Source organism: Diabrotica undecimpunctata, chromosome 7 (assembly GCF_040954645.1).
Source record: "Diabrotica undecimpunctata isolate CICGRU chromosome 7, icDiaUnde3, whole genome shotgun sequence".
Taxonomy (NCBI): Eukaryota; Metazoa; Arthropoda; class Insecta; order Coleoptera; family Chrysomelidae; genus Diabrotica; species Diabrotica undecimpunctata.
The window spans coordinates 95,406,327-95,637,153 of record NC_092809.1 but is presented as its reverse complement, the minus strand read 5'-3'; the positions used below and the strand labels follow the sequence as shown (position 1 = coordinate 95,637,153).

The window sequence follows — 230,827 nt, the reverse complement described above, 5'->3', positions numbered from 1 at the left end:
TACTTCATTTTTGCCTGTTCTAAAATTCTTAATTTACGTACTTTACAAATTATGAATTGCTCAACTATATTTAAGAATATTTCTTTATATTTGGTTAACATGCTCCCTTGGTTTATATTATATTCCCATTATAAACTGTCATTTTGAAAACTATTTAATATGACAAAAAATATATTCATACAAAATTTAATTCAGTATTCTTTACACATTCTACTTAAATTAAATTATGCAATTAACAATTTTCTTTACAGTTGTTAAGCATTGATTTTTCCTCTTACACTCTGCTTTTATCGGATTTTTCTTAAGGAGCTTCAAACAATTTTTTATATTTACTGAGAAGTAGACTTCTCTAGAAGATAGAAAGATACTATCTTCAAAGACGTCAAAGACTTTGTGAGATTAATAATAATTTCTTCAGCGTGACGTTTTTCAATCTCCAAAACGTATCTAAGTTAATCCCTCAAAACGCAGTCACTTAGGCAAATACTCTTGAATCTCACATCTTTCGAATTTTGTGCCTTTTTCAGATGAGAACAGAATTTGTTTAAATAGTGAAAGCCGGCGAATTCATGTTTGGCGAGAGCCAAATAGAGCTGCATAACTAGCACATGCCCATCCCATACTTCCTTTCGCTGGTGGCAGTGTTATGTTTTGGTTGGGCAGGTATTATGGCAGCTGGATGCACGGTATTGGTGAGACTCTAACAGGGCAAAGGTACATGACACGGATTTTATAACCTCATGTGAGATTATGGCAAGAAGCTATGGGTGAAAATATTTTATTTATTGATAACAAAGCTTGTCCACATAGGACTCAAGCGGTTAATGAATATCTTGAGACAGAAGGTATTTGTAGAAGGGAAAGAATCTGTAGAAAAAATGGAAGAATCTGCCAAAGGAAATGATTGATCGACCTGTTAGTATTATTACAGCTCGAAGCCAGGCTTACACCGATACCCGTGCTGGAAACAAACGATGTTAAAATTGTTACTTAAATACATTTTAATTAGAAATATTTTTTTAGTTTTTAATTATTAAAAAAAAACATCTCTTTTAAAACAAAAAATACCTGTCAGCGTTATCATTTTTTTTTATAAATGAACTATACCAGTAGTTTCTGAAAATAGTAATAGCGAAAATTTTGTGTGATCCATAACTTTTGAAACTATGTTTAGTTTATAGCGAAAGGAGTAATATAAGTGTAACATTTTTAATCAACTGTTTTTCGAAGTTCTGATTCTTCACATTATTAGATGATACTGATCTCGTAATTGAAATAAATGTATTACGAAATGTTCTTCATTTTTGCCTGCTATTAAATTCTAAAATTTCCAATTTATATAATTTGAAAATTATAAATTGCTTAACTAAATATAAAAATATTTCTTTATATTTAGCCAAAATGTTCCATTGGTTTATATCTCCATTATACACTGTCATTGTGAAAATTATTTAATGTAGCAAAATTACATTCATACAAAATTTAATTCAGTATTGTTAACACATTATAAATTAATCTTAAATTAAATTCTACAATTAACAATTTTTTTTACAGTTTTTAAGCATTTATTTTTCCTCTTACTTTCTGCCTTCATCGAATTTTTCTTAAGGATCTCCAAACTATGTTTCATATTTACAGGTTTTTTGCTAGTCTTCTTAGAAACGTTAGCTGCAAATACCCTCTTACTGTCTTCTCTGGAAATCGTCAAAGACTTTGCGGGATTAATAATAATTTCTTCGGCCTGGCGTCTTTCAATCTCCAAAGCATATCGAAGTTTATCCCTCAAAATGCAGTCACTTAGGCAAATACTCTTGAATCTCACATCTGATCTTGCAGTTGCCAATAAAGACAATGGATCCAAAAACCTACAGTAAAATAAAAAGACTATTAAAAAAAGGAGTATTAAAAATATAGTTAAAAATACCAAACAAATAAAAATAACAAAACTTACCGCAAAATAGTAGACCACATTTCCACTGGAAGTACACTCAATTGAAAGCAGGATGCGGCGATCACTGGCAATAAACGGAACATGTCGAACACTAGCACTTAACCACTCGAAACAACAAATTGAACTGACGATGGTGACCAGATGCAGCCATTATATAGGCTGCTTTCCGCGCCAAAAAAGCCCGCGCGCAGTGGAACACCACGTCAGCCATTTGGCTCAATGCATGCACATTTAAACTACCACTCTGACACTTGGCGTGTTTGTTAAAGTGAGTGTAACAACAGATTTAAGTTTGTTGGTCATTGAATTTGCGAATAAGTTCAATGATTAAAAAATAATGTGATCATAAGAGCGACGAGTTTGTCAAGTCTAAGAGAAATATAAAAATAAGCGGGATGTTACATATAAAAATAGTGTATCAGCTTACGAAATAATGTAAGTAAACAGTTTCTTGGCTAAGTTTATTGTGTTAATCCTCCATAAAGATATATTTATACGGAATACGTAGCAGCTTACGAAGGGCTTACAGCTCGATGGCTACGATCCTATTCAGTCTTCACTTTACGTGACCACGTTGAGTCCCCATACAACACAATAGACCACATCTAACATTTGAGAAAAGATATTCTAGTAATTAATGGTAAATGTCTACAGAGAAGAATATTCTGAATATTAAAAAATGTTGATTTAGATTTTTTTAAGGATTTTAAAAAGAAAATATATGCAAAGTGTTCTATTTGAAATATCAGTTCATTAGATTTCCATAAAAACGGCAAATATATACTACCGTAAGATTGGCAGTATTACAAGACCCTCATAAAGCAAAAGTTATATTATCGAAATCCGTTTCAGAGTTAATTGAAACGTTCCATATGTAAAACTCACTCTAGTATGAACTAACTCAAATATTCTGACACAACGTAGAAAAATCCCATGTAGTCCATCTCATATATACCATTTTCTACCCATCTGTCTATTACTGCAGTCTTTGATATTAAATATATAACAGATGTTACGGTTCTGTAACCATAAAGTTAATAGTCTGTTGTTGGATTAACAGGTTGTCCTATTAGAATATAAAAATTTACGATAATACAGGGTTTCTCAGGGTACCTAGTGGTCCGTTAACAATAGCAGTTAGTCGTAATTACTGAAACTCTGGATGGTCCACTAAATCGAAGGGTCTTCAAGCGAAGAAGTAAAAATCGCAAGGAACTGTGGGACAGTAAAGTTTTTTTTCCGGGTTTAGAATTATACTAATCACCGGCGTTGGCTTGGTATCACTATTCTCCCACAACAGAAAGACGGTATTAAATTTAATTTCGATGCAGGGTATCTGCAAGACGCTTATACGTATTTCAAACTCATTAGGTCTCATCAGAGCGACATATTCTTCTTCTTCAAGTTCCGCTCCTATCGGAGATTGGAAATCATTCTGGCAATTATAATTTTGTTGGTTACGCGCCTGAATAGTTCAATTGAACTGCATCCAAACCATTCACGGAGATTGCGTAGCCACGTCTTCCTACGCTTCTTCTGCCTTTGATTTTACCCTGCATTATATTCCTTAGTAGTTCGTATTTTTCACCTCTCATGATGTTCCCAGGTATTCTAATTTCCTGATTTTTATGGAATTTAAAACTTCGCATTGTTTTCCTAGTTGTTCGAGAACTTGTTCGTTTGTTTTGTGATACATCCAAGATATTTTCAAAATACGTCGGTAACACCACATTTCGAATGCTTCCAGGTTTTTAATGTTGGATTTTTTAAGTGTCCAAGCTTCAACTCCATACAAAAGGGTAGAGAAAATATAACATCGAAGCATTTTTATTCGGAGCGATATATTTGATATCGCGATTACAAAAAAGTTTTCCCATTGTATTAAAAGTTGACCGTGCAATTTCAATGCGGCATCTTATTTCTTTTGTCTGATCAGTATCTTCTGTGATCCATGCTCCAAGGTATTTGTACGAAGATATTTGTTCAATTTATGTACTATCTAGTACTAGCTTAACTTTGATGTTTTGTGCTTTTGGAAATACCATGAACTTGGTTTTCTTCAAATTTATTTTTAGTCCATAATCGTTGCAATATATATTTAGTTGTTCAGCAAGGTGTTGCAGTTCTTCTAGTGTTCTTGCCAGAAGGACGGTGTCGTCAGCATATCTTATGTTATTAAGTGGCTCACCGTTTATTATAAGGCCCTCACTGACTTCGGCAAGCGCTAATTATAAGATGGCTTCACTGTATAAATTGAATAACAAGGGTGATAAAATACACCCTTAGCGGACCCCACGGCGAATCTGGATATCCTAGGTTCGTTCATTTTCAACTTTCACTTTTGCTGTTTGGTTCCAATAGAGGTTACATATGATTAGATTCTAATGTCTTTACTGTCTTATGTTTTTATTTAATAAAATTTCTTTAAGCCGATGATGCTGCACTCTGTCAAATGCCTTCTCAAAATCAATGAAACAGGCATATACTTCCTGATTTATATCTAAGCATCTCTGCGAAAGAACACTTACTGCAAACAGTGCATCTCGTGTTCCCAGTCCTTTCCTAAATCCCATTTGTGTATTACTTATGCCTTCATCTAATTTCTTATGTATTCTATTGTGAATTACTTTTAAAAACAATTTCAAGACATGACTCATTAAGGCTATGGTGCGATGTTCATTGCACTCATTTGCATTGGCTTTTTTGGGTAGCAGTATGAATGTTGATTGGAGCCATTATTTAGGTATTATACCTGTTCTATATATGGTATTGAATAGATCCAAAAGAAGATCAATAGATTCAGTATTCACAATTTTGAGTAATTCGATAGGAACTTCATCAGGCCCGGGAGATTTACCACCTTTAGCTTGTTTCATTGCATATTCAATTTCTTCTCGTATAATGGCAGGTCCAGTATCATCCTTAAATTCTTTTGGTGCTTCTGTTCTCTCTTTGTCTTCAAAAAGTTGTGCTATATATTGTGTTCATCTCTGCATTTTTTGTTTATATCTGTTATAAGTACACAAATTTCATCTCTTAGTTGTCTAGTTTGAAGTGTTTTTCTCATTCTTGTTAATTCTCTAATTCTTTTATGCATGTTAAAAAGTCATATTTTTTCTCAATTTCTTCTAGTTAGCGACATATGCAGTGGCTCTGAATCGAAACAAAATCTCTCCCGTCATAGGACAATAATTATAAAAATAATTATTTACAGACGTCACAACGCCATCTCATAACAACACTAAGAATCCTAAGATTTCCTACTTGGCAAAACTAATTAACTATTATTCATATACTTTTTTGGATGTAAATATGCCTTGTATTTCAACTGAGACCAACTTGTCGCTCTTGTGACCAATTTATTATTAATCATTAATCTTATTCGCAAATTCAATGACCAACAGACTTAAATCTGTTTTACACTCTCTTTAACAAACGCGCCAAGTGGCAGGCGTGATATTTTAACTGTGCGTGCGTGCATTGAGCCAAATGACTGACCGACTGACGTGGTGTTTAACTGCGCGGGCTTTTTTTTGGCGCGGAAATAGCCTATATAATGGCTGCATCTGGTCACCATCGTCAGTTAAATTTGTTCTTTCAAGTGGTTAAGTGCTAGTGTTCGAGATGTTTCGTTTATTGCCAGTGATCGCCGCATCCTGCTTTCAATTGAGTGTACTTCCAGTGGAAATGTGGTCTACTATTTTAAGGTAAGTTTTTATTGTATTTATTTGTTATATTTGTTTGGTATTTTTAACTATATTTTTAATTCTTTTATTTTACTGTTGGGTTTTGGATCCATTGTCTTTATTGGCAACTGCAAGATCAGATGTGAGATTCAAGAGTATTTGCCTAAGTGACTGCGTTTTGAGGGATAAACTTCGATATGCTTTGGAGATTGAAAGACGCCAGGCCGAAGACATTGTTATTAATCCCGCAAAGTCTTTGACTATTTCCAGAGAAGACAGTAAGAGGATATTTGCTGCTAACGTTTCAAAGAAGATCAGCAAAAAACCTGTAAATATGAAAAATAGTTTGGAGATCCTTAAGAAAAATTCGATGAAGGCAGAAAGTAAGAGGAAAAATAAATGCTTAAAAACTGTAAAGAAAATTGTTAATTGTAGAATTTAATTTAAGAATAATTTATAATGTCTGTAAAGTTGTAATGTGTAAATAATATCAAATTAAATTTTATATGAATGTTTTTTTTTTATATTAAATAGTTTTTGAAATGGCAGTTTTAATGTTTCCCTTTAAATTGATAATTATTATATAAAAATTATACAGCTTTATGTAAAAGAATATAGAAATATAATTAATACAGTATTTCCGTGACAACCGGCAATATTTAAATGTTTTTTTATTTTTCAAATTATTATATATCTTTAATTATTTACTGCTAATCCACGAATAATAATAATGTAACTCCTTTATAGTTGATTACAGGAATACTTACAGTATTTTAAACGTACATATAAAGTTGTGTAAAGTAGAAAATAACCGCATATAGGTTATAAGTCAAAAAAAAACAAGAATATAAGATTTTAATTAACGTACTTTGTAAATTATGAATTGCTCAGCTATATTTAAGAATATTTGTCTATATTTGGCCAACATGCTCCCTTGGTTTATATCCTCGTTATAAACTGTCATTTTGAAAACTTAACTAAAAATATGACTAATGTATTTATAGGATATATAAGTAGTGTTTTATTGTTATTGAATTTTTAATATGACAAAAATATATTCATACAAAATGTAATTCATGATTATTTACACATTATAAATTAATCTTAATTAAATTCTACAATTAACAATTTTCTTCACAGTTTTTAAGCATTGATTTTTTCTCTTGCATTCTGCTTTCATCGGATTTTTCTTAAGGATTTCCAAAAATTTTTTTATATTTACAGGTTTTTTGTTGATCTTCTTTGAAACGTTAGCTGCAAATACTCTCTTCCTATCTTCTCTGGAAATCGTCAAGGACTTTGCGGGATTAATAATAATTTCTTCGGCCTGACGTCTTTCAATATCCAAAGCATATCAAAGTTTATCCCTCAAAACGCAGTCACTTAGGCAAATACTCTTGAATCTCATATCTGATCTTGCACTTGCCAACAAAGATAATGGATCCAAAAACCTACAATAAAATATAAGACTATTAAATAAAGGAATATTAAAAAAATTGTTAAAAATACTAAACAAACAAAAATGATAAAAACTTACCTTAAAATAGTAGACCACATTTCCACTGGAAGTACACTCAACTCAAAGCAGGATGCGGCGATTACTGGCAATAAACGGAACATCTCGAAAACAATGTAACACTAGCACTTAACTACTCGAAAGGACAAATTGAACTGACGGTGGTGACCAGCTGCCGCCATTATATAGGCTACTTTCCGCGCCAAATAAAGATCGCGCGCAGTGGAAGACCACGTCAACCATTTGGCGCATGGATACAATAGTGCACGCACAGTAAAATATCACGCTTGCCACTTGGCTCGTTTGCACATTAATAATGTTATTACTTAACAATAATGTTATTATAATTTATCCAGATATTAATATAGTCATTGCTTAGAAATCTCTTGATTGTTTTTAAATGCCGTTATTGACCGGACAAGAGTTATTTGCAACAAAGTATGTGTACTTAATAGAGTTCATCAGATTATATCCTACACTGATTAGTAAGTATTCTATTCCATATACTAGCTTTGCGAAGGCTATGATAATGTATTGATTATTTTCTACCGTCTATTTATAAACATCCGACTTTGATATTTAAGATGCACTATTTTTGTATGTAAGATCCCGCTTATTTTTATATTTCTCTCAGACTTGAGGAACTCGTCGCTCTTATGATCAATTTATTTTTTAATCATTGATCTTATTCGCAAATTCAATGACCAACAAACTTAAATCTGTTCTTACACTCTCTTTAACAAACGCGCCAAGTGGCAGGCCTGATATTTTAACTGTGCATGCATTGAGCCAAATGGCTGACGTGGTGTTCCAATGCGCGCGGGCTTTTTTTGGCGCGGAAATAGCCTATATAATGGCTGCATCTGGTCACCATCGTCAGTTCAATTTGTTCTTTCAAAAGGTTAAGTGCTAGTGTTCGAGATGTTTCGTTTATTGCCAGTGATCGCCGCATCCTGCTTTCAATTGAGTGTACTTCCAGTGGAAATGTGGTCTACTATTTTAAGGTAAGTTTTTATTGTATTTATTTGTTATATTTGTTTGGTATTTTTAACTATATTTTTAATTCTTTTATTTTACTGTAGGTTTTTGGATCCATTGTCTTTATTGGCAACTGCAAGATCAGATGTGAGATTCAAGAGTATTTGCCTAAGTGACTGCGTTTTGAGGGATAAACTTCGATATGCTTTGGAGATTGAAAGACGCCAGGCCGAAGACATTGTTATTAATCCCGCAAAGTCTTTGACGATTTCCAGAGAAGACAGTAAGAGGATATTTGCTGCTAACGTTTCAAAGAAGATCAGCAAAAAACCTGTAAATATGAAAAATAGTTTGGAGATCCTTAAGAAAAATTCGATGAAGGCAGAAAGTAAGAGGAAAAATAAATGCTTAAAAACTGTAAAGAAAATTGTTAATTGTAGAATTTAATTTAAGAATAATTTATAATGTGTGTAAAGTTGTAATGTGTAAATAATATCAAATTAAATTTTATATGAATGTTTTTTTTTTATATTAAATAGTTTTTGAAATGGCAGTTTTAATGTTTCCCTTTAAATTGATAATTATTATATACAAATTATACAGCTTTATGTAAAAGAATATAGAAATATAATTAATACAGTATTTCCGTGACAACCGGCAATATTTAAATGTTTTCATTTATTTTTCAAATTATTATATATCTTTAATTATTTACTGCTAATCCACGAATAATATAGGTGCAACTAGATTAATAAAGCTTAAAATAATGTGTTAATAGTAAGACTAAAAGTAACCTCTAGTAAGATAGAAATAAAGTAAAACAAAACAAGAATATAAGAATTACTAAATAAATTGTATTCTTTATCCTTCGTTATTAATGCTTATATTTTAATTAACTTTTATTTGAAAGACGCCAGGCTGAAGAAATTATTATTAATCCCGCAAAGTCTTTGACGATTTCCAGAGAAGACAGTAAGAGGGTATTTGCAGCTAACGTTTCCAAGAAGACTAGCAAAAAACCTGTAAATATGAAAAATAGTTTGGAGATCCTTAAGAAAAATTCGATGAAGGCAGAAAGTAAGAGGGAAGATAAATGCTTAAAAACTGTAAAGAAAAGTGTTAATTGTAGAATTTAATTTAAGATTAATTTATAATGTGTTAACAACACTGAATTAAATTTTGTATGAATATAATTTTGTCATATTAAATAATTTTCACAATGACAGTGTATAATGGAGATATAAACCATTGGAGCATTTTGGCTAAATATAAAAAAATATTTTTATATTTAGTTAAGCAATTTATAATTTGCAAAGTATATAAATTGGAAATTTTAGAATTTAATAGCAGGCAAAAATGAAGAACATTTCGTAATACATTTATTGCAATTACGAGTATCATCTAATAAATATGAAGAATTAGCAGTTCGAAAAACAGTTGATTAAAAATGTTGTACTTATATTACTCCTTTCGCTATAAACTACACATAGTTTCAAAAGTTATGGATCACCCAAAATTTTCGCTATTACTATTTCCAGAAACTACTGGTATAGTTCATTTATAAAAAAAAATGATAACGCTGACAGGTATTTTTTGTTTTAAAAGAGATCTGTTTTTTTTTAATAATTAAAAACTTAAAAATATTTCTAATTAAAATGTATTTAAGTTACAGTTTTAATATCGTATGTTTCCACCACGGGTATCGATGTAAGCCTGATTTCGAGGCCTAATACTGTTAACAGGTCGGTCAACCATTTCCTTTGGCAGATTCTTCCATTTTTTCTACAGATTCTTTCCCTTCTACAAATACCTTCTGTCTCAAGATATTCATTAACCGCTTGAGTCCTATGTGGACAAGCGTTGTTATCAATAAATAAAATATTTTCACCCATAGCGTCTTGCCATAATCTCACATGAGGTTATAAAATCCGTGTCATGTACCTTTGCCCTGTTAGAGTCTCACCAATACCGTGCATCCAGCTGCCATAATACCTGCCCAAAACATAACACTGCCACCAGCGAAAGGAAGTATGGGATGGGCATGTGCTAGTAATGCAGCTCTTTTTGGCTCTCGCTAAACACGAATTCGCCGGCTATCACTATTTAAACAAATTCTGTTCTCATCTGAAAAAGGCGCAAAATTCCAAAACTGTCGAGGGAACTGTATTGGAGGCGTAGCTGAGTAACTTGTATTGATCGAAGACTTCTCGAACCTGACTCTAAAATTCTTCTTATTATTGTAGCCAACAGCAATAGAAGAATTTCTCCGAATGTAAATTCTGATATATCTGTTCTGTTGCTCATTGGTAACTCGGGGTCCACCAAAAGAAGCTCTATTCTGTATCGAATTTGTCTATCCGAAACCTATTTCATGAGACATCACTCTGAGAAACACCCACTTTCCGTTAAGAACAGTTGTGAATGACCTCCTTTAACAAAAGGGATAATTCTTGTACGATACAACTTGGAAATTAAAGCACGATTCATTATAAATCATGTTTTACCAGAATACATTTTTAAATATTTATACCTTGACAAAATCAGATCAATTAAATAGGTATTAAGGTGGGTACACATATGCGAGCCGAACGGTATACGTACAGTACGCGTACAGATCCTTGAAAAATATTCTACATCGTACTGATCGCATACTTATCTCGATCCATGGAAAGCCACAAACCAACAACGAACACACATGTGCGAAATGATTCATTTTATTTATAATTTGGGTACTGATTTATGTTCCTGTTTTTGCTTGTTTAACAAAAATAAAATTATGTACAGTAATCATCGACGTATAAATAAAGATTTTATCTTTATTTATACGTCCATGACAATAATCAGTTTACTGTTTTCTCACGTCTCTCTAGGAAGGAACACGTCATTTACACAATGTCGATTTGATGACACAATAAAAATGTTCGCTGCGTCTAGTAAGCGCCGTCCAAACTGAAAGCCGAGCTTCCTTTGAAGTCGTGAAATAAACCGCAACAATTTGGTTCGCGACGAGTCACGATGAAACAGTACGCAAGCGGTTTTTTCTGCCGTACATATTAACGAATATAGCGTTCACAAACGGTTCGCGAACAGTTCTGCTCGCAAATGTGTACCCGCCTTTACGTTGTTATGTAACATGTTAAAAAATCTTCCGAAAATTGCTATAAACTATCTATGCAAGATATTTAACAACATTTTACTAAAAGGAGATAATTATGATTCTCTTAAGCAAGGTCTGGTCTTTCCTATCTTCTTCCTTTGCCCTATCCGTTTCGGACGTTGGCTATTAACAAGGCTATTTTGACTTTGTTTACGGCACCTCTGAACAGTTCGGTCGATGTTAGTCCGAACCATTGTCGCAGGTTATGCATCCATGAGTGTCGTCTTCTTCCCGGTCCCCTCCTACTGTCGATACTTCCTTGGACTATTAACTGTAGCAGCCGGTACTTAGTATGCCTCATGACATGTCCGAAGTACTCAAGCTTCCGTTTCTTTACGGTGAAGATTATTTCTTTGCTTTTGCCTATTCTCTGCATTACTTCCACGTTAGTGATGTGGTCTGTCCAGGATATCCGAAGAATACGGCGATATATCCACAGCTCAAAGGATTCTAGTTTCTTCAGGGCGGCTTCCATTGTGGTCCATGCCTCTGCTCCATAGAACAAGACCGGGAAGACATAACACTTGACCAGTCTTAATTTTAGTTCCATTGAGATTTTGCTTGTGAACCACTTTTTCATATTGTTGAACGCGTTTCGCGCTTTTTCAATTCGTGATCTTATTTCTGTTGACTGGTACCATTTTGTGTTGACTGTGGTTCCAAGGTATGTGTATGTGTCCACTTGTTCTATTTTTCGGTTGTTTAATGTCAATTGCATCGGAGGTTGTTGTGTTCTGCTGATGAGCATGCATTTAGTTTTGGTTGTATTGAGTTCTAAACCATATTCTTGACTTGCTGTGTGTATGCTTTGCATGAGTCTTTGAAGCTCGTTGCAGTCATTTGCGATAATAACTGTGTCGTCAGCATATCTAATATTATTGATTACCTCTCCTTTTACTTTGATACCCTCCGAAACTTCTCCAAGCGCTTCTCTGAAGATTTGTTCAGAGTATATATTGAACAGGAGCGGCGAGAGGACGCATCCCTGTCGTACACCCTTTTTAATATCTATCTTCTCACTGTGTAAGTTGCCCATCTTTATCTCAGCACTTTGGTTCCAATAGAGACTGGTTCTTATGCGTAGATCCTTGCCATCAATATGCATCTTCCTGAGCAGATTCCTTCCTATAGGTCTTTCCTATACCTAAAATAAATGATCGTACTTCTTTAAGACTCATTTCTCTGATGTCATGTCGACTAAAAACACTTGAACGGATCCTTAAAACTAGATTGGTATGGTGGTGTAAAAAAGAAAGCATATTCCAGGTAGCTCAGTTAGGCTTTCTAACTGAGCTACTTCGAATAAATCTGCTGTGGTTTTGTTTACTCGTCATCGCTTGCCGAATAAATCCAGTATTAGAATTGATAATCTAAGTATATCTGTCCAAAAACACTATAATTATCTTGGCGGCACACTTGATACTAAATCAACATGGGAAGAATATATTAATAACTTAAAAAATTATACCGAATACAGTATAAAGCTCTACGTTTGGTTTTAGGTGCACTTAAATTTATACCTACTGAAAATCTATTAGCGGAATATATTGAACCTCCATTACATTTAAGACGTCTTTTTTAGCTGAAAAGTTTATTCTTAAATGTCAAGGTAATAACCAAACCTACCTATTGCAAAAAATAAAAAAAAATATCCGACATATCTGTGTCTAACTTAGTTGACAAATGGTGGCATAACAAAAATTCTCCAACTTTAGCTATAGCATTTCCTAATGTTTCTTCCTATTTAGAAATCCCAGCTGAAACTAATTTCTTCCAATCTAATTTCAATATTCTTTATTCCTAAACCAAAGTTTATTTACCTATTTTTGATGATAACAACGCCATTCAACTTTAGAAACAACTTGCCAAATTTGATAAGCCATATAGGATTTTCACAGATGGGCCAAAATCCATTTTGGGAGTTGGTTGTGGGGTATATATCCAAAACAATCAAGAACACATTATGTTTAAATTAAACCAACAATGTTCCATTTATTCCGCGGAACTGTTTGCAATATATCAAGCTCTGGAATGGACTATTTTGGAAAAAAATGTCTGATCAACAAATAGTAATCCTGTCGGATTCAAAATCTGCGTTGTCTGCTTTAGATAATTCTCATAAGCATTTATACAAAAACAGTATTATCGTCAAAATTTTAGAAAATCAACTAAAGCGACTTAAAATAAATAATTCAGTTAAATGTGTCGATAGCACATGTCGAATACCAGCATGTGTCGAAATGCAACCGTCTTCGTAAATAATTCAGTCTCTTTCATTTGGGTAAAAGGACATGCTGGTATCTCGGGTCATGCTAAGACATGCTAAAGAAGCGGCTTCAAAAGGATTAAAAATTAGTTGGCTCAATAGAAGTGATTTAGTCTCGCTGCGTAAACAAGAATTAAAAGAAAACTCGGAAATTGAAAGAAATGCTTTTTGTAACAGAAGTAACAACCTTTATACAAAAATTCACCCTGCTTTACCTACTGCACCTTTTGCTGGAAGAAGCCATCTCAATAGAAGAGTATATTCAATGTTTGTTAAATGCCTTGTTAATCATGCAACTGTGAAAGCCTGTCTTCATAGATTTAATTTAAGTGAAACAGAACTTTGCGATTGTAATAGTAACACTGACGATATCAATCATTGGATGTTCGGGTGCATAAATAATGATACTGCTATTAAGTATCTATTGGAAAATCTGATAAAAGAGCAAATACCTCTTCCTCAGTGTCAATCTTCTATTTTATATATATATGTCGTCATAATATTAGGCTTAACCAAATTTTTTGTAAATATTTAAAAAGGACTAAAAGAAAAATTTAAGGTGGAATGGGTAATGTGAATGTATAAATCTAGCTTTGTTCCCTCTGTCTATCCTTATGTTATATATTTACCTCCTAGCCGTGGCCTGTCTTGTGTTGTAATAAAGTAGCTATGAAAGGCACCTTAGCGTGAAAAGTATCCCTATATTATGTAATCCCTTGTTGGTTCTAAATATTCACTTTAAGTTGGATAGGGCCTTGAATGGAACGAATGAAAGTATGGTTCCTTGTCAATCTACTGATTCTTGTGATACTGATGTTTACATTATATTTTTAATTTACCTCTAGGCGAAGTACTATTTTAGTTAACAAATGCAATAGGTCAATACATCATTAACAAATTCAAGTAGTCAAATACATTATCGTGGCTGAATGGATCAAGTTATCCAAAGCCATTAATTAAATAATAAAAAAAATGGGTATTTAAATAAAATAAAAAAAGGTGTATTTTATATGAAAAACGCCTATTAAATATGTGATAAGGATACAGATTTATAAAAGTGTAAAAATCTGGAATACGAGGGGTGATGCATAACTTTTGAAACTATATGTATATTTCTAAAAGTAAAAAAACTACAAAAACATTAAATAATTTGAAAATAATAAAAATAGTTTGTATTATTGCAAGATACGAGTATAGTTCGGAACCTAATAAATTCGAATTGCGTAGTTGCATATTTGAGTTTAACGTTACGAACTATCAGTTCATCGAGATAGAGATTTTAACATGGCGAGAATGACAAACATTTCTGATAGTGATGGTGGAAAGGTGTTTCTTTCGTTGATTTTGATAAGTATCTTTCAAATAAAAGTTAATTAAAATATAAGCATTAATAACGAAGGATAAAGAATACAATGTATTTAGTAATTCTTATATTCTTGTTTTGTTTTTTTTTGACGTGACAACGTCTTAAATTAGGTTGTGGCTCGGAGTCACTCATGAAAAAGTGTAACGCCCGCTCACGTCTGTTACGATGAGTCACCGAACGAGAGAGAGGCCCGCCGTACCGGCGAATGCCTTGCGTCTCTCTCCCACTCAAACATGATCGGTCCGCTGCGCGCGCAGCACTAGAGAATTAGGCGCGTTGAATCGGTGCGTGCTTGTGTCTCTGTCTTTCTCGAGCGTTGGAAAACCGAGAAAGCGTCATAATACAAGTTCACACGTGTGGTTAAAGTATCGTCAGCTGTGTCTGTAGTGAAAATGTGGAGTGCTTAGATTCGTCATTTACAACAACTACAACAATAAAGGTAAATAATTGTACACTAATATTTCATTATCGTAAACTATGATTGCTTGATTAATTGTTAGATTGACACAAAAGTTGAGAAACTGAGTTTATAGGTTATGTCATACTATTGACAAATGTTGATAGTGTTAAGTAAATTATTAGTTTAAATCACTCTGCAATCAATCGCAATTCAGTAGATTGAGAAGAAACAGCGCGTTTCAACTGCAAACAACTATTGTGCAATTTAACAATATTCATATCAATAAATATTCTACCGAGAAAAAGACGTTGTCACGTAAAATCTTCGCCCGTAAAACCGACTTTACAGGCAACCGATTTTTTTTACTTTCTATCTTACTAGAGTTTATTTTTAGTCTTACTATTAACACATTATTATTGAGTTTTATTAATCTAGTTGCACCTACATGCGGTTATTTTCTACTTTACACAACTTTATATGTACGTTTAAAATACTTTAAATATTCCTGTAATCAACTATAAAGGAGTTACATTATTATTATTCGTGGATTAGCAGTAAGTAATTAAAGAAATATAATAATTTGAAAAATAAATGAAAACATTTAAATATTGCCGGTTTTCACGGAAATACTGTATTAATTATATTTCTTTATTCTTTTACATAAAGCTGTATAATTTTTATATAATAATTATCAATTTAAAGGGAAACATTAAAACTGTAATTTGAAAACTATTTAATATAACAAAAAAACATTCATATAAAATTTAATTTGATATTATTTACACATTATAACTTTACACACGATATAAATTATTCTTAAATTAAATTCTACAATTAATAATTTTCTTTACAGTTTTTAAGCATTTATTTTTCCTCTTACTTTCTGCCTTCATCGAATTTTTCTTAAGGATCTCCAAACTATTTTTCATATTTACAGGTTTTTTGCTGATCTTCTTTGAAACGTTAGCAGCAAATACCCTCTTACTGCCTTCTCTGGAAATCGTCAAAGACTTTGCGGGATTAATAACAATGTCTTCGGCCTGGCGTCTTTCAATCTCCAAAGCATATCGAAGTTGATCCCTCAAAACGCAGTCACTTAGGCAAATACTCTTGAATCTCACATCTGATCTTGCAGTTGCCAATAAAGACAATGGATCCAAAAACCTACAGTAAAATAACAGACTATTTAAAAAAGGAGTATTAAAAATATAGTTAAAAATACCAAACAAATAAGAATAATAAAAACTTACCTTAAAATAGTAGACCACATTTCCACTGGAAGTACACTCAATTGAAAGCAGGATGCGGCGATAACTGGTAAAAAACGGAACATCTCGAACACTAGCACTTAACCACTCGAAAGAACAAATTGAACTGACGGTGCTGACCAGATGCAGCCATTATATAGGCCGCTTCCGCGCTAAAAAAAGCCCGCGCGCAGTGGAACACCACGTCAGCCATTTGGCTCAATGCATGCAGTTAAAATATCACGCCTGGCAATTGGCGCGTTTGTTAAAGAGAGTGTAAGAACGGATTTAAGTTTGTTGGTCATTGAATTTGCGAATAAGTTCAATAATTAAAAAATAATTTGATCATAAGAGCGATGAGTTCGTCAAGTTTGAGAGAAATATAAAAATAAGCGGGATGTTACATACAAAAATAGTGCATCTTAAATATCAAAGTCGGATGTTTATAAATAGACGGTAGAAAATAATATATACATTTTAAGACATTATCATAGTCTTCGCAAAGCTAGTATATGGAATAGAATGCTTACTTAATCAGTGTAGGATATAATCTGATGAACTCTATTAAGTACACATACTTTGTTGCAAATAACTCTTGTTCGGTCAATAACGGAATTTAAACACAATTAAGAGATTTCTAAGCAATGAATATATCAATATCTGGATAAATTATAATAACATTATTGTTAAGTAAGAACATTATTAATATAGGTAATCAATGACGTATCGTCATTAGTAATAATGCTGCACTGTATGCAACCTTCCTTTCATTCAAGTATATTTCTGACTGTCTAATTTCTATAACTTATTTTTAAATTAATATCACATAAAAACATAGTCGTTTAAATTAACATAGACCGCGCGTACTGACGAGATCTCTTGCGTTTGTTCAATCTGTCTCTCTCGAGCGCATTAAAACTTTTGACTCTCTCCCTCACCAAAAGAGACGTTCCACATGTAAAACTCACTCTGTATAAACTAACTCAAATATTTTGAGACAACGTAGAAAAAGCTATTAATTAATCTCTTCCGAGTTTAGAAGATCCGTATGTAGTCCATCTCATATATACCATTTTCTATCCATCTGTCTATTGTTGCATCCATCTGTCTGTTTTGGATGTAAATAGACTCTTTATTTCAAAATTTCTTTTATTCTTGACATAGATATAATGAGACCAACTTGTCGCACTTATGATCAATTTATTTTTAATCATTTATCTTATCTTAAGTTCAATTGACCAACAGACTTAAATCTGTTCTTACACTCTCTTTAACAAACGCGCCAATTGGCAGGCGTGATATTTTAACTGCATGCATTGAGCCAAATGGCTGACGTGGTGTTCCAATGCGCGCGGGCTTTTTTTTAGCGCGGAAGCGGCCTATATAATGGCTGCATCTGGTCAGCACCGTCAGTTCAATTTGTTTTTTCGAGTGGTTAAGTGCTAGTTTTCGAGATGTTCCGTTTATTGCCAGTAATCGCCGCATCCTGCTTTGAGTTGAGTGTACTTCCAGTGGAAATGTGGTCTACGATTTTAAGGTAAGTTTTTATTATTTTTGTTTGGTATTTTTAACTAGTTTTTTAATATTCCTGTATTTAATAGTCTTATATTTTATTGTAGGTTTTTGGATCCATTATCTTTGTTGGCAACTGCAAGATCAGATGTGAGATTCAAGAGTATTTGCCTAAGCGACTGCGTTTTGAGGGATAAACTTCGATATGCTTTGGATATTGAAAGACGTCAGGCCGAAGAAATTATTATTAATCCCGCAAAGTTTTTGACGATTTCCAGAGAAGATAGGAAGAGAGTATTTGCAGCTACCGTTTCAAAGAAGATCAACAAAAAATCTGTAAATATAAAAAATTTTTTGGAGACCCTTAAGAAAAATCCGATGAAAGCAGAATGCAAGAGAAAAAATCAATGCTTAAAAACTGTAAAGAAAATTGTTAATTGTAGAATTTAATTAAGATTAATTTATAATGTGTAAATAATCATGAATTACATTTTGTATGAATATATTTTTGTCATATTAAAAATTCAATAACCATAAAACACTACTTATATATCCTATAAATACATTAGTCATATTTTTAGTTAAGTTATAATTTTAAGTTTTCAAAATGACAGTTTATAACGAGGATATAAACCAAGGGAGCATGTTGGCCAAATATTCTTAAATATAGCTGAGCAATTCATAATTTACAAAGTACGTTAATTAAAATATTATATCATAGTTTATTAGAAATGTATTGCACTTTTTTATATTATGATTAAATCTTCTGAATAACTAGTAACCCTGATCCCACCGCCATATTGGTATGATCGTTAGCCACGCCTACTAACGACGTTTTTAATACTCATTTTAATAGCCTCATAGCTTCTCCTTAGATTTTAACTCGATGATATCATGATAGTTGAAAGGAAATTGCTTCTCTGCATGATTAATAATTTTATTCAACACCTCATTTATCACGATAGAATCACTTTCTATCTTTTCTGTTGGTTTCACGGGTATTGGTGAAAACAGCTCTGTAACAATTAGAAACAAGAGTTAAAGCTATATTGCTCCTGAACTATATTTTATGATATTTATGATAGTCATAAGAATTCAGATATAAACAATACCTTCTAGGTATTAATAGCTTTTATGATGTCAAAAGTAAATTTGAAGTGTTACCAAAGTAATAATATTATTGCTTTTGTATATATACTTACCAGGGTCAGGTTATTCACTAATTTTCTTAGATAACTCCAATATACGTTTTAAGTCAATTCATATTTTACACTTCACGCAAAGCTCAAGCAAATATTTATGTAGGTGCATAACCTCAAAAAGTTATTCACGAAAATGCAAACAAGTCAATAGTAACTCAAAGAACATACAGCACTATCCAGACATTTTGCAAAGAAAACTAGTAACTCAATATACGACAAATATTGTTTAAAAAATATGATGATTATGCAACGAAGATTACAGTAACGCAGTTATCGTTGAAAATGTGGTAGGTTATTTGAGATACTATAAAACTGAATTGTGTATTTTAAGTTGCCTATACAGCCGCTAGAGTTACCACAATATTCTATGTTACAGCTACGTATAGAATAATTCAGAAGAAGGTAGTAACTCCAATTATACAAAAATCGAGTTACTACAGTTTATGTTGCATGAGTCGATATGTAGGATGGAGGTTTTTCGGACCTATTATCATCATGAAGAAATATTAAGATGAACAAATAATTAATTAATTTATCGCAAGAGCCGACGATTTGATCTTAGACTGATTAAGGCTGGAAAATATTGGAAAGATAGAGACGCTCACATCCAAAATCTGTTGGCCATTGGATTTACGACAAATCGAGAATTGGATAAGGATGATTATTAAATAAATTGAGAGTTGATCTTAGATGGATATATCTGTCAAGACTGGGAGAACTATTGACATGTAACAAATAATGCGGTACTAAGAAGAGCTAATGTCCAAAGAGAATTGTTAGATCTTGTTCGGCATACCTGATGTCAATACGATAATAAGAATAACGGAAGAAGTATCTTTATACATTCAACAACCAACATTAACCTATATACTGCATAGCGTACGGCACCCAGAGAAGAAGTATTTTTTAAATAATTTTGAATAAACAATTCTTTTATTTTTTTCTTTGTATTTTATATAAAAATAATTAGTTGTACAAATCACAATTTTAGTCTTTACTCAATTTCTTCCATAGTATTTTGAAAAATATGGTAAAATGCAGTCTCTTATATCCTTATTTGGATTATGTAAGTGGTCACTAATGTACACTGTATTAACAAGATAAATTCCCTGTTTAGCCAACGGAATATAATCAGTGAATTTTTCAACGCTTTTCTGCTCCAATAAACAATGCGTTGCATGAACTGTATCCTCAAATGGCGGTCTAAAACAAAGAAAAATAATTACTGCAAGTATTTGTATTACAAAATTTTGTGTTATAGATTTTAGTAGAATCAAAAGCAATATATTTATATTAGTTAGATTGTTGAGTTATCAATACATTCTTCTCTTACTTCTTAATATATTTGAGGTGCTGTCAAATATTGGGTGTTTTTTTAGAGGTATAGAACTTTGAAATGGAATAAAACAAATATGATTTTTATCAATTGACATGAAATTGACTTTATTCGAAAGATAATCTTTTGGCATTATAACTTAAATATGATTTCTGGCATATGACCGCAACGGCTGGCTCTGAGTAGTCTAATCTAGAGGTACAATTTTCGATAACTTTTTCCAACATTTGTGGTCATATATCGGCAATAACGCTGCGAATGTTGTTCTCTAAGTGGTCACTCGTTTTAGGCTTATCGGCGTAGACTTGCGACTTCACATATCTCCACAGAAAATAGTCTAGCGGTGTTAAATGGCACGATCTTGGAGACCACTTCATGGGTCCAAAACGTGAAACTATGCTGTTACCAAACGTTTCTTTCAATAAATAAATTGTGGCACAAGCTGTGTGACATGTTGCGCCATATCCAACTGCTGCGCACTTATTGGTTTTATTTGACCTGTTGTCTTTTTAGCATTTGAACAATGTTCTAAGATAATCAAATTTGATTTCCACTTCGGAAATCGTTTTATATAAATAAAATTAATAATTATTCGTATTTTAAGTACGATTTCCGAATTAAAAATCTATACATCAAAATAAGCTTATTTTAAAGTCACATTGTGCCTTATTTCCAATAAAAATAATAAAATGAATATAACTCCACAATAAATAAACCTTCATCCGAAATTATTTGGCAACGTCTCATGTCGCGTAGTCAAAGCACCGAATCAGATGTAGAGGTGGGTCTTTGATGTTTTTATCGTTAAGAGCGCATGCGAAAAATTTCGGACCCATGCTTTTTAAATGCATTCTTTTTTTCGAATCCTGAGAAAACTAATAAATATTTTTGAAAATTTTAAACGCAGAACGAAAGAATACATTATTACCGAGGGCCGAAAGTCTCTGAAAACTTCTATAATGTTTATTTTAATAAGTTACAGGGGTGAAAAAAGAGAAAATTTAGTGTGATTTTGAATTTTAAGTATCTCATTCAAAAAAACTTTTTGTTTATTCTAAGGGACTTTAGGCCCTCAGCAATAATGTCACCTTTCATTCTGCGTTTAAATTTTTCAAAAATATTTGTTAGTGTTCTGAGGATTCGAAAAAAATGAATACATTTAAAAAGCATTAGCCCGAAATTTTGCGCCTACGCTCTTAATGCAACTAAACCGATTTTCGTAAACAATAACTATGATTGTTTAACAGTAGTTTCAAATAAGAGAGTACCTACATAAACAAACATAATGGATATTATCGTTTATGTGTATATTTATTGAAGTGAAAGAAACTAATAAAGAATATATTTATTATAATTTGAAAAATAAACTAAACAATACAAATAGTAAATCGTACTTACATTTACATTACACGTTATTATTAAATCGCGAATCGTCTAAATTGACATTTAAAAACGTAAGTTTTTCTACTTTACTTCTTGTTAACCGTGTTCTTCTTTTATTTAAAATTAAACCAGATTTTGAACATGTGTTCACATTTACAATACTTTATGAATATAGTGGTTAAGTTAGGATATACATGGCAATGGTTTTTCCACCATTGTAATGGACTCTCGATACAAGTGTACGTTTAGATGAGTCATGTCCAATTAATTGTTCAAAAATACACCATGGACTTAAGTCATCTTTATCGGTTTCCTTTTCTTGTACTGGTTGATTTTTAATAGTACAATCTTCTTTTTCTTTTTTTTATAGAAGTAACCAGCTTCTTAACTCTTTCTTTTGTTTTTTTACCTGCATTTTTATCAGAAAATCCCTGTACTTTAAATCGTGAATCCATAAATGTACATAATGACAATGTGCCACTCTGTTCTATCCCTCTAAATCTTTTTGCTAAACCCGATATTAGTAATTGTACTACGTCGGATACTATGGATGTAAGGTTACCGTTTGCTAAAATTTTATTGCAAGATTCTTGCAGGCAGCGTACCATAACAATCACTGAACTACCCTTCAAGTATTTTTGGCCACTCATTGTACTTGTTATTTCTTTAAAAAGCCGTAAAATTTGGGAAAGTTGAGAACAAATAATCCAGTTTTCATTATTTAGATTTGGTCCAAGTCTAAATCTGTATTAACTAATACAAAGGTGGAACGGATTGCCTCTTCTAACTCGGTCATTCTTTTTAACAAGTCATAGGTGAAGTTCTACCTAGTTTCCACGTCTTGGATTGGCCGTTTGGGAACTTTGTTATGTTGTAATTGATACTTTAAAAGCCTTTATAAAGATAAGGTACTTTTTTTGAAATGTGTTTTTTAAGAAAGTGAAATTTGAAATTAGTGAAATAATTTCACTAATTTCAAAAGCGATCTTTTCTGAATTATGGTTTCCAGAAAAATGGCAGCGGCCTAATAAAACCGTTTTGAATTCTAAATTTTCGGTTAAATATTGTCGTGTTAATGCGATGTAACTCTCAGTTACTCCATATGTCCAGAGGTCAGTATTAATACAGATATTTTCTACTTCTTTAACAACTTGTGATCTAATAATTTGCTTAGTTTTGATATAACATTCCTGAAGTAATGAACCTGACGTAATGAACAAGTTTTTCTTGTTGGTGGTTTATATCCAGGAATCCACCCTGCAAACTTTTTAAAAGCTCGTTCTTCAACTATGGAAAACGGATGAAACGAGTCTTTATATAGGTTTAGTAAATCCATATCTACTTGTTTCTTTTGTTCTAAACTAATATTTTTATTAATGGAAGTATCCATCACCTATTGACGCTTGTGTGGCGGTGGCAGTATGTCAGTACTTGTAGTAGAAGCATTCGAAACGGACAGAAATGCGTCAGAATATTTACAATAAATAAATCCTTTGACGAACTATCAATAAATATTTGAAATCGAAAATGCAGATCAATCGTAAATCGAAACTCATTCATTAATCAGAATACCTAGTTATAAAAAACAAAGAAAGAGTTAAGAAGCTGGTTACTTCTATAAAAAAAGAAAAAGAAGATTGTACTATTGAAAATCAACCAGTACAAGAGAAAGAAAATGATAAAGATGACTTAAGTCCATAGTGTATTTTGATGAATTAATTGGACATGACTTATCTAAACATACACCTGTATCGAGGGATATAAAAGAAGTCGACATGTATTTGTCTGATGATATATTACCCACAAAAAATTTCGAACGGAGATTGGAACTGTCCATCCATTACCGTGGTGGAAAAACCATCGCCAGGTATATCCTAACTTAACCACTATATTCATAAAATATTGTAGTATTGTAACAAAATCTGTTCCTTGTGAACACATGTTCAAAATCTGATTTAATTTTAAAGAAAAGAAGAACACGGTTAACAAGAAAAGTGTAATAATGTGTAATGTAAATGTAAGTACTATTTGTATTGTTTAATTTATTTTTCAAGTTATAATAAATATATCCTTCGTTAGTTTCTTTCACTTCAATACTTATACACATAAATGATAATAGCCAATATATTTGTGTACTGGCTTATTTGAAACTACTGGTAAACAATGAACTAGTTACAGTTTACAAAAAACGGTTCCGATAAAAATGTCAACGACCCACCTCTAGTTTCTTAGCTATATTAGGATCGGAACCAGAAATGTAAAATATCTCTGGTCGGAACTAATCGTCTCACTAATGGGCAATGGCTATCAATGAGAAATAGGGAGGGGATACCAAGGGGAAATATGATTGTTATCTTTGTCTATTCGCTGAAAATATGATTTTATATCTGTGTTAGATATCCTGTTAAATTTTACCATACCGACCATAAACTTTTACCTACACTGTATTATCATTTAGAGTAAATGTGGTGCGAAAACGCTCCATGGTTAATCGAATTAATCGAAATAAAGGACGATTATGTTAACCATAAAATGGACGTAGTGCGCGATACGTATTTCGAACAGAACCATAATTTTCAAAATAAATTTGCACAATTTGGAAGCGTTGTTCAGGCGCCAGTCTATTCATGATAAAAAGCCAAACCAAACGAAACATAAATCACTTGACAGCTGTCAAAATGGCCGCCAGTTAAAAAAGTGTTGCCAACTTACATTTCTATATCTCTAAAAAAACACCCTTTATATTGAGAAATAGTATAAGCCCAAATACAGAAGAGAACCGGGGATTTTTATTATCAGGCAACTGCTGAAAAAAAATTGAAAATTCAGTAAAGAAGTACACCAGTTGTTTATTGATTTTCGACAAGCTTATGATAGTGTTTAAAATGCCATGGAAAATATAAATCTCTGCAACAAATACAAATTTCGTGTAACATTTCTAGGGAGTTGTCATTTCTATATTTATCTGTTTTCATATTATCTATTTAGTGAAAGTACTGCCAATACGTCTTATAAATAAGAGATTTCTCAGCCAACCAAAATTAAACAAATTCTAATAACGATTGTTTCTAAAAATCTTGTGTTCTAAAATCTATTAACAATAAAAAAAGAGCTCCTCCTGTCCGCGAAAGTGAATACTTCTTATAGCGTATTATTAGATGTCTTCTTATTCTTTCTCCCCTTTATAAGCAATTTTGCTTGTTGATTGGCGGATTAATACTTCTATGGAAGGTTGTCACACCATCTTTTGCACAGTCGACCGATACTTCTTCTGCCGATCGGTGACTTATCTCTTGCTATTTTGACGACACGGGTCTGCTCCATTCTGCTTATGTGGTTATTCCATTCTTTTTTCTATTTTATGTTCATTCATTTATACACTGTACGATACATTTTCTTCTAATGTCTTCGCTTCTCTTTCGGTCACTCAGCGTATTTCCTGTAATTCTTCTCGATACTCTCATCTCTACAGTTTCTAGTAGTCTTTGCGTTGTGGCTGTGTCGGGTCTTGTATCTGAGGCATATGTCATTATTAGTCTACACTGGCTTTACAAATTCTTGACTTCATCTCAGTGATAATGTGTCTGTTTCGCCATATAGTGTAATTAAGGCATCCTGCCAGTCTATTTGCTTTTTGTACTTGATCTATCACTTCTCTTTGTCCAGGTCTCCATAGCTGGACAGTGTAATTCCCAGGTATTTTATTTCCATTACTTCAATGGAAGTTCAATACTGATGCCATCAATTTTTATTTTACATCTGGTTGTTTCTTTGCTGACTACTATTGTTTTAGTTTTCAGAGATGAGATTGTCATATTAAATTCTTTTGCTCGTATGTTAAATCTGTGGACCAGTTTTGGCAGACTATCTTCATCTTAGGTTATCAATATTGCATCGTCTGCGTAACAAAGTATTTTTATTTGTTTGTTTCCCATTCTGTATCCTGTTTCTTTGTTAACGCTTTTGATGATTTTATCCATGATTAAATTGAAGAGCATAGGGCTCAATCCTTGTCTTATTCCGCTGCCTATTTCTATAGGTTCTGCAGAACCTGAAGATTTTATTTATTTATTTATCGTATGGCAATTACAACACATTTAGAACAAATACACAAACACTAGTAATATAGGTATTCAGAACCTGAAGAATCTCAACATTAAGAGCTAGAATTTCAAATACTATAAAATGGATTTAAAAAAATGGAATGTGCAAAAGTTGAGAGATGCGACAATTGCAGAACGGTACTCGGAAAACATCACCAACAGGCTAAGGAATCAAAATGTAAATGAAGAATACCAGACAGATATAGATTCCTACTGGACCAGAATAAAGGAAGACATTAAAGCAGCAGCGAAAAAGGAAATAGGAACAGAAATGTGTGCCCGTAGAAATCATTGGTTTGACGATGAATGCAAGAATGCAACAAAAGAAAAAATGAAGCCTACAGAAAGATGACCTGCCCGACGAACTAGAACAACTGTAGAGAATTACCAGACAAAGAGAAAAGAAGAAAAGAGGATACACAAAAGAAAAAAACGAAACCACCTAAATAAGGAACTTAAATATATAGAAAACCTCAACAGAGAGAAAGAATTCAGAGCATTCTATAAGAAAGTTAACATCAACAGAAAAGAATTCAAGGCAACCACAAGACAATGCAGAAATCAGAATGGCGACTTATTAACAACAAGGAAAGATGTATTGAATAGATGGGTGGAATACTTTAGCCAGGCACTTAATATAGAGGAAGAAGAAGAAAACCTTAAAGACAAAAGAGATGAGGTAAGGGGAACAGGCGAGAGGGAAGAGGAACCACTAACGATTCTTGAAGTTAAAGATGCAGTTAAAAAACTAGCCAGCATCAAATCACCCGGAATAGATAATCTCTCAGCTGAACTATATGAAAAAGGTAGACACGATACCATAATGGCATTACAGCAGCTTATAAAAGAAATATGGGCACAGAAATCCCTCCCCAATGATTGGAATATTGGAATACTCTGCACCATACACAAAAAAGGAGATATTTTTGAATGCTCTAACCACAGAGGAATTACGCTTCTAAATGCAGCGTATAAAATATTTTAAACAGTACTATGTCATTGTATGGCACATTATGCAGAACTGATAGTAGGAAAATACCAGGCTGGTTTCAGGGGTGGTAAATGAACAATTCATCAGATTGCAATCCAGAAACTAATTTTGGAAAAAACATTGGAATGTGGCATTGATACTCATCACATATTTATAGACTACAAAGCAGCCTACGACTCTGTGAATAGAAGAGAACTGTTGAAAACCATGAAAGAGCTAGAGATACCAAATCAATTGATAAATTTAACAAAATTAACTCTTGAAAAAGTTAAATTTAGAGTACGAATTCAGGGGGAAGTCTGAATCTTTTAAAACAAACAACGGGCTGCGCCAGAGAGTATGCCACAAATCTGGCTCTGAAAAAGTAATACGTATGTCACAAATCACAACCACTGGTTCAATATATAATAAATCAAAGCAAATCCTAGCCTATGCTGATGATGTCAATATTGTTGGGAAAACGGAAAACGCTGTACGAGAGGCGTATGTAGCATTAAAAAATCAGCTACAAAAATGGGTTTAATAATAAACACCAACAAAACGAAGTATATGAATATAAGCACGCGACCATAAATACTACGACCACTTGTTATAGAAAACGACGTCATCGAAGCAGTGAACGAATTTGTATACCTGAGAGCGCTCTTTAACACTGAAAATAATATTACCGCAGAGATAAACCGCAGAATTAGCAAGGCTAAAAAGATACTATTTTGGGCTCAATCTCCTTAAATCCACAATTATATCGAGAAATACAAAAATAAAACTCTACAAAACAATAATACGCCCAGTCCTAACATATAGTTCAGAGACCTGGACTCTAACAAAAAATAATGAAAACGTGTTAGGATGTTTCGAAAGAAAAGTACTAAGGCAAATCTATGGAGCAGTGAATGACAATGGAGTGTGAAGAAGACGATACAACTTCAAACTTTATAGAATATACCAGGAACCTGATATCGTAAAACATATTAAGATAGGACATCTGAGGTGGATAGGCCATGTAATGCGGATGGAACAAAATGACCCAGCTAGAAAATTGCTCCTAATAGACCCATCAGTCAGAGAAGAAGAGGAAGACCCAGGACAAGGTTCCATGATAACATCGATGAAGACATGAGAAATATGGGAATACGTGCTTGGCGGAGAAAGGCGATGGATAGGGACGACTGTAGAGGAATTCTTGAGGATTATAGGAGCCATGCAAGGTTGTAAGCCTGTTGTTCATCTGCTAAACTTATCCTCTGATTTATTAGTACTTAAAAAATTTTAGTTTCAAAGGTCGTTTATTCTTCCTCTGCTTTTTTAGGTAGTCAATCCACGTATCCTTTTCTATGTGTTTTGGTTGTATTAGTTCCTTTACCCTCGTTCTTTGACCTCTTAAAAAGCACCATATTTCCTTTTGCAGACCGTAAAAATCATGTTCCATTTCTTTCGAAAAGCATTCCCAGAAGTCCTAACGATTTAAGTCATTATAAACCGGGTTAGTGTCAATAAAACAGTCATTTTGTGTTTGGTGGTTTTATTTACATTCAGAACTTCATTTTGTTCCTGTATAACCAGAACTTCAATTCGTTCCTGATCAACGATCCTGTACATGGTCCTTGGAGCAAAAAGAAAAAACATAGTTTGTGGTAAGCCTCTGTGGTAAGAAAAGAAAAGATCAGCCACATAGCGACCTAAATCTATAGTCCACTCTAATCACCGGCACCAATGCCCAGACCAGATACTAAACCCGGGGTGGAAACGAAAAGAAATCAAGCCACTTGATCCAGTTATTAGCAGTATTCAATCCAGAAAGAACATCCAGACATTCGATCCAGTTATTGGCAACCTCTCGATCCAGTTATTAGTACCATTTAATCCAGAAGGAGCTTCGAAGGTCTAGGAATCAATATGGAATCCTGGAGCCGATTAATAGCCTGAATAAGTATAACAAAATGGGATAACGAAACCAGGAGATTGCATGAAAATCACATTGGAGAAAGTAGATAGGTACCGACGTAGCAACGCAAGCCTTTCTACAAAGGAGATTCCAAACGTTAGAATTGTTGGAATCAGAGAGGAACCAAGCAAATCAAGAAGGAAAATTAACGAAATCAAAATATATTGTATAATGTGCTACGGAGACCACAGTGTAACACAATGTAGTGAGTTTCTGGAGCTCAGTACAAGAGACAGAAACAAAATGTAGAGTAGCAGTTTCTCCCAGCAGAGATGTAGACAATATAGTGGAGAGCATCACACACTGATACATTTTGATCCTGGATATTTGGGCAATAGAAGAAACCCAAATGAGAGAAGAAAAGAAAATATGAAAAGAAACGGGATTCCCTCCCTGAAAGAAACGGGAGAGAATTTGGAAGTCGGGCAATGGAATAGATCCGAATAGCGGAAGGCCAGAATAAGCTCGAGAAAATATTTGGTACAGAAATGGCAACACACAAGGACAAAACTCAGTAAACTGCGCAAGCCACAAGGGTGTAGAAGCCTTACTTTCCACGGCAATCGTGCGCATAAAGGATTACAAAGGAGGCTCTCACTTAATGAGAACAAGGTTTGCAATGCTCATTCATTACGGAACAAGCGGCGACAATGTTGAGAACACAAAGAAAACCAATCCATGCAGAATTTCAATTCGTTTATGATCAACGATCCTATACACTAGTTCTTTTTTTATTTTGTCATAACAGGTAGTTAATCTAGTTCCCTATATTTAGCTTTAGTACTTCTATAAATGAGTTGTCAATTTGGAGGAGTACCTCAATGTCATAAAGCACCGTGTAGCTTGGTAATATAGCCAAAGGAAGTATTACAAAGCTACAGGTAAGAAGCGTCTAAGGAAAACGAATAGACACGAAATTTTCTAATTAGGAAAACCTTTAAAATAAACAAAATATCAAACTAGCAACAACTTCGCAATTTATTTTAATATGATATACAATGTATAACTTACTTCAGATTGATTACAACTCCTCCTCCAGCTTCTATTACTCGAATGATAGGTTCTCTTTTATTTGCTACGACAATCGCTCTCATATCATTAAAAGCCCCATACCCTCTTCTGCCGACCTCTTTCCTCCACCAATGCATTTGTTGTGTTCGTGTTTCCGTTTCTCTATCGTGCGAAATATTGAATTTTCCTACGGATTTGGGATTACCAAATTCATATTCTTCTTCCTAAAAATAATTTTAAAAATTTTAGTGGAGAATACATAAATCCGATTAAATTTTTCCTCGTTATATATACAAAAAGAAGAATTGTACTACTCAAACTTAAAAGTAAATAAAATGTAAATAAAAATGTCCGTTTGATTAAAAAAAAATACTAACGTTCAGAAAATGTCCGACCTCTATCGATTTCTCTAGGTAAGAAATATGTAAGATCCACTTCCCAGCAGCCATACAAGATAAAGACTTTTCATTTCTAGCAGGTTTTGGACATAAGAGATGTGTACAAGACGGATCATAATTGGCTAAATTAGATACCGTGGCTCCTAATTGCTCCAGCTCCGTTACCATCTTTGCCCTCTCTGTGTCGTCTGCAATTCCAGAAAGCGAAAATACTTTCATTTGGTTTTTAGCTTGCTGATGCTGAAATTCGAGAGAGAAGTATTAATAAAAAATAACAGCATTACAGTAGTATGAAATTCCGTCGTAAAACTCACCTCTTGCGATCTAAAATCCCATCCTACTGTGCACGGTTGTGAATCCTTGAATTCTGACGTGCCAGCTAAAAAATGAAACAGTATTGTATAAATAATTTCTGTAAAATAAAATTTTTTGAACAGAACTAAACCGTGAGAGTGAATAACAGTTTTATAATTTGTTTTTTCCAAACATACAATATTGTTAGTTTTCTTACAGCATAAAGAAATAATCGTAATAAATACTTATGAATTTTTGAAAATTTTTCAATGTACAGTTTTGCCACAATAAGAAAAAATAATCTGTTCCGGTGTATAATAAAGCTACCGGTAAGAAACGGGACAAAATTTTAATAACAACATATATAACTGTAAAAAAGGAAAATATATGTAATAAAACGTTGAATATTTTCCCCTAAACATACGAAAGATCTAGTTAAACAAGAATTATATCTTGAGCCGCCATCAAATTGTAATGTAGAGAGATGACTCCATCTGAAACATCATCATCAACATATTTATCATCGACGGATAGCATTATAGGATAGATAGGATGCACTGAAGTTCGATGGCCAAATTCTGGAATAAGAATTAAAGATAAACACCATATCTATTATTCTGGAGACGACACAACAAAAAACAGAAATGGAGTAGCGATAATAGTAAAAAGGGAAATAGCTAAAGCAGTAATAGGATTTACGCCCATATCACATAGAGTTGTACTATTGAAAATTAACTAAAGTCCCTTTAATATAAACATCATTCAGGTCTACGCACCGACATCAGAATCTACTAATGAAGAAATAGAAAATTTCTATCAGACTCTAACAGACTCTCTAAAACTGACCAAAAACAAGAACTTCCTATTATCATGGTCGATTTCAATGGCAAAATAGGACAAGGTACAGTTGAGAATATCGTGGAGTCATATGGTCTTGGCATAAGAAACGAAAGAGGAGAAAGAAAAATCCAATTCTGCCAAGAGACGGATATGGTTGTAACGAATACACTTTTTAAATTACATCCAAGAAGACTTTATACATGGAAAGCACACGGTGATACCCCAAGGAAAATTATAAGAAACCAAATGGATTTTATCAACATAAACAAAAGGTTTAGAAATTTTATCACCTCAACAAAAACATATCCAGGCGCAGATGTCTTCTCAGATCATAGTCTATTGGTTGCAAATATCAACATACGACTCAAAATAATTCATAAGAAAATGAGGCCCAAGATAGATATAAGACTACTAAAAGAAAATGACACCCAGAAAAAGTAAAAACAGAGATTAATAAGAATTTTGCGAAAATAGTTGAAGACACTACTAGAGGTATAGAAGAACAGTAGAACGAAATGAAGACATCTATTACCACAATTTCGCATGAATATCTAAAATCAAAAAGAGAAAAGAAGCAAGAAGGTAGAAATAACAACGAATACAAAAAGTTGCATAAAACTATACTAAAGGAGATAAAAGGAGCAAAAGAAGCATGGCTGACGGAGAAATGTAAGTAAGTTGAAACACTACAACGCAAACATGACGATATCTATATGCACAAAAAAATTAAAGAGGTACAGAACACCAGAAAACAACGCTATACAGGCATAGTTGTAGACATTGAAGGCCATATTTTGACTACCATTGAAGATAAATTACGAAGATGGAAAGAATATATGCAAGAATTATTCGAAGATGCAGCACGACTGAAATAAACAATCCCTACGGCCCAGAAATAACAAACGAAGAAGTAACTATGGCCATTAAGCGGATTAAAGATGGGAAATTACCATGACCTAATGAGGTGCATGGTGAAATTTTAAAGCTATTAGAGGCACACCAAATCACAGCTCTTACGAAGCTATTCAACAACATCTACGAGACTGGTTACGTACCAAAAGACTGGCTACTATCAATATTCATTCCACTTCCTAAAAAAGCCAACGCTAGAAAATGTGAAGAACATACTATCATTCACTCGCGCATATACACCAAATTAGAAGAACATCTGAGTGAAGTTCAATTTAGATTCAGAACAGGACTCGGAACGAGGGAAGCACTTTTTAGTTTGCAAGTTCTAATACAGAGAGCCAGGGATGTCAACTGCGATGTGTATGCATGTTTCATTGATTTCGAGAAGGCATTTGATAAAGTCCCACATAAGAAACTAATCGATATCCCAAAAACATCAGGACTCGATGGTAAGGATATAAGACTGATCTCAAACTTAACAAAAAGCAACAGTACGATTAGAAAATGAACTGTCCGAGATCTTCTCAGTCGAAAAAGGAGTTAGACATGATTGCATATTGTCACCGACATTATTTAACATATACTCTGAAAACATCTTTAAAGAGGCCTTGGACGAATCAGAAGATGGGATTGCTGTAGTGCAGTGTTGCTGGCAGATAGTGCGCAGGAGCTCCAAAGGATGACGTTGTAGAGGCATGCAACAAATACGACCTAAACTAAATTGCTGGAAGACAAAAATAATGATCATTAGTAAGAACACCAACATAAACGGCAAAATTGCAATAGGCTATACACCGTTAGAAAGGAGTGGAAAAATATGCTATTTGGGCTACAATATTAAGGATCCCAGCTACGAAATAAAAACTCGTATTGAAAAAGCCAAAAGCTCTTTCAACAGCCTTAGGAAGATTCTCTGCAACTTATCTTTAAGTATCAATATACGCATAAGAATTCTTAGATGTTACGTCTTTAGTGTCCTCCTCTATAGAGTAGAAAGCTGGAGCCTTACAGAAGATGCCATAAAACGATTACTGGCATTTGAAATGTGGTGATACCGACGTATGTTGAGGGTCTCATATATACACCACACAAGTAACATAACTATTCTCCAGAGGCTAAGAAAAGACAAAGAAATTATTAACGCCATACAAAACAGAAAATTGGCTTACTTCGGCCACATCATGCGTAATGATAAATACCAACTTTTACAGTTGATTCTACAAGGCAAGATTGAGGGTACGAGAGGCCCCGGACGTAGACGTATATCCTGCCTGGCCAATTTTAGGAAGTGGACTGATCTAACGTCAACTGATCTATTTCGAGCTGCTGTAAATAGAATAAGATGGGTCAATGTGGTCGCCAACATCTCTAGAAGATAGGCACATTTAAAAGAAGATAGCATTACTCTCGGCTTCGAAACGCTTCAAACGAAACGTCGTACTAACAGGGTTGCCATATCAATTACTCTGTACAACACTTTGGCAGATTACAAAAAAATTTAATAAGAATGTTATCGGTTTGAAATTTGAACTGCCCATGCTGAAACCTACAGAATGTAACTTATGTTTTGAAAGTACGTCATACAATCTACAATCTACAAGTAATATATCTATAAAAAATTTATATCTATAAGTGCATTATATGCATATATTGTATATACAAGGTGTGACAATAGTTCGTCGAAGTACGATATGTCCGTTATTATACCTCACTTGTGTTTTTAAACCTTGAAAATTGTCATAGTTTTTTTTTATTTTAAATTGTTTTATAACAAGGGGACCATCAACTTTAGGGGACCATCAACTCCAAAAAACCTTCTTCTTGGTATCATTTGAAATCCATTAAAGAGTCGTGAATGGCATGTAAAAAACTGGATACTTGGCATTTGACAAAGAAGTCTTCATTGGTTTAAATTCTCAAGTAGTTTCCAAGTGTGCTGCATGTGGAATGAAAAAATCGATTCATACGAACAGGGATAAATACAATTTGAATCTTCTAGCGACTTGGGGTACTTTGGCTATTAGAAAAGTATCATATCGTAGTTTATCAATGTTGAATATCCCGCCAATGAATTTTCACACTTTTAATAAATACCAGCAAGAACTAGGAGAAACGTAGCAGCAATGTTTAACTGATGCAAATCAAGCAGCAGAGGAGGAAAAATACCAGAAAGCTTTAGAAACCCTAAACGTGACACCAGGAGGAACCAGTGGTTGTTAATGGTGGATAGAGTCCACCATACCGTTTTACTGATACTGAAATGTCTTCCTGAATAAAAAATCTGATTGCTTTTTATATTTATGTTAAGATATATTTACAATTCAAAACTTATTTATTCTTTCCTTCGTCCTATTTAGTTCGCTTATAATTTAAGCAATATACAATGAGACTTATACAAGGTTGATCAGAAAAGTAGAAAAAATAAATATACAATTTTTTAGAAAATTTTGTAAAACATTTTTAGCAACGTTAAAGCACAAAAAATGGTCAAGATGATCTCCGCGATATTACTTAATGAGATTTTCTTACAATGTCTGAGATGTTTAATTTGTAAATTTCCAGATCAAAAGTAGCTTTTGGATATTCCAATAAACCATGTTCCGTATCGGCAAAATTTGAAAAAGGAAACGACAAAAAAATTCTACGAGTTTCCTGTTTTTGAAGCCGAGTACACATTTTAGTAAGAATTGTTAATACCTGGACCTGGGATCAGAGCCTGGAAGTTTGTACTTTGTCTTTTAGCAGACCCACTGGCACTAAGCATGTCTTCTAATTGTTTAATTCTGCTTGCTAACTGTTGGTTTTCCGGCGTTACATCTCCCTCACTTGACGTCACCTGTAAAATGGTATTTAATTAAGATAATAACAACCCCTAACCGCAACTATTTTTTACATGTATTGTAGCGTTTCAACTTTCTAATAGTAACGCCCCTCAAAATTTTGATTGTGCTGTACCAAAATATGATACACTATTTTGTAGACTGTTTTTTATTACGTCTAAACACGCCGTACTTCAGTTCCCATGTCATTAATTTCGTCTGTGTCTATCTGTTTCTCTTGGCCGGTCTCAGCTTTTGTGGAGGAAGAATTCTGAACTAAGTAGGGATTCTTCAGCACTCCGCATAAGACAGAGTGGGCGGGAAAGTTCTCAACCCCGACACGGTGCGTCCCATATGGCTGATAGGGGACGCCCTGTATATTATACAGGATAGCTGCGAATAAGGTTCGCCAAATAAGCACCCGCGGATCAACTGAGGACATGGTATAGAGCAGCAGCTATGCCATTACTAACTCCAATTCTAGAATGACTTCTTAATAGGCTTGGAATCAGATACTTAAAGGCGACAATCAGATATTGGTTTAATCGGTTGTACTACTGCAGTGTGTAAGGCAAGGAGAAACCAATACACTAAATATTCTCAAGATATTATGACTATGGCAAGTTATGGAAAACAAAAGGCTCCTAGTCCGTGGCAGACCTTAAATGGTCAAGGGGTGCTAAGAATATCCACGTTAAATGCTAGGAACCACCCGAAATTGGAAAACAAAAATGACACATTGACAATTGGAACCTGGAATGCAAAATCTCTCTTTATGACAGGAAAATCTCATAATATCGTGAGAGAAATGAAAAGAATAGGAGTCAACATTCTCTGAGTCAGTTTAGTTAGGTGGCCTGGATCTGGGCAGACAAACATCGATAACCATGTGATATACTATGCTGCTAATGACGATCCTCATAATTATAACGGAGTGGCATTTATAGTTGACGAGAAAAGCAGTAAATGTGTAAAGAACTTTATACCTATATCTGATAGAGTAGCTGTGCTAGAAATTAATACCACTCTTCGTTATATTAACTTTATTCAAATATATGCTCCTACAGGAGAAAAACTAGAAAGAGAAATACGAGAATTCTACCAAGAGATCAAACAGCTAATGAAGATCGCAAAGAAAAATGCTGTGAACATTATTATGGGAGATTTTAATCCCAAAGTAGGTGAAGAGCGGACCGAAGACGTAGTCGGAAACTTTGGTTTGGGCCAAAGAAATGGTAGAGAAGAAATACTGGTCCAATTTTGCCAAGAAGAAAATCTAATGATCGCAAACACCTGGTTTAAACTACCAAAAAGAAGATTATATACATGGAAAGCACCTGGAGATAATCAAAACCACATAATAAGAAATATTGATTATATATTAATTGACAAGCGTTATAGAAATGGAATCAGGGCAGTTAAAACATATCCCGGGACGGACATAGGTTCCGACCACAATCCTGTTATCGATAAAATCTCAATTAAACTGAAGAAAATTAAATGCAGAGAGAAGATAAAACCTAGCCTCGAAAAACTTAAAGATCCAGTAGTACAGACAGAGATAGAGAAAATACTCAATGATACACTCAAAGAAAAATTCAGTGAAGCACCCGCGGTAGCAGAAGAATCAGTAGAAAGTATTTGGCACACCTTTAAAACAACAATCACAACTATACAAACAGAACAACTACAAGACAACACAGGAAAACCAAAGAATACATGGATGACAGAAGAAATCTTAGAACTGATGGTCGTAAAAAGATCTTAAAAAACCCGCAATGAAGTAAAATATAAAGAAACCCAGAGAACCATCCGAAAGAAAATCAGGAAAGCCAAAGAAGAATGGATGAACAGCAAATGTGAGGAATTGAGGGAATTACTAAAAAACATGACTACTTCAATGCATAACAAAAAGATTAAGGAAGTCACAAATATGAAGAAAAAATTCACTACAACATGTAGAAGATATGTAGAAGATGTATGAGACATGTAGAAGCCTTTGAGATGTGGGTTTTCGAAGGATGCTGAAGATCTCTTGGACAGAGCATGTGACCAACAACGAGGTGCTCAGAAGAATGGGGACTGAGAGAGAACTCCTAAATATTGTAAAAACCAGAAAAACGAGTTATCTAGGACATATTTACAGAGGAGAAAAATAAAACTTCCTACAACTGATAATGGAAGGGAAAGTGGAAGGAAGAAGAGGTGCAGGAAGAAGAAAATGCTCCTGCCTGAAAAATGTAAGAGACTGGACAGGCATGGACACACATTCGATACTAAGAACAGCTCAAGATAGAGAGAAAAAATTTGCTGTAGTTATAGCCAACTTTCAGTAATGGAGAGGGCACCTTAAGAAGTCTAAACTAAGTTAAAAGTACTTAGCACTTAGGTCACGAAACCCGTTATAAACGTATTATAAACAGACTCTCTTACCTATTAAACATGTTTATATTGACACTTTCGTGTGTTTATTTGTGTGTTTATATTAACATTTCTGAAAATTCTGATTTTGGGAACATTTCAACAATGGTAATTAGAAATAGTTACAAACCTAGAACATCACTTCAAACTCTTCTACTTAGAGAAAGATAAAACACATTCCTGCAATGGCATCCGAGTTAACAAAATTCTGTTAGATGTAAGCTTCAGGTTGTAAGGGTAAAACAAAAGTTTATTGTGAATCATGTGACATATTTTTATGTTTAACGGGAAATAACAACTGCTTTAAACAATTTCATTTACAATAATTTTGTATTGATGCGTTCCTGATGTCCTTTTGAATGGACATGTTTTCTTTTCACATTAAGCAAAAAAATAAAAATTTTGAAAAATTTACATGTGTTTTTATACTAAAAATTATACGAATTTTATTATTTAATCAAAAAACAAACAAAAAAAAATCAGGTCCGGTCTTAGGAGGATAATGTAAGCATGAAAAACCAAGGAATACATGTTTGCTACAAATATAATAAATATACCTCAGGATTCGTGCAAGTAGTATCCAGTTGTTGCTGTTGTAATAGTTGGTCTTGAAGGTTTCCTTCCTTTTCGTCGAAATTCAGCTTGTAGGCTCCAATTTTGGCAACCTTTTCAGCTAACTGCCGCTTTATTTCAGAGAGAGGCTAAAAAGAAAAAAAAAATATTATATGTGAGCAAAACTATGTTAGATTGTTTTGTTTTCCTTTTCAATTTTCATTAAGCATCAAAACTAAAAGATTGACCCGACCCAAAATTGTTCTCTTCACAAACCCAGAGATTCTTTATTAAATATACTTTTAACCATAAATAATCTGATTTATGGTTAAATTCTTTATTCGATCAATGATCTTAAAGAAAAAAAAAACAAAAAAATGAACAAAGAAATCTGAAAATAATTCAACACAGAAATATTAAAAGTTAATACTCCACAATAGAAGTATGAAGAACGAATAACCAGCAGATTACACGAAGATCCAGAAACAATATATCTAGAAGAAAAGTGGGAAAGCATAAAAGAAGCAGTTTTAGAGACGGATAAAGAAACCTTAATGAAGAAAACTAATAGAAAACAAAAAATAAAAAAATGATATCATGATGAATGCCAAAAAGTAGCAGATACAATAAGAAAAATAAGAATAAAAAATTTAACAAATAATAGTGAAAATATTAGAAAATAAATTATTGATATACTAACCGTGCTTTTATTACTTTTTGGAGATGGCTTATCAGGAAATTGTCCCAGCCAATATTCAAACTGCTTTTTCAAATTGGGTGACGGATCCGGTTTTAAAAAAGCACCGAGCGGTGTTTCAGGCGTCTTTACAAACGCCCAAGGTTGCGGTATGCTGTACTCTTTCGTTTCTTTATTGTTTTGACTGAAGTTCAAGTTGCTCTCCCTAAATTGTTTCATAATTTTATTCACTGGTGTAACTTGGCTAAATTTCTCTAAAATCAAATTCATAAGGACATTTGAAGTCATAAATAATATTAATATATAAATAGAAGAAAATAACAAGAACAAATAAACAGAAATAAGACGTAGTGACATAAATAAAAGCCTTGTGCACTAAAAACACTACCCTATAGGTATAGAACGCAATAGGTAACTTTTTACAGAGAAAATTTTCCAAAAAATTGAAGTGAAAGCTATCTTATAAACATTAAACAGCGGTAATAACTAAATATCCTATTGAATAATTGGAATTAGTACAGTGAATAATTGGAATTGAAAAAAAACCTAAGTAAGATCCTCACCGGAGTGATAAAAAGTACCTACATAGAAAATATAACAACTAAGTAACTTCGGGAGGAGAATTATTTTGCGATGAGTCTATATATACAGGCTATCACATAAAACATGTGAACTAGAAGATAACGGATTTCAAAGATGTAAACAAATTCCAACAACACCACCGAAGCAGAGCTTCAGATTTTTAGAAAAAGTAAACATGACACTAAACTTAATTCAAGCCATGAAAAGACAACTAGAAAATATTATTTACTAACTTTATGCGAATTACCCACAATTTCATTTAAAAATTGGACGTTTTTTTTAATTATGGAAATTTAATTATTTCTGATTTACCCAAAAAATTTACAATGCCAAGAGTTCGCAGGAATCGGCAATTTAGTCATTTAAGCGACTTCGAAAAAGGACGCATTGTAGGCGTGAAAGGTTTTTTTTTACGGAAAATTCCACGAAGAGTTGAAGCTAGTGTTGTAGAGCATCAAAGGTGTTCAGAGTTTGGAGGAGGTGGTCCAATAATGAGACTTAACGGCGTCGTGGAGGGTCTGGACGTCCTAAAATATTGCAAGGCCCTGATTGGCGCCATCTTAGATTTCTTGCTCTCAGAAACAGACGGTACAGTGTATATCAAGTAAAAGATGATTTAGTTGCAGCTACAGGAAGGGTAGTCTCAAGAAGAATAGTTAATCAAAGACTACTTGGAATGGGACTGAGAGCTTATCGTTCTCCTTTTGACGCTACCTTTAACACTACAGCATAAGGCTCGACGCTTAGAATGGTGCAGAACTCGGCAAAACTGAAATGGCCAATGGAATTTTATCTGCTTCAGTGATGAATCTAGGTTTTGTTTGGGTGGCTCTGATGGGCACATAAGGGTAAGACGTTTTCGGGGTGAGAGACTAAATATAAATTTGGCTGTTAAACGTTATACAACCAAAAATTATGGTATGGGGTGCTATATATTTGGGAAGCAGATCACCTCTAGTTCTTGTTAACGGCACTTTGATAGCTCGTCGATACATTGGTGAAATACTGCAACCTGTTTTACATTCCCTACCTATAAAGCATTCCAAATGTGATATTCCAACAGGATAACACAAGACCTCATATTGCTCGTGAAACCATGAAGTTTGTTACATATGCACAATAAGTACGCATATGTAACTATTTGTATTTATACATTTGTTAAATATTTCTTTGTTTGAATAAATATTTTTAAGTCTCGCGCACAAGGGGTGTTACTTTTATGGTAGCTATATTTCAGTGAGTTTTTGATGTCGTTTATTTAGTATGCTTTTTGTTTCTTGTAATCTGTATTATAATGTAACATTATTATTATTATTAAAGAATTCTTGTGACTGTTGCTCGAAAAATTTATCCAACTGAAAATGATTACCTTTTAACGCCTTTTTCAGTGGCCCAAAGATGTAAAAATCGCAAGGTGATAAATCGGGGTGGATGCATTAATATTCTTCATTTCTTTAGTTCTTTCACTACTTATGCAACATGAGGCCGAGCATTGTCGTGCAGGAGAATGACATCACGTTTCATTATATAGATTTGCGTTGACATACTCTTTAGATTCTGTTACTCATCTGCTTGAAATTTAGGAAATATTTTAAAAATCTTTTGAAATTAAATTCCTTCTTTAAACTACTCTCTTCGAATTCGATATCGGAATTTGGTACGCTGTAACATACCTGTCATTTTAAAAATAGATACCGAATATTTTAGCTAAACTCTCGTAAAGTGAAGGGACTATCCGAAAACTCCAAAAGAGTATTGATTCCCGATGATAATCCAACAGGATAGTACACTACAAACGTTACGACTTTGGGTTCTGTAAACTATATGAGCAAGGATTCTTCATGCTCGAAAAAAAAAACATGAACTTGTCTGCAGGACTTAAAATTTCTTTGGTGGCGAAATATTTGCGTGTTTCCATTGCATCGATTGCAGTTTGTGTACGATACTGGAGATACTATGGAGAGATCCCACACTCACACCAATGTTTTCTGAAATTGCTGATTGAAATTCGACGATTTTCTCTACTCAAACCTTCCTTCATCTTCTTTCTTCAACTCTTAAATTTTCGAAACCGATCCTTGACAGTTGGATAGGCAAAAAATGCGTTTCCATACACTGCTTGCATTCGCGTATGAATTTACAATGGTCGCAAACTATCAGCATACAAAAATTGGATGACTACACGCTGCTGATTATATTTGGACAGATTTGTAACAACAAACGCTATTTTTAAGTCACAATACTTCAAATCAGTCAAATACAAATCATAGGAACTGATCAGGAAAGGTCAGTGCTACCTTTACAAACATAACTAACATTACAGAATGTCAGTCAAAAGATCTTATATACTAAAAGGCTAAGCCCTTTTCTTGTGCGCAATACTCCTCCTAAACGGTGATAGATAGGAGAATAATTTTTTCGAATAATTAAACAGATTGTTGAGTAGATTCCCCCTAAGGTTTAAAATTTAAAAAATTCGAACCGGTTTAAAAATGGCGGCTATAAAATGAATTTTTCCTATAGTAAAGTATAGGAATTCAATATTATACACAATGCAACAAGGCGTCAATTCTCGAATGCTGGAATGCACCAACAAGTGTTTCCACTTAAGGAATAACGATATTCGGGATCCTCCTGTCTCCAATTTTAATTTATGGGGTCTGTTTTACACTATCTGATGAGTTGGTATTTTTTTATTTTTTTGTTTAGTTAGAAAGTATTCTGTTTCCAACAAGTGCAGCGTGTGTGAGGTGTTGTGATTGATATTTAGAGATTTAGACTACGTTTTGAGTTTAATACTTGAAGAATTAAATAATGAGGTAAGCATTACTTTGTTTTTAATTTATTAGTTAGAAATATATTATTAATTTTGTTGGGAATAAGCCACAATTTTACTTTAAATTAGGTTTATTTTAAATAAATAAATAAAAAATAAACTTATTATAAAGTAAAATTGTGGCGCATTCTCAAAAAAGTGGAACAGTAGGCAGTAGTGTAGACTAGCGCGGAGCATCATACTGTTTTCTGTATTTTTTAAATTTAAATAATATTTAAATATAAATTTAGTTAGTTAGTTAGTTAGAGTTCTCAAACCGACTTCTTTTTCTTAAACGTGGCATTTTAGAATCTAAAATATGCAAAAAAAAGTTACTTCCGGTTTTACTTCCGTTTTTTATTTAGGAGGGGCGGAGTCTAACAATCATATTGTTTCCGTTTCCTAATGTAAATCTTCCTGAAAATCCTAAAAAACTACTGTATCGATTTTCAATTTAAAAAAATTGGCGTCGATACAGTTTATTTTTAGGATTTTTGGAACATTTACACCAGGCGACGGAAACGATGGATCGTTAGACTCCGCCCCTCTTAAATATCAGCAAAACTTACATCAAAACTCGATGTCGAGTTGGTCCGCTAGTTACAGTTATTTCTAAGTCTAACCTGAGTAAATATGAGTTTTAATTGAACAAGCGTGTATATAATTACCTGCACTATTTAAAAATTTCTTGTGATAAGGTGTGACATTGTTAACTGGCGTTAATACTTTCGACGATTTGCTGGAACCTGCTAAATCTGAAGGGGTTAAATATACTTTTGCCGTTTCACTGGGAACTTTATTTTTTTGTGGAGTATTTTCTACATATTCTTCTCTTCTATCAGGTGCTAAAAATTAAAATTTAAATTTAATTAACAAATTACTAAATAGAATGGAAATAGTTGGATTATAATCCAACTCTCTTTGCCGACTATTGCGAGAGATATGCTTTGTTTATGAAAAATGAGGAAAGAGAGCAGTAATGATGGAGCGTCCTGATATAATAAATTGGAGGCATAAATACAGAACCATAACCAATTAGAAGGATTCATTTTTAGGAGGCTTGACTATTGGTCTAAAAGATACAAAATAAATAGGTCCGAGATTCGTCTTGTTATATATTGGATCTAATAAAGGTTTTGCACCAAATTCACAATGTGTATTTTTGGAAAAAAAGATTCAGGCGACTACCATGACGAAATGAACGACGAGTCTTTCAAAGATTGGTTTGAAAATAAACTAATCGCAAACATCCCGAAGGGAGAGTTAAATCTAAAGGTATGTAAGGATGGTAGTAATGGATAATACTCCATATCATTCATGCAAACAAAATTTCCCAAGAAGCTCTTGGAACAAACATCAAATTCAAGAATGGTTACGAGAGGAGGATATATTTTTTTAAGAGAATTATTTGAAGTCAGAACTATTAGATGTAGCAATCAGTTACGCAGATGTATACGACAAGTATAGCATCGAAACTTTGTGTAGAAGTATTCCGATTGCCTCCCTTATTACTGTGAGCTCAATTCGATAGAGATAGTTTGGAGTCAAGTTAAACATTACGTTGTGCCAGAAACACTGACTTTAAAAAGATCGTGTGCAACAACTCATACATGAAGCGTTTGCCAATGTCTCTGCTGAACAGTGGCCAAATTATATACAGCATATCAACAGCATACACAAAAGAAAAAAACGAGAAAAGAGAATTCAAGGCAACCACAAGACAATGCAGAAGTCAGAATGGCGACCTATTAGCAACAAGGAAAGATGTATTGAATAGATGGGCGGAATACTTTAATCAGGCATTTAATATAGGGGAAGAAGAAGAAAACCTGGAGGACGAAAGAGATGAGGTAAGGGGAACATACGAGAGGGAAGACGCTGATAAAAAACTAGCCAGCATCAAATCACCCGGAATAGATAATCTCCCAGCCGAACTATATGAAAAAGGTAGACACGATACGATAATGGCATTACAGCAGCTTATAAAAGAAATATAGACACAGAAATCCCTCCCCAATGATTGTAATATTGGAATACTTTGCACCATTCACAAAAAAGGAGATATCTTTGAATGCTCTAACCACAGAGGAATTACGCTTATAAATGCAGCATATAAAATATTTTCCACAGTACTATGTCACCATATGCAAAACTGATAGTAGGAAAATACCAGGCTGGTTTCAGAGGTGGTAAATCGACAATTTACCGTTTTAAGCAAATAACGGGCTTCGCCAGGGATACCCTATCTCCTGTATACTGTTCAATCTGGTTCTGGAAAAAGTAATAAGTATGTCACAAGTCACAACTACTGGTTCAATATATGATAAATCAGTGCAAATCCTTGCCTATATTGATGATATCAATATTATTGGGAGAACGGAAAACGCTGTACGAGAGGCGTATGTAGCATTAAAAGAATCAGCTACAAAAATAGGTTTAATAATAAAAACCAACAAAACGAAGTATATGAAAATAAGCACGCAACCACAAATCCTAATATTACTTGTTATAGAAAACGACGCCATCGAAGCAGTGAATGAATTTGTATACTTGGGAGTGCTCCTTAACACTGAAAATAACACTACCGCAGAGATAAACCGCAGAATTTGCACGGCCAACAGATGCTATTTTGGGCTCAATCTCAAATAAAACAATACTATCTACAAAACAATAATACGCTCAGTCCTAGAATACGGTTCAGAGACCTGAAATGAAAATATGTTGGGAAGTTTCGAAAGAAGGCGAATCTACGGAGCAGTGAATGACAATGGAGTGTGGAGAAGACGATACAACTTTATAGAATATAAAAAAAAACTAGATATCGTAAAGCATAGTAAGATAGGACGTCTAATGTGGATAGGGCATGTAATGCGGATGGAACAAAATGACTCAGCTAGAAAAACGCTCCTTGATACACCCATTGGTCAGAGAAGAAAAGAAAGACCCAGAACAAGGTTCCTTGATAACCTCGATGACGGGATGAGAAATATGAGAATACGTGCTTGATGGAGAAAGCCGCTGGATAGGGATGACTGGAGAGAAATTCTTGAGGAGGCTAGGACCCACGCAGGGTTGTAAAGCAAGAATGAGGATGATGTCTTCAGAGTTCAAAAAGAAATGGTGATAGCTAACAACTTACAAGAAGATATGCTATCCGTGATTATCGCAGCCAATACCGGCAGTTTCAGGGAGGACGATTTTTCCGAAATGGAGTAGAGATGTTAATTTCATAAATATCAGAACTTATTGCTATAGAGAAATATTAATACAGTAACTTGAGATTTTTAAAAATGTTATAATGTGTATAAAAATAAAAAAATATAATTGATGTAAAACTAAGTGTAATAATAAACGATTCTTATACAATAATAACACAGGCCAATGATGAAAAAACTTTTTTGATAAAATTACCTCTATCTTATCTATTTTAGTGTGCTGGGTCAGAAAATCATATTAAAATTGCTGTATCGCCCATCATTGTTTCACAATTTAACATTTAAAATTGCATAATTACATTTTATTGTGTTTATCGAGCAGATATTTCTAATGTTACTTGGCTGGTAGTACTGTTAATGAATTGTACAACACTCTTTGTTCTTCTACCTCTTCATTTACAGCTGTATCGTTCCTTTATTTTAATAAACACAACCTCACTTTTCAGTTTTTGACTCATACACTTTTAAGTATGGCTAGACGCCGTTATAAAAACTGTCCAAATACATTGTGTTACATATGTGGTGATTTTGTTATTATTAAAAAACATCAGAAAAACATTACTTACTTTGTAAAAAAGGTGTATTTTGCATACTCTGGTGTAAAATTTGGTGACCAAGACAAAGGTTGGGCTCCTCACAATGTATGTTGTGTTTGTCTTGAGGATTTAAGGAAGTGGTCGAAGAAAGAAAAAAAAGCTTTCAGATTTGCAGAACCTATTGTATAAAGAGAGCAAAAAAATCATTCAAATGATTGTTATTTTTGTACTGCCTGTTTCTGAATATAACTCCAAAAATAAGAGTGATTGTTTATCCTATAGGTAGAGCATGGAACAGAACTGCCAGTCCCTGAGCCTCCTCTACGTATTGATAACATTTTAAATACTAGTGAATCAGAATCTGATGAAAGTGGTCCAGGAATTGATGGTGAATTTCAGTGTCCTTCAGAAAATTTACAACCACAGTTGTTTACACAAGCTGAGTTAGGTGACTTAGTAAGATATTTGGGTTTAACAAAGGAAAAATCAGAATTGCTTGGCTCAAGATTAAACGAAAAGAATTTGTTGTCGCCTGGTACATATATTTACAAGTACAGGTACAGAGATAAATAGTTTGCTCAGTTTTTTAGTCAGGAAGGGGATTTGGTCTACTGTGATGATATTGGTGGTCTAATGAATGAGTTTGTTATTGAGTATAATAAGAATCATTGGAGGCTTTTATAAATTCTTCAAAAACAAGTTTAAAAGCTGTACTCTTACACAATGGGAACACATGCTTCACTTCCTATTGCTCATTCAGTCTATATGAAAGAGACATATGAAAATTTTGACACAATTCTACAGAAAAGCAGCTATTCAGCTCACAATTGGATGATCTGTGAAGATTTAAAAGTTGCTTGCATTCTACTTGGTTAACAAAAGGAATTTACAAAGTTTCCATGTTTTATTTGCGAATGGGACAGTAGAGCAAGAGACAAACACTGGTCCACAAAAGAATGGCCGATAAGAAATGTTTAAATACCTGACGAGAACATTTTGTACAAAACTTTGGTAGATCCAAAAACAGATCCTCCTTCCACCTCTACACATCAAGTTAGGCTTAATTAAACAGTTTGTCAAGGCCCTGCCTAGAGATGGAGAATGTTTCAAGTACTTGAGTGCAAAGTTTCCACATCTATCAGAAGCCAAATTAAAAACAAGGTGTTTTTGTTAGACCAGATATTCGAAAAATGATGTTCGACTCCACCTTTGAATCCAAGATTGGTTTCAAAGGTGGAAGAAAAAGAAGCTTGGATTGCATTCAAAAAAGTTGTCACCAAGTTCTTAGGTAATGTGAAAGACCCTAACTACGAGTTTATAGTAGCTAATTTATTAGATAAGTTTAAATATTTGGGATGTCTAATGAGCCTCAAAATCCTTTTTTTGCATATCCATCTTGACTTTTTCCCTGAAACTCTGAGTGCAGTCAGTAAAGAACAAGTCGAACGATTTCACCAGGATATCAAGGTGATGGAGAAACGATATCAGGGACGTTGGAACACCAACATGATGGGTGATTACTGTTTGTCACTTCATCGGGAACAACAGAGTGCCTTGAATAGGAGAAAAAGCTACTTGAGAAATTTTACAGAAAAAAGAGAAAGAAAATACAAAAGAATTGACTCCTGAAATGATTGTACATACCTATCAGTGGCGGCTTTTGGGGGTAGGCAGGATAGGCCGGGCCTACCCAATAATTTTAAGAGCTTTAAAATTGAAAAACATATATCCAAAAATTATGTTAATGCATGTAAATAACTTTTAAATGTACTAAATTACTCAATACATTAGCGCCCGTTAAACAAACTATGTTATTATATTACCACAGAAAGCATCGAATCGTATTCAGGCATTTTAAATATCATTAATAGGCCCGATCGGAACTGGCCGACCCAGCTCACATAAGATCCCCCTACAAAAAGCGTTTGAAGTTAAGCAGCTTGCCGGACAACGATTTATATTGTCGTGTTTATGCTTGCTGTTTAGGCACCAGATGATCGGGCCTACGCCGACCATAGTTGTCACCTGTAACGTAATTATCGAATTGTAATATAAATTTTCTTTTAAATTATGATAAGAAAATATGTAACATAATATATAATTGTAACATATTTTTAAACAAACAATACAATTGCAAACAAGTGCACGGTTGCCCAAATAAATTTTAAAAAATTCATAAAATTCGAAAAAAAAAAAACACATTTGCATGATTTCTATATCGCCTGATTTTATGCAACTTATATATGGCAACACTGTCGCCGAGCATTTGTTCAATTTTCACTGTTATTGTTATTACTAGTTGCACTAGTTGTTTAGCCGACCGAGGTTGATTTTTTAAAATTTTTCTTGGAATAGTGAGATCGTTTTATAACTGATACATAAAAATGAGTTTTTCTGACGCTTTACCAGGTTGCAGTAACAGTAATGTTGATAGTGTGTGTTTGGACATTGTTGTTTCACTATTGGAATCGCCATTATCTAGAAGAACTAAAGTTTAGTTGGTAGGCATTGTAACACGGATGCATCCGGAGGAAAGGCCCCCAGGGGGAACTGCATTCAGATGTACTCCAATTACTCTGAATCCAACACACGCCAGGTACGATTTATCTGGTACGGTCTTTAGAAGATTCCCACTCTCACACAAAAAAAAAATATGTATTACACACACTGGCGGCTACAGAAATTTTTTTGGGGAGGTCATGGATATTGAGGGTGATTACTTTTCTCTGACGCAAGGTCACTTTTAGTCTTACCACCAATAGGATAAGTGGGTTTTCAAATATTTTTAAGGGGCGGGTCATGACCCCATGACCTCTCCCTCTGGATCCGCCACTGATTACGCATAGCTATATGTAATTTGCTGGCTTGGACTACCCAAAATTTACCGCACCAGCCGCCACTGATACCTATGCTATTACAAGGTAAGAATTAGATAAAAGGTATTATTCTATTATTGCATCATTTTAATGTATTTCGGTATTTCGTCTTTTTCAAATTATTATAATGTAGAATAAACCAGTGACATATTGTGAGAAAACTGTGGGTGATACGTAAAATCTAATTTCAGATTCTTTTTTAGCGTCAAAAAATACATAGGATTCACATAAATTTGTAAGAAAAGTTTTATAAATCTTTAATTTTTGGCCTGTGTAATAAAATGAGGACAAGCTCTATAGAAAAGAAGGTACCGAAATAAAATAAAATACCAATTTTGTTTGTTACTGCGTAAATTAAAGAACTTACACGGCGGTACATGTAAAGTTACAAAATTTATTTGTTGATATAATTGTTATTCTATTTAAATTACACTATAACTTTAATTTATAATACAAATTATCAGTTAAAACACACTTTACCTGCAGATTGTCCAAGTAGAAAATCACCTTCGTACACTTTCTTTCCGGTTTTTGCACATTCCAATAACCAATCTTTGCTTATTACAGGTAAACCCCATTTTAAAGCAGCTTCATATTTTTTTCCGCTCGCTTCAAAACTTACCAAGTGCGTAGAAGGAAAAAGACCTTTGCTTTCCGATCGCACTCTAGAAAACTGTTCTTGGGCTAATCCTCCTAAAGCTTCTATAAGGTTTCGTAAAAAAACTCTTTCAGTTCCCGAATAACTGCTAATCGTTATTACACAATTTTCTACCGGTTTGGTATCTAAAAATAAAATAAAAAAATAAAATGTGTAAAAGATTTACAGTTTTCAGCAAACGCTTTGCTATCGCTTTGATTAATTGAAAACGCCAAATATATGGCGATTGGGGCACAATTCGTCAAATCTTCCGTATATAAATCGGTATCAATAGAGTGTCATAGCTTTATTTCTGTGTCCCTAGGTCTTCAGACACTCGGGCTGATACAAACTCATACACGGAACGGTGAGCGAATGTGTCCTTCTATTTCCGACTTCAAGTGGTAGCTACAAAAATGCCATCTACTTTGATGGCCACACACGAAAATGACGATGAAACTAGACTATGGACATTCCCTTTCCCTCTTCTTTTTTCATATGTATTAAACTTTTTTCAGCCTTTTTGCTATCCCCCTTGATATTGAGCTGTCCCCCTGCTCCTATCAATTTACATAAACTCTATATAAATATAATGACAGGGTAAAAACTGTAGTTTGCACATTTTTATTTTTAAAATGAATATGCATAAAGGTTAGATGAATTTCAAAATTAGCAAGAGACATTGAATAACAAAATAAACAGTAAATGTAAAATAATCAAACCTGGTATATCGAACGGCCGGTGGTAATAAGCAATGCTCAATAAAAGTTCTTCTTCCCTAATACATTCGCCGATAAAAAGGTCATTTACTATTTCGGAGGCAGTATGGTGTAGTTCATTTTTGTTAAATATTGGGACGACAGCGTAGTCTGGTATTCCTTTATATGATTTGGATACCACGTCACCTCCCAAATCTGAAAAACAATGAAATCAACACTTTGTTTTATATAATTGAGAGAAAAATTCTTTAGCATACACATACAGAAGTCACAAATTTTTTTATAAAATTAGATATACATAATAAAAATGTTTGGATTCATTAATTCGATTACGTTGATGCTGTAGTAAAATAATATATTGGGATTATTCTACAGCAATTTTTCTCATATTAATTAAAATGGATTAAACTAATTTTGTCTGTAAAATACACTGTGCAATATTTTGAAATATATATACGTTATTTATGAAAATGTGCAATTATTTCAGTACAGTCAGGTTGGCCGAGCGGTCTAAGGCGCCAGATTTAAGCTCTGGTTCCCGAGAGGGAGCGTGGGTTCGAACCCCACACCTGACAAAAGTTTTTTGGAGCTTTCCGATATTTATAAAATATTCTGAACATAAATAACACACTCTTGCCTCTTTGTAATTAGATAATTTCATTTTTTTAAGTCTGTCTTATTTTACAAAATTGCGATATATGATATAATATTGTGCAATAATATAATAGTAACATTCATTGGATAATTCTCTGGATTTGGACCAATAAATTCATACAAAAAGATGAAAGGTAATGCAAGCAATGTCTATACACTTTATTAGTTGTTTGTACTCAAAAAAATTGCACCAAATTTTAAGCTTTACTAATATTGTGCAATATTTTGAAATATAGATACATTAGATGAAAATGTACAATTATTTCAGTACAGTCAGGTTGGCCGAGCGGTCTAAGGCGCCAGATTTAAGCTCTGGTTCCCGAGAGGGAGCGTGGGTTCGAACCCCACACCTGACAAAATTTTTTGGAGCTTTCCGATATTTATAAAATATTCTGAACATAAATAACACACTCTTACCTCTTTGTAATTAGATAATTTCATTTTTTTAAGTCTGTCTTATTTCACAAAATTGCGATATATGATATAATATTGTGCAATAATATAATAGTAACATTCATTGAATAATTCTCTGGATTTGGACCCATAAATTCATACAAAAAGATGAAAGGTAATGCATATACACTTTATTAGTTGTTTGTACTCAAAAAAATTGCACCAAATTTTAAGCTTTACTAATATTGTGCAATATTTTGAAATATAGATACATTAGATGAAAATGTACAACTATTTCAGTATAGTCAGGTTGGCCGAGCGGTCTAAGGCGCCAGATTTAAGCTCTGGTTCTCGAGAGGGAGCGTGGGTTCGAACCCCACACCTGACAAAACTTTTTGGAGCTTTCCGATATTTATAAAATATTCTGAATATAAATAACACACTCTTACCTCTTTGTAATTAGATAATTTCATTTTTTTAAGTCTGTCTTATTTCACAAAATTGCGATATATGATATAATATTGTGCAATAATATAATAGTAACATTCATTGAATAATTCTCTGGATTTGGACCCATAAATTCATACAAAAAGATGAAAGGTAATGCAAGCAATGTCTATACACTTTATTAGTTGTTTGTACTCAAAAAAATTGCACCAAATTTTAAGCTTTACTAATATTGTGCAATATTTTGAAATATAGATACATTAGATGAAAATGTACAATTATTTCAGTACAGTCAGGTTGGCCGAGCGGTCTAAGGCGCCAGATTTAAGCTCTGGTTCCCGAGAGGGAGCGTGGGTTCGAACCCCACACCTGACAAAATTTTTTGGAGCTTTCCGATATTTATAAAATATTCTGAACATAAATAACACACTCTTACCTCTTTGTAATTAGATAATTTCATTTTTTTAAGTCTGTCTTATTTCACAAAATTGCGATATATGATATAATATTGTGCAATAATATAATAGTAACATTCATTGAATAATTCTCTGGATTTGGACCCATAAATTCATACAAAAAGATGAAAGGTAATGCAAGCAATGTCTATACACTTTATTAGTTGTTTGTACTCAAAAAAATTGCACCAAATTTTAAGCTTTACTAATATTGTGCAATATTTTGAAATATAGATACATTAGATGAAAATGTACAATTATTTCAGTACAGTCAGGTTGGCCGAGCGGTCTAAGGCGCCAGATTTAAGCTCTGGTTCCCGAGAGGGAGCGTGGGTTCGAACCCCACACCTGACAAAATTTTTTGGAGCTTTCCGATATTTATAAAATATTCTGAACATAAATAACACACTCTTACCTCTTTGTAATTAGATAATTTCATTTTTTTAAGTCTGTCTTATTTCACAAAATTGCGATATATGATATAATATTGTGCAATAATATAATAGTAACATTCATTGAATAATTCTCTGGATTTGGACCCATAAATTCATACAAAAAGATGAAAGGTAATGCAAGCAATGTCTATACACTTTATTAGTTGTTTGTACTCAAAAAAATGGCACCAAATTTTAAGCTTTACTAATATTGTGCAATATTTTGAAATATAGATACATTAGATGAAAATGTACAACTATTTCAGTATAGTCAGGTTGGCCGAGCGGTCTAAGGCGCCAGATTTAAGCTCTGGTTCTCGAGAGGGAGCGTGGGTTCGAACCCCACACCTGACATAACTTTTTGGAGCTTTCCGATATTTATAAAATATTCTGAATATAAATAACACACTCTTACCTCTTTGTAATTAGAAAATTTCATTTTTTTAAGTCTGTCTTATTTCACAAAATTGCGATATATGATATAATATTGTGCAATAATATAATAGTAACATTCATTGAATAATTCTCTGGATTTGGACCCATAAATTCATACAAAAAGATGAAAGGTAATGCAAGCAATGTCTATACACTTTATTAGTTGTTTGTACTCAAAAAAATTGCACCAAATTTTAAGCTTTACTAATATTGTGCAATATTTTGAAATATAGATACATTAGATGAAAATGTACAATTATTTCAGTACAGTCAGGTTGGCCGAGCGGTCTAAGGCGCCAGATTTAAGCTCTGGTTCCCGAGAGGGAGCGTGGGTTCGAACCCCACACCTGACAAAACTTTTTTGGAACTTTCCGATATTTATAAAATATTCTGAACAGAAATAACACACTCTTCTTCTTCTTCTTAAAGTTCCATCTCCTATCGGAGGTTGGATATCATAACGGCTATGGTCACTTTGTTGGCTGCTGCTCTGAAAAGTTGTAGTGAACTACAGTTAAACCATTCTCTAAGGTTCCTCAGCCAGGAGATGCGTCTTCTTCCTTGGATCCTTCCTTGCATAATAATTCTCAGCAGCTCATATTTTTCTCCTCTGGTTATGTGACCCAAATACTCTAGTTTTCTTCTTTTTATGCTGTTCATAATTTCTAACTCCTTATTTAGACGTCGTAGTACCTGAGCATTGGTAATCCTTTGAACCCACTGAATTTTTAATATTCTTCTGTAACACCACATTTCGAACGCTTCTATTTTTCTTATGTGTTGTTTCTTCAATGTCCAAGCTTCCATTCCGTATAGTAAGATAGAAAATATGTAACATCTTAGAGCCCTCAATCTGAGATGCAACTGAAGGTCTCTGTTGGTAAGCATTGTCTTCATTTTCATAAATGCTTGCCTTGCAGTTTCAATTCGGACTTTGATTTCTCTGCTTTGGTCATTTTTGTCATCAACCCAGGTTCCCAGATATTTGTATGTCTCTACTTTTTCTATTTGGGTTTGCTCTATCATTAATCTTTCATTTCCATGTTGCGTTTTTGAGACTATCATAAATTTAGTTTTTCTCTTATTTATTTTTAGTCCGTATCTAATGCAATAATCGTTAATTCTATTTACCAATTCTTGTAGCGATTCCAGGGTGTCTGCCATTATAACGATGTCATCAGCGAATCTTATGTTATTTACTATTCTTCCGTTTACAGAGATTCCATCACCCAGATCCGCTATCGCTTCCTGGAATATGGCTTCACTGTACACGTTAAACAGTAATGGTGACAGAACACAGCCCTGTCTTACTCCTCTCTTTATATCTATATTTTCGGACTTTTGTTCTTCTATCTTTATATTGGCCTTTTGATTCCTGATTGTTTCTCAGTACTTCTATTAGTTTTTCATGTCGGACCCTGTCGAATGCCTTCTAGAAGTCGATGAAATAGGAATAAATATCTAGGTTCATATCTAAGCATCTTTGAGAGAGGACATTAAAAGCAAACAATGCCTCTCTCGTTCCCAGTCCCTTGCGGAACCCAAACTGAGTATCATCCATATCATCTTCTAGTTTTCTATATAATCTTCCATGAATCACCTTTAGAAATATTTTGAGGGTATGGCTTATTAGTGATATTGTCCTATAGTCTGAACAATCTTTGGCATATACTGTTTTTGGTATTGCTACAAAGGTGGACACCAACCATTCCTGTGGGATTTTTCCAGTTTTATATACTTCTAACAATAAAACACTGAAAACTTTGTTTTCAAAACTTCCACAAAATTTATTTTAAATTCTTATCGCTACAGCTGTTTCGGGTGATTGCCTTTCTCAAGTGAGAAGCCTTTCGACTTGAGAAAGGCAATCAGCCGAAACAGCTGTAGTGATAAGAATTTAAAATAAATTTTGTGGAAGTTTTGAAAACAAAGTTTTTAGTGTTTTATTGTTACATAAAATGAATTTCCATCAAGTAACGGTCGAATCCATTAATTATTTTATATACTTCATTTTTTTAAGTCTGTCTTATTTCACAAAATTGCGATATATGATATAATATTGTGCAATAATATAATAGTAACATTTAGTGGATAATTCTCTGGATTTGGACCCATAAATTCATACAAAAAGATGAAAGTTAATGCAAGTAATGTCTATACACTTTATTAGTTATTTGTACTCAAAAAAATGGCACCAAATTTTAAGCTTTACTAATATTGTGCAATATTTTGAAATATAGATACATTCAATGAAAATGTACAACTATTTCAGTATAGTCAGGTTGGCCGAGCGGTCTAAGGCGCCAGATTTAAGCTCTGGTTCCCGAGAGGGAGCGTGGGTTCGAACCCCACACCTGACAAAATTTTTTGGAGCTTTCCGATATTTATAAAATATTCTGAACATAAATAACACACTGTTACTTCTTTGTAATTAGATAATTTTATTTTTTTAAGTCTGTCTTATTTCACAAAAATGCGATATATGATATAATATTGTGCAATAATATAATAGTAACATTCATTGAATAATTCCCTGGATTTGGACCCATAAATTCATACAAAAAGATGAAAGGTAATGCAAGCAATGTCTATACACTTTATTAGTTGTTTGTACTCAAAAAAATGGCACCAAATTTTAAGCTTTACTAATATTGTGCTATATTTTGAAATATGGATACATTAGATAAAAATGTACAATTATTTCAGTACAGTCAGGTTGGCCGAGCGGTCTAAGGCGCCAGATTTAAGCTCTGGTTCCCGAGAGGGAGCGTGGGTTCGAACCCCACACCTGACAAAACTTTTTTGGAGCTTTCCGATATTTATAAAATATTCTGAACATAAATAACACACTCTTATCTCTTTGTAATTAGATAATTTCATTTTTTTAAGTCTGTCTTATTTCACAAAATTGCGATATATGATATAATATTGTGCAATAATATAATAGTAACATTTAGTGGATAATTCTCTGGATTTGGACCCATAAATTCATACAAAAAGATGAAAGGTAATGCAAGCAATGTCTATACACTTTATTAGTTGTTTGTACTCAAAAAAATGGCACCAAATTTTAAGCTTTACTAATATTGTGCAATATTTTGAAATATAGATGCATTAGATGAAAATGTACAACTATTTCAGTATAGTCAGGTTGGCCGAGCGGTCTAAGGCGCCAGATTTAAGCTCTGGTTCCCGAGAGGGAGCGTGGGTTCGAACCCCACACCTGACAAAACTTTTTTCGATCTGTTCAATGTTGATAAAATGTTTTGTATTTTATGAACAAATATAATAATTTATTTTATAAAATGTTTTGTATTTTTGAATGAATTGGTGATTTCGATAATTATATTTTGAACTTGATATTTCGAATTAAATATCGAAACATGTATATTTTATGTTAAATTATTTGAAATTATTATAACTTATTGAAAAAGTTATACCTGTCGTTTCTTGGGTATTAATATTTGGTTTTTATCAATTCCATTGAGTAGGTTCCTAAGTATTTACATATAATTTTATTAATATAAATATTTTGGTTACCTGTTATTGATTTTTTTAGTTCAGCAAATTCTTCATCATCAAACCCAACAATTAAGAATTTTAAATGTTCAAAAATTCGGCTAACTTCAGTCTCAGCGTCTTGAGTAACTGACATTGAAGACTGTTGGGTAGACATTTCCGGTGGTTGAAACTGTGGTGTAGACTTGGGTGGTTCGTGAACTTCCTTAATTAAATTTGTGTTATCTATTCCGTCTAATAATTTACCCAAAGTATCAGATTCTAGAATATATACGATATATAAATAAAAAATTCAACCTTAGGATGGTTTGGTAATATTACTGTTTGTGTTTCCTTATATGTCACCTACGTTTAAGGATTTTGCAAGAGGCTAATTCCCTAGTGTATTTGTTTATAAAACAAAATGACAAGACATACTCGTCCACTCGCGCAGCACCGTTGATCGTTGATAATATCCAATTTAGCCAAACTGAAGAAGCAGGACTGTTAAGTTCCAAAACACATTAGGAGAGAAAGACGAAATAAGAAATTGTGGGAATATTCTAAATAAACATAGAAACATACAGGGTGATTGATTAGTGTGATAAAGCTCAGTGGATCCGCTATAATACTACAGTTAATCAATAAAAGTTAATAACAAAAATTGTAGGCAACTTTGAGATTCACAGTACAATATTAGTTAGAATGTTACAGGTTGTTCGATAATATAGTGGGAGACCTAACATATGTTTTTTTAAATGAAACACCCTATATCTTATATTTGAAATTTTCTTCATTTCCCCATCACAAAAATATAAAGTTTTGTTATATTATACCGGGAATTTACAAAGTTACAACCAATTTTCTATGAAAATCGTAACAAGTTCAACTACAGTGCCCTCGTTATCCGAGGACTCATCAACCGCGATTTCGCTTATCCGCGATTTCGATATTCGCCCAATCGGCTTTTGACGAATGCTCCACTCTCTACAGTCTACACGGTAATTCACTGGCGTCCGATCATATCACTTCTATGCGTCAAATTTAGTAGTAGGTATTTCACAGGTAACAGGTATGTACATATATAATGTACTTCTTCGCATTTCGCGTAGGGTAACAGGAATTTACGGTTCTCGTTTTCGTTTTAACGTACATAGTTTTTATACTGAAAAATGTCTTCGTTTGAAAGGAATATTAAAGATTTTGTTAAAAGGAAGATATGTGTAATGAGTTTAGATAGAAAAAAAATTAGTTGTTAGACTGTTTAGCAGCAGGAGGATCATATGGAAGTGCCGCAAAGAATTTTAAAGTGAATGAATCTACTGCAAGGATTAAATAGTGAGAAAACCATTCGTTCTAGTTCAAGCAACAAAGTAACTTGTTTATGGCTCTTCGTCTTTACGACAATCTAAAGGTTAACAACGAATCTTCTAGTTTCCAAACGAGTAAAGGATGGTTCGAAAGATTAAAAAAAATAGTTTCTTTACATAAGGTCAAAATCGTGAGAGAATTAGCCTCAGCAGATCTAGACGTGGCCAACCAGTATCCAGCTAAACATAAGAACTTATAGAAATGGAGGGATATGATTTGGGATTAAGTTTTTAACGCCGACGAAAAAGCCGTTTTTTGGAAAAGAATGTCTGCTAGTACCTTCATATCGGAAAATGAGAAATCTGCACCAGGCTTTAAAGCAGCAAAGGGCAGGTTAACTGTTTTATTTTGTTGTAACGCTTCAGGTGATTATATGGTAAAAACGTTGTACCTAACGTTAAGCAATATTTAACATCAAAATCGCTACCGTTTAAAGCACTTTTTTTGTCGAAAATGTTCCTGAACATCCAGAATCCCTGAACTAAATTGATTCAAATGTAAGATTAACTTTTTACCTCTCAACCCTCCTTCGCTTTTACAGTCTTTGAATCAGGGAATAATAGCTGCTTTTAAACGGTATTACCTAAGGCGCACATTTAGCCGTATCTTCGATTGTATGGATCTAGATTCTTTATTAACCATTACCGATAGTTGGAGACAATTTAATATTTCTCACTGTATTACTATTATCAAAGAAGCCACTGATGAAATACGTCCGTCAACTATAAACATGTGTTGAAAAGACCTATGGCCAGAAATTGTTATGGTAACCTCAGCAGTGCCCCATAAAATAAAGGAACTCAATAATACTATGCAACTATTGCATAAAAACATGGGGAAGGTTTTGAAAATAGTCAGTCAGGTAATGTTAAAGAAGTTCTAGGCGCCAATGACCATGAACTTACAGAACATGAGCTCCTCGAAATACTGAAAAATAATAAAGAAAGCAATGAAGACGATAACTCCCAAGAAGTAACAGTCAAGACGGCAATCATGTCTCTTACTTTAAGCAACATAAATACGATATTATCGTCTGCTCAAAAATTTCAAGATATGGATTTTGATGTGGATCCTTCTATGGAAAGCAGTTTGAAATTCAAGAATGGCTTAATAATCTTACTGGCACCGTACAAATAAGCGCAAAGGAAATTAGGAAGAAAATCAGAAGAATAACCATCATGTCATATTTTAATATTATTATAAGTTTAAAGCCTTCTATACTCGTAATATGTATGTACACATACGTATCCTAATTGGGATGATATTTCATATTCTCCTTTGTATCGTGGATCCCTCTCCAACCATGGTTTTACCAACCGCGCCTTTGTCTTCGGAACGCAACCCCCGCGGTTGAAGAGAGATTACTCTACCTGTATAATTAAAAAGTAGCTCAATATATTGCTTATTTTCTTTATATCGAATACAGGGTGAGTCAAAACGCAATACATTATTTTTTCAGTAATTTTAAATAGAACACCCTGTATTTTATGTCCCTGAACTTGTTACGATTTTCCTAAAAAAATGGTTATAACTTTGTAAATACCCTGTATAATATAATACAACTTAAAAATACGACTAAAAAATACTTTTCAAAAGTAGTATAAAATACACATGTCTTTTATACAGGGTGAGTTTTTAGTGCGACATCGGTCGGTAATTCCATTGTGGTACAAGATATCCAAAAAATTTTTAGAAAAAATGTAAGCAATGATATTCTCTAGACTTGGAAAATATGTGGAATTCTATAGGGTGATTAATAACTACGTGGTATAGCAAACATACAATTTTTTAAATGGGACACCCTATATATTTTTTCATATTTATATTCCTCTCATATTTCTTTTTCTTATAATATTGGGCTTTACATTACTATACAGAGTATTTAACAAGTTATAACCATTTTTATTTCGAAATCCATATGAAATCAACACCATGTATATAAGGAAGTACTTAATGCATAAACAATTATTTATTTTATATATTAAGGTAAACAATATATTGTAGTTTTTAAATTAAGTTTATTTAAAATTATTGACTAAAATTTGTATACAGGGTGAAATACAAAACAAAATTACGATTTTCTCAATTTTTGGAATGGATTGGAAAATGGATCACCCTGTATTTTATTTTTTATAAATATTGTATTTATGATATTCTTTCATTTTTATATAGCATTCCCTATACCCAAACTCATTATCTTCAAATTTCGGGAATACATTCAATTTTTGTAAGTAAAAATAAGTATTGAGTATTGAGTGATAATGTAACATAATAATATATACTTATTCAATAACTACCCAAAAAAAATATAAACCACAATAATATGTAATAAATGTAACAATTAATGTGATATTAAGGAAATAAGTCTAAAGTAAATGTTCAAAATGTCCACCTACAACGTCTGTATAAGTTTATAACAGATATTCAAATGACCGAGCCACATTTCTTAACATTTGTAAGTCAATTTTATTAAAAGTTACTCTTATTCTATTTTTCATATCATCTGGCGTTGTTGGAGACTTCTGGTATTCAGGGTCTTTTATATAGCCCCATATGAAAAAATCAATATTGGAGAATTCCGATTCCTTCCTTCCGAATAGAAGCAGTGTGGTGAACTGGAGCACTGTCATGTAAAAACCACATTCGTTGTCGAATATTCAGCGATACATGTTGCAGTAGCATTGGCAAATGATTATTTAGAAAATCCAGTTATAGGGCACCATTCACACGACCGTCAAAATATGAGCCAACTACATAATCGCCAACAATACCCCCCAAAAATTTATAGACCACCTAATTTGACTATGAGTGTTAACAAAATAGGGATCGCTTGATGCATAGTAATGAAAATTATGCCGATTCACTGTTCGTTTTTGTGAAATGTAGCTTCATCTCCAAAAAGCACATAATCGAAAAAAAATCGGTCTCTTTGCACTTGCTGCTGAGACCATTGACAAAAAGCTAATCTGCATTGATAATCATCGACTGTCGATTCTTAATGTATCTTAATGTATGCGGTAAGGATGCAGTTTATGTTTACGAAGGATTTTTGCCGCTGAAGTTCGACTAATGTCATGTTGCCGTGAAATTTCACGAGTGCTGATGTGGGGATCTTCAGTAGTAGCTGTCAGTACATCATATTCCTTTTCTTCACTTAGAACAGTTTTGGTTCTCTCATTTTTTTTTCATATACAACTGACACAGTGCGAACAAAACAATCTATTAATTTTTCAAAAGTTCTTGAGTTTGGCCTCCTCCGTTCAGAATATCGCTCGTGATATATTCTGGATGCAAGTAAGCAATTTTTTGAACTTTCTCCTAATACCCAGATCATATCTGTTAACTCTTCTACAGAAAAAATCATTTTTAACAATAAAGACAAGCCACACAGACGGATTAAAAAGGTAATAATATGAAATCTGTTATTTTTTCAAAGCCTACTATTTTACCTTTGTAACTGACACAAATGGCCTTTTACTTATTAATAACTGCGTGTCACAATCGGCAGTTAGGAATGTTTTATTAAAAATTCCTGGCTTAGAATACTGTTGATATAACAATCTAAAAATTGTTACATCAATTGTATATTGTTTTGCTTTCTGTTTTGTGTGAGTTATTTATTGAATAAAAATAATCTTCGTATATTATTATACAAAACACATTATCTTGTAGGAATTTTAGGAATCTTTTATTTCATTAAGGAAATATGATATTTCCATAATATCACATTTATTGATACATTCGATGCATATTGTTATGGTTTATATTTTTTGTTAGTTAAAGTTAGTTAGTTTGAAGAAAACTAAATATATCTCAGAAAATAATGAGTTTAGGTATAGGGAATACTATATAAAAATGAAAGAGTATCATAAATACAATATTTCTAAAAAATAAAATATTGGGTGATATATTTAAAAAATTGAGAAAATCGTAATTTTGTTTTGTAGTTCACCCTATATACAAATTTTAGTTAATGATTTCAATTAAACTTAATTTAAAAACTATAATATATTTTTTACTTTATTATATAAAATAAATAATTGTTTATGCATTACTTCTTTATATACATGGTGTTAATTTAATAGTGATTTCGATATAGTGTCTCCTTTAAAAAAAATGTATGTTTGCTATATCACGTAGTTATTAATCATCCGGTAGAATTCCACATATTTTCCAAGCATGTAGAATGTCATTGCCTACATTTTTTACACATTTTACACAACATAAGTTTTTTGGATATTCTATACCATAATGAAATTATCGACCGATGCCGCACTAAAAACTCACCCTGTATTTTAAAAGAAAGAGTGGGGCTTTAAAGAGAAATAATAGCTTATAAAGAATACAAATTCGGAAACCAACGATAATTTTGGAAAAAATCTTGTCATAAAATAAGTAAGTTAGAATAAACATCATACAACGTTTTGATAAATTTAAGACTACATTTAAGTTTACCTTACCATTTGGTGGTGCCATATTTTGTGGAGTAAAGTCATTATCCATTTCTTCTTCGTTCATATTATTCAATTCTATTTCTTTTTCAGTAACTGTTCTATTTGATCTGAGTAAACTTAATCCCTAGAAGAAATTAAGAAAAGGTGAAGGTTTATAGTTTGAAATTTTTTATAAAAGTACTGACAGTATACAATTTAAAAGAAAATAAAATAACTTTGTTGATTTAAATGTATATATATTTATATATATATATATATATATATATATATATATATATATATATATATATATATATAAATATATATATATATATATATATATATATATATATATAAATATATATATATATATATATATATATATATATATATATATATATATATATATATATATATATATATATATATATATATATGTTCGGATAAGTTTCCGCGGTCAGATAAATGAAAATTACTGAGTTCTCGGGAAGAACCGCGTTGAGAATTTAAAACTCGACGTTTCGGCACCCATTTTGGAGCCATTATCAAGAGTGATACGGTCGAGTTCGGGGTCTCAATCTGCCTACTCCCCTCACTCGAGACGTACCAGTATCGTGTTCTATATTGCAAGAACTGTCTCTCGGCACTGAGGTCTCAATCTGCCTACTCCTCAGTGTCGAGTGACAACCGGTCTTACCCTGTGTGGCTGCTTTTATACTCGCTGTATGCGCGGGAACGGTATGCGCTGACGTGGTCTGAACTGACGTGGCCTGAGCGGTGTGGGCGGGAGGGCGCTGAAGCAGGGGTCGCCATGTTGCCGGCAATCGTTTCGCGTCATCGCGCGTGTTCAAGCTGTTAGGCCGTTTTTCGATTTCGATAGCTTCACGAATGATTCTCGCTTTTAATGAGCGGATGGGAGCGATGGTTTTTGCTTTTTCGAAATCTATTTTGTGGCCTGTCTGAATATGATGTTGGGCTAGGGCTGAAGTGGTATCGGAATGTTTGACTGATAGAGAATGTTCGTAAATACGGTTATGGATTCGTCGGTTTGTCTGTCCTACGTATGTACGTGGGCAACTGGAACAAGGTATCTCGTAGACACCATGGTCTTCATTGGGGATTTGGTCTTTTACCATTGGGGATTTAAAATAAATTTGGAAAAAGCAAAAACCATCGCTCCCATCCGCTCATTAAAAGCGAGAATAATTCGTGAAGCTATCGAAATCGAAAAACGGCCTAACAGCTTGAACACGCGCGACCTCAGTGCCGAGAGACAGTTCTTGCAATATAGAACACGATACTGGTACGTCTCGAGTGAGGGGAGTAGGCAGATTGAGACCCCGAACTCGAACCGAACCGTATCACTCTTGATAATGGCTCCAAAATGGGTGCCGAAACGTCGAGTTTTAAATTCTCAACGCGGTTCTTCCCGAGAACTCAGTAATTTTCATTTATCTGACCGCGGAAACTTAGCCGAACATTTTATTCGCCTCTACGGGGAGGAATTTTTCATTCTTACTAAATCTTTTTCTAATCTTCTAACACGTAAATACCGTCTTCTCTGTGATCTTGCTTTTCTTAAATCATGTCGTGACCATCAAGTCATTCCAAAATCTTTACAAGTTAAACATCACACCAAATCTTCATCAATTTCCAAAATTCTTAGAGCCACTGGTTTTTCGCTTCTTAGAAATTCAATTCATTCCACCCGACGCAACTTAGATACAACAAATTCCCAACTTCTTAAAACCTACAATGACATCCACTCTTTCAATATCCATCCATTATTATGGGACACTTTCGATCGTCTTTCTCACCAAAAAGCCCAACACATTTCTGACAACAAAACCCAAACCCAGAAACGCAAACTGGACCACCTTATCTCTCAGCAAAATCCACCGCCCATTTCAAATCAACAACCTTCTACTGTTGTTCACAATTTCTCAGATATTCACATACCCGATTCAGCTACCAAAGCTCTGTCAAAAGGCTTCAATTTCTCTGTCACTCCTCTTTCCATTCCAACTGAGAAAATTATTTGTCAAACCGAAGAAGCTATTTCCCATCTTCCTTCTGACCAAGTCGAAGTTGCCAGACAAGATGTCGCCAGAATTCTCCGTACTTCCAAACCCCCGCCTTCAAATATCAGTCTTTCAGAAATACGTGCCCTCAAAGAACTTTACAACAATCCTGACATCGTCATCCTTCCGGTCGACAAAGGTAATGCTACCGTCATTCTCAACTCTTCTAACTATTTCGACAAAATGTCCGAACTTCTGAATTCCACAGAATACAAACATGTCCCAAATGATCCAACCACATATCTAGAAAAAACGACCAAATCCATTATAAATAAGTCTACTCTACCTCCAGACCTCAAAAAATCTCTTATACCCAGAGAAAAATCATCCCGAATTCCAAAGATATACGGCCTTCCAAAAATCCATAAGCCCAATGTTCCCCTAAGACCCATTGTCAGTGCATACAACTGTCCCACTCAGAAATTGGCAAAACATCTCGCTTCATCCTTACAACCATTAGCCGAAAACGCCTCGTCCTTTGTCAAAAACTCTTTTCATTTCATTGATCTTCTGAAAAACTTTTCTATTTCACCCTCAGACATACTAGTCAGTTTTGACATTGTTTCTTTATTCACCAACATTCCCATCGATGAAACCATTTCCATCTTGGACTCTAAACATCAAATTCCCCAAGACACATTATCTCTTATAAAACACTGCATGTCTAATACATATTTCACGTTCCAAAATCATTTCTATCGTCAAATCAAAGGTGCCCCAATGGGATCGCCCCTCTCTCCCGTAATAGCAGATATCTACATGGAACATTTCGAAACAGTAGCCTTGTCCTCGTCAAATCTCAAACCCACCTGCTGGTTACGGTACGTTGATGACACCTTTGTCATTTGGCCCCATGGTAAAGACACATTAGATCTCTTCCTCTCCCACCTGAATGGAATACATCCTAGCATTCAATTCACGATGGAAGTTGAGTCTGAAGCGTCTTTGCCATTCCTTGATGTTCTTATTCAGAAAAATCCACCTCACAGTTTTTCCTATTCCGTGTACCGGAAACCCACTCATACAAACCGCTATCTCAATGCCCAGTCACATCATCACCCCGCCCAACTTAATTCAGTCATCAACACTCTTATTTCCCGTTCCATAAGACTTAGCGACAACAATCACAAGTCATCCGAAATCAATTCAATAAGACAAACACTCCTACAAAACGGCTACCACAAAACCCAAATCAATAGAAGCATTCAAAAACTTCTAAACCCCATTCCATCCAAAAAAGAAACCTTGCCGCCGGATCAACCCAAAATCTTTCTACCTTTCATTAAAGGTGTCACTGACAAGATCAGTAGAACTCTTATCCCTCTTAATATCAAAACCATCTTCACCACTCACTCCAAATTGTCCAATCTCGTCAGATCCGTAAAAGACCAAATCCCCAATGAAGACCATGGTGTCTACGAGATACCTTATTCCAGTTGCCCACGTACATACGTAGGACAGACAAACCGACGAATCCATAACCGTATTTACGAACATTCTCTATCAGTCAAACATTCCGATACCACTTCAGCCCAACATCATATTCAGACAGGCCACAAAATAGATTTCGAAAAAGCAAAAACCATCGCTCCCATCCGCTCATTAAAAGCGAGAATCATTCGTGAAGCTATCGAAATCGAAAAACGGCCTAACAGCTTGAACACGCGCGATGACGCGAAACGATTGCCGGCAACATGGCGACCCCTGCTTCAGCGCCCTCCCGCCCACACCGCTCAGGCCACGTCAGTTCAGACCACGTCAGCGCATACCGTTCCCGCGCATACAGCGAGTATAAAAGCAGCCACACAGGGTAAGACCGGTTGTCACTCGACACTGAGGAGTAGGCAGATTGAGACCTCAGTGCCGAGAGACAGTTCTTGCAATATAGAACACGATACTGGTACGTCTCGAGTGAGGGGAGTAGGCAGATTGAGACCCCGAACTCGAACCGAACCGTATCACTCTTGATAATGGCTCCAAAATGGGTGCCGAAACGGCGAGTTTTAAATTCTCAACGCGGTTCTTCCCGAGAACTCAGTAATTTTCATATATATATATATATATATATATATATATATATATATATATATATATATATATATATATATATATATATTGTTATGATATGTGAATGCGATGTAAGAAAACTACAAGTTGCTCTTATTTACCGGCTAGCTTTATGAAGATAAAAATAAATTTTTTTTTAAGTTGATTAATTTGTAATATTGATAAATTTAGAAATGCTTTTAATAAAAAAATTATTGAAGGCCTGAAAATATAAAAAATTTGACAAACATTTATTCTACTCACCTTGTATTCTCTAAATCTCAAATGCTTTTTTTTATGCAAAGTGAATCTTTTCTATTATTGATAAAAGAAAATTGCGTTTGTTTATCTAAAGTATAGAAAGAAACATGCTGTATTTTGAATTTGAATTTTTTTTTCTTATTTGTCTTAGAACATGCAGACTCTTAACTCAAGCGAGTTCTGTGACCTGTAGTGCTTGATAAAGAAATACAAAATTATATAAAGAAAAAAAAATCACCACACAAGAAGTTTTATTTTTAATGTACTGTGCAATTATTCACAAGTGATCAATTAAATATTACACAACGATATCTTGTATAATATATAAAAAAAATTATTTAAGATTCTTCCAATAAATAAGGCAATACTTAACCGTTTAATACTAATATGAATGGATTTAGATTTATGACGTAATACAATACTGAAGTAAGTATATGAAATTAGTGCTTTGTGAAGTTGCAACAAGAAATACTTGTTCTAATACGTGTTTGTTTGTCAAAGTATTTATAACCTCACTCACTATCTTTTTAGAGCGAAAACAAAGGTTTATAATCCTTCAATTTTTAGTTTAATATCGATTAACTGTTTTGTTTAATGATTTTAGGAAGCAAAAGAAACGGCGAATTATATTTGGTTAATATTACAAAAGCGATAATAAAATTTTTGTGAACTTGACTTCAAATTAATTTTTTTTTAACACAAAGATGATTTAGAATGATATAGGCTGTTTTAAAAAGGTAAGATTATTTCTAAAGAAATTTCAAAACTTGTGTTTAACTTTATTAAAGTTCACTTTCGTCTTTCAGATAATCCCTTCTCTGAAAATTTTATATGGAAATCTTCAATAACAAAGATTGCATCTTTCAGTGACGTCTGCTAATGGATTAGGGCCGCAAAATTGTGATATAAAATAATGATCTCTGTGCAAACTATCAGAATTATCTCTCCAATGGTTGAGAAATATTTATAAGTACCCAAAATGAATTTTAAATGATCTTCAGTCAAAAATAAACACCAAACGGTCTCTTTATTCAGCGAGAATTCAAATGAGTGGAAAAAACTCACCTTTCTGGTAACTGTTGACCTCTTTATGATGGCTGCTAATAATTCCCTTATCGGAAAATGTACTGTTAATCTGCAGGCTCTGCTGAAATTTGATCAGAAACGATGGTTTTCTTATCGGCAAGGTAATTTGAATATACTTTGTTATAATTCAGGACTTTTTCAAGGTTTTTAAAATACTTTTGAAAAATTGTGACTGCTGAAAAATCAAAAATTTTCTGGACCTCTTCGTAACTATTGATTTTCTATCTTCTTATTTTTCATTGCTTACCAGATCTCCAAGCATTTTGACAATGTTTTTAAAGATCTGACAGGATTTTTGTATATTTTTGACATTTATGATTAAAATAAAAAATATTTTAAATTTTAATAAATTGTTAAATCTTGAGAACTATATTGACTTTTGAAATTAATTGAAACAAATACTAGAGAATTTAAGCTTTCTTTTGACATATAATTTCTACAACAAATGTTAATTTAAATATTAAAATTTTTACTAACAAATTTGACATACACCAATTTTAACATGAATTAGTTGCTTTTATTTAATTTTAAAGCTATCTGAAAGCACTTTTGATATTGAATCACTGAGAATTGTCTTCAGATTACCTGTCCATTAAAGATTATATCATTCTGAACTCTTATTTATGAGCTATATCCTATTTTACCTCCTAACACGTTTTATTTTCCGAGCTCTATCCATGTTAACTGTATGTTTACTAACAAATTAAAACTTCTTACTTTGTGAATAAATGACTTAAATATTTTATCTGTTTTAGGACTGTTGAAGATTCTATTGACTTGTATATATTAGAATTTGGATTATAATAAAAAATGAAATTAATTAATAAATACAAATTTATGGTTTTTATTTCCACTCGATCCGAAGTGGTTTGATATTTGCTTTTTGTATCTTTATGTTGTGGCTATATTGGCTTATTCTGTAAGTATCTCTTACATAAATAATATAATATATATAACGAACAATAACTTAAGTTTAAATCATAATCAATTTCATGATCAACAATTGTTTTTGGTTTAATTTTTTATATATATATTTTTTTTTAATTGAAAAGTGTTTATCAACCAACTATAACTCAGTGGCTATAATAACTCACGTATTAAAAGAATCTTATTTCTATTATGCTAAATTTGTTTATAATAAACCAACTGGTTTTAATTATAATAATAATAAAATTATTTTGAAAACATTAATTAAATCTGGTGATACAATATAGTCGTTATTGGTTTGTTACATGTCTGTGAATTCTGCTTATTTTTGCTTTTAGTTTCTTTCTTATTGTTGAGTCTAGGTTCAACTATTAAATTAACAACAATAATACAATTGTTTGAGTTAAATATATATGTGGTATATTCAATATTGTCATTTTGTTTTATGTTCATACTATTCATATAAAAAAAACTGTTTAGGAGCTTTAATTTCATAACAATATATATATATATATATATATATATATATATATATATATATATATATATATATATATATATATACAGTATACTCCCTTTATAACGAACACGGTTATTACGAGGTTTCGCTTATAACGAGGTACATTAGATGTCCCGTGAAATTTCTATTGAACTATAACCCTTTATAGCGAGGTAAATTTGCTTATAACGAGAGAAAATAAGATTGAAAAACGTGTTTTTTACGTTTTGGCCCGGCCGTAGCTATAAATAAATACCCTTTTTAACTGCGGGCCGCCCGCAATAAACTTCTTACAATTTATGATTCTTAGTCGTAAATGTAAAATTTATGATTCACAAGTGTCATTGTATTGGGTTGACCATTCACACCTAATAATATGGGTCCTAATAGACAAGATGTGGAAAGTGTTTTAAAGGTTGTCAGAAACTTTATCCAAGGACAAAACGCAAATGAAAAAGCATAAAACTGTTTCACATCTTTAGAAAATATGATAGATAGAATACTGGACAATTTAAAGCAGTCAAAAATGACAAAATAACTTTATACGCTTTACACATATTTACAGAATACAGATTTTTTGTTTTAACGTATATCCTTGACAGTAAAAGTAAACAACTCTTTTTTGTTTTAATGCATTTCATTGACAATAAAAGTAAACAACTTTGTTTTAAAAACGCCATTCAAACAATATTTATTAGCATCTTATATTGCTCCGAATGGCTTCACTATAGAAAGTTAATGTTTTAGAAAACTACATATTCATATGTATGCACAATATTATTGTTGTTGGATATAACGAAATCCGCTTATAACGAGGTAATTAGTCTGCCATTTCAGTTCTCGTTATAGAGGGAGTCTACTGTATATATATATATATATATATATATATATATATATATATATATATATATATATATATATATATATATATCTAATAAATCAGAGGATAAGTTTAGCAGATGAACAACAGAATTTTCGTAGTGGAAGATCGTGTACAGATGCAATTTTCGTTATAAAGCAAATTACTGAGAAATCACTAAGTATAATAGACCAGCATTTCTGTGTCTGATTGACCTAAAGAACGCGTTTGACAGAGTAAGACTCAAAGATGTAATTCATCTTCTGTATAATAGAGAAGTTCCCCTATATATTATAAAAACTATCGAAACCTCTACCAAAACAACAAAATGGAAGTCAGAATAGATGGACAACTTACAGAACCTATAAAAATAGGCAGCGGAATAAGAGGGGATTCATTAAGCCCATGCTCTTAAATTTGATCATGGATGAAATCATCAAAAGCGTTAACAAAGGCATAGGATACAGAATGGGATATAAAGAAATAAAAATACTCTGTTACGCAGACGACGCAATATTGATAGCCGAAGATGAAGATAGTCTGCAAAAACTGGTCCACAGATTTAACACAAGAGCAAAAGAATTTAATATGACAATCTCATCTCAGAAAACTAAAACAATAGTAGTTAGCAAACAACCAACCAGATGTAAAATAGAAATTAATGGCATTAGTATTGAACAAGTAATGGGAATCAAATACCTGGGAATTACACTGTCTAGCTATGGAGACCTGGACTGTTCAATCACAAATTAATCCCTTAATTTGTAATCTCACATTATTCTTAACTTCTTAATATTTTATAGTTTCACCGTGTATAATTGAAACATTGTGAAAACATATCGTGTAATATTTTAATAATTAGTTCATTTAGGTACAACGTAATAAATTGCCGAATAATATATTTTCCAATTGAACTTCCTAAGTGTTACAAATACGGCCTAGATAAAATTGTATTGTAAGCTCATAGTTCAAAGTTTGTTAGTATGATAGAAAGCAATAACCTCTGTGCTGAGGTATACATTATTGGTGAGATTATAAATTGGGGATTTGAGCTCATTCAAGCGCAGTCTATTGTAAAAAGTTACCTAACCATCATATTTAGTGTAATTATTAGTAACTGCCAATAAAACTACAATTTTTACTCCACAACTTCAACGTTTTATTGTATTTACCATCGTCGATCGAGAAGAAGCGGACAAAGGGGCATTACAAACGATTCGGTCCTTATATCTACATTCAAATCTGTTTATTGGTCCTTCGAGCCGGATTCATCGGTCCGTCGGTTCCTTCCATAAGGAGTAGATATAAGAAGGCGGCCAATAATAGATACGGTCGTACAAAATGAAGAAGGAGACATCGTCATTATTGGCTATTTCCTAATAATTGACAACACCAGATACAAACTACTGAGTCACAGCTCTTCCGTTGTCGGTGAGAGGTGGTGTTGTGCGCTCGTTGTTGGTCCCAAGGAATCTACTTGCAGTAGATTACAATAACTTACATTATTTTGAAGTGACATATGAAGATAAAGGAAGGTGTATATAATTAAACAAAGGAGAGTTAGCATGTTCACCAATGGGAATCATTAATATGGATACTCAAGCCAAACTGTATCTTAAATGAATTATATGATAGAACTACCAACATCACTTGCAATATAATAGAATACACGATAAAGGAAGTCACTTGGTTGAAAATGAGACACCGAACCTCTAGCTACTCATTTCACCATACGCTATAAATTTAGCTATAATGTGCGATGGTTCTCGATCTGAACATATAATCAAACAAGTTTTATAAAACTGTCACCAAAATGCGTTGCCCAGACTCGAAACATAACATTACTCACATCCAGTAATGGATTGGAAACAGCAATTGGAAGTTATTTAAAGACTCCCGTCAGTCCCATTGAAGAGCTTATGCAAAACGGGACTAGTTACTATATCCATTGTTATGTTGATTGTCACTATATGGAAGGTAGTCAGATATATTCGAAACTCCAAGAGAGCCAGAAAACAAAGGCGTCAAGGTTCTTGCATCCAACCTCATCTAGCGCCTCGAACACATACGGTACGCCAACCAAATTTAAGTAAAACTTTAAAGAAAGCCCCTCCTAGACCAGTTTCACTTAATGAGCTTAGATTTGAATTAGATAGTCTAGCTGAATCATAAATTCTAAATATTCAAGTTATAGGTAGCACTGCTCGGGTGAGATAATAATTCAAAAACCGAGTGAATAGTGTTATGATTATAGTTATATTATTATTATTTTATATTTTATTATGTATTTAGATATTTTCTATTGGTCGTCTGCTTCTTTTATATAGTGTTATAGCCAATATGTTCAATCACAAATTAATCCCTTAATTTGTAATCTCACATTATTCTTAACTTCTTAATATTTTATAGTTTCACCGTGTATAATTGAAACATTGTGAAAACATATAGTGTAATATTTTAATAATTAGTCCATTTACCTATAACGTAATAAATTGCCGAATAATATATTTTCCAATTGAACTTCCCAAGTGTTACAATTACGGCCTAGATAAAATTGTATTGTAAGCTCATAGTTCAAAGTTTGTTAGATATGATAGAAGCAATAACCTCTGTGCTGAGGTATACATTATTTGTGACATTATAAATTGGGGATTTGAACTTATTCGAGCGCAGTCTATTGTAGAAAGTTACCTAACCATTATCTAACCACAACTTCAACGTTTTATTGTATTTTCCATCGTCGATCGAGAAGAAGCGGACAAAGGGGCATTACAAACGATTCGACCCTTGTATCTACATTCGAATCTGTCCAGTACAAAGAAGTGAGAGATCAAGTACAAAAAGCAAATAGACTGGCAGGATGCTTTAATAACACTATACGGCAAAACAGACACATTAACACTAAGTGAAGTTAAGAATTTATAAAGCCAATGTAAGATTAATAATGACATATGTCTCAGAAACAAGACCCGACACAGCCACAACGCAAAGGCTACTGGAAACTGCAGAGGTAAGAGTACTGAGAAGAATTACAGGAAATACGCTGACAGATCGAGAAGACAAGTGAAGACATTAGAAGAAAAGGTAACGTACAGTGTATAAATGAATGGACACAAAATAGAAAACAAAAGAATGGAATAACCACGTAAGCAGAAGAGAGGAGACCCGTGTCGTCAAAATAGGAAGAGATAAGTCACCAATCGGCAGAAGAAGTATCGAACGATCGCGCAAAAGATGGAGTGACAACCTTCCATAGAGGTATTAATCCGCCAATGAACAAGCAGAATTGCTTATAAAGAGGAAGAAGTAGAAGAATATATATATATATATATATATATATATATATATATATATATATATGTATATGAGAAAGATAATGCACATGAAACTAATTACAGCACATAAACGATGATGTACATACAGCCCTGTAGACTTTAAACCAAAAAACAGAAAAATAGTTTTTTTGCCGAATTGTAAAGTACCCTATATCAAATTTCGAAAAATTATAACCTCTTACTAATCTTCTTGACGTGATGTAGCGGACGTTACCTATCATATTAGCAAGCATCGCTTCTTAACTGTTCCGGAAATGTGATTCGGTTATGGACTTCTTTTTTTATGACAAAACAATAAAAAGAATATTAAAATATTCTACTTACTTTCTTACTAAGCGGTGATCCCAAATTACCGTCTACGTCTACAGTTACAACTAAATATTTATCTTCATTCATAGGTTGTTTTTGCTCCATACTATCTATTAACCATTGCAGAGATACCAGTACAGCTGACGAATTTTTATTCTTAATGATAGCAACTTCATGGGAGTTACTATCACCAACTATGACATGAGTCACTCTGTCTGAAAAAGTGTCATACCGAGTCGCACCGCTCAAATTTATAATTTTGTTGAGTTTATCAATGTGCTCAGAACCAAAACCCGTTAAATAAACCTGTAAGAAAAGTCTTAACATTATTGTTCTGAAAAAAGTGCTAACATTATTGAATCATTAGTGGATATACGAGCCCCTTCCCATATCAGTTGGCCCACCTATTATGGCATTTTTATTAATATTTATTAAAAACATTACACTTATGGTTTTTTATTTCTTTTTAACAATAAAAGAAATTTCACTAAACCCTGGCTATGCATTCACTTATGTCAACATACGTTGATTTTTTCATAATTACGTTAAATCCAGAGGTAGCTATGGAAAAATGACATCAAAACAATAATATTGTCAGTTAATGTCAAATGTATTTTGTAGTATTGTAAAGCTTTTTGCCGTTTGTGGATTGTACAATGGGTCCAGGTAAAGTTATCAATGAGAAAATTTGTTCAACCATTATTAGACTTTTTAATTCTGGAAAATCCAAATTAGAAATCGAGAATATGTGTAGTGTAAAAAATATAGTCAGAAGATAGAAAACTACAGGTTCGGTAGCCACAAAATCTAGAAATGTACGAAAAAGTAAAATAACCGAAGCAGATCGAAGGGCATTAAGACGCATTATAGTGAAAAATCGATTAGAAAATTATATGAAGTTAAGCGATTTATGGAGTGACGTTATTAGAAGACACGTTTCTAGATCAACATGTCACCGAGAGGCCCACAAATTAGGATTTGGTACTTACAAAGTAAGTTTTATAGTTGAAAAATTAGTACGAATTGTTTGAAATAAATTTCATTTTATTTTAGGCTAAGGAAAAGCCACTTTTAACATTACAACAAAAGAAAAATAGACTAAGATTGTCAAAAGAGTATAGATTGGACTCAGTCGCAATGGGATTCAATACAATGGAGTGATGAGTCTAGATTTGAAGTTTGTGTTGGAGACAGTAGGAGTCGCGTCATTCGCAGGAAAAATGAAGATTTCCATCCCGACCGTCTGAAGAGAAAAGTAAAATTTCCTGCATCTGTCATGATCTGGTGCAGCATGTCATCTAAATGTGGGGGAAAATTACATTTTATCGATGGGATTTAAACAAGGACAAATATTTGAATATTTTAGAAGAATCTCTTTTACCGATTATGGAACATCGTTTAATATCAGTGGAAGATTTTGTCTTCCAACAGGACGGCGCAGGTTATCATACCTCAAAAAAAGAGTTTAAAATGGATTGAAGACCATGGCATACCACTTCTGGAATGGGTTTCTAACAGTCCCGACTTGTCCCCGATAGAGACTTTGTAGCGCGAAATGAAAAAAGCTTTGAGAAAACATCCTGCCAGGTCCGTCAACAAACTGAAGGAAAAATTGCAAGAAATATGGGATTCATTTACATTAGAATTTTGTCAGAACTTGGTAAAAACTATGCCTCGAAGAATTGTGGATGTAATTAAAAATAAAGGAAATGTAATTCAGTGGTAAACTTTCACATTTTTTTTTGTTAATATCATATATTCTATGCGTATTTAAAAATTTATTATTATTCTGTTTAATCAATACTTTTCATTATGTTATAAAATATTTTCTTTAATTAGGAAATTCAAAAATGTTGTTCGATGCATTAAAACTTCTAAAATTTATGCTGCGCTTTTATTTTTATTCTTTAAAATTTAATTTTCTTAACAACCTAACGTTGGGTCAACTGATATGGGAAGGGGCTAGTATTCAGTTTTCAATATTAAATTTCTAAAATAGATTTTCAAAATACCTTTTGAGAATGAAACATGAATAGGTGTAAGTTAATTCGAAAATTAAAAAAAAAATGCCACTCTAACACAGCTGTTAGCAGAGTATGTGGCTATAGGCGTGAGAAAATTGTGTACCTCAATAGCATTGTAAGCTCGTCCCATTTTGAAGTCACACATTACGTCGAGGGAGTCTACGTTACTGACTGTCAGAGTTGAATTATTATCCGCTAGTCAGCGCCAGTAAATCGCCATTTTTAATCCAAATAATTTTCAAATTGGCTTCGCAGGAGGACATGCTGACGCTGGGCTAGAGTTTAGAAACTATTTAAAACTAAAATTTATTTATTTAACTACATAACAAATACAAATATTGATTGTAGCAAGTCAAAAAAAATACATAGTATATAAAAAAAGGAATATAAAACGTAACTTAAATATATCACAAACTTTAATTTCTTTTAATTTCGATTGGGAGTTATCCCATTCACTTTGCCACTTACACTGGATTTTGGATTTAATCACAGTTTTAATATCACTACCAACCACTTCACTCACTGTTGTTGAATTTTCGTTGTTTGCTGCATCTCTAGCACAGGAATCTGCTTCTTCGTTTCCACGAATACCGACATGCGATGGGACTCAACGATGTCGGTGTTTTTTTGGTGTAAAATATCTAATTCAGTTTTCACAAGGGAACCTATTGGATGTTTTGGATACAGCTGCTGTATTGTCAGAATGGAACTTAAAGAGTCAGTAATAACTACTGCCTTACTATATTTGTTCTTCTTTATAATTATTAACGCTTGTAGGATGGCATAAATCTCAGCCGTGTGAACAGTATTGAATGCTGATAATTTGAATTTGTGGTGTTGAATATAATCTATAACGGCCGCTCTTAAGCTGTCTGAAGTTTTGGATGCGTCGGTATATAAGAAGGAATAATCTTTATAATTTTATATTATTGATAGCAAGGACTGAAGTATATTGGTATGGTTAGTTTCATCTTTATTGAAAACATAGACTGAGATTAATGTAAGGAAGAAGTATTGTCCATGTCCAGGGAGGTGTTTTAATATTAACTGGGAATAAGACTGAAGCTAGTTCAATTGATAACGAATGTAGGTACTGTAGTACTGTACTGTAAATAACTACTGTATTAATACTGTACTGTAAAAAAACAAGAACACATATTAAACAGAAAAAAAATTATGGCAAAGTTACGGTAAGCAGTTTAGTGGATGTTCTGCAATGAGTCATATATTCTTCTGAGCAGTAAAAACAATGTTTCAGAAGATATTTTTTATAACTTACATATAAGCTATAAACATAGATACAGCTTAGCTGTTTAATACTTTTTGGTAAAATATTGTAATTGTAATATGTAGTTATAATTAAGGCAATTTTTATCTGAAATGTAATCTACAGCGATTTGTTTGTAAATAGTGACAGTTTCGCATATTGTGAACGTGAACCTCAGAATGCTTTATTAAATGGGTCCGTTTTCTGTGAATTTCAGTCAAAACTTAAAATATCAACAGAGTAGGTAGCGGCATAATTTTGAATTTGATAAAGAAAGGTCGGCAGTGTTCTAGATAACTAACCCCTGCTAAAATCCTGATAGCTTTCTTTTGCATTCCAAAAATTTGAAGTGTATTTGTTGAATTTGCCCATATGATTATACCATAGTATAGGTGAGAGTGGAATAAAGAAAAAAATGTCATTTTTAATGTTTCAAAGTTGATTACCCTTGCTAGTTGGCGAATAACAAATAATGAACTTGATAGCTTTTTCTTTAGTTGTGAGATATGAGTTGACCAGTTCAGTCGATTATCTATGGTTATTCCCAATAGTTTAACAGTCTCTTTGTTATCTGGATCATTGGGTAAATTACTTGCAGATATAACCAAATTTTGCGTTTTATCAGAGTTAAGTTTTAGTTTGTTTGCAGCAAACTATGTGATAGATTTAGTAGAAACTTCCTCATGAGACATTTTTAAATCATCATTATTTTTTCTTGATATAACGTATGTCGCTTCAGCACGCCTCAGATGGATAGGTCATGTAATCAGACGAGAGGAAGATGCTATAGTCAGAAAAGTTTTTGACCGAAGAGGGCCGATCGGACAACGAAGAAGAGGAAGACCGAGACTTAGGTACCAAGACAACCTAGAAAATGATTTGAAGTCTATCGGAATTAGAGCACGGAGAAGAGTTGCCAGAGACAGGGGCGAATGGAGGATTGTTCTGAAGAAGGCTTTGGCTCATAAAGAGCTGTAACGCCACTGATGATGATAACGTATGTCGTATCATCTGCAAATTGTATGGATTTGTACGGAGATATGAATTTAGGCAAATCGTTGACATAAATAATAAATAAAAGAGGCCCTAAGACCAAACCTTGTGGGACTCGATGTTTTACGAATAGAAAATCGGAGAGACGACCTTTAGACACTACCGCCTCGTATCTGCCACATAGATAGAAGTTATAAGCTTAAGAGGGATACCTCTGATTACCGCGTTTGTAGTAGAACGAGCACTTCTGAATCCATATTGTGAGTTGCTTAAGTAATTATTTGACTCAAAATAGGAATAAAATTGTTGTTTTATAACCTTTTCAATCACTTTTAATCACTTTCCCAAAAGTAGAAACAATGCTTATGGTACTGTAATCGTCAGTTTTTGAGGAATCATCTTTTTTGTAGATCGGTAGTACTTTTGAGTATTTTAGTAATCCTGGAAATACTTCAGTCGATAGAATTAAATTAATAAGATGAGTGAAAGGTGTTAAAACTATTTGGTAAGTTTCTTTTAAAATTTTACTATTAATTTCGTGAACATCCCTACAATTAGAATTACTTGCTACTATTTGAGAGACTTTATTATTTGAGAGTCCTCTTCTTTCACAAACGGACGAAAAAAAAAGTACTTGCTCGGAGAATGATAATTTCTATAATTGAAGAGGACATCGACATTAATAGTGAAACGAGATGTAATTATATTCTCTGCAATTGTAGTAAAACATTGATTTATTTCTTCTGGAGGTAGATCAGGTTGTACCGAACTAGATCTTGTATTTTTTCTTTCGAAATTTACTATTTTCCAGCAGTCTCTAGGTTTATTATTGGAATTAGTTATAAAATCACAGTAAGCTGACTTTTTAGCAATTTGTAATTGCCGATTATATTCAAATTTTTGTTGTTTATATACTTTGAACAAATCGGAGACAATTGATATTAGCTGTTAAGAATAGGTATAAAAAAGCATAGTAAGAATATTAAATGACCAAAGGTTGCAAGGTATATTAAATGCTTTATTGACTATACCGTTTATGCGTATTTTCAAAGAGGCCTTAAATTAATAGCAGCCAAATAGAATACAATGACAAAGAAAAGATTTAGCGAATAGAATTCAATGACAAAGAAAAATTCAACATGGCACTAAGACTCTAATGTAATCTTTTTCTCCGAAATATTTAATTAACTATTAAACATATAACATAAATATAGACCTATAAAATACTTACCGAACATCCATCTAAATACTCTCCTGATTTTTTAGCTTTTTTAATATCTAAGCTTTCAATTAACTCGTCAAAATTATCTTTAGCTAGAAATAAACATATTTTTTTGTTAACAATGAATATTAAGAGTGATTGAGTTTTAAAAATAAGAGATACTTTCTGGAAGCAAAATTTTGATGATAAATATACATATATAGTAGAAGAAGAAGAAATTCTAACTCGAAGAATTACTATTATATATATATATATATATATATATATATATATATATATATATACATATATATATATTGTTATGATGTGTTTTTTGTTTGAATGATGAGCAATGAGTAATTTTAATAATATATATATATACATATATATATATATATACACATATATATACATATACACACATATATATAGGGTTTTATCGCGGTTCTCAAAGAATTAGCTTGTAAGTACTTTTTTAAATTATCTTTATTATAACTATTATGAAACACACATATATATCTAACCTAGTCAATGTAAATTTAAAATAAACTATCTTTAAATTGATATTCTTATAAAACTAATTAAATTCTATAGACAATCTAAAATTTAAACAAAACTATCTTCAAAATTGAAATTGTTATGACACTAACTAAATTATATTAACAAAATTTTGTACCTTTCTTTCACTGAATGCCTAAATGAACTGTTTTCCACTAAGTATATAGATTCTAATCACCACTGAATGTCTTCGTACTTCAGTTATCCTTGTTTTTTGTGAAATTACTTTTTTCAATTATCAGCTTCTACCAATTTAAGATATAGTTTTCTTCACCAGCATGTATACACCACCAACCAAACCAGCAAACAGCATTTATATTTATTCTTCTTTTCAATATACCAATATCCAATTATTATAAGTTGATTTATACTAATCTCCAACCATAATATAATTTAATTTCTTCCAATATACCTTTTTTTATCTTCAATAATTATTTGTGTATAATTATAAATGTGCATTAAATTATATGCATAATTTTTAATCTTCATTTAACTCACTATATTAAACATTTTGACTATTTGTACTTGATTCACTGACTCCAACTAACTTTCATAATAAACTGCTTGACTTCTGACTAAAAACTTCTAAAACTAAAAACTTCTGAACAATTGACTTCACTAAGTAAATGTATCTATCTTCTAACTAACTTTCATGATAAAACTGCTAAAAACTCTTAAAACTGCCATCTTGAATCCAAATCACGGGTATTTATATCTTTTGGACATTCTAGAACCATCTCGTAAGAGATCATGTTCCAATTTGTTCTATTTCATACTTGTATGAATTTTCTGGAACAAACCATTTCGCAAACATGGCCATCTCCGGAGATCCAGAGAATTCCATTCTTTTCTATTAATAATTTTGTTTACATTTAGGCTTTTCAGATCAGAATATATAATTAAATTAGTAACTTAACATTCTAATTTAATAAAATACACATTTCAAACAATATATTATTATAACCCACTTTATATTCGTAAATATTTTTAAACGTCACTTCAGAGTATAAATATCTGTCAATCTCCGAGAGTATTTTTGGTTGCCTAAGCACATGGCTCACTTATATATATTTACAATATTAGAATACAACTTTTTACAATTATTATGCTAATTTATTAAAAATGCCCTCACATAAATATATTTTTATTAAATTCTCTAGTATATAACTTATTTAAAACAACCAAATATCTAATATTATGTAGTATATAACTTATAAATTATTTTCTATAAACCCTAATCGTCACAATACCCCAAAAATAATATTTAAAATAAATAATTTACTTATTATTTTTTTAAATATTAATTTTCTCATACCTTATTAAATTTAATAAATTAATAATTCAATTTTTTTTTATTATTTAAAGTGTGTTAAATACATCCCTGTTCGCTGTCTATGTCAAAGCAGAGAACAACGGATCACAGTTCGGCTATTCTATGGTCAAACTGTCATGTCAAATGGAACAATGGATGCGATATCAGAGAATAAATATAACCTTAATTAAAAATATAATAGATATGGTGTTCTGTTTATTTATAGACAAATTCTAGGAATTATTTCCATTCAAAATAACTTTCATCAATATAAATTGGTAAGTTTTTCACTTTATTATATTAGAAAGACATTTTTATAGCAATTATAGTATCTAACCCCAAATTATGATTTTTAGGGTACCAAACAATTTCCATATGTACAAAATTCAACAAGTATGATGTCAAATTTATTCACAACAAAGAAATCTACCATCTATCTATGAAATGGATCTATCAGTAAGTTATTAGTGTTATTATATTTGTGTTAAAGGTATAGAAATCATTATTCAATCTCTTCATGATATTGAAAAATGTCGTTGATATGAAATATGCCTCTTAGTCTGTTCTCTGCATCTATTAACACATAACTATTTAGTCCATTCTGATTTTCAATTGTATATGGACCTTCAAACATTGGTTGTAATTTCTTACAACGGTTTTCTTTAACATTACTTTTTCTAAGTGAACGAATTAACACTAGGTCTCCTTTTTGAAATGTGATTGGTTTTTTTATATTTCGATTTTGTCTTCTGATATATTTTTCAGCTTTCCTCCTAATTCGGTTATTCACTTTCTGCATTACTTGTTCTAACATATCCTGATTATATTCACTAATCCACTTTCTGTTTCCTATATGGCCAAACATTAAATATTCTGGTACTTCCTCTGTATTCAAATTATGTGTATTATTTAAAAAATATTCTACTTGTGGTATATGTTGCTGCCAAGTTTCATGTTGGTTTTGGCACAGTATCCTTAAATATTTTATAACTTCTTTAATATATCTTTCTGCAGGATTTGCCTGAGGATGTCTGATACTTGTAAAATGAATGTTGATTCCCTTTTTCTCACAAAATGTCTGAAATTTTTGGTTGTTAAAATATGTAGCATTATCTATTATGCAATTTCTAAATGGTCCTATTTCTTCGAAAAATTGATTAATATATAATTTTAATGTTTTAACATTTGTTCTAGAGCAGGGATATAGTTTAATAAATTTTGTATATAAATCAACTATCACTAGTATATGCTTTTTTCCTGTTGGACTGAGAACTAAATTTGAAATAAAATCCATGGAAACTGTATTTAGTTTTTCATATACAACATTAGATTTATATGTGTTCTGGTTTTTGAAATTCTTTTCTTTGTTTAGTTGACATATTGGGCATTGGGTAGTAATTTCTTTTGCTATACTTATGTCATTCTTTGCAAAATAATTGTCCCTAAATAGCATCCATAGCTTTCTTGAACCAATATGCATATAATTGTTATGTAAATTTTTCAATATTTTCTTTGCTAAAGTTCTAGTTATTACATATACTTCTATGCCATTTATTATTTTATAATATACCCCATCTTTCCTTAGGACTTTTTGTTTTTCACTCAAATTGATCTGATCTCTTATAATTTCTTCTTTAGAATATAATCCAGTACTTTCTACTAATTGATTTAATCCAATTTTTATTGTTCGCTGCCCTTTTTGTGGTGTATTTTCTAACCTTGATAAAGCATCTGCCACTATATTGGATTTTCCAGAAATGTATTTGATTTCAAAGCAGTATTCACTAAGTATTAGACTCCACCGATGTATTCTACTGTTTCCATATTTGTTATTTAATATAGACGTTAAAGCTTGGTGATCTGTTTCTATTGTAAATTCATTACCCAACAAATAAAATCTTAATTTTGTGACACAGTGTATTATACTTGCTAGTTCTAATTCTGAAACTGAGTAACCCTTTTCATGTGGCTTTGTAATTCTTGAAATGAATTGTATTGGGTATTCGACCCCATCATGTATTTGTAATAATACCCCTGATAATCTCTCTATTGATGCATCTGTTCTTAATATGAATGGCTGTGTGTAGTCAGGATAGTATATTTTCAAGTTTGACAGAAAAATGTTTTTAATTTCTTGGAATGCTAGTTCTCTTCTCTGATCCCATCTCCATTTTACACCTTTTCTCAGTAGTTCAAGTAATGGAATTTCTTTTATACTTAGATCTGGTATCATCCTTTTATAATAATTAATTATTCCAATAAATCCTCTTAAAGTTCTTAAATTGTGTGGTGTTTTATATTCCTGAATGACTTGTGTCCGTTCTGGATCCATTTCGATTCCCTTAGTGTTAAGTTTATAACCTAGATATATGACTTCTTTTTGAAAAAATGTACATTTTTCTTGATTTATTTTTAGTCCAACTTTGTCTAATCTATTTATTATAATTTTTAGGTGTTTCTCATGATCTTCAGCTGTTTTAGAAAAAATTAATATATCATCAATGTAGTGAATTACAAAATGTTCATATTGATCCAAAATATCATGAAGACATCTACATAGAGCACTGCAAGATGATTGAAGTCCAAATGGTACTACTTTGAATTGATATACTACTCCATCTATCTGAAATCCTGTATACTGTCTACTTTTTCTTTCTAGAGGTATTAACCAGAAACTATGCTGTAAATCGATTTTAGTGAAAAATGACATTCCTGTAATTCTTCCTAATATTCCATCTATACTCATTGGTGCTTCAAATTGCTTTTCAGTAATCTTGTTAATATTCCTTGCATCCAAACATAACCTGATTTCACCTGATCTTTTTCGTACTACTACTATGGGGTTAATAAAACGTGTGTCTGCCTTCTCAATGATCCCATCTTCTAACATATTATTAACTGTTTTGTTTACTTCTTCTCTGTATTTATATGGTATTGGGTATGATTTTGTTTTAAAATCTTTTTCTTCTTTAACTTTTATACTATGGATATAATTTTGTGCAATTCTATTTTCTTTATTGACAAGTCCCTTGTGTTGCTGCAATATGGAAATGACTATTGATTTATATTCTTCAGGGCAATTTAAAACTTTCATCATATCTTCTTCTTTACAAATAACATTATTCTTCATTATGTACTCATTATTCCTTGCTTCCAATTTTACGCACTCCGCCTCGTAGGCATCCATCTGCTTAAAATTTCCATTCCTTAAATATTCACTACAATAATTATTCTTTACATTCTTTTGGGACATTTCCCTATCATCAAAATACATTTCTTCTTCATAAACATCATTATTTTCTTTTAATAATATCCTATCAACTCTTATTCCTTCTTCTACCTCATCTTTCTGCATATATTTAATTATTTGCCCTTCCAAAGTTACCATTTTTTCTTCAAAATCTATCTTTACTTTCTTCTTTTCCAATTCATCATTTCCCATTAATATATCAACACATAAATCCTTGACAATAAATCCTTGCATATTAATTTCTTTATTAAGAATATTAAATTTAAAATTGGCTAGTTTATCAATTTCACCCAACTTCTTATTATTTGCACCAATAATTTTAATTTTTGGAATCTTTATTATATCTGATAGTTTTAATGTATTAAAAATAAAATTCTCCGAGACTAATGTACTTTCTGAACCAGTATCTATCATAATTTTAATCATTTTATTTTTGGCCAAAGCATTTATATAAATTAAATTAATAGATTCAATAATTTTCTCTTCATCTAAAGAAATAAATTCAGAAGGTTTTTCATAATAGCAATGGCCTAACTTGTAATTCAGAAAGTTTACTGCACAAAATTTTGATTATTAGAATTGTCAGATTGTATCTGACCACTTGGATCTGATGTCCTATGTCTTTCCCTACTATGACTTCTACTCACATTTTCCTGACTTGTACTACTTCGTTCCCTGTCTTCGCAGCTTCTATTCCTTCGAACACAATTTACCTGTCTGTTATAGTTAGGTCGCTCTGTATTTCTTCTATTGTTAAAATCTTGTCTATTATTATTAGTACTGTTATTAAAATGTTGTCTATTATAACTAGTATTGTTATTACAATTTTGTCTAATTTGATTACTGTTATTATTATTAAAATTTTGTAAATTATTACCATACCTAGTATTATTGTTATATGATTGTCTATATTGTTGATTATCATTTTTTTTATATTGAAAGTTATTATTGTTTTTTCTGTTGTTAGTATTACTTGTCATATTGCCTCTTTGTATTCTTTGAATAAAATTAATGAAACTATCTATTGTTTGAATATTTTGTACAGTTACGGTTTGCACAACATCAGCATCAAAATGTCTAGATACATTTAAGACTGTTTCATCCTCTCTAAGTGGTGGTTCTAAATATTTTGCAACTGTTATCAATTTCAATGCATAATCTACCATATTTGATTTTAAATTTTGATTATACTTTCCAAAATATAGAATTTCTCTAAACTTTGCTTGCTCTAATTCACCCCAATAATAATTTAAAAATTTATTTTCAAATGTTTGAAAGTTATCTAAATCATTTTCAATACTAGCAAACCAAGTTGCTGCATTGTCATTTAATGTCATTCTAATATAATCTTTAATATCATTAATATTATTCACAAATCTTAATTTATGTTTTAAACTATTTATGTATACTCTAGGATGCAAATTTTTTATATTACCAGAGAATTTAATCCCAGTCTCATTTGTTAAATTTAAGTAAGGTCTCCCTATGTCTCTCATTTGTGAAATATCATCTATTCTCTGTTCCACATTTCTTATTTGATTACAATTTATTTGGATATTTTGTTGTATATCGTCTAATTTTTCTTCTGTGTTTCTCCTGTCTTCGTTAATTTTTACTTCTAAGTTACATTTCTGTAACTCTATTTTCTGTTCTATATCTATCTTATTATCTTGAATAATTCTCTTTACTTCTGTCCTCTCATTGTCTATCCTTTTCTTGTAGTCATTCCGTATACTTTTTATTTCATTTGCTACTTTTTTCTCTGCAGCTTCAAGTTTTTTATCCATTTGTTTTACAATTTTATTATTATTATCTTCTATTTTCTTTTCTAATTTTCTATAATTCTCTTCCAATTTCTGTTCCATTTTTTTCATGTCTTCTTTGACTTCTTTTAAATTCTCTTCCAATTTTTTCGTATTCTCTTCCATTTTCTGTTCCATTTTTTTCATGTCTTCTTTGATTTCTTTTGAATTCTCTTCCATTGTCTTGTTCATCTGCATCATTAATGACATCAAAGCTGCCATATTGACATTTTCCTCTCTTTCTGGATTCATTTCTGCAGTATCTTGTGGAACTTGAACTAAACTCTCCTCTTGTATAGGTTGTGTTTCTATTTCCACATCTTCTTCATTCTTTTTGCTTCTTGTACCTTTCTTTCCTTGAGACATTTTGAGACTTTACTTGTTCAAATATAATTAAAAATAAAATCTATAATTTTTTCTTTCTACTGATAATTAATTTAATTATATGAGAGCACTTATCTTCCCAAACTAATTCTTTTAAATAGAGAGCCACCGCGTTGGGTGCCAAATTGTTATGATGTGTTTTTTGTTTGAATGATGAGCAATGAGTAATTTTAATAATATATATATATACATATATATATATATACACATATATATACATATACACACATATATATAGGGTTTTATCGCGGTTCTCAAAGAATTAGCTTGTAAGTACTTTTTTAAATTATCTTTATTATAACTATTATGAAACACACATATATATCTAACCTAGTCAATGTAAATTTAAAATAAACTATCTTTAAATTGATATTCTTATAAAACTAATTAAATTCTATAGACAATCTAAAATTTAAACAAAACTATCTTCAAAATTGAAATTGTTATGACACTAACTAAATTATATTAACAAAATTTTGTACCTTTCTTTCACTGAATGCCTAAATGAACTGTTTTCCACTAAGTATATAGATTCTAATCACCACTGAATGTCTTCGTACTTCAGTTATCCTTGTTTTTTGTGAAATTACTTTTTTCAATTATCAGCTTCTACCAATTTAAGATATAGTTTTCTTCACCAGCATGTATACACCACCAACCAAACCAGCAAACAGCATTTATATTTATTCTTCTTTTCAATATACCAATATCCAATTATTATAAGTTGATTTATACTAATCTCCAACCATAATATAATTTAATTTCTTCCAATATACCTTTTTTTATCTTCAATAATTATTTGTGTATAATTATAAATGTGCATTAAATTATATGCATAATTTTTAATCTTCATTTAACTCACTATATTAAACATTTTGACTATTTGTACTTGATTCACTGACTCCAACTAACTTTCATAATAAACTGCTTGACTTCTGACTAAAAACTTCTAAAACTAAAAACTTCTGAACAATTGACTTCACTAAGTAAATGTATCTATCTTCTAACTAACTTTCATGATAAAACTGCTAAAAACTCTTAAAACTGCCATCTTGAATCCAAATCACGGGTATTTATATCTTTTGGACATTCTAGAACCATCTCGTAAGAGATCATGTTCCAATTTGTTCTATTTCATACTTGTATGAATTTTCTGGAACAAACCATTTCGCAAACATGGCCATCTCCGGAGATCCAGAGAATTCCATTCTTTTCTATTAATAATTTTGTTTACATTTAGGCTTTTCAGATCAGAATATATAATTAAATTAGTAACTTAACATTCTAATTTAATAAAATACACATTTCAAACAATATATTATTATAACCCACTTTATATTCGTAAATATTTTTAAACGTCACTTCAGAGTATAAATATCTGTCAATCTCCGAGAGTATTTTTGGTTGCCTAAGCACATGGCTCACTTATATATATTTACAATATTAGAATACAACTTTTTACAATTATTATGCTAATTTATTAAAAATGCCCTCACATAAATATATTTTTATTAAATTCTCTAGTATATAACTTATTTAAAACAACCAAATATCTAATATTATGTAGTATATAACTTATAAATTATTTTCTATAAACCCTAATCGTCACAATATATATATATATATATATATATATATATATATATATATATATATATATATATATATATATATTTTGAGTTCACTTCATGGTACACCAGAATAACCTGGTCGTCGAGATATCTGAATTTCAACTCTCATCATCCCTTGTCTCAAAAGAAATCTGTAGTAATCGGACTCGCCAATGGAGCTATTAGATTATCCGATCCTATCAACAGACCTCAGGCTATTAAAAAAGCAAAAACAGCACTAACACTTAATTCATACCCACACCACCTTATCGACAACACTTTCAAATCGCGACTGCATAAATTTTACAATAACAATAATAACAATAAAACCAACACTGTACAATAACAATAATAACAATAAAACCAACAAACCAGTCAGCTACTTAATTCAAGAATACGTTCCCACAAATATGACAAAAAAAACTCAACCGCCCTCACAAAACATGAAAACAAAAAGAAACATAAATTTGATTTTGACAAAACCAAGATCCTAAAAAGTGAACATAACAGGAAGAAGAGGGAGCTTCTAGAGTCTATACAAATCAAAAAGAATAATAACGCAATAAATGATAAAAAAGATGTCAAAAATTTAAACAAGTTATATTTTAATTTAATTTAAAAACACACAAAAAGATAATCTCAGAACGCCTATGATGTTAAAATAACTGATTGTTTAAATGATAAACTAACATCAATAAACAACATATTAAATTTAAAATCCATTTTACATGTAGTGACTTAGTGGGTCTGTCCTATGCTTTAAATATTATTTTAATTTGTGACGTTTATGTATACTTGTTAACACCGAATTTTTACATGCTTGGTAAGTCAAAAGTTTTTCTTTTAAACCCTATTATGTCTTTGATAAAATGTTTTTTAGTCAATATTATTTCTTGAAAAAGGCATGGATATCCTGCCTAAAACGTCAAAAAAAAAATAAAAATGTCTTAGTATCAAAACAATCTTTTTTATGAACCTAAGCCCAAGAAAATCCACTAAAATATATATGTATATATATATATATATATATATATATATATATATATATATATACAGGGTGAGTTTTTAGTGCGACATCGGTCGATAATGCCATTATGGCATAGAATATCCAAAAAACTTATTTAGAAAAAATGTAGACAATAATACTTATACTTACTTATACTCCATACTTGGAAAATATGTGGAATTCTACAGGGTGATTAATATCTACGTGGTATAGAAAACATACAATTTTTTAAATGGGACACCCTATATATTTTTTCAAATTTGTATTCTTCTCATAATTCTTGTTCTTATAGTATTGTGTTTTGCATTAGTATACAGAGTATTTAACAAGTTATGACCATTTTTATTTCGAAATCTTTATGAAATCAACACCATGTATATAAAGAGTACCTAATGCATAAACAATTATTTATTTTATATAATATAGTAAACAATATATTGTAGTTTTTAAATTAAGTTTAATTGAAATCATTGACAAAAATTTGTATACAGGGTGAACTACAAAACAAAATTACGATTTTCTCAACTTTTTTAAATGGATCACCCTATATTTTATTTTTTAGAAATATTGTATTTATGATATTCTTTCATTTTTATATAGCATTCCCTATACCTAAACTTAGTACTTTCCGAGATATTTTTAGTTTTCTTCAAATTTCGGAAATACATTTAATTTTTGTAAGTAGAAATAAGTACTGAGTGTTGAGTGATAATGTAACAAAATTATTTTTATTCAATAAGTAAAGTAACTACCAAAAAATATAAATCACAACAATATGCAATGAATGTATCAATAAATGTGATATTATGGAAATATCATATTTCCTTAATGAAATATAAGATTCCTAAAATTCGTACAAGATAATATGTTTTGTATAATAATATAATAAGATTATTTTTATTCAATAAATAACTCAAACAAAACAGAAAGCAAAACAATATACAATTGATGTAACAATTTTTAGATTGTTATATCAACAGTATTCTAAACCAAGAATTTTTAATATTCCTAACTGTGATTGTGAGGCCACTTTTAATAAGTAAACGGCCATTTGTGTCAGATACAAAGGTAAAATAGTATGATTTGAAAAAATGACAGTTTTCATATTATTACAGATATGATCTGGGAATTAGGAGAAAGTTCGAGAACTTGCTTACTTGAATCCAGATTATATCACGAGTGATATCCTGAACGGAGGAAGTCAAACGAAAGAGCTTTTGAAAAATTAATGGATCGTTTTGTACGCACTGGGTCAGTTGTATATGAAAAAAATGAGACTTTTATAAGTGAAGAAAAGGAATATGATGAAGATCCCCACATCAGCACTCGTAAAATTTCACGTTAACATGACATTAGTCAAACTTCGGCGACAAAAATCTTTCGTAAACATAAACTGCATCCTTACTACATACAGTTACATCAAGAATTGACAGTCGATAATTATTATCAACACAGGTTAGTTTTTTGTCAATGGTCTCAGCAGCAAGTGCGAAGGGACCAACTTTTTTTCGGTTATGTGCTTTTTGAAGATGAGGCTACATTTCACAAAAATGGAACGGTGAATCGGCATAATTTTCGTTACTATCCATTAAGCAATCCCTATTTTGTTAACACTCATAGTCAAATTAGGTGGTCTATAAATGTTTGGGGTGGTATTGTTGCCGATTATGTGATTGGCCCACATATTTTTGACGGTCGTGTGAATGGTGCCATATATCCGGATTTTTTAAATACTCACTTGCCAAGACTACTGCAAAATGTACCGCTTAATATTCGACAACGAATGTGGTTTTTACAGGACGGTGCTTCAGTTCACTACACTGCTCCTATTCACAATCGTCTAAATATTAACTTTCCTGAGAGGTGGATACGCAGAGGAGGACCAACTGTTTGGCCACCGCGATCACCGGAATTCTACAAAATTGTTTTTTTTTTCATGTGGGTCTATATAACAACGCCAGATGATATAAAAAATAAAATAAGAGAACGTTTTAATAAAATTGACTTACAAATATTAAGAAATGTGGCTCGGTCATTTGAATATCGGTTACAAACTTGTATAGACGTTGAAGGTGGACATTTTAACATTTATTTTAGACTTATTTCCTTAATATCACATTAATTATCACATTTATTACATATTATTATGGTTTATATTTTTTGTTAGTTACTTATTGAATAAAAATAATTTTATTATATCACTCAATACTCAAGACTTATTTCTACTTACAAAAATTAAATGTATTCCCGAAATTTGAAGAAAACTAAATATATCTCAGAAAATAAAGAGTTTAGGTATAGGGAATACTATATAAAAATGAAAGAGTATCATAAATACAATATTTCTAAAAGATAAAATATAGGGTGACCCATTCAAAAAAATTGAGAAAATCGTACTTTTGTTTCGTAGTTCATTCTGTACACAAATTTTAGTCAATAATTTCAAATAAACTTAATTTTAAAAACTACAAATATTGTTTACCTTAATATATAAAATAAATAATTGTTTATGCATTACTTCCTTATATACATGGTGTTGATGTCATATGGATTTCGAAATAAAAATAGTTATAACTTGTTAAATACTCTGTATAGTAATGTAAAGCCCAATATTATAAGAACAAGAATTATGAGAGGAATATAAATATGAAAAAATATATAGGGTGTCCCATTTAAAAAATTATGTTTGCTATACCACGTAGTTATTAATCACCCTGTAGAATTTCACATATTTTCCAAGTATGGAGAATATCATTGCCTACATTTTTTCTAAATAATTTTTTTGGATATCTTGTACCACAATGGAATTATCGACCGATGTTGCACTAAAAACTCACCCTGTATATTGATGGAGGAAAGTACATTTGGCAAAAGAATTTACGAGACAAGAAGAAAAAACAGGAAGAAAGGGGATACCAAGGAAAACTTGGGCACAGTAGATACACGAAAAAAAAACAAAGTAAAAAGTTATATAAAGAGGATATTCAGTGACAGGAAAAAATGGAAGGAATGAATAAAAGAACAGCTATAGTAGCCAAATGCTTTTTATATAGCAAGGAGAAGATAAAAGAAACAATTAACAATTAATCTACACTACATACCTTTTCTTTTATTGTTTGAAACTCTTTCTCCATCTAATGATGTCATACTAAGTGTTTCTTCGATATGAGTTCTCGAAGAGGTATTAAATCCTCCAATAGCACTCAATACTGAAAATTCAGGATTGACGTATTTATCTCTTTTGGTAGGTGTCGAAGTCATTTTCTGAACTTTATATAAATCATGAGGAAGAGCATAACCTTTGACCACACTGTCTGTAACCCAGTTGACGTTTACGCATTTGATATGTGCACACTGACGGGCAGCTTTGTACTTTTCACTCTTCACACTAAAAAAAATCTTTATATATAAAAAGCTCGTGCTGAACCTTTTAGGTCAAATGTCACGTTTTATGTCAAATGTTACGTGCTGTGTCAAATGTCCCGTTTTATGTCAACATGACATAATACACGCCTCCACAAAAAATGACGCCTCCACAAAAAAATTTGGTCAAAGTGGGCTAAAGTGGCTTTCTATCTACTACTATTCGTCAGTAACTACAGTGTTGAATACCTTTTTGACTTAATTTTTTCAAAAATATTTGTTAAAATTATAGTCCTCGCCAAACTTTACACTAAAATATCAAGCAATAAATATCATGTCATTCATTATAAAATAAAACTAAATTATAAAATAAAAATATATCTAACACTTACACATCTCCAGAACATACTAATATATCTGTCGTTGCCAAAGTAAGTTTTCCGCTAAAGTTTCCTCCATTTTCACTGACCAGTTTCTCAATTTTATGTTTCTCTGCTAAATTCGTAATGCCAGTCGAACTTATTGTGAGATTATGAAATGGTAGACATTTATGTTTTTGAAAATCTTCATCGTCAGCGTGGACGTTAGCAGTTTGACTAGCAGCCCAAACGTCATCTATCCAAGTTGGACACATCAGTTTTAAGCCAGTTTCGGCAGCAATCTAAAATTAAATACAGTTTAAAGTGTTTAATTCTATGTTTATAAAAACATTACAAGTAACCAAAGCATTACTTTTATCATTAATTTAATTTGGGGTCGGCATATAATAAAAAAGATCGATTAATTAATACGAAAATAAAAGAAACTAAAGAGAGAATGACTTCATGAGCACTGCCAAGAATTGGAAAAAATACTTCAAACTAAGCAACCAAGAGATAAAAGTGGTCCCTTATCTATCTATATAAAAAGCTATGACGACAAGTCACACCGTTTGTCCAGTAAACTAACGACGCCATTTAGGAAAGAAATCTCAACTACCACCATTTGACATTTCAATCATATTTTGTTCTTGAAACGATACGTTTAATTAATAATACTGTATTAATTACATAATAATATAATTAATAATTAATTTTAATAATTAAGGTAGAATTTAATACAAAATAATTTAAAGCTTTATGTTCAGATTTAAAATCCTAACGCCATCTGAACAAATAAATCTGAACTACTCACATTTCAACCTATGAGTCAATCATATCTTGTTTCTGAAACGATACGTTTAATTAATAATACAAAAAATATTAATTACATATTAATATAATTAATAAATAATATTAATATTTTTAAGGTAGGTTTTAATACAAAATAATTTAAAGTTTATGTTAGTGAAGTCGGAGAGTATAATCAGTATGATATTTAATGTTTATAAACTTAGTGCGAGATTATAATATTTGATGCAGAATCGAACATCTTAATTTTTGTAATGATAAAGACTTTTTTAAAAAGTTAACATTAAGTAAACCGACAGTGATCTATATTCTGAGACAATATTGTAAATAGTTGTTAATAAATTATTATAAAAGTAGGTATATACATATTTTCATTTACTTAGTTTAGGGATTTAATATTTTCATAATCTTGATAAAAAAAATGGTTTTTATTAACAGACGACATTTATCTGGAAGTGAAAAGACCGGCCCTTTCATGCACGAAGTTTATTATTTTAAAAATTTATTTTTGGCTAAAAAATTGGCTGCGAATTTGGTGATCGGTAAAAAGTATAATACAAAACTCGAGCTTTCCCAACAAATAAATTGCCAAACTAGAATTACGCTGATTTTATCCGTAGGTTGATTTCATAAGACAACTTTACACAAAAAGTTCAGCGACTCTCCAAAAGTGACTTATTTGTTATGAAAGTTGTACAACAGATTAAAATATTATTCTGTTATCATCCTAGCTTTAAATAGAAGGAAGGCAGAAAAATTAAGTGGACTGACTGTAGGTGCAATTTATTGGTTCCCCATCGCATGGTGACGGACAAAATCACTAGTAATAGTCATAAACCAGAAAATACAGAGACGAACACAATATATATATATATATATATATATATATATATATATATATATATATATATATATATATATATATATTGTTATGATGTATTGTTTGTGAATGATGAGCAATGAGTGTTTTTTTTAATAATATAGGGTTTTTATCGCGGTTTTCAAAGAATTAGTTTGTAAGTACTTTTTTTAAATTATCTTTATTATATCTATTATGAAACACATATATATCTAACCTAGCCAATGTAAATTTAAAATAAACTATCTTTAAATTGAAATTCTTATGAAACTAATTAAATTCTATAGACAATGTAAAATTTAAACAAACTATCTTCAAAATTGAAATTGTTATGACACTAACTAAATTACATTAACAAAATTTTGTACCTTTCTGTCACTGAATGCCTAAATGAACTGTTTTCCACTATATAGATTATAATCATCACTCAAATGTCTTCTTCTCAGCTTCGGTTATCCTTGTTTTTGTGAAATTACTTTTTCCAATTATTAGCTTCCACCAATTTAAGATATTTTTCTTCACAGCATTTATAAACCACCAAGCAAACCAGCAAACAGCATTTATTTTTATTCTTCTTTTCAATATATCAATTCAATTATTATTAAATAATAAAAAAATATTCAATAATTAAAATATTATTTAATTTTAATATTCAATTAATACTTCTTCCATTATCATCATTTATACATAACATAATTTTTAATCTTCAATGATATTTTCTTCATACTGTTTCTTAATCTTGATTTAACTCACTATATTGAACAATTGTAACTGATTGACTGCCTCTAACTAATTTTCATATTAAAACTGGCCATCATAGTAACTGTAACTCATAACTGATTGACTAACTGAATGGACTTTCTTACTAAACTCCCTCTTGAATCCAAATCACGGGTATTTATATCTTTTCAATCTTCCAGAACCATCTGGTAAGAAATCATGTTCGATTTTGTTCTATTTCTTCTATATGGATGTTCTCGAAAAAAGTATATGTTCGATCCACAGACATAACCATTATTTCGAGAATGTTCCACCGTAAACAAAGGTCAAATTCTCTATTCTGGAGAATTCTTTAATTTTCTATTGATAATTTTGTTGACATTTAGGCTTTTCAGATCAGAATAAACACTTAAATCAGTAACTATATATAAATTAAACATTTTAAACTAACATTATTATTATAACCCCACTTTATATTCCTAATTATTTAAAATGTCACTTGGAGAGTATGTATATCTGTCTGTCACTCACATGTATAGTTGGTTGCCTAGTCACATGGCTCACTTAAATATATCTACCACATTATAATTACTAAAATACAACTTTTTACAATTATTATATGCTAATTTCTTAAAAATGCCCTCACATAAATATATTTTTATAAAATTCTCTAGTATATAACTTATAAATTAATTTCTATAAACACCAATCATATCAATATATTATATATATATATATATATATATATATATATATATATATATATTATATATATATATATATATATATATATATATATATATATATATATATATATATATATATATATGTATATATATAATAGTTTTGAGTTTCTTGAACCGTACTATATTTAATATAAATTTAGTTTTTCTTGGATTTAGGTTCAATAAATTATATTAGATGTGAAACTAGATTTTATTTTCCATAGAAATCAACGTTTCGGCAGGAAACCCTTGCCTTTGTCGAGATTCTAAAATGTACAAGATTAAGAACAAACAGTTATTGTAAAATATATATATATATATATATATATATATATATATATATATATATATAACTTACCAAAACGTCAAGACTTAATAAATTTTACAATACAAATAACAATAAACCCAACAGTATCAAAACTACTTATACAACTCTTCCATATGTAAAAGGTTTATCTGAACAATTGACAAATCTTTCAGCCAAACATAACATAACAGTGGCCCACAAAATAAATATTTCACTAAACTAAAAACACAAACTCCAAAACTCAAAAAATCACATGTTGTTTACGAGATACCATGTATTAACTGTGAAGGTGTCTATATCGGGCAAACCAGTCAACTGCTTCAATCCAGAATTCGTTCTCACAAATATGACAAGAACAATGTCACTGCGCTCACAAAACATGAAAATGAGAAGAATCATAAATTTGACTTCGAAAACATCAAAATTTTAAAAACCAAACAAAACAAAAAGAAGAGGGAGATACACGAATCAATAGAAATAAAATGAAATTCCAACGCAATAAATGACAAAAAAGATACACAAAACCTAAATAAAATATATTTCAATCTGATATAATAAATATAACACCATAAAAAGCTCTTAAAGTCATAACATCTCTCCACTTTACCTTTTTCGAAAACATCAAATATACGCCCATATAAAAATAATTATACACTAATGACAGTAAACCAGGAGATATCAGATATCAACTTTTATTTGTCACTTCATTAATGTCAGTGTCCCGTTTTACGTTTTGGTAAGTTTATATATATATATATATATATATATATATATATATATATATATATATATATATATATATATATATATATATATTTTACAATAACTGTTTGTTCTTAATCTTGTACATTTTAGAATCTTGACAAAGGCAAAGGTTACCTGCCGAAACGTTGATTTCTATGGAAAATAAAATCTAGTTTCACATCTAATATAATTTATTGAACCTAAACCCAAGAAAAACTAAATTTATATATATATATATATATATATATATATATATATATATATATATATATATATATATATATATATAGCACAGAGCTTTGAAGGCAAAAACAGAAGCATCAAAAGAATTTAAAGATGATACTGGGCCTGACATTATATGAGAAGAAATCGAATATGCAATGAAACAAGCTAAAAGTGGTAAATCTCCTGGGCCTGATAAAGTTCCCATCGAATTACTTAAAATTGTGGATATTGAATCTATTGACAATCTTTTGGATCTATTCAATACCATTATATAGAACAGGTACAATACCTAAAGAATGGCTCCAATCGACATTTATACTGCTTCCCAAAAAAGCCAATGTAAAGGAGTGCAATGAACATCACTCACAATGAATGAAAAATAAAAAATGAACAATATAAGAAATTAAACGAAGGCATAAGTAATACACAAATGGTATTTAGGAAAGGTCTGAGAACACGGGATGCACTATTTGCAGTGAACGTTCTTTTGCAGAGTTGCCTAGATATGAATCAGGAAGTACATGGCTGTTTCATTGATTTTGAAAAGGCATTTGACAGAGCGCAGCATAATCTTCTTAAAGAAATTGTGATAAACAAAAACATAGACAGTAGAGACAGTAGAATTATATGTAACCTCTATTGGAATCAAACAGCGAAAGTGACAGTTGAAAATAAACTGACTGAGGATATCCAGATTCGCTGTGGGATACGCCAAGAGTGTATTTTATCACCATTGTCTCTAGTGAGACCAAGTGCGATCCTTTTTTTATCTTACGCTTCTCTCTTCATCTTATGGAAATTTAAAATAATTGTCTGAATTTTCCAACCAGAAGAAGCCAGTGAGAGGCTGGCCCAACCATAGCGAAGAGGGCGGTTAGACGCTGGCCACGGGATAGGAGTCTGGGAACACTAGTTTTAGCAGTTAAGGTATTTATGCCAATAAAATATATCAACAAGTTCTTTGAAATTGATAGAATGTGAAACAGAAAAAGAAATATTACTGATTACTGTTTTAATGGGAATAAGCCACAATTAAAGTTTAAAATAAGTTTATTGACGTTTCATTTTCCACTTCGGAAATCGTTCTCAAAATACAAACAATGATAAATTTAAAAAATTTTGTTTTTTGTTACTTGGTTATATACTATACAACCATTTGCAAATAAAAATGACATATTTATAAAAAATATACATTTTTAAATAAATAATTGAATATTGAATTTAGTGCAAATAATATTTTAGCAAGTTTTGACATAAATAGTTTATTTACAAATGTGCCATTAGATAAGACTTTGAATATAATCAAGACAAAATTAGAGAGTGATGATACATTGGCAATTAGAACGGGACTAAATATATCAGCTGTAATGGAATTATTGACATTATGTACTGATAATACATATTTTCAACTAAATTATGAATTCTATAAACAAGATTTTGGTCTAGCAATGGGCTCTAGTTTAACTCCATTATTAGCCAATATATTTATAGAAGATTTTGAAAAAAATATTCTTTCTAAACAAAATTTAAAGCCCACGGTATGGTAGATATATGTAGATGATGTATTCTCAATATGGCCTCATGGATCAGAGTTGTTTGACACATTCCTGAATGGTATAAACGATAAAAAAGAGACAATGACATTTACCATGGAAAAGAAATATAATAACACACTACTTTTCCTGGATGTTTTAATCTCTAAGAACGATACTGGATATGAGACTCAGGTGTATAGAAAACTAACACACACTAACAGATATCTAAATTACAAATCAAATTATGATATTATTATTAAAAAGGGAATCATTAAATCCTTATAAGATATAGACAAAATTACTTGTTATAATGAAAATTCGTTTTTAGAGAAAAAAGATTTGTTAACATCTGTTTTATTAAAAAATGATTATCCTTTATCGTTTATAAATAAAGAATTTTCAACAATCGACTGAATAGAACAGATCAATTCAGCATACACAATGAATAATGCGAGGAAAATAACAATACCATATATAAAAGGATTATATGAAAACTGAAAAAGATAGGAAATAAATTCAACATTTCAAGAACAAACACATTGAGATCTATTTTATCCAAAACTAAACCTAACAATGAACAAGAAAGAACAAAGAATTGTATTCATAAAATACCTTGTGAATGCGATCAGTTTTATTTAGGTGAAACATCAAGGCCATTAAATGTTAGACTAAGTGAACATCAATCTTATATTAAAAATAGAGAATTTGGTAGATCTCAAACATGTAAACACGCATGCGAAAATGAACATAGGGTTCAATGAAACGATTCAAGTATAGTACTAAAAGAAATAGATGGTAAAAAGAGCAAAATCAAAGAAGCGGCTCTAATTATGCTAGATGAGACCAATTTTGTCGCAAAATCCTCGGCAGAATGCAGTAGGAACTGTTACCCATATTAAAAAAGAAGTTAATAAAAGAAAATACCACTATTGATCAGTAACATATCGAGGATACATCATTTATGTTTTCTAAATAACATACAAATAAAATCAGAATTTGGTATTTATTGAGAGCAAACTAAATGTAAAACCAAATACTTACCATGTAACTTTTTTTCCTGGTTCTTTTTTCATGATTCACTATGGAATCACTAACAGGAGAATTTTACTGTCATCATGGCATGTGGTTGTCCTTTTAAGGACGAATCACATGCTATGATGTTTTTTGACGGATATTCTCAAGTTAAAGTTGATATCATGTAATCAAATGAACTATCTTACAATAAAGTCGTCCCAGGAACGCAACTCAGCAATATTGGCAATATCATTTTAAAGTCGTCTACTTTAAAATGTATAATATATGTCTGAATTGTCAATATAAATGAGTCAGATAAAATTAAATTATTAGAAGAATTTTTCACCAAGTGACAAAAAACAATTTGTTTAATTTATTATTGTTAGTTGAGAACGATTTCTGAACCTTATTTAGAAACTTATTTTAAACTTTAATTGTGGCTTATTACCATTAAAATAGTAATTACTATAAGATGCCACAAGGAAATTTCTTCAGAACAATATTAAGAAATATTACTTACCAAATATTTTTCAGATTTAGCACTTCCAGTGACCAAATGAGTATTTTTCTCCACTAGATTATCCACATAACAGCCTCCCATTAATTCAACTTTATTCCTAACCTCCATTTTATGGTTTTTAGTCAAATGTGAACATGTAACTATACAATTATACATTGCAACGTTATACATAGGCCATTCATAGTTGGGTATTGCCTTTCCTTCCGTTAGGCAGATGGAAACAGCCCATGGTCCAACAATCCTACTACAAAAGTAGTTACTGTATCAAAGTATTAGGTATAATAGTGGTTTTTTAAATCAATATTTGTGGAAAAATATGTAACAAAAGGCGAAATAATTGCAGCTAAACATCAAATGCTGAGATATATTGTATATACACCTTGTATATAAAATGTTTAAAATCTAAAATCTTACAATATCCAAAGGTCAATCTATCATCGATAATAGATAACTATACACATTTAAAGTAAGAGTAGCAAATAAGTAATGGTATAGTTCTACCAGATAACTTTGAACTGCAGAATATCTACAAGCATACGTTTGGTAATAAAGATATTACCACTATAATTAAGGGAAACCGCCTGCAGTGGGCAGGACATGTAGCCCGGGCCCCTGAGTCAAACATGATAAAAAAGATTCTAACAGCGCAACCCGTGGGAATGAGAAGACGGGGTAGACCAAAGCTGAGGTGGATGGACGGGGTAACACAAGATGCCGAGAAGATCGGAGTCGGCAACTGGAAAATGCAAGCGAGGGACAGAATAGAATGGCGTAGAAAGCTTGAGAAGGTCGAGGCCCTCTAAGGGCTGTAGCACCTTGATGATGATGATAGTTCTACCAGAGATCTAAGAGAGTCATTAATATTTATTATCGATAAGTGTCTAACGCAAGGCAGCGGGGGATCGCCTCTGGTCAGGATCGTACTTTTATTTTCGATTTGCATTATTTATTCGATTGTTAGGAGTGTTTAAAAGCCGGTCTTTATCATTGTCTACTAAAGTTATATTAGTTACAAAAATATTTACATACACTACATTCACATAATTACAAAACTTTATCATTTCTAAATAGAGTATTTATTAGAAAAATTATTTTCAAAATTGAGGTGTCTAAAAGCTGGTTTTATACATACCGTTATCAACTGAATTTAAAAATATTTACATAAATTACGTACACATAGAAAGTTTACCATTTATAAATACAAGTCAAAAAGTACTTAAATTTAAAAAAAATTACATGGACAAGTCAATTTCACTATCACTGTCGTTATCTAGATCTATAATAATTGTCTCTTTGAGCAACGTATCTGTATTTATATAAGATATTTCCATCTTTAAAACATGTGCAACACTATTTTTCCAGCTGCCATGGGCTTTTTTTCTCCATTTATAATTTAATTAGACGAACCACAGATGAATTTATGGTGGGCGAAACACTACTTTGTTTACGTATATTTCTACAAACACTCTTGATCTGAATGAACCAAAAATATTGAAAAGTGAGGTGATAAAAGCTATAGATCAAACGAAAGATGGGAAAGCAACAGGATGCGATGAAATACCAGTCGAATTTTTAAAAGTTTTTAATGACAACAACCTGAATGTAGTATTAGAACTGTTTAATAAGATATACGATACTGATCAAATTCCATCGGACTGGTTGAAATCTACATTTGTGCCCCTTCCCAAGAAATCGAATTCTAAGACGTGTAGTGAATATCGCCTTATAAGTTTAATGAGTCACACCCTTAAAGTATTCTTGCGTATTATCCATTCCAGAATACGAGCAAAATTAGAACACAGCATAAGTAAGGACATCCAGATTATAAAAAATCTATATTGGAATCAAACAGCCCACATGAAGAATGGACATATGGTGAGTGAAAACGTAACCATTTCGAGAGGGGTTAGACAGGGCTGTATTCTTTCGCCACTGCTTTTCTACCTGCTTTTCTACCTCTACCTCTAAAATATTTCTAGAGGCACTGGAAGAGTACAACGAGGGCATCAAGATTAATGGCATACCAATAAGTAATTTTCGATATGCAGATGATACTGTTATACTGGCCGATAACATCGAAGATTTACAGATGATGCTAAATAGAGTAAATACAACTGGCAACCAATTTGGACTGAAGATCAATAGAAAAAACTAAATTTATGGTGATCAGTAAAAAGAACATTCAATATATCGACCTGAATATTGAAGCCGAACGTATTGAAAGAGTACACCGATTTAAATATCTGGGATATACAGTAAATTATAAGTGGGACCCAGACGTAGAGATTAAGATCCGAATTGAAATAGCAAGATCTAAATTGATCAAAATGAGAAAGCTCTTAAGCAACCGCCACCTAAACGTTAACCGCCGATGGCGCGCCACGAAATGCTACATACTCTCTACGCGATTTTACGGAGTTGAAGGGTGGACGTTAATAGCAGCAACTATAAAGAAGTTAGCGGCTCTAGAAATGTGGCTGTATCGACGCATACTGAGAATACCTTGGACAGACAGAGTGACCAACACAGAGGTATTAAGACGAATGGGTAAAGAGGTGGAATTGTTAACAACTGTTAAAAGGAGGAAAGCGTCATACCTGGGCCATGTGTTCCGTAATGATAAGTACAGTCTGTTACAGCTTATCGTGGAAATCAAGATTGAAAGTAGATGCGAACATAATACATGAGGCACAAAACAGAGAAACCTATCGTTTTATGGTCGCCAACCTTCGGTAGAAGACGGCACATAAAGAAGAAACACTACTTCTCCTTACCGATGCTTTTAGCTTATGCATGTGTTCAATCGGATTGAACATACAATAGTAAGGAGGAAGTCTTAATACTGTATGACCCATTTCTTCCGCCAAACTGTCGCAATAATATTGTTTTCTGATGGAAAATGATTTTAAAGTTTCAAGTAATTGCTTTTTAGAATAATTATCTTCATAATATATATCATTTAACAGCATACATTCCTGGATTCTAAGTTTGGTGTCATTAGAACATGGAACTTTATTCAGCCTACGGCTGTGGTAGCTGGCATTGTCAATCACAATATTACACTGTTTGGTGGTATATTTGGCAATAACTTCGTTGAAAACCAGTTTTCAAATAATTCTGACGTGGTGTCATTATGATAGTCGACACGGGAATCCTTAATGTTTTTAAAAAACATTATGTTTTGCTGGATTGCTGTTCTTGTTTGTCCAATTTTTGTGTAATTTCTTCCTCTGTTGTTGCCTTTTTCGTGATTATAAACCCCAGGTATTTGAATTTATCCTTTCCTTTGATTGTTACGTTGTCATCAATCTGTAGATCTTCTAAGTACCTATCTTTAAGTATCCAGGTTTCACTTACGTAAAGCACCATCATACAGATAACTGTGTATTAGTATTAGTATTTTTGTGTATAATGTTACTCCTAAGTAACTGAACTGTCTAACAATTTTGAAATTATAATCCCTAATAGGGTACATATTTTAAAGAACTGTACTAATGATTCAGATTTCCTTTATCACTATATATTTATTTTTTCCTCATTTATTTTTAATCTATACTCTCCGGATTTCCTCTATAATCTATTAAAATATTTTTCTTTAATCAGCGGATCTTCTTATGATTCAACAAGATCATCCATATATGCTAAACATTGATGTCTGTTTTAGCATTTTTTTCACATGGAGAAGATCAGCCACAGACAAGCAAGGGTGAAGGCAAAAAAATAAAGGAGGCCAAGGTTCAATTTGGGCTGTAGTGCCGTAGAAGAAGAAGAAGAGAAAGGCAGTGAGGGTCCTTGCTGCTTTGGGAATTAGCGAAGATTGCTGTCAGGCTCATGAAAGATGGGAATTCTTACTGTACCAGCAAAGTACATTCTAGAAAACCTTCGATTCCTGAAGAGGAATACAAATCTTTATAAAAGTCACGAAGATCAGCATCGTTCCTATACTAGTCAACAACAGAATATGATACCCGCATATTGGCATTTGAAAAGGTGTCAAAATGGACCAGGGTGATTGGACAATAAAATGTTTTAATGTTCTGCCTTCTTCTAAAATAGAAGAAACTTACCAAAAAGGAATTTGAAAATAATATTAAAAAAATATTTATTCAATTCAGGAATACTTACAACATCATTTTAACTTTAATTGAGGTTTTGTATATATTTGACTTGTGTAAGATTTTATATTTTTCCCCTCCCCTTACTTCACTATCCAGCAACAGCAACTTTTCAGAATAAATTGTTTAGTAAGAGGTAAATTAATATATTTTAACGGGTTACTACGTTATGCACTTATTAAAACATAATGCGGATAGTTAACTATAAAAAAATAATATAATTTTAATTTGTAATACTTACGTGCTTTTTGTATCCCGCAGTTCTTCAAATAGGGGCCCTTCAAACTTTTCAAAAACTACAAATCGGTTTTGTTTAAAGTCAAAGATTTAAATTTTGATTCCTTTATCCAGCTGACATTTGTGTTGACATTTATGTTGCAAACCTTAAATAAAATACAATAATTAATATTTTTTATTCAACAATTTTTATATTGTTATGTCTGTATCAAATTCCCGCAATCTTTTTATCAGCAGCCCATGTTTAACATTATAGAAGGCATGAAAATAGTCGATAAAACAAATAAAGAGTTCTTGTAGCTGATTGTAGCACTTTTGAACCAAAAGTTTTAACAAGAACAGAGCTTCCCTAGTCCATAACCCTTTAATCAAACCGAATTACTAAGAATACTAAATGCTCTTCTGTTATCATGGAATAAATCTGTAGCATAAGTTGCATACACAAAATGATTTTTTCTGTAGTGAGCTTAAAGCGACCAAGTTTTTGCTTCATTTTTTCAGTCATTTGTTTTGAGTTTTTTATGAAAGTTTAACAATCATGTAAATTAAGAAAATTTCAAATGTTATATAGTTCTCTTTATCGACTTTTTATTTTTTACTTAATGTTTGCTAAGCTTTTGGATATTGGTTCTTCCAAATCCATCAAGGTATGTTCATTTTCTGGTCCAGTTTGAAAAGTTTCTGTGTGGTAGAATACATATTTGTTTTAATCATCCTAGATTTGATTAGGTTGATCTTCTAGCTCTGGTACTAAAGTATAGTAATACAGTAATAAGTCAATGACTATTTGCTATGCTCTACCTTGAACTAGTTCCAAATTTGTGTGGTATTTTGATAGCTGTAATATACATATTGGTGTTTTCTATATGTATTTCTTGTGGTATCCACTGCACTTTCTGAATGGCTGTAATATTAGCTTTGTATTGTGTTAGCTCTTGACAAAATATACTTTGCTTTTCACTTTGAATGAAAGTTTGTACATTCCAGGTGAATTTTTTTAGGGCATTTGCCTTGTTTGGTAGATTGGGTAATTTTCGTAAATTTATCCAATATATTTAGCTTCAGATTTCATAACAATATTTTTTTACAGGTGAGGGTGTTAGCCTCATGTCCAAGTCACAACTTCCAAGAACTCTTCTGTTAGCATTGCCATAACCTATATTACTCTGTTTTGGTTCAATAGTGGTTTTTTATCCTGGGGATGCATCCCATGGGAGGACTGTGTAGTTCTCATGGTTTTTAAATTATTAACTTTAAGATAAAGGATTTCATAAAGACTAGTTTAATTTATTTATTAATAAATACTTTAAATTAATACATAAAAAATAATACTATAGACATACCTTCAAAGGCTTGTAGCATTACTTCAGAGCTTTCATTCTCGTCTGCAAATTTTGTGGGCAAACAAATAAAATTCTAATCTTATCCATGATGTTTAAATATTGATTTCACAATTAATTATATGAAAACTTTACAACTAAATCATAGATGACTTTCAAGTATATTCAGTGTCTAACAGATCTCATTTTGTTTAATTTCATCATTTCACATTATCATCCTGGACAGTTGCTAGAATATAATATTACATTAATTAATTATATCAAAACTTGAACAGCTAGTATAAAAACATATACATTATAGGTGATAGGTAAATTTATTAGAAATAGGAAGTTCTAATACATAAACAATTTTAAATGTAAGTATACAAATATTAGTATCAGTAAAATAAATGAATAAAATTAAACTTATAGAACACATGTACAATACACTACTTATATAACAACTAAATTTAAAAGTACTAAAATGAAACAAAACATTTTTCCAAATGAATAAATATAATTTTCTGTTTTATTTATATATTTGTAGCGTTTTTCACAAATTTAACCACCTATTTTTAAAGTCCCATAAGAATGTAGTTGATGACATCTTAATGAATTTAACTAGTTTATTCAAACACAAGGAATTAATTGTTTAAAGGTATTTGCTTGAAACAAATCTTAAACATCTTAGAGAGGTGGTAAGAAAACTAAAAAAAAAAAGGAAAATCTCTAAGCTGCAATGGCTTTAGTAAAGATATTATTGAAGAGAGTTGCAAAGGAGCTGCTAACGATTATCTCTTATCAATGGATTAATCCCAAACTCTATGAAAATGGCAATAGTGGTACCATTGTATAAAGGAGGGGACTCAAAGCTACCTGGAAGTTATCAGCCAATATCTCTTTTAACAGCCATGTGAAAGATCTTGGAATCATTTGTAAATAGCTAAATTGTACAATTCTTTGATTCATCCAGCTACTGGTTTAACAGGCAATATGGTTTTAGACATGATTGGAACCAACCATCTCATATACATTACTTAAAGAAACAGCCATTTCTCAGATAGAAACATGGCTGTGGCTAAGTAGATAGATAGATAGATAGAACGTTTATTGACCACTTTACATAAAGTTTGAAGTCCGTATAAAAAATACAATAAAAGATATAATAATGTAAACTTAAAATTAACTTAACCATATTGGCTAAAGTAATATACATATGTAAGTATTAGCAGAAGAATTAAAATTAAAAATTTAAGATAAAAAAATCTCTAACCAAAAAAAAAACAAACCTAAACTGTCACATAAAAAATCTTTGAAATATGGAAGTAACAAAAATGTGCAAATAATTAAGAATATTCCCGAATCGATGACTAAATAAACTAATACATAAAACTTAGTACATTTTAATAGCAATAATACAATGTGATATGTAGATAGTAAATCGACAGTATTCTGACCAAACTGGGTACACGTTATAAAGGTGTATTGAGGTATTCTGTCTTTGAGTAAAAACAATATGTTAAAAAATGCTTTCTGATCCTATGTTCTGATAGTATGTTTTCACTGAATGTAAAAGATTTGGGTTAATACTAGACCAAGTTGAAATTTATTTTTAATGAATAACATTATTGCTACAGGTACTACAGCCTACATTCTAATCTATTAATTAGTCTGCTTAAATTATAAATTTTCTTTCTACTGTTACATTCTTATAGATATATTTTTTTGATAATGTATGTAACTAGGGATAGATCTGATATTTCCTAATGTATTTTGCTAGCTAAATGACAAATTTCTTTAACATCTAGACAAAAATAAATCTATTACTTGTATATTCCTTGTAAATTAGTACAATATTGTGTTTTCAGCTATGTAAATTGTAAAACCTTATTACTAACTGCAACTAAAGATACTTACAAGAGCAAAGCTGTACTGATTAAATAAAATGTATTACTATAATTATATATAATGTCTAATCAATCTTTAATTCTAAATGATTATAGAGTTTATTGCTAAAAAATCATGCCTCAGGAAGGTTAAATAAATTCCATAATTCTACACTGTATGTACATACCTTATATCAACTGTTAAAACAACTAATGATGAATCGCTTCTAAACTAATAATCAACGAATACAGTGGAAATGTAATTAAAAATATAATATTAAGAAAAACTATGTGTATTTTCCGTTTTCCTCATTTTTAAAATCTAATCTGCTGTCAAATTCGAGTGTTACCAAATTTATAAAATGAAAAGTGTCAAAAGGCACGTTTTTATTTGTGCACCCTTGTGCAGAAAAAAAAGTGCAGAAGAAACGGGATAAGCGTAAAAGAAACATATGGATACATCCTATTTTGTTAGAAAGAGAAAAGTATGGTGCTTTCCATTTCCATACAGTTTACGAAGAATTGAAAAAATACGAAACAAAATTCTTCAATTACTTCCGAATGGGTCAAGAAACTTTCCGCAAATTGTTAATGATAAATTAAAACGCTGATTAAACTAAATTAAAGCATGAACTGCTTATTTTTATAGCTTTCCGTGGTTTTGTCTCACAACACAGGTCGATTTTCGACAGCATTTATTAAAATCTCCATATCAAAATCCATATTTTAGCCGCAACAAAGATAGAAATTTATTGAAATAACGGATGCTCGTCCAACGCTGTCAACACACTTGCATAAACTAAAATGGTTCACTGAGGGTTCACTGCACCGGCCCGACAAACGTCTTGCCGAGGGGGACTGGATACGTAGACGGTGAAAAGTTAACCAACGGATTGGTTGCCGTTGAGTGAACAAACATTCATACGAACCTGAAAGACACTGAGCAACGGCCAACGGGACGGTTTCAAAAACGACCCGTTGACCGTTGTCGTTAACAAGAGCTCTTATAGTGCAAAAGACACATAACAAAAAGATACAATTTTAGATGATTTTTAATTATGGAATCGAATGCATTACATGGAATAACAGTGGAAACATGAAGAACTAAATAAAAAAGATGTTGTGCATGATACAAAGAAAAGAGAGATGTTGTGTTCCAGATTGCATGGATACTACTGGATACTACTAGCAAGCAATACCGTTTTCCAATTCCAGGAAATTATTTGGATATGTTTGATAAATGGGCGAATGCTGTTAAGAGCTTAAATTAGAGAATGCTGCAACATAAACTATTTATAACAATTTTCATGTATGCGGTAGTCATTTTGAAGGGGATATAATCAAAGTTGAAAATAGGGTCATTAAGAGAACAGCCGTTCCGAGTTTTTACCACGACCAGGTAAGAATACCAAGACCGGCCACAACCACACAGTTCTTGTCACAACATAAAGAACACTAAATTGTAAATTATACTACACTTGGCTTATATTAATAATATTTCTTGAATACATACATTTCTTGTAACATTTTTATAAAAACAGATTTTGTTATATTTCTTACATTTTCTTACATACTTCTTTCATTTTTTTAACCACTGGCATTTTAATGTAATGGAAAATAAAAATAGCCTCAACATAACAAGAAAACTCAAATAGTATACGAAAAATATATACATATTATCGTATGGAATAAGGATTTCTTTGTTATTTTAAGATTATATTAATTTTCCCTTAAAATGAGTTTATAATCCTAGGTAACTTTACAGGCCTTTTGAATTTACCGCCATGTATATATAGTTACGCACCCTGGCATTGGGCGATGCGCCAATCGTCGTTTTACTCTTTAACACGGGACTGGCACTGCTAGGTAGGAGTGTGCTGTTGGTTTTGTTTGGTTGACTTGACAACTTGACATTGACCATTGACGTTGATAAATATAAATATTGTGAAAAACAACATTGTAAAATATTGGAGAAAAACAGTTAACAGTTCTAAATATCTTGTTGAAAATTGCATTCTGTATAGTTTCTTAATATATTTTGGTAAGCTTTGTTGTAGGTGAAATAGCCATTATCGTTTGTTGAATTCTTTTTTATTGTTCCATTTTTTAGCAAATTGAAATGGGTTGTGATGGTGGTACCATACCAAGACGAGATGAACTTGTTAAAGTTAAAAAGAAGCCCGAAGCTAAAGATAAGAATGCAGAACTAGCATTTAAGTGGAGATGTTGTTTTATAACTCAAGAAGTGCTTCAAGAACCAATTGTTGTTTGCCATCTGGGAAAATTATACAGTAAAATGTCTCTAATTGAAGCCTTGCTTGATAGAAGTTCATTGCCAGAGTCGATAAAATACATAAAGAGTTTAAAGGATGTTAAAGATCTTAAGTTGACGCCAAATCCAGAATTTTTAAAAGATGAAGGCAAGAAGGAGGGTTCTTTGGATAATAGAGCTGCACCTTACATTTGCCCAGTATTAGGACTAGAAATGAGTGGAAAGTTTAGGTTAGTATATTTGGTACTAGTGTATTAAGACGGAACGATGTCTGCGGAGATGAAATTTATATCAATGAATTCTGCTTCACTTACTGATGATTGTACAATGATTTTTATTCTCTGGAAAACATTCTTTTTCTTAAACAAAAAGAGAAATCAAACGATTTCTACCTAGCGAAACCGAGCGATTATGCATTATGTTATATTCTTTTTCTTCTATGAAAGAGACTAGCCTTACTAATGTAAGTAATTACTGTATGAAATACTCAATGTATTTAAAAAAGTCTTACATATCCAAATATTAGTGTTATTAATAATTAAATGAAAAAATAATGCATGCCTTAGTATGTCCTCCCAAAAATAAAATGTTGGTTTTACCATTGTGTCCACATGATGCATTTGTGAAGATTATAAGATAAGAAATAAGAATTTTGTGAAAAATGGACATCATACATATCACCTCCCATAATAGATGCTCTAATCACTTTTTTATATTAAGCATATGCTTAGATTTCACACAACTAATAAATATTTACAACATAAATTTAATAAAAAAACTCATTTTTACCACAAGTATTAAAAAAAGTTTAATTTTTGCAGATTTGTAGCAGTTTGGTCCTGTGGATGTGTATTTTCTGAAAGAGCTTTAAAAGAAATAGGTACAAAAAATTGCCATAAATGTACTAAACCATTTGAAGATGATGATATTGTTATAATAAATGGGAATGAGGAAGATCTAGAGCTAATGCATCAAAGAATGGAGAAAAGACGTCAGAACATGAAGAAAAATAAAGAAAAGAAAATAAAACAAGAACCAGAAGAAGTTGCAGGAAGTTCTTCTGAAACCATAACTAGTGAAACAAAAAGCATCAAAAGAAGTGCCGGATCATCAAAAACAGAAGATGCAAAAAAGGTGAAAACTGGAATTGATGTATCACATTCTAAAATTGGAAATATGGTGTCAGTAGGAAAAGTCACCAAAGCCGAAGAATTAAGAAAAATGAAGCCAGATTACAGTGTTGCTAAAGACAAACAGGTTTCTAATGTATATAAATCATTGTTTACCAGTCACAAATCAGAAAAGGAGCAAAACAGGGCTCACTGGGTTACCTATAATCCATTTTATAATTAAGTAATATTAATTAGCTATATATATATATATATATATATATATATATATATATATATATATATATATATATATATATATATATATATATATATATATATATATATATATATCTTTATCACTAATAAATTTGGTTATAAAGTGTAGACAGTGTAGTCACGTAGTAAAATGTGACCTTGGGTTATTCATTCTACTCTTTACCTTTTCTATATACAGGATTGGAACTCTAAGAAATGAATAAATAATATATATCTTGCAACATTGCATAGTTTAGTTCTTCCCACTTATTCTAGTGTCCAATTATGAAAATATAGAACACCCAATTATAAAAATATAGAACACTTTAATATGATAAATGTTTCTTTGTGCATTATTTTTCAGTCTCTGTTCTCGCCCCAAACAAAAGACAAAATAATTTTGTTTGGGCAAAATAAAGAAGCTGTGTCTGTACATGTATACTTAAATGCCTATTCTCCCTAGACCTGAGAGGTGACGTTGGACACCATACTTTTTTCATTGCCACATAATCCGCTCTGTCTGGAGTTTATAGAGTTACTGTTGTCATCACAGGGAAATAAGAGTCTTGGAATGCAGCAATGTCCTGTCTTTCCCTAGACACTTTTCAAAGAGCTTCAACCATCTATGGTGAAGGATCTTCTGCATTGATTCCATTTTTGGGTAGAATTTTTATTATTCTTTCTATTGATGAAGAAATAAAACACATTTTTATAGTTGACAAGTCCCGCCAAGAGTCAAGGGTGTGCAAAAGAGCAGAGTCCAAGCAGAGGGTTTCTAGAGTGCAGTGGACTCTGGATGAGAGCCTGAGCACTACTGCATCCTTGACCTGAAAATCACCCAAATTTATAAATGTCTGTGAGCGTCAATATGGCTATGTACAGGACAATTGGTTGATGGAAAAGTTTCGAGCCAGAGCAATGTGCGGCGCTATGCTAAATTTTCGTAGATTTTAGTTTAGACACTATTGAATGAAATAAAACTCTTAATTCCTTCTAATCTTTATTTCTTCTAAAACATTCTTTATACAAATGTAAGTACTCTAACATTAACGGTCATACTTAAAATTTAATATCATTTCTGAATAATAGTAATCAGTTCTGTAAATATTTTCTTCTCTATTTTTTATTCAAATAAAACCATATATCCCTCCACGATACTATTTTTTTTCACAACATTGTGAACTGCATTTGCGACAGATGTTTTGGTAATGCTCCGGAAATATCAATACAGTGAATATAAATAGTATTTTGATGGCACCAATAGGGTTAATTACAAATTTATTTATTTTATAATAAAAACGTTATTTAAATGTCAATAAACAGGTTTTTTCATTTAATGTTTTCAAGAAATATGTTAGGCATCAAGTTTATTGTTTATTTAAAAATTTATGATAGCCTAACTCAAATCAAAATACAAAAATTTGAATTTTTCAAAAAATATTCTTGAAAAATACAATACATTTGAAATATTTAAAATATTCTGTGTTTAAAAACTTCCAAATATACTTAAAATAGTGGGAATGAAACTTCTTATACCTCAGGGAAGATTTACATAATTTTCTCAATATTTTTATTTTAGGGGTGTACCAATCTGATTCAGAATGCCTTAAATACATAAGGCTTACAGAAAAAGATTTAAATTTTCAGATTTTCAAGTAGAAATCAGGATTTAGTGCTGATTAAGAGAATTAAGAGTCTATTAACGATTTTTAATTAAAGTATAAAAAAGTATTTGAGGTACCAGAATTTTCAAAAACTCATTTTTTTATATATCTTTTTCTATATCGAACTATCAGTCGCGCGACTCTGTCAGTCGCGCGACTTATATTTATTTACCATTCTCCAAAATATCGGTTATACTTTTACAACTTGTATTGTTCGCTTTCTCATAGATTCCCAGTTCTATCTCTATAGAATCGATTTTGAAAGAAATATTTACAAAAAAAAACTATATAAAGCAAAACTAAAAAAAACTTTTCACAAAACCACATTTTTAAAACTGGCGGACAGTTGATCACCGGATCTAGTCAGCCGATTTTAATAAACCTTGATATATTTTGATATATTTTGTTTACCACAACTTAACAAAAAATAATAATAAAATTTTTGTGACTGTAAAAGATCGAAAAAAGGTCAGTTTTGAACAATTTTTAAAAATGTCTAATAAAACTATATTTATTCTTCATCACTAGAAGAAACGTACGCCAGTTGTTCATTCCACCAGTCTTTAATTTCGTTTAAAGTATTATTAGCTTTTGGAACGGTAGTTTTGCTATTATAAACTTCTCTTGGCATCCTGTTTTCGCTGTCATTTAAATGCGATAAATTTTTATTAACCACTACTGAAGGTCTGTTATTTTTCTTCTTTGTTACTATCCTCTCTTTCTCTTGTCTGGCGGAGGGGTCTGAGAGAGTGGGGGCTAAAAATTTCCTGCCGGAGCTGCTACCTGAAATAATTTTAATATAACGTTACAAATGGGCCACTCAGGTAGCAAATCAAAGAAAGGGGACTTCAGTTGAACGCGTTGCTGCAAAGAGTAAACAATAATTTAAAAAGCATTGTAAAGTCTAGCAAGCTATATAAGAGAGTCACGAAAATTTAGCTCAGTGGGATGCTATTGTTCATAGGTGTGAAATTTCAACAAGAAATCTAACTAAATCCATCAGTTTGTATAATAGTGCGTAAAGAGTCCATGCATGTATTTTAAATACTTTTTACTGTGAATTAGTCCGACCTCCGTTGTGTGTTCAAATAAATGCTTATCGGCTTTGAACGATAATTGAGGAGCAGACTTTCGTATCGCACTTTGTCTATTTTTAACATTTTTCAAGAAGTGAGAAAAACTGCTACCCAATTATTAATAAAGTTAAAATAAAAACACAAAATATGAATAAATGTACTTTTTTATTATCAATTTATCCTATTTATAAGTTTCATCAAGCTTTATTAGTTTTTTCAAATATATTATATATTATATATCAATATAGATATTTTTCAAATATATATTGATTGCCCCTAAATGATTAAAATAAAACTATATGAACTGAAAATGCATTTCTGCGTGTTTGGAATGCAATATAGTAAATAAAATCATCTGACATGTATGTCGTCCTCCAGAAGACAGCAACATTCTTCTCCATCTTTACATTGATCGCAGGTCTGGTCTTTTTTAATGGTATTTTCACGATACTGCTTTTTCAAAATTGGATCTAACCAAGTTAACTCTGGATCTAATGCCCATTCTTTGCCTGATAAACTAACTAAAAATTTTGATAAGCTATCCAGTTTTTTCTTCTTAACATCATGCTTCATTGGCAATTCTGGCAGTACTATGTTACTTAGTTTTTTCTGTGGTTGAATTAAACTTGAAAACTTTTTAGAAGAGTCATCATTTCTATGTTGTTACCTCTGTTTTATATAAGATTTTATTTTCTCCAGCAGTTTGTTTGCCTCGAGTTATGATTATTCTTTTGGCTCCACTAATACCTATAACTTTTTTGAGTGAAAGTGCTGCATGTTTTATGTCATACAAAGTCCAATCAGAGCCCAGCTTGCGTACTTGTCCTTTCTTAGAATAGATTTCATAATATTTGTCTGGTGACTTTATAAAAGCATGGACACGTAAGTCTAGCTCAACTTGACCAAAAACTCGATCAGCTGGCATAAACGAATGGCCACGAACGGGAAACATCAACGTAATTGTTTTAATAGTTTTTGGGGCAATATTCAAAAGCCACAAGGTGAGTGCATGTACCATGTTGGAATTTTTATTCTGACTCCCACATCCATCCCAAAACAATCCTAGATGTTTAATGTCTAGGATTGTTTTCTGGGTCAAAATCAGTCTTTTTTAGAAAGTCAGTCAACGCGGAACTTATTTCTACCATACCTCTTTCTACTTCATCAATAGGTGTATAAAAGACATGTATAAAAAACAGGAGTTTTTGTTAAAATATCTGTAACACGAAATGCATAAAAAGATAGTTGCTGAGCATAGAATGCTTCCATAATAGGCGATTTTAGGAGATTTTGGACCTGTTACAGATCAAAGCAATATGAAACGGTATCAGCAGATTCCTCCTTTATTGATTTAAAAAACTGCTTTGCTCGCGTCTTGTGAATAGTTAAATCTTTAGTTTTTCTCGTTTCTCTATTTGTATCATCTAAAACATGCTGACCTCCACTCATTTCAAACAATTTATTAACCTCTAATAATATCATATAATGTTGATTCCTACCATGTCTGATAATAAAATAAAGTCGTTCATGGTCAAAAAGCATTGCACGCAAAATAGCGCTATTTGTTTGTCTCACGCTACTGGACAAAATGGGTTTTGTTTGTCTAGGTGATTTTTGAAGCCAAAAATATACGTGAAATATTACGTTTAGAATATCTAGGAGTATATAAATTAATAAATGATGTTTTGACGAATCCCACGCCACCTCGAAGTCAGAATGTGAAAATATGGACAAAGTACGATTTGAAATTCTGCTCCTCAATTAATCTCTTAGATAGCTTGGAGAACTATACATGAAATCAGTGGTTTTGCTACATTGCCAGATAAAATCGTCGAATAATTTTTGATTTAGAATACATTTAATATTTTTTTAATAAACATGAATCTTATGTCTCCAGAGTGGACGAATTACAGCGAAGATTGTCATTCTGACCGGCCAGTTACAAGGGGTCTTATTAAGGTGGTATGTCACAATGTTAAAATTTATATACTTTTTAGGTACAGTTAACGTCACTATTTCAAAACAAAACTTCAACTCAAATCTCTTTCAATCTTGGTTGAAAGGCCCAAAATGTTTCGAAATGTTTACTGGGGGATTATACTGGTTTTTACATAATACATAAATTACATATCGTCTAGCAAGTCACGTGGGTTTTATCTAAAAACAATTCTAGTTTTATTCAAATAACAAATAATTTGTGTTTAAATGCTGGTTTATTACCATCGCACTTATGGTATTGTCCCGGTTAGTACGTTTCTCATTTTTGCCTCAAAAAAATATAACTGAATTGTTACCCTTTTGGGGATTATTTTATCTCATTGTTCAATTAACTTTACAAATTTCACAGGAAAACCTGTGAGTTCAAATTAAAAGATTAAACTTAAAGAGAGAAATGCAAATTGAAAATAAAAGAGGGATTATAAATAATGAATCTCTTAGAGAGCTTGGAGAACTATACAGGAAATTAGTGGTTTTACGACATTGCCAGATAAAATCGTCGAATAGTTGTTTATTTAGAATACATTTAATATTTTTTAAATAAACATGAATCTTACAATTGCCGTGAAAAAAAGGACACTAAGTGCACAATCCCGTGAAATTATACCCAATGTTTTAACATTTACACAAGAGGAAGCAGAAGGAAATTCAGTACTTATTGAGTGACATTGGATACAAGAACGGGTAATTGCTTTGACCAGTGGCGCACCCAGGGGGGATTTTTGGGGGTTAAACCATCCCCCCCACAGGGCACTATTCCGACACTGTTACTCACAAATGTTAAGGACTCAAAATTGAGGTAGCATAAAAAACAACAGGTTAACACTGTTAAAAAGATTCGTCGGAAATTTGTAAAAGAATTAAACTATAAAGGTAGCAGAGAGTTTATGAGACAGGAATTTAACCAGCGTGTGTTTCGTTGTAGAAATACATCAAATAATAGAACTATATTGATTGAGAAACACATTAGACATTTACGACTGCAGTATCTCAAGAACATCAAAAAAGCTTCATTCGATTCATAATAAAAATGTAAAAGCATTATAGAATTGTTATCAATTTTACTGTGAAACATGTAACAAATAAACAACCGAAAAACCTTTGAAACCCGATTGATTTGACAACGTTGTACAACCAAAGTTTTCCATCGGTCTGATCTTGGCGGTTTCAGATATTTCTGTCGACCTGTAATTTTAAGCCAAACAGTTGGTTGGGACTTATATTTATCTGCTAAATGCATGCCTTAGTATGTCCTCCCAAAAATAAAATGTTGGTTTTACCGAAGTGGAGATTGAAACGTCAATAAACTTATTTTAACCTTCAATTGTGGCTTATTCCCATATTTTAAAATGTCACAAGAAAATAGCTTCAGAACAATAATAAAAAAGTGAGATATTACACAAACCTATACTATCGGACCTAGGAAGATTAACAGCTTTTTGCTTCCTTGGCTCGTTTTCTTTATTTGCTTCAACTTCGTTTTCTTGATCTGGACTTCCACTTTTACGTTCTTCCATCGGGTCTGGCATTGATAAAGCCTCATTTGTTGCTCGTAGCCCCGCCATTAGACTGCTTTGCTGTTTCTAAAAATGTTAAACTATTTGTTATTAATTATCAATAAACAATGGAACAAAGAAGTCGGAAACTGGCGACCGTACGATGCGAAGAGACCAAGAGGAAGACCTCAAATGCGCTGGAGCGACGATATCAAAAGAGTCGCAGGACCAATGTGGAAACGCCTAGCACACAACAGGGATGAATGGCGAGAAATGGGAGAGGCCTTTATTCGACAATTCGGATAGAAAAAGGGCTATAACAAAAAAAAATCAATAAAAAATATTCTTACAATATTAGTCATAAATAGAATGAAGAAATTATTTAGAAGGTCGGATGAGGTTTATAGATTCACATCAGAAATAAAGCTAAGATCTCAAAATATTGAAAAAACTAATCAGCTTTGGTAGCTTTCGTATTTTTTATCAAATAGTTCATTTTACTGCAGTCGTCAGAGACGAAAATGCCACTGAATCTCTAAGAATCATAAGAACAAGCTGAATTTTGGGACCCCAAAAAATATGCAAAAAAGTTTGCCACTCCCATCCCTGGGCTTCCCCCTAAAACTTTCCTCTGTCCCAAAATTAACATTCTCATCAAAATTCAGCTTGTTTGTCTCGTTTTTAGAGATCAAAGCTATGACGACTGGACTATTTGGGCAATTTTATTATGAAATGTAGATAATCCATCGATGCCTTATTTGGGATAATTTTTTATGCTGCAATTTCTTTTAAAATAATTTCGTACAAGATCTCTACAACATGCTGTATTGTTTCTAGTTTATGCGAGTTTATGTTTATGCTGATAGTGGGGAGCATCTAAACTGAGTAGTGCAATGTGATACTCCGCGCAGGGCATATTGTAGGGGCAACGGCGCATGGGGCAAAAGAACGCACCTCATTTAAATTTGCTGCTAATGTCCAGTTTGAACCGATTTTAATTACAAACGTTTGGCAATAGTGTGCCATATGTGTTGTTCCAAGTTTAAAGCTGATTTAAGGCGTTGTTTACAAACTATGAGGTAAATATTATTTTTTACTATTACACTCTAATATTGGCATAACAAAATTAATTTGCGATAAAATCAAATTGGCATTTTTCATTGAATTAGTTTATTCGGCTGTTTTCTTGGGTTGATTGTGGGTTATTATGTTAAGAGTTTTCGATTGAGGTTAGGTCCTTAAAATCTTAACAGATGGTTTTGACAGTGTTGCCGAATGGGGCAAAAATACGCGAGAGTTATGGGGTAAAACTACGAATGCTTATTTGTTCCCCATTATCATAAACTAATTTTGTTTCTACTAATTTCGGAATTAAATATTCAATTCATCTAAATCTTGGTGTCTGTTTTCCAGAAACTACAAAAGAAAATAAGAGCGCAAGCCTTTGACAGAAGTTATTTTGTGCGAAGCTCGTGAACTTTTTAATAAGCGTTTCTATACGTCAGATAGTAAAAGCTGTGGGATTTCATGAAGCGACACTACGGCAAAGGTTGAAAAAAGGAAATGGTGTCCAGTCTTTAGGTAGATTTAAAGCAGTTCTAACCAAGATCCAGAAAACGAAATAGTTTAGCATTGCAAAGAACTCGACAAACGATTTTATGGAATGACGCTGAAGTCATTGCGTTTTTTAATTTACTCTTATTGTGTAAGAAACCGTATTGAGCATCCATTTTCACCTGTAAATCAGTTGACTGGTCGGGACTTCACTAGATCTTTCATGAAAAGGAACTGACTATCTTTACGAGTTCCACGAAAAACTAGTATTACTAGAACCATGGGCTTCAATAGGGTGTAACTAGCTCAGTATTTTGAAATTTTGGAGAACACTATAAAAAATGTAAGTTACCTCCCAACCGTATCTATATATCTATAACGTCGATGAAACGGGCATTCAGACAGTCCCAAACCATCTGCCCAAACATGTTGCCCCAGTTGGAAAGAGAGATGTAACAAAAGCTGTAGCTGCCGAGCAAGGACAAACAATTACTGCTTTTTGCTGTATGAGTGCAACGTTACCATGTTTCACAATTTTTCTTATTTGTTCGAAAACGGATGAATCTTCTTCTAATCAAAGACGGGCCCACTGCCTGCGACATAGCTGTTACTGATAGCGGTTACATGAACATTCCCACGTTTATCAAGTACCTGGAGCCTTTAAAAAAACATACAAGTCCAACAAAGGAGAACCCCGTTCTTCTGATCCTAGATACATTTGCAAAAGACAATTTCATCCATTTATTAAGTCTGCCATCACATAGCAGTCATAAGAGCCAGCCACTTGATCGGGAATTTTTCATTACATTTCATTAAAAGCTTATTAGAGCGTCGCTGAACAGCTGGACCAAATCCCATCCAGGACAGGTTCTCTCCATTTACCATGTGGCTGGTCTCTTTTCCACAGCATTTTCAAAAACTGCTACTGTAGATATAACAAGAGAGGGCTTTCGGTCTACAGGAATCTACCCACTAGATAAAAATATTTTTTCGGACGTAGATTTTATGCCAGAGGAAGTAACAGAGCAAGATTAGGTGGAGATTAAGACGATGAAGATCATGTTTTTATCCAGTGTCAGCAAGAAGAAGAAGAACTTGTTACTGATGTGATAGAGCCCCAGCCGACATCAAAATCAGGTCGTAATTTCACCTTCAGACATTATTCCCTTCCCAACAATTAAGATAAAAAGGAAACGAACCAGGAAAAGTTTGAAGTCAACACTAGTAAAATCGACACCTTATAAGGAGCGACTTTTAGAAGAACAAGAAGCTAAGAAGAAAGCAGAAAAAGAGAAGCAGAGGAAATAATTACTGAAGAATCAAAAGATCAAATCTCAAAGTGCTAAAGTTCGTGCTGCCAAATGGAAAGTTTTCGACGAATCATCATCTGATGAATCAATAGCACTCTCCTATCAAGAAAGTATTGATTCTTGTGACATTAATTTTTTCGATTACGATGAAAAGCAAGACATTGATGTTGTACCAAATATTTTACCTGATGACTTTGTCGTAATGACAAATCATACAGATTATTGTCGCCAAAGTTTTCCAAGTAAATGATGATGGTTATGAAGGCGTATTTTTAAGCGACTACCCACAACATTTCGTTTTCGTGAGACAACGGAAGATGACTTTTTTCGAAAGGACGATATTGTTTTAAAGCTTTCAAAGCCAATAAAAACCAGCTCTTTCAGATTTTCAAATTCAGTAAGATTCTCTGACGACCTCGCCAAATACAGTTCTCTTTTAGATTAACGTTTTGTATTTTACGTTTGGTTTATTTTCAATAAAGATTAGTTTCTTTTAAACGCCTACCATCTTTTATTTGGGGTTTTATACATTTTAGTTTTGGGGCAAAAATAGGCACTTGCGTACTACTGCCCCATTTGTAGGAGCAAGAAATAGAAATAGTACGCAAATGAAGATTTTTTAAAAACTTTTTTTTCAATATTGAACTTATATAGCACTTATAGAACTACTGTCGATACTTAAAATGGAAAAACAATATGTAAGCTCTCCCGTAATAACGTTGGAAAAGTCATAAACTCTTATAATTTCTGAAGACTAAAGGAGATAACGAAATTACGTGTTTTTGCCCCCAACTACCCTACACCTTTATAATTGACGCAACTGACTCAATACGATGAGGTGTGTTCCTCGACTACTTCGCTTCTCAATCTCGATGTAACTACTGTAACAACATCATGCCCAGGACATCTATAGCACAGTGGCACACATTGTTGCCCAAGTCATATTCCAGAGAACTGGCAATCTGTGGGTAATTATAGACTTATTATGGTCACGGAAATGAAATGAATACAGAGACAAAGGGACAAAAAGATGTCCTAGCTGAGGAACAGTATTTGGAAATGAATGATTATTGGAATTGAGAACCTTCAGCACAGAAAGGCAGCTTTGACAGAACTTACTATTGTTGCTATAAGGTGGTCAATTGTACGACCACTGTAGAAAGACTGCTCATAGAGAAAAATAAGTCATACTTACATTAGTTGATCGTATTTTTTTTAAACATCCTTCTAACCATGTTCTTATAGTCTGTTTAGCAACTTCTTCTTCAATAATATATTCGAATTCTTCTCTTGCTAATAGCTCCTCTAATTGTAAAGCTTTCCTTATATCGACCGATCGATAGGACAACATGCTAAAAATTGTTAATCAAATTTAAATGTGTTTTATTTTATTACATAACAAGTACGACAAAGGTTCTCTATACACGGGTGAGAAACTTAATGGTAAATGAGTCCACAGTGCAGGGAGTTGACCGTATGAATTTTGTTCCATACTTGTTCTTCTAAAATGTTTTTATGAATCTGGTTTGAAATTATGCCCTCAAAATTGTAATATAGTACGTAATAACGTATTGTAGGGAAGAGTGGTCCACAGTGAGACATGTTCCACAGTGAGACAATCCAGGACATGTCAACAGTGCTTTGCATGCTGTCCTCACCATAAGGTTGTTTCAACACGTAGACACAGCATAGCTGTGACGTAGAGTCTATCAGCAAATCTTAGCTTCAGTTCGCTTGTTCGTTTTTGCGTGTCAGCTGGTAGTGTGATTTTTGTTCCCGAAAGTAATTATATAGTTCCTCACATCGACCGATATTATTCGGTTGTGCATTGAGTTAGTACTTTGATATCGATGGTAAGTAAAGCTTAGGTATTTTTGCATGTAATTACGTAGCGATATTATTTTTATTTTATCGAAAAAAATATCACACTTTGGTGAAATTGTACCTGTGGGGTACAGTGAGACAATCCTTAGTGGGGCAGACTGAGACGCGTCTTACTGTATCCCATCGAGGACATTAGTTGGATAATACAAACTCATACTATTTGTTTCTTTGCTTTTTGTAGATCATGGCAAGGAATAGAAAAAGAAAGACTAACATTGCTTCTTTTTCTGACAGTCACATGAGAGAAGCCGTGGAATTAATCACAAAAGAAGGGCTTTCATTGCGAAAAGCAGCAGAACTGAAGGGGGTGTCATTTCAGACTATAGCAAGGTAAATTGTAAAGGAAATGAGCATCGATTAGGTTTCGCGCAAAAGAGTTTATTTTTGCAATAAACAATAATCTTTCTATTTGAGATACGTGAAAAAACAAAGGAATAACCATGATACCGAAGTGAAAATGAGACCTTTCTATGAATGCTGCCAAATTATGTTAAAAGAACAAGAATTTGCACTGGCAGAATACCTTGGAATGTGCTCAAAAATGAACTACGACATAACAACTCTTGGATGTCGCTGTTTAGCATACGAAATGGCTCAAAAAAATAATATTTGGATTTCGAATAATTGGTCAGAAAATAGAGCTGCCGGCTTAGAATGGATGAGGGGATTTTGAAAACGATCACCTAACTTGAGCATCAGATAACCAGAAGGGTGTAGTCTCTCGCGTGCTACATCTTTCAATAAATATAATATGTAGAATTTCTTTAATAATTTGCACAACATCTTGAACAGGCACGAAAGCTTTGCCGATGGCTCTAGAATATGGAATCTAGATGAAACTGGGACGAAAATTGTGCAGAAACCAAAAAAGTGATCGCTTGCAAAGGAGTTAAACAAGTGAGTCAAGTAACTAGTGCCGAAAGGGGGTCTTTAGTAACAACCTGCTGCTTCATAAGTGCTTCAGGAAGCACGATTCCACCAGCTATTATATTTTCTAGGGCTCATTTTAAATCGTATATGCTTCGTAATGCGCCAACTGGTAGTTTGGGACTTGCAACATCTTCGGGCTGGATGAACAGCGAGTTGTTTCTGGAAGTAATACGTGATTTCATAAACCATACAAATTCCTCAATCGAAAATCCAACATTCCTGTTGTTCGATAATCACGAAAGTCATCTTTCAATTGAATGTGTGGATTTAGCCAAATCCAATGGAGTGACTATTTTAACCTTTCCGCCACATTGCAGTAATAAACTAAAACCATTATATGTTGGCGTTTATTTTTTATTTAAGGCACACTATAACAGAGTTGTGGACTCTTGGCTCATTCACCACCCCGGAGTTCCTATGACCATATACGATATATCAGAAGGTATTTGACTCCGATTAATATAACATCAGGATTCCGTAAATCGGGTATTTTCTCTTATGATCGGGATGTTTTTGCAAAAGTAGATTTTCTTCCTAGTTCCGTCACAGATCGGCCCGAACAGTCAATATCTTCAAATGGTACTGTTGAATCTCTAGTTTCATATTCCTGCACAAATGACAAACATGGGGAAGAGGATCCAACTTCGAGTCTTGATATTGTGATAATAACACTTACTATTGACCATGATTCTGAAGCAACTGTCATGACAACAAAATCGTTTTCAAGCTCTCAAGAGTATCGAGGCTACCCTAAAGCCACTCCAAGAAAACGTGTGCAGAACAGAAAACGCGGAAAAAGTTTCATTCCAACACACTCCAGAAAAAATTGAACTTCAAACAAAGAACGCCGAAAAACGCAAAGCTAGAGCTAAGACAGTAAAAAAACAATTTATCGAATCCGAATATAGTTCTTTAAGTGATTAAGCAGAATCCCTGAACGGCTCATCTGAATATGATGCCGATCTTGATGCTCCAATAACAGGATATGAAGAACTAGATAGAAATTCAGTTATCGATGACTAGGTTCTTGTAAAGTTCGCAAGCAAAAAGTCAGTAAAATATTTTGTTGGCAAAATTTTGACTAATATTTCCGATGATTTCGAATATAAGATCAATTATATGAGAAGAAAAAAATAAATTGAACAAGTTCTTTTATCCAAACGTTCCTAAAGTTGCTAGTGTTTTATCGCAAGACATAGTGATGATTTTACCTGTATCAGTATTATATAGAAAAACAAAGACGCAAAATGATTGTGTTCTGTTCGAAATGAATTTTGCCGCACTACATGTTCAATGAACGATATCTCGTTGTGGACCACTGTGTGTCTCAGTGTGGACCACTGTGAGACACAGTGAGACATTTTGCAACGTCAGAAAGTATTTTTTTACACTTATATTTTCAAGTTTAAATCCATTTCTGTTGAGTATTTTTGAAAAATAAAGGCCAATTTACAGGATTATTTGTTTGTTTTCAATATATATATATATATATATATATATATATATATATATATATATATATATATATATATATATATATATATATATATATATAGAAAAAGTTGTGAAAAAATCTCGAATGACTAAAAACCGTCTCACTGTGGACCACTCTCCCCTATATATGTTATATTCTTTAAAGATGTCAAATGTAGGTCAAATTAAATCATGTTAAACGTTCAAACGTAGTTTTTTAATATTACGAATATTATTAAACTCTACAACAGGCTTTTTATTATTTTTTACTTTAAAATACATTAAATGCACACGTATTAATAATACCACGACATGATGATGATAATGATCGTCTCTACACTTTAGGCAACAAACGATGCCCACATTAGTAGTTCGGTTTGCCTAAAAATATCATATAACAGAACGAATTGTATTCAACTGAACGTGCTATAACTAGTGTATATCCTAAGTTATTAGGATACTCACATCAGATGCCAACCTTTCCTATCCGAAGACGTGGATGTTTGAATTTTGGGCTTGTGTGCCTCCCGAGGCTGAGTTTATTACTATGCATGCTTGTTTATTAGAGGTATTTTGTACTTCTATGATTGCATGTTTATTCATTTTAGTAACTATTCAATACACACTTACTTTATGACGTCGTGAAAAGTAACATCTTCTCCGTTATGGAGTCTTTCCAGTTCATAACACATGTGCTTAAATAACAACCTGTCTTTTTGAGGGTCCACTTCTAAACGTCCTTTTAACAGTCTTAAAATAAATTTTACCTAAAATACAAGTTTTTAGATAATTTATAATACACAACCAGCTGATCTTACTATTTCAAAAATACATTAAAAAAATGAATCCTAACGAATGTTAATAGAATAATAGAGAAATCTACGATAAAATTATGCTTCCTATAGTAGAAGCCACAGTTAGAATGCAGTGTTGGTCTTACGTTACGGTGCACAGCGATGCCGGTCGGTACTAAGTTTGGCGATAGACCGAGAAATCAGGACCGTACGCGTTTCATTTTAAAAATCTTTACTCATTAATTTAACTGAGTTAAATAAGAGGATAAACAAAAGAAAAACAAATTAATTCTATAAAAAATGCCTGTATACATAAAATATCTAATACTTCGTAAATACTTATATACATATATACAAAAAAAATGCAAGTAGTTTACCATATACGACACGATAAATATATATACATAAAACACACAAGAAGATCATAACTGAAATGTACTGTACGTACAGTACTAAAAAAACAAATGAGCATTAAATCTGAGATATTTCTCGTTAATTAATACTAATCGCAATTCATATCTAAATCGTCCTCATCCTCTGAATTATATCCTATATTAATTATCACCGGTTCAATACCTTCCTGCAAATTGTCTACCGCAAACATTTTTCTTCTACTTTCTTGACGTGGTTCACATAATTATGCCACTGCTCTTTAGATACGCGTTGGTAAGCTTCTTTTATCAACCGCTTTTTCTTAAAAATCGACGTTGTTTAAGCCACATACCTCTTTACTTGACTCCACACCATCTCAATCGCGTTCAGCTCGCAATGGTAAGGCAACAGTTTCAAAATCTTAACGCCATATTTTTCCGCAATTGTCTCAATTTTGTACTTGTCGTACTCGTCTCTAAATGTATCCGCAGTATCCAGTAATTCACTTTTTAGACAATCTTCCTCGAAGAAAATGTTCTTATCGATTAGCCAATCCTTGATTTGCCTTTTGGTCCACAATTTTTTCGGGAAATCAAATTTGCGGGAGTGGTATGACGCGTTACCCAAAATGACAAAGTTTTCTTGGTCTTTCGGCAAGTTTGGAATTAACGTCTTCTCAAACCATTCTTTATACCGATCGTCGTCCATTTCGTCGTGGTAATCAGCGGTTGTGGTCCAGATGATACACCAACTGAGTTGCTGAAACTAATAGAGTGATTCTCACAGATTGGCTCAAATCCATCTTTGTCGCAATACCTAAAAAACACAATGCGAGAAAATGCTCAGAATATCGATTAATTACCCTAATGAGCCACACTTATCAAAATTTTGATAAGAATACTTCACAACAGAATTAGACGCAAATGCGAAGAAGATTTTTGCATGTTTCGTGGACTTCGAAAAGGCATTCGATAAAGTACAGCATGTAAAATTAATGCAAATACTGAAAAATATCGGAATAGATGACAAGGATATTCGTGTCATTAAAAAATTGTACTGGAATCAAACTGCTATCGTAAAAATTGGAGATAACTACATCGATGAAATGTCCATACAACGAGGAGTCAGACAAGGTTGAATTTTGTCACCAACATTGTTTCAATGTTTACTCGGACCAGTTATTTAAAAAGGCACTTAAGAGACAACCATATGGAATAAAAATCAACGGGGAACTACTTAATGTGATTAGATATGCAGACGATACAGTAATTGTGTCAGATAATATTGAAGGTCTCCAAATTCTACTTGATCATATTCACGAGGTAGGAGAGGAAATGGGCATTAAAATAAACTCAAACAAAACTAAATTTTTATTGTTTAGTCGTGACCCACATCCCGATGCAAAGCTTCAATTAAACGCAGTCCAAGTTGAGAAAGTTCACAAAATGACATATTTGGGAACTGTGATAACGGACCAACTAGATCCAGACATAGAAATAAAACGTAGAATAGCAATCACTAAAACTATTTTTATGAAAATGAAGTCATTTCTTTGCAATAATTATCTCAATTTAGAACTAAGACAAAGAATGGTTAAGTGCTATGTTTGGTTCGTACTTTTGTATAGTGCAGAAGTGTGAACGCTAAAAGTATCGATCATGAACAAAATTGAAGCATTGGAAATGTGGGTTCATAGACGAATGCTAAAGATACCTTTTACAGCAAGGAAAACTAATGAAGAAGTACTAAGGAGCGTCAACAAAGATAGAGAACTGCTAAAGACTGTTAAACATCGAAAAATGTCTTATCTGGGACATCTAGTAAGGGGAAGTCGATATAAAATAATATTACAACTGATCCTTAAAGGCAAAATAGAGGGCCGTAGAGGTGTAAGAAGAAAACAAGTTTGTTGGTTAAAAAACATTCGTGAATGGACACAGATATCAAATATATTGCAGAAGATCGAGAAGTCTTCGCAATGGTGATCGCCAACGTCGGATAATTCTGATATGGCACGCGAAGAAGAAGAATCAGTGGTTCCCTTCTTGGACAAGAAAATTAATTCGGTCCATGCCACAAAACCAGTTTCGCTTCCAGCATGAAGAACAAACCGATGACCTCTTTGTGTTGAAGCTTTCAATCCAATAGAGAGCCCTTTTATGAAGGCATCTCTTGGATTCTTGATCGTTGTGTCCCTTCATTCCTTCTTGACTGAAGCACCGACGTTAGTCCAAGACTCATCGATATAAACAAGGTTTAGATTATCCTTCTTCCTCAATGTTTTTATTTGTCTGAGGTTCTTGTGTCTACAGGATATGATATCTTTTTTTTTCATCATTATCGAATATCGAGCTCTTTGACCATATATAAAACCCATGTCATTTAGTAGCCTACGAAATGTGGTTTTTGAAACAGCTGGTAGGTCCTCATCATCCTTCACTCTATTCATTATGCTGTCGACGGTTGGTGGTATGTTTTCAAAAAAAAATCATCGACAATTTTTTATGTAGCCATGGAAACATGGTTATATGTATTTCCATTGGACTCCCTCATCGTAAATATTCTCACGTGAATTGGACTGAAAACTGTTTTTCTTCCTTTTTTATACCGGTTTCAGTTCGCCTTCCTGGGTCTCTTGGCGGATGTCATAAATTTTGCGAATACTCACACCGCACATTTTCGAAACTTTTCCACAGTAATAGTCAAGCTGTCACCATTTTTTAAGTTCAGATGATAGTTCAATACATTTAACACCACACGTTTTCCTTGCATTTTGTTTGAAAAAGTCATACCTTGTTTGAAATTCACGACAGATACTGGCAACGGCTCCATGATGTAGATACTTTCATTCATAGTTTTTGCCAACAAGTTTTTAGTCTAATGACCAGTACCCAAATCGACAAAGAGACATGTTTGCTTTGCGTGGACAATGGGGATTAAAACTGATTCGCTTCTCCTAATGATCTTTATTTCTTAAAGAATGTGTTTACAAAGAAAGCTATTAAACATTGATAAATATAGATAAGCTATCGACAATGAGTTTTTGATATACTTTACTTTTTTTATAGTATTTTTCTTAATGTTATTGTTTAGTTCGACAATGTAACTCTCTTATTTATACATCGTTGATTGAATCATGCTTTAGTTGAAACAATAATGATAGTCTTTTATACAACCGTAGGTAATTGTTGTGTGCGCGTATATTCTAGTGCTATGATTCTTAAATCCGGTCCTGATGCGTCTGTCGGAGCAAACCGGCAACGTGGTCGGCCGTTCTCCCGTAAGAAATACATTGTCTATCTTACATGCACTGCATTTTAACTGTGGCGTCTACTATAGAAAAGAAGATTTAGGTATTCCCACCTCTACACATCGTTTTTTTTACAGAAAGAGTAGTAATCCTATAGCCTGTAACACAGCATACTATCTGTAGCTTGTATATACTTTATTATTATATATTATATATACATATTATTTAACTATGGCATACTATGCTGTGCCTGTTTCAACCGGAACGTGGTCTTATAAACTTACGTATGATGTAAGAAAACCAGTAGATTTTCAGAATCGTATAACATAAACCGTTTATAGTGAGAAGAATGTAGAAGAAATTGGATGCATCCAAAAATAAACCCATTTACTTATGTGAAGGACGAAAAGACCATAAATAGAAAAGAAAGAAAACCCTGAAAGAAAATATTGTTTTAGGATTTAGAAAACTAACTAAAACGGATAATTTTACCAGTATAGAAAAAATCATAATTGCCTTGTACGTGGATATTCTACACACCCGATGTTCGACTGTTTTAAACAACAGCCAATAGAAAACAGAAAATCCGTTCTTAAAAACTCTAATTTCACTATTTGGGAGAGTGAGTCATCGTTTGAAGGCGTAGAAGTGGGGAAAGACGTATGAAAATCCAGTGGCGTACACTCACTTTTATTTCAACGTTAATTATATTATATTGTTTAAATATTATTGTTCAAAATAGGCCACAATATATTTATCTGCAGGTTTTTACTGAAGTTTCCATCTCTATATCCAAAGACCGTTTTCAAAGATATAAATTATAGTTATATTTATTTTATTTGTTTATTATTATATATTTATATATTCTTATATTATTTTCTTTTTTTTTTCTTAACTTTAAAAACGGTCTCTGTACTAGAGATCGAAACGTCAGTAAAATAAACATGTAAATAGATGTATTGTGGCTTATTTCCAACATTCTCCCTAAAAATACGGAATGCCACAAGCAAAAAGCCACAGAAAAATAAATATTGCTATCATTTGTATATTTGAAAACGATCTCTTTATATAGACAAAGAAACGACAGTAAATTAAACATTTCAATTAAATATATTGTTACTTATTCCCACCATTATTTCTAAATATACAGAACGGCAAGCAAAAAGCCATAGAAAAATAAATATTACTATCACTTGTATATTTGAAAACGATGTCTTTATATAGAGATCGAAAAATCAGTAAATTAAACCTATAAATAAATATTTTGTGGCTTATTCCATACAGTCTCCTAAAAATACAGAATGACACAAACAAAAAGCTATAAAAAACAAGTTATTTTGCAGAAAGCTTACTGATGCCACCAGGCTGTCGCGGAAGTTACGCTAAAACGTCTTTTGACGTGACCCGTCCTTAAAGAGTTACACAATGAAATTTTTTTAAAACAAATTTTAAGACAGTTTCCCCACCACCCGAGAGGTATGTCTTGTGGCGCGTCACTTTTTAAATGGGTGTTCGCCAAGAGCCATACTGTCCCATTAAATAAAATAAACAAAACACTTAAACAGTATAAAACAAAACAAAATAAAATCCTATAAAATAAAATAAAATTCTATAAAAACAAAATAAAAATAATTTTGGATGTAACAAAACATTGTACTATTCTATTTAAACACAAACACTATACACACTTACTATGTTCTTCTCGTTTTTTTTTTGTTTTTGGTTTTTTTATGCTGATGCTTACTAAACTATTAGAAAATATTATTCGCTGTCTAAATCTGAAGATGCAGTGCTGCTATCGCTGTCATTATCTTCACCTGGTGTAATTATAATTGGCTCTAGTAAAACTTTGACATGAGTGTCAAGTTCCCACATAGTATATTCTTCTTTAATTATGTGGCCTATACATTTAGCCCATTTCTCTGGAGTTACATGGAGGACTGCTTGAATCAAAAGTTCCTTAACTTCGTTTAATTTGAGCGTTTTGTTATTGCGTGCTACTTTTCCTTTTTCACTTGCGCCCAGATAAGTTCAATGGGATTAAGTTCGCAATGATAAGGTGGTAGACGTAGAACTTTGACACCATAATCTTTTGCAGTTTCATCCACAACATATTTAAGATATTCACTTTTCCTTAACCGTACAATGTCAAGTAGTTGAATTTTGAGCATTGATTCTTCGTATGCAATCCCCTTTTCTGTAAGCCATTCTTGAATTCTCCCTTTCCGCCATGCCGTCGTCGGTAATTGCTCTAGTCTGCGGCTATGATATGGCGCATTGTCCATAACAACCACAGACCCAGATTCCAATTTTGGTAAGATTCTCTTAAACCAGCGCTCAAATACTTCGGAAGTCATTTGTTTATGATAATCACCTGTTTTTTTTTACTTAAATTGAAGCAAACCATCATCAAAGAACCCTGTATCACTTCCTATATGGGTGATAATTAAACGCCGTCCCTTTCCTGATGGAGCTTTTAATCCTTTAGACCAGCCTTCTATAAATGCTTCGCGTTTACTTTTGACATTTAAATGTTACCAAACTTTTCCAACTGTATGACATTCGTTAATCCAGGTTTCATCCAAATAATATATTTTGCATCCAGTGCTGCGAATTTTTCGTATTTCTTCTAAATATTTTCTTCTCCACAGAATAATTTCATTTTTTTGTAATAGCATACTTTTTTTGTTGCGTTTTACATATCGAAAGTTCATTTCGCGCATGGTTCTGATTAAGACCCTATGAGATATCTTGGGTAAAGAGTCATTGTTTTTGAGCTCTTGAGAAATTTTTTTCAGTGTTGGAATTTCACTTCGAAAATAAAATGAATGAATTTTTCGACGTATAATATTCCTTGTCTCGTCATCGAAAACAATGCTTTTCCTACCTCTAGTTTTACCTTTTTCTTGCTTTTTATTTTCCGATGTATTTTTAAGTACACGATAAATACAGCTAACGGATACTTTTGTTAAACTGCTACAAATGTCGATCGCTTGGCTAACATTTAGCTGTCTTCTCTTGGAACAATTCGGTTTTTCGTCCATTGTATTTCAATAATCTGTGTATATACTATATATACAATAATTTCAACAATTCTGTATAAGAATATAACTAAAAATTTACTAAAAAACGACAAACTATAACACTCTTATTATCAATAACACGTTTTATCAATACTACAATACATTATTGTTAAAACAGTATTGACAACAATAAGTTTACCAACTTATCACATAAAATATATTCACAAAATACATTACCCATAGAAACGCCCATGTAAAAGAACCATTCCTCCGGCGAAAAAATAATAAAAACTAGTTTTTTATGGCATGTCTGCGTCCGAATTGTAAAACGGAATTTCCTCGCTAATTCCAACATTGCCAAACGATTGAAAAATAATGTTTTAAAATATCGATTTTTATTTTATAAATTTAAATATGTAACGAAACGGAACATATAAATAAAATTTATTTCATTACAATTTTGTGCTTAATTTTTACTATTGAAAAAATCATGTTTTTTTGTATTTTTATGACGGTAATAATCGCTGCGTGGAAGAATACAGGTTTTGTATGACCATAATTACTACTTGTGAACAAGATTTGGCTACACTGTACGACAACTCCTGGTCAGTTTTTCTATAGAGAAGCACAAATAAATATACTACTTTATATATTCTGTAATTTCTTATGAGGAAACGCAAATTGCAATCGAGAAAACAGGCAGTTTTCGAGGGCCGCTGTGTACATTTAAATTTGAGGATATTCCGCGTTTAAACTATGATATCACTCTTCTGAATTGAGGGTTTCTACTATAGTAGTCTGTAGGAAATCACATTCCGTTTTTTTTTACATAAAGAACCGATGTGTAGAGGTGGGAACTAATATATTTTTGTAGAGGCTTTTAACTGTAACAATCACTGACGTTCGATTCGAATTTACAGACCCCCATATTTATTAATAAATAAAGCGCTATTGTTGAACGAAACATATTCTAAATAAAGGGAGCTTCTGGACATTAAAAATATGTTTTATTTTAAAAATAGAAATAATTGTCTTAATACACTTTGTTAAAAAATAAAAGCAATAAAATCATTTAAATATAACTTACCCTACGCACTGGTATTACGCCCCTCTGGTGAATGTCAACAACATTCCAAGTATTTTGAAAGTTTCGAATATCCGCATATGATAAAAGTGCATCTTCTTCGTTAGAGTAAAACAGTGAGAAGTTCTCCATGATAATAGCTGTAGGAGAAAATATAACTAATTTAATTTAAGACATAACTAATTTAATTTTACACGAGTTTGCCAACTTTAAACACGAAATTATAAAATTGTATACGATAAAAGTGGATACGATTTCTGCTTGGTTTGCGAGAAGACCTATTTTTTAGTCACACTGTGGTGTAAATTTTAAAAAGATGGCGAATATATATGCATTGTATTAATTTGAAAAGGACCTGCCCTCAATATTTCGGAAATGCCACATATTTCAAAGAAATGCCGAGCTACGTCAACTTTTAGCTTGAGGGAACACTTTTTAGAGCTAATGTCATAAACATCAGATTCACCCTCTTTCTATTGTCATTTATATCCCGTATTGTTGAGTGAAAGCCAAGACAAGAAGCACTATGGAGTAGAGAATACCAAGCAACAAGATGAACTCACGACCTGAACCGTATTAGCAGTAACTTGATACAAGCCGTACAAGACAGAGACATATGGAAAGAGCTACGGGAGACCTATGTCCAGCGGTGAACGCCTACAGGTTGATGATGATGATGATAATTCTTATACCATTTTGTTCAAAACACTATCACAACTTTACAGTCCATTTTTTGTTAATCTATTACTATATATACAAAATAACGATGGGAGAATATTCAACAATGAAGACAACTTCTCCTGATATAGACTTCTTCAGATAGCTGGTCGTTTTATTTCTTATTTGGATTATCTGAAGCCAATGTTCTTCTTCTTCTAAATGTGCCTATCTTCTAGAGATGTTGGCGACCACATTGACCCATCTTATTCTATTCACAGCAGCTCGAAATAAATCAGTTGACGTTAGACCAGTCCACTTCCTAAAATTAGCCAGCCAGGATATACTTCTACATCCAGGGCCTCTCTTACCCTCAATCTTGCCTTGTAGAATCAACTGTAAAAGTCTGTATTTATTATTACGCATGATGTGGCCGAAGTAAGCCAATTTTCTGTTCTTTACGGTGTTGATAATTTATTTGTCTTTTCTTAGCCTCTGGAGAATAGTTATATTACTTGTATGGTGTATATATGAGACCCTCAACATACGTTGGTACCACCATATTTCAAATGCCTCTAATCGTTTTATGGCATCTTCTGTAAGGCTCCAGCTTTCTACTCCATAGAGGAGGACACTAAAGACTTAACATCTAAGAATTTTTATACCTAAATTGATACTTAAAGATAGGTTGCAGATAATCTTCATAAGGCTGTTAAAAGAGCTTCTGGCTTTTTCAATAAGAGTTTTTATTTCGTAGCTGTGATGCCAAGTATCCTTAATATTGCAGCCCAAATAGCATATTTTTTCCACTCTTTCTAACGGTGTATCGCCTATTGTAATTTAGGCGTTTATGTTGGCGTTTTTACTAATGATCATTATTTTTGTCTTCTTGCAATTAAGTTTTAGTCCGTATTTGTTACATGTTTCTATAACGCTATACATCATCCTTTGGAGCCCCTGCGCACTATCTGCCAGCAACACTGTATTGTCTGCATATCTAATATTGTTTATAAGTTGGCCATTTACAGCAATCTCATCTTCTGATTCGTCCAAGGCCTCTCTAAAGATGTTTTCAGAGTATATGTTAAATTATGCCGGTGACAATATGCAACCCTGTATAACTCCTTTTTCAAATGTGAAGATCTCGGACAGTTCATTTTCTAATCGTACCGTTGCTTTTTGTTGGAGATATAAGTTTGAGATCACTCTTATATCCTTACCATCGAGTCCTGATGTTTTTAGGATATCGATTAGTTTTCCATGTAGTACTTTATCAAATGCCTTCTAGATATAAATGAAATATGCATACACATCGCAGTTGACATCCCTGGCTCTCTGTATTAGAACTCGCAAATTAAAAAGTGCTTCCCTCATTCTGAGTCCTGCTCTTAATCCAAATTGAATTTCCCTCAGGTGTTCCTCTAATTTGGTGTATATGCGCGAGTGAATGATAGTAAGGAGTACTTTAAGTATATGGCTCATCAAACTAATTAATCTATGTTCTTCACATTTTCTAGAGTTGGCTTTTTTAGGAAATGGAATGAATATTAATAGTAGCCAGTCTTTTGGTAAATAACCAGTCTCGTAGATGTTGTTGAATAGCTTCGTAAGAGCTGTGATTTGGTGTGCCTCTAATAGCTTTAAAATTTCACCATGCACCTCATCAGGTCCTGGTGATTTCCCATCTTTAATCTACTTAATGGCCATAGTTACTTCTTCGTTTGTTATTTCTGGGCCGTAGGGATTGTTTATTTCAATCGGACTTCGTGCTGCATCTTCGAATAATTCTTGCATATATTCTTTCCATCTTTGTAATTTATCTTCAATTGTAGTCAAAATCTGGCCTTCAATGTCTCCAACTATGCCTGTATTGCGTTGTTTTCTGGTGTTCTGTACCTCTTTAATTTTTTTTGTACATATGGAAATCGTCATGTTTGCGTTGTAGTGTTTCAACTTCCGTACATTTCTCCGTCAGCCATGCTTCTTTTGCTCCTTTTATCTCCTTTAGTATAGTCTTATGTAACTTTTTGTATTCTTGTCATTTCTACTTTTTAATTTTCTTTGCTCTTCCATCATCTGCAATATTTTATCTGTCATCCATTCTTGCTTCTTTTCTCTTTTTGATCTTAGATATTCATGCGAAATTGTGGTAATAGATGTCTTCATTTCGTTCCACTGTTCTTTTATCTCTCTAGTAGTGTCTTCAACTATTTTCGCAAAATTCTTATTAATATCTGTTTTTACTTTTTTCTGGAAGTCATTTTCTTGTAGTAGTCTTATATCTATCTTGGACCTCATTTTCTTATGAATTGTTTTGAGGCGTATGTTGATATTTGCAACCAATAGACTATGATCTGAAAGGACATCTGCGCCTAAATATGTTTTTGTTGAGGTGATGGAATTTCTAAACCTTTTGTTTATTTTGATAAAATCAATTTGGTTTTTTATGATTTTCCCTGGGGTATGACCGGGTGCTTTCCATGTATAAAGCCTTCTTGGGTGTAATTTAAAATTTGAAGTTGGCAATTATCTTCAGATTGCCATCATACAGACTAACTTGTTAAAGAATATTTATGTTATCAGGTTCGACTTAATCAAAAGTATTTTCACAATATATGAAACATGCGTATGCTGGCATTGGCACATACCTATAGCAGTGCACCAAGACTTGAATACTAAAAATATTAGACAAAGCTTCCGCGTGTCACTCAAAAATATTCACATTGTTGAGTCAAAAACACTAAATATATTTGCTTAATAAACGCGACGCATTTATTTAATCTCTTGCGAAAATTGTTACCTACGAACTAATACAATTTTACTTCCCTACTCTTTTTGTTCCCGTCTAGGGACCCTATGCATCTTTCTTGTATTTTTTTGTCTTATTTTCTTTCCGTTCTCGTCACTTTATTTCTTTCACGTTATCGCTTTTATCTACTTTTCTATCCATTCTAGTATTAACTAGGTTTCCCTGTTCCTTCAAAAATAGTGTGGTGAACAAAAGTTTTCTCTCTTACTTGTATTTACCTCACTCGCGAATCTCTTGTAGTCTAGCTCTGTCGAACCCCGAAAAAGACACCTCTACCAGACTGAAGCTCATACCACACTACCCTTATTTGTGTAACCGTGTTGCCAATGATCAGAGCATTTTCCATCTTCCATTAAGCACACTTCTCCACAGTCTAATAGTGGCATTTATTACGCTACACTTTTAATCAATGTGCATATTGTATTTCTACGTTTTAATTAATTTGTTTTCTACATTTTTTATACTCGCACAGTTAGTGGATTTAGTGTACCTCATGATTTTTTAATAGCTACCCAATGGCAACCCCTTTAATTTTGATTGAATAAATCATAGTTTATTAAAAATGTATTGCACTTTTTTAGATTATGTTTAAATCTTCTGAATATCTAATCATAATTGTATAGTAGTTTTAATATTATTGAGCCCGGCCCTGATCCCACCGCCATATTGGTATGATCGTTAACCACACCTTCTGATGCCGTTTTTAATATACACGTTGATATGCTTATAGCTTCTCTATAGATTCTAACTCGATGGGTATTTTACGTGACTCATGACGTGACATTTATGTGATATTTAGGTGGCATTTGACGCATGATGTGACATTTAAGATTATGTGTCTGAAGTAACTTTTCTATCTACTAGGCTGTTAACAAGACAATACAATACTAAATAATGCCTTATAAAAAACAAATATATGCAAACAAGGACTCACCCACTAGTAGATTCAACACGATATATGTGATGATAACATAAAAAGTACAGAAGTAAATTAATGAACCATAGAAATTTCCGCAATCTGTTTGCCAGTAATTGTCAGCTGGAGTACAAAATGGTGGTTGAATCATACAATCGTGCATAATTTTATTCCAATCTTCTCCTGTTACGATTCTAAATAGCATAGCAACGCCTGTTACAGGAGACTCAAAATTTGCTCTCCTAAAAATTTATATAACGTATAAATTGGAAATCACCCTAAACCCAACTGAAATCATGTATTTCCTATGACGTACCTTCCAATGCCTTCACCATACTTTACAGTTCCGAAAATGATGGTTCCAGCTAATGCGTAGAAAAACACGAGTAAAAACATTCCAAATATGATGAAAAAGCTTTTACATACAGACACACCAACTGTTAGCATTAACATTTTGAGCGTGGCATGTTTACCGGTTATAGTGAAGAACCGAAGAATTACTACCATGAAACCTATGAAGTATGTTAAGTCATTCTGAAAAATAAATTTGAATGTAGTAAATATTTCTACTGTGGAGAATTAAGCTTTTAATATTATAATAATTCGTATTAAACACTACAAGTATGTCCCAAAATATGAACAATGTGCATTTTTATTAATTGTAAATAATTTAGCCTTTGTTGCTTCTACCGGATGAAAAATATTTCTTTCAGCAACTCACTTCAACAATGCATCTTTCCTCCAGAAAAAATTTGGAATGGGTTCTAGGAGTACATTATGATAACAGGCATTGTCTATTACCAATATCCTTCATTTTGTAGCAATATTAATAAAGTTTTCTTTTTTTATCATTTAATATAATATAATATAATTTAATATATAATTATTTCACTGCACAAAATATTTTAAAAATATTGTTTATAAAAGTCACTAAATAACAATTAAAACTAAAAACTATAATAATTAATTAAAAAAAAACAAATTTTACTGCACTATTAAAAGATTTGGAGTAGAAATAACCTGAATGAGGAACTGCCAAAGAATGAAATTTAACGGCTGAAACTTTAAGCACAGAATAATAAACAATCAGGATGCCCACTCTGCTTGAAAAAATAAATACGCGCATCTCGTTCGCGCAGACGGAATCAGCCATGTTTTAAACGGAACCAGTGCTGTTCAGTGACATTTTATCTGGTGTGCATAGAAAAATGAACCCGGTTTAATTTATTTACGGCAACTGTAGACATAATATGCACTATTTTATTCGTACTTTTAGTTGAAGAATAGATTAAATTATTTCAAATGTACTAAATTATTAAAATCTAAAAATTTAAATTACAGTTCTGTAGTAGCTTGTCAAAAATTTCTCAATTCGAGTCTATGTCTCCGTTTAAAATATGGGGATCACGTGCTGACAAACTTCAAAGGCGGTATCTGAAAGTGGGCATTCTGATTGTTATTTATTCTGTGCTTTAAGCATGATTAATACAACTTATTTCAGACGTAAACTTGTGTTCTACGTCGATATGACTCACAGCTCTTTAGGAAATCCATTACCTACACGAAAATGAGAATTTGCGCTGGTTATTTAGTGCATCACAGCTTATTGTACGACATTTCCAACGTAATCTCAATTATTTTAGAACTCTTTTGGGATATACTTGCAGTTTACTACAATTTTACAAAGAAATATGGTTAACTTTAACGAAAATACAAGCTGAGTATAGCCTCAAATGTCAATCATGCAAAAAAATATTTCGGCTTGGCGATGTTGGCGTGTTTTTTTAATGTATTATGTTGTATGATTCAAATATAAAGAGCGAAAGCTTTAGAAAAGTACATTTTGATGATATTATGTTATGAATTCTGCAATTTTTAATTTATATAAAATAAGAACGAGTAAATATTTTTTTCTTTGGAGATTAATTGCAGTTAATTATTTTTGTTGTAAATTGCCCTTTGATAGATTAGTGGATAGATTTGGCAATCGTCAAACCACCTGTTGTCAGATTGCAGCAGATGTTTGCAATAAATCTCGAAAGAGGCAAATATTTACTCGTTATTGTTTTATATAAATTAAAAATTGGAGAATTCATTAAATAATACAATCAAAATTTAAAAGCTTTCTCACTTTATATTTGAAGCATACAACATTATGCATTATAAAAACATCCCAATACTGCCAAACCGAAATATTTTGTTCCATGGTTAACATTTGCGGCTATATTTAGTTTGTACTTTCGTTAAAGTTAACCAGAAATATATCTACCCTGAACATGCAATGGAAGAACATCCAAATAACTCCTACGACAGTAACAAATAGGTCGTATCGGTTTCTTCTTGACTGTAAATAGCCTCTAGGAGTAAAAGCTATATTCTTCATAACAACTTCAATCACGAAAACGAGTGTGCAAATAATGTCAATTGTGGCTAATATTTCAGTATGGGCGTTTTCTTTATTCCACTAAAATCAAAAAAGTATCAAACATTAATAAAAGCAAAAGATTTCGGAGAATATAGTAAAACTATTAGAAAACTATATTTTTAAAATTGGTTCAAATTAAATAAAATTAAATAAAATTAAATAAAAATAAAATAAAATTAGGTAAAATTAAATAAAATTAAATAAAATTAAAGGAAATTAAATAAAATTAAAGTAAATTAAATAAAATTAAAGGAAATTAAATAAAATAAAATAAAAATAAATAAAATTAAATAAAATTAAATAAAATTAAATAAAATTAAATAAAATTAAATAAAATTAAATAAAATTAAATAAAATAAATAAAATGAAATAAAAATTAAATAAAATTAAATCAAATTAAATAAAATTAAATAAAATCAAATAAAACTAAATAAAATTAAATAAAATTATGTCCTGTAAAACACTTGTAAATGGCAAAATCGATTAATTAGTATTATAATTAAATAAAAGCAGCAATATCTTACCGTAACACTCAAAAGTGCACTGTTTATTAGAACCATAAAGGCCACAGTCCTTTTGAACTTTATATTTTGTGTGATGTCGTAGATAAAGGCTCTAAACTTTTTTCCGTCAGGTCTTGGGGGAAGATGTAGAGGTTGGGCAATTTTTAGTCGCTTTTTTAAATCACACCTGAAAATATTTTTGAGTTACATAAAATTACAGATTCACTTGTTAATTTTTAAAAGTAAATATGATAACCTTGTAAGGATAAATTGTCAAAAAAATTTTTAACTGCAATGTTTTTCCCTAATATTGCTTAGATATGATAATTTGTTTATCCCGAGATGAAAGAAGTTAAAGGCTATAACTTTTTGAAAAAAAAAAAAATACCAGATCCCTACTCTAAAGCGCATTCTCTTGAAGACTTATATTTTATCACTATAATTTAAAACAAAACCTAAAAAAATGTTTTTACTCCTTATTTATTGCATTGAAAATATGGTTAGTTTTTTTTATAAACATTTAGGGTTGAAGCAGTCCGTAAGCATCACTGCAGTTTGTACATATTTAGTCTTTGTAGAATTGCCAAGCTCAAGAAATTAGTATATTTTCATTCCGTGCTATTTTAAAAAGTAATAAATTGCATCCTTACAAAATGAAACTTGTTCATAAGATAAATGAAGATGATCTCGACCAACGTTTAGAATGTTGTAGGTTTTATATATTAATCCTGCATCGGAACAGTAGACACTTCGGAAAAATTAGACAGGCTTGAGTGAGGTTATGTTATATCGTATATCATCGAGTTAGAATCTATGGAGAGGGCATCACGTGACTAAAAACGACCTCACTTCGGCCATATTGTTAAGATTGTTTTGAAACTTTTGACAGATCGTATATGTCTGTTTACGTTTGTTGTTTTTCGAATATTTTTAGTTTTATAATACTTTTATAGAAACTGTAATAATATATTGTGATAGAGCATAATAATGGTTTCTTGTTCTCAACGTAGTTGCAATAGCAGAAGCAATGTTAATAAAAAATCTTCAGGAATAACGTTCTACAGGTTAGTATACAAATATGTAAACAAAGTAATGGCCCGTACTTCAGAGAATAAATTAATAGTATTTGACTGTATTAATTTATCTTTATGTATAATATATCGTGTTTTTAGTGTTTACCGCGGGATAAATAAATCATAGTTTATTAAAAATGTATTGCACTTTTTTAGATTATGATTAAATCTTCTGAATAACTAGTCGTATTTTTATAGTAGTTTTAATATTGTTGAGTCCGGCCATGATACCACCGCCATATTGGTATCATCGTTAGCCACGCCTACCTACGCCGTTTTTAATACACACGTTAATATGCTCATAGCTTCTCCATAGATTCTAACTCGATGTCGTATATCGATGAGCAGCTCCGCATGTCCACGCTGCTATGAGTAATTGAATTATATGTAACCGTTTTATAAGTAAATAAATAGTTATGTTTTGACAGTCTGTGCTTCATTAAATACGCAACATATTTGGCGACGAGTCACAGAAAGAATTCACGTAAAAGTTGAAAAATGTCGTTAACTGGGGCCATTGAACAATTCGATCTTGCTAAAAGTGATGTCACATCTTATTTAGGGAGATTTGAGCAATTGTTTCTACGTAATTTAGTGGAAGAAGGCAAGGAAGTCCATTATTAATTTCTCTAATTGGTGGAGAAGTTTACAGTGTCTTAAAATATTTGAGGAGTTAAAAGAGTTCTGACTGAACATTATAGTCCAAAGCGGTTAGTTATCGCTGAAAGGTATAAATTTTACAACACAAATCAAAAGTCGCATTAAAAGTTTTGTGCCAAAACTATAAAGTGTGGCTCAATATTGTAAATTTAGTCAATGTTTGAAAGAATCTGTTAGAGACAAACTTGTATGTGATGTACGATCAGTCACAATAAAACGTAAACTCCTAGCAGAAGATGATATTTCCTTTGAAAGAGCTTATGAGATAGCGTTGTCAATATAACTTACAGAAAGTCAAGTTAGAAGGTGTGACCATTGTTAATTGAAATCAATGAGTCCTTACTATTATGGCAAGAAGGTTTCAACATATTAAATCTAGTTCTAAATAACTAATAACTAATAAACAATTAGTTATTCAGAAAATTTAAAACTTTTTATTTTCTTATAGACCAACTACTTCAACGGCTACAGGGCTCCAAGCAAAAGTATTTTTAAAGTTCGTCCTAGAACTAGATTTAATGTGTTGAAACCTTCTTGCCATAATAGTAAGTATTCATCGATTTTAATCAACAATGGTCATACCTTGTATAAAGTTAATGAACGTGTTTATATTAAAAACAAACAAAATTATGGCAAAAAGGTAAGATTATGAAAATTTTAAGTTACTGTACTTATCTAGTATGTAGGAAAGATGTTATAAAATTGGCGTATGCAAATGATATGAGAAAAGACAGAGGTGACGATAGAATCCTAGATTCCGACGATACCCAAAAGTCAGAAACTCCTATAGTGTGTGGTAATATGCCAGTGTTACGTGGCAGTGTTAATATAATGGCATATTTTTTTGTGTTAATTAAAAATTAATTATAAAGGTATGTTAGTTGTTAATGGATATATCAGTCAAGTTAGTTATCTGTGATATAGTATTGTTCTTGGTATCTGATTTAAGTAACAAGTGGTATATATCGCTTAGATTCTTGATGTCACTCTTAACATTAATGGAGAAATCGTTAAGGAAAATATAAGACATTTAATGTTAATGTTAAGAGTGACAAATAGATAGTTTTAGATAGTTTAAACTATCTAAAAATCCAAAATTTAGTTATTGCCGACAATTCAAAGAATTACCTCCTTTTAAATGTAGTTACATTGGGTTTTTCGATTAACCTTGGGTAAGCCTTTACGTGTCAAGTTCAAAGCTACCATACATTTCAAACCTTAAAAAAAAACTTTTTTTGCACATAGTAACAAAAAACACCACTATGTTACTAGCTAAGTTTTTTAATATTCTAACTCTACAATTCTAAGTTACGGTAAGATCAATAATATTTTAATAGATAATATATGGTAGCTAATTATAATTTATTCTCTTTCATCTCTGAAGAAGCCAAATTAATTCTCTTTGGCGAAAACGTTCGGCGAAACAATTGATACACATTAGAGTCTTTCTTGCAGATTTCCCCAATATTTAAGAGTTTACTATTTAACTAATCTGCAAAGATTAAATTTCTCTTATATATATATATATATATATATATATATATATATATATATATATATATATATATATATATATATATATATATATATATATAATATAACATTAGTATTTCTTGGATTTAGGTCCAATAAGTATAATATTAAATTTGGAACTAGATTATATTATGCCATTGAAATCAAAGTTTTGGCAGGTAACCCATGCCTTTGTCAACATTCTAAAATATTACCTATCTTCCCTTTACCTTTTTCGAAAACACCAACGATACGCCCACATAAAAATAATTATATATGAATGACAGTAAGCCATGAGATATCAGATATAAATTTTTACTTCTGTCAATTCATTAATGTCAGTGTCCCATTTTACATTTTGGTAAGTTTTTTATATATTTTACAATAACTTTTTGTTTCTAATCTTGTACATTATAGAATCTTGACAAAGGCATGGGTTACCTGCCGAAACGTTGATTTCAATATCACAATAAAATCTAGTTCCAAATTTAATACTACTTATTGAACCTAAACCCAAGAAATACTAATTTTATATTCAATATAGTATGGTTCAAGAAACTCCATAAATCTATATATATATACATACATATATATATATATATATATACATATATATATATATATATATATATATATATATATATATATTATTCAAACGATCAGATAATTCTTAATAAATAAATAACAAACCATCGTCTTTGGTCAACGGTTAAGAGAGCGGTTCCCTTGTTTTCGGAATAATTTGCAATGACAACACCAACGAACAAAGTCAGTCCAATCATGCAACCCAAGAAAATGTAGACGTGGATATATATGGCATGCACCTAAAACATAATAAATGTGATAAGTATTAAAATTATTAGTAGAAATAAAATAACGTTTTAAGAGACAGCTAATAATTATTATTTATTATAGCCACTCTCGGAGACGGAGACATCGTGAATATCAGTGGTAAAAACAAAAAGAACGAGTTACCTGGGATATATGTTGATACACGAAAAATACTACATTATCTAAATGATTATATAAAGAAAAATATAATGAAGATAATTATCCAAAGAAAAATATAAATACTGGCTAATACTAAATTGTATAGTATTGCGGGAATTACTGGCGTATGTCTTCACCTTATTCTATAAAGGACATGACTTACCACTCTAGTAGACAAAAGCACATATTTATTAGCAACATCTAAAGAAAAGGAGAAAGAATTGTTTAAACTACAGGGGGCTAAGTGTCATAAATTCACTCTCAAGACTCTATGGAAAAATAATAAAAAATAAAATTGAAAAAGAGATGACAGATGTAGAAGAACAAAATGGCTTTCGTGCAGGCAAATCCTTTATAGATAGCATATTTTCTGTATAGCAGGTTATTGAAAAAAGATTAGCCCACAACCTTCCAACTCATGTAGTCTTTATTGATCTGACAAAGGCATACGATAGTGTACCACTTTCAATGCTCTGGGTAGCAATGAAAAAACAAGGAATAAATAAAAAAATATATAAAAGCAGTATAACAGCTTTACAATAACATGACGGTAAACATTAAAATTGGAAACAAATTAACTAGAGAAATTCCTATTAGTAAGAGTCTCAAGAAAAGCTGCTGAATATCACCTAAACTCTTCAAAATATATTTGAATGAGGCGCTCTCAGTGTGGAGAAGAAAATGTTGTAATATGGGTATTCCAATCGAAGACGAGAGATTGTACACAATACACTTTGCTGGCGACCAAGCCATTCTAGCTGAAGACGAGAACGATATAGACTATATACTTAGAAAACTGGAGGAGGAGTACACCAAGTGGACCTTACAATTAATATACAGAAAACCGAGTATTTAGTTACAGGAGAAAAATCAGAAAGCCTACAATTTGATATGGGAACTACAAAATCAACTGAAGCCTCCAAGTACTTGGGAGTCCAAATATCATCAAAAGCAGGGAGTAACGAACAAATACATTCTAGGATTGGCCAAGGAAGATCAGCCATTAGACAGCTACACGGACTATTGTGGAATAATAAAATAACAAAAGAAAATAAAAGAAGAATTTATAAAACAATAATAGAAAGTATTGCGTTTTACGGCGTCGATCAATGGGAAATCAATCAAAAAAACCAATCAAAAATTAAGGCAATAGAAATGGACAATTGGAGACGATGTTGCTGGCAAACTAAACTTGACGAACGTAGACATTAAACTGATTAAACTGGTATGGAAACCTGCAGAGAATGCCTGAAAATAGATGGCCAAAAAAGATAGAAAAATGGACAAGATGTCAAAGATGCAATAACCGCCAGATATTTAAAAACTGAAGATTACTTCGACAAAAAACGCTGGAAATTATTTTGCGAGAAACGGCGCCAGCCGTAGAAGAGTCGCATATTATATATATATATATATATATATATATATATATATATATATATATATATATATATATATATATATATATATTGATTGATTTATAACATTGGAGAAATTAAAAAGTACATATAGAAATAGTTTCAATACTTACAGGACCTAAGTTTTTGATGAGAATATCTCTTACGTCCAACCACCCCTTAAAAGATAGTACTTCAAAGAGAGTCAACATTGCATCTCCTATATTATCAAAATTGAATCTTCTTGGATTTGCCCTAAAATAAAATATGAGAAATCAACAATCCTATATCATATTTATTTTATTGTTATAAAATTTCGACCTTCTTCTTCTTCAGTGCCTTATCCTGTCCGGATGTTGGCGATCATCAAGGCTATGATGGTTTTGTTGAATGCTCTGCGAAACAGCTCCGCGGATGTTCAGCATAAGCATTGTAAAGTCCAGGAGCTTTGCCATCTTTTAGTTGTGATATTGCTTTTTCCACTTCATCTGACGTGATTGGTAAGTGGTCATTACATTTGTAGGACGGAGGTTGTTCGGACCTATTATCTTCAAAGAGTTCTTGTATATATTTGGCCCATATGCATATTTCCTGATTTTTATCTGTGATGATGTTACCCTGTCGATCTTGCAGTTTGCTAGCTGTGTCGTATTTTTGAAGACTAGCTGCTTGTTTTACCTTTTTATGCATATTAAATGTATCGTCGTTTGGTTCCAACAACTCTGTCTCTTCATACTGTTTTTAAATAATTTTCTTTGGCCTTTCGTATTTCGGTTCTTATTTGTCTCTGAACATTTTTGGACATTCTTTTGTTATTCTTTGATTTTCTTCTTTCTTCCATGAGTTTCAGTATATTGTCATTCATCCTACTTTTCCTCTTATCTTTATTTTCTATTAGATGTTCTTCTCTGATCTTGTTAAAGTTTCACATATATTCTGGAGTGATTTTTCTGGATCATATGTTTGCTCGATGTTGCTTAGATTTTCTGAAAGAATCCGTGCGACTGTCTCCTTTGATTCCTTATATTTTAGTCTTCTCATATCACATTTTTTTTTACTATTCTTTTTTGTCACCTTTTTAAATCTAAACCTAAATTTATTAATAACAGGAGTATGATCTGACGATACGTTAGCACCAGGATAACTTTTAACTGATAGGCATCCATTACGGAATCTCTTGTTCACCATTATGTAATCAGTTTAATTCCTTATTATGATTCCTGGTTGATCTTGTGGAGAGATCCAAGTATACAAACGTATGAACGTATTTAGGATTGCAAATTCTTCTTCCTCTACAAATAGTTTTAATCTATCTCCCCTTTCATTTGTCTTCCCTAGACCAAAATCACCAATTAATTCACCGCTTTTCCCTTTACAAATTTTCGCATACAAGTCACCCATAATAAGTTATATCTTCTTTTTTAATTTGTTTGTGTGTTAAGTGAATTTATCAACAACTCATAGAATTGTTCTACCTCTTCTTCTCGTTTATCGCTGCTTAGGGCTATCACTTGTAAAACATTTAATTTGAACGGAGTAGTATTCAGTTGGATTATTATTAATCTTTCAGAAACAAGTATTTAAACATTTGTAACATATTGACGTAATTGAGGAAATACGATTACTCCAACCCCATAAATATTTTGTGCGTCATCATTTCCCGAGCGGTATACTACATTATATTGTCATTCATCCTACTTTTACAAGTGGTGCTTGTAACAATACAAGCACCACTATTTGGCCACCACATAATTTAATCTTAATTTAATTTAATTTAATCACATAAAATGAAAAATATGAGAAAATTGATTCAGGTCATGTCGAGGTCAAAAAAAAAAAAAATTATTAACCCCGCCAAAACCTTTAAAAATCATGAAAAATATGGTTTTTTGTGGGGTTTAAATGTATTTGACCCAATTTTTGAGTATCCTAGAGATCTCATTCAATTTAGAATATATATATAACCTACAAAAAAAACTTTAATTTGATCTATTTTGCAATCCATAAAATGGAGAAACCCTCTCAAAACTCCTAGAAAACAGTTTTTCGGATGTTTGAAGATGGCGCACTATATACAAAAATTTGAAAAAATCAGAGATATAGTTTTTGATCAAATACACAAAATAAAAAAAATTGGATCTGCAGCCACCTCCAAAAAAAAGTTATACGAAAAAGTTTTTTCGAAAAAAAAAAAAATGTATTTTGGTGCATATTGCATATCTTAACCCTTTAATCTACGAATTGAATATTCTATCTGAATCGTATTCTGCTAGCTCCTGCACAAAATTCAACTTATATGAATTAAGTTTTTCTTCATTTAGGCGCCTTAGGACACTTGTATGACACAATATTTTGCGTGAAGGTTTTCAGATTGTTTTATTGATTATCTGAATATATAATTAAAGTTACTTACCAAACTCGAGGCACCATGATAGCTGGAAATGACTCATTTTCACCAGGTTGAACTTTCATTTTTGTAACAAATACTCTCCTCATAAACATCCCCACGCAATCTTCTCTTCTTGTTATATTAGGATCGTTACAACGCGCCAATCTTCCACCGTACAATTGTACTCCAAAGCTGGCAAATATGAACATAAGAAGAATTAAAAGTGTCGATACCAACAGAATTTCTTTAAATCCTCTACAAAGCTCGTATACGACTTTACTCATATGAGGAACTAAAGTAAATATCCTCAGGGGCCTTAGACATCGTAGTATCATAAGTAATTGTGCTCCAGAGTTAGGTGGAACGCTTTTGGGCATCCAACAGAGGAAAGTTAAATTGACCTAAAAGTAAAAGAACTTTAGAAACGTTTATTTTTAACATATGGCTGAGCAAAAAGGAAATATTTTTATATAAATAAAATTTGTGAAATAAACTCATTCTAAATTTCTTCTTCTTCTTCGATTTTTTAACATTATGAGTTCGCCGTTTTCGTCCTGCACAACACTCTAGTGAGGTCTTCATCTATCATAGCATTTCCTATATACGTTTTCCATTGTAGCAGGTCTTCCTCTTCGTCTTCTACTCGGCGGGTCCCAGTCCAATATTCTTTTCGGCTACCTGTGCTCTGGTATTCTTTGTACGTGTCTGTACCACTGCAGGACTCTGTTTTCCAACTTTGTTGTAATTGAGGATGAGTGTATCCTCTCTGGTGATTTATAAACTTCTTCTCATAAAGTCTACTTCAACTGTGCTTATTTTATTTCATATTGATGTTGTCATTGGCCGTACTTCCGCTCCATATAAGGTAATATTCATCACTATGCTCTGAAAGTACCTTTTTTGTTTCCTTTGGTTAGAGTGTTATTCCATATCACTCTATGGAGTGCTTTCGTGGCTTGTTTTCTCGTGCTATTTTCATTTTTATAAATTCTTCTGACTCAACAATAGTTCTTGGGTAGGTAAAAACTGCATCCAATCTTCTGAAAACCTTTGTGGCTAATACAGTCTCTGAAATATTGTATAATACAAATTCTAGCAAATGGCTGCATGTCGGTTCCTAAGAAAACATTACAGATTTGCTTACAAGAGTCATTGACTCTCAGTCACTTCGTTATTCTAGTTTATGGTGGAATGATCCTACATTTCTTCAATGTGTACCGATTTCTTGGTCAATTCAATCTTATCAATTAAGCAAGGAACTTCCAGAGTTGAAAAACCATTCAGTAGCATTTATTGCATTATCTGAAATTGATTTTCCATTTCATAGATTCTCTACTTTCAATCGACTCTTGCGTGGTGTTTCATATTGCCTTCGTTTCATACATAATTCTAATCATTCAGCACTCAGCATCTCCTCTATCTCATTCAAGAAAATACTGGCCGATTCCCGGTAGAAATACTGCTAAGGCTGTTGTGCGTAGTTGCATAATTTGTTTTAAAGTAAATTCTTTATCCTATATTCCTATGATGGCTAATATTCCAACATATAGGGTTTAACTTTGATTTCCCTTCTGTTTTATTTTTACTGGCGTTGACTATGCCGGCCTTTTCTTCTAAGCACGGAAGAAGCTGTAAAACCTAAAAAGAGGAGTACTATTTAGGACATATCGTTTCAGAAGAAATTAAAACTGATCCAGAGAAGATTTCAGTTATTAAACATTGATCTAAACCAAAAAATAAAGGAAATTACAAGTTTGCTTAGATTCTGTTCATATTACCGACTCTTTCACTAGACTATTTTAAACTAATAAAACGTCATAGCAACGCCACGTTTCCTTCTGACAAAACTCCTTCGTGCCCGTGATTTCTCAGCGACAAAATTATGACAGATCCGTCACGAAGGTGTCTGGTAATTCTATTGTTGTTAGTTTGACAAACATCATTGAGGCGTAATCAATTTTGGACATATATAATGAATCCAGACGAAAAATCAAGATTTGGATGCCAGTCAGGTGAGGAAATCAAAAAGTTGGTTTCAGAAAATGTCTCATTGAACACGCAAAGGTCCAGAAGCTCTATTTGGACCCAATTTTCGGAGTTCCTACTGGTGAGAAATTTTACGCTTGAAAGATGTAGTACCATAACGGAACTCTTTATCATGGTTTTATTAACTGCTCTGCGAAACAGCTCCGCGGAGGTCATCCCAAATCATTGTCGGAGGTTTTTCAACCACGAGATACGACGGCGTCCCGGTCTATTGTGCCAAATACTTTACCCTGCATAACGAGTTGAAGAATTCGATATTTTTCTTCGTTCCGCATCATGTGGCCGAGGTACTCAAGTTTACGTTGTTTCACTAAATTAAGCACGTCTTTTTCTTTTGTCATGCATTGTAGAACCTCAACTTTGGTGACATGGACCACATACGACATTTTTAGTATCCTAGTGTAGATCCACATCTCGAAGGCTTCAATCCGCTTTTCTGTGGCTTGCGTCAGTGTCCAGGCTTCAACTCCATATAGTAACACTGGAAGAATGTAGCACCTTACTATCCGCATCTTGGTTCCCAAACTAACGCCAGTGAGTTACTAACGTTCTTAAAAACAACTTCTTTGGACAAAGAATATTCGGAGGTAGTGAAATTATGTGAGTTAGTACTGACCATTCCAGCTACTAGTGCCCCTGTAGAACGTAATTTTTTAACACTAAAACGAAGAAAGACTTACTTAAGAAACTCGACAGGACAAGTTCGACTATCAAATGTTTCCCTTTTAATTGAAAATAATCTGGTTAAAGAAATGTCAAATATCCAAGTTTTTACAATGAAGTTATAGACGAGTTTGCGAAAAATGGTAGAAGAATTGAATTACATTATAAATAGGTGAGTTTTTACATTTTTTTTTATAAATTGCTTCCCTTGTTTTAAATTTCACCGCACGCCTCTGAGTGGACCATTGGCTGTCGACTGTCTAGCGATAATCCAAAACAGTCACTAATTTGTAAAATACAGTATATGTTAAATAGATTATATAAATACATACTACATAGATAAAAACATCCAACACTGCTGCAACATCCTTGACGTAAGCTTTTGGAGTGAAGAATAAGCCATCTGCCAAAATCTTGAGAGCCAATTCGATACTCATAAAAATGACAAATCCGTACTCGGCTATTTGTAAACTGGCATTCTCCATAACTCGGTAGGATGGTGTCTCGAACATCATTGATAAACATGATAAAGTTGTCATAGTTATCATCACCCAATCTAGGTAAGTAACTAATCCAAGGAAATTACTGAAACATATAAAACGTAAGTGTTTAACGATCCGAAAATTATGTATGAATTATTTAGACTTGATTTAATATATTTACTTTTGCCCCACCCTGTATATCTTAATAATCTATACAGTTCCCAATATCCACTTAAAACATATTGCATTATACAAAACTTCCGAATATATTATAATTGCAACACTCAAAGTTTGTTTTCCCAGATCGAATTTTTAAAACGCAATATGTTGTAAGTGTATATTGGGAACTGTATAGATTATTAAGATATACAGGGTGGGACAAAAGTAATATATTAAATCAAGTTAAAGGATTTTCAAATACTTAAACTAAGACAGAATTTTCGGATCGTTACAAGTGTTACAAATTAAACTTTTTATAAATTGGATTGGATATCTTGTAGAAAATATAGCACATGTTCTAGTAATAACTGTCACATTTCCCAAGGTTTAAAAGTAAACTTTCGTAATCTTCATTGTTTAGTTCTAAACGAGCCATTTATATCGCTTTATAAAAGTTCCAGTAACCAGAAATAATAACAATTATTATGAGAAGTATGACAATTATGACCTTTAACATTAAACTGCAATTACCTCCAAAAGTATTAAAAGATATAGGGAACTATAATAGTATTTGAAAAACAATTGGCTTCTTTTTTCATTAAAATTATAAAATACATGGTATTTCATTTAAAAATATTGGCTAAATGTGCTTTAAAGTTTAAAGAAATGACGTATTATTTGTGAACACCCTGTATTTAGAAATTCGATTTCGATGTAAATTGCTGAAAGAACGTTGTCTAATGTTTATGACCAAAAGTTTTCAAGATATTATGTTTATAAATGGATAAGCTATTATTAACTTTAAAAATTTTATCCGTATTTGCCAAAATTTTTGAAAAAAGATGAATAACTCAAAAAATATGAAGCTTTGATCTACAGTACCTTATATAAATTGTATCTAGAATCTTACGCAAAATCTAAAAATGCAATAATATACAGGAAATTCTATTTAAACAAAGTTAACAGTATTGCACAAGCCATGACACGTGATAAATATTTTCAAATCAGAAGCAATTTAAAAGTAGTTATTGACGCTGATGTGTCTCAAGATCAAAGAAACATCATCATCATCATCATCAATCAGCCCTGAGTTGTCCATTGTTAAACATAGGCCTCCTCTAGACTTTTCCATCTGCTTCTGTTCTGCGCCTCTGCTATCCAATTGGTCACGATTCTTTTGAGGTCGTAGGTCCATCGCGTTGGGGGTCTTCCTCGGCTTCGCTTGTCAGCCCGTGGTCTCCACTCAAGCAATTTTTTTGTCCAACTGTCGTCTTTTATTCTTGCAACATGTCCTGTCCATCTCCATTTTTGCCTTGTAATATGTTCGATAATGTCTTCCACTCCGGTTCGTCTACGAACTTCCTCGTTTCTTATTATATTTCTTAAGCGTATTCCAAGCATTGATCTCTCCATCTTTCGTTGTGTCCTTCTCAATTTTTCGGCTGATGTTTTGTGAGAGTTAAGGTTTCTGCTCCGTATGTGAGGACTGGTAGAACGCACTGGTTAATAGCTTTTCTTTTTAAATGGATCGGTATATTTGGTTTAAATACGTCTCTCATTTTTCCAAATGCAGCCCAACCCAGACTTATTCTTCTGAGTAGCTCGCATGTTTGGTTATCTCGCGTTAACCTTATTTCGTGACCGAAATACACATATTTTTCCACAAGTTCTATGGGCGACTTTTCGATTTCTATTAGCTCATTCGGAACGAGATTGGTCATCATTTTTGTTTTTCCATAGTTTATTTTTAAACCGACTTTCTGGGTTACTTGTTGTAGTTGTTGTAGCATAACTCTGGCTTCTCCTAAGTTGTCTGTTATGAGAACAATATCATCGGCATATCTGAGATGATTGAATATCTTTCCATCGATGCTCATACCCTTTGATTCCCACTCTAGCCGTTTAAATGCGTACTCCATAACTCCAAATAGTTTTGGCGACAAGGTATCTCCCTGCCGCACCCCTCTGCCAATTTTTATCTTCTCAGTCATGCAATGGAGGTTAACGGTTATTGTCGCATTTTCGTATATATTTCGAATAATATTTGCATACCTGTGATCTATTCTGCATTCTGATAGTACTTTTAAGATAGCAACTGTTTCGACTGTGTCAAATGCTTTGTGGAAGTCGACAAAGATAAGAGCAAGGGGTCTGTTATATTCGATAGACTTTTCAACTAGAGTTTTAAGGCATTGCAAATGGTCGTTTGTTCCGTGTCCCGCTCGAAATCCTGCCTGTTCTTCTGATTGATAGAAATCGAGTTTTGCTTCTAATCTGTTTGTCAGTATTCGAGTAATGAGCTTGTATAGGTGGTTAAGCAAACTAATTGGCCTATAGTTTTCGAGATCTGATTTATCCCCTTTTTTGTGGAGGAGGATTGTAACCAAATTCTTCCATTTACTTGGAATGTTTTCACTATGCAGACATAGATTAAAAAGTGTTTGGATTCGGGACATCAAAAGTGGACCTCCTAGTTTAATTGTCTCAATGACTACACCATCTTCCCCCGGATCTCTATTATTTTTCATATTTTTGAGGGCATGTTGAATTTCCTCTCGTGATATATCTGGTATATCCTCCGATGCTACATTATGTACCCTTTGTATTGGTTGTTCGATAAGCTCTGGAATAACTTGACTTTTATATAATGTTTCATAGAAACTTTTCACTATATGTAATATGCTTGGTCTATCTGAGATAATATTTCCATTTTTGTCTTTAAGTTGGAAGATTTCTTTTTTGCCATTTTCCATTTTTCTCCTCAATGCTTTCATGCTTTTGTTGTCTTCTATAGTTTTTATAATTTTCTCGTTGTTGTATTTTCTAATATCCCGTCCGATGGCTTTAGAGATTTCTTTATTGATGCTGTTTATATCTTGTGAGTCAACATTTCCTTGACTTCTTAGCATTCTACGATCTTCCATTTTTTGTTTCGTTTCTTTACTAATTTTTTGTTCTTTTCCATGTTTAGGGCTAAATTTTTCCTGAGCTTGTGTTAATGTATCTACTATTTGTTCGTTTATGTTATTTACGTCTTCTCTTGTTGTATTTATGAGTAAGTTACTGGTGATATATTTTTCAAAGTCAAGTTCATTCGTTGGGCGCATCCAAGGTTTGAATTTTTTACTTTTTATCATCTTCAGTCTTTCTTGCTTAATATTGATTTCTACAGTTGCTCGGACCATTCTATGATCGCTTGCAACCGAAAATTGATTTAAGACTGTAACATCTTTGACTATATGTTTTTTGTCAGTGATGATGAAGTCGATCTCATTTTTTGTCTTACCATCGGGGCTCTTCCAAGTCCATCTTCTATGGATCTTCTTATAGAAGAAGCTATTCATTAAATATAGATTGTTTGTTCAATCTATAGAAACGCAATCAGATCAAAGAAACGCTGACAAATTATTTAAGATCCGGCCTTTAGTTGAAAGAATATGTAGAGGTTGCTTGACACTTCCAATATACAGTGAGGTTGCTGTAGACGAACAAATGATACCTTTTACGGGCGTGTGTAACATAAAACAATTTGTTCGAGGTAAACCTAATCCAGAAGGATTAAAAAATTTTGTCTGCGCCACTTTCAAAGGATTAAAATTAGACTTTATTAGACGATATTTATCAAGTGAAAAATACATATCTGTATGATGAATGATGATGATGTTATGAAATTAGGTGTTGGCCCATCCGCAGTCATTAAGTTATCTACAACATTATTAGAAGGGACACATGTATTCATTGATAGATATTTCACCACCTTACCTTTACTTGAGGACATGTAAAACAAAAATATTTTTTTAACTGGTACAATAATGAGATCTAGAATACCCAAAGCAGTTCATGTAACATCGGATAAGGTGATGATCGATTAAGTCAGTTATGCTAGCGTCAACTGCGTTGCAAATAGAACCTTGAGATAAATGTAAGCGATGGTCAAAAAACTACTCCCGATATTTTGAGGTACCTAGACCAAACATTGTTAAAAATTACAACGAATCCATGGGAGGAATAGATTTAATTGACAGGATGATCAGTTATTATACAATGGAAGCTAGAAGTAATAAATGGACAGTCAGAACCATTTTTCACTTGTTTCACCTTGCGATTGCCAATTCTTGGATTCTATACAGAGATGACCATAAGCAACTTGGTGATGCTAATAAAACCATTATGAAGTTCAAGGAGTTTAAAATAGCTGTTTCTGAGTTTCCAAAATACCATTTCTGAAAATTCTGATTTTGGGAACATTTCAACACTGATAACTAGAAATAGTTACAAACCTAGCACATCACTTCAATCGTCTACTAGGAGAAAGATACAACACATTCCTGCAATGGCATCCGAGTTAAACAATTATGTTAGATGTAAGCTTCCAGGTTGTAAGGGTAAAACAAAAGTTTATCGTAAATCATGTGACATATTTTTATGTTTAACGGGAAATAGCGCAATTGCTTTAAACAATTTCATTTAAAATAAAAAAAAATTTACATGTGTTTTTATACTAAAAATCATACGAATTCGATTATTTAATAAAAAAAAAACAAAAAAAATCATGTTATATATATATATATATATATTATATATATATATATATATATATATATATATATATATATATATATATATATATATATATATGTAAATATATATGAAATATTTTAATACACACAAAATTAAAGTAATATACTACTTACTGCAGGGTTTTGTATTGGACTTTTCTTTCTTTTCCAGTAAGAGGATCCTTTAACCTGGCGTCATATCGAGCATAGACAATCATTTGACAAAATTTTCTAAATTTACTCTCTCTTGGTACAGCAAAAAGAGGTGTATCGAAGAAAGGATGATTTTCTCGTAGATCTTCTTCTCGCTGATTTCTAAATAATATAATTATTAATCATATATATATATATATATATATATATATATATATATATATATATATTTCGACCGTACTGTCTTAAATATTGTTTTATAGTATCAGCAATCGGTCTGTATGAAATAACTCCCTAAGAGGGCATTACATCAAATATTGAGACATAAAACAACTATATTTAAATCAAATTAAGTAAAAGCTATACCTGTAAAAACGCTGCTGTGCCGTTTATGCTTAATTTTCAATGTAAAATCCTATAAGAAAATGATAAGGTTCATTCTGCTCATTTTTGAGCGTTTTGTGGTAGGGGTATAATAGTTTGCCGGATCGTGACGTATGATACATCATTGAAAAGGAGAGGGGATAGCAAATATGTTGAGATAGAAAAAACTTACATTACGGCATTGCTCAGAGGGCATTACATCAAATCTCCTTTGTTATTGGTCCGATTGGAGCGTGTGATAAGTTAAATGAAAGGGAAGGATATCACGAATATATTAAGATAGGAAAAACAAACAAGGCGACTACCAAAATGACGCTACACAGTGACTTTATTATTTTATGGTTGCCTTCCATCTTATGTACCATTGTTTTTTCTTTGCGAGATATGCCATTATGGTTTACCTTTTTTTTTGTCATGATAGACATTTTTACTGATAGACAAAAATGAAAGCTCCATAGTGATTGGTCAACGGAAGTGAATAAATTTCATTGTTCTCATCAGAATCTTAAAAAATCATTCAACGAGTGATCATTTTTTTAACAGCTTTATAGAAACTGACTACATTTGCGGCAAAATACAAAAAATTAGTCTGAAATGTGCACTATTGACCTTTAAAACTCATTTTAGTTTTTGTCGATAGGACACTCTAACCAAAAGATATCGAATTTTTACCGTGTTTACTATTTAATTTAATAAATTTTATTATGTTTACTAATAAACATTTTTGTTAAAAATTATCTTAGCTACATTTTTTATTGAAAATATTTTTTTTGCGGCATACAGTTTCTTGGTAAATCGATTTTTTCCGTTTTTGCCTCCCTATGAGGGTGTGTTTTAAAGGGAAACCGCGTGATGCGAGTGGTGAACTTTTTGCATATTTTTTGTGGTCTCAAAATTGTCATTCTTAGCAAAATTCAGATCTTTACATGATTTTTAGTGGCATTTTCGTCTTCGACTGGAGTAGATAAGTAATTCTGATAAGAAGATTGAATTAATAATTAAACAATTATTACATTTTTAATAGCGTACCTTCTCATTTCTGCTTGTTGTCTTTTGGCTTGCAATAACTTAATGTCCAGATCGTGAGGTCGGGCTCTGTTTGAAGTCACCCTGTTGACACCGATATCACCATTTTCCATCAAATGTTCATAGGTTTGTTTCAGCTTAATAGAACCACTGCGTACACTTCGTCTGATGGATCGCGAACCAAATCTGTGAAAAAACCTATATTTAAATATATCACCTACATATTTCGCAATTATTGATAAAGTTGTTTGCAATTTTAAATTAATTTAAAATTTGAGCAACTTACGAATTCATGCTCTTTTGAGACAAATGCAAGTAGTGCTTTAGAATAAAGTTTTAAATGTAAAATATACCAGGTTGATGTTTGCAATATGTGACTGTTCTTTTAAATTGATCACTAAGATAAGAGTATACCATCAAACTGCATTTGAGACTAATATAATAAAATTTATAAAATAGCCAAACTTAGAGCAATAACCAAAGATTTTAGTAATACTTTCACGGTTTATTAAACGAAGAATTTAATAGAAAATCTGTGGTGTAATGTAATCTAATGAACTATCCTCCAATAAACTTGTCCCTTAAAGCAACTTAAAAATATTCACAATATTTTTTTAAATCATCTATTTTATAATTTATATATATATATATATATATATATATATATATATATATATATATATATATATATATATTATATATATATAATGTAATATGTCAGAATTATTATTATAAATTAATATAAATATCACCGTATGGCACCATATGCAGAACGGATGGTAGGAAAATACCAGGGTGGTAAATAGACAATTCATCAGATTGCAACCCTGAAACAAATTTAAAAAAAAACACTGGAATATGGCATTGATACTCATCACATATTTATAGACTAAAAAGCAGCCTACGACTCTGTGAATATAAGAGAGATGTTCAAAGCAATGAAAGAGCTAGGGTACCAAATCAGTTGGTAAATTTAACAAAACTAACTCTTGAAAAAGTTGAATGTAGAGTACGAATTCAGGGGGTACCGTTTGAACCTTTTAAAACAAATAACAGGCTGCGCCAGGGAGACCCTCTCTCCTGTATACTGTTCAATCTGGCTCTGCAAAAAGTAATACGTATGTCACAAATCACAACGATTGGTTCAATATATAATAAATCAGTGCAAATACTTGCCTATTCTGATGGTATCTATATTGTTGGGATCACCGAAAACGCTATACTAGAGGCGTATGTAGCATTAAAAGAATCAGCTACAAAAATGGGTTTAATAATAACACCAAAAAAAACGAAGTATATGAAAATAAGCACGCAACCACAAATCCTACAAACATGTGTTATAGAAAACGACGTCATCGAAGCAGAACGAATTTGTATACCTAGGAGCGCTCCTTTAATCTACAATTATATCGATAAATACAAAAATAAAACTTTACAAAACAATAATACGCCCAGGTCGCCCAGTCCTAACATATGGTTCAGAGACCTGGACTCTAACAGTTAGGATCTTTTGAAAGAAAAGTTCTAAGGCAAATCTATGGAGCAGTTAATGGTGGAGAAGACTGTACAACTTCGAACTTTATAGAATATACCAGGAACCAGATATCGAAAAACATATTAAGTTAGGACGTCTGAGGTAGATAAGGCATGCAATGCGGATGGAACAAAATGACCCTGCTAGAAAAACGCTCCTTGATAGACCCATTGGCCAGAGAACAAGAGGAAGACCGATGATAACATCGATGAAGACATGATAAATATGGGAATACGTGCTTGGCGGAGAAAGGCGATGGATAGGGACGACTGGAGAGAAATTCTTGAGGATGCTAGGACCCACGAAGGGTTGTAAAGCCAGAGTGATGATGATGAGGCAGATAAAATTAAATTAGTTAAAGAATTGGTAATTTTTTATATTACCAAGTAACACAACAAAATAATTTACTTAGTATTTCCACCCCTAAGAAGAGATGGCATTCATCCTTTTTCTTTGACTCATTTTCTAAGTATAATTATAATTAAATGAAAAAGAGGAAAAGGAGAAGCTTAGGGAGCTGAAGAAAAAGCTTAAGCAATAAGAGGGAGAGCTGAATGAGAAGCAACAACAAGAAGAAGAGAAGGAAAAGCGTAGAAAATAGAGGTATAAATTATAAATAGTTTATCCCAAATCCACGAAAATTTTAAGTTAGGTGTAAGTCCAATTACTAATAAAATAGATAAATAAGAAGAACAACAATATTAGTTAGAACAACAACCAAACGATTTAGACTCTAATTCAATTTTAAATTAAACTAATGTATAAAGACAAATAGTTGGGTTAGAAAGAAAAATTCATACCCAAGCTTTTTTATCTAATATAGTTTCAGTAACTAACGTCAAATCTGAATAAACAGCTTCATCATCTTCCATAGTTAAACCAGGCAAAATTTAAAACCACCCACATTCGATGTCAAACAGCATGGTAAACTTATCGTTTTCAGTTAGAAGCTACAGCTCGAGCAAATGACTGAACTGGAAAAGAAATGGTAGTTTCCTTGGTAGTGATGCTTCGAGGACAGATGTAGTGTCTTTTAATTTCTTCCCCAGGATGCACCCAATTACACCTATCTCGTTTAAGCTTTATAGACAAAATAGAGCCAGCAGCATCTAAAGCAGATATCTCAAAGTGAGCTGAAAGTTCTATATCAAAAACACAACCAAAGCCTGCAATAATTTGAAGTTGATATTAAAAGGTTATAGCATTTGGCGTACCCTCAGGCATCTAAAGATTTTCTGAAACAAATTACTATAAAGGCATTCATAGATGGACTTCAAGATGTTAAAATGCAACAAGCTTTTCGATTACACCATCACAAAATGCTAAATGGAGCACTTTCTCAGCACAGGAGTACGAAGCTGCGAAAAGCATTTCCAGATCTCGCCCAAAAATTCCGAACACGAAGAAACCGGTTATTCTCCATCGATGATGATCACCGGAAGAGAAATTAAGCTTCCTCAAAATCTTATTTTAAGAAGATTGCCTCTTCACAAAGAAGAACGTTCATCCTTGACGTAGATCGAAAATTTGAAAGAAAAATTGGGAAAAGTCTACCAATTTGCTTTTAAAATTTTGAATCTTCAAAGCAATAAAGCCAAGGATAGCCTCAACATGCATGCTACTGGAACAAATTTCGAAAGAAGTAACCCAATATGGTCATACAATCTCAAACGTACGAAAGAACTTTGTCTGAAACTTCAACGAAACTGGAAAGGCCTTATACAGTCACCTAGAAGTAAACCCAAGGTAGTTCATATCGAGAGATTAGCTCCATATCATGGAACTCATCCACCCTGTTGGCTTTAATCGGTCCCTGATAGAGCAGTTATTTGAGGTGAATATATATAAAGGAGAGAGCAGTATTAAGCCAGTTCCATAAGATTGATTCCATACATAAAAAGCCCCTTGACGAAAATGAAGAAGTATTAAAAAATCTAAAATGTTAGAGATGTCATCGAAAAATCCCGAAATGTCTAGTAATATCTGATAGTTGTCATTGAGTTAAAGTTATAAATAAGTATTGTAATATTGTTGGTATTCCAATAAAAGTAATTTTAAAGAACTGAAATAGTATATTTCAAATTGATGCAGTTGTTTAGAATTCGGAAGAGAAATCGTGAATAACTGTTCTGTATTTGAAATTTACTTATAAAATGGACTCAATGAAATAGGTACCAGAACAGATTGTAATATTGACAATAGGAATAAAGGTGAGTTGTATAAGAAAAAAAAATTAGGGGAGAGTCGGCTATTGTTCTCACCTAAGGCTAATGCAAGATATTGCAAAAATTTAAAACATTTCAGTTTCCAACTTTTTTAAAGATATGCTTTAAGGGCCTAGATATATTATATTGGTGAAGACCGCTTCCAATGAGTTGAACAGTAGAACAGTGAGAGGTTCCAATTATTGTAACGTGCACAATTACCCCACCTATTCGGCTAATGGTGCGCATATGTCGGATAGCTGTGCGCAATAATGACCTTCGAAAATGTAGTTTATTGAACGTAAATATTAAAGGTACAAACAAATATATGGAAAAAGATAAGAAACCAAGTTAAAGATATATTAAAAAAAAACTGAGAATCGCAAAAGTCACAAATATATCCTTCTGGATTATCCTCTCCTGTATACATAGCATGAGCACATTGACAACATATCGAACACTTGTTCCATACCTCGTCTTTTTTGCTACCATCACCACATAATACACAGAAGTCATTTTCATCTGACACGAGATCGTCCAACTCATCATCATTGCACAGTTCACTTTCTGAAACATCTTCGGAGCTGATGTTACAAAAATCTTCCGTTTTGTACCTTCTTTCAATTTCTTAGTTTTCTCTTTGCCTCTTGTACATTTTGAAGCTTGTTTAAACAATATTGCCTTTCTTTTCTTTTTTCAATTTCCATCTCAAGCTTTTGTCTGTTAGACGTTTCTGTTAACCCCTTACTGCATATTGGGTCATATGGCAAAATACTTAGTTTTATACCTAACCGTTAGAGATCGAAAATTATTTTAAAGTATTTATGCATCACATGTCCATATAGACATAGAGCACATATTTCGTATAACCGGTAATAAAGCGCCATCTCAATGCAGCAAAGTGAACTTTTATGAAAATTTGGAAATGGCCGTAGAATGACAGCTGTTCATAAGAATTGTGCAATTTGATATTCAATTATCGATGTTTCTACTGAATATTTTTGTACAAAAAAATAGCAACATCAAGAATAGACCTTCAAGAAAGAATTTCTTCTGTAAGTATTTTCACGTATTTCTTTATTTTGGTATTTTTTGGTAAAAAATATGCTTGTGCCGTATATGCCACGATATGCACTGACGTACAAAACTCTCTTTCATATAGGCACAATATGCGTTCTGAACTAGATATTATTATTATTTTTTATTTTTTGGATAATGGATCCAACAAAAGTTTTATGGTGAAACTCTTGTGGGAGTGGAGAGTGGACATACCAGATGATAGTGAAGACGAAGGTCTATCAGATGATGATATTTTCTCTATTATATTAGCCCCAGAGTCAGACTAGGAATATGATATAATAGATAATAATTAATCAGATATTATTATCCCAGAAATGGATTTAGAAAGCAGTTCGGATAGCGATATTTCTTTGGACGAATTACGACGTAATCTAATAAAGCATAGAAATAAAAATCATCCAACTTGGAAAGTAGGAATTTTGGTAACATCAGATGATGATCTAAGATTTCTCGGTTCTACTGGTCTGCCACCTGAGTTGTAACAAGCTGATTCCCCTTACGCATTTTTTTAATTTTTTTAACAAATGAGATGATCAAAGATATAATTTATCAACCTATATTATATTCAGTGAAAAAAATACCTCAAAAACCTTTGAAACTTTCTGAAAATGAGCTAGAACAGGTCTTAGAAACCTGTATTTTTATGTAAATAATGGAATTGCCAAACGCTAGAAGTTATTGGAACTCCAGCCTGAATCATCGATTGATCTCAGATATTTTGTCATGCAATAGATGGGAAGAAATAAAACGTTTTTTACATTTTGCGAACAATAACGATGCTATTGCTGCCGGGAATCTTGGTCATGATAAACTTTTTTAAATCCGACCGCTACTAATTAAACTAAGGAATCAGTTACTCAAAGTTACAAAAGAGGAACTTTTAGCCATAGATGAGCAGATAATTCCGACAAAGGCGCATTCATCTATAAAACAATATAATTCGCAAAAACCCCACAAATGGGAATATAAGGCGTTTGTTTTTAGTGGTGTTAGCGGATTTTTCTGCAATTATGAAATTTTTGTAGGAAGCCAAAATAATGTTGTACCGGATGGTTTTCCTGATTTAGGGGTAAGTTTAAATGTGTTTCTTCGGCTAACACAAACAGTACCAAGATTTATTAATCACAAAATATTCTTTAATAATTGGTTCAAAAGCGTCCCATTGCAAATTTATCTACCGAAACAGGGTATGTTACCACTTTGAACAGTTAGAATAAACAGAGTGCCAAACAGTAATATGCCAAAAAAAACTGAATTAAAAAGAAGGGCTAAGGAGCTATGGTAAAGAAAGTAACCACAATTAATGGTACAAAAATATCTGTTGTTACATGGTATGACAACAAATTTGTAAACATTTTATCAACATATGCTGGCAGTATGCCAACAGTTGAAGTTAAACGGTTTTCGATAAAAGATAAGACACATAATGGTTCCATGTCCAAAAGCTGTAATGACTTACAACAAGTATATGGAGGAAGTAGATCTCCTGGATTCAATGTTGGGATATTATAGGATTAAACTCAGATACAAAAAATGGTATATGCGTATATTTTTTCATATTATTGATTTGATGACTGTCAATGCGTAGATTCTTTGGAGAAAAAGTGACAATGAGCATAATAATTTAGCTCTGGTAGATTTCAAAATGAAAGTAGCAGAGTGTTTATGCAAAGTTAATAAAGCTGGTTTTACTACAAAAAGGGGTCGTCCGTGTAGATCTATGGAAAACTTACAAAACAAGAAAAGAAGGGGTCCAGCAACCGATATTCGAATGCAAGATGTACGAACAGATGGATATGGTCATCTTCCATTATGGTGTAGTGAAAGGCAAAGATGTAAATATCCCTGTGGTTCAAAAAGCTTCATAAAATGGGAGAAGTGTAATGTTTTTCTTTGCTTAAACAAAGATAGAAATTGTTTTTACAACTTTCACAGTGAATAATCATTATAATTAGAAAGTAATAAACGTCATTTTTTTATTCATTTTACTTGTTGAATCTTATTTTAATGCATAGTGCATAGTTATATATGAAACACAAAAAAAATAAAAAAATACAAAAAACTAACCAAGTAGGATTTTTTTTATATTATTACCGTAATCTTGAAGACAATTTTGTAATCACAGATTTTTTTTTATAAAAAATAAAAAAATCATGCAGTAAAAGGTTAATATCTGAGATTTTTGTTTTTTCCGGTAAGTCTTTTTTGTGGGTGGTTTCTGAAGCGGACTTAGATTTTTCAAAATGCTGCTGCTGAATTTACTTGGAACTGCACCATCATTGTTTTTTGTATTAGAGACTTGAGTTTGGTTGTCGCTGGAAGAGGCGGACGGAAGCAGTTCATCATCAACTACAACAGGTAAATGATAAGTTGCGGTTAAAAAGTCATCATCCGTGAATTTATCCTTTTGGAAAGGCCTGATATCAGCTGCCTGAAAGCCTAATTGTGCTTTGTGCATTATATCACCTTTGTAGCACTTTATTAAATATCTCGGCTAAATCATATACAGAGTATAGCATGGGTATCTTTGCAGCTGAACATGACTTAATCGTGCTAAACACATTTTACAAACTACCACCAAGACGCCTGTATACGAGGAAATCAATTAGAGACAACGGAGAAGACGTTACTATAAGAAACCAAATAGACTATATACTTTTTAACAAAAGATATCGAAATAGTTTCAACGGTATTAAAACCTACCCAGGCGCTGATATTCAATCAAGTTAAAGAAAACACCTGGAAAAACTGTAAAAAAACATGACATGAGAAAACTGAAATGTAGTGACTTAAAAGAAATAGCCAGCAAAACAATAAATAGATAATTCAAAGAAATCGATAATACAACAGAAAGCACAGGAGAGAAGATAGAATCCCTTAATAAAACGATAGACGACATTAAAGACACTTTTATGAAGAACGAAGAAGGTAAGAATAAAACATGGATGACGACAGAGATTCTGCAGCTGATAGAAGAAAGAAGGAAAAACAAGAACAATAACTCTATGTATAAAACATTACAACGAGATATACAGAGAAAGATCAGAGAAGCCAAACAGAAAAAACTGGAGAAAAAATGCCAAGAAATCGAAATTCTACAAAGTAAATACGACGACTTATACGTGCATAAAAAGGTAAGAGAAATTACAGGCAAATGTAAAAACAGAAGAGTAAATAAACTTGTTAATGACAACGGAAAGGTAATCGTGGACAAAGAGAGTATTGATAATACCTCGAAAAATTACATACGAAATTTATTTTTTGATGAGAGGGAGAACCAGTCCCCAATACCTACGGAAACAGGACAACCTATACTAGTGGGAGAAATAAGAGCAACCATAATATCACTAAACGAGGGGAGAGCTCCAAGACCAGACGGAGTACAGTCTGAATTACTTAAACTTCTTGATGATTGAATCTTTAAGAATACTATGTAAAATCTTTAATAATATGTATGACACGGGCAATATTTCAAAAGATTGGCTAGTTTGAGAGTTTATTACGTTACCAATTATACATCGCAGAATATACAAGCTATGCGAAGGGAGAATACAAGACACGCAGTTTCGATTCATGAAAGGCGTAGGTACGAGAGATGCACTGTTTAGTCTACAGGTATTATTCCAAAGATGCAGAGATATGATTTGCGATATCTACACCTGCTTTGTGGACTACCAAAAAGCATTTGACACACTTCAACACCGAAAAATGATGGATGTTCTAAGAAAAGCCCAAATAGATGATAAAGACCGGCGTATAATACAAAATTTATACTGGAACCAATCAGCCACAATAAGAACAAATCTTGTAGATGCAGATTCTGCGAGGCGTTAGACAAGCATGTATACTTTCACCTATATTATTCAACCTATATTCAGAGGAAATATTTAGTGAAGCCTTGGAAAATTGCGAACATGGAATCCTTTTAAATGGAGAACGCCTAAACAACATCCGCTATGCACATGACAGCATTATTTTTGCAGACAGTTTAAACAGTTTACAGCAACTAATAAACAAAGTAAATGAAGTAAGTGAAAGATTTGGACTACAAAAAAAATACTAAAAATTAAATTTATGGTCATCAGCAAAAATAAAATTAGAGACGTCCAACTGCTTTTCAAGAATACCAGTTAACCGAGTAAAACAGTTTACCTATCTTGGAACAATAGTAAACGAACAATGGGATCACTAACAAGAAGTAAAATGTAGAATAGAGAAGGCTAGGAGTGCATTCGACAACATGGCCAAACTCTTTAAAAGCCACAACCTTAATCTGAATATAAAAGTAAGGCTCCTAAGGATATCGTGGACGGACAAGATAACCAACGAGACTGTACTACGAAGAATGGGGAAAGAAAGAGAAGTGATGTATACGATTAAACGGAGAAAGTTAGAATATCTCGGACACTTAATGAGAAGCGGCACTAAATACAGATTACTGAAAATAATCCTTCAAGGCAAAGTATTCAGAAAGCGAGGAATTGGGAGAAGAAGAATATCATGGTTAAAAAACCTGAGGAAATGGTTCTCCAGAACAACAACTAATCTATTTAAAGCGTCAGTTAATAAAATAATTATAGTCAAAATGATCGCCAATATTCGAAACGAATAGGCACCAAGAGAAGAAGAAAAAATCATATACAACAATTACCCGACGCGCACCATTAGCCGACTCTCCCCTAATTTATAAGACTAATGAATGAAAATACAATTAACGCTAAGAAAAATACGATATAATAATTAAATATGTGAAGAATAAACAGTTTTGAGTTTATAAGATAACACAGAGAAACCAAAGATTATTTAGAAAAATCAAAAGTTAGAGCAGTCATATATTAGCATACAATCAACAGTTTCTAAATATAATATGTATATTCTTATCATGCTTTTTTTGCTGTAAAAAATATACTTGTAAAAACTAACAGGCAAAATCATGTCAACGTGCTTTAAATTTTTAAAAATCAATTTATGTGTCATAAAAACATTTTCATAAAATTCGTGTCTATAATTTTCCATTTCAAAATGGTGTTCTTTCACCTATTCTGGTTGCATATCTAAATTTTGCATGCCAATTGTACTTCCGGATGAAATTTTGTTGCCAATTGGTTGGAACTCACTTCTTATGATCGATACGTAACTGTTTCATACTGTTTACTGTTCCTTGAGGTTTTAAAGGCCCTTTGCTTCCTGGAACTGGTATCATTGAAGAATCGCCCAACATGAGTCTTTGGTTGTTCGAGTCACTAAAATAGATTATTAATTAATTACATAATAAAAAGTAAACATCTACAAAATAAAACAAGGGTGGATTCAAACAGCCCCTAACGTTTATTCTTTTTCAAGGTTATAATAACCTCATTATAGACTCTATGCCTCTTCAAGGCATTGTAACGATAGTATCGCTAGCTCGCGCCGTCGGCTTGTCACCTCTCTCTATGCATGCACTTCCATCAACATCTACCATTACCATTCGATACGCGCTGGAGATGGAATACCGGCAAAGATACAAAACATCGTAGATATTGGCAGGGAACTGAGTCCGGACCAGAGTATTGATCTGGTAAGAGCTCCTAACCCAGGTCTTGGAGTATTGATCTAAGGCCCATCTGAGGCTAATTTTTCTGCCCATCGGCGATTAAGTATTGATTGGTCACTTTTTGTTCCTCGTCTGTATCGAGTAATGATCTGCCTGAACTGTTTTGCTTGAAGTGTTTCTGTACGGCTCTTTTATCGGAAGAGAGTGTGATTTTAGACAGTCTATGTTATTTGATAGAATCTCGTTGTCTTTTATAATTTGAAAGCATTTTCTCTGCTGTAAAATACTGGTGAGATGCCTTTTATTCTCTACTTGATTGGGGCTTTTGTGCTTTAATAGTGAAGTTAATGATGATGTAAAGTCTCTAAACACAAAAGAGTAAGAAATTACAAAAGAGCTTGTAGAAAAAAAATAGACATGTGGACTACAAGAGACGAAGAAAAAAAGGAAAGGGTCAAATTATGCTAGATGACTATCTGATACTTTACAGTGGTGTTGCGAAAGAAACTAGTGCCAAAGAAGGAGTCGCCCTGTTAGTTTAGGGCATTAGAAAATTTTTACACGAAGTACAAGAATGTAAATATATTTCTGAAAGAATAATTAGTGTAAAAGTTAAACTGGATGTCAAACCTCTGAATGTGATAGCAATCTATGCACCAGAGAACAACAGAGATACCACCACAAGGGAAAACTTCTACGAACACCTTCAAATTGTAATAAACGAGACCACAAGTGATGAATAATATAATCATTATGTGTGATTTTAACGCCCGTGTTGGCAACGATATAGTTCCAGGAATAAAACAGCGATATAACGAAAATATCAGAAATGAAAACGGAGACCTTTTGACGGATCTCTGCAGCATAAACGAGACACGTATTAATAATATATTTTTCCCTCGCAAAGAACAATACAAATACACTTTTGAAAACACTAGAGGACAAAGATATATGATAGACTATATTCTGTCGAATACAGAGTTACAGCCCTCTCAAATCTTGGATGTAAGAGCACTAATATTAGCAGAAATAGGAAGTGATCATAAATTGGTATTGTGCAAAATCCAAATGAAAACACATATATGTGATAACAAAACAACAGAATACACCACAAAGATAAAAGTCGAAAGCTTAAGGGATGACTCCTCAAGACATCTATTCAAAAAAAAAAAAAAAAACCGAAGCAACCAGAAACACATATCACAGAAAGTAATAGAGTCGAAGAAAGCTGGGCAAAAATTAAGTCTAATATGTTAGCCTCGGCTAAGAAAGTTCATGGTGAAAGAAATATAAATAAAAATAAATCGTTCCTAAGGCAAAGAACTCCATGGTTTTGTACATAAGTGAAGGAAAAATGTAAAGAAAAGACACTAAATGTCGACCAAAACACAAGAGACATATCATAATTACAAGAAAATCAGAAACGAAACACATGCACTTGTAAGAAAAATAAAAATTGATCACTGGGAACGCTTTTTGAAAGAAATGGAACATGATTTTTATGATCCGCAAACGGAAATATGGCGCTTCATAAGAGGTCAAATAACGGAGGTAAATGAACTAATAAAACCAAAACACATAGAAAAGGATACGTGGATTGACTACCTAAAAAAGCTCTATGCAGAGGAAGAACAAACGACGCTAGAACCGGAAACACCAGAAATTACCACAAATGAAGAACTTAATATAAATGTACACGAAGTTCAAAAAATACTTGAAAACCTAAAGAACAGAAAAGCAGCAGGTAAATAATGCCTACAGCAAATAATAATACAGCAGTAAAATACCAAACGAATTACTGAAATATTGTGGAGCAGCAATGACAGAAAAATTAACAAGATTAATTAATAAAATTATAAAACACAATAAAATACCGGAAGAATGGAGAATGAGCGAACTAATTCTACTATTAAAAAAAAGGAGATAAAAAACAGCAAGGTTACACTACAGAGGTACAGAGAACAAAACTACAAACTTGTTACACTAAAATAACACTAAAACTTACAACTAAAATTATACAAGTGCTAATCATTTCTGTGTCTGATTGACCTAAAGAAAGCGTTTGACAGAGTAAAACTCAAAGATGTAATCCATCTTGTATATAATAGAGAAAGTCCCCTAAATATAAAAACTATCGAAAACATCTACCAAAACAACAAAATGTAAGTCAGAATATATTAACAACTTTCAGAACCTATAGAAATATGCAGCGGAATAAGACAAGGGGATTCATTAAGCCCCATGTTCTTCAATTTGATATAGATGAAATCATCAAAAGCGTTAACAAAGGAAGAGGATACAGAAAGGGGAAACCAAGAAATAAAAATACTCTGTTACGCAGACGACGCAATATTGATAGCCCAAGATGAAGATAGTCTGCAAAGACTGGACCACAGATTTAACATAAGAGCAAAAGAATTTAATATGACAATCTCATCTCAGAAAACTAAAACATTAGTAGTCAGCAAATAACCAACCAGATATAAAATAGAACTTGATGGCATCAGTATTGAACAAGTAATGGAAATAAAATACCTGGGAATTACACTGTCTAGCTATGGAGACCTAGACAAAGAAGTGAGAGATCAAGTACAAAAGGCAAATAGACTGGCAGGATGCTTTAATAACACTATATGGCGAAACAGACACATTAATACTGAGATGAAGTCAAGAATTTATAAAGCCAGTGTAAGATCAATATACCTCAGAAACAAGACCCGACACAGCCACAACGCAAAGACTACTGGAAACTGCATAGATGAGAGTACTGAGAAGAATTACAGAAAATACGCTGAGATATCGAAAGAGAAGAGAAGACATTAGAAGAAAATGTAACATACACTGAAAAATGAATGGACGCAATATAGAAAAAAATAATTTAATAACCACATAAGCAGAATGGAGGAGACCCGTGTCGTTAAAATAGCAAGAGATAAGTCACCAATCGGCAGAAAAAGTATCGGACGACCGCGCAAAAGATGGAGTGACAACCTTCCATAGAGGGATTAATCCGCCAATGAACAAGCAGAATTGCTTACAAAGAGAAAGAAGAAGAAGAATAGTGATGTGGGCTGTAGGAGTAGGTTGCCTAACTATTGCCTGATTGAGTGGTATATTTGTGTTTAAGAAGGAGGGTTGAGTTACTGGAAAGGGCGATCTAGCTTAGATGTGTGATTTAAAAGTTTTTTGGGTATTATTGCTTATTAGTTAGTTTCAGGGAGTACATAGGATGGCTCGTTCGTCGGCTGATTTGACTTCTATCTTCTTTAGATTTGATTCAAGAAGATTCTGATTTTTGAAGATTCTGCAAAATTTTCGTTGGTTGGAAAATTTTTTGGGGGTGTGATTGATGATAAATATATTCATGATGATTGTCAGTATTCAATCACAAATTAATCCATTAATTTATAATCTCACATTAATCTTAATTTCCTGAATTTGTATAGTTTCACCGTGTATAATTGTGAAACATATCGATTAGTAGCTTAATTATAGTTTGTTCAACTTCCTGCATACTATAGATTGTCTAATAATAGAAACCAAAGGTTTTTATTCTATGTAGAGTGCAATACACTTATTTGATGAATCGTTACATTTTAGTTAGATTATAAATATAGCTTTGGGACTAGTTTGGGGCGCAGTCTATAATACATTTTCACCTCAACAAATAGTGTAATAATTCAGTAACTGTCAATAAAACTATATTTTATTGCACGACTTCAACATTTTATTTTATCATCGTCGATAAAGAACAATCGGACACAGGGAATTAGAAATAATTCGAAATTATAATTATATTCGATTTTGTCCAGTCAGTTTGTCAGAAGCCGAATAATTGTCCGGTTATTAGTTTCTATTACGTTCCTGCACTCTTCAATGGATTGGACATTTTGACCATTTATATTAATGGACACACACGAGGGGCGTGAGCTTTTGGAAATATTATCGTTGTCATGTCTAACTATGTATTGCTGTTGTCATATTGTAATACCAATTCTGATCCGAACTGGGGCTTAAACTGTGATTCTGTATGTGAAGTTTGAGGTTGGTTGCCACTGGGACGGCGGCACTTTGTGCGATGTATTTTCGAAGCGACAGAATGTTTATTAGAAGACCGTTATTATAGATATTCTGGGTTAAGGGAGAACTCTGTTCAGTGCCGTATGTTGGAAAGCATCCTACCCCTATACAATACACTTGAAGTATCTTTCAACCGGACTAGGTGACCTGCTCCTTTTTTCTTGTAGTATGCTTCGTTCAATTCGCAGCGTTACGAGCTGTATCGACCTCTCTCTTGTCGTTTCCCAATTAATGAGGATAGTAATTTCTTCCAATATTCCTAACAATTTTTCTCTATTGGTCTCTATCTTCTGAAAGGTTCGCAGAATGAGTTTCCAGCTGAATTCTTAATTTGGTCGAACCATCTAGTTGGTGATCGCCCTCTTGATCTTCTCCCCGGAACGTTTCCAGAAACAATTAATCTCTCCAAACTATCGTCACCTCTGCGAACCACGTGACCTAAAAATTGCAGAATACGTTGCAGACATATTATGGACAGCCTTTTTTTAATTTCGGGTTGGTTTAGAATGGAAACGTTTGCCCTATGAGCTGTCCAAAGTATGAGCAACATTCTTTTCCAGCACCATATCTCAAAGGCATCAATTTTTTGCGAGAAGAGTCCAAGTTTCTGCCCCGTATAGAAATATTGAAAATACAAGAGCATTCGCTAGTCTCATCTTGATATTTTGAGAGATAGATCTGTCTTTCCAAACTTTAGTTAGGCGACTTATCGCATTTTTTGTCATACGAATACGTCTCCGAACTTCTGCTTCACAGTTACCATCGTTAGTTATACTAGACACGAGATAGACAAAACTGTCCACCATCTGCTATTCCTGTAACATGTTAGTCAGTTGAATAGTGTGGAATCTGTCGTCCACCATTATTTTTGTCTTGACTTTATTGATTTTCAGACCAACTTTATTGCTTTCGTACTCAACTCGTCGCAGGAGATTAAACATTTCTTGCTCATTTTCTGCTATAAGTGAAGTGTCATCAGCAAATCTTAAATTGGAGATTTTCCTACCAGCCACTGTTACTCCACCCGCTCATCCATCTAAAGCCATCCTCATGACATTTTCACCATATATGTTGAATAAGTCAGGCAACAACATGCATCCTTGTCTAACACCTCTCTTAGTCTTGAATTGGTTTGAGAACTTCTGATCTAGTCCTACTGTTGCTGTATTGGACTGGTACAGATTTTTAATAAGTGTCACCAGGTGCATTGGTGTGCCCATTTCTATTAAAATGAACCACAGATTTATCCAGCTTACACAATCAAATGCCTTTTGGTAGCCAACGAAGCATATAATCATAGGTACTTGAAATTCCCTAGACTTACAATATACCTCCGCTCGAAGAGCTCCGTAACCGGACTGAGAATCAGCCTGATTCAATGAGGCGCGCATTGATGTCTTATTTGTGGTGGGTACTTTTGACTCAGTATTGATCAGACTGAAAATTATATATGTAGTCCAAGCCTACTAGCTGGCTAAATATCTAAAAAAAAGTTTAGAGGAGCTGGAAAAGTTGGTGTGCTGCTGTCCGATGCAGAGACTTAACTCGGATTTTTTAATAAACAAAGCTCTCAGTAAGATTTAGTGCTATTATTCAAATTTCACATGGTATAGTTGTATAAAATAATTAAACATGATTAAATATTAATGTATTATCATAAAAAAATTATCTAATAAATTGAATTTAAAATTGACACAAAAATTTTAGTTAAAAATAGAAACTAGAACTTACTTTACGATTTGAGCCACTGCTGTTTTTTTGAGCTTCAAATTAACAGTTCTCACTTTGGTCAAGTTATTCAAAATTTTTAACGGTTTTTGTTTCCTGTATATAACCTTGGTGTCGAATACTTCTTCGCACAATTTTTTAATTCCTCCCTCAGAATTTTCGTCATCTTCAGTTTCATAAACAAATTGTCTCATGAAACTTTCCCTTACCTAAGAAAAACAATTCAAGAAAATGGTAACTCACGATATTATTTGTAAATGTACTAAAAGTAAAGAATTTAATATTACTGTTATGACAGTTCCCTAAGATTTATTCTATAATATTCTTTATGAGAGACCTTTTCTGGTGACGCAATAATTCTTTGCAGTCTTTCCTATTGCTTTACTAAAATATAAAAAACTTTTTCTTCGCTTTTCTGTTCTTATGATAATACGGCGCCAATATCGCGCTGAGATGCGTCACAATCCAACAAAAATCCACAGCTCTGCTTCTGGATAAGTCGCTCTGAGGAGACCTAATAAGGTCGAAATACGTATAAGCGGATGGCAGGAGACCTACATTGAAATTAAATCTTAATCATCTTTCTGCTTTATTTATTTACTCATTTTCGAGTACTAGAAACTAATTCGCAAAGTATATTTGCCGTGGTAGTTCGACAAGTTGTGGAATGCAAATTGTAGATTCCCCTACGATGATTTTTCGACATTCCGGTGTCCAAGAAAACTATTATTTTAATTTTTATTTTCTGGCTTAGGTTAATCTTTAATAACTGGAATCTTCTCTGGATTAGTATTATTTTCTTCTACTGAAACAATAATATGTCCTACATAATACGCCTCTCTTAGAAATAGTGAATATTTCTTATAATTTAGCTTTAAATATGAATTTCTCAAATCTTGATCGGTATAAAAAATGCGAGTTATATAACGGTAGAAAAAGACCTAGAACAAGAAGTTGAGGTAAAATGGCACAATATCTTTTAGCGGAGCCTTTTGAATAAATTGCATTAAATATTCTATGCCTACTTCCTATGACAGAGAGAGGAATTAAGTACTTAATGGTGGCAATGACTAATTTTCAAAATGGCCTGAAATTGCACTCCTTCCGAATCAAAAAGCAGCTATAGTAGCAGAAGGACGCAATTTTGAATTATAATTATGGCAAAAATTAATGAAAATCTTGGGTATTAAGAAAATTCGTACTACACTTATCCATCCGCAATCAATCGGAACGGTCGAAAGTTAGTTATAGATTCTTGTTTTTGTGTCTTGTCTTAGTTGTTTGTTCTTCCAGATTGTTTTATTAAGAGATCCCGCCGCTCTACTTGCTTTTAAGCTTTGTTGTCGTACTTCTTCTTCAACATCTCCGTAACTAGTTATATCTATTCCCAGATATCTAAATCTTGCTTCGATTTTACATCATAGTGGGTATTTAGATGTTGTCATACATTTGGTTTTTTCTGCTGATATTATAATATTGCATTTCTTGGCTATTGTATTGAAGATGTGTGTTAATCTTTGGAGCTCGTCTTCTGTCTCGGCAATTAATGCGGCGTCGTCTGCATAACATAATATTTGGATTTCCTTGTTCCCCATTCTGTAACCATGACCTTTACGTACGGCTTGTATTATTTCGCCCATTATTATATTAAAGAGTCACCCAGTCTGACTCCGCTTTGTACTGGTATACACTGTGTTAGTTTTCCATTTATCTTTGCCTGTATTCGATTATGGAAGTAGATGTTTTCGATGATTTGTAGAATATTGACTGGTATGTTTCTTTTATACAGTAGGTGTAAGACGTCTTCGACTTGGATGCGATCAAAAGCCTTTGTCAGGTCTATAAAATATAGATATGCTGGTTTATTGTACTCGATGGCCATTTTTGTGATTTGTCTTAGTACAAATACGGAGTCTACGCAGGATCTTCCGGATGTGAATCCTTGTTGTTCATCTGATAAAGTTATTAGTTTATTGATTTTGATGGTTAGTAATTTTGTGGTAAGCTTAAGTGCGGTGTTCAGTAGATTTATACATCTATAATTGTTGGGGTCTTCTTTATCTCCTTTTTTGAACATTGGTATCATTATGCTGTTTCTTCATGCGTCTGGTATTTTGCAGTGCAATACTAGTTTTTGCATATACTATATATTTGTTATACTTTCTCGTCCGTGTTATAGAAGCTTGTTGGTTATTCCGTCTGGTCTTGGTGAAACTTCAACGATACTGGGAGGGCCCGTACATCGTTCTGCATAAAAGAGCAGAGTTCTAGTAGTTTGGTTGGCTTCAGTCGGTCCCTGAGATTTCATATAGAAAAAGTCCTTTGACAAAAAAGAAATAGAAATAAAAAAACTGGAATCTTCTAGACGTCATCGAAATGTCCCGAAATATCTCGTAAGTTTGTTCGCATCGTCAAAATACCTTGGATGGTTATCGTCAAAAATAAGATGTGCTGATAAGACTAGTAAAGAAAAGAAATATTATTAAGAAGAAAAACATCAAATTTGGAATCTCAGTCATATTGTTCTGAAGCTATTTTCTTGTTGCATTTTAAAGTAATTACTATTTTAATGAGAATAAGTCACAATTAAAGGTTAAAGTACGTTTATTGACGTTTCAATTTCCACGATTTCCGAAGTGGAAATTGAAATGCCAATAAACTTACTTTAACCTTTAATTGTGGCTTATTCCCATTTAAATAGTAATTATCTCAGTCATATTATGAGAAATAATGAAAGATGTGGTCTGCTTCAATTATTATTACAAGAAAAGATAACCGATAGACAAAGACCTAGAAGATATAATTTTGTAACTTAAAAATCTGCGTGTATTTTTTTATAGATCGAGAGTGAGTATATTTTGTGCAGCCGTCAATAAGATAATAATTGCTATAAAGATCATCCTTCGAAACGAATAGGCATTTAAAAAAACACAGATAAGAACTTCTTATAGATAAGAAGAACAATGACTGCAATTATACAAAGTTATTCTAGCTCGTCCCACGCCATTGTATTAAAATATAAAACCCTATAATATAAACGATAATTATTACTTATTACAAATCAATAGTGAGTGGGAATTAAATTTACCTTAGGTAGATTGAAGTCAGAAGGTACTTTGTGTAGAGTTACCATTAAAGGACTATCAGGAAACTTTTCAAATATTCTTAAACGAAAGGGTAATGTTTCCTTAATTTCTGCACTTTGTTCTCTGTATTTCAACTGTTTCAATTTCTTAATATCTTCATCCAGTTCCAAATTATCTAAGATAACTGCTACGAACAAACTTAACACGATCTAAAATAAAACAATATTTCAACATGTTGTTACCCTCAATAAATTTTGAGAAAAAAGCAAGTTAAAATGTTTGTGCAACAGTGAAAATATTGAACAAGAGTTTTACATTTTAAACAGTTTCCTTTTTTTTTTGTGTTTTTTAACATGTATCCCAAACATAAATTTATTAATATAAAAAGATTATAGCTTGTACTAATATATGAAATGTTAGTACAAGCACTCTACTCTAAAAATACTCAAATTGAGTGCTACTCTTTAAAACTACTATAATTCTCTTTAAAGCTCGTATGATCTTCTGTTATATTACTATAAAACAGAGCAAGTATAGTACCAAATAAAATCAAATATCACAATTGTAGAAAGTGACTCATGTTTTAATTATTTTTTGTCGGTCAGTAAAATTGGACGTTTACCCTTTAAAAAAATATTTTTTTCTGTTTAATTTCTTAAAAATTGACAAAAACCTTCTTTTTCTGACTGTTCAAAGAATATGCGTTGAGATAGAAGAAATGCCATTTTATATGAAATCAATTTCAATAATTTGACTAATCTATTTTTACCGTTCAAATGTTTTGGCAAAGATTTGGGTTCTAAGAAAAATGTATCGTTGTCAGCGGGCATTATTCAACTTGGAGTTATCTAAAATGTTAGTAGTTAATATCTTTCTCTAACGGTAGATAATGTCTGCGATCAACAACATCATCGCAAATTACGGCAATGTAACTGCCAACAACGCCATTGTTCGAGTAGCGATTTTATTGTCTTTTATCTGTAAGTCGGTTTCATAAACGCATTGACAGGGGTTTCATAAAGCAAAGATCAGAATTGTTTGTAGTATTATTACTAGTGAAGGAACTTTTACGTTTACTTTTTGTGAATTGTGAGTAATTTAGTTTAATTCAATTTGGTGACAACTAATAAATATGACTGACAGTGGTATAGTTAACCGTGTATCAAAAAGAAACTTTACAATTTAACACACGAAGAAAAAACTATGATCGGAAATGAGGACAAACTAGAGAACAAAATATGAATATAAGAGATGTAGTTACATTATGTAGTATTTTGACAAAAGTTTCCGAAGCTAGTGTGTACAGAGTAATTAAAATGGACGATGAAACAAACAATAATAATACTTTGGAGGCTGAGACAAGGGAAAGGAAACAAATATAATTGGATGATAGAAACAAACAGGTCATTCGTCGTGCAGTACATGAATTTTATTTTAAAAAGAAATTATCAACTATAAAAAAAATGCTTCTTCTGTTCAATCTAATGAAAATATTCCAAAAATATCAATACGTGTTTTGTTACGTACTTTACGTGAAATGAACTTTAAAGGTATTTCAAGAGAAAGAAGAATAATACCCCTATTGAAAAATAAGAAATTATTTTATGGCGCAGAAAATATCTAAATCAAATAACAGAATTTCGAAGACATGGGAAAAACATATACAAATGAAATATGGGTAAATGAAGGACACACTGTGACACATATATGGCAGGATTTAAATGTAAACAGCAAACGACAAGCTTTCCTAACTGGTTTGTCGACAGGTTTAAAAGCCCCATCAGGAAAGGGAAAACGTCATATTATTAGCTGTATTGGTAGCGAATCAGGATTTGTTGAAGGAAGTTTAAATGCATTTGTTTCTAAAAAGACTGGAGATTACCATGAGGAAATGGATGCAGATATTATGAAAAATGGGTTTCAGATATTTTATTAAAAATCGAACTAGGATCTGTTATTGTTATGGATAACGCTCCATATCACTACCGGCGTGTAGAACAGCTATTAACCACTAAATGGAAAAAACTGAGATTGCGGATTGCCTTACTAAAAAGCATATTAAATTTGATGAAAAAATTTGGAAAATCGAGTTACTAAACTTAGCACAGTGTCATTAAGATAATATAATAAATATGCAGTATATGAAATGGCGCGAGAACGAGGCGTAATTGTAGTTCGATTGCCGCCATACCATTGTGAGTTAAACCCGATAGAACGTATGTGTGCTCAAATAATAATGAAGTAACAAGAAATAATGTTACTTTCAAATTCAATTATGTAAAAAATCTGCTTAATAGTGGCTTCACCAATGTGATCTTACAGTCGTGAATAAAATGTATCGAGCATTTAGTGAAAGAAGGGCAGAATATGTGGAACCTTGATAACTTCATTGAAATTACCATGGAACCAGTAGTTGTGGATCTAGGCGAAGATATGATGAAACTAAAGATGACTCAGATTAAATTATGTATAATGTTAGTTTTTATTTGAACATATTTTGTATATTTTATGGAAATAAATATTCAGTTAAGGTGACCCATTTATTACTAGTACTGTTTCGTACCAATAATTGTTTAAGTACTTAAGTTTTAGTTTTACCTGTGCTAAAAGTTACTAGACGATGTCTCTCCCATGACATTAAATCTTATTTGACAATAGGAATTGAATTTAATCCTTGAATCAGTTATAAATTTATTAATTTAAACGGATTAAGGGCTTTTCTCAAAAAATATATTAAACAAGGACTAGTTTTCTTTATCTAAAGCAACTATAAAATAATTTTTATGACAATCAATTCGTTCTAAAATCCTGATTATTTTTTTAATAATAACTGCACGCCTACGACTCGTTGATTTGCTTTTCCCTCACACCCGCAAAGGTCTACATTGAAAAGATGAGTCACTTTCTACAATTTTGGTACTGTGCTTGTAGTACATTCGCTCAGCTTGGTAATATTTTGACTGATTCATTGTCGGAAACATACAACATAAAAATTTCTCTCACTATCACTAGCCCATACGTCTATGTACTAAACCAAATAAACTTACTGTTGCAGAATTCTTTCATTGAAAACAGAAGAATAATCATGAATAATGGAAGTGTATATTTATTAATTTTCATTAAATACTTTCCATTTATAAATAATGATCTATAAATTACTATAAAACCTCAAAACTAACTTTTGTTTTAATTGATGCAGTTCAGTCGATTTAATAAACGTATCAAAAATAATTACTAAATTTACTAAACAGTTGGAACTGGGATCAGACGAATGGAGTATTACTGTAAGCTGTAATATCCACAAAATTGAACAACTTTAATTTAAAGGTCATAATATATAGTATATGTACCGGGTGGACCAAAAGTCTGAAAATTATCACCAATTATTACCTACCAAATTATCTCTTAAATTCTTCTTCTTGTAGTACCTATCCGCTTCGGATGTTGTGTTGAACCACGTACGTAGATTTTTTGGCCATGAAATTCTTCGCCTTCCTGGACCTCGTTTTCCTTCTACTTTTCCAGTAAAATTAGTTCCAGCAATCCATATCTTTCGCTGTTCCTCATGATGTGACCAAGGTATTCGATTTTGGCTGTTTTTATTGTGGTTAACAACTCTTTTTCGTTTTGTATTCTTAATAAAACGTCCTGGTTAGTAAGATCGTCGGTATAGGATATCTTCAGGATTCTACGATACAGCCATATTTCTGAAGCCTAAATTTTCTTACAGGTACCGTCTGTGAGAGTCCACAACTCAACTCGGTACAACAGCATACGAAAGATATAACATCGTAGTAACCTGTTATGGTCCGAATGGTAGAAAAACCGGGAGACGCTTATTCTGCAATATTCCATTTACCATTTTTCTGATATTATTAATCAGTTTGGCTTTTTAAATACAACACTTTGTATATTGTATTATTATTGGAATCCTCACTTCAATAAGAGGTTCAACCATTATGTCACTCTTAGTATTTTATCTAGTCACAAACGTCTTGTTCAATTTCTTTTTATCTTGAAAAGCTCTCGTTTGTCAGTTTAAGCGTTTAATTAACCAAATAATAAGTAAATAGCGAAACATAACTTAAATTTTAAGATATATTTTTTCAAAAAGTCTAAGGCGAAATTCTAAAATTGGAAGTTATTATAATGATAATTGCATGTTCTTTATAACGACGCGATACCTTACTTGAAATTTAATGACATTATGAACCATGAAACATGTTAAAACATTTCTTTTAAAACCAAAATCGATAGGTTGTAACCGTTTCAAAAGTTAACCCTTTATAATTCATTCAAATTATAATTTCTAATAAATATTTAAATTAATGTACATCCCGCCACCTATCCGCCAAGTACGAAAATATCTAAATTACCTCCCAATAGTCCAACTACAGACCATAGTAATTCCGATTTTTAATTCCAATGATCGCCATTTCATTCTTTCTTTTTTTTTATATCCAGCATAAAGGACTCATATTTTGAGTGGTCTCTTGACGAGGTAAGCCAAAAAATCTCTTTTTTTATATTTCAACTAAATATTTGTTTTAGACCCCCACCGGGAACATTAACTACTGTCCTAACTATGTTAGTTGGCCCTATGTGAATTTAATTATGGATTGATATTACGATTTGTTTCGAAGCCATGTTGTTTAAGTAGTCGCCATGACATGACACTCCCAGCATTCACTGGCTTACTGTAACAATAATCCATCATCTAACTGGGTTACAACTTTTTTGAATGCATTCCAAGCTTCTTTTTCCTTAGTAGTCATCTTGGTTCCAAAGGTAGAGTCGAACATCATTTTACGAATATCTGGTCCAACAAAAACACCTTTTTTCAATTTGGCTTCTGATAAATGGGGAAACTTTCCACTCAAGTACTTAAAAAATTCCCCATCTTTAGACAGGACTTTGACAAACTGTTAATTAAGCCTAACTTGATGTGTAGAGGTGAAGGGAGGATATTTTTTGAATCTACCAAAGTTTTGTACAAAATGTTCTTCTCGCCAGGTGTTAAAACATTTCTTATGGGCCATTGTTTTGTGGACCAGTGTTTATCCTGACACTGACTGTTGCATCTATGAATCGGCTCGAAGCTTTCGAAATGTGGTGTTATAGGCGCATCTTACGTATATCCTGGGTTGACAGAGTTACTAATGTGGAGGTCCTGCGTAGAATGGGGAAAGAATGTGAAATTCTCATGACCGTCAAAACTAAAAAGTTGGAATATCTAGGTCATGTAATGAGAAATCAAGAACGTTACGGTCTTCTCCAGCTGATTCTCCAAGGGAAAGTAAATGGTAAGAGAGGACCGGGAAGAAGACGCATTTCCTGGCTTCAAAATTTGCGAAAGTGGTATAACACGACTACCACTGAACTGTTCCGCGCTGCAATAAGCAAAGTGAAGATAGCCGTGATGATCGCCAACGTCCGGAACGGATAGGCACTTTAAGAAGAAGAAGTGTTTATCCCTTGCTCTACTGTCCCATTCACAAATAAAACATGGAAACTTTGTAAATTACTTTTGTCGAGCAAATAGCATACAAACAACTTTTAAATCTCCACAGATCATCCAATTGTGAGCTGAATAGCTGATTTTCTGTAGAATTGTGTTAAGATTTTCATATGTCTCTTTCATATGGACTGAATGAGCAATATGAAGTGAAATATAGGTGTTCCCATTATGTACGAGTACAGTTTTTAAACTTGTTTTTGAAGAGTCTATAAAAAACCTCCAATCATCCTTATTATACTCAATAACATACTCATTCAGTAGACCACCAATATCATGACAGTAAATCAACTTCCCTTCATGTCTAAAAAACTGAGTAAACTGTTGATCTCTGTACCTGTATTTGTAAATAGATGCATCAGGCGACAAGTAATTCTTTTTTACCAAGCCATTCTGATTTTTCCTTTGATAAACCCAAATCTCTTACTAAGTCACCTAACAACAACTGTTGTTGTAAATCTTCCAAAGGACGCTGAAATTCACCATCACTTCCTGGACCACTTTCATCAGATTCTGATTCACTAGTATTTAAAATGTCATCAATACGTAGAGGAGACTCAGGGACTGATAGTTCAGGTCCATACTCTACAGGACGGATATCAGCCGGCAGGTTAGGATAAACAATCACTTTTTTATTTTTGAAGTTATATCCAGAAACATCGACAGTAGAAAACTAACGATTATTTGAATGATTTTTTTGCTCTCTCCATACCATAGGCACTGCAAATCTGAAAGCTTTTTTTCTATCTTCGACTGAAAGCTTTTTTTCTATCTTCGACCATCTCCTTAAATCCTCAACACAAACATAACATACATTGTAAGGAGCCCAACCTTTGTCTTGGTCACCAATTTTCATACCAAAATATGTAAAATACACCTCTTCTTACAAAGTCAGTAAAGTTTTTCTGATGTTTTTTAATAAAAAAATCACCACATATGTAACAAAAAGTATTTGGACAGTTTTTACAACCGCGACTAGCTATATTTAAAAGCGTATGAGTCAAACACTGAAAAGTGAGGTTATGTTTATTAGAATAAAGAAAGTACACAGCTGTTAATGAGGAGGAAAAGGAACTAAGAGTGTTGTACAATTCATTAACAGATTTCGCAGCTCGTTAAACAAAATAAAATGTAATTATGCAATTTTAAATGTTAAATTGTGAAAAAATGGTGGGTGATACAGCATTTTAATATGATTTTCGGACTCAACACACTAAAATACATAATATAGAAGTAATTTTATTTAAAAAATTTTCCATCGTTCGCCTATGTTATTTGGTTTGTCTAAAAAACACTTTATTAAAAAAAATGCTTTAATTTTAGCTTGCTCGTTTCTTTTAAAAACGGGTAGTGAGGATAATAAAACTTACCAACGTAACAAACAAATGATATAAAATAAAATATACGGCAACTAGCGGCGCTAACATCGATCTCGTCCTCAACATTGTTTCATCCATCACTTCGACCCAAGCTTCCTGCGTCAATATTTGAAACATAGACATAAATGCTTCGGCAAAAGTTTCAAATTTAGCAAAATCCAGAAAACAAAATAACTGCATCGAAATACTAGAAGAAATTATTAGCAAACACATAGTAAATATAATTAGACTTCCCAATTTTTTTCCAGGACCAAAAATTTTATAAACGAAGTCTTCTAATAATGGCGATGCTTTAATCAGCCTTACAACTCGTAGTACTTGAAAGTACGTAAAACCGGTCATATAAAAGCCTGGAATAACATGGATCGTAGTGCCGATAGCCAACAACAACTCGAATTTATGAATGGAATGTTTCCAGTATCCCCTCCATGCCAAACACCAAATTTTAAAAATAGTTTCCAAATTCAGGAGAGCTGTAAATCCCAGTTCTATGTAGTAATATTTTTCGTAAAAGACATGTCTAGGCCTTTCGTCGTGCTCGAACCGCATTGTGGCTGTAACGATGCCATTTGCTAGTATTACGCACATCACTATAAGTCGGAAATGGGGAGATCTTAAAATTTTATGACAAAACTCCGGCGCTGATCCGCTATGCTTATTTTCGTCCAACGTAACGAGTCTCCATCCTCTGTCGTCACCAATCAATATCTAAAAATGTAAGAAATATATAAATTTTATTGAATTATAGCCATGAAAAGAAAGATACCTTTTTCTAAACTACTAACTAAACTATTTGTCAGATTAGGAGCCGTTTTCAAAGGAAAAATTTTAAATACAGTTGTCCGTTGATAATCCGACAGGTATGGGACCAAAGAGTCTCGGATTACCAAAAGTGTCCAGATTACCGATGGTGACTATATAGTTGGCATCGTTTTGCTAGTAGTAGCCTACAATATTCTTAAATTTTATGAGTAAAATGATAGCCAGATTAATATGCAAATGAAACACCCATTTCGACTAACTAAAACATCTTTATTAAATATGGAAGCTAATAATTTTAATGTACATACAGTGTGTAAATAATAACTTATAAATATTATACGTACTAACAAAATGCAGCAACTAACGTTGATTCATTATGGACGTATGTAAATACATACTGTGCTCACACTTTGAAGAAATCTTTGATTGTCTTTTGCTTTTTCTTATTTAGACAGTCTGTCATTGCTTTTTTTTATATCTCACATCTATTTAACATCAAACTTTTTTTTACTCATAGCAAAGTCATATGCTCTCTCCTCGCACCAATGCATCAAAGTGTTTGCAGCCAATATAGCATCATCACAGTTGACAGTGAAAGATTTTTCATCCTGTGCTTCCTGGGTCACGTGTTCATCAGATTCTGTCATTTATTTAATTATTTAAAGCTTCTCTTGATTCTGATGAATTAGTCATATCATTGCAAATTTCAAGAGCAGCATCTAGTACAACTTGCAGAGGTTGGTCATTGGATTCATTGTTAACTTTTATTTTAAGGAGTGGGTTGTTAGGCCAAATATTCTTCCACGATTTAATCAGTATATTAGACTTGAGTTGCTGACAGGCAAACGTAGCATCAATAATCGCATCTTTGATGTTAAAGTTTTTCAAAATTGAAGTGATGTCAGCATTTTGTTGACTTACAATATCCACAAGTTGTTTCTTGTAGTGTGCCTTGAGAGTTTTATTAACGTTTTGATCCATGGGCTGAATCATGCAGTAGTATTTTTCGGTAAGTACAATGCCTCGATATATCCATTGGCAGTTTCGATTTTTAATTCATCCTTATCAGGATGTCCTGGAGCATTGTCTAACAAGAGGGAGGCTTTCACTGGCAGTTTATTTTTTCTTAGCTCATCTTTACTTATGAGACAGAGCTGTTCTTATACCAATCAAGAAAAACTTCTTTTGTTACCCAGGTAAGGCTTAGCCACATGATAGTTTCTCAATTTTCAACATTCTTGAAGGCATGAGGTTTTTTGGACTTACCCACGATTAGCAATTTCAATTTGTGGGATCCTGATGCATTCGCGCATACCATGAGAGTGAGACGTTCTTCCTGAAATTTTCTACCAAAAACTTTTTTTTTTCGTCTGAAGTGACAAATGACAAATTTAGACCGGTTTCATCAGCGTTATAAAGTTGTTCAGGAATTAGGTCTAATTCGGTGATCTTTTTGCTCAAATTTTAAATAAATTCAGATATCTCAGACTCATCTGCACTCAACTTCTCTCCACTCATCGGCAAAAATCGTATTCCGTACCGTTTTTTAAGTTTTCAATCCAACCTTGACTAGCACGGAAATCAGTTTCCTTTATCCCCTGTTTATTTCTGACAAAAAAAACTGAGCTTTATTTTTTTAAATATCACCTGAAATAAAAGCTTGTCTGCCTCATTGCTGCTTAAAGCAGATATGCAGAGATTCTTCAACATCGGGAAATCATTTTAAGTTTTTTTTTTGTCCTTAGAATCATTATCTAGAGATTTCATGAATTTTTCGATTTTGTCTTTGTTTTTCATAATATCGTACACTGTATCATCACTAATATCATAGAATCTAGATATCGCAGTCGGAGTTTCACCACACTCGCATCTCTTAATAATATCCCATTTATCTTTTAGAATCAGTGCGTTTTGTGCTTTCGTTTTGAACTTGTGCTCGCCATTGAACTGAACTTTCTAAACGAGTTAAATAAGAGTTTGGCACTATGTATTACTGTATCTAAACACCCTATCGAACCGAACTGCTCGCGAAAACACACGAAATGAAGCATCCGGTAAGAACGAGATTCATGTCGCGACAGATTTCAATACAATCATACATGGCAGCAACTTTGAACGGGAGGTGCGTCGGACTAGTGAGCGTGTCGGATTGCAAAACGTCGGAGTATCAAGTGTGTACTGTATTAACAAACTTTATTTTAGTATTTATTTTTAAGAAGTGTATTTTTCGCGGACATGTTTTGTAATAGTACATGCTTTCTGCGTTTATATGCCATGATCTGAAATTATTTTTTTTACGATTTCTTTGCAGCAGATTGAAGCAGATATTAATAAAGCGCTATTTAGAGTAATGATGGGACGTAGTTGTAGTAATTTACTACAGGTGATTTAACCACGGTAATATAGAAATCACGGGTAACTACCGCTCCTAACTTAAAACACTGTTATGACATCTCACCAAGATCCTATCATTGCTTCTCGATTCTTGCAGATTCACTACATGTTATTTTCTTTTGGCTAAAAACCCGGGGAATTAAAGCAAATGAAATTAAATCTATCTATGTCGCATACAACCTACTAAGAGGTGCCTGTCCAACTGTGACCTTAAATGGTCAGTTCTTGTAACAAAAAGAAGATGCAAAATATCTGGGAATCCATCTGGACCGACGATTAACTTGGAGGGCACATATATTTGCTAAGAGAAAGCAATTGGCTTAAACCTTAAGAAATTATACTGGATGTTAAGTCGTAAATTACAATTGACAGTTACCAACAAATTGCTAATTTACAAAGTCGTACTAAAACCGATATAGGGCTATGGAATTCAATTGTGTGGGACAGGATCCTCCAATATCGAAATCCTACAAAAATTTCAGTCCGGAGTAGTTAGGATTATCATAAACATTTGATAGTACGTAACTTACAGTGTTATTGCTCTTGATCTTAAAATAAAATCTATCACAGAAGAAATATCCCACTTCTCCCAGAAGTATAACATAGAAAATCACCCCAACGCTTTGGTTCTTCCCTTAATAAGATATCCAGTCCAGCGACGGTTAAGAACGCATCTTGTATGTGATCTGCCTGTCAGATTTTCGAACCTTAGCACTATTCTATAGTGTAATGTTGTATAGTAGTTAAGTTTCCCTGCCTCAACCTTAGAAAAGTAAAAGGAAACTCTGGACAGTTTAGCTAAATGTTTTGTTACTGTTCTTAACATTTGCCTATTAAAAAATTTACAGATTGCAAACTAAAGGGGATGTTTATTTAAAAAAAATGTTTCTCTTCAAATTAATGAAAACGATAAAGAAAATCTAATGTCGGTAAAATATCCAAGAGTACCGTTGTCCACTCCAGAGATTACGCATTTTTTTCTAGTTTTGGTTCAATATAACTAAAGAAAACTTGACACCTTGGTGACTGCAAAAAATCAGTCGTTTCAAAACACACCTTCAAACAACACCATCAAAAAGTTTTCTTAAAAAAAACAGAGGTGCTTAGTAGTATAAACTCATTATCTAAAAAAGTTGAGAAAGCTTATTAAAATTCAAAAATAGCCAATAACTTTAATAGTAAAAGAAGAAGATCTGTATATAAAAAGTATGTGGGTCTCGACGCAGACTCAATAAGTAAGGAGAGTGGTGCATCCAACACACCATTAAATTGAAATAAATCCAAAATAAAGCAACCCAAATGATCATGGCGAAATATTCGATATTGATAAAAGTGTAAAACGAAGCTAAATATCTAGAAGTGGTACTTAACAAGTTGGCTAACGTGTACTTCACTTATAAAGAGCACAATAAATAAGATGAAATATCCAGACCAAGTTAGCTGGACTAGAAAGAAGAAGTAAAGTCAGATTCAAAACAAAAATGAGACTTTATTAGTAGCTTTGGGATAAACATGTAAGACAAACAAAAAATGATACAGGCAATGCAAGACAAGTGCATAACGGCAGCTGGGAGGATTCCCTACTACGTCGTCAATAAATATATTTAAACTAAAATAAAAAACTAACAAAACACAAAGGTATTACAAATGATTGCTGAAAATGCGCTGAAGATATACACTGAACTAATATATCACTCTAAAAATGATTTTTAATAAAGATCCAGGAAAGGGATCCATTCACCGGAGATTCAACTTTCGCCTAGGTCCATGTATAGGCTAGATGAAGTTTGGAATAATTAATTATGTGCTCTGTGAACCAAAAACTACGATTTGGTGGATGCGCTGATAATAATTAACAACTGCGCCTGCGCCAAAATCTAAGTTTTATTCTGGTTATTTTTTGAGCGTTTTAAGGTAAGGCTAGTCGACTAAAATGATAGACGAGCACACAAGAAATATATACGAAGAAAGATAAACAGGATAACGGGAGTAAAGCGCATAACGCTACCTCGAAAAGCAATCGGGCTAACCGCAAAAGAGAAACAAAGGGATTTGCATTTTTTTTTTCGAGGTAATTCTCAAACGTCAAAAACGACAGCAGCCTCGCCACATGTCTGAATATTAGCGTGTAGCGATGATTGGTAAATTGGGGGTTGTGGCAGACTGTTTCTGCAGCACGAGACGTTGGAAGTTCACTCCTGGATCCCGGTCTGTTCTGTTGTGCACGACCTCCTCGAATCCCAGATGTATGGTTTCACAAGTCCATCCATCTCTACGAAGCCGGGATTTGTTTTTGTTTAGTAAGTGACCAGAACAAGGTTCCTTGACATCACCGATGAAGACATGAGAAATATGGGAATACGGGCTTGGTGGAGAAAAGCGATGGATATGAACGACATGAGAGAAATTCTTGAGGAGGCTAGGACCCACGCAGGTTTGTGAAGCCAGAATGATAATGATGATGTAGTGAGTGCCTGGGTATTATTACTTCCGTCTATTGATATCTAATTCAAAAACAAATAATTACAGACCACAGCTTGTAAAATCTTTTTTCAATATTTTTTCTTGTAACAAAAAAGTTCACATATTAAAGAAATAACTATTTTTAAACTAATACCTGAGAAGCAGTGCTGTTTTGAATATGTCCCCGTATACCCCACATTTGTTGAAATTGAACCCGTATTTCGTTAAAAGTTTCAGTGATAACAGCTATGAAAACATTCTTGACCAACCAAGCTAGGAAGAAAATCATCGTACTGAAGTATAGAACTGCTCTCCAACCAGGTAATGAATCGATCGCTCTGTACATTATAAAAACCCATCCTTCTTGTGACGCTGCTTGGTAGACGGTAAAGAAGCTGGTAACTAAAATAACAAATTAGAGCATGAAAGTATCGTAAATCCCAAAAGCAGATACAGAACTTTTGATCGTTTATAAAAATTTCTATATCTTCAACTGCAAATAATCACTTTTTTTAATTGTTCTTATATTATGATATAAGACCAAATAAACATAACTGCTTACTCATTCAGGAACCATAACATATAACCATAATTTCACCAAATAGACTTTACATAGAAAAATAATAGCTATTAGTAGGGAATATTTACCGAATTCATCAAATCCATTAAAGCCGATAATGTACCGGGAAACTCCCTCAAGCTTCATACATTTCATTCCTTCAGGACATTGATAGCCAGACGAAGGATCCAGAGAACAATATGTGTCAGGTATAGCTAAACTGTTGATTGTTATTTCTCTAAAAAGATTTTAAGCATATTATTAAAATCAAAAGTTAACAGATTTGTGTTGTTGATTTTGATGTATTTATAATTTCTGTGTCATCAATACTTGTGTTTATTAGCGACATTATTAGTGAAATTTAGATACAATTATAAGTTAATTTATAATTTCTAAAATAAATGATTTTTTTACATTATTAAAAATTTTATTAAAAAATTTGACTTCCTGATAGCAACTGAGTCCTCCAGATACTTCATCTAAGTCCAGTGGAGTCTTACGTTGCCATGTAATCAATTTCTTTTGTAACTTAAACAACATAGTTTATAATTTAAAAAAATGTAACTCAAAGTTAATCTAACAAAATTTAAAGGATTTTTACCCATATATTTAGTGGCTTCAAACATGTTCACCCATATAGCACTGATGATGGAATAGTTATTCCGAAAACATTCTGTGATGTAGTCTGATAGGGTTTTTATTATTATACCTTTTATGAAGGAATTTTTTGAATAAAATTTTTGTGATACATGCTATACAGATAACTACAGGAATTTAGTTTCCTTGTGGAAATTAACTTGTCGTTAACCCTTTCAGCACTGAATTTTTTTTTAAAGGTAAAATCTTCCTGTTGATATTTTTTTTAATTGGACACCTAAATAATACTGAAAATATTTTTTATACAATTTTTTGACCCCTAGTTTTCATTTTTAAATTGGTGGCAACTGCCACCAAGAGGTTATTAAGGCATAAATAAACATAAAATTATATATAATATTTTATTACAGAAAAAGCATGTATAAAAATATATTATGTTTTATTGACGTCTTGTATAATAACTTTTGAAACAATTTCTGTCTTTCAACAAACACAGAAAGACGTTACAATTTTCACACATTGTGCGTGATCGTCCGCTGCATCCGTGAAAACTGCAACGCTGTTCGTGACCTTTTCTAGGAATTGGCCAGTGAGAAATTTCATCACATCTCACTTCGCTGACAAGTTGTTGCTGTTTCATTCATTTGGAAGGTTTATCTTTTACAAACGTAAATGGGGAACTTTCAGGGGAATCTCTAGGAAAACTTCCAAGTGACTTATTTAAAGGACGACCACTTTTTGGTGTTCTCAGTGGAGCTTTAGAGAAAGCTAAAGCTTCTGCAACGTAAAAAGTGAATTCCAATAAATCTATTTTCTTATTTTTAGGTTTATTTTGATTGTCACGGCGATAATCCAACCATGAGTTGCACACTGCTACATTGAAATAGTGAAACATTACCCGTACAAGGAAATAATTTTTATCCACGCCATCCATACTTTGATTGTAAAGTTTAATTACTGCTGGACGTTCAACTTGTATGTTTTTGTTTTTTTATCCCAACGTTTGACAATATCAGTAGGCTCTAAGCCTATAAAATTTGAGGCCATATTTACGACTTTGTTATCGAACTATCTAACTGCAATAGTATTTTGATCGGAAGTAATTTTCGAGTCTGAACTTCCTCTTCCTGATAATTTCAGTTTTTTTTCTGAACGAAGTGTATAGTTTCCCACGCCATTTTGTCTAATGGTTCCAGCAGCAAATATTCCTCTCGTGTGAAGTAATTTTAGTAATTCCATTGCATTGAAATAATTATCAAAGTAGAGCTTATATCCCGAATTATCTAGCAATCTTTGCGATAAATATAGAACAAGTGAAGTTGTAGCATTGTGGTTCATTTCTACTGACATAGGTATAATGTAGGTGCGCATTGATAAACTACCGATCGGTATATTATTCCTGATTTACTACAAAAATTAAATACTTTTATGCCCCAAGGATTTGATTTGCCTCTAATATACTGTTTCAGAGAAAATTGCCCATTAAATGGTATACTTGTCTCATATATGCAGTTATTTTCTTTAAGCATTAATTCTTCGCAACGTTTTTCAAAGCTGGTAATTATTTTCCTCACTTTCCAAAGTTTATTATTCGTATTCTTGTCAATGTTGACATCTGAGATATGTAAATGATTACGTAAACTTTCAAATCGGTTTCGGGGCATACCGATATCTTTAATAAAATGGAATTGTGTACGGGGAGCCCAATAAAGTCTTAGCCTCGGAAAATTAATAATTCCCATTAAATGTGCAGGGCAACCAGTCGGAGTATCCCATTTTCATCAGTACTGAGACTTTTACTATTTTTGTAAACAGAATAAGAATTTGTTTTTTTTTTTCAGATAACTCTTTGAATATTTCGGGTGGAAAATAGCACGAAAAATAATCAAATGGTGAATGGTCTTCTGAACTGTCACTTTCATCATAACTTAAATTACTTTCACTTGATCGATCGAAAATACCATTTGGAGGTACAACTTTTCCAGTCTTCCAGATAGTTATTTGTTTTTTCACTTTTTTAGTCTTTTGAGGAATTTCTTCTTTTTCTAATGCTACTTCATCCTCATCTGATGTTGACATATCAGCCTCTCCATAATCTGGATCTCCATCATCTTCTATATCAGAACAGTCATCGTCATCATTCAGGGCAGATAATGATTCTTCTGCTTGAACAAGGGTCACATCAACTTCAGTTTTCCCTTTCCCGTAAAATACAATTGTAGGAACCTCATCTGAAAAGAATTCATTTTTTAAAATCTTATCATAAATTCTAATCTATTTAATCCACTTTTGTAACCGTTACCACCTACTGGTGGCATTTGCGTACGCCTTTTATAGGACTATAAAAATTTAAGCAAATGCAAAAACAATTACAATTTATTCTTAAATGAACTTTTCATAATGTTAGTTAGTAAATACCAACAACTACATGAAGTTTTTTTCAACACAATAGCAATATTAGAACAAAAAAACAAATACTTACCAGGTGAAAAAGGATCACATTCACCAGCCATTACTTCAAGTAAACCAACAAAACCTGTTTACATTCCAAATGACTCAAATACAAATAAATCATCTTATATAGGGACTGTAGCCGCCCTCTATTAGAATTATGTTGAAATAAAATAAGTCATATCACAGATATCTGTGCCGAATTATTGGCTTCGTAATTGCCACCGTCAGGGCCGAAAGGGTTAATATAATTAAAATATTATAAAATAAAATTATCCTTCGTAAATAATATTTATTTAATTAAAATCACTTTCCCTACTTTTTATCTCGTGTGTCCAATGGGCACTTCTGGTCAGTTACGTTAAAAAACATTAATTTTATTTAATTTCTGTGCAAAAGAAAATACAAATACAACCCTGATTCGTGCTTGTGCACGTCGCGTCGTAATATCGGCGCGCTTCTATCGTCCATAGAAATACGTAGCCTTCCGTTCTTAACGTGAAAAACTCAATAGGAAATAAGTACATTATTTGAAAAGGACGAAATTTATGAAACTTTGCAGATGCATATAACGCATACAATGCCGAATAAATCGAAAAATTATACATAAACAAACAAAAACAACCTTACTTTAAATTTAAAAATAAAGTGTATACTTTGGTTCGGCAGTATCGACTGTGACGCAGTGGTTTTTCAACTCTCCAAAAAATTGCACTCCCAATAAGCCATACAGTGACATGAAGAAGAGGAAAAATAATGTTACATTGTAGATTTGCTGACTCGACCGCCTGAAAGGTAATAAAAATATTCAATTAAGTATCAAAAATTATTTTTTAGACATAAGTTCAATTCACCAAAATGATTAACTGTAATAAAACAATAAAATATCCTAATGTCTCTCTATCTTAGCTAAAAAACATTTGTTGGCTAGTAAAATGCTAATCATATCGTTAGTGATAGCGTAAAATCTTTAAATGACTATAAAATCTTTGATCAGGAACAAATTGAAGTTCTGGTTATACAGGAACAAAATGATGTTCTGAATGTAAATAAAATCATCATCATCATCATCATTCTGGCTTTACAATCCTGCGTGGGTCCTAGCCTTCTCAAGAATTTCTCTCCAGTCGTCTCTATCCTCCCGCTAAGCACGTACTCCCATATTTCTCATCTCTTCATCGATGTTATCATCATGGAACCTTGTTCTAGGTCTTCCTCTTCTTCTCTGACCAATGGGTCTATCAAGGAGCCTTTTCACAGCTGGGTCATTTTGTTCCATCCGTATTACATGCCCTATCCACTTTAGACGTCCTCTTAATATGTTTTACGATATCTGGTTCCTAGCATATTCTATAAAGTTCAAAGTTGTATCGTCTTCTCCACACTCCATTACTTTTCTGTCGAAAGATCCTAACATGTTTTCATTACTTTTTGTTAGAGTCCAGATCTCTGAACCATATGTTATGACTGGGCGTATTATTGTTTCGTAAAGTTTTATTTTAGTATTTCTCGATATAATTGTGGAATTAAAGAGGAGATTGAGTCCAAAATAGCATCTATTGGCCGTGCAAATTCTGCAGCTTATCTCTGCAGTAATATTATTTTCAGTGTTAAGAAGCGTTCCCAGATATACAAATTCGTTCACTGCTTTGATGACGTCGTTTTCTATAACAAGTGGTCATAGGATTTGTGGTTGCGTGCTTTTTTTTCATATACTTCGTTTTGTTGGTGTTAATTATTAAACCCATTTTTGTAGCTGATTTTTTTAATGTCATATACGCCTCTCTTACAGCGTTTTCCGTTCTCCCAACAATATCGATATCTTCAGCATAGGCAAGGATTTACACTGATTTATTATATATTGAACCAATAGTTGTGATTTGTGATACACGTATTACTTTTCCCAGAGCCAAATTGAACAATATACTGGAGAGAGAGTCTCCCTGTCGAATTTTAACGTTTTTGTTTTAAAATGTTCACACAGTTCCCTCTGAATTTGTACTTTCTATTCAACTTTTTCAAAAGTTACTTTTGTTAAATTTACAAACAGATATGTTATTCCTAGCTCTTTCATTGCTTTGAACATTTCTTTAGTCTATAAATATGTGATCAGTATCAATGCCATATCCCAGTGTTTTTTCTAAAATTTGTCTCAGGGTTGCAATCTGATGAATTGTCGATTTACCAACTCTGAAACCAGCCTGGTATTTTCCTACTATTCGTTCTGCATATGGTGCCATACGGTGACATAATAATGTGGAAAATATTTTATACACTGCATTTAGAAGCGTAATTCCTATGTGGTTAGAGCATTCAAAGATATCTTCTTTTTTGTGTATGGTGCAAAGTATTCCAATATTACAATCATTGGGGAGGGCTGCTGCAATGCCATTATGGTATTCTGGCCACCTTCTTTATATAGTTCAGCTGGGAGATTATCTATTCCGAGTGATTTGTTCCTGGCTAATTTTTTAACTGCAACTTTAATTTCAAAAATCGTTGGTGATTCCTCTTCCCTCTCGTCTGTTTCCCGTACCTCATCTCTTTTGTAAGTAAAACCGCCAAACCCAAAATGACCATTTTATTAACACTAACCCGGTTTACTAAAACTTTTCATTGTTTTAAAGATTTTTATACAGAATAAAGTTTTCACATGTTGAATTTTTAATATATAATATGTATCTATTTTTATTGCATAATTTTGTCTGTTGTCTCTTAGTACACATTCCATATTTTCCAAAAAGGGGCGGCAACTCAAAAATTTGTTCAAAGGAATTTTTAAATTCATCACTAGACCTATGTCAAAACAAGAAGTTTTTAGTATCCATATTTAAAATTCATGGGATATAGGATTAAAACATATACACTAGTATTTTGTGATTTGTTACGTTGAAACCAAGTAAAGTCTGAAGGTATTCGTTCTCCTTTTTTAAATTTTCTCTTGTATATTTACCACAATCATTCTTTTTTTTTACAGTGTTTGTAGTATCTACAAATCCATAATTTATCTGAAAACTTGTCATAACATTTTCATCTACTTTTGAAAACAAGATATTTATTTCTTTATCCCAAAAGTGTGTCGCACCTTCTGCATCAGTATAGACATGAGCATCATCTTCAAAGCCTTTAGGTTTAATAGGCATTATATCTTTAATTTGTTTTTGGTGGTTTTAGATGGAGTGAAATCTCTACTTAAGAACATTTTGGAAATCATACATTGTTTCCATTGTCTCTAAAGCTCTTAGTCCAGTCGTCATAGATATGATCTCTAAAAATCATACAAACAAGCTGAATTTTACTGAGAACGTCAATTTTAGTACCTTAAAAAAGGTGCAAAAAAGTTTGCCCCTCCTCCCCCGGGCTTTGTCCCAAAACCCTTCTCATAGGGGGAGGGGGCGGAAAACATTGATTTATCATGAATCTGTACGCACTTTTTGTCTAGAATGAATGGTTCTCTAAAAAAAAACGATTGAATCGTCCGACGATTTCAAATGTCAGTTACCCGCGCGAAATGATTTTTTTTTATTTTTGAAATAAAATTTGTATCAATTCGACGGTAAAAATTAGATATCTTTTAATCAAAGTATCCTATCTACAAAATCAAAAAGGGTTTTAAAAGTGAAGAGGGCAGCTTTCGAATGCAATGTTTGCATTTTTCCGCGAATGAAGTGTTATAATTCTCATGAGATCAATAAAATTTATGACTTCCATTGACCAGTCGCTATGAATTTCTATCGTTAAAGCCCAATCTTCAAAACCATCATCATCATTTTGGCTTTACAACCCTGTGTGGGTCCTAGCCTCCCCAAGAATTTTTCTCCAGTCGTCCCTATCCATCGCCTTCCTCCGCCAAGCACGTATTTCGATATTTCTCATGTCTTCATCGATGTTATCTAGGAATCTTGTTCTGGGTCTTCCTCTTCTTCTTTGACCAATAGGTCTATCAAGGAGCGTTTTTCTAGCTGGGTCGGTTTGCTCCATCCGCATAACATGGCCTACCCACCTTAGACGTCCTATCTTTATGTGTTTTACGATATCTGGTTCCTGGTATATCCTATAGAGTTCGAAGTTGTATCGTCTTCTCCAGACACCATTTTCATTTACCGCTCCATAGATGCGCCTTAGTATTTTTCTTTCGAAATATCCTAACATGTTTTCATTACTTTTTGTTAAAGTCCAGGTTTCTGAACCATATGTTAGGACTGGGCGTATTATTGTTTTGTAGAGTTTTACTTTTGTATTTCTTGATATAACTGTAGATTTAAAAAGGAGATTAAGCCCAAAATAGCATCTATTAGCCGTGCAAATTCTGCGGTTTATCTCTGCGGTAGTGTCATTTTCAGTATTGACGAGCGTTCCCAGGTATACAAATTCGTTAACTGCTTCGATGACGTCATTTTCTATAACAAGTAATCTTCAAAACCTATAACATTAAATCTTGGTTTTGAATTTTAGCAACAAATATGTGGCATTTGAAATATGCCTAAAAAACGCTGAATTTAAACATTCACATCACAAACGATATCACGTCACAGAAAATACTTTACTACGTCACACTTTAAATAATACAATAATATTGCACAATAGTGTAATTAACAAACAAAAATATAATAATAAAAATAATAGTTCAGGCACTTGAATGATATGATTTAAAACAATCCAAACACAAAGCCACTTTACAGTCTACGCACTCTATATCACTGTGTTTCTGTAATCCCGTTTTTGAGCACTGCTGGAATCATCTTCACGTGGTTTTCTGCGGCAAATGACTTTTGAAAATACTCCATGTTCAATGCTTGCCCAATTTTTTTTCTCGTAGAAAAATCTTTTATAAGACTGGTAGCCAATTTAGATCTATATTCAAGGTGAGATATTGCTTTTATCTACTGTTACTTTGCCTAAGGGATTCTTCATAAAGTATGTAAGAATTTACTATGAATGCGTCAAAAAGTTAATAAAATAACTTTATCCACCATCGATAACTTTTCCAAGCTACTGAGTATGTCTACATTCGTTGGTCAAACCGATCAACACCGCCCATACACATATTGTAGTATACAATGGCTTGAGGACAACGGATGTTTTCTCGTTCTCCGGTTTTTGATGTTTTCAAAAAAAAAACAGTTCAACAACTTCCACTTACTTATAGTAATATCATTGCAGATAACTCCATCAATTTCACCCATTTTCATTTTTCTGTCATCTACTAAATGTGCTTTTGGAACATATTTTGGTGTTTGTCTTACTGTTCCACAACTAAAATGACCTAGTTCTGACAATTTATTCATAAGAGGAAGTGTGGTAAAAAAATTGTCAAAGTACAAGCAGTGTCCTCTTTTTTCCAACACTTTAATTAAATTCAGTATAACTCTTTCCCCTAAAGTATTTTTTTTTATTTAACATCCAATGTTTATTGTAATCTGTCTCATTACAAACAATAAGCAATATGTTTAATTTATGTACAATAACATAGTGGGAAGCTGCCCAGTGGCGAGCACCCAGGTAAAATATAATATAAATATCATCTATGATATAACAATTAATTTAAACTTTCACTTAACATAGTTTAATACAGATAAACATAACTGACACACATATGAGAATTACAAGGCTAAAAACACAAATTAAGGAAAGATTTAGAAAACACCAGAATAGAAACTTCTTATTTCACCGCACCATGACACTATGCTCTATTTCTCCTGATTTACTAGAGGTCCAAAGGGCTGGTCGTTTTAATCTTCTTACGTGTGAAATGTTGAGCAGATCCGTGACCAGCGGATTTGGATGGCAGGATAGTCTGTTCTTGTATACAGAGTTTACAGCAGATATTGCTTCGCAAACTGTTGGTAGCTATAAATCGTGGTGTAATCTGTGGTTCGTAATATACCAAGGGGCATTACAGATCTGGCGCAGTACTTTCGATTGAAAACGTTGAAGTTTTGTATGTTGTTATTACTTGCTGTACGCCAGATTTGTGCTGCATATTGCCATACCGGTTTTAAAATACATTTATATATCAGAAGTTTGTTCTCCAGGCTAAGATTTGATTTTCGACTCATGTACCAATACATTTTCCTGTAGATTAAGATGACTTGAAGGCGTTTCTTCCAGACGTGGATGCCCCAATTAAGTTTGCTATCCAAATGGATTCCTAAGTATTTAACGACGGTATTAACTGGTAGTGGAGTGTTGTTTATAGAAACTGGTGGCGCGACACCTTTTTTTAAAGTAAACGTTATTTGTGTTGATTTTAAACTGTTAACTTGGACTCGCCACAGCTTAAGCCAGCTCTCTAGTTTAAGTAGGTGATTTTGTAATACCTGGGCTGCTTCAGCTGCTGTAGAATTTGAAGCCATGATAACTGTGTCATCGGCATATGTAGCGATTGTTGTATTGGTCGTCGTTAGGAGATCTGATGTGTATATTAAGTAGAGGGCGGGTCCTAGTATGCTTCCTTGTGGAACTCCGGAACAAATTGGAAACAGGTTAGTGATTTCCCCACCTCTTTTGACTTGAAAGAATCGATCTGTCAGGTAGGATCTTAAAAGTGAACTTATGGGATGAGGAAATATAGATTTAATTTTGGAATGCTTGAGAGACATCTAGAAAAGCAGCAGTACAGTAATTTTTTTGTTCAAGCGAATTTCTGATAGTCTTTATCACCCTATGAATTTGCTCGATAGTACCATGTTGTTTCCTAAACCCAAACTGATAATTCGGTAAAACATTACTGTCATATAAAATAAGCTCCAGTCTTCTCAGAAAAAGCCGTTCAAATACTTTGGATATAATAGGCAACAAGCTAATAGGGCGGTATGAAGATATTTATGTGTGATCCTTATTAGGTTTTGGAATAAGAACAATTTGAGCAACTTTCCATTGGAGTGGAAAATAACCTGCTTTTAAAATTGAAATAAATATATAAGTAATTAAACTTATGCCTTCGTTGGGTAGATTTTTTAGTACTAAACTAGATATTAAGTAATATCCAGGTGACTTTTTAATTTCCAGATTATCAATTATTTCTTTGATTTCAGATTTCTTAACAGGTTTAATAGGTGAAGCCATTTGATATGGTGCATTTACGACTTCATGGGTAGCTTGTTCTTCTTCAACTGAGACTTCCCTCTGATGCTGTTGAAATACCTTGCATAGATGATTTGCAAAAGTATATGCTTTATCTATGTCAGTTTTAGCCCAAGTGCCATTTTGTTTCCTGATTGGTATATTCATTTGTTCGTTGTGTTTAAGTTTTTTTGTTAGTTTCCACAGCGAATAGTTTGTATCATCTGCAGGTGAGAGGTTCTTTAAATATTTGTTGATTCCACTGTCTTTATGTTGGATCAATTTTCTTTTGAGTAGTCTGAAGTATGTTCGTTAGTCCGTTCAGGTTCTCTACCTTGATATACCTTAAAATTGATAAGGTAACCTGTTTCAGCACATGCCATTGCACAAATTTTTATAAGCCTCTTTATGGGTTTCATTGGCATATACTGGTTCAAAGTAGTCCTTTCTTTAAAGATAACCATAATTTCATTAATTGAAATATTTCTGCTCGGAGAAAAATATTCCATAAAGTTTTTTTTTAATTTTTGAATAAGAGGTCTTACTTTATACAACTTGTCAAATTTCCGAGTTCCTCTGGCCGGTATTTGTTGGTTATTCAAATTCTATTCAAATGGATATATTTTAATATTTTAAGAAATCTCTTTAGAGGGAAAATATTATTAATCCTTTCATTATAAAAATTTGGATCTGCAGACCAATATTTTTTGATAGAAGGTAAACTATTAAATCCCATTAGAATTAAAATTCCTAAGAAAGCGTTCAATTCTTCGAAGTACAAATCTAAATTTTTGATGGCTTCAGCAGCATATAAATTTGACTGTTCTACAATGTATTGTGGTAAGGTGTCATTGAAAAAAACATTAAAAAAACTTACTGGGTCTTCAGCAGACGGTATCACTTTCAAACTCTTGAATTCTGCATAATTACAATTTTTAAATTCAATATGTATTCTTGGTTATTTAGACCACTCCTTAAAATCATTGGTAACATCGAAAATTGCTTTATCTTCACTTGATGATGAAGCATTCATATTTTTGTTTTGAGAGGGTTTTTCTTTTTCTTTCTCTTTCGGCTTTTTACTTTTTCTACGTAGAGGCTTGTTAGACAGTCGCCTAGTTACTACGTCTATTTTGGCTGTACCACTTCCAGACGGAGTAGACGGCAGCTTCTGCTAGAAGATCTTTTTGATGGTGTGTGAGGTTCTACTACATCCCCAGTATCTCTGGGTCCCCTTCAATCTCGGAATGTTCAATTGATTATCCTTATATCATATAATATTTTGGCCAACTATTCAGTTGTAAGGCCCCTCTTCCAATACTGTATATCAGAATAGTTTTCGGACATCTGAAAAAAACATGCATGTTGGGGTATTGTGCAAAATATTTGCTGAGCGCAAATAGATTGGTTCATAATGTATAACAAAAATGTACAAAAAAGACCAACACAACATACGAAACCAATTTAGCATATTTGTGATGGTTATAAATATTTATATTTTAGAGGAAAGTTTGAGGTTACATTTTTATAAAATAGGTATTATATTGAAAATAATTTTCAATTTTATTTACTTTTGATATATCTTTTTTATTCTGAAACTATTGCATAGTATTCTTATATTGGTAATAAAAAAAACACTTACCTTTTATAGCACTCCATAATGGTCAAATTTTGAAGAAAAAATAACAAAACACATTCAGTCACGTGCTAATTGCAAAAAAGAAGCACACTAGAATTCACTGGTACAAATGTTGTATTACTACAATGTTTACAAGTTGAGTAAACGTTCCGATATTATAGCCATCTATGCATTACTTATTAAAATACAAGTATAGATGTAAGTAGGCAGAAATCTGATTTATACTACTCATTTCTTCTTCTTGATGTGCCTATCCGTTACGAATGTTGGCGATCATCATGGCAATCTTGTTATATGTTGTATTGAACCAGATTCTGACGTTATTTAACCAAAATGTTCTTCTTCTTCCTGGGCCTCGTTTTCCAAATATTTTTCCTTTCAGGATGGCTTGAAGGAGAGCTTATCTGGATTCATTTCGCATAATATGTCCGAAGAACTGTAACTTTCGAGATTTGATGGTGGTCAGTACCTCTCGGTTCTTATTCATTCTTCTGAGGACCTCCTCATTTGTGACTCGGTCAGTCCACGGGATCTTAAGCATTCTCCGATATAGCCACATCTCAAATCTACTACTCATTTACTCTGGCGAAAATGTGTGGTACAAGGGTAATACCAGAGATACTTAAAGAGTTAAGTTCTTTAAAATTTGAATAAAAATCATTTACATTTTCATTATAATCTTATATTTATGTTTTAACACTTCATTTTGATTATCATTATATTTCATTATAATGGATTTAAAAAAACAAAAATGTCTTGTCGAAGGGGACTCGAACTCAAGCCATTACGAAAAGTAAAAAAAGTAAATAGACGTGAAGATAACCACGTTTTAGTGACGCCAATCCAAAGGAGCATATATAACTGGTTGCATGTGAAAATATTTGTTGTTTTTACTATTCACCTTATAATTTCATCATATTTTCTCGGCTTTTAAACTTTCGTTGGACTTCTACAAATATTTCTAAATCAAAATTATTGGCCCGTGCAAAAACATCATACCGAGCGATAAGAAGTATTCACTTCAAACAGTGATTTTTTACCAGTTCCTCTCCTTAGAAGTGATGTAGTGCCACTAAGTGCCCCCCTTTAAAATTAAATGTCTGTTGTGTCTTTTTGAATGACAAGTTGTAGTTATGGCACACCCACAAATTATATATCTACCTTCATTTAATATAATAGAGCTGTCTGTTCTAAATAAATAATTCAATAAATTAACACACATCTCCAAAATATACCTATTGAATAAATGTAAATAACTTTTAAATAATATAACAAAAAACAATCTACACAATGCCTACTTCCTAGTTTATTTGTTAGTATCTCTCCCCTCAACAACTTTCTCTCTAATTGTTAAATAGTTACAATAAATCCGACGAACATCACCAGTTTACCAATGTTTTCTAAAACACTAAATGATAATCATTGTATCGGCATGGAAGTAGTATTTATTAGTTATTTATTTATTTAATTTCAATTTACTAGATTGTTTGGTGTCACTTATTTTCACTTTATCTGTTTTAATCAATTTTTAAGTCATATTTAATAATCACAGACATACAATATTGGCATAGTTGCTGTAATTTCTTAACCAGACAGTTTGTATCTTCTTTGAGGTTCCGAAATTGACATTCTTAGCAAAAATCAGCTTGTTCGTATAATTTTTAGAGGTTCCCTGGCAATTTAGTCTCTGACGACTGGAGTATGATCCTTATTTACGTACTTCTGGTGGTTAATGGTTAAGATTTCGGCGAGGAAACAAATACATCCAAAAATTTCCAAAACAACTTTCATAATAAATGAAAATAAAAATAAGAATCTTACTTGAATATCTGATTTATCCGAGATTTGGGCATAGAAAACTTCAGAAATACTCTCAAAAATCTTATCATGATCAAAGGCCTCGGCGCTCTTAATATAGATAAGTAGCTGAATCGTGGAACTATGCTAAGCATTTCGAAAACTTGCAAAATAACCGATATCCAAAGAAAAAACACCATACTTGCATCAAATTGGCACCAGTGGTCTTTGAGATAAGGTCGATCGCCCTACAACAAGAAGATAAATAATTAAATTATTTCTAATACTCATATTGATCAAAAAAAAAGGATGAAACTCAACTAATAAAGAATGACAGAGTTTAACAGAGTATCTTAATTTACCTTAATTTTAAATTAAGTATTTAAGTATAACAGTTTTATTAACATTTGAACAAAATATATTTATTATCATTATTGTCTTCTTCAAATAATATTATTCTTAAATAAAAACTAACCTTGATAATTGTTATTCAATACTCTTAATTATAGTAATCTTAGATCCATTAATAATAAATTAATTAATATTTGAACAATAGGATGCGCTAATATAATTACCGAGAATCTCAGATCATACACAGTGTTTCAAAAAAAGGTAACACCGTCTCTAGGATAGGCAAAAAATTGGAAAATAATTGGAGTTTGCTTAATAAAAAATTTTTGCGACTCCATCAATTTTCAAGATAAGAGCGTTGAAGAAAAAAAATGTTACTGTAGATTTTTACGATTTTGCCGAAACTACTGGCAATTTCATTGTAATGAAATTTTATAAATTTCATATATTTTATAAATATCAAATTTTACAAATTTTCTCTTCTTCTTCTTCTTCCTCTTTATAAGCAATTATAATTGTTCGTTGGCGGATGAATACCTCTATGGAAGGTAATCGCTCCATCTTTTGCGCAGTCGTCCAATACTTCTTTTGCCGATTGGTGACTTATCTCTTACTATTTTGACGACACGGGTCTCCTCTCCATTCTGCTTATGTGGTTATTCCATTCTTTTTTTCTGGTTAGGTTAGGTTAGGTTAGGTTGGGTTAAGTTTTGTGTCCATTCATGTATACACTGTACGTTACATTTTCTTCTAATGTCTTCATTTCTCTTTCGATCTCTCAGCGTATTTTCTGTAATTCTTAGTACTCTCATCTTTGCCGTTTCCAGTAGCCATTGTGTGTGTCGGGTCTTGTTTCTGAGGCACATGTCACTATAGGTGTTACACTGGCTTTATAAATGCATGACTTCATCTCAGTGTTAATGTGTCTGTTTCACCATACAGTGTTATTAAGGCATCCTGTCAGTCTCTTTGCTTTTTGTACTTCTTGATCTCTTACTTTGTCCAGGTCTCCATAGCTGGGCAGTGTAATTCCCAGGTATTTTATTTCCATTACTTGTTCAGTACTGATGCCATCAATTTAAATTTTATACCTGGTTGATTATTTCTTGACTACTATTATTTTAGTTTTCTGAGATGAAATTGTCATATTAAATTCTTTTACTCTTATGTTAAATCTGTGGACCAGTTTTTGGAGACTAACTTCATCTTGGGCTATCAATATTGCGTCGTCTGCGTAACAGAGTATTTTTAATTTTTTTGTTTCGCATTCTGCATCCTCTTCCTTTGTTAACGCTTTTGATGATTTCATCGATGATTAAATTGAAGAGCATGGTCCTCAATGTCACCTTGTCTTATTCCGCTGCCCATATCTATAGAAGTTGTCCATCTATTCTGACTTCCATTTTTTTGTTTTGGTAGATGTTTTCGATAGTTTTTATAATATTTAGGGGAAGTTCTCTATTATACAGAAGATGGATTACATCTTTAAGTCTTACTTTGTCAAACGCTTTCTTTAGGTCAATCAGACACAGAAATGCTGGTCTGTTATACTCTTGTGATTTCTCAGTAATTTGCTTTATACCGAATATTGCTTACGATCTTCCACTACAAAAACCCTGTTGTTCTTTTGCTAAACTTATCCTCTGATTTATTAATACTTGTAAAATTTTAATTGTAAGTTTTAGGGTAGTATTTAACAAGTTTGTACCTCTGTAGTTTTCTGGCTGTTTTTATCTCCTTTTTTGAATAGTAGAATTAGTTTGTTCCTTCTTCATTCTTCAGGTAATTTATTGTGTTTTATAATTTTATTAATTGATGTTGTTAATTGTTCACGTATCCTTTTCTATGTGTTTTGGTTCTATTAGTTCCTTTACCTCCGTTCTTTGACCTCTTATGAATCGCCATATTTCCTTTTGCAGACCGTAAAAATCATGTTCTATTTCTTTCGAAAAACGTTTCCAGTGATAATTTTTTATGCTGTTGTTTGATTAAAACTTTATTATTATAATTATTTTTTTATTTTATATTTATATTATTAATTTTATTATTATAATTATTTTTTACGTATTTCAGGGTATTTTGTTGTTGTTTTTATCGGGGTTATTTCAAAATAAATCAATAAATATTTAAATTTATTTACGAAGTTGAAAAATATTCTGTGAAAACCTTTCAATCAAATTGCTATAATGAGTGTTCAAAAAAATGTTTTTTGAATGTTGCAATAATTTTTGAGTTTATTTTTTAGATCTGGGCATATAATGACAACAAAACTAATATTAACTATTTAAACTACGAGAAAACGAATATATTTAGTCTTTTAGGGGATAAAATCACTAGCACTTAAAAAAGAATAAAACATTAATTTAAATATTTCTTAACTTCGTAAATAAATTCAATCATTTATTGATTAATTTTGAAGTAATCCTGACAAAAACAACAACAAAATATCTTGAAATACAGTAAAAAATAATTAAAGTTTTAATCAAGTTAATGCCTTGATATTCTTACCTCACAAATTCACGAATAACAAATAATACCAATCGCACAGAATGAATGTTCAAACCTAAAGTCTTTATCTATTCTTCAAACAATTTAAAAAAACCAATATTTCCAACTTCTTATGGAACAAATACACACAAATTAGAAATGTTTGGAAAAGTTTTTTAGTCATTTATGCTTACCTTCAGAATTCCTCTTATGTGCATTTTGGCTATCATTTCAGATGTAAAAAGAATTGTAACAACAGCATCGACAGAAAAGGTGGTAGTCTGCATAAAATGAAATTTCTCAAAGGTTTTTGGAGTATTGCAACTTACAGAGGCCAGACTTAGCAGAGCACATGTTCTCATCAAACGTCGTACCCATCTCTGAAAATAAACAAAATAATTGTAACTATCAAAACACTTGTATTTGTAAAATGTTACAAAGTTTTTTTACTTAGAATATATGTTAATAACTCTAATTTTTATATTAAAATGACAATGGTTTATTTTGTGTTATTCACTACATCATTGTAAAATATCATCATCATTCTGGCTTTACAACCCTGCATGGGTCCAAACCTCCTCAAGAATTTCTCTCCAGTCGTCTCTATACATCGCTTTTGTCCGCCAAGCACATATTCCCATATTTCCCATGTCTTCATCGATGTTATCAAGGAACCTTCTTCTAGGCCTTCCTCTTCTTCTCTGACCAATGGGTATATCAAGGAGTGTTTTTATAGCTGGGTCATTTTTTTCCATCCGCATTACATGCCCTATTCACCTCAGACGTCCTATATTAATATGTTTAACGATATCAGGTTCCTGGTATATTCTATAAAGTTCGAAGTCTTTATGCTCCATAGATTCGCCTTGGTATTTTTCTTTCGCAACAACATGTTTTCATTATTTTTTGTTAGAGTCCAGGTCTCTGAACCATATGTTAGGACTGGGCGTATTATTGTTTTGTTTTTGTATTACTCGATATAATTGTGGATTTAAGGAGGTGATTGATCCCAAAATAGCATCTGTTGGCCGCGCAAATTCTGCGGTTTATCTCTGCGGTATTTTCAGTGTTAAAGAGCGCTCCCAGGTTTATATAATTCGTTCACTGCTTCGATAACGTCGTTTTTTTCTAACAAGTGGTCGTAGGATTTGTGGTCGTGTGCTTATTTTTATATACGTACAGCGTTTCCGTTCTCCCAACAATATTGATATTATCAGCATAGGCCAGGATTTGCACTGATTTATTATACAGTGAACGACTAAATTATGGAATATTATCAATATTTCGAGAACCTTCGAGTTTTGAGGGAAATCCCGAAACAGGTCGATTTTTGCTATAAAATACCCATGTTATAACGTACATGGAGTAGGGATGATGTCACCGATGTAGGTGTAGTGACGTAATCGTTAATTTTTTTTAAATAGAAATCGGTATAATGCGACATCTCATTTGAAGGAGAATTGAATTCTCTATTTAAAGACATTACATTTTTAACTAAAATATTTTTTTAAGAGTACAAAAACAATTTTTTTTTTAATTTAAATTCAACTAAATTACAACTAATGATTTAATTAATAATGTACTTTAAAGTAACCAAATTATGCATAATAAATGTTTTAAATTAAATGTTCGAAATGCCATCCATCGGTTTCTTGACAATATGCGAATCTACGGACACATTCATCAAGTACATTGCGGATGACTTCTGGAGTAATTAGACTCATTTCATGCCTAATTCTATCTTTCAAATCCTGTACGTTTTGGGGTCTATTGACATAAACTTTTTATTTTATGTAACTCCACAGGAAAAAGTCTAGAGGTGTTAGATCTGGCGACCTTGCTGGGCACTCTATAAAACCTCGTCTTCCGATCCACGTCCTGGGAAAGCAATGATTTAAAAATTGACGTACTTCACGTGCGTAATGCGAAGGGGCTCCATCTTGTTGAAACCAGATATTTTCACTAGGTAGATTTGGATTATTGGCATTTGGATACATGTTAGCAAGGACAGGTATAAGTTGATTTCTCAAAAAACTTAAATAACGTTCTCCTGCTAGATTTTCTTTAAAGAAAAAAGAGCCAATGATTCTGTCATTAATGATCCCTGTCCATACATTTACTTTTTGAGGATATTGCGTGTGTGACTCAGCCATCCAATGTGGGTTTTCTTGACACCAATATCTGCAATTTTGACGATCCACGGTACCATGTATAAAAAATGTGGCTTCATCGGAAAAAAGGGTTTGATTGATGAAATGTGGATTGCGGATACATAAATCCTGCATAATTTCAGAACATTGAAGCCGGCGATCGGGATCGTCGTCGTTTAATTCCTGATGTAGTTGAATTTTGTAGGGATGGTATTTTTCTTTTTTTTAAATACGTAATACCGATCGTTGTGAAACTCCAGCATATGCACCCATTTGTGTTGAACTACTGTGAGGATTGTCATGTACATTTAATAAAATATCAAGTTTCACATTGCCTTCAATTTTAGGATGCCCAGCGTTGGGAATATGTTTAACGTGCCCAGTTTCTCCAAATTTTCGGACTATTTTACTTACTGTTGATTGGCTGATGAGTCTGTCTGGATATTTTGCGTTGAATAAATTGCATACCTCGTTATGTGTTCTTTTTTTATCTCCGCATCCGCTAAGAATTAATATTTCTATGCGTTGTGTTTCATTTAGGTGAGCCATAATTTAGTATTCAAAAGTAAAAATTACAATTGACAACTAATGACAATTCACAAAATCGAAACATTTATGTCAATAAATATTACAGTAACTATGCCACTATCACTTGCTTGAATTAACATTTGACAAAAAGTTTCGATGTTAATGAGATAACTTTTTGTGTCCATTATTATCTTTACTTATTTTTGCTTTTTTAAGTATTTACTTCAGAAAGTCATGGCAGGAACCGATGGATGGCATTTCGAACATTTAATTTAAAATAATTGTTATGCATGATTTGGTTACTTTAAATTACATTATGAATTAAATCATTAATTGTAATTTAGTTGAATTTAAATTAAAAAAAATGATTTTGTACCCATAAAAATTTTTAGTTAAAAATGTAATGTCGTTAAATAGAGAATAATATTCTCCTTCAAATGAGGTGTCGCATTATACCAATTTCTATTTAAAAAAATTAACCGTTATGTCACTACACCCACACCCGTGACGTCATCCCTACTCCATGTACGTTATAAGATGGGTATTTTATAACAAAAATCGACCTGTTTCGGGATTTCCCTTAAAACTCGACGGTTCTCGAAATAATGATAATATTCCATAATTTAGCCGTTCACTGTATATTGAACCAGTGGTTGTGATTTGTGATATACGTTGCTTTGAACATTTCTCTTCTATTCACAGAGTCGTGGGCTGCTTTGTAGTCTATAAATATGTGATGGGTATCAATGTCATATTCCAGTATTTTTTCCAAAATTTGTTTCAGGGTTGCAATCTGATGAATTGTCCATTTACCACCTCTGAATCCAGTCTGGTATTTTCCTGCTATCCGTTCTGCATATGGTATGGTGACATAGTACTGTGGAAAATATTTTATACGCTGCATTTAGAAGCGTAATTCCTCTGTGGTTAGAGCATTTAAAGATATCTTCTTTTTTGTGTATGGTGCAAAGTATTCGAATATTCTAATCATTGGAGAGGGATTTATGTGTCCATATTTCTTTTATAAGCTGCTGTAATTTCATTATGGTATCTTGGCCACCTTCTTTATATAGATCAGCTGAGAGCATTGTAAAATATGGTTTATTTAAATTATTTTTCTCTTTTTATTCTCTGTTTCTTTCGGGAGTATACAGAAATCATTTCATTGAACTCTATGTTCATTCTCCCATACATATTTACATATTACAAATCTATCAAATTATCTAATTTTAATATAAGATTGATGTTTACTTATTCTAATATTTAATGGCCTTGATGTTTCACCTGAATAAAACTGATCACATTAACAAGGGATTTTATAAAATACCATTCTTTATTCTTTCTTGTATTAGGTTTATGAAATCTTTGTAATAAGTTAACTTAAATTCTAAATTTATTTATAAAACCAAAACATAATTACCTTGTTCACCCATTCAATATCTGCGCTTTCGTTGAAAGCCTCATCAGGTCCATAATCAGCCAAAATGGGTTCCCCTTTTAAGCTCTGCTTCCTTCCTAGCATCATCTTGATTCTTTCCGGGATAAATTTCGAACGAATTTTACCTAAAAATACACAATTAATAACTTCACAGCTAAAGATGCTTAAGCGTTTTTATTACCCATTGAATAGCATAATACGCGGATGATTCGATCCACATCTGTCTATTTAAGGTTAAATCTTAAGGCGGACTTCCAATACTCGTGTACTTGGCAAATATATGTCACTTGCCTATATTTGCCAAGTAATGGGAGTGGTTCACTCGGCCATTACTTGTACAATTATTTGCAGCATGCGAAGTCCCACCGGTTGTCGGTAAAAATGCCGCGAGTCAAAGGGATATCAATTATTTGCTTATTATACTTATCGATGCGCTCCCACTACTTGCTGACTTGGTGGCAATTAATTTCTGCAGTACTTTGGCTTCCGTTTCACGAGAATGGTGTGTGTTTTTAATGTTGTCAATTCTAGCGTTTTGCTGGGTGCATTTAATACGGCGAGGACTCTAGAACATGCAGATGGTCCCTTAGAGGTGTGACGACTATTATTTTCAGATACAGTTATTACACAAATTATGACATATACCAACCAACAGCTACATTTATACAGAAATAAATGGAAAGATCCGAACGGAGCTGAATTAACTTAGAATTAAATAGAATATGTCCCCTTTTGTCCCTCTTTTCCACAGACGCTTTGAGACGTGACATTTTTTGGACTACTATGAGTGGGAAAAGATTTTTTACTTTACTTTTATGCTTGCAATTTAATGATAAAACTTCCAGAGAACAGAGAAAACATGAAAATCCTGCTACAGCTATTGATGAAATATTCACATATAAGTATGTATCTAATTTTTGATAACACTGTAAGGTAGTATGTTTTCGTTTTCTTATTAAGAAAAATTTTAAGTGTTATTGTTAATATTTTTATCAGTAAATACCTTAGGGGTTTCTTTAATCTAAGGTAAATACTTAGCACTACAATTTAGAAACAATAGAATCTGTAATATTCTTCTATTTTTGCACTAATAATTGTATATTTCTCTAAATGAATGTAAAATACATTATCAGTTAAAACTTGTCTTCGACAGTGCTTCAAATATTGGGAGAAATTGTAATAAACACTAAACTGTAGAAAATCTTACAACCTTAAAAGTTGATGTGGTAATGAATAAAAATAAATATCTGGAATCTGCTACTCCAGAAAAGTGAAATATTTTAGTTAATATAAATCATACTTACACTATTTAAATCGTCTCCCTTCAAATAGAATTGATGGGGATTTATATTTCCGTTTTATCATGTTTTTAATTTGTGTAATTGTCTTCAGACTTGATGCCTGGCTGTTTACAATTTTATAAGAAGGGAAGCTGGGGCGCGCATGGACCTAAAAGATCAATATTTCCTGACACATTTACTTGCTAATATAACAAACTGATATTGAGATTACTTAAATTATTTTAAAAATTTTCTTATAAATTTATTTAAATATATTTAAAAAATTAAGTTTTTATTTACCCTTCTAATTTTTAATTTTTAAAGTATGTGGAAAATTGAATCTGGGCATTTTGAAAAGTATTTAAATAATCGATAGTTGGTAGACCTGCTAGCAATCCGGTACAGTGTTGCCGAGCATCTAGTAGAAACTTTGTATTTTGTGTTGTGTGATATTCAGTCAAATTCGGTTCAAAAGTAACGTTAGAAATCGATTGGAGTTTTCAGTTAAAATATTTTGCATTAAAACCACGTCTAAAATCGGGCTTTTAAAAATATTTGTAATTAAATTTATATGGGATACGATTATTACGAGAAGTGTTGTATCTATGTTTATAAAAATTATCTGTATATGCATTACATAATTGAGTGGCTCAGAACCAGAGGTGACTATACAACAAATTCACTCTTTTGAGATAATTGAGGGTAAAGTTAATCAGTTATATAAATTTCAAAATAAAGTAACATAACTACATTTTGGGGTTTTTGTATAGGAGAAACTAAAATAATTCAGATAGAATAAAGCAAAAAAAAATATTTCAAAATTAGCTTTATTTTTAAAGAAACAAGGAAAAAATGTTGTATAAACGTTTTTCGCACTAACAAAGCTGAAAAATATTTTGAACCGGAAAAAAAAAGTATTACTCTGTCTCTTCCTCTTCCTATTGAATCTGTGCTAGACCTGTATCCATCTCATTGGTACATTTGAGAGTTTTAAAATAGTCGTGGTGGATAAGAGGCACGTACTTTAACAATGATATTAGATCTTTCTTTTTCTCTACTGTTATCCCTCTTCCTTCGGGAAATAATAAATTTAACTTCATGTATGGATTTGTTGTAGACGGTCACGTACCTTTTTCGTGAAGTCTACTTCAGAAAAATAACTATCAGTCTTATAGTTACATTTAAAACACATTTTGCTCGGCTCAGATTGTCGTAACTGAATCCAGGATATTGTTAGCCATTCTACTTTTTCTCCTGTTATTGATTTCTTTCTATTTACAATGTCGTGCTCCAAGTACAAAATGTAGGCTCCTTTTTCTTTGAGATGTTTATTATGTTTATCCAGTCGTCTGTCACAAATACATTTCCGTGATATTTTTTTTCCTTGTCAATGACACCAAAATTTTGATCACAAGTTGAAAAACTGTGTCTAGACACAAAAAATTTTAGATTTATTTCCTTTCCATTGCTTCGTTGCATTTCATTAAGAAGACCTACTTCATCAGAAGTTCTACAGCAACTTCCTTTTTTGCATACTTTTGGACAAACAGTCTTACCTTTATCTGAAACATGTTGTTCCCCCTTCATAACTTTTTGCTTTCGTACGAACTTTTTGGACAACTTAGGATTAGACTTTCGTTTTCGAGTGCTGGACGGCGTTTCAGATGTCACATGGTCGTTGTCATTATCTGAAATAAAATAATATAAAAAAATGGTATACTAAAATTAACTTTAATAATTAAATTAAAGCCTATCGTGAATCATCTAATTTCTTCAAAAAATTCATGATAACGTATAATATAGAGACAGAATAGCCTATACTATACAACAATATATTATAATACAGTTTTTTAAAGAAATATTATTAAAAAATCATTTTGTCTGGTCGCTAATAATACAAAGTACATATCTGTTGTCTCACTATCACTTTCACTAGGCTTATACTCCTCTTCTTCATGAAAATCGGAAAAGAATCAACATCACTCAACGGCTCGGCCATCTTGAATGCTGTATATGCACGTCTGGCGGTTAACGAAAGTGACATTGACAACACGGATTCTAAAGTTAAATGAAGTATAGGTATGTGTGACTTTTGTTTAGAAAAAAATATAATTTGCAGAGGTCTACTGAACTTAAAAATTACAACTATGTTGGATAGGCACATCTGGCTCTGAGCCACTCAATTTACTTATGGCTTCTTACTCTTCTTGGTTGCAATGGTTGCAAGTTTCTTCAGGTTGTCTTTTTGTAAGTATGTACTATCCGTTGCAAGATAATTCGGATGGAATTCCCCAGATTAAGAGACTAGGCCGATATCAAGCACAAAATCACTGTACTCCCTTAATGCTGTAACAAATAGTAACCCTTAGTCTTTCGTTACATTAGGTTCAATTTTAAATTCCATCAAAAGTTTAAAGGTACTTTACTAAATAATACAAAGTAGGTGTAGCCAGGTACGTATTTCAATTTTGAGTTGTTAACGATTGGTAAATAAAATTGTAAGCATAATTTTGTGTACCTAATTAAATTTAATCAGTAATTGTAATTGCATTTGTACTTGGAATTCAGAATTACAAATTTCTAGGTACGTAAAGCCAGTGTTTATAAGAGATTAGAAAATTTCTTGGAATTTTATTCAGGTAAAAGGATAATGTTTATTTAATATCAAAAGATACGAGGAGGCAACGGACTTTTGACTAGCACTGTATAAAAATATTTATGCAACTTATGCACAAATGTAATAAACATTAAAACTAACCAGAAATGTAGGAATTAGATTTACAAATAAGTTAAAATACACCAGATACAAAAGGTTTTTCTTCGTTGAAATGCAGGACCAGTGCAATAAGATAATGACTATTTGATTAATTAGCAGTTTAAGCAATTTCTAGTTAAGAGACCATCGTAGTTTAACAATTACAATGGTCTCTTAACTAGAAATTGAGAATTGTTAGGTTTTTTTCCATTTTTTGATCGCTAAATAGTATCATTTCTTATTCCTTGATTGCCCCTCAATACTTACACCACTTTTATATCTTTTTTTTTAGATATGGCCTCTAGTAATTACTTTCTAGTATGACTTAACAACAAACGAAGCCCAAAAGAAACCACAACGTTGTTTGAAAATGGAGAAAAATTTGATAGTCACACCGGAAGAGCTGGCTGCATTACAAGTTTTGAAAATAAAGCTTTTGTACACATCTCTAAATTTACTACAGCAGGTTTTTTTGAAATCAAACATTACATATATTTATTAGTAATTTGGCCAACTACTTTGTGGTGTTAATGTAGGTAAATTAAATAGTGTGCGCACAACCAAATAATGTTTGTCAGTAATTTGTAGTTTTGTAATAGAAATATGTGGTTTTTGTAATAGATATATATATATATATATATATATTGTGGGGTATTAACAAACAAATGTACTATTACAAATTAATAGTACTTAATTAACAGAACTATTCCTTCGATAACTCTGGCGAGAAAAAATGGACTTTTCCTCATAAATGCAAATAATTATTAAAATTTAAATGGTTGCAATAAACAATCAAAAACAATTTATAGGTTTAGGTAAAACTAGGTAAAAACTTACCGCTGGGTCTAATTACCAGGGTTTGCACTACAAAACAACGAACGAAATCAATTTAATATGCGTGCATGGGTTCCCGTGCCGGGTTGCGTCTTTTCTTTTCAACGACTGGTGCTCTTCTCTCTCAAAGGGACGCATTCCACGAGCCCGATGGCGGTACTTATAGGGATCGTAGGAATACAGGGAGGACAAATGTATTGATTAATTTATACAACCATATTTGAATTTAAACATTCTCCCCCCTTTAAAGGCCATAAGGTCTTTAAAAAACAAAACGAATTCTAAATACTATCATTACTTAAACAACTAAAACGATAATTAATACAAACAATTCCTATACAAATCTTAAACAAATATTCAAAACTTAAACTACAATAAAAAAATTAAAATTAAAATGGTGGTTTCGTCGCGGTTATATTGACAAAAGCCGAACAAAACAAAATTAATAAAAACGATGTAAAGCAGCCAAAAAAGCTTCCGCGATCAAATCACTAGCTAATTCAAGATTTAAAGCCTTTGTAGCGCAACATACAAATAGACACAAATAGGCCTTTTGAGTTCTAACTCCCCTGTAACGAGACATGGTTATCGAAATGCGATTTGCGACGAAAGTTTTGAATCTCGAGTGGGAGTTTTTAATCCAGTGCAATACGATTTGAGAATCTAACCAAGCATACACATTTTGAAATATTATATGCTTCCACGACTCTAACACAAACGACATAAGTTTTACCAAATGAACAGCAGCTAACAATTCTAATCGAGGTATAGTAATCTGTTTTATAGGAGCTACTTTCGATTTGGCACACAGTAAATTAACTTGAACTAGGTTACGAGTATCAATACTACGAATATAAACGACACAAGCATATCCCTTTTCACTAGCATCGGCAAATCCATGAAGCTCTAAGATGGGACATGAGGAAATATTCAAAAAACGAGGAATTTTGAACTGTGAAATAAGAGATAGTTCGCTCTTATATTGTTCCCATACCCGAATTATTTCCGAAGGAGGACGATCATCCCATTTAAGACCGGTTGCCCAAAGTTGTTGGATTAAATGTTTAATGAAAAAGGTAATAGGTGTTAAGTAACCACAAGGATCATAAATTCGAGCTAATTCGGACAAAAACGATCTTTTGGTACAAGGGACGTCTTGCAATTTGACTGAAAATTGAAAGACGTCGGACTGTGCAATCCACTTCAAACCAAGGATTTTTAATGAAGGACCATTTGCTTCTGGATCAAAATTAATGGAGTGAGGATTAATATGGGATTCAGGAAACTGCGACAACAATTTGGGTTCATTCGAACACCATTTCCGTAACTCAAAGCCTCCTAACTTTAACAAAGCGACTAATTCGTCAACTAAAGTTTGTGCTTCTTCGAGAGTCGAAGCACCAAAAACAAAATCATCAATATACGAAGCATGACGAATAAGCGAGACGGCTTTAGGAAAACGAGAGCCTTCGTCTAATGCTAATTGTTGGAGAGTTCTTAAAGCGAAATACGGCGAAGATACTATTCCAAAAGTAACGGTTAATAAACGATATTCCTGAATTTCCTCAGCGCTAGAAAATCTCCATAACACGCGTTGATAATCCGTGTGTTCAGGAGCGACTAAAATATTACGATACATCTGACGAATGTCCGCGCACAGCGCAAAACGATTAAGTCTAAAATTCAACAACAGCGAGACTATGTTCTGTTGCAGCTTAGGGCCGACCAGTAAATAGTCGTTTAAAGATTTACCGCGACTGGGACTTTTCTGAGACGCATTATATACAACTCGAATTTTACTTGAAACACTATCTGGTTTCACAACGCAATGATGTGGAATATAATACTTTCCCCTTTTCTTTTCGGCATTAGAGACTAACTGCATATGACCTAAATCAAGATACTCCTGCATATGAAAAGAATATTCTTTTTTCAAACTTGGTTGACGAGATAAGCGTCGTTCTAAGGATAGCAATCTATTTAAAGCAATATCATAGCTATCTTGCAAACAAGGCGGCGATTCACGAAAAGGCAAAGATACAACATATTTACCCGAGACGTCCCGATTATGCGTTTCCAGATAAATGTTCTCACACAGAACGTCTTCTGGTTCTGAAACTGGCTTTTCCGGTACGTTTTCCAGTTCCCAAAATTTCGTTAACGAAGAATTTAGTGGGTCTTCAATATTTGAAAGACAAACAAGCGAAGTCGACGAAAGGTTAGGTGTGCTAGTAGGTCCTAACAAAATATAACCAAAAACGGTATTTAGGGCATCTGGTTGTCCCGCTTTACCTTCAATTTTACCTTCTAACAACACCTTCGAAAATATGCTACAACCAATTAACAAATCTATAGATTGACTACAGTTAAATTCGGGATCGGCTAACTTCAAATTTTTAATATAATTCCACGTCGATATGTCAATTTTGGTGCTCGGCAAATCCGAGCAAACCCGATCTGTAATAATAGCCTCCAAGTGAAACACCGGTGACTCCTGATGACGAGGTTGGATAGAAAAACTTATTTGACCTTGATTCAGTTTCGTTTGCATCGAATTGAGTCCGTTAACTTCAAATGAACAAGGAGTTTTAGGCCAGCCTAATCTACTGGCAGCTTTGCGACTAATGAACGAACTCATTGAACCTGAATCTAGAAGACATCTTAAGGGCTGTTTACACCCCTTACTATCAATCGCGTGAACTAAAACAGTACCGAGCAAGATTTCCTTTTTTGTCTCGTTTTTCTTCCCTACAAAACTAGCAGCACAATGTGATATTTCAGGCGAATTTTGTTCGACTCCCGATGCCCCTGAATTATTAGTATTTTCTGTGGACGACTGACTATTGGAAAGATTTCTATCAAAGTGCAACAAACTATTATGAAGCTGACTATTACATTTACTACATTTAAAGGCCTTTGGACACGACTTGACAGAATGATTAGCCTGATTAAGACACCTAAAACACGAGGAAGATTCTTTACAAAATTGGTATCTTTCTTTTGGAGATTTTTTCAAAAACAACGAGCAATGGTTAAGAAAATGACTTTGTTTACATAAAGCACAACATATTGACGACGAATTTGTAACAAAGGATGAACTACTATTATGCCTTGACACATTAGAATGTTTATAATTACACTTTGGCTCCGTATAAGTTGGGGCCTGCGATGTTTTCTTAGATTCACTTACGCTACTATTCAAATTATCGTAAGCAATGTACTGAGTTTCAATAAACTCTACCAATTTTTGAAATGACGGGATTTTATTCGATTTATTTTCTAACTCAAATAACTTTACTGAATCCGCGTCTAGTTTCGACAAAAGTAAATTAAACATAATAAAATCCCAATGTTCTGTCGGAAGACCTAATGTTTTCAATGCGGCTAAATTTTCTAAAAACGTGTCTACTAATTTAGCCAGATTTTTCGAATTAACTACCGATATTTTCTGTACGCCCAAGATCGCATCCCAATGCGCGGTCGCACAACGACGAACATTTGTGTACCGTTTAACAATTAGATCGTAAGCAATTTGATAATTATCGCTATTTATTGACAAATTACGAATCAAACTAAGTGGAGTCCCTTCTAAACATCCTTTCAAATACTTAAACTTTTCTACGTCTGCTAGGCCTGCGTTATTATGTACAACTGAATTATATAAGTCTAAAAACGAACTAAACTCCTTAAAATCACCCTTAAATTTAGGCAGCTCTATTTTAGGCAAGCGAATATTAGATTGTGGAACTACTACCGATCTAAACGGTTCTGGATTTTCAAATTGTGGCTCAAATAATTCCGCACTAAATAGTTTTATTTTATAAAATTGTTCCAAAAATAATTCCCGAACATTTTCTTCAACCCTCGTATCCGCGTCTGGTACAGAAAGAATATTACTAATAATATTAGTGTGATGTTTTAAGAACTCTTCGCGAATCGAATCTAATTCTTCCAGTCTAATTTTAAATAAAGGGCGAATAGAAACGTCTGAAAGGGCCTTAAAACCTAAATCGAAAATTAACTGAATATCATTTAAAGCAGTTTTTCTTAAAAATTTGAGCTTCCTATTCTTTTCTTCAAGTTTTTCCATTTTAAATTTTTAACAAGTTCCAATAATATTATACAAACGAAAGTGTACAAAAATGTGGTCTAATACCCCGAAATTACCGATTTGTAATTCGATACTTTATTAAAACGACGATAATCCCCTTTTAAAAGTCCCATATAGTCGACTTTACAAAAAGGTCATAAATTATTCTCGAGCCACGACAAGAGACGCAAACTTAAGATAAGAACCCTCAAAACGATAAAAAATACGACGAGACGAAACCAACCATTCAAATTTAAATATAACAAAAAATATTTTTTCAATAAATGAGTTCAAATCCGGCTAGATAGGCCAATGTGGGGTATTAACAAACAAATGTACTATTACAAATTAATAGTACTTAATTAACAGAACTATTCCTTCGATAACTCTGGCGAGAAAAAATGGACTTTTCCTCATAAATGCAAATAATTATTAAAATTTAAATGGTTGCAATAAACAATCAAAAACAATTTATAGGTTTAGGTAAAACTAGGTAAAAACTTACCGCTGGGTCTAATTACCAGGGTTTGCACTACAAAACAACGAACGAAATCAATTTAATATGCGTGCATGGGTTCCCGTGCCGGGTTGCGTCTTTTCTTTTCAACGACTGGTGCTCTTCTCTCTCAAAGGGACGCATTCCACGAGCCCGATGGCGGTACTTATAGGGATCGTAGGAATACAGGGAGGACAAATGTATTGATTAATTTATACAACCATATTTGAATTTAAACATATATATATATATATATATATATATATATATATATATATATATATATATATATATATATATATATATATATATGCGTTTTCTGTGTTTTATAAAGAAACCTATAATAGGTAACTACATAAATCCGTTGCAGCCATTGTCAGCAACATCATACAAAGCAAAGAAGAAAAAAATCAACAGGCAAGAATACGCATACGGAACATATATAACTTGCTAAACAATTAGGTATGTCGACAAATACAAAAAGACTAAAATCTTAGTACAAAGCCGATCGGAGAGAGAAACATGGCCCTACCTGACGGTAGATGACAACTTAGAATAAGTAGATAGCCTTATCTATTTAGGAGTCGGTATATTATCGGTATTAGGAAGGTTAATCATATTTACCGATTAATTAATTCATAAAAAACACAGAATTCCATAAGAAGTAAAATTACATATTTTTTCTTAGGTCTTCTTTCGACGATGGTTAAATCAGAAGCGATCAAAAAGACGGTTTTTTTTTATGCAAGTGCATCAATCCACTGTGTACGAACTTATAAAAGACGGTCCAGTGTTGCGGAAAAAAAGAAAGGATTCTGGTGCCCATCGAGTATTACCGAATTTTCATTTATCAGCTATACGGGAAACAATATATCAGGGGAGGCCAACCCATCGATCGCTATATCAGGCAAAAAAATTATCGGTATAATATACCTACCTATTCCCGCCCTAAATATTTCGAAAATTATTGGATTGCTAGCAATCTTGCATCGATCATCGCGAGCGACTCACATTAATGTTTTTTTCCAATCTAATATAGTTGGAAAAATAAAGAAATACTAGAATTAATACTTTTGTTTTATTTAGGTATTACTAATACACACTGGCGAGCAATAAAGCTAATTAATCCGGATTTTTAGGGCTCAGAGCCAAATCTGTTTCAGATTAAAAATTCTTTCAGATCTCGAAAGCTGATAAAATAATCTTTCAGAATCAGATAGAATAGAATAAACAACACATTTTTTGACCACAAAGACCAACACAAATATACATTTAATAACACCCGTGGACAAAGATCTATGATAGATTATGTTATAGCTAACAGAGATATACATCCATCGAAAATAATCGACGTAAGGTGTCTCAACTCAGCAGATGTAAATAGCGTCCATAGCCTAGTATTATTTAAAATAAGAATCATCCTGAAATACTTCACACCCAAGAGAGCGGCGCCAATACAAACCAAAATCAAAGTCGAAGGACTAAATACGGAATCCACGGAATACTTATACAGAAAAAGAATATCAGAGAAGAGCGCTGGGAATGAAATATTAGAAGACTATAATATCGAGGAAAGCTGGGGAAAACACAAAAATAACATTATTAACTCAGCAACAGAATCACTTGGAGAGAGGAAAGTAACGAACACTAACATATAAAAAAAGAAAACACCATGGTTTGTAGAGGAAGTGAACACAAAATGTGACTTTTTACAATACAGAACACAAAAAACACAACAGGCATATAACCACTACAAACGAATCAGAAATGAAACGAATACTTTAGTTAGACAAATAAAAAGGCAACACTGGCAGAGCTTCTCTGCCAGTGTTCTGTGCCAAACAGATGGAATACGATTTCTACGGAACACAAAAAGAAATATGGAGAATGATCAGAGGACAAAGAAAAGAGATGAACGAAGTAATAAAAACTACTTTCGATCCGTATTTGCTAAAGGTGACGACAAACGAAGAAATAAATATTGAGGAGGAAAATATAAAGGAAGCATTAAGGAAATTAAAAAATAGAAGATCACCAGGAGAGGACAGAATACCGAACGAATTCCTAAAGTACGGAGGACCAGATCTAACCAAACAACTATTAAAACTAATCCAAAAATAATAGAACAAAACAGAATTCCTCAAGAATGGAGATCAAGCATCCTAATACCTTTCTTCATAAAGGGAGACAAATCGGACCCGGAAAATTACAGAGGAATTAATTTATTAAACACAACACTAAAATTAACAACGAAAGTGATAACAAATAAACTGAATGAAATTATAGCACTAGCAGAAGAACAACAAGGTTTTAGGTCGGGAAGATCATGCACCGACGCAATATTTATAATGAGGCATGTGCAAGAGAAATCATTGGAATAAAACAAAACGGCATATCTATGTTTCGTGGACCTTAAGAAGGCATTTGACGCGGTCAAATTAAGGACGTTATCCACTTTTTGTACACAAGAGAGATACCTCTAGGAATAAACAATACGATCGAAAATATATATCAAAACAACACAATAAAAGTAAAAGTGGAAGAAGAACCAACCGACCCTATTGAAGCTGGCAATGGGATAAGAGAGGGAGATTCCCTGACTCGTCTATTGTTCAAGCTGATTATGGATGAAATAATAAAAAAAGTAAGAACTAAAAAGGGATACCAAATGGGAGAAAAACAACTTAAAATAATCTGCTATGCAGACGACGCAATACTACTCTCTCAAAGTGAAGACGATTTACAACGTATTTTTATATATGTATATTTACACCAATTTAATAAAATCGCCAGAAAATTTAACAAGTTAATTTCCCCACAAAAGACAAAATGCATAGTTACAACAGCAAATTTACTAAGATGTAAATTGGAGCTGGAAGGTCAGATAATAGAACAAGTGATGGAGTTTAAATGTCTATGCGTCATATTATCTAGCTAAGGAAAGCTCGAAACTGAAGTGGAAGATCAAGTGGACAGAGCAAACAGAGCCGCAGGCTGGCTGAATGAAACAATACGGGGAAATAAATGATAGGCAGAATTTGTTCAGACCAATAATGACATATGCGGCAGAAGCACGACATGACACAGAGAGGACAAAAAGGATGTTAGAAACAGCAGAGATGAAACACTTAGAAAAATGGATGGCAAGACACTATGGGATAGAGCTAGAAGTACAGATATACGACGTAGATGCAAGGTGGACAACATCAAGAACTGGGTAAAAAATAGAAGAGTAGAATGGAAGGATCATATAAGCCGAACGACAAAAAATAGAGTAGTACATACGGCAAGAGACGGTTCTCCAATAGGGAGACGATCAGTAGGAAGACCACGAAAACGATGGAACAACTTACTGGAGGCACATTGAAAAACAGACAGAGTCATGTCTACATAAAAAGAAGAAGAAGAAGAGAATCAGTGATTGATTTTCTGAGATATAAGAGAGTTTTTGTGCAAGCAAAGACGTATACGTAATCTTTTTGACATATAAGTATGCGCATTAATGACTGAACTAACGTATCTAGATACGTATTACCTAACGTAACGGGCTGGTACGTTACGTTCATACGCATTCCTATCGAGCCGAAAGTAACCTAATGCACAAGGGGATCTTACCCGATTACCCAAATATCAACATTCAACATCCACATTTCATCAGCACACGTAGCACGTGTTTTTTCACATTTGTGATTAAGTATATTTGTTTTGATTTTTATAAATAATGGAAAGCAGTAGAAAACAACTTCACTTCAGCAATGAAAACGACTTGTTCTTGTTGAAGAAAGTCGTAGGCCACAACCGTTACGACCATCCAGAAAGGTGGAATTTAATCCAAAAGCGAAAAAGATTTTTACATTATATATCAGACATGGTATCTAAATTAAAGCGGCCGTGTAGTCGTGCAAGATGTGGAGAAGAAACGCATCTTCTATGTCCTCGTCTTCTTCATCATCAATAAAGGCACCTACATTTAATATCGCGTCCATCTCCAAAATTAAAAATTGTTCAAAAAAATATTTGTTATTTATTTTGAATATCAAAAATAGGGTTAAGTGACAAGGACAAGACTGGCACTGACAACTTGTTAGTTTATCACTAATTCGATGAGGGCAACACTTTACGTTACGTGCAGAACTTTAACTCTCAAATTTAACGTTAATCTTCTTTAATATGTTAATTATTTACGTATAGGGAGATACTTTACGTTAAGTAGTTACAAAAACTCCCTACAGTGAGCGACTCTGAGATATTCAGCTCACTTTTAACGTTAAAATTCTGGATTAAAAGTTTTATTGTTCGCCAGTATCGTTAAAAAATTCCTAGTCGGTAGATCGCAAAGAATTAGAAAGGCAGACAGTAGATCTCGAGTCCGATTAAGTTGGCCAGCCCTGCAATATATCATATATATTCAGTGAATAACTTTAAATAAACTTTTAAGTGAATTAAGAAACAAAGAAATAATCCCCGAGTGTCATAAAACTACTGTTCGGAGGTTTTTAAAATCTAATGGTTTTATGTTTAAAACAGTAAATAAACGGCAGGCATTTATGGAATCCAGCCGTTTAATAAAGTGGAGGTTCGATTATTTGGAGAGTCTAAGGTCTTTTAGAAGTGAAGGGAAGAACTTGTATTATTTGGATGAAACTTGGTTCCATACCCACGATATAGTTAACAAATGTTGGACCGATGGTAGTAAAAATTGGGTCACCAATTTTCCTCCCTCTAAAGAGAAGAGAATCTGTATTTTACATTGTGTGGGAGAATCAGGATGGGTAGAAGATACTTTAGTACTCTCTGCTAAAAGTATAAGTGATTGTGGCTTAGATTATCATCACGATATTGGACAGTACTTTGTTTGAAAAGTGGTTTGAGCAGCAATTACTACCTAAATTAAAAAGAAATAGCGTTATTATTTTGGATAATGCTCCGTATCATTGTAGACTAAAGAGTAAGGCCGTCCGCACATGAAGCTACTAAAAAGAAACCAGTTGGTAACTTTAGTTACCAATCAGTTGCTTATTAGTTACTGTCCATGTATTTTAATGAGTATCCGCACACAGCGCTACTAGTTAGTAACTGGTCTCTAATGCATCAGTGATCAGTCAACAGCAGACTGGACGTGCAGGTCGCTTGGGAACTAGTTTCAAGTTTGTTGTGATATTTTTAAAGTTTACACGCGAAATGTCAAAATTGGTAGAACAGTCGTTTAATATAAAATTAGTGCAAGAAGTGGAAAAACATCCTGCCTATACAACTATACGTTAAATGAATATTCGCGTAAAGATATTACCGAAAAGGCTTGGAATGATATATTATATGGTATTCCTTCCCGTTTTCGTACATAATTATGTAGAACACAAACATATTGTGTTATCTTAATAATTTTTTCGAGTGAGTGACATTTTTAACGCGATAATAACACTCAATAATATAATATAAAGGTTAAAATTTAAACACCCTATAACAAAGCTACTCGTACAGGCAAGAAGTGACTCGTTTCTATTAATTTTCAATAGCGTAGTGTGCGAGTCACAGTTAGTAAACAGTTGGTAATTCTAGTTACCAACTAGTTTAGTTTCCTTTTAGTAGCTTCATGTGCGGGCGGCCTAAAATTCCAAACATTAATTCAAACAAAGCTGAAATTAAAGAATTTTTATCAAAACATGAAGTATATTTTATGGATTCTTACACAAAAAAAACAACTTGTAGAACTATTAAAATTAGTTAAATGTGAAAAAAAATTATGTTATCGACAGGCTAGCTGAGAATTATGGCCATAAAGTATTAAGATTACCTCCTTAATAATGTGTACTGAATCCAATAGAATTGTTGTGGTCTCAATTAAAAAGTAATGTGAGGAAAAATAATAATCCTCCTAAATCATTTCCGACTGTTGTAGATTTAGTTAAGACCGAATGTAATAATATTACAGCAGATAATTGGAAAAAATGTATAGAGCATGTGAAAAATACCTACAGTTCCAAAACATTATAAATAGAGTAGTTATAGATTTAAACCATCGCGATGATAGTGATACCGATTTAAATGTAGACGATAGCTAAGTTTAAATTTTTTTTGTAGTTTTTCACTATGTTAAATATATATTTTAATATAAAAATATTGCTTATATGTATTTTTCTTTTACTTTGTGGGATTGCCGTAATTTTGATAAAATGTATCAGTATATAAGTCCGACCCTGTATACAACTATACCTAGAAGATTAAATCCGAAATATCTTGCAACAAATAATAATCTATATTGCTAATTTCTAGAATATAATAATTCTATATTTCTTCTTCGTCTATGTTCATCTCCTCAATGTGATATCACTGAATATTATTTAAGTTTCCTTCTTGGATGTATTCTACTTTAAAAGGTTCTGTACCTAAATTTGATTTTTAAGGGTTAACAGAAAAAACTTCTATCCTTCGTCATCAAAATGACGTTTGCTAGATTAGTGCCATTAAATGACACAAAACAATATGCCGCAATAATAATATTTAATGTTATTCTTTCAGTGTAATTGTTTTATCTTTGTCAATTAAAAACATAATGAACTTTAAGATTCTTTATACCTTAGTTAGACATTAGTCTAGCTGGGCTTTATACATATTACAGGTTAAGATAAAATAAGAATTGAAAGCACCAGATCGAATAAATACGTCATATTATGTAACACCAAATTTTTCTTCAAATATCCATAAAGATTCCATTAATCTTTAATTTATTTCTATATTGTAGATTGGTGATAACTCTCAATTAGAGCTGACTTTTATAAAAAGTCCTTACAATTTTCAATATGTGTACAGTCCATCTAATTTACTTACCGTTTCACGTCATTATCATTGACAGAGATCGAAGTTGACATAGTTGCCAAAGTATAAAAAAATCCTGAATCTATTTTAAATAAAATAGGGCACATAATTATTTTAAAAGTGGATTATATAACAAAACAAATTAATATTTAATGTAAATAAATATAAACAAAACAAGAGTTAAAAAATAATCTTGTTAAAAACAATTTGAGCCGCTTGTATGCGTCGTATAAAAATGTAAAATGGAATACTTAAACAAAAATAACACTTTTTTCATTACTTATTAACATTAGTCAACACCGCAACTATGAAATAAGTGTTACCAATTTATGCCAAAATATCACCTTCGTTCGATTACAGTTAAAGTGTGTTCCGAACAAATGTTATTCATAAAAACGCTTTATAATGGATTTATACAAAATTAAATGAAACATATTATTGTGTATTTCTTTTAAGTTAACAATAATAGAAATCTTTAAATATTATTTCTACGCGTATATAATAAAATATGTCTAGTGGCTGTAATGCCAGTGTACTCGGCAAAGTGATTCTAAAAAAGAACACACCTACCGCCTAAATATTTCGTGTTGGTATCATGTGACCTCACGGGCTATGACGCGGATGACGTGCAACGGTAAGTAAATTAGATGAAGTATATATAGTACTTTTCATATAAAAATGCGTGCACGTCATTTAAGATTTACGACGTCAGAACCCCACAGCGTTGAGAAAACATCAGAATAGTTAGTAAGTGAGAAATTTTTAAAATGTCAGCTATTTATCAAACTATTATATAACAGTAAATACACTTAGTTTCAAGACTACTGCAACACACTAAAATACTTAAGAAAACATTTTAATACAAAATTATATATTCTAAATTTTAAACTTACCTCTACTTAGAGCATTAATAGTAAAAACGTTCCGCCATTATTTCTTGTTCAAAATAATGTATCTTATATGAAAGCTTATTAGCTTTCTACAGACTATTTAGTTGTTTTGGCATAGCACAATCACAATGGACAACAATAATTAGTTTTTAAAGCTATTAATCTAAATTTAATATGTATTTATAAATACAATTTATTAATATATAATATATTATGATCAAATTGTGTAAGAAATCAAAACATAAACAAAATTTTTACTTAAAAAAGCGGCAACACTTTAAACAATTTTGCCACACGCTGAACTGTCAAAAAATTGGAAGTATTCCCATATCAGTTGCGTACAATTGTCTAATATATTTAATTAAAATTATTATTTTGTGGAATATTAGACTTAAGGAGTTATTTCACAAAATTTATATTATTAATAATAACAAAAATGTTTTCGGTTATTTAATCAATATAATTCTAAAATTCCCAATATAATGATGATTACATTTTTTTGATTATTATACCATGTTGACGCCTATGAAAAATCGAGCAGTTCCGTATGGGTTTCGTATTATTAGCTGTGTTAGGAAAATTTTAACTCTAAGGTTGACGTTCTGGAAATTTTAAATATAAGTGACGTCGCTTTATATAAATTGTGTGCACGCATTTTTATATGAAAAATACTATATGTATATATTTTTAATCATGGGATATATTGAAATGAAACAGGTGTTTATACAATACTAAGACCAAAGAATATAGATGCTTAGCGTCTATATTCTTTGCTAAGACGTTGGTCCTGTACTGTTTGCTGCATAAGCTCCTGGCTAATTCTAATATTATTTTTTAAATGAAGAACAACTATTGTAAAGGACATGCTTTAAACGATTGCTTTGTTTTATCAATTTATAATTATCAAGCGTACAAAAAAATTGAAAAAGATTATTTTAAAAAAAATCACAACTTTTTGTACTAATCTGACATCACTATTCACATCACAGAACCCGTTTAGATATAGTATTTTTCATATAAAAATCAACGTCAACCTTAGAGTTCGAATTTTCCTAACAAACCTAATAATACGAAACTTATAAGGAACTGCTCGATCTTTCATAGGCGTCAACATGGTATAATAATCAGAAAAATGCAATCATCATTATATTGGGAATTTTAGAATTATATTGATTAAATAACCAAAAACATTTGTTATTATTAATAAAAATTTTATAAAACAACTCTTTAAGTCTAATATTCCACAAAATAATAATTTTAATTAAATATATTAGACAATTGTACGCAACTGATACAGGAATACTTCAACTTTTTTGACAGTTCAGCGTGTGGCAAAATTGTTTTAAAGGGTTGCCGCTTTTTTAGAGTAAGAATTTTGTTTATGTTTTGATTTCTTACACAATTTGATCATAATATACTATATATTAATAGATTGTATTTATAAATACATATTACATTTAGATTAATAGCTTTAAAAACTAAATATTTTGGTGTATTGTGATTGTGCTATGCCAAAACAACTAAATAGTCTGTAGAAAGTTGATAAGCTTTCATATAAGATAGATTATTTTGAACAAGAAATATTGACGGGACGTTTTTACTATTAAAGCTATAAAAGAGTGAAGTTTAAAATTTAGAATATATAATTTTGTGTTAAAATGTTTTCTAATGGATTTTAGTGTGTTGCAGTAGTCTAAAACTAAGTGTATTTACTGTTAATATAATAGTTTGACAAATAGTTGACATTTTAAAAATTCCTCACTTACTAACTATTCTGATGTTTTGGCAACGCTGTGGGGTTCTGACGTCGTAAATCTTGAATGACGTGCATGCATTTTTATATGAAAAATACTATAGAACTATCGAAGAACAGCATCGAGCTTGGCTCGATGAAGAACAGTATATCCATTCAGCAGTGTTGCCACACATTCGATAATTATCGATTATAAAATAATAAACTCATTGACAATTATTTTCTTATAACAACCTGCCTGTTAAATATATCCAGAAAATCGCGTAGTACAGAGACCTTGAGCCTCATAGAGAACATAAAACAGTTGTTTCTTAATGAAAATCTTTACAGCATAAGCAGACCAGGTCACCTTGGGCTCGATAACTTATTAAGAGTTCCTCCAGAACTCAATCCTTTTGATACCGCATCTAGAATCCATAGGTATCTGGAATGAATGAATGTTCTAATGTTCTCCTTATGACAGACATTGTATAATGTTTAACCTATAAGGGCCGCATAATATATAGCCCATATATCAAAATCAGATTAGAGATAATTAAAGATAAAATCTCTCTGTGAGATTAATGGCAACAATAAAATCAATCAATAAATCATAAAACATAGAATAATTAGGTATATATGTTTCTTAAGGAACATCTTTGGCAAAAGAGCCATTTTATTAAACCAAATTATAAAATACATAAGGATCTAACTAAATTAAATATTAAAT

The 230,827-nt window shown here is 32.4% G+C and overlaps 3 protein-coding genes and 10 non-coding genes across 19 annotated transcripts; 11 read left to right on the top strand and 2 right to left on the bottom strand.

Annotated features, from left to right (window-relative positions):
- Window positions 1-20,209: 20,209 nt before the first annotated feature.
- On the bottom strand, window positions 20,210-108,379 carry mus101 (mutagen-sensitive 101). The gene is given in 22 exon segments (XM_072537795.1): window positions 20,210-20,484; window positions 30,051-30,274; window positions 30,428-30,688; window positions 30,763-30,827; window positions 35,192-35,330; window positions 38,292-38,435; window positions 38,987-39,237; window positions 43,049-43,225; window positions 49,488-49,790; window positions 50,367-50,558; window positions 56,722-56,961; window positions 62,511-62,628; window positions 73,902-74,192; window positions 79,402-79,484; window positions 92,395-92,681; window positions 93,049-93,317; window positions 100,475-100,718; window positions 104,831-104,894; window positions 104,897-104,972; window positions 106,159-106,217; window positions 106,220-106,395; window positions 108,220-108,379. Coding segments are annotated over 21 exon segments (3,729 nt in total). The 5' UTR covers window positions 106,257-106,395; window positions 108,220-108,379; the 3' UTR covers window positions 20,210-20,279.
- TRNAL-UAA (transfer RNA leucine (anticodon UAA)) lies at window positions 50,855-50,938 on the top strand. The gene has a single exon. It is a non-coding gene; the product is annotated as a tRNA-Leu (tRNA).
- TRNAL-UAA (transfer RNA leucine (anticodon UAA)) lies at window positions 51,290-51,373 on the top strand. The gene has a single exon. It is a non-coding gene; the product is annotated as a tRNA-Leu (tRNA).
- Window positions 51,715-51,798, top strand: TRNAL-UAA (transfer RNA leucine (anticodon UAA)). Its single transcript has one exon. It is a non-coding gene; the product is annotated as a tRNA-Leu (tRNA).
- Window positions 52,149-52,232, top strand: TRNAL-UAA (transfer RNA leucine (anticodon UAA)). Its single transcript has one exon. It is a non-coding gene; the product is annotated as a tRNA-Leu (tRNA).
- TRNAL-UAA (transfer RNA leucine (anticodon UAA)) lies at window positions 52,583-52,666 on the top strand. Its single transcript has one exon. It is a non-coding gene; the product is annotated as a tRNA-Leu (tRNA).
- TRNAL-UAA (transfer RNA leucine (anticodon UAA)) lies at window positions 53,017-53,100 on the top strand. The gene has a single exon. It is a non-coding gene; the product is annotated as a tRNA-Leu (tRNA).
- TRNAL-UAA (transfer RNA leucine (anticodon UAA)) lies at window positions 53,451-53,534 on the top strand. Its single transcript has one exon. It is a non-coding gene; the product is annotated as a tRNA-Leu (tRNA).
- Window positions 55,458-55,541, top strand: TRNAL-UAA (transfer RNA leucine (anticodon UAA)). The gene has a single exon. It is a non-coding gene; the product is annotated as a tRNA-Leu (tRNA).
- On the top strand, window positions 55,892-55,975 carry TRNAL-UAA (transfer RNA leucine (anticodon UAA)). Its single transcript has one exon. It is a non-coding gene; the product is annotated as a tRNA-Leu (tRNA).
- Window positions 56,327-56,410, top strand: TRNAL-UAA (transfer RNA leucine (anticodon UAA)). The gene has a single exon. It is a non-coding gene; the product is annotated as a tRNA-Leu (tRNA).
- Window positions 108,380-109,920: 1,541 nt separating the features above from the next.
- Window positions 109,921-112,504, top strand: LOC140445604 (replication termination factor 2). 3 transcript variants are annotated; one of them, XM_072537791.1, is made up of 3 exons: window positions 109,921-110,072; window positions 110,142-110,533; window positions 111,125-112,504. In XM_072537791.1, the coding sequence occupies exons 2-3, from the start codon at window positions 110,151-110,153 to the stop codon at window positions 111,654-111,656; spliced, it is 915 nt and encodes a 304-aa protein (XP_072393892.1). In that variant the 5' UTR covers window positions 109,921-110,072; window positions 110,142-110,150; the 3' UTR covers window positions 111,657-112,504. The 3 variants fall into 3 exon arrangements, with proteins under 3 accessions (XP_072393892.1, XP_072393894.1, XP_072393895.1); XM_072537793.1 differs by having other exon boundaries at window positions 109,929-110,088; XM_072537794.1 differs by having other exon boundaries at window positions 109,930-110,084.
- A 153-nt stretch (window positions 112,505-112,657) lies between these two features.
- On the bottom strand, window positions 112,658-212,655 carry na (sodium leak channel non-selective protein na). Of its 5 annotated transcripts, none has more exons than XM_072537786.1 (27): window positions 212,509-212,655; window positions 211,386-211,769; window positions 211,187-211,329; window positions 207,283-207,468; window positions 204,275-204,498; window positions 194,406-194,537; window positions 190,791-190,939; window positions 190,297-190,544; window positions 184,515-185,231; window positions 177,632-177,838; window positions 174,547-174,752; window positions 168,317-168,442; window positions 158,385-158,579; window positions 156,954-157,133; window positions 151,951-152,203; window positions 148,934-149,310; window positions 146,655-146,775; window positions 144,824-144,957; window positions 140,910-141,075; window positions 140,230-140,424; window positions 138,277-138,494; window positions 137,979-138,202; window positions 133,582-133,718; window positions 125,686-125,822; window positions 121,964-122,120; window positions 117,814-117,991; window positions 112,658-114,117 (listed from the first exon to the last, which is right to left on the bottom strand). In XM_072537786.1, the coding sequence occupies exons 2-27, from the start codon at window positions 211,387-211,389 to the stop codon at window positions 113,846-113,848; spliced, it is 5,286 nt and encodes a 1,761-aa protein (XP_072393887.1). In that variant the 5' UTR covers window positions 211,390-211,769; window positions 212,509-212,655; the 3' UTR covers window positions 112,658-113,845. The 5 variants fall into 5 exon arrangements, with proteins under 5 accessions (XP_072393887.1, XP_072393888.1, XP_072393889.1 ...); XM_072537787.1 differs by having other exon boundaries at window positions 158,385-158,567; window positions 212,509-212,654; XM_072537788.1 differs by having other exon boundaries at window positions 158,385-158,567; window positions 168,338-168,442; window positions 212,509-212,654.
- Between the last annotated feature and the right edge of the window lie 18,172 nt (window positions 212,656-230,827).

Excerpts from the sequence above, each read along its gene's own strand:
- na (XM_072537786.1), bottom strand. Across the intron at positions 144,958-146,654 it reads TCATCAAAAACTTAGGTCCT|GTGCATGCCATATATATCCA; the intron begins GTAAGTATTGAA and ends ATTATGTTTTAG. Across the intron at positions 138,203-138,276 it reads TATGGTGAAGGCATTGGAAG|GAGAGCAAATTTTGAGTCTC; the intron begins GTACGTCATAGG and ends ATAAATTTTTAG.
- LOC140445604 (XM_072537791.1), top strand. The coding sequence starts at position 110,151 with ATGGGTTGTGATGGTGGTACCATACCAAGACGAGATGAACTTGTTAAA. Across the intron at positions 110,534-111,124 it reads GAAATGAGTGGAAAGTTTAG|ATTTGTAGCAGTTTGGTCCT; the intron begins GTTAGTATATTT and ends TAATTTTTGCAG.